Genomic DNA, 288358 nt, shown 5'->3' on the forward strand with positions numbered 1-288358 from the left:
TAAAGATATTTCTTTTTTAATTTTCTTGTCACAACGTCTGGGTGTTGGTAGGCTGATTTTAGATTTTTACTCCAGCCTTTCTTGATTTTAGAAGGGCATGACATGCCTATATCTGTGTCTCCCCCTCCTTTTACTCCTCCACCTTTTTTCTTTTCGCATGACTATATGTACTTGTCACTTTTCCATGTGTTAGTTGTGTCTTCTGAGCAGTTTGTCAGCTTTTGGACACCTTTGAAGTGTTTTACTGTTTGGTCCTTACTATTCTTAAAGAGCCAGCAGTCGGCTATTCTTTGCTGTTCCCATTATTAAAAAGTGGGTCTCCTATACTCTTATTGCGTATGCAGTGACTGCAACAGCTGCCAATAATTTGGAGGAACTCCAATGCCCCTTGCAAGAGTCGTAGAAATTGGAGGGCCTCCTTCAAAAAATGTTCCCATTATTAGGAAGTGTGTCTCCCGTACTGTTTGCCTATGCAGTGAAGCAACGGCTGCCAAAAATTTGGAGGAACTCCAATGCCCCTTGCAAGAGATGTAGAGGTTGGAGGGCCTCCTGAAAACAATGTTCCCATTATTAGGAAGTGTGTCTCCCATACTGTTTGCCTATGCAGTGAAGCAATGGCTGCCAAAAATTTGGAGGAACTCCAATGCCCCTTGGGAGAGACATAGAGGTCAGAGGACCTCCTGAAACATTGTTCCCATTATTAGGAAGTGTGTCTCCCATACTGTTTGCCTATGCAGTGAAGCAACGGCTGCCAAAAATTGGAGGAACTCCAATGTCCCTTGCAAGAGACATAGATATGTTGATATGGTACATATGGTGGTGATATGGTGGTGGAGGATGAGAATGTGGTGGAAGGAGGAGGACAATAGCAAATAGACAAAATCAGGAAGCGTATACCCTTGTCTGGGTGTGAAGACAGTGGTGCATGGGAATAGACCTCCCAAAAAAACCCCACTGTTTTTGAGTTTATGTTACGCTGCTATCATTCGGTGGTGTTGAGAAGTATGGCCCAATCCAGCCCTTGTTCATTTTTATAAGAGTCAGCCTGTCAGCATTTTCAGTTGACAGCCTATCAGTGCCTATCAGTTATAATTCCACCAGCGGCACTAAAAACCCGCCCTGACAAAACGCTAGTGGCAGGGCAAGCCAGGACCTCCAAGGCATAGAGAGCCAATTCATGCCACGTACCAAGCTTGGATACCCAATAATTATAAGGCACAGAGGAATCTCAGAGGACGTTGGTACGGTCGGCAAGATACTCCCTCACCATCTTCCGAAACTTTTCCTTCTTTGGGTGAATACCCCATGCCTCAGGACCTGTGCGATGGAAGGGTCTGAGCAAACTATCCCAGGACTTTGACAGTGTTCCCCTGCCTCTGCTGGATTGCATTTGTGTCTCTCTTGCCTGTACTCCTTGGTTATCCAACGAACTGTGACCTCTGCCACCAGTGTTTTCCTATGGGATTTTTTTAAATAATTCTGCAACAAGGGCCTTCTCGTACTGCCCCGTTTTATTAGGCCTGTCTTGCAAGGGAATAAGATAAAGAAAGTTCTCATTGTAGCGTGGGTCTAGAAGTGTCACCAACCATTAATGACTGTCACCCAAAATTTGAACAACGCAAGGGTCACGGGAAAGGGAGGGTAACATAAACTCAGCCATGTGTGCCAGACTGCAAAGAGGCAAGACTTCCGTGTACTCACCAAGAGGACGTCTGACCATGCTCTCCTACTCATCCTCCTCCTCTTCTTCCTTCTCCCTGTCCTCAGGCCATCCACGCTGAACAGATGGTATGACAGTTGTGAAGGTAGTACCATCTATAGCGCAGGAAACTAGCTTCTGTTATTCCTCTTTCTCTTCCTCATTGTCACCCAATCCACATTGGGATGAGAGGCTGGGCTGTGTGGAATCACCCTGTATGGTTCCTTGCTTCATCTCATCATGCTCCGCCTACACTGCATCCTCTTTAATTGTGAGCAGAGAGCACTTCAGAAGACAGAAACGGGATGATGACGCTAATTATGGCATCATCGTCACTCACCATCTTGGTGGAGTCCTCAAAGTTTTGGAGAATGGTACAAATGTATGACATTCATGTCCACTCCTGAGGTTTTATGTGTGGAGTCGGACATGAATATCAACAGCCTTGTTGATACTGGTAGTCAACAACTGCCCTTTTCTGCTCACAAATTCTTCCCAACATCTGCAATGTAGAGTTCCAAAGTGTGGGGGACTCGCAGATCAGTCTGTGAGCCAGAAGCAGCAAACACTGTTGAATCACGGCAAGAGCGGAGGAAGCTAAAGCTGACTTTCTAAAATGGGCACACGGGCGACGTATTTTAACAAGCAGATCCGACAGATCCGGGTAGGTTTTGAGAAACTGCTGAACCACGGAGGCTAAGCACATGGGACAGGCATGTTTCGTGTGTGAGCTCGCCTTGCCTCAGAGCTGCCACCAGATTTTGGCCATAGCTTCAGCACAGCCTGTTGCTGATTGGCCGAGGCAGTGCTGCAGTGCTTCCAGCTTGCGACTGATGCGGTCATTTCAGAGATGGAGGCTGAAGAGGAGGAGGAGGAGGAGCAGGAGCTGTAGAATGTGGGGCAACCCTGATTGACCCAGGGCCCGCAATTCTTGGTGTGGGGAGGACGTGTTCCATCCCAATGTCCGACCGGGTCCCGGCTCCCACTATATTAACCCAGTGTGTCATCAGTGAGATATACCGTCCCTGCCTACAAGCAGTTGTCCATGTGTCCGTGGTTAGGTGGACTTTCCCAGTAACTGCGTTGTTGAGGGCACATCTAATGTTGTGGGACACGTGCTCATGTAATGTGGGGACGGCACACCGGAAGAAATAGTGGCAGCTGGTGACCGAATACCGAGGGACAGCCATCGCCATCAGGTTGCGGCAAGCTTCCATCTCCACGAGTCTAAAAGGCAACATTTTGAGCGCAAGCATTCGCGAAATGTGTGAATTTAGTAGTGTGGCCTGTGGGGAGTTGGCTGCATATGTGCGCTTGCATTTCAAGGACTGGGGAAGGGACAACTTAATGCTGTGCTGGAACAAGGACGTGGATGTGCTTGATGATGGTGCTAGCTGAGAGTGTGCAACGACAGTTGCAGGGCGGGAGGCATCTTGGCATGCTCCATGTACAGGAAATTGGCGTGCACGCACAACAGCAGAACAAGCAGTGGTGTCACCCGCAGACACTGTTGCTGGACCCTGGGGTTCGGTCCACTTAGTCGGGTGCTTTACTGCCATGTGCCTGATCATGCTGGTGGTGGTCAGGCTGGTAGTTTTCCTACCCCTGCTGATGCTGGACTGGCAGGTGGTGCAAATGGCCATTTTAGGGTTATCTGCAGAGTCTTTAAAAAATAACCAGACTCGGGAAGACCTAACAGCTTAACAGTTGTACTGGCAATTTCCCTTGTGTTGGCATAACGAGGAACAATTTGCATTATGTCTGCGGCCACCACACTGCTTCTTCCTGCCTGTTGTGGTGCTACGCCTCCCTCCCACTGTGTGCTGCTGTCCTCCCTCTGTATGTCCCCTTGCAAGGTTGGGTCAGTTACTATATCATCCACCACCTCGTCTTCCACTTCCCCATCTTGGTCCTCCTCCTGACTTTCGAGCAATTGTGTCTCATTATCATCATCATCATCCAACTCTTGCGACAGTAATTGCACTTTCCCTCCTTCACCTTCTTATGACAGTGGCTGCTCCAATATTTGGGTATCGCTACACGCGTTCTCCTCTTGACTCGCTTGAAGCTGGCCGGGTGAAGGAGGATCAGGGTGAGGAATATGCGGTCCAGACTCCCTGCTACAGAGACTTGACCGTGTGGAAGACAGGTTGGTGGTGGCTAAGTAACTGGAAGCTTTATCTGCTATCCAACCAATAACCTTTTGACACTGCTCTGTGTTCAACAGTGGTGTTCTGTGGTCCCCTATTAATTGGGACAGGAAAGTCGAGCGACAAGATGTGGGTGTTTGTTGTGGCACAATTTCAGCTTGCCCACGGCCACATCCTCTGCCTTGGCCTCTGCATACACCATCATCATCACGTCCACTTCCCATCCCTTGCCACGCACCTTGCCCATTTTTAATGGAGAACAATATTTTCCACATTCATGAGAAATGGCTGATTTTGGAATGCAGTTAAATGTGATACGTTTGACAGAGAACCAGAATTTTATATAGCAGGAAATCCCTGCATTTTCATTGGCTCTCTAAAGAGCGCCAAACATGCAGGGAGAGGACCCGAGTTCCGGCCCGAGCAACCCGGAAATACTCGCTGAGCTCGTCGAGCACAGTGATGCTGGGGTGAGTATCGAGCATTGGCGAGCACGTTTGCGCATCACTATTCAGGATCCAAGAAAAAATAAAACTGGACTCAGTACGAAGTCATTAATATCAGATTGGATGAGGATATTTTGTTAACCTCCTTTCTGATCCCTGCATATTTGTCCCAATAGCCCAAGAGTGCTCCACTGTGTAGAATAGCCCATCATGACATATGTGAGACCTTTACAAGGAAGATATAAATAAGTGCAATTTTATTGCCAATGACAAACAGAATCAAAACAACATTAGCTCTGAATATCATATGGACCTTTCATGTCAATTCAAAAGTCTGAATGATATACATCAAACAGTGAATAGATAAATCATACACCAATATTTTTAGATTCCAAAGAAAGATTTCAAATGCATGCCTTCAGCCTCGTCTCCTCTCCCAATCACAAAGAGCATGAGGAATTAGAGAAGGTGCTCAGTTTTAGAAGTATCTCTTTCTACTGAAAATAACAAGGATGCAGAAATTGGATGAAAACAATTATTGGAACAATATTAAAGTGTCTGTGTAATTCACCCAAATGTGCTGCTTGTTACTATTGTGAAGATTAAAATGTTTAAGCACCCTCTAATGAACATCTTTTTGAGTTGAAAAACTACAAAACCGCTGAGGAAATATATTTATCTTTAGATGAAAATGACCTTACTGTTATCATGGATAAAAACAAAACATGAAGTAAAAAGAATAGAATTTCCTTTCTAAAAGAAATCTTTAATCAGGAGAGATGAATTGCAATAAAAAAAGATATAACACAGATATAGTAGCAATGAAAAAGACAGTCAATTGGAAGATCACAAAAGAACAAGATTTTTTTTTTTGGATTGGAATTGTTCCCACTTGAAAAAGAATAGAAAAACAATCAATAGATCATGCCCATAAAAAGATTGTAGAACAGAACAAGGTGTATCGGGCACAGATGCACTATACATACAATCTCTGGTGGCAAAATTCTAGGGAAGCTTTGAGCTATTTCTCAGTTCACTTGGCTCTGGTTCAATAACTCTGTAAACTCTCAGTGTTACTAAATTTATTGCAAAATATGAATTCTCTAACATTACAAATGAAGTACAATGTGGACTAACGGCAATAGATACTGTACAGTAAATGTGTTTAATACATGTTGAGAATTAAATCACTTCATCAGATTCATTATTGCACAATATGGATAACCTTATTTTAAAATTTGAATGTCTTAGAAACATCCATGCAAGAATTTAATTCTGCATATATTTTTGAAGTTTATTTACTTTATTACTAACAAGGTAAGTGTATACTTGTTTTAGACATCCACCATTTTGCCCATATCTTCGTCGACATTTGTATTCTCTCTCAAAAAAAGCAGTTCAGATATTATGCAATTCATATATTAAGCAATAAAAAGCAATTCATAGATTAGTTTGCAACAGTAGACCAGCCAGATAAAGATAAAATACAACATGATGAAAGATGTTAAAAGCATCAGATATATTCAGTAAAGCTACAGAAGAGAATGGCTTTGCTATTAAAATCAGCCATCAGCCAACTCCTTTGCATACAGCACTGATCTGACAAAATAGGAAACTCTTGAGTTATGAGTATCATCTCATACATATTACATACATTGTGATTAGCACTAGAATCTTTTAAAATTCGAATTTATTAGGATTGACTATTTTTTTTCCCAAACATTCACTTTGCAGCAATTGATTAACAAATCACAATCTGCAAGGTCTTTATTTACCTGGAGAAGATATGTGTAACATTCTGAGACCTCTTAGGACCATATAGAACCCATTTCAAACACTTTAATGCAGTGACAGCTTTCGTAACTCCAAAGTGACCTCAACATATATGGCTATACATTCATTCATTCAATCGGCTATTCAATGAGACTGAATAATTTAACAATTCAAGTAGAATCTAACCAATTATTAGTTTTCAAAAAAAAAATTGGGCGCAGGAAATCTACAGGCATATTATTTCAGTGGGAATGTCATATCTATAGAAGAAAGCCATACAGAACATTCTAATAATATCTGCAGGTTTAGCCTTGGTTTCATTTAGCTCACATTAAAAATTATTTTATAAAACTGTAATGTTGTTAGAATATAATAAGTAATATAATATATTGGCAAATTCTGAAATACAATGGCAGTATTAATTTCTTCATCAGTTCTTTACTTTTGTTTATACAGTCATGGCCAAAAGTATTGAGAATGAGACAAATAGTAATTTTTCCAAAGTTTACTGCTTCATTTTTTGTAATGGCAATTTGCATATACTCCTGAATGTCAAAGAGTGATCAGCTTAACAGCAATTACTGTACTTGCAAAGTCAATATTTGCCCAGAAAATGAACTTTAACCCCCAAAACACATTTCAACATCATTGCAGTCCTGCCTTAAAAGGAGCAGCTAACATCGCTTTAGTGATTGATCCATTAACACAGGTGTGGGTGTTGATGAGGACAGGGCTGGCAATCAATCAGTCATGATTAAGTAAAAATGACATCCCTGGACACTTTAAAAGGAGGCTGGTTCTTGGTATCATTGTTTCTCTTCAGTTAACCATGGTTATCTCTAAAGAAACACATGCAGCCATCATTGCACTGCACAAAAATGGCCTAACAGGGAAGAGTATCGCAGCTACAAAGTATGCACCTCAATCAACAATCTATCGCATCATCAAGAACTTCAAGGAGAAGAGAGCTTCCATTGTTGTCAAAAAGGCTCCAGGGCGCCCAAGAAAGACCAGCAAGCGCCAGGACCGTATCTTAAAACTGTTTCAGCTGCGGAATCGGACTACCAGCAGTGCCGAGCTTGCTCAGGAATGGCAGCAGGCTGGTGTGAGTGCTTCTGTGAGGCGGAGACTCTTTGAGCAAGGGCTGGTTTCAAGGAGGGCAGCAAAGAAGGCACTTCTCTCCAGAAAAAACATCAGGGACTCACTGATATTCTGCAAAAGGTACAGGGAGTGGACTGCTGAGGACTAGGGCAAAGTCATTTTCTCTGATGAATCCCCTTTTCGATTGTTTGGGACATCTGGAAAACAGCTTATTCGGAGAAGAAGAGGTGAGCGCTACCACCAGTCTTGTATCATGCCGACTGTAAAGCATCCTGAAACCATTCATGTGTGGGGTTGCTTCTCAGTCAAGGGAATCGGCTCACTCACAGTCTTGCCTAAAAACACAGCCATCAATAAAGAATGGTACCAGAATGTCCTCCAAGAGCAACTTCTCCCAACCGTCCAAGAGCAGTTTGGCGCCCAACAATGCCTTTTCCAGCATGATGGAGCACCTTGCCATAAAGCAAAGGTAATAACTAAATGGCTCATGGAACAAAACATAGAGATTTTGGGTCCATGGCCTGGAACCTCCCCCATTGAGAACTTGTGGTCAATCATCAAAAGATGGGTGGACAAACAAAAACCAACAAATTCTGTCAAAATGCAAGCATTGATTATGCAAGAATGTCAGGATTTGGTCCAAAAGTTGATTGAGAGCATGCCAGGGAGAATTACAGAGGTCTTGAAGAAGAAGGGGCAACACTGCAAATATTGACTTGCTGCATTAACTAATTCTAACTGTCAATATAACCTATTGGTCCTCATAATATGATTGCAATTATATTTCTGTATGTGATATAAACATCAGACAAACACTAATAAAAACCAGAGGCCAGCAGATCATGTGAAAATATAATTTTGGTGTCATTCTCAAAACTTTTGGCCATGACTGCTCAGGAATGCAGTCGAACTTGATGGACGCAAGTCTTTATTCGGCTTTACTAACTATGACCTATGACTGTACATAAATACTTTTATTAATTACAAATTTATGATAATCAATTGCTGCTTTTACTAGCTGGAAGTTCAGTTTGCAAAAGCACATGAACATTCAAGACACAAAGTATACCATTAAGACAAAACCATGAATTGCAACCACTAGTTTGAGAAATGAGCCAAAAAACTTGCTCAGCCAAGCTCATATTGAACCCATACATGAGAATGTGGCCCATTCACCCTTTTGGATGTTAACTCTTGGAGCTTTCCTAACTTATACCCTCTATGGAAAGACATTCATATACACATGTTCATGCAATTCAACAATTAATAGTTGCATGAAATCAATCTGTAACAATACTTTTGGCGAATTTTTCTGAGGAGCCTTTACAAGATTTTCCATATGCAAATTGCCTCTTCAGAGAATAAGAGGACTTGAACTCTGTAGCGCCACCTATTGGAAGCAGCAACCCTACAAGTCACAATCGACCTTTTAATGAGTAGTGCAATATGACTTAGGATAACAGCCAAATCAGAATCTCAATTTGCAGACATGGTGTTTCGGGCTGTTGGCCCTCATCAGTGCAAAGTATGAGAACTGATTTGGCTAGGTGAGAGGGTCTGGACTGAAGTCTAAGGGGTAACGTTTCTGCTGGTGGCGAGTGACACACCAGTTCTGGCATGCCAAGGTAAGGAGGCTTATTCGCCGTGCAATGGTCCTCTGGGAAATTTAATATGCAAATTGCCTCTTCAGAGAAAAAGAGGACTTGAACTCTATAGCGCCACCTATTGGAAGCAGCAATCCTACAAGTCACAATCAACTCTTTAATGAGTAGTGCAATATGACTTAGGATAATGGCCAAATCAGAATCTCAATTTGCAGACACGGTGTTTCGGCCTGTTGGCTTTCGTCTGTGCAAAGTACGAGAACTGATTTGGCTAGGTGAAAGGCTCTGGACTGAGATCTAAGGGTTTTTCCAACAATGAATTTAGGCAGGACTGATACAACTGAGGCGAATCCAGGCGCATACCAATGATGCTGAATCATCCCTCCTTTTGAGACATGCCGGTAAAGAAAATAATAGATGTAGTTACTTAATTTATAATATGCCAATTGGTTATATTACTTGTTATATGCAAACTGTATATCAGCTTTATATAATTATGTTTTGTTTCAACTAAATGAAACCAAGGCTAAGCCTTCAGATATTGTTAGAATGTTCTGTAAGATGTTATTCTATAGATAATTGTTTTGTTTGAAGTGTTTAAGTATTTGATTTAGGCATGTGTAGTAACTCCATGGCTGTGAGACAGATTTTTGATTTATATACTGCACACCTTTGCAACAGGGCAGATCGCACTCTGATAATTAAACTGTGAGCCCCATTTGGACAGTGATGCTGATGTCTGTAAAGCACTGTGCATTAATGGTGATATATAAGTGAGTAAAATAAATGAGTAAATAAATAAATAGTAAAAGGGGTCCAATATACCCCTTTTGTATGTTATTTTTATCTCTTTTAATTGTAACTTTACTCTAAATACATTTTCCTTCTATTCAAATCACTTGAGAAGACCGAATCTTTAGTTAGAAATACAAATTTCCATATCAGTTGGTGAAGAATATCACATGAGGATCTATAGGAAGGAGGAAAGCGGCAGTAGTTGAGATTTCTTACCACTCTCTCCTTTCCGTCTCCTCTATAGACTTGCTTTAGGGACTTTGGGTACAAGAGATTTTGCCGATGTCTATCAAAGTTGACTCCTTTCACTTTTTTGTTATGCGTTTGTACAGTTTTACATGATTGTTTGTGTCCTACTAACTGGTTGCAAAGTGTGAGGTTGGGACAATCTTATTTTATCACACTGTGGCTGTCACAGACAGGTTGTATATGTGTACCAAGGCTGTATTTAGGCAAGTGGTTCTAGGCATTACTGGAATGTCAGTAACCACTACAGTTCTATTATTTTCTAATGCTGAATACTTGGACCCTGTAATCCCAAGTTACCCTTCAGTACCGCAACTTACATTTCAGTACAATTGTTTGTTGTCTAGGGCTGCAGGTTACAGGGGGTAGCGCCTCAGTGAAGAAAGAAAGGGAAAAAAAAATTGAATCACCCCTCCGCCGGCCGGGCTAAGTAGCAAAACCCTTTTCTCTGTGGATGAGGGGAAGGAATGGAATAATTCCCTGCGTTCATTTGTAGTATACACACATGAGTGTGTTAACACTGCAGGGCAGGAGGGGCAATAATCAGCTTCTTGCCCTAATGGAATATGATAAATCTTAGTGGTAAAGGACCTGTGATGATGTCGTGTGTATATGACCAGACTATGGGAGTAGCCATTCTACAGTTTACAGGAAGTGGGAAGTCTTCCTTGCAAGAAGCAGCATCACTATGTAAAAGAAGCTAGAGAAGTTGAGAGCACTGGTGATAGGTAATGAGGAACAGGGGTACATAGTGTGTGTTAGGGAAGTACATGTGGTGTAGGCTATGTGTGTGATAGAAGGGTATATGGTGTGCGGACTGTGTGTGTTAGAGGATTACATGGTGGTGCAGACTGTGAGTGTATGATTAGAGGGGTACATGGGGGCACAGGCTGTGTGTGAGATAGAGGTGTACAATGTGGTGCAGACTATGTATGTGTGATAGAGGGGTACATGGGGTGAAGGCAGTGTGTGTTGGAGGGCTACACAAGGTGCTGGCTGTGTGTGATAGAGAGGTGCATGGGGATGCAGACTGTGTGTGTGATAGAGGGGTATACTGGGTACAAACTGTGTGTGAGCGTGATAGAAGGGTATATGGTGTGAAGGCTGGTAATGTCTGATAACTGAGAACTGAGTGGGTGCAAGCTACATGTGTGAGATAGAGGGTACATGGAGGTGCAGACTCTGTGTGTGGTAGAGGAGTACATGGAGCGCAGGCTCTGTTTGTGTGTATATGGTGTGAAAGCTGTTTATATGTGATTAATGAGAACGGGGGATGCAGTCTGTGAAATAGAGGAGTACATAGGGGTTCAATGTGTATGTGTGATAGAGGGATACATGGCATAGCTGTGCAGGCTGTATATGTGATAAGGGGTTCATAGGGTTGCAGGCTGTGTGTGTGTGTGATAGAGGTACATGGAGATGCAAACTGTGTGTGTGATGAAGTACATAGGGTGCAGTCTATGTTTGTGATAGAATGGTACATGATGGTACAGGTTATGTGTGTGTGATAGAGGGGTGAAGTCTATGTGTATGATAGAGGGGTACATGGGGTGTAGGTTGTGTGAGTGTAATAGATGGGTGGATTGAATGTAGGCTGTGTGTTTGATATAGGAGCATTTGGAGTCAAAACTGTATATGTGTGAAAGATGAGTAATAAGTAGGGGAAGGCTGTGTGTGGAATAGAGGGGTATATGGGGGTTATAACTCTGTGTGATAGAGTACATTGGTTGCAGGCTGCACATGTGTGTAATAGAGGGTTACATGAGGTGAATGCTGTGTGCTGGGCCGCCATCAGGGCATTACAACATGGGGGCAGAATGGGAGAGATGACATCAGTAGTGTTGAGCCACCCCCGTAGTGTTCGAGTTCAGTTCGGTTCGTCGAACACCCATATGTTCGAGGAACTGTTCGTCGAACTGTTCATCCAACACCGTCGAACACAGTTAAAACCAATAGCAGGCAAGCAAAAACACATAGAAACACATAGAAAACACCTTCAAAGGTGTCCAAAAGCTGACAAACTGCTCAGAAGACACAACTAACACATGGAAAAGTGACAAGTACATATAGTCATGCGAAAAGAAAAGAGGTGGAGGAGTAAAAGGAGGGGGAGGCACAGATATAGGCATGTCATGCCCTTCTAAAACCAAAGAAGTGCGAAGCCGACACGGCCAGTCCGTTCCTGCCCGTGCGACCTCCATGTCGCCGGGTTTGTGCCAGAGCTGCGGTGGACCCTGACGGCCAGCCCCCCTCTCCCAATACTGGTGCCTGTCCGCTGGTGGGTCGAGCGAGCCCCCCTGCGGTGGAGGCAGGTCTAAGCTTTTTAATTTAAATTGTCTCTCTAATTTGAATGAATGCACTTTAAATCCTTTTACAAGGATCTATTGGAGGGCAAGTCTCATGCCAGCAGCCGCGTAATTCCAGCTCCACTAGCGTCCACTAAAGCTGCTGCAGTTAAAAAGCTTTTATAAGGATCGAGCTCGGCGGTCCACCGCAAGGTGTCCTACCGCCAGTCCCAGCCCCTATGCCTTGGGGTGCCTCCCCGATGCTCTTCACTGAGTGTCCCGGGGGCCCGAACCATTTCCTTTGAAAAAATTAAGTGTCCAAACTACAGGTGGTGTAGCTTGCTTAACAGCTGGGATAATCCGCTGACTAGCAGACACTGCTACTAGGCACAAAGTATTTCCTGGGCTAGATGCAGTTAAAAATTTGTAATTAGATACTCTCGTTGGATGCTGAGAAAGCACTCCATAGAATCTCCTGGCACGCCATATATTATTCCCTTAAAAAGCTTGGGGTAGGGGTCTAGGGGACCCTTTTATAGGCAAAATCACGGCCCTGTATTGCAATACGTCACCTAGACTGAAGATAAATGGAACATTTTCATCACCTTTCATAATCACCAATGGGACAAGGCAGGGATGTCCTCTGTCCCCACTCTTTTACATCCTAGTGACGGAGCACCTGCTCTCATCAATTCGCCATAACCCCAATATTAGGTGGATTGAGGTGGGAGGCACCGAGTACAAGTGCTCTGCATTTGCTGCTGATGTCCTAGTATATATCACTCAATCACATATATCTATCCCTGCTGTTATGGCTAAAATAGATCACTTTGTTACATGGTCAAATGTTAAAATCAATGCAGTGAAGTCTGAGGCCCTCGATGTCTCCCTCCCCAAATCCATACAGGATTCCATCCAGTCCAACTTTCCCTTTGCCTGGCCCTCACAGGGTATCAAATACTAAGGAATTCCTATTCATAGAGACCTCTCCCGTCTATGTTATCTTAATTTTGGGCACTTTATTGAACAACTCCATACAGACCACGGTTGGCAAGTTAGAACTGTAAGATTCACTACGTGAACCACTGGTGTTTTGTGGAAAAGCACATGTACACTGTGTTCCAAATTATTATGCAAAAAGTGTTTAGGAGTGATAAGGGAAGAATTTGTTTGTTTGTCAGTTAAACTCATTGATGGTGATGTGTGTTAGGGCTCTTTATATCACTGTAAGCAATTGCAGACACCTGTGCTAATTAGCTTGGCAGGTGTGTCCAATGAAAGGCAAGACTACTTAAGAAGGATGTCCCACATTATTAAGCAGCCTCCATTTTCTGCCAAAATGGGAAAGAAAAAGGATGTGTCGGCTGCTGAGAAGCAACAAATTGTGGAGTGTTTAGGTCAAGGCATGACTACAATCAACATAGCCAAGACACTTCATCCTGATCATCGCACAATCAAGAAGTATGTAGCTGATTCACAGTACACACGTGTGCATTCTGAAAAGGGAAAATTGAGGACTCTTTCCTACAGGCAATTACGTCAGGTTAAAAGAGCAGCTGCAAAAAAGCCTTGTCATAGCAGCAGACTAGTTTTTGAAGCTGCTGGTGCCTCCAACGTCCCCTGAACAACAAGATGCAGAGTCCTTCAGAGGTTTGCAGCTGTCATCCTGTCGACCTCCTATATCCACTGCACACAAGTAGAAATGGCTCCTGTGGGCCAAACAATACATGAAGACTGACTTCAAAACTGTTTTGTTCACCGATGAGTGCCGTGCAACGCTCGATGGTCCAGATGGATGGAGTGGAGGATGGCTGGTTGATTTACACCCCACGCAAACACGGCTACATCGCCAACAAGGAGGAGGTGGAGTAATGTTTTGGGCTGGAATCATAGGGAGAGAGATTGTCGGCCCTGTTAGGATCCCTGAAGGGGTAAAGATGAACTCCATAATGTATGTGGAGTTTCTCAAACAGCACTTCCTGCCATGGTTCAAGAAGAAGAACCGTGTATTCCGCAGCAAGATCATTTTCATGCATGGTAATGCACCGTCTCATGCTGCACATAACACATCTGCATCTCTGGCTGATATGGGCATAAAAGGGGACAAACTTATGGTGTGACCCCCATGCTCCCATGACCTCAACCCCATTGAGAACCTCTGGAGCATCATCAAAAGGAGTGTCTATGATGGCGGGAGGCAGTTCACATCTAAGCAACAGCTCTGGGAGGGTATTCTGTCCTCATGCAAAACAATTGAAGCAGAAACCATCCAAAACCTGACAAATTCAATGGACGAGACAGTTCAGAAGCTCCTTTCGAACAAGGGGTCCTATGTGCAAATGTAACATCACTTAGAATAAAGTTTTGAGATGAAAACTTTGATTTCAGATTCTAATAACCTGCTAATGCTTATAATTTCAAAAATGACCTTTTTTTGTTCTTTATTAAAATGAAAAGGTTGATCGAAGAGTGTGGGGGATCTAAGAGTGTGGCAACCCAGTAGTCAGGATTACTTCGAATTCTGACAATCTGAGGGTCATGTTGCAGGTAGTGCAGCAAGAAGGCAATCATGTGTCTTGCGCATCTAGGAGCCCCAAAATTATTTTCCGGGCTAGATGCAGCTAAAAATTATTATTAATTTGAAAGCTGGTGGAGCTTACTATAGATGGCCTAATGGAATCAGTACTGCAAACTGCTACAAAGCCCAAAGTATTTTCCAGCCAATATACAGATAAACATGATTAGTAATTTTATATCTGGTGGAGTTTAGTATAGATTGCCTAATAGAATCAGTACTGCACACTGCTACAAGGCCCAAATTATTTTCCAGCCAAGATACAGATAAACATGATTAGTAATTTTAAATCTGGTGGAGTTTAGTATAGATGGCCTAATAGAATCAGTACTGCACACTGCTACAAGGCCCAAATTATTTTCCAGCCAAGATACAGGTAAACTTGATTAGTAATTTTAAAGGTTAAAACGGTTGGTGAGGTGATTTTAACAAATCATCAAGCTTTTACTCTCCCCAGGATGACACAGGGGTAGAAAAGTCATTTCGGATTCAGGATTTGTTCATCTTTATGAATGTGAGTCTGTCTACCTTATCAGTGGAGAGCCGCGTGCGCTTATCTGTCAGCACACCACCAGCAGCGCTGAACACACGTTCAGACAGAACGCTGGCTGCGGGGCATGACAAGATCTCCAAGGTGTAAGTGGCGAGCTCCGGCCATTTATCCAGATTGGAAGCCCAAAAAGAGCAAGGGTCCAGTGACACAGTCATGGCTTCAATGTTTACTTGGAGATACTCCTGTACCATCGTCCCTTGGCGTTGACTATGTGTCAGACTTCTTGTCTCCTGTGGCCTTGCAAAGGATGGGCTAAAAAAGTGGTGAAATGATTCCGCAAAATTGATGTTACCAGCAGATACTGTGTTTCTGTTACGTTTTGAGAGCTGAACACTCGATGGTCCCACGGTTGGCAAGTTGGAACCATTAGTGCACCATTAGTGTTTTGGGGAAAAGCACATGTAAGATTCTGCAACGGTCTCTGCTGATACTCCTGCATGCGTGCATATCTTTCTATGGCAGGAATAATTTCTGCAAATTTACTTTTGTACAGGGGATCTAACAGTGTGGCAAACCAGTAGTCAGGATTATTTCTAATTCTCACAATTCGAGGGTCATGTTGCAGGTAGTGCAGTAAGAAGGCACTCATGTGTATTGCACATCCAGGAGCACCAAGTCCCTGTTGTGTTGGTGGCGAGGTAGCAATCATGCTTCCTTCCTCTGCCCTCTCCCCCAACCTCGCACAACAGAAATGTGATCAAGATCTCCCTCATCTGATGAGTCTTCCAACAGTTCGTCCTCCACTTCTTCCTGGGCTCCTGCACCTTCCTCACTAGTTTGGCTGTTACCATGCGCCCTGGTAAAACCATCTCCCCCACCCTCACATGCCTGCCGCCTTGGTGCTGCCGACCGTCTGGACCTTGCAGATGTTAGCCCTTCCGCATACAACTCCTCCTCCTCTACTTCCTCCACCTCCTCTTGTGCCACCAACTGACTCCGAATTCTGTTTAACATGTGCTCCAGCATGTAAATCACCGGAATAGTCATGCTGATAATGGCATCGTCAGCACTAAACATCTTCGTCGCCATTTCAAAACTGTGCAGAAGGGTGCATAGGTCCCGGATCTGAGACCACTCCTCCAGCGTAATTTTCCCCACCTCTGGATCTCGTTGGCCCAGGCTATACGTCAGAACGTATTGCACCAGGGCCTGTCGGTGCTGCCACAGTCGCTGCAACATGTGCAGAGTTGAATTCCACCGAGTAGGCACATCGCATTTTAACAGGTGAAGTGGCAGGCCCAACGACTTCTGTAGAGATATAAGTCGCTGAGCTGCGGGATGCGAACGGCGGAAGTGAGCACACAGCGACCGTGCCCTCTGCAGAAGGCCATCTAGTCCGGGATAGTGGCATAAAAATTGCTGGACAACCAGGTTCAACATGTGAGCCATACAAGGCACGTGTGTGACATTGCCCCGGCGAAGGGCCGCACCCAGGTTTGCAGCATTGTCGCACACGGCCTTCCCTGGTTTCAGGTCCAGTGGAGACAACCATTCATGAAACTGGTTCTCCAGAGCTGACCACAACTCCTCAGCTGTGTGACTCACATTTCCCAGACATTTCAAAGTAAAAGCCGCCAGATGACGTTGAGCCCTGCTGACAGCATAGTAAGGAGGTGTGCAGGATCCCTTCTGCGCAGTTAGAAAGCTTGTGGCATGACCAGACAGGCTTTGGGTGCAGGTGGAGGACGGAGAGGAGGTTGAGGAGGCAGAAGCAGTGGAGGAACTTGAGATAAAGAGGATTGACGCACAACTCGTGGGGACGGCAAGACTTGGACAGCAGCCCCTTGTCCTGCTATCACCATAGTTACCCAGTGCCCAGTCAGCGACATGTAACGCCCCTGTCCATGCCTACTCATCCAAGTGTCTGTGGTGAAATGCACACGGTCACACACAGAGTTTCTCAAAGAAGCAGTGATGTTGTGTGCAACATGCTGGTGGAGTGCAGGCACACCTTTCTTTGAGAAGTAGTGCCGACTGGGCTTCTGGTACTGGGGCACTGCGATGGACATACGGTCTCGAAAATCCTCTGTGTCCACCAGGCGGAAAGGAAGCATTTCTGTAGACAAGAGCTTGCAGATGGTGAAATTCAACCTCTTAGCTTTCTCATGGCTAGGAGGAAATGGTCTTTTACTTGTCCACATCTGAGGGACCGAGGGCTGGCTATTGTGCTTAGACGGGGTTGAGAAGGGTGTCCCCGGCAAACTGCCGGTCTGTGAGGAAGATGCAGGCGGACATGTTAGGTTGCCTTGATCCAAAGGTGGTGCTATCGATGTCGGACAGCGCTGAACACCAGCTGGTGTTTCCACCTCCAAAGAAAATGATGACCTGCCAATCTCACTGGCTGTTGCGGGTAAAGAGGTGGCAGGTCTGCCTCCCAAAACAGGTGTGACTGCTGTCCCCCCCTGTCACAGAGGATGAAGAGGCTGCGAATGCACAAGATGTGGCAGACGGTGGTTGGCCCGGCCGGCTAGGCCGCATTGTAGCACAGTTGGCTTCCCGCTGCAACTTATGCTTCATATCCATGTGCCCGTTCATGCATGAAGTACTCAAACTATGTATTTTTTGGCCTCTACTTAGCTTTTGCTGACAAATGTTACAGATAACACGAGTTGGGTCATCTTTATCGATCTGAAAAAATGCCCAGGCTATGCAAGGCTTAGCACCCATGCGACATGAAGAGCCACCATGACATGTGGTCAGAGGCAGAGATGTGTTTGAGGATGCAGTTGTTGACGTGCTTCCAGTACTACATCTCTGTCCAGGAAGGCGCAACCTGACCTCATCGTCACTAGCACCCTCCTCCACCTCCTCTGCTGACCTCATCGACTGGCTGACTGTGGGTTGACAGTAAGTGGGATCTCCAACCTCGTCATCATCACCCTGTGTGTTATCACACCCGTCGTCCTCAGAGCCAACCTGTTCCTGCCCTGACAAAAAACTAAAGTTGTCGCTCCAATCAGGTATTTGAGTCTCATCATCGTCTTCCTCATTGTCTCCACCATCAGGAGTTACAGTTTGGGAACGAGGGTCTACATTATCTTCAGAACCTTCTGCGTCTGGTCCTGGATCCGACTCATAAAGATCTAGGCATCAGTGCAGATCATTTCCTCATCTGGATTCACAGAAGCTCTGGATCCGACCTCTGATTCCCAGGCTATAGTATGAGTAAACAGCTCTGCAGACTCAACCATCTGTTCTACCCCATACTCAGATGGGTTGCTGGAGACTTGGGAGCTGTGAGGAAGCAAGTGCGATTGGAGTGACACCTCTGAGGACTGGAGTATTTGTGATGTTGAAGTTGAGGTGGAGAAGAGCCCAATTAAAGGAGCACTTGATATCCGTTGAAGCATCTGCTGTTTTTGTGCCTCATCTGGAATTTGTAGCGATTGGCGTGGCCGTAAGAAAGGGATCTTATCACATTGTCCGCTAGAAGAAGTCGACATGTTAGTTTGGCTGGAAGATGGTCTTTCTTCTGCAGATGTTACTGTTGCTTTAACACCTACACCACGGACACAACCTTTTTTTCCCTTCCCAACAGGCCTATTCCCCTTTCCACCAGCAGCAGGCCTTTTTCCACTCATTTTGGTGGTTAACTAATTTACAACTCTGGAGTTGTTTGCACAAAAAACAATGGATGGGAACCGAGCAGAGCTGAGGGGCCAAACTGTGGTATTAGCCCAAAAGTATTGGTTGGGTTAGATGCAGATAAAAATTATTTTGAATTTGCAACCTGATGGAGGTTAGTATAGATGGACTAATAGAACAAGTCCCACACACTGCTAAATGCCGAAATATTTTTTCAGAGCTAGAAGCAGAAAAAAATTATATTGAATTTGCAACCTGATGGAGGTTAGTATAGATGGACAAATAGAACAAGTCCCAAACACTGCTACAAGCCAAAATAGTTTTTCAGAGCTAGATGCAGAAAAAAATTATATTGAATTTGCAACCTGATGAAGGTTAGTATAGATGGACTAATAAAAGAAGTCCCACACACCGCTAGAAGCCAAAATAGTTTTTCAGAGCTAGATGCAGAAAAAAATTATATTGAATTTGCAACCTGATGGAGGTTAGTATAGATGGACTAATAGAACAAGTCCCACACAGTGCTACAAGCCGAAATATTTTTTCAGAGCTAGATGCAGAAAAAAATTATATTGAATTTGCAACCTGATGGAGGTTAGTATAGATGGACTAATAGAACAAGTCCCAAACACTGCTACAAGCCGAAATAGTTTTTCAGAGCTAGATGCAGAAAAAAATTATATTGAATTTGCAACCTGATGGAGGTTAGTATAGATGGACTAATAGAACAAGTCCCACACACTGCTACAAGCCAAAATAGTTTTTCAGAGCTAGATGCAGAAAAAAATTATATTGAATTTGCAACCTGATGGAGGCTAGTATAGATGGACTAATAGAACAACTCCCACACACTGCTACAAGCCAAAATATTTTTTCAGAGCTAGATGCAGAAAAAAATTATATTGAATTTGCAACCTGATGGAGGTTAGTATAGATGGACTAATAGAACAAGTCACAAACACTGCTACAAGCCGAAATAGTTTTTCAGAGCTAGATGCAGAAAAAAATTATTTTGAATTTGCAACCTGATGGAGATTAGTATAGATGGACTAATAGACTGATGCTATGCCCAAAAGGTTTTACTTCACTAGGTGCAGTAAAAAAATTTGTATTCTATACACAGGTGGTGTAGCTTGCAACACAGATAGTCTTCTCCACTGACTAACACACACTGCAAGAGGACTAAAAGGATTTGCTTTGTTAGATTTAGCCAAATGCTGTGAAAAAAACTTGCACAGCACTGGCACAGACCTGCCTGGCAAAAACTGATAGGAACTGATGTAACTTAGTCCTGAAAAGGACTGCAATTACAATTAGTCTTTACTCCCAACCTATGTATTTAAGAGCACAGACCTGCCTGATAAAAGTGATTGGAACTGATGTAACCTAGCCCTGAAAAGTACTGCAATTACAATTAGTCTTTACTCCAAACCTATCTATTTAAGAGCACAGACCTGCCTGATAAAAGTGATATGAACTGATGTAACCTAGCCCTGAAAAGGACTGCAATTACAATTAGTCTTTACTCCCAACCTATCTATTTAAGTGCACAGACCTGCCTGATAAAAGTCATAGGAAATGATGTAACCTAGTCCTTAAAAGGACTGCAATCCCAACTATTCCCTACTCCCAAGCTATCTGTAGATTTGTGCGAAAATTGTCTTGAAATTAACAAAGTATAGCGCACACAGCAACAGCGGTGCCGTCTAACACGCAGCTGCAGCAGTGACAAAATGGTGGTGACGGGGAAAATGCCTGGGTCTTATAGGGCAAGGACATGTGACATACACTGCCAATGACACATGTCCTTGCTTGTGTGAAAAAAAGCAGTTCTCTGCTGATAGGCTGACATATTGCACCTCCCCACCGTCTAATCCGCTATCTCTCAGACAACGCTCTTCTTGACCCTTTACAATCTGGTTTCCGCTCTTTACATTCTACTGAAACTGCCCTCACTAAAGTCTCTAATGATCTACTAACAGCTAAATCTAATGGTCACTACTCCCTGCTGATTCTCCTGGATCTCTCTGCAGCATTCGACACTGTGGATCATCAGCTCCTCCTCACTATGCTCCGCACTATTGGCCTCAAGGACACGGTTCTCTCCTGGTTCTCCTCTTATCTCTCTGACCGCTCCTTCTCTGTGTCTTTTGTCGGCTCCTCCTCCTCCCTACTTCCTCTTACTGTCGGGGTTCCTCAAGGATCAGTCCTAGGCCCCCTTCTTTTCTCCTTATACACCGCTCCTATTGGACAAACAATCAGTAGATTCGGTTTTCAGTACCATCTCTATGCTGATGACACCCAATTATACACCTCTGCTCCGGACATCACCCCTGCATTACTACAAAAGACCAGTGATTGTCTTTCTGCTGTGTCTAACATTATGTCCTCCCTCTACCTAAAACTGAATCTGTCAAAAACTGAACTACTCGTCTTTCCTCCCTCCATTAATCTACCTGTGCCCGATATTGCCATCTCCGTTTGTGGCTCAACCATTACTCCCCAGCTACAAGCCCGCTGTCTTGGGGTCATTTTTGATTCAGATCTTTCTTTCACTCCTCACATCAAATCACTCGCTCGTTCATGTCATCTACACCTCAAAAACATCTCAAGAATCAGGACTTTTCTCACCTTTGACTCGGCAAAAACTCTTACTGTCGCTCTTATTCATTCTCGTCTTGACTATTGCAACGCTCTACTAATCGGTCTCCCTCTTACTAAACTCTCCCCTCTCCAATCCGTCCTGAACGCAGCAGCCAGGATCATATTCCTCGCCAACCGCTACTCAGATGCCTCTTCCCTGTGCCAGTCATTGCATTGGTTGCCCATCCAATATAGAGTTCGTTTTAAACTTATCACGCTTACCCACAAAGCGCTCCATGCTTCAGTACCCCCCTACATCTCCTCCCTTGTCTCAGTCTACCACCCTACACGTGCCCTCCGTTCTGCAAATGACTTGAAACTAAAATCCTCCATAATCCGAACTTCCCACTCCCGTCTCCAAGATTTCTCGCGTGCTGCGCCAATTCTCTGGAATGCACTACCCAGGACAGTTCGATTAATTCCCAATACCCACAGTTTCAAGCGAACCCTAAAAACACATTTCTTTAGACTGGCGTATCACCTAAACACACTCTGTCCATCCCAGCTTTCCCCCATATTAAAATCTTCTTCAACTTCGGGTTCAAACCAACCATGCACATAAAAGCCTCTGTCAGGACTGCACACATACTGGCTGGCGACCAGTCCATGTATTATTATTTATCCTATTCAGTATATCAAGGCTGCATTATACAATATATGTATTTTTTACCTTTTGTGTCTCCCCCACTTCCTCATAGACTGTAAGCTCGCGAGCAGGGCCCTCACTCCGTTCGATATGAGATATGCTTATTCTGTATTGTCTGTATAAGTCCCCCCTAAAATTTGTAAAGTGCTGCGGAATATGTTGGCGCTATAAAAATAAACTATTATTATTATTATTATTATTATAAATGCGGGAAAAGAAAAAAAAATGGAGATCTTCATTATTTCTGCAGAGATCCATCCCCTGCCCCTCCCCCCGCCCCGCTGTACACTCAAACTGCCTATTAACATTAATTTTCAGCATTACTGAGAAAAAATCCAGTTATGATTTTGGTGCATGAACAGTTATCGAACATAACCTCGAACAGCCGAATTTTTTTCAAATCGTTCGTGTTCGCCAAATGGCTCGAACACCGCCCAAAACAGCTCGAATTTGAGATTGGCGAACAGTTCGAGTCGAACACCGCTCGTCTCTAATCAGGAGAGAATGGAGAGACGTGGGTAGAATGGAGAGAAAGCGGCAGAATGGAGGGACAGGGGGGAATAATGGAGTGACATGGCGGCAGAATGGAGACAAATAGGGGCAGGTTGGAGACAAATGGGGGCAGGATGGAGACATAGGGGAATGATGAAGTCACATGGGGCCAGGATCGGAGAAGATATGAGGGCAGGGTGAAGACATATGGGTTCAGGAATGGGAAAACACAAGGAGCCAGGAATGAGCCATACGGGGTCCAGAGTTTAGTACACATGGGAGCAGGACCTTATTACTTTAGGGGCTATTTAAGGGGTAGTATTACTACTGTGATGTGTTTTAGTTTTGAGGATACTGTTTTCAATGAGAAGGTCCTATTACTGTGCAGGTCTACATCATGTCGCTTTTTTTCTTCATCTGGTGAAGTTGGTAAAAAATTGAGGAATGTGCTCTGGAAACTGCTATAGTTAACTATGTGTTATTTTCTGCAGAGGCGAGTCATGGCTGGATGAAGTGATAGCAATCTGTACTGGAAGAACAATAAAACGTGAAGTGAGTCTGTGTGTTAACTGTACACTGACACTATACACTACATACTATACACAGGGCTCCTGTGTATAACCGCACTGGTGATCCATGTATTACCTGTACGCTGACATTATACACTGTATATTATGTACAGAGCTCCTGTGTATAATGGCACTTATGGTAATATTAGAATCTTTTTATTAATGATCAGTATTGTAGTATTCAGACACTATGTGATGGTCATATATGGTCCGGCCATGATGTGTCGGTATTTGTTCCTTGTATATGGTATTATTTGGTCACTATGTGATGGTAATATGTGGTTTGGTCATGGTGTGACAGTATTTGTCCCTTGTGTGTGGTATTATTCGGTCACTATTTGGTGGCAATATGTGGTCTAGTCATGGTGTGGCGGTATTTGTTCCTTATATGTGGTATTATTGCCACCACATAGTGACCAAATATGTGGTCTGACCATGGTGTGAAGGTATTTGTCCCCTGTATGTGATATTATTGGTGATTTTTAAAAAATGTATCTAAAAAGAGTATTGAGTATTATAAGACATGTTAAATAGATTAGAGTAGAGTAGGGCCCAGCCAGAAAGGTCTACCTTGTCGTGGTGGCGGCTTAAAAAATCTTTTGGTCATGTATGTGATATGGTTCAATGGGAACTGTTAATGTGTGATTGGTGAGCATGTGGTGCAGAAATGGAGCTTTTCCAAGATTGGGCGGTGGGTCTGTGAAAGGTTCGAGGGGTGGAGGTGGAGCTGGGGTCAAGGTGGAGCCTGGGCGGAGTCTCAAGGGGGCCTGTAAATTTTACCACTATGGGGCCCTGAAATTCCTGGTGGCAGCCCTGGCTGTGTGTGATAGAGGGATATATGGGGTAAAGGCTGTTTGTGTGATAGAGGGTTAAATTAGGTGCATGCTGTATTTGCGTGTGCTATAGAGGGGTAAATGGGCTGAAGGCTGTGTATGTGTGATAGAGGAGTATAAAATGGATGCAGGCTATGTATGTGAGATAGAGGGGTACATGAGTGCAGGCTGTATGTGTGATGTAGGGGTACATGACCATTCAGGCTTTATGTATGATAGAGGGGTACATGGAGTTGCAGTAAGTGTGTGTGATAGATGGTTACATGGAGGTGCAGACTGTGTGTGATGGAGGAGTATATGGGGTGCAGGCTCTGTGTGTGATAGAGGAGAACGTGAAGGTGTAAGCTGTGTGTATGATGGAGGGGTACATAGGGGTGCAGACTGTTTTTGTAATAGAGTGGTACATGGGGATTTAGGCTGTTTGTGATAGAATACTACAGAGTAGGCAAAGATGCGGGAAAAGATACGCTCCATAGTGGAGCTGAAGGTACTTTTATTGTAAACTTGGGGTGGGGAGGTAGAGGTGTGTAGTATGATATGTGAGGGACAGTGTGAAGGCACAGTATGGAGGTGGCAGTATACAGAATAGTGTAAGGGCACAGTATGGAAGGGTCACTATACAGGAGTGATAGTGTGAGGGTACTGTATGGAAGGGGATAAGTGTGAGGGGTGCTAAAAATACTGATAGTGGTATTTAGGGATAGTGTGGAAGTCATAATTCTTAACACAGATAGAGTGTAGGCCAAAATTCATTAAAGGGGACCATTTGCCGATTAAGGAATGTGGTAGATCGCCTCATTTGGTTGCACATAAAGGTACACCAGAACACTGTCTCTTTAAATCTTCTGCTGAGTTTATTAAGAGCACTGCATAAATTACAACAAACATGGCCTTCCTGGCCTAACTGGAAAAACAAAATATAACCATAACATATGGCACAGTGCTTGTTGCTACGGGTAACCACCCACTTCAGGAACAAAACAACTGAAGGTTTAGCTTTCCTTAACATGAACACCACAGCTCCAGCGCGTGCACCTCCAGGCCCTCCTCACATAAAATGCTCTCAAAGGCTGTGATTTTATCCTCTGAGTTCCTCCCTTTCTACAGGTGTTTAATCACCCTAGCACTAAGATGGCTGATTAACCCCTGTCTATACTTCGTGTGCTGGAACACCTTTTCTATGTTTAGATCACTGGAGCTAACAATCTTAGTGTTACACATCTTCTCTCCAGTACTTTGCCAGTGACCTTGCCACAGTAAGTACAGTGTGGCAGCCATAGTTCATCGAAGGAACAGTATGGTAGTTATAGTATATAAGGATGAACTGTGTGGAGGCAATATTTTATAAGAGAGAACTGTGTAGAAACCATGTATCATAAAAAGGATAGTCTGAGGTCATTTTTTGCACAGGGAGCATAGTGAAGGGTAAGACACTACTTATGGTTGCAGACAGACCACCAAAATTTTAATTATGAAGAGAAAAAGTAGGAAAGAATGTAGTTTGCATATCTTGCTGGTCAGTTTGCACTTCCAACATGAGCAACTAACTAGACGTTGATTTCTTTCCCAGTCCCCAAGGTGCTGTAGATTAGGGGATGAAGGGGCTGAATTGATAAAGGTGTCATTTATGGAAATTAAAGTCAGCTCTGTAAAAGTGTTATAGAGGTGGAGGATGTGGACTGCATAGAACACTGACTCAAACTAATGGTGCTGCTGTCAGAGGTAATATCATCCTGTTGTGATGGTGGTGGCAAGTCAAATGTATGGACATTTTATGTGGGGTAATTCTTTTCCATGTTGCTGGAAAACCAATCAATTGTAGTGTGTTGTTTTTTTCGTTTTAAAATAAGCCGAGTACATCCTGGCACACATTAACTAGAAACTACATCACTATATGTAAGCAAATCAATAGGCATAACATGCTCATGATCCTCCTTGTGATCGTCTCTCTGGTAATAAGTCTACACTCAAAAGTAGTGCTTTGTCATTGTCGCCAGCCCCATCATCATCTACTGCTTTCCATATGCTTCCTCTTCTACATCCATTCCAGATTTAGGCACAAAATGCACCATTTTTTCAACAGCAAAACTTATTGTGTTAATTGCATCACTTCTTCTATACAACTCAGCTTCTTTCTAATTTTAGGTGAAATTAACTGCTATTGTGTCTGTATCTGGGGTTGAATTTTCCCAGTATCACCCTCATCGTGATTTTGAAAAAGGGAAAATTATTAAAAATTATCAAACCTACATTTTTTGAATTCCATAAGTGAAATTTTTAATTAAATATTATTATTTTTTTAAATTGTTAAAAAAAATGGGTGGTGGAATTTGCTTATTCCTGAGAATATCTGTAATTGTACTCACCCTAAGAATGAAGTCATCTAACCACTCATACCGCATGAGGATCAGTGTAAAATATAAACAGAACAAATTCTTGACCTGCTGTTGATTCAATTATTCTGCCTCATAAAGATTACAGTAAGGTTTGGCTCACATTTATCCAGAGCTCTACTCTGAGCGCCTACATCAGAGTTTCCATGTAAATCTCTGAAATACGTGATTCAAATGGAACACCGGCGGGAGATTGCCTATAATGAGGCAGATCGAGTTACCTTGGAATCTGTCTGGCCCATGATCCGGTGGTGCCTGTCTGAAAAGAAGGACACCATTGAACAGAGGCCAATTGGAGTCCAGAGAAACTCTGCTGCCTCATTATAGTGAATGGATCCCTCAGAGGTTTCATCTGAATCACATTATTCAGAGATTTAGCTGGAGACCTCGATGTAAGTGCTCAGAGCTGACCACAGGATCAATGTAATCCAAAATGTTATGTAAAATGTTCCCAATAAAAGCTTCAGCTCACTCCCAAAGAAATAAGTCCCCAATCAGGTATGTCATCTGTCAATAGAAATACAGGGGCTTCTACGTTACTGGTAGCATAAAGGCTCTGAAAAGTGCTATGGCTCCTCACCCCCAAAAGAAATCCAGCAAGATCTGCGTTCCCAAATCCAAATTCCCCCACCCTTCTGAGCACCACACTGTGCCTAAGCCACATTTATTGTTCACGTGTTTGGCATTTCTGTAGCGATAAGAGCTTGCCTAAGTTATGAGTGCGTGTCTCCAGAATCATGAACTGGGCACAATGTAGGAGCACTAAAATTTATGGGCACTACAATGGCAGATTTGCAGTTATCACTCTGCAATATCCATTGCTGCTTATTTCTGGAAAACACCCAAAAAACAAAATCGTCACTACAGCTTTAGATGCAGTGGGTACGGAAAGTATTCAGAACCCTTTCAAGTTTTCACTCTTTGTTTCATTGCAGCCATTTGGTAAATTTTAAAAAAGTTCATTTTTTTTCTCATTAAAGTACACTCTGCACCCCATCTTCACTGAAAAAAACAGAAATCTAGAATTTTTTGCAAATTTATTAAAAAAGATAAACTGAAATATCACATGGTCATAAGTATTCAGACCCTTTGCTCAGACACTCATATTTATGTCACATACTGTCTACTCCTTCTTTGGAGTCCAGCTGTGTTTAATTAAACTGATAGGACTTGAATTGGAAAGGCACACACCTGTCTATATAAGACCTCACAGTTCACAGTGCATGTCAGACCAAATGAGAATCATGGGCTCAAAAGAACTGCCCAAGGAGCTCAGAGACAGAATTGTTGCAAGGCACAGATCTGGCCAAAGTTACAAAAGAATTTCTGCATTACTCAAGGTTCCTAAGAGCGCAGTGGCCTCCATAATCCTTAAGTTGAAGAAATTTGGGACCACCAGAAGTCTTCCTAGACTTGGGCGTCCAGCCAAACTGAGCAATTGTGGGATAAGAGCCTTGGTGAGAGAGGTAAAGAAGAACCTCAAGATCACTGTGGCTGAGCTCCAGAGATGCAGTAGGGAGATGGGAGAAAGTTCCACAAAGTCAACTATCACTGCAGCCCTCCACCAGTTGGGCCTTTATGGCAGAGTGGCCTGACGGAAGCCTCTCCTCAGTGCAAGACATATGAAAGACCGCATAGAGTTTGCTCAAAAACACATGAAGGACTCCCAGACTATGAGAAATAAGATTCTCTGGTCCGATGAGATGAAGATAGTACTTTTTGGTGATAATTCTAAGTGGTATTTGTGGAGAAAACCAGGCACTGCTCATCACCTACCCAATACAATCCCAATAGTGAAACATGGTGGTGGCAGCATCATGCTATGGGGGTGTTTTTCAGTTACAGGGACAGGACGACTGGTTGCAATTGAAGCAAACATGAATGCGGCCAAATACAGAGATATCCTGGATTTAAACCTTTTCCAGAGTGCTCTGGATCTCAGACTTGGCCGAAGGTTCACCTTTCAACAAGACAATGACCCTAAGCACACAGCTAAAATAACAAAGGAGTGGCTTCAGAACAACTCTGTGACCATTCTTGACTGGCTCAGCCAGAGCCTTGACCTAAACCCAATTGATCATCTCTGTAGAGACCTGAAAATGGCTGTCCACCAAAGTTCACCATCCAACCTGATGGAACTGGAAAGGATCTGCAAGGAAGAATGGCAGAGGATCCCCAAATCCAAGTGTGAAAAACTTGTTGCATCATTCCCAAGAAGACTCATGGCTGTACCAGCTCTGAAGGGTGCTTCTACTCAGTACTGAGCAAAGGGTCTGAATGCTTATCACCGTGTGATATTTCAGTCTATCTTTTTTAATAAATTTGCACAAATTTCTACATTTCTGTTTTTTTTCAGTCAAGATGGTACTTTAATGAGAAAAAAAATTGAACTTTTTAGAATTTACCAAATGGCTGCAATGAAACAAAGAGTGAAACATTTAAAGGGGTCTGAATACTTTCCTTACTCACTGTAAATTCCTTGAGGGGTGTAATTTTTAAAATGGGGTCATTTGCGAGGGGTTTCTATTAGTTAGGCACATCTGGTGCTCTGCAACATGCCGTCCGCTGTCTATTTCAGCAAACTTTGTGCATCAAAAGTCAATAGCATTCCTTTTTTTCTGAGCCTGGAAACATAAAGAAAAGAAACATACCATATAAAAGGGATCACTTGAAAATCTTAAATATTTATTGAAACTGATACACGCCAAACAATTAAAAACACTTAAAAAGGACAAATGGCAGATCACATGAACGTAATCAGCCCAAAAAGGAGCTGAATCCCACCATGTAAGGCTAAGTCCAAAAATTACCACAAATGTATATAAAGAAATCATACAGAGCACCTGTGTGTACTGCCAGCACAAAAAATAAATAAAAGTGAGACTTCCTATAAAGCAAATGAGTACATGGTGAAACCAAACCTAAATGGTTACAAAGTACATAAAATGCTGATAATATGCAGAAATATAGAGCATATTATAAATACTGCAGCAATAACCAATAATTGATGAAAAAAAAAATAGAGGGAATAGGAGCCAACATATTATAATGTCGCCAAAAACCTGAAGCAATACTTAGCAAGCAAATATAAGCAGCATGATCCTAGGAACTCTGTAAAGTAAGTAGGGAAGTTGAGGGTCAGAAGCCCAAAGCATGTCACAACAAAGGTGTAGCTTCCCCAGATGCAGAAATGCATGTAATGAGGCTCACAGTACCATATACTTATACTGTACATATACAATGCATTGTGAAAGTATTTGGCCCCCTTGAACTTTTCTACCTTTTGCGACATTTCTGGCTTCAGACATAAAGATATAAAATTCTATTTTTTTGGGGAAAAATCAACAACAAGTAGGACACAATCGTGAAGTGGAACGAAATTTATAGGATATTTTAAAGTTTTTTAACAAATTAAAAACTGAAAAGTGGGGCGTGCAATATTATTCAGCCCCCCCCTTGAGTTAATACTTTGTAGCGCCACCTTTTGCTGCGATTACAGCTGCAAGTCGCTTGAGGTATGTCTCTATGAGTTTTTCACATTGAGAGGCTGAAATACTTGCCCATTCTTCCTTGCAAAACAGCTCGAGCTCATTGAGGTTGGATGGAGGGCGTTTGTGAACAGAAGTTTTCAGCTCTTTCCACAGATTCTCGATTGGATTCAAGTCTGGACTTTGACTTGGCCATTCTAACACCTGGATACGTTTATTTTTGAACCATTCCATTGTAGATTTTGGTTTATGTTTGGGATCATTGTCTTGTTGGAAGATAAATCTCCGTCCCAGTCTCAGGTCTTTTGCAGACTCCAACAGGTTTTTTTCCAGAATGGTCCTGTATTTGGCTCCATCCATCTTCCCATCAATTTTAACCATCTTCCCTGTTCCTGCTGAAGAAAAGCAGGTCCAAACCATGATGCTGCCACCACCATGTTTGACAATGGGGATGGTGTTTTGAGGGTGATGAGCTGTGTTGCTTTTACGCCAAACATATCGTTTTGCATTGTGGCCAAAAAGTTCAATTTTGGTTTCATCTGACCAGAGCACCTAATTCCACATGTTTGGTGTGTCTCCCAGGTGGTTTGTGGCAAACTTCAAACAAGACGTTTTAAGGATATCTTTGAGAAATGGCTTTCTTCTTGCCACTCTTCCATAAAGGCCAGATTTGTGCAGTGTACGACTGATTGTTGTCCTATGGACAGACTCTCCCACCTCAGCTGTAGATCTCTGCAGTTCATCCAGAGTGTTCATGGGCCTTTTGGCTGCATCTCTGATCAGTCTTCTCCTTGTTCGAGATGAAAGTTTAGAGGGACAGCCGGGTCTTGGTAGATTTGCAGTGGTCTGATACTCCTTCCATTTCAATATGATCGCTTGCACAGTGCTCCTTGAGATGTTTAACACTACTGTTGTCTTCGGTCAAAAATAACCGATTTTGAACTTTAATATTTTTTAAACTATGCAAGATGCGGTTCTGAAACTTGTGGTTGATTGACTATTCCTCATTTGAGGGGTTCTTACTATGCGTATTGTTATATATATTTTTTTATGTTTACTTTTTGCTCCATAATTTTTTATACAGTTGTACTCTTTGGTCAAAAATGACCCATAGCCTTTTATAGTGATCTCCAGCCATTTTATGAGTAAAATAAAGGAGCTATAATCTCATTTTGGACTATATATTACATCAACTACTATTTATCAATTTATTTTGGTCCTTTTGGTCCATGCAGATTTACACATACATACATTTTCTCATTACAATACTGCTGATGGATTACCTTCCAGTATAGTTATGTGCCAAATATTTTTACCCTGCTGTTCCTGTAAAATAGTTCAATTCAGTTCTCAACATTTCATATTGTAAATGAACATATTCTCTTTTTTTACTTGTGTTCCCTGATCTAATTTCTGTGAAATGCTGACCTGAAAGAGTACTAATAAATTCTGTCTGAAAAGTGTGTTTGCTTTACTCTGAGCTCTTATCCTAAAGGGTGGGGGTGGGGTTTATTTATCCTATCAGTAGACAATTGCCATAGTAGTCTATCCAGTTTCATTTTCAGTCCAGCTGGAGAGAGAGCAGAAAGGACATATACAGACAACAGAGTTCTAAAGGATCATCTTTACAGGTATGTAGCAGATAAACTATTTTTTTATTGTCAAAGTATTCAATTCTTTTGATTAGATGGTACAGTGTAAAGCAGCAATTGATAGAATGAGTGCATGCTTATATGGATGGTCTTGTTTGCGATGCTCCGGCATCACAATCGCAGGGGATTTCTCAATGTGTGATGGGGCCCTAATTGTGTTTATTGTTGTAAAACTGGTAATAGTTTGTTCTCTCATTGTATTATTATTTTTTATGTATATTTTATGTTTTCATTCCAGAGTGTTGCCTCTTTGCCTAATGAGAAAACGTATAATGACTGAAAAAGATTTGGAGGACTTTGTAAGCGCCTCTAATTCTGATGATGATGATGATGATGCCCCGCCTGAGAATGTGTCAGAAGAGAAGGACCACATAAGTGATGGGGAATCCAATTCAGAGCAATCTGATTCTGAAGTGGAATCTGATGAGGAAACCCAGACAACTAGTGGGATCCAAGAAATCATTTCAAAGAACAAAGATGTCATTTGGAACCTGCAGCCTTTTACTCAGTCTGGTAGAATGTTTTCTAAAGATGTCATAAAAGGTACACCTGGTCCTACCAGGTATGCTGTATCAAGAATTGATGACATACAATCTGCATTCAAATTGTTTATAAATATTACCATACAAAACATCATAATCCAAATGTCCAACATTGAGGGACAACAAGCTTATGGCGAGAAATGGAATACTTTAGATTTGACAGCTCTAAATGCTTTCATAGGATTACTACTGTTAGCAGGAGTCTACAGGTCATACGGTGAGTCAACCAGTATCAAATCTACCAATATTTTATAATCCTGAAGACAATGTGACTGTAGATGAGCAATTAGTCTCGTTCAGAGGTAGATGTCCGTTCAGGCAGTATATTCCAAGTAAGCCTGCAAAGTACGGCATCAAAATATGGACTCTGTGCGACAGCAAAAGTGCGTACGCTCTAAATGCACAGGTATACATAGGAAAACAAGCTGGAGAAAGAGCCGAAAAAATTCAAGGCATGTGAATAGTCGTGGATTTGACCCAGGGACTCAAAGGACAAAATGTCACATGCGACAATTTTTTTACATCATATCAATTAGGGCAGATGTTGATGAAAAGAAAAATGACCATGTTGGGTACTATTAGAAAAAATAAGCCAGAACTGCCGCAAGGTATTCTCAGTAAGAGAGACATTTATAGTTCTATGTTTTATTTTACTAAGGATACCACAGTAGTTTCCTACGTCCCAAAAAAACACAAGCAGGTAATTCTGATGAGCACAATCCATCATGATAGTGAAATCAGTAATAGAGATGACAGAAAACCGGACATCATTTTAGAATATAATGCTACAAAAGGGGCTGTTGATACTCTAGATCAACTGATAGGCACTTACACCTGTAAGCACAAAACAAATCGGTGGCCAATGGTGATTTTTTACAATATGCTTGATGCGTCAGCATACAATGCATTCGTGCTATGGAAGGAAATAGACCCAAATTGGAACAAAAATAAACTATATAAGAGAAGACTTTTAATAGAGGAGTTGGGAAAATCACTGGTTAGCCCATATATTGAAGAACGAAAGGTAACACCCAGAGCTGATGGAGCGGCAGCCATTGTCCACAGGATCCAACAACAAGATAAAGAAAGTGAACCAACAGCTTACACCAGCACTTCTACAATACCCACGGACGCCACCAGCAACGCAACCAGCCTAAAACGGAAACGATGCGACTTCTGTCCAACATCAAGCAATCACAAATCAAATATGATATGTTACAGATGTGGAAAATATTTATGCAAAAGACATGTCAATTATACCTGTGACAATTGAAAACAGTAAATTTTGCACCGTGTGACTTATTTATCATTTTACATAAAAAAACTGAACTGTTAATTTTTTGGGGTTTTTCTTTTTGTTGGAAAATAATATAATTACATTTAGTTTATTGTTATTAGTTATAGTTTACAGTTGGATGAATAATTATTTTTGTATGTGCAAATATGCAATATGCATAAATATTCCAATAAAGCCATGTTAAATATTTTGACACAAAAAAAAATTAAAAATTAAGTTTTTCTTTCCATTTTTCATTTGTTTATAAACAACCAGGTTCACATACAATATAATACTGCAAAAATTATTCAATTAAAACACTTAAATTAGCTAAAAATCAAGACTTTATTAGGTCCGGTCAAAAATGACCGGAAGATAACAAGTGTACAGTATAGTGGTAACAAGGAGAATAGCAGGGTTAAAACTTGGGAAATCTTTTTGTATCCAAATCTGGCTTTAAACTTCGCCACCACAGTATCTCGGACCTGCCTGGTGAGTTCCTTGGTCTTCATGATGCTCTCTGCACTTGAAACAGAACCCTGAGACTATCACAGAGCAGGTGCATTTATACGGAGACTTGATTACACACAGGTGGATTCTATTTATCATTACCAGTCATTTAGGACAGCATTGGATCATTCAGAGATCCTCACTGAACTTCTGGAGTGAGTTTGCTGCACTGTAAGTAAAGGGGCTGAATAATATAGCACACCACACTTTTCAGTTTTTAATTTGTTAAAAAAGTTTCAAATATCCTATAAATTTCATTCCACTTCATGATTGTGTCCCACTTGTTGATTCTTCCCCAAAAAATTAGAATTTTATTTCTTTATGTTTGAAGCCAGAAATGTGGCAAAAGGTAGAAAAGTTCCAGGGGGCCAAATACTCTCACAATGCACTCCATATGGCCAAGATACGTCTTAACAATGAAAATAATGAAAATATTAGATCTAAACTGTTTTGCTTAGCAACAAGTACTTACAAACAATGAAGGTTTTTAGCGCATAAATTGGGCAATTCATGTGTGCCCATCAACCACGGCAAGGTAACCTCCCCTTGAGGGGTAACTACTCTGCCTAACATGCCACTTTTGGGCTACAAGCCTACAACTAAACGGACATACATGTCTTCTTCTGGGCTAAAAGCACCTACATTTAAAGGGCAAGCAGAGCTGTTTATATAACACCTGCTGTTTAATGGGAGGAGTGCAGAATCAGGCAAGAGGCAGTTACACCCCCTTATAGTAATACAAACCAGAGAAACCAGACCAGCACCTCCTATATATGTATATATATAAAAAAATGCAAATAATTACCAGCTGTGAAGCTAAAGGATTGGTGTCTGAAAGAATGTAGTAAAGAATGTAGTAAAGTAATTAAGGTGTGTGAGGTGTGAGGTCGCCAGGTAGTTTACGGTATGTTGTGTCATCATTAAGTTATCTTTCTACCTCTTTCAGATAGTCACATTTGTTCATAACCACAATCGCACCCCCCTTGTCTGCAGGCTTAATGACAAGATTCTTATTCTCTAGAAGACTTCTTAGGGCCTGATGATCAAGGGGGAATAGATTGGGCTGATATATTATATGTTATATATGATAGCGCTTTTGGTATCTGGAGTTCTCACCCTCTCCATTTTTTTTCCTAGAGATTTACTTCTCTTTTTGGACACTGAGTCCTTCTCCTCCTCTCTCTTACTTTATCTTCAGGTAGGTTGCCAGTAGTTATATTATTAGCTTCTATGTGCAATGAATTTTGGTTAGGATACCTTTGCATTTACCCTTATAAAAATTAATGACACAACAGGTGATATTTGTTTATGTTGTATCCTATGTAAATATTTGTAGCTTATGTCAATGCTTTGTTCCGTTTTTCTTTTGTGCTGCATACACTGATGAAGGTCGTGTAGACCGAAACGTCTGATGTTACCGTCTATGGACTGCAATTTAAATTTATAAAATTTACTTTCTTTTCCCAGTGCCAAGTTTTTTTTGTATGGTATTGGACTCTACTTGTGCACTTAATTCCAGTAGTGCTACTGGTTATTACATTATTCAAACTTTTGCATTAGTCCGTTTTCCTTTTTGTAATTTTTAAAATGTAAATAATGAAAACATATATATTTTTTGCCTAAAATACAAAGGAAATTGTCATCTTTAACTTTAGGCCTTTTAGAGATCATTTCATCTTCAACTTGCTTAACTTTTCACAATAGCAGTAATTTTGAACAGGGGTGCCCAAACTTTACATTCCACTATATGGATTCCTTGTACTGTTTTTTTTATATGTTTTTATTAGAGATGAGCAAGCATGCTCGGCACTGCTAGGTACTTGATCGAGCATCCTGGTGCTCAAGACGTTCGGTACTCGATCGAGTATCTGGGTACTGAGCGCCATGCTCGATAGCCTGCCCTGCATGTTTCGCAGCTGATATTCAGCCACTAAACATGCAGGGATTGCCTGACAATCATGGTAATGCCGTAGCAATGGACGCATAGCGTCATCGGGTCTATATAAGATGCGGTGACACCATGCTGGATGCATTGTACCCAAAAATAGAGTAGGGAGAGTCGTTGCTGCAGATGGGACAGTGTGTGTTATAGCTTTCCAGCACTGGTGCAAAATTAAACCAACAAGCCTTCAGCGCTAATTCAAATAGATTCTATTTTTTAATAATACCGCTCTTATCTGCAATTCATGTATGGTTAGCTGGCAGAGTAGGAATAGCGTATAAGAGATATTTAGGCAGGATTTATTGAATTACAGTCCTTGGTGCTGCTACGAACAAATGAAAGTCATTTCAGGGACAATTTTAATAGATTCTATTCTCTAATAACACCATTGTTATCTGTAATTTGTGTAGGGTTAGCTGGCACTGTATGGATAGCGTATTAGAGACTTTTAGGGTGGAATGTGTTATAGTCTTTGGTGCTGCTACATACATGCTAAAGTTCTTTCAGGGACATTTAAATACATTTTATTCTCTAATATTACCATTCTTAGCTGCATAGATAATTTGAGATGTTTAAGGCGTGTGATAATGGACGGGGAAGTTGATGTATTGCTGATGGTGCACGCAGGGGCCGTGACTGTGGTCCAGGTGAAACTGTGCCTGCTGCAGAAGCACAACAAACACACTCATTCATGAGACTTTGCTTCCTATCCTACTTTTTAGGTGGGCACAGGACACCACTGTTGAAGCCAGAACAGTGTGAGTCGGTTGTGGGTTGGATGACAGATAATGCTTCCAGTCTGTTTCCCAGCGCCATCCTCTCTTCCATGTTGTCCAAGTTTACTAGCCAAGAGTGTGGACGACACCCTGATCCTCTTTCCTCCCACCATGGCGAGTCCCAGGAGACAAGTAACCTCATACTTGGACACTCCGAGGAGCTCTTCACCATTCCATTTATGGCTTCTTTTGGTTTCTCACTGTGCACATTTCAATAGGGACATAAGGAGATTTTATGTCCAAATATTTGAGCAGCCATGATCAGAAGAAGCCCACGATGGTGAATGGCAATTACTGACTCAAGAGGTAGATGATGATGAGAGACAGTTGCTAACAAGCCATGTTCAGGAGGAGGACCAGCATGAGGAATTGGAAGATGAGCTGGTGAATAATGAAGTCACTCACCCAACCTGACAAGGTGGGATACAGAGCGAGCACAGCAGCAGAGAGAAGAAGGCATCCGCTGCACCACAAGAGGCAGAAAATGGCAGTGGGGCTGACAGAGGGAGAAGGCGATCAACTGTTACTGTTATTCGAGTCAAGCACCCAAGCAGTCTAACACGCTCGATTCGAATAACAAGCACCCAAGCATTTTAGTGCTCGCTCATCACTAAGTTTTCTCTATTTTTCAATAAAGCTGTTTACTTCTTAATTTATTTATGGTCGTAGTCATGCTTCTCATGTTATGATTATGAAACACTGCATTTGACCTGTATTTCTACGTGGGACTATATCGGTATTATTATCACAGGTCATAAGTGCAGGCAGTGTGGAGGTTATAGTCATAAGGGGTGATGGCGTGTTATCATAGTTCATATGGGCACACAGTATGGAGTTAATAGTTCTTAAGGGCAGCTTAGCAGTTAGAGTTTATAAGGACAGATGATGTGTAGTTTATAGTTCATAACTGTAGACAGTATGAAGATTATGGTTTATAAGAGAGGACGGTGTGGAGGTTAAAGTTCATATGGTGTGATGTTGTGGTATAGTGCATAATGGGATGATAAAGGGTGATCGTTTGAATTAGCTCAAGAGGATGGTGTGGACGTAATATTTTATAGAATAGGACAGTGTAAAGGCTATGTTCCGTAAGAGTAGCAGTGTGGAGGAAATATATTTTGTGAAAGGAGAACAATACAAGACCATTATTGTTCAGGGGCACTGCATGGGCAGATATTTTTATTCAGTAGCATTGTAAAGTGAGCTACTTAGAGTGAAAAAAAGATAAACTTTGAAATAATACAGTAATTGATGGCTAATAAATAACATGTAAGCACCCAACTTTCAGTTACAGATTTTACTCAGCCATGTTTGTGTTACAATTTATAAATTAATGTAAAAAATATTTGCAAACATTTCACTTCTAGGCTCTTATTGTCCAGAAATCTTTAATTCCTTTGTTTATTCAAGACCAAGATGTAGACCAAATGTTTTTTTTATTATAAGCTCATCTGACGTGTTTAGTACCCTATTTAAAAACCACTAAGCATACATCTCTCAGTCATTAATGACAGTAATTGTTTTTTCCTTATATCATTACACATCACTTCACTGAGCATCAGCAAATCACATAACTACCTTTAGGATGTTGATGCAATATGATCAAACCAATTAGAATTGTAAAACAATATCTTAATTCTAAAATCGAAAATTGAAGGTTTGCAGTAACAATCATCTATTTCAAATCAATTATCATAGCATAAACAAACACACTTTCTTGTCAGTTCGGTTGCCGCACCATTACAATTCTCTGTAGAAGTATGAAAGGCTAATAAAACTCTAGATTAACCCAGTAAAATTGCAAAAAGAATATTGGCATCAACAACGATTCACATAGATGTCCATTTAATAGGTTACACTACAAATTTTTTAATTATATGCCTAACTTCCCAATCATTTTTTTTAATATTCCAATACAGCTAAAATGAAAAGTAAATAACATTTAATTATAAAAATTCAATTGTTTTGTGTATACAGCTCTTATGTCATCCCATACACCATGGTAACAGCCCAGAAACAATCCCTGTTTAATGTGATCTCGCAGTCGATATATCCCTTTTGGATTGTTTATGAAGCAATACCATCTGATGCCATATATTTAAAGGTATTCCTCCAGATGGGTGTAATTTTAAAATTGACATAAATATTTATTAAAAACACTTTGTGTTGTTAACCTGTTAGTAATCCAGCCAATTTTTTCCCTTAATGACCAAACCAAATTTTTTAGTAATACTGTAACTCTGGAATGCTTCAACATATCCCAGTGGTTCTGAGATTGTTTTTGTGTCACATTGTTTTTTTTATGCTAGTGATAAAATTAGATTGATATGTTTTGCAATTTTTCCCCACATGTCTAATTTATATCAGCATAATTTTTAAACTTAATTTTATTTTGTTGGAATGACTGAAAAAAAAAGAAAAAAATTGCTGTAAATTTTTAAAGAAATGTACAAATACTTTTTAAATACCTATTCAGTTTTGAAGTGACTTTGAAAAACCCACAAAAGTGATAACATTTTAGAAACTACAGTCCTCAATTTATTCAAAACTGCTTTAAAAATGTATTCACAATACAGGTGCTTCACAGTAATTAATGCAATCTGGAATGAAAATTTTTTACACTAAAACAAGGGTGGGCAATTATTTTTCCATATGGCCATGAGAGGCCATGTCTGCTGTGGAGGGCCAAAGGAATAGGCTGAAATTAATTCTGCTCAATATTAATATATTAAGTATATTTATTATTTATACTAATAATAATTATATCACGTAACATTGAGCAGACTCCTAAAAACTGGATAGAAAAAAAAGGGAGATTAACTAATCCGAGGAAATGTCCTACTCATTTTGAACAGAGGAGTTGTGAATCATAGCATAATCCAATTACGCACTCCAATTTATAATGCTCTAAAAGGAAATGACATAAGCATGATGTTTCATTAGTAAACAACTATAATATTCATTTATCAAGAAGAAATATTTAAAATTTCAATCAGATATCAATATATATACTGTACATTAGATCCATTTTTTATATTTATTCACATCGGAATACTGATATCCAATTTTAATATCCACATTGCTTCATGTTTGTGGAGGATACGTAGTCGATCGCCTCCTATTTCGTGTGGAAAGATTTTTTAAAATTGCATTAACCCTTAAAGGGCTGACATCTCTCTTATGCGTATTTAAAAAATGTTAGGATACACCTGAAAGACATTGTGCTGTTTTATTCAGGCATTATAGATATGCTCAGCAACATGCCTTATGTACCAATTATATAATATTCTCCCATTTTCACTCCCATTTAGTAATATTCCCCCTTGTATGACCACACTTAGTAATTTTTCTTAATTTTCTCTCATTTGTACCCCTGCTTAGTAATATTCTCCATTTTGTACCATCAGTATAATATTCCCATTTGCATGCATATTTGCTAATAATTTCTCATTTGCAACCCCACTTATTAATATTCCAATAATGTATGGCCCCACTTAATAATATTCCCCATTTATTATCCCACTTAGTAATATTCCCCCATTTGTATCCTCATTTACTAACATTTCTCATTTTTACATTCATTTAGTAATAATTACCATATGTGCTACATTTAACAATATCTCAAATACAAATCTTATTAAATTTGTTACAATGAAATAAAAAATCAACATGAAAACTCACCTCACCCTGTTCTCATGAGGAGGGGTGATGTATCCTTTTGTCTTGTTTTCTGCAGGCTGCGTCAAGGACCGACAGTGAAGTAACATCACTACATAGCGCCACATGCCCTGAGCACAGACTGCAGGACATCTTCTATTTTTCTGCTCCTGGTGCAGGCAGCAAAAAGAAGTGATGTCAACGCACTGTCTGGCATGAGAAGAAGGCTACGAACCTCAGGTGGGCCACATCTATCACTGTCTTACTGCATCGCCATAGCCACAACAGTCTTCTTGGCGCCTTCCTTCTATCACTGCTAACTGCGCACAGAGACATACCCCACCAGTACTCCCAGATACACCCCTGCTGAGCATAATATACATGATATTGGCTACATGCACATGCAAACCTGAGAGAAGGAGGTTTTATGATGGTTATAGATTCCTTAGGAGAACACCAGTTATCCACTGGTGCTCCCTCTGGGTTTGGTCAAGACTGTTCTTTTGTATCGAATCCAATAGAAAACAGTATGCATGCCTCTATATGACATTAAAAGCATTGCAAGTGATTAAATTTACAGTGAAAATGTTGCAGCATGCATTGACATGCATTACAAATCTGCAGTGCCAATTAATTTACACTGCTGATTTTTGTTATTTAGCATGTCATGCATAGAAATTAAATTCCATAAGGAATCTCTAGAGAGGGGATACATCACCCTCATATTGAACATATGAGACCAATTATAGCTGGGAAGATATAAAACTAATTAAAACAGGGTAAGTGAGAGAAAAAGATCTAACACTTCAATCCCATTGAAGTAGAGACCTCCTGCAGTGTGGGATCAGTTGTCTCTGGGCACTCGGCATGGTGGGAGGAAGGAGGGTCAGGGTGAGGAATATGTGGTACAGACTCACGGCTACTGAGACTTGACCGCGTGGATGACAGGGTGGTGGTGGCTAAGTGACTGGAAGCATTATTTCCTATCCAACCAATAATCTTTTGACACTGCTCTGTGTTCAATAGTGGTGTTCTGCGTTCCCCTATTAATAGGGACAGGAAGGTCGAGCAACAAGATGTGGGTATTTGATGTGGCCCAACTTCAGCTTGCCCACAGCCACATCCTCGGCCTCTGCATGCACCATCACCATCATGTCCACTTCCCTGTCCCTAGTCACGCACCTTGCCCATTTTTAATGGAGGACAATATTTTCCACGTTCATGAGAAATGGCTGATTTTGGAATGCAGTTATATGTGATATGTCTGACAGAGTACCACAATTTTAAATAGCAGGCCTGTCATTTGCTAATACTATCTTTCACAGACACCTAGTGTGAATAGCTTGACCGATACACTGCAACGGAATGAAAATGGAAGAAATGTCTGATTTTGGAACACTCTTATAGGTGTTATTTCTGACAGAGAACCACGTTTTAAATAGCAGCCTGCAATTTGCTAATACTATCCTTCACAGACACCTAGTGTGAATAGCTTGACCGACACACTGCAACAGAATGGAAAAGGAGGCCAATATTTTCCACGTTCAGTTTAAGTTTCTGGATTTTTATCGCTGAAATACGGAACAGATCTGGCTGTATTCTGCAGTGCTAGCAAGCAAATGGAGCAGAAAAATGGTGTACTCTGGATTGCTTTTTGAGCAAATAACCAGGATTGAGACCATACAAAATTTTCCCTGGCCCCTGATATCTGGGGCTATGTCTACAAATTTCTGTAATTATTACAGCAGCAGCAGCAATGTTCAATGAACCCTCTTGCACTATATGCACTGCAGTCTGCCACATACACTGCCTGCCTACCTAATTCCTGCTATCACCACAGAATATATGCAGCTGGATTAGTCCTCAGAAGTACTGTTAGTTCAGATGGATATATATATATATATATATATATATATATATATATATGTTGTGGAATACTTATACTGACAGGACGTTCAATGGACCCTCTTATGCTGTATCATGCACTGCAGTCTGCCACATACACTGCCTGCCTGCCTAACTACTGCTAACACCACTGAATATATGCAGCTGTATTAGTCCTCAGAAGGACTGTTAGTTCAGTTGTCTATATATATATATATATATATATATATACATATATGTTGTGGAATACCTATACTAACTATGAAGAAGCAAATTTCTCCCTGACGCAGCAGCACCTCTCCCTACTCTGCCTGATTCTGGGGTAAACTGTGACGAGCATGGTGGCGCCTGGTCTTATACACACCTGATGATGCTGTGCAGCCAGCCAATCACTGTAATGCCCACAACCAACATGGCTAGGCATTACAGTGCATGGCAGGCGATCCCTGCATGTTCATTGCCTCTATAAAGAGTGCCAAACCTGCAGGGAGGGGACCCGGAAATATTCGCCGAGCTTGTTGAGCACAGAGATGCTCGGGCGAGTACTGAGCAGTGGCGAGCACGTTCACTCATCACTAGTGCCAACACTTTTGGCCATGACTGTATATTCCACACATTGAAAATGAGAGGTTTATATACTATACGCTCACTGTGAGGTCCCCAATAACTGATCTAGTAGTGGAAGCAGCTGCGGCCTCGTCCATCACTTGTCAGTCAATTGTGTAATTGCCCTGACAATTAGAGCCAGTGGAGTTGCGTGCCCATGACAAACTGGTGACAGAGGTGTAATCTGCATGATCTCTTCAGTGTCATCTGTGACAAAGTGGTAACAGTGGTGGGATCTGCATTAGCGTCCAAGGGTGTTATCCTTGGAAACTGGTGAAAGCGGTGAAATTTGTGTTATCTTTCCGGTGTCATCTAAAAACCTACACGCATGCCGAAGAAGATATCAGGGCAACTTTTTTTTACTGCTCTGTACATCCCTGTTCAATAGTAGAATTCAAATTTATGTTAGAAAAAAATTATACGAGCAAAACACTATTTTAAAAGCTGCATTATTTTACAGCACAGGCTCTGCATGCAACATTTTATTAATCATAGTATCCACAGAAAATTAGAACTCCTGAATAGCTGATATGCATCTCACATAATGTTTGTACAAAAAAGTGAATTTTTCAGTACCAAATTGTCATTGTTAATTTTTCTGAGTAATGTAGTAAAAAAAAATTTCACATGAAAAAAAAATTAGGCATAATATCAAAAAAGTCTTGAATACGCTCATTTCTAATATTTCATAACAGTTGCAAAAGGGCTGAAAGTGATTAAGAAAAGAATTAGTATGCAATCCAACAATTTAGTAATGGAAAGCACCAGTTTGAGCTCTTAACTTCACATGGGTTTTACATTTACCTTCTGCAGTTGTGCAATAAAATATTTATTATCTGACCAAAGGGCCATCAAAGAAAATTGAAAGGTTTTTTATAAAGAGGCTACATCTGGAACTCTCTTCTGCTATCCCCTAAATTACAGAAGACATTCCATGTTCTATTTAATGACAAAGATATTGGGCACAGGCTCAGAATGCATAATGCCGTTGCATACAGCAGTGAGTCCAGCTGGGACTGAGAGTGGTAGATCTAATATTCAGAGCCCAGAACCACTAAGGCAAAGGAAAAATAGCATGGAATTCATACGGGATCGAGTATTGCTGTGACAACTTGAATTTGCAAGTCAATCTGTGAGCTCTGCTTGTATACATTATTCCTCTTTCTTCCTCTTTTATACAACCCTGCAAGGTAAAGGTGAACTCCTTTCATCTAACTCTGAAGTGAAAGAACGTATTCCAGCAAAATCACAGACACTTCCACAATACTGTTTTTCAGGGAACACAAATGCAATTAAGAGTGTTTAAATCTTTAATGCTCCTGAATATTTATTGAATTACAAATGTTCGCTCTTAATGTCAAAAGCTTATACAGTTTTTTTGGTACTTTTTTCTTGCTCTCCGCAGGCATTTAAAAAGGAAAGGCCTCAAACTACTATTATATTTCCTTAGCAACCATCATCGCAGATTTATATCACAATGACAGCCATTTTACAGGGTTCAGACGTATGCTCTTTATTCTCTAAATCATTTGTAAAGTAGAGAAAAAAAAAGGAAAAATGTTCATTATGTCTCAATTCATCACCATGAGATTTAAATGGTAAATAAATCACAAACAAAAAAATAATCGATGAAGACTGCGGGGACAGAAGTTTTGGTAAATGAGCGAAGCGCCGGCCCCTGAGACTCCCATCAAATGAAACGTCAGAAGAAGTAAAGAAAAAAATGACAGATATAGGAATTAGCCATTTAGGGAGAAGGATAGTGAGTTTTATAATAAAAGAAATTTCAAAAGTAGTTATGGTTTAAAGATAAATATTCATACACAACATCAAAGGTATGAGGTCACTCCTTTAATATTGCACAAGCCATTAACCAATGTCAAGTTTGGGGTCATGTCAATATATGCCAGTGCTGCATTATCTGAGTCAATGTAGCAGAGCTCAGAAAACTATTTCAACCCACACTAGGCTCAGTATGTACATAGTCATAGACAGTGAGCAGCATATCAGAGGAGGGGGCGTGTTCCGACCATTTAGCAACAGGGAGCTAGTATGGGCAGTGATAATCTCCTGATGATAAGCATTCTTTGTATGGAAACATTTCAGATGGAATTCAGTCCCTGTCACACAGAAGGATTGACCAACCAGTTTAGAATTACAAGACAATTTCTTGCAAAAAAAATATTTTAAATAAAACACGTTCAATTTTTTTATGTAGAAGAGATTTTCAAACTTAAATTAAACTTTTCCAAAACAAAGCTTAGATAATGAAAGAATGTATTTGATTTAAATGTGCTCCGCATCTCACTATTCATATCAAGTATGTATATCCTTCTGCTAAGCAGATTCACCTTGGCATTTAAAAATTCTTCTTTTAGGTTATTAGCTATCTACAGAAGAATACAAATTTATCACATTCTATCTTTTTTTACATTATACAAAACTTTTTGTTCTTGAGCCAGATTTGTAATGATATTCTTAAAGTTTCTTGATTCATGAAATGTAAATGGAGCATTTACATCTCACTGCAAATATTTAGATCTCAATATAATAAGTCTAGACACACAACTATTCTAAATATCCAAATAATGCATGGCAAATTGATATACATACTGTTTATACAAACAAACACACCTCTTTTTAAGTAATAATGTTATTGTGTTGTTTTATTTCTTATCTTAGTCATTATCTATTACAAACTTTCAAGATGATCAAAAAGCGTCTATCCTGTCAGATTGTTAAAATTTGCGCTTAGGTAGATTCACTTGTACTACAATTTTAAAACATACAAGTCAAAACGTTGCGATTTTGAGGTGGAGTTACAGTGGAATTGATGTGGATCTTTGCTTTCAACAATTTTGCAACAATTCTACCTAATTTTAATCTAAATCTGCATGTAAAATATGCACATTTTACAATGGATTTTTTCTTAATGTTCAATTATGTTCAATTATGGCACCTCATAAAAGCACCTCATACACATTACACTAATGTCAGCCCAACCCATCAATAAAGATAGGTTCAGCTGACAGTCTAGTGTTTATGGAAGCCATTGACAATTAATTGTAGGCACAGTTAACGATTTTTGACTGCCAATCCTTTTGTCCTCTATGAGATAAATAACCAGAAAGATCAGCTGAACCATTGTTGGGTTGACTCTCATCTATTGTGAATTGGGGAGTTAAGAATGAAATCACAGGCAACAGATTGTTGCAGAAATGACTGTCACATTGTTTTGAACAGGATTTCCGAAAACCATATGCTGTACGTAGAAATGCATAATAGATGGAATATTTTCACTAATGTGACATTGACAAGCAGCAGCTGTAGAAGCATTTATAGGTAGAAGAAAATAATTAGAATTTGTTACTAGGGTCAGCATAAGCGCTTGTTCAGAGGAGTGAATTATACCTCCATGTGCTGTCCATATGCAAAATGGATAGGTAACAGAAAACACACGGATCAATGTAAGTCAACAGTTTAGTTCACATGAATGTTTTTACACACGGATCGATAATCCAAGTATAAAATATTGCAGCATGCATTAGACTGATCTGGTTTTTGGATCAAACCCATTAAAGCCATTCGGTATGTTAAATGAATTGATGTCATACGGACATCATCCAAAACAGGTGTGGACATTCCACCAGTGTAACTTCAGCAGGACTCAGAAGTGGAGGGTGCTCGCTGACACCAGCAACTATTTCAGCTGGATGTTGGTCCAAGTATGCACATTCAACTGAACTGTATTGCGGTGCAGAGGACCTGCCGGCTACCTGCATTGCAATACACACCGCTGGCCAATTAGAGGCCAGCAACAAACATCAGCATGCCCATGACTAGTGGCTCATGGCAATGACGTTATTCGCTGACTGTCGCTTGCACGCTAAAATCAGTTATCAGCTCCTGCACTAACTGCAGAAGAAAACGCTGCTTGATGTTGGAGCATGGGAAAATAAGAATAATTAATTTTTTTACATGTTAGAGACTAACAGGGAACATCATCTTAGGAAGGGGACCAGGAGAGGGCAGATTACACCAGGAAAGGGACAAGGATAAGGGACATTATACCAGGAAGGGAACCAGGATGGACAACATTATACTAGGATGGGGGATATAATAACAGATTAGAGGACATTAAACTAAGAAGGAGCCCAGGTTAGGAAACATCCCAGGAAGGGGCCCAGTATGGGGATATTATACCAGGATGGGGGACATTATACCAGGATGGGGCACATTATACCAAAAAGGAGAACAGGTTGGGAGACATTATCCCAGGAAGGGGCCCTGTATGGAGCAATGGAGCACATAAATACTGGAAAGGGCCCAGGATGGGGGACATTATACCAGGAAAGGGCTCAAGATGGGGGAAATTATTGCCGAAAAGGCCCTGGATAAGGGACATTATACCAAGAAGGAACCCAAGACGGAGAACATTATTACTGGAAGGGGCCTAGAATGGGAACATTATACCAGAAAGGGCTTTACCATGTTCCATCAGCAGTCATTTAATTTTATATCTAATAAGAGAGCTATGCTATGAAATAAAAGCAGAGAATGTTAGATTGTACATAACAAGTGAGGGACGATAAAGTACATGACAAGAAAGGAAACTTATATAATTTAATATCTATATCTATACACACACAGTATATGTTATCTGTAGCTTGGTCACTATAAAAGGAGAGGGGCCCAAACACATTTCTTGCACAGGAGTCAAATGCTGTCAATGTGTGCAAAGATCCACATGACATCCATTTTTAAAGATCCATTGCAATTATTAACATAGAAAACTGTATTTGGATCATTACTATATTTTAAATTGTTGCTGTATAAAACCGATGCCATATTAAAGATATACAGTACAGACCAAAAGTTTGGACACACCTTCTCATTTAAAGATTTTTCTGTATTTTCATGACTTTGAAAGTTGTACATTCACTCTTATGGCATCAAAACTATGAATTAACACATGTGGAATTATATACTTAACAAAAAAGTGTGAAACAACTGAAAATATGTCTTATATTCTAGGTTCTTCAAAGCAGCCACCTTTTGTTTTGATGACTGCTTTGCACACTCTTGGCATTCTCTTGATGAGCTTCAAGAGTAGTGTTGAGCCACCCCCGTAGTGTTCGGGTTCGGTTCGGTTCGTCGAACACCGGGATGTTCGAGGAACTGTTCGTCGAACTGTTCGTCGAACACCTTAGAACACCGTCGAACACCGTTAAAACCAATGGCAGGCAAACAAAAACACATAGAAACACATAGAAAACACCTGCAAAGGTGTCCAAAAGCTGACAAACTGCTCAGAAGACACTCTCTTTAAAAAAGCCGGCCGGCAAATTCAGCAGCGGCATACACCGGTACCCGACAATTTAGACAAGAAGGAATAGAGCATCACACATAGATTAGATAGATAGAAACATGTCAGTCACACATATAAGAAGCACAGTGACAGTGTTGGTTACTGCACTTGTCATTTAGTGTAAAGGATTTATTAAAAAAAATATTAGTGTTTTCATGCACCGTCTCTTTAAAAAAGCCGGCCGGCAATTCAGCATCTGTACCCGACAATTTATAACAGACAGAATAGAGCTTCACACATAGATTAGATAGATAGAAACATGTCAGTCACATATATATGAAGTACAGTGATAGTGTTGCTTACTGTACTTGTCATTTAGTGTAAAGGATTTATTTAAAAAAATAATAGTGTTTTCATGCACTGTCTCTTTAAAAAAGCCAGCCGGCAATTCAGCAGCGGTACCCGACAATTTAGAACAGAAAGATAGAGCATCACACATAGATTAGATAGATAGAAACATGTCAGTCACATATATATGAAGTACAGTGATAGTGTTGGTTACTGTACTTGTCATTTAGTATTAAAATAAAGGATTTATTTAAAAAAAAATTGGCGTGGGGTTCCCCTTAATTTTAGGCTCTAGCGGAGGTTAAGCAGACGGCTGGGGCAGATGTTTGAAGCCTGGGAAGGGGGTAATACCCACGGAGCTTCCCAGGCTACTAATATGAGCCCCCAGCTGAATACATAGCCTTTACTAGCTATTAAAATGGGGGACCCCCCAAAAAAAATGACGTGGGGTCCCCCCTAATTTAATAGCTAGCAAAGGCTAGGCAGACAGCTGGGGGCTGATATTAATAGCCCAGGAAGGGAGCCATGAATATTGGCCCCCTCCCAGGCTAGAAACACCAGCCGTCAGCCGCCCCAGAAATGGCGCATTCATAGGATGCGCCAATTCTGGCACTTAGCCTCGCTCTTCCACGCTGCCCTGGTGCGGTGGCAGGGGGTAATAGGGTTGGGGTTGATGTCAGCTTATAATGCCAGCTGACATCAAGCCCAGGTTAGTAATGGAGAGGCGTCTATAAGACACCCCCATTACTAACCCCATAGTCAAAGTTAAAAAAAACACAAACACCCAGAATAAAGTCCTTTAATTGAAATAAAGACACAATCCTTTATTGTTCTAAATTAAACCATACTTACCATCACGCCCATTCCAGCTGAAGCCAACGATCTCCTGCAATAAAAGAAAAATAATAAAGCAACCTCATCCTTACCTTTCCATGGTTCCCACGACAGCTTCAGCTCTGCTACATCGAGATGACAGGCTGGACCGCAGCAGAACGCTGCCATCCAGCCTGTCATCCCGCAGACACTGAGAAGCGCAGGCTTGCTTGCGCTGCTCAGCGTCTCTCTGTGACGACATCCAGATGAGCCGAGTTCATGTCCAATGAACTCGGCTCACCTCATGCACGTCACTGACAGCGTGGGAAAATTCTCACGCTGAAGCGCTGATTGCAGGAGAATTTTCCCACGCTGTCAGTGACGTGCAGGAGGTGAGCTGAGTTCATTGGACATGAGCTCACCTCATGCACATCACTGACAGCGTGGGAGAATTCTCCTGCACTCAGCACTTCAGCGTGAGAATTTTCCCACGCTGTCAGTGACGTGCATGAGGTGAGCCGAGTTCATTGGACATGACCTCGGCTCATCTGGATGCCGTCACAGCGAGACAGTGAGGAGCGCAAGCATGCCTGCGCTTCTCAGTGTCTGCGGGATGACAGACTGGATGGCAGCGTTCTGCTGCGGTCCAGCCAGTCATCTCGATGTAGCAGAGCTGAAGCTGTCGTGGGAACCATGGAAAGGTAAGGATGAGGTTGGTTTATTATTTTTCTTTTATTGCAGGAGATCGTTGGCTTCAGCTGGAATGGGTGTGATGGTAAGTATGGTTTAATTTAGAACAATAAAGAATTGTGTCTTTATTTCAATTAAAGGACTTTATTCTGGGTGTTGTGTTTTTTTTAAATACTTTACTAGAAATTCATGGCGGTCATGTCTAATACTGGCGTGACCCCATGAATTTTGGGCTTGGGGCCAGCTGATAATACCAAGCTGGCCCTAACCCCTTTATTACCCAGTGAGCCACCGCACCAGGGCCCTGGATGAGTTGGGTACAGCGCCAGAAGATGGCGCTTCTATGAACGCGCCATTTTCCGGGGTGGCTGCGGACTGCAATTTGTAGCGGGGGGGGGGCAGAAAGCTTGGGCCTCCCTGCGCTGCAGATTCCAGCCCCTAGCTGCCTAGTTGTACCTGGCTGGACACAGAAATAGGGCGAAGCCCCACGTACTTTTTTTTTAATTATTTCATGAAATTCATGAAATAATTAAGAAAAAAAGGGCCTCCCTATATTGTTGTGTCCGGCCAGGTACAAATAGGCAGCTGGTGGTTGGGGGCAGCCCGTTCCTGCCTGCTGTACCTGGCTGGACACAAATATAGTGCGAAGCCCCACTTCAATTTTTTTTAATTATTTCATGAAATTCATGAAATAATTAAGAAAAAAAGGGCTTCCCTATATTGTTGTGTCCGGCCAGGTACAAATAGGCAGCTGGTGGTTGGGGGCAGCCCGTTCCTGCCTGCTGTACCTGGCTGGACACAAATATAGTGCGAAGCCCCACTTCAATTTTTTTTAATTATTTCATGAAATTCATGAAATAATTAAGAAAAAAAGGGCTTCCCTATATTGTTGTGTCCGGCCAGGTATAAATAGGCAGCTGGTGGATGGGGGCAGCCCGTTCCTGCCTGCTGTACCTGGCTGGACACAAATATAGTGCGAAGCCCCACTTCAATATTTTTTAATTATTTCATGAAATTCATGAAATAATTAAGAAAAAAAGGGCTTCCCTATATTGTTGTGTCCGGCCAGGTATAAATAGGCAGCTGGTGGATGGGGGCAGCCCGTTCCTGCCTGCTGTACCTGGCTGGACACAAATATAGTGCGAAGCCCCACTTCAATTTTTTTTAATTATTTCATGAAATTCATGAAATAATTAAGAAAAAAAGGGCTTCCCTATATTGTTGTGTCCGGCCAGGTACAAATAGGCAGCTGGTGGATGGGGGCAGCCCGTTCCTGCCTGCTGTACCTGGCAGGACACAAATATAGTGCGAAGCCCCACTTTAATTTTTTTAAATTATTTCAGGAAATTCATGAAATAATTTAAAAAAAATTGACGTGGGGCTTCGCACTATATTTGTGTCCAGCCAGGTACAGCAGGCAGGAACGGGCTGCCCCCATCCACCAGCTGCCTATTTGTACCTGGCCGGACACAACAATATAGGGAAGCCCTTTTTTTCTTAATTATTTCATGAAATAATTTAAAGAAAATTGACGTGGGGCTTCGCCCTGTTTTTGTGTCCAGCCAGGTACAACTAGGCAGCTGGGGGCTGGAATCCGCAGCGCAGGGAGGCCCAAGCTTTCTGGGCCACCCCCGCTGCAAATTGCAGTCCGCAGCCACCCCGGAAAATGGCGCGTTCATAGAAGCGCCATCTTCTGGCGCTGTACCCAACTCATCCAGGGCCCTGATGCGGTGGCTCACTGGGTAATAAAGGGGTTAGGGCCAGCTTGGCATTATCAGCTGGCCCTAAGGCCAATATTAGACATGACCACCATGAATTTCTAGTAAAGTATTTAAAAAAAACACAACACCCAGAAAAAAGTCCTTTAATTGAAATAAACACACAATTCTTTATTGTTCTAAATTAAACCATACTTACCATCACGCCCATTCCAGCTGAAGCCAACGATCTCCTGAAATAAAAGAAAAATAATAAAGCAACATAATACTTACCTTTCCATGGTTCCCATGACAGCTTCAGCTCTGCTACATCGAGATGACAGGCTGGACCGCTGCAGAACGCTGCCATCCAGCCTGTCATCCCGCAGACACTGAGAAGCGCAGGCTTGCTTGCGCTCCACAGTGTCTCTCTGTGAGGGCATCCAGATGAGCCGAGTTAATGTCCAATGAACTCGGCTCACCTCATGCACGTCACTGACAGCGTGGGAAAATTCTCCTGCACTCAGCGCTTCAGCGTGGGAGAATTCTCACACTGAAGCGCTGAGTGCAGGAGAATTCTCCCACGCTGTCAGTGACGTGCAGGAGGTGAGCTGAGTTCATTGGACATGAGCTCACCTTATGCACGTCACTGACAGCGTGGGAAAATTCTCCTGCACTCAGCGCTTCAGCGAGAGAATTCTCACGCTGAAGCGCTGAGTGCAGGAGAATTCTCCCACGCTGTCAGTGACGTGCAGGAGGTGAGCTGAGTTCATTGGACATGAGCTCACCTTATGCACGTCACTGACAGCGTGGGAGAATTCTCCTGCACTCACCGCTTCAGCTTGAGAATTTTCCCACGCTGTCAGTGACGTGCATGAGGTGAGCCGAATTCATTGGACATGAACTCGGCTCATCTGGATGTCGTCACAGAGAGACGCTGAGCAGCGCAAGCAAGCCTGCGCTTCTCAGTGTCTGCGGGATGAGAGGCTGGATGGCAGCGTTCTGCTGCGGTCCAGCCTGTCATCTCGATGTAGCAGAGCTGAAGCTGTCGTGGGAACCATGGAAAGGTAAGGATGAGGTTGCTTTATTATTTTTCTTTTATTGCAGGAGATCGTTGGCTTCAGCTGGAATGGGCGTGACGGTAAGTATGGTTTAATTTAGAACAATAAAGGATTGTGTCTTTATTTCAATTAAAGGACTTTATTCTGGGTGTTTGTGCTTTTTTTAACTTTGACTATGGGGTTAGTAATGGGGGTGTCTTATAGACGCCTCTCCATTACTAACCTGGGCTTGATGTCAGCTGGCATTATAAGCTGACATCAACCCCAACCCTATTACCCCCTGCCACCGCACCAGGGCAGCGTGGAAGAGCGAGGCTAAGTGCCAGAATTGGCGCATCCTATGAATGCGCCATTTCTGGGGCGGCTGACGGCTGGTGTTTCTAGCCTGGGAGGGGGCCAATATTCATGGCTCCCTTCCTGGGCTATTAATATCAGCCCCCAGCTGTCTGCCTAGCCTTTGCTAGCTATTAAATTAGGGGGGACCCCACGTCATTTTTTTGGGGGGGTCCCCCATTCTAATAGCTAGTAAAGGCTATGTATTCAGCTGGGGGCTCATATTAGTAGCCTGGGAAGCTCCGTGGGTATTACCCCCTTCCCAGGCTTCAAACATCTGCCCCAGCCGTCTGCTTAACCTCCGCTAGAGCCTAAAATTAAGGGGAACCCCACGCCAATTTTTTTAATAATAAATCCTTTATTTTAATACTAAATGACAAGTACAGTAACCAACACTATCACTGTACTTCATATATATGTGACTGACATGTTTCTATCTATCTAATCTATGTGTGAAGCTCTATTCTGTCTGTTATAAATTGTCGGGTACCGCTGCTGAATTGCCGGCCGGCTTTTTTAAAGAGACGGTGCATGAAAACACTATTATTTTTTTTGATAAATCCTTTACGCTAAATGACAAGTACAGTAAGCAGCACTGTCACTGTACTTCGTATATATGTGGCTGACATGTTTATATCTATCTAATCTATGTGTGAAGCTCTATTCTTTCGGTTCTAAATTGTCGGGTACAGGTGTATGCCGCTGCTGAATTGCCGGCTTTTCATGTTTCACTGTTGGCACTGTTCCCATCGATTTGGGCAATCACTGTAATGCCACAACCACCATGGCTGTGGCATTACAGTGAGTGGCAGACAATCCCTGCATGATTGGTGCTCTAAATAGCGCCAGACATGCAGGACACGCTTTTGGTGCACGAACAGTTATCGAACATAACCTCGAACAGCCGAATTTTTTGCAAATCGTTCGGGTTCGTCGAACAACTCGAACACCGCCCAAAACAGCTCGAATTTGAGATTGGCGAACAGTTCTAGTCGAACACCGCTCATCTCTATTCAAGAGGTAGTCACCGGAAATGGTCTTCCAACAATCTTGAAGGAGTTCCCAGAAATGCTTAGCACTTGTTGGCCCTTTTGCCTTCACTCTGTGGTCCAGCTCACCCCAAACCATCTCGTCTGGGTTCAGGTCTGGTGACTCTGGAGGCCAGGTCATCTGGCGTAGCACCTCATCACTCTCCTTCTTGGTCAAATAGCCCTTACACAGCCTAGAGGTGTGTTTGGGGTCATTGTCCTGTTGAAAAATAAATGATGGTCCAACTAAACGCAAACTGGATGTAATAGCATGCCGCTGCAAGATGCTGTGGTAGCCATGCTGGTTCAGTATGCCTTCAATTTTGAATAAATCCCCAACAGTGTCACTAGCAAAGCACCCCCACACCATCACACCTCCTCCTCCTTGCTTAACGGTGGGAACCAGGAATGTAGAGTCCATCCCTTCACCTTTTCTCTGTCGCACAAAGACACGGTGGTTGGAACCAAAGATCTCAAATTTGGACTCATCAGACCAAAGCACAGATTTCCACTGGTCTAATGTCCATTTCTTGTGTTCTTTAGCCCAAACAAGTCTCTTCTGCTTGTTGCCTGTCCTTAGCAGTGGTTTCCTAGCAGCTATTTTACCATGAAGGCCTGCTGCACAAAGTCTCCTCTTAACAGTTGTTGTAGAGATGTGTCTGCTGCTAGAACTCTGTGTGGCATTGACCTGGTGTCTAATCTGAGCTGCTGTTAACCTGCGATTTCTGAGGCTGGTGACTCGGATAAACTTATCCTCAGAAGCAGAGGTGACTCTTGGTCTTCATTTCCTGGGGCGGTCCTCATGTGAGACAGTTTCTTTGTAGCGATTGATGGTTTTTGCAACTGCACTTGGGGACACTTTCAAAGTTTGCCCAATGTTTTGGACTGACTGACATTCATTTCTTAAAGTAATGATGGCCACTCGTTTTTCTTTACTGCTTTTTTCTTTCCTTAATACAAATTCTAACAGTGTATTCAGTAGGACTATCAGCTGTGTATCCACCAGACTTCTGCACAACACAACTGATGGTCCCAACCCCATATATAAGGCAAGAAATGCCACTTATTAAACCTGACAGGGCACACCTGTGAAGTGAAAACCATTTCTGGTGACGACCTCTTGAAGCTCATCAAGAGAATGCCAAGAGTGTGCAAAGCAGTCATCAAAGCAAAAGGTGGCTACTTTGAAGAACCTAGAATATAAGATATATTTTCAGTTGTTTCACACTTTTTGTGAAGTATATAATTCCACGTGTTAATTCATAGTTTTGATGCCTTCAGTGTGAATGTACAATTTTCATAGTCATGAAAATACAGAAAAATATTTAAATGAGAAGGTGTGTCCAAACTTTTGGTCTGTACTGTATACTGTATGTAAAAACGCAGACATACATATTACATACTCATAGCATATTGAAGATAACATGGATGAAAAATCATCCCCTTTGTTTTATAAAAAATAATATGTTTCATACACTAGTCTTACTATTCTTGCCCAAAGAGGAGACCAGACATTATTTCACAATAATGCAGTCAATGGTCTGACATGAATGGAGATTTTGTCATCAATTCTGACTCATGAAACATAAAAATATGTCATCAACCTTTGGGTAAAGCCACACAATTCAGTAGTGATGCTGTTTTGAGACCATCCAAAGCTGCGTGCAGTTGACTGTAATTAAATTTTCCTTGAAAAGCGTAGTTATGGCAGTGTATTTCTTCTGAAGATGTTCCACATTGATAAAAATAATCAAATATATTAGTATCATACAATAAAAATCAACCTAACAAAACTGTGTTAGTTTATACAGTAGACTTTCTAAAAAATATATTCAATTACATCAAGACTATATTACAACGGCAATCACAGCCAAATACTACTGTAGCATCGGCGTCTCTGCCCCGTTCTAGGCAGAGACGACGTCCCTCTCACCTCCCCGCTCCTGGCGCGGCGTCCTCCAGCGCTTCTCTCCCCGCTGCTTCCGGCACGTGCTCCTTCCCCGGCAGTGTGCTTAGGGCGCGCGCGCGCGCTCCCCCTCTCTTAAAGGGACCGTGCACGCCATCCTAAGGAGTCCCCGGCCAATTGCCGGAGGACCTCCCATATATAAGGCACCTCCTCCAAAATGGAGGTGCCCGAGCAATGTTGTTGCAAAGCCTTCACTCTGCTTCAGCCCTCAGGTCCCGTTACCAGTTACCTGCCAGTCACCTGCCAGATTCCTGCTTGTTACCTGCCAGTCACCTACCTGATTCCTGCCTGTTACCTGCCAGTCACCTGCCAGATTCCTGCTTGATACCTGCCTGATATCCGCTTACCTGCTTGCAAGCCTGCGGTCCGTCGGTCTGCCCTCCGACACCTGTCAGTCTGTCTATGGACCAGCCTGCCCGCTCACCTGGGAGCGCTCACCTGTTACCTGCCTGCTAGCCTACCTGGAGGCTCTGCCGTCACTTGCCGTGACCACCTGCCTGTCCAGAGACTCTTGCCCACTCACCTGGGAGCACTCACCTGCTACCTGCCTGCTAGCCTACCTGGAGGCTCTGTCGTCACTTGCCGTGACCACCTGCCTGTCCAGAGACTCTTGCCCGCTCACCTGGGAGTGTCCACCCGCTACCTGTCTGCTAGTCTACCTGAAGGTTCTGCCGTCACTTGCCGTGACCACCTGCCTGTCCAAAGACTCTCGCCCGCTCACCTGGGAGCGCTCACCAGCCACCAGCCACCTGCCCTTCTACCCAGAGACTGTCCCTGTCACTTGCCGTGACTACCTGCCCTTCTACCCAGAGACTGTCCCTGTCACTTGCCGTGACTACCTGCCCATCTTCCCTGGGAGCCACCCGCTTCCTTACAAGGACTGCCCCCTTGTATAGTTGCTCAGAGGTTCCACCTCCCAGACCCGTTACAGTTTTCTCGGGCCATGGAACCCGGTGGCCCCCAGATCTCCGATCTGCACCAGGAAGTCTTACGTCAGAAAACTCAGCAGGAGGTGGTACTGTACTATCTACGGTCCGTTAACTCTCGTCTAGGCGCATTGTGTGGCTCGTCTATGTCTACCTCTGGTCCAGCCGTGCCCATTCATGCGGTACCGCAATCCAGTCCCTTCATGGTACCCGACTATGGACCTCGGCTTCTGGCACCTCCACGCTTTGCCGGCGAACCTACTTTAGCTCGGGGTTTCATAAACCAGTGCACCCTGCACTTTGAGCTATTGGCATACCAGTTCATCTCCGACCGGGCCAAGGTGGCCTTCATCATGTCCCATCTCACTGGGGAGGCACTGGCATGGCTAAATCCCCTGTGGGAGAGAGGGGATCCCCTGGTGTCCGACCTGCCGTCTTTCCTCGCTGCTTTCCGGAAAATCTTCGATAACCTGGACGGAAAACCTCTTCTGCCTCCTCTCTGCTACGTCTGCGCCAAGGGAGTCTTACCGTGGGCCAATATGCCATACGGTTCCGCACCCTCGCTTCTGAGCTTGCCTGGGAAAATGAGGCTCTGGTGTCCGCCTTCTGGGAGGGTCTTTCCGGTCGGATTAAGGATGAGTTAGCTGGTCGGGACATTCCTACCACTCTGGATGACCTGGTGTCACTAGCTACCCGGATTGGCATCCGGTTCCAAGAATGTGCCAAAGAGACTGCCTGGGAGAAAGACTTTTCTTGCTCTGCTCCTACTTCCCTGAGTCCTGCCTCTCAACCAGTCACTCCACGGGCGCTCTCGCCTGAACCTATGCAGATCGACCAGACCAAGATGGTCAGATCTCGCCAAGAATCTCGCCGAGCCGAGGGAAGCTGTTTATATTGTGGCAGTATGGAGCACTTCATCCTTTCCTGCCCGGAAAAGCCGGGAAATGCCAGTGTCTAGGACCGCTCGCAGAGGTCGTCCTAGACAAAAGTAAGCCCTCTCCGTCTCTGACTTTACCGGTCTCTATTGCTTGGGGAGAAAACCGTCACTTTGAACTCGCCCACCTGGATTCTGGAGCTGCTGGAAACCTCATCTCCCAGTCTCTGGTAGAGAGATACCATATTCCCACCTAGTCCCTGGCTGAACCATTATCAGTCGCCTCCGTGGATGGAAGACTTCTCTCGGAAACCATCCTGCTTGTCACTGAACCCATAACCCTGCAGGTGGGAATGCTGCACTCTGAGGAAATCTCATTCCATGTGCTGTCCGGACTTTCTCACTCCCTGTTGCTAGGTCTACCTTGGCTCCAGACACACGAACCCGTATTGAACTGGCGATCCGGTGAAGTACTCCGATGGGGTCCAGACTACCGTAGGACCTGCCTGGTTCCGGTCCGCCCAGCTCGCCCTCCGCCTACTCCAGCTAATTTACCAGGTCTCCCGGCTCCTTACTGGCCCTATGCGGACGTCTTCGGTAAGAAGGAAGCAGAGACGTTGCCACCCCATAGGCCATATGACTGCCCGATCGACCTGGTTCCTGGCACCACTCCTCCCCGTGGGCGTATCTACCCGTTGTCTGCAGCCGAGACCCGAGCCATGTCTGAGTACATTGAAGAGAATCTGGCTAGGGGATTTATCCGAAAATCTATCTCCCCGGCTGGAGCCGGGTTCTTCTTTGTCAAAAAGAAAGACGGCTCGCTACGTCCCTGTATTGACTACAGAGGACTCAATCTCATCACAGTAAAAAACAAATACCCCCTGCCGCTCATCTCCGAATTGTTTGACCGTCTCAAGGGCGCCAGGATCTTCTCCAAGCTGGATCTACGAGGAGCATATAACCTGGTCCGTATCCGTCAAGGAGACGAGTGGAAGACGGCATTCAATACCCGGGACGGTCACTATGAGTACCTTGTGATGCCCTTCGGTCTCTGTAATGCTCCCGCTGTCTTTCAAGAACTAGTCAACGACATCTTCCGCGACCTCCTGTACTCCTGCGTAGTGGTATACCTGGACGATATCTTGGTCTTCTCTCCGGATCTCCCCACACACCGAAGGGATGTTCGTCAGGTCCTGCTTAGGCTTCGGCAGAACCACCTCTATGCCAAATACAAGAAGTGCCTCTTCGACCAGACCTCCCTACCGTTCTTGGGCTATGTCATCTCCCAGACAGGTCTGCAAATGGATCCCGAGAAGCTCTCTTCCGTTCTAAAATGGCCTCGTCCTGAAGGTTTGAAGGTGATACAGCGATTCCTGGGCTTCGCTAATTACTATCGTCTTTTCATCCCACACTTCTCGTCTCGGACTGCTCCCATATCTGCACTTACCCGTAAGGGGGCTAATACCAGGACATGGTCGCCTGAAGCCAAGGAGGCCTTCCTTTCCTTAAAGAAAGCCTTCACCTCTGCTCCCGTCCTGCACCGTCCGGACTGTAATAAACAATTCTACCTGGAGGTTGATGCATCCTCCTCCGGAGCCGGAGCGGTACTCACCGAAAAATCTTCTACCGTGAGAATGGTAACCTGCGGCTTCTTCTCCAAAATCTTCTCCTCGTCTGAGCGCAACTACTCCATAGGAGACCGTGAATTGTTAGCCATCAAATTGGCACTGGGGGAGTGGCGCTATCTGCTTGAAGGGGCTCTCTACCCGGTAATTATCTACACGGATCACAAAAACCTGGCATATCTCCAAAATGCCCAGAGACTCAATCCTCGCCAGGCCCGGTGGTCGTTGTTTTTTGCCCTCTTCGACTTCATTCTTCATTTCCGTCCGGCGGACAAGAACGTCAAAGCTGATGCCTTGTCCCGGTCCTTCCTGTCCTCCGATCAAGAGGAGGAGCCTACGCACATCATCGACTCCTCCAAGGTGATGAATGTGGCCCCCTTGGATCTGACTCGTCTCCCACCCGGTAAGACGTTTGTTGCTGTACCAGATCGGGAGAGGGTTCTTCGCTGGGGACATTCTTCTAAGCTAGCTGGCCATGCTGGCCAAAAGAAGACCTTCCAACTCATTACCCGGCATTACTGGTGGCCTACCCTGCGTAAGGACGTGGGAGACTTCGTCGCGACCTGCTCATCCTGTGCCTGTAACAAAGTTCCCAGACATCTACCAGCCGGCCATCTCCTGCCCCTTCCCGTACCTGCTGCTCCTTGGAAGCACATTGCTATGGACTTTATCACCTATCTTCCTATTTCTGCCGGTTGTACTGTCATTTGGGTTGTCGCTGACCGCTTTTCTAAGATGGCCCACTTCATTCCCCTGCCTGGTCTCCCATCTGCACCCGAGCTGGCTAAAGACTTTATCCGCCACATCTTCCGTCTCCATGGCCTGCCCCTCCACATCGTGTCGGATCGTGGGGTTCAGTTCACCTCACGCTTCTGGAGGGCCACATGTAAGCTGCTAGACATCACCCTGGACTTCTCCTCCGCTTACCACCCACAGTCCAATGGTCAAGTGGAGCGGATCAATCAGATCCTGACCAGTTACCTCCGGCACTTCGTTAATGCACACCATTCGGACTGGGTGGATCTCCTACCATGGGCCGAGTTCTCTTCCAATAACCATGAGAGCGAATCCTCTTCCAAATCCCCGTTCTTTATAGTCGGTGGCCAACATCCCCGGATTCCACTTCCTGTCTCCGTTTCTGTGGACAACCCTGCTGCGGAGTCTCTTGTCAGCGAATTTTCTACTATTTGGGAGAGTACCAGGTCTGCTCTTCTTCTGTCCTCTGAGCGGATGAAGAGATATGCTGATAAGAGACGTCTGGATCCGCCTCAATTCCGTCCGGGAGACAAGGTTTGGCTCTCGTCCAAACATGTGCGGCTCAAAGTACCCTCCTTCAAGTTGGGCCATCGATTCATCGGTCCCTTCGAAGTCCTCAGGCAAATTAACCCTGTGGCCTACAAATTAAAACTCCTGGCCACCCTACGGATTCCCAACTCCTTCCACGTATCTCTCCTCAAACCCGTTGTCTTTAACTCTTTTTCCAATAATCCAGGTGCCCCTCCTGCTCCGGTTTCCGCTGATGACGTCTTTGAGGTAGAGAGTATTCTGGCCTCCAAGAGGGTAAGAGGAAAGACCTTTTTTCTGGTAGATTGGAAGGGGTTTGGTCCTGAGGAGAGAACTTGGGAACCCAGGGAGAACATCAACGCCCTGCTTCTCCTTGAAAAATTTCTTTGTGGCCAAAAAAAGAGGGGGCCTAAAGGGGGGGGTACTGTAGCATCGGCGTCTCTGCCCCGTACTAGGCAGAGACGCCGTCCCTCTCACCTCCCCGCTCCTGGTGTGGCGTCCTCCAGCGCTTCTCTCCCCGCTGCTTCCGGCACGCGCTCCTTCCCCGGCAGTGTGCTTAGGGCGCGCGCGCGCGCGCACGCTCCCCCTCTCTTAAAGGGACCGCGCGCGCCGTCCTAAGGAGTCCCCGGCCAATTGCCGGAGGACCTCCCATATATAAGGCACCTCCTCCAAAATGGAGGTGCCCGAGCAATGTTGTTGCAAAGCCTTCACTCTGCTTCAGCCCTCAGGTCCCGTTACCAGTTACCTGCCAGTCACCTGCCAGATTCCTGCTTGTTACCTGCCAGTCACCTGCCTGTTTCCTGCCTGTTACCTGCCAGTCACCTGCCAGATTCCTGCTTGATACCTGCCTGATATCCGCTTACCTGCTTGCAAGCCTGCGGTCCGACGGTCTGCCCTCCGACACCTGTCAGTCTGTCTATGGACCAGCCTGCCTGCTCACCTGGGAGCGCTCACCTGTTACCTGCCTGCTAGCCTACCTGGAGGCTCTGCCATCACTTGCCGTGACCACCTGCCTGTCCAGAGACTCTTGCCCGCTCACCTGGGAGCGCTCACCTGCTACCTGCCTGCTAGCCTACCTGGAGGCTCTGCCGTCACTTGCCGTGACCACCTGCCTGTCCAGAGACTCTTGCCCGCTCACCTGGGAGCGTCCACCCGCTACCTGTCTGCTAGTCTACCTGGAGGTTCTGCCGTCACTTGCCGTGACCACCTGCCTGTCCAGAGACTCTCGCCCGCTCACCTGGGAGCGCTCACCAGCCACCAGCCACCTGCCCTTCTACCCAGAGACTGTCCCTGTCACTTGCCGTGACTACCTGCCCTTCTACCCAGAGACTGTCCCTGTCACTTGCCGTGACCACCTGCCCGTCTTCCCTGGGAGCCACCCGCTTCCTTACAAGGACTGCCCCCTTGTATAGTTGCTCAGAGGTTCCACCTCCCAGACCCGTTACAACTACCAATGTTAATCAAAGCAGCCTTGACACTGGGAATATCGAAGTACCGTTGATTTTCGACAACTTGGTCCAAACTAATGGCAGATGACACAAACACAAAATACATATCACTGTCATTGGGCTGTTGATCTGATCTCGAAGAACCAGTTGAGGAATGTTTCCAATTTCTGTTTTTCTTGCTCAGAAATCTACTAATTCATCATTGGAAACCTGCTAATTACCTTCTAAATGAAATGAACTCATCAATGTTAGTTTAATATTTACCAAGTTATCGTCCTTATCAGAAGATATGATCTTTGGAAATTTGATATTATTATTATTCTGTCTATGTGACTTTTCTGTTATTATAGTAGTGCTGTTAGAATATCACATACAGTGCTGTGCAAATTAATTGGGCAAAGCATTTTTTAAGTAAAATCGTAAGTTGGTTACCAGTCAGTGATTCAAACCAGTTTTAACTGCTTTGAACAGATGTGAGTGTACAACCTTGAGTAACAAAATGTGATTTGACTGGTTTTAGTCAGAAAATAACAGCTAACTGCCCCCTCAGCTTCAGTTGAGAGCTTGTTTCTGTGAGGAGTGATGTAGTGTACTTTTTCTCCATGCCACAATTCCAAGTGTGTGAAGAAATTCCTGGAAGAAAATAAAGTAAAAGTGCTGGACTGGCCTGGCAATTCACCAGACTTAAATCCTATAGAAAATTTGTGGAGCATTGTGAAGAGACGTCTTGGCAAAATGGAAAGTACAACCAAATAACGCATGATAAACAGTGCCATACAAGTTTGGTTCCATGATGAAGAATTGAAGAATTTATGCAAAAACTTGGTAGAATCAATGCCAAAACGCATTGAAAATTTCATATCTGCTAAAGGAGGACATATTTCTTACTAAAATTAGTATGTAACAGTGCCTTATAACATTTTATTATTAAATATTCAAAAATATGTTTTTTTTTTGGCTTTGCCCAATTAATTTGCACAGCACTGTACAGATGCATAGTTATCAGTGGGTAAATGTAGCAGTTAGACTGCTATAGTAGGAGACACCAGTTTTATAACTACAACCCTAATTTCAAAAAAGTTGAGATACTGTGTAAAATGTAAAGAACATGAGAATGCAATGATTTGGAAATCTATTGAAGCCATATTTTATTCACAACAGAACATGTATCAGAAGTTGAAAGTTAGACATTTATCCATGATATTTGAAAAAAAAAATGAAATTAAACTAAAATTGGAGTTGGAGCATACGGTAGTTGGAAAGTTATAATATGGGTTTATGGCTCTCATACCTTTGCCTCTATTTTATGCCTGCTATTATATAGCTTTATACCTGCTACTAGTTCCATACTTTTCTCATTTAGTTGTGTCTCTCCTAGTAATGTGTGCTATGTGTAAGGTCTATTGACATTCAATAAGACTTTAACCCACTCTCTGATGCTTCCGCAGTGTAGGAAGTGGTGCCCGGCAATTTTTTGCAAACCTCTAATTGAATATCAAAGTGTTGAAATTTGTGTAAAACTGAAAGTTTCAGGAAATTCAACACAAATTCAATCCTCTGCAGATCGATCAGCACATCTCTAGTGGCTTATTTTTGTACAATTGAGCTCCACCCGAAAGAAACATCATATGCCAAAGCAGACCATGGATATATTCAGTTATTCTTTCTCCCCTGCTGCCCTATTTAAGCCCTAGATTGATGCATCATATTATCTATTGCTTACACATCATCACTGACACCTTGCCAGCCTATGGCACTGACATATCTCCATCATTATCACTTCCTTCCCCATCTACTGCCCAGCCCACCTCTATATCTGTGCACCTCACCTCTACTGTCTTGAAGGCCCTAGCTTTAAAGGGGTTGATTAATTTAAGTAAATTAATGTCCCCGGGTGCAGGTTCAAAATAAACGAGCGATGCCATGTTGTACTCACCTTCCCCAGGTGCTCTGGTCTTGCTACAGCTAATACCAGAAACCAGGATACTCACGAGTGGAACCAGGGAATGTGGATTTAGTCCTCTTGAAAGCTCTCTGGGACGTAACAAGGGGTATAATGATGCTAGCTGTGCTAAAGCCATGCTTACCTATGACCCATGTGCTTCACTTGCAGCATTGATATACATAAACTTTCAGGACACAATGCAAAACTCTCATCCCATACTGGTGTTACCTCACACTATATATCCATTCATAGGTTCTTGAAGGGTGCAGGAACTGCAACAGTGAGGTTAGGAAAAGCAAAAAAGAAGAGAATATGATTTCACAGATTATAGTCCAGCTATGATAAATTCCTAGAAAATGCTTGTCTGCTAAAAAAAAAAACATTGCTATTAACCTGCAGATATGGAGCTAATCTGCAGGTTAATATCATTCTGAAAATGAATGAACTTTCGTTCCTCCGGACAGCCTTGGGCTTTCAATCATAGAGGTGTAGCTTCAGTCACCTCTTAGTGCATAATAAGTGGCAGATATTACCACGCCCTAGCGCTGACTGACCGCAGGCACAAATTCCTGGCAGGCTATTGACGTGCCCCCTGGGCCTCGGTAGCCGGGCCGGTCATTGCTACGGGAGATGTCACAGTGGCGGTGACCTGCTCTGTGACCCAGGGCACAGAATAAAAGGGAGATTTATAGGGGATTATAGTTTTTATATAAATGTTCGTGACGCCACCTTTGGTATGTAGCTATAAGGAGCCGCTGCTGCGGAGCAGGTCCTCTGGAGCTGATGGTAATGCAGCAGAGTTGGTTCAGCTCTCCACAGGTGGAGCTAAGCTCCACGGCGGTGCTGTGATGGTTAATGCTGAGGTAGATGTTGCTGTGCAGTGTAGTGCAGGGCTGGTGATGGCGCAGCAATAATTCACAGAGACAGTGGGGTGCAGTCTTCAAGGTTTACTCACGATTATCACGTTGCTCCTGGTTACAATGGCCAAATTATCACCACCCACGTCGTTCTGCGTCCACCGAGGCAGGGGTTCAGCAATCCCTCAGGTATTTCAGGAGTACTTAACGGGACCCTGTTCTGTGTGCCTTTCTCGGTTGTCTTCCTGCGCTGGCTCTCACTCTCCTGCCCTGCACCTCGCAACCAGTGTCCCAAGCCGGTAACCTCAGAATTTGGCGGGCACCCTGCATTCCCCTGAATCCTGTGTGGCTACCTTTTTAGCGATTTAGTTGCGGCAATTGACAACTACACCCTGAAAGTGCAGAAGCGTCCGGTTTCCTAGCTGAGCCTTGTAGTTCTCCACTAGTTTAGGGGCCGGTCCCCTCTGCGGCCTGATCCCTCCACGTCCTGGTAGATTCGGGTGCACGGATGGTATTTGCACTTCCTGTGCCCCTGGGATCCCCTTTGTTCCTGGAGCCTTCCTCTGCTCCCTTCCTCGTCAGCCTTTCCTCCTGGGCCTCTCAGACTAGACCCGCTCCTCCTGAGCAGAGCTCCTGCTCCTCTCACTGTCCTCCTCTGACTGAACACTGTCTTTCAAGATGGTTCCCCTTTTATATCCTCCTTCTCAAGTGCTCCCCTGGGCTTCTTCTCCCTTAGGAGCAATCTCGCCCTTCCCTCTGAAGTGGAGTGTAATGTATGCAAGTGGGTGGGTCCCGAGCAGTACTCCATCCTTACCTGAGAGCGAGATACCACACCTCTGGATGAGATGCAGTACCTCTGTGGTGACTGAACCCTCAGGGGCGCCACACTATCAGTCAGTATAAGGGCACGGTAACAGCTGCTGCTCAGTATGCACTGAGCAGTGACTAAAGCCACGCCGGCCAACCCTGAGGCTGATGGGAGGAATAAATTTAATTTTATCCAGTGGGACTCTTAGTGCAGGCACCGGGTAGTTTCAGAACGATATTAACAGAAGATTAACCTCAAATCTGCAGGTTCGTAGCATTTTTTAAAATGAAAGTTTCTGTTTAAAGCACCACTCCAGTGTTCTTTTTTTATATCAGTGCTAAAGTGGTGCTACTAATTTAATTTCCCTGACCCTAATCTTATACTTACCAGGCACCATCTTCAACTGTTGCGACGTTGCTCCGGTCCTGATTCTCCATCTTGGGGCTGCAACTTCTTACTGAATGAAAGTCAGAGGTAACAGTAACAAGCCCCAGTCTAAGTCAATGAGAACCTCATTCTGGGTCTCAGACTTACATTGAGTTGTGACTTCCGGATCGCCCAGGAAACTCTGGAGCAATCCGACAAGTAACAAATTGCTGGAGACCAACTGAAGTGGCGCCAATAACAGATGAAGAAAGAATCTACTGAGATTGAGACTAGATGCAGGGAAATTAGTTTAGTGGCACCACTCCAGTGCTGAAAAAGAACTAAATGCTGGAGTGGTGCTTTAATTCTATTTTATTAAGAAATAGAATGTTTTCACATCAGGAAGCAAATAGGACATTTTTAAACTTAAAAGAGAACCTGGCACTGGAGCACAAGGAAATATATGATAGTTTCCATTTTCTTCCTGACATTTCCAAGCTAACAACAGAGAGACATTTAAATTCTTCTCTGCAGGGTTGTATGTGGTGAAGAGAGGGTGATAATGCAAAAAGTGCTATTTTGACCTTCATCATAGCACATGCACCTCAGAAATAATCAGTCTTGTTTGTTTACCATGACTTGAGAAAATGGAAGTCAAATGAGACTGAAAGATCAGATGATGTCATTAACATGCTGTCATATTGAGATGTTGAGCTTCAAACCTTCAGTTCACACAATCGTTTATGTACTAAGCGCCTAGTGAAGAAACATAATCGACTGATTTTATGTTCTCTATGTGCGCTTCAAGTACATATGTTATGGGTAATGTTAGAAATGTGTATAATGCAATAGAGTATGCTCATCTACTGTGTTCTTTGTTAGTGTTAAAGATTTTTTGGCATAAAATGTAAAATTTCAACATTGTAATAAATTGTAAGAAATAATAAAAGTACAAACAATTTAGACAAAATTTGTTGTAATGGTATTATTATTAGTATTATTACCTATTACTGCATAAATGAAAATAGTCAGAGGCATAACTATGGAGGAGGTAGAAGTCTAACATTGACCCAGGTGTGTGGGGCAGCCCTTTTGCCACATAAGTGGTCACCAGATAAAATGAAATAGTCCAATTAGTTGCTAAATAGAAGGAATATAAGAGAGGTCTTGGGGTATGTTCTACTTTACTGTTATCTTTTAGGAAAGGAAAATAATGATAGGGATATAATTCACTCTGTTCTCTCCAATTCCTAAAAATCCATTGTTAAAATTTGCAACCATTTCATGAAACTGGCAAGAAGGAGTGCCTCGATCCAGTTCCTTAAAGAGGTTATCAGGGATGATTTTAAAGAGAACCTGTCATCATGATTTAACCTGTTAAAGAAAAGGTATGGCCATAATGGCCCTGTTATACAGATTTAATGGATACCTATAGTAAAAAAAAACCTCCTTAGCCTGGTTCTTGTTTAATTCACCTTAGATGTTTTGGTGCAATAGCCTCTTTGTGCATCGGGACGGGACTGTGGGTAAGGACTCCGGCTCTGCCGTAACCCATCCGCATTTGTATGAGCCTCCTTTATTAAATTTCGCACTTTTAAACAAGAACCAGTCAATAGATTTTTCCACTATAGGTATCCATTAAATCAGTATAGCAGGGCCATTATGGCCATATCTTTACTTTAACAGGTTAAATCATGATGACAGGTTTTCTTTCATTTCTTTTTTGAGCATTAGAATCTACGGGAAGGTAGAGAGGGAGAGGCTGCAGTGATGCAGGACAGATGTGCACCCACTGGAAGTACAGAGACACCATGTTTCTAAAGAGCATATCGTTGCCCACACTCGTTGCTGTGATTAATAAAGACTTCTACTTTTCTAATGAATTGTCTATGTCATATATATAGCCCTCTTACTAAATATGGGGGTACATTTAAGGTTTTGATTCTTGTTTGGGGCATTCCCCTATAAAGTGTGAAATGGATCTGTATATCCAAATTGTGTTATTAATAGTGTTGAGCATTCCGATACTGAAATATCGGGTATCGGCCGATATTCACGGTATCGGAATTCCGATACTTAATTCCGATACTTTTAGAATATTGTATACCGGAATCGTAAGTTCCCATAATGCAATGAGCCAGTTTCATTTTATTCAGCCAATGAGGATCCTAAGAAGTGTGGGCACATCCTGTTAGGCATGTAGGCATGTTAACTAATGGCATGGCTGTGATTGGCTGCTGAAATGATGTCATGATGCACTATAAAAGCCGCCGCCGCCATTTTGAGCTCACTCTGCTGTGAATTCAGTTAGGGATAGGACGCTGTTGTTCTGAGGGACAGTTTTAGCTACCTATTTGCTCTATTCTGCTTTACCCAAGCTACTTTATAAATAGCTGTGCCTTGCAGCGCTAGTGCACAGTTCTCTGAGCTGTTCTCCGCTGTCTGCAAGGTCTCTGTGTGTGAGTGCAGCTCACGCTGTAGTGTGTGCTTCAGCCAAGTCTGGTTGTAGGGCGCTCACCGTGCGTCACTGCCTCATAAATTGTCCTTTTTTTCTAATTGATCATTTTTCCTGATTTCTCCTATTAGTGTGGTGGTTCCATCCATATTCAGCTAAATTGGTTCCAAACACACTTTATAGGAGTAGATAGAGAATATTTTTTTTTTACTTGCAGCGCTAGTGCACAGTGCTCTGCATCTGCACTGGTCACGGCTGTCTGCAAGGTCTCTGTGTGTGAGTGCAGCTCACGCTGTAGTGTGTGCTTCAGCCATGTCTGGTTGTAGTGCGCTCAGCGTGCGTCACTGCCTCATACATTGTCCTTTTTTGCTAATTGATCATTTTTCCTGATTTCTCCTATTAGTGTGGTAGTTCCATCCGTATTCAGCTAAATTGGTTCCAAACACACTATATAGGAGTAGATAGAGATTTTTTTTTTGTCTTGCAGCGCTAGTGCACAGTGCTCTGCATCTGCACTGTTCACACCTGTCTGCAAGCTCTCTGTGTGTGAGAGCAGCTCACGCTGTAGTGTGTGCTTCAGCCACGTCTGGTTGTAGTGCACTTAGCGTGCGTCACTGCCTCATACATTGTCTTTTTTGCTAATTGATAATTTTTCCTGATTTCTCCTATTAGTGTAGTGGTTCCATCCATATTCAGCTACATTTCTTCCAAACACACTATATAGGAGTAGATAGAGGAGCCTTTCTGCAGAATTGTGCCCTGCAGCCCCAGCCAGATAAGTATTAGCCTACTTTTTGTAGCCTAATCTATTGCATTGTAGGTTACCTTCCTGCACTGTAATAGCTAAAAAAAAGTTTGTGATACTATCGGTATTACATCTTTGGGCACATCCAGTGTCTTTTTGTGACAAAAGAAACCTAAATAAAGTTCACCTAACACTCCACTTTACAGTTGTGTAGGCCACATTAGCTCATATTAAAGTCAATAGATTTTTCTACTATAGGTATCCATTAAATCAGTATAGCAGGGTCATTATGGCCATATCTTTACTTTAACAGGTTAAATCATGATGACAGGTTTTCTTTCATTTCTTTTTTGAGCATTAGAATCTACGGGCAGGTAGAGAGGGAGAGGCTGCAGTGATGCAGGACAGATGTGCACCCACTGGAAGTACAGAGACACCATGTTTCTAAAGAGCATATCGTTGCCCACACTCGTTGCTGTGATTAATAAAGACTTCTACTTTTCTAATGAATTGTCTATGTCATATATATAGCCCTCTTACTAAATATGGGGGTACATTTAAGGTTTTGATTCTTGTTTGGGGCATTCCCCTATAAAGTGTGAAATGGATCTGTATATCCAAATTGTGTTATTAATAGTGTTGAGCATTCCGATACTGAAATATCGGGTATCGGCCGATATTCACGGTATCGGAATTCCGATACTTAATTCCGATACTTTTAGAATATTGTATACCGGAATCGTAAGTTCCCATAATGCAATGAGCCAGTTTCATTTTATTCAGCCAATGAGGATCCTAAGAAGTGTGGGCACATCCTGTTAGGCATGTAGGCATGTTAACTAATGGCATGGCTGTGATTGGCTGCTGAAATGATGTCATGATGCACTATAAAAGCCGCCGCCGCCATTTTGAGCTCACTCTGCTGTGAATTCAGTTAGGGATAGGACGCTGTTGTTCTGAGGGACAGTTTTAGCTACCTATTTGCTCTATTCTGCTTTACCCAAGCTACTTTATAAATCGCTGTGCCTTGCAGCGCTAGTGCACAGTTCTCTGAGCTGTTCTCCACTGTCTGCAAGGTCTCTGTGTGTGAGTGCAGCTCACGCTGTAGTGTGTGCTTCAGCCAAGTCTGGTTGTAGGGCGCTCACCGTGCGTCACTGCCTCATAAATTGTCCTTTTTTTCTAATTGATCATTTTTCCTGATTTCTCCTATTAGTGTGGTGGTTCCATCCATATTCAGCTAAATTGGTTCCAAACACACTTTATAGGAGTAGATAGAGAATATTTTTTTTTTACTTGCAGCGCTAGTGCACAGTGCTCTGCATCTGCACTGGTCACGGCTGTCTGCAAGGTCTCTGTGTGTGAGTGCAGCTCACGCTGTAGTGTGTGCTTCAGCCATGTCTGGTTGTAGTGCGCTCAGCGTGCGTCACTGCCTCATACATTGTCCTTTTTTGCTAATTGATCATTTTTCCTGATTTCTCCTATTAGTGTGGTAGTTCCATCCGTATTCAGCTAAATTGGTTCCAAACACACTATATAGGAGTAGATAGAGATTTTTTTTTTTGTCTTGCAGCGCTAGTGCACAGTGCTCTGCATCTGCACTGTTCACACCTGTCTGCAAGCTCTCTGTGTGTGAGTGCAGCTCACGCTGTAGTGTGTGCTTCAGCCACGTCTGGTTGTAGTGCACTTAGCGTGCGTCACTGCCTCATACATTGTCTTTTTTGCTAATTGATAATTTTTCCTGATTTCTCCTATTAGTGTAGTGGTTCCATCCATATTCAGCTACATTGCTTCCAAACACACTATATAGGAGTAGATAGAGGAGCCTTTCTGCAGAATTGTGCCCTGCAGCCCCAGCCAGATAAGTATTAGCCTACTTTTTGTAGCCTAATCTATTGCATTGTAGGTTACCTTCCTGCATTGTAATAGCTAAAAAAAAGTTTGTGATACTATCGGTATTACATCTTTGGGCACATCCAGTGTCTTTTTGTGACAAAAGAAACCTAAATAAAGTTCACCTAACACTCCACTTTACAGTTGTGTAGGCCACATTAGCTCATATTAAAGTCAATAGATTTTTCCACTATAGGTATCCATTAAATCAGTATAGCAGGGTCATTATGGCCATATCTTTACTTTAACAGGTTAAATCATGATGACAGGTTTTCTTTCATTTCTTTTTTGAGCATTAGAATCTACGGGCAGGTAGAGAGGGAGAGGCTGCAGTGATGCAGGACAGATGTGCACCCACTGGAAGTACAGAGACACCATGTTTCTAAAGAGCATATCGTTGCCCACACTCGTTGCTGTGATTAATAAAGACTTCTACTTTTCTAATGAATTGTCTATGTCATATATATAGCCCTCTTACTAAATATGGGGGTACATTTAAGGTTTTGATTCTTGTTTGGGGCATTCCCCTATAAAGTGTGAAATGGATCTGTATATCCAAATTGTGTTATTAATAGTGTTGAGCATTCCGATACTGAAATATCGGGTATCGGCCGATATTCACGGTATCGGAATTCCGATACTTAATTCCGATACTTTTAGAATATTGTATACCGGAATCGTAAGTTCCCATAATGCAATGAGCCAGTTTCATTTTATTCAGCCAATGAGGATCCTAAGAAGTGTGGGCACATCCTGTTAGGCATGTAGGCATGTTAACTAATGGCATGGCTGTGATTGGCTGCTGAAATGATGTCATGATGCACTATAAAAGCCGCCGCCGCCATTTTGAGCTCACTCTGCTGTGAATTCAGTTAGGGATAGGACGCTGTTGTTCTGAGGGACAGTTTTAGCTACCTATTTGCTCTATTCTGCTTTACCCAAGCTACTTTATAAATCGCTGTGCCTTGCAGCGCTAGTGCACAGTTCTCTGAGCTGTTCTCCACTGTCTGCAAGGTCTCTGTGTGTGAGTGCAGCTCACGCTGTAGTGTGTGCTTCAGCCAAGTCTGGTTGTAGGGCGCTCACCGTGCGTCACTGCCTCATAAATTGTCCTTTTTTTCTAATTGATCATTTTTCCTGATTTCTCCTATTAGTGTGGTGGTTCCATCCATATTCAGCTAAATTGGTTCCAAACACACTATATAGGAGTAGATAGAGAATTTTTTTTTTTTTACTTGCAGCGCTAGTGCACAGTGCTCTGCATCTGCACTGGTCACGGCTGTCGGCAAGGTCTCTGTGTGTGAGTGCAGCTCACGCTGTAGTGTGTGCTTCAGCCATGTCTGGTTGTAGTGCGCTCAGCGTGCGTCACTGCCTCATACATTGTCCTTTTTTGCTAATTGATCATTTTTCCTGATTTCTCCTATTAGTGTGGTAGTTCCATCCGAATTCAGCTAAATTGGTTCCAAACACACTATATAGGAGTAGATAGAGATTTTTTTTTTGTCTTGCAGCGCTAGTGCACAGTGCTCTGCATCTGCACTGTTCACACCTGTCTGCAAGCTCTCTGTGTGTGAGTGCAGCTCACGCTGTAGTGTGTGCTTCAGCCACGTCTGGTTGTAGTGCACTTAGCGTGCGTCACTGCCTCATACATTGTCTTTTTTGCTAATTGATAATTTTTCCTGATTTCTCCTATTAGTGTAGTGGTTCCATCCGTATTCAGCTACAATGCTTCCAAACACACTATATAGGAGTAGATAGAGGAGCCTTTCTGCAGAATTGTGCCCTGCAGCCCCAGCCAGATAAGTATTAGCCTACTTTTTGTAGCCTAATCTATTGCATTGTAGGTTACCTTCCTGCATGGTAATAGCTAAAAAAAAGTTTGTGATACTATCGGTATTACATCTTTGGGCACATCCAGTGTCTTTTTGTGACAAAAGAAACCTAAATAAAGTTCACCTAACACTCCACTTTACAGTTGTGTAGGCCACATTAGCTCATATTAAAGTCTAGTCCACACTTTATAAAATTAGTGTTTCTTATACCTGTTAGCAGCTGTTCAGGAATAAGCACACTTAGCCCTTAGTACTTTTCTGCCTATCTTTATCAGTCTACCAAAATGAAGAAGGCAGTCCTTTATGCGCAGCTTTGTAGGAGCTAGCCGTACCCAAATGCTGCGGGAGGACCAAATTGAAGCCGTTGTCAGATGGATGGCAGCTAACACATCGACTTCAATTAGTTCCAGATCCTCTCAGGTCCTGAGCACTGAAGAGCACCCATCTGTCTTTTCACCACCTGCCAAATTGCCCAGGCAGTCAGAGAACCCTGGACAGGAGCCATCGCTACTTCTGTTCTCTTAATCTCTTGCCTTGGAAAGAGGGGGCCAGCAAAGCAGAATTCTAGAATTTGAAGAAGAGGTAGTATGCAGTATTGCGCAACCGTTTTGTCTCTCTGAATCTGAAGAGGCGGGTGGGCCAGTGCCTATGGTCAGCAGCACACCTCAGTACGCATCTGATGATGAGACTCAGGTGCCACTTTCTGGTGCGTACTGTGCTGTCGAGACTACCCAGGAGAAGCAGTTGTTTGAAGAGGGTGGTGTAGATGATGAGGTCCTTGACCCATCATGGCATGAGGGACCGGAAGGTGGTGGGAGCAGCTCTGAGGAAGAGATTCCCCGAACGGCCCAAAAAGGAGGGAGAGGGAGGGGGCAGACTTGGTTGCCTGTAGCCTTCACTTCGGCACCCATTAGGAGCATGGCTCTTCCAAAATCCAAAGCGGGCACTCCCAAGTCTTGAAGTGCCTGGTCCTTTTTTGACACAGGTGCAGATGACATTTGCTTTGTCAAATGCAAGCTGTGTAATCAGAAGGTGAAAAGAGGGAAAAGTGTCAGCAACCTCAATACCACAAATATGTGGAAACATGTGCGGACCAAGCACGTGGTGGAGTTACAAAAACACACTGAAGACCTAGGCCAACCTACAGCGCCACCTACCACCTCTTCAGCTCGTGTTGTAGCCTCTTCCTCCAGCTCACACACAGCTGGTTCGGCTTCCTCACAGGATCGCCATGGAAGAACCTCTGGCACTGTTGTACAAAGACACAGTGTAATTCCACCCACAGCACCACTTTCCCTGTCATCCTCACACTCCCAGGCCAGGCTACAGACATTGATAGCACAGGCATGGGAGAAAAGGCGCCCATACTCGGCAAACCACCCCCGAGCACAGGCTCTGAATGCTGGCATTGCTAAACTACTGGCCCTTGAAATGCTATTATTCAGGCTGGTGGAGACTGACACCTTCCGTAACTTTTTGGCATTGGCAGTCCCACAATACAACGTGCCCAGCCACTTTTATTTCAGCAGGCAAGCCGTCCCTGCCCTGCAACAGCATGTGGAGGGAAAAATTAAACATGCACTACAAAACGCCGTCAGTAGCAAGTTCCACCTGACCAACGATGCGTGGACCAGTAAGCATGGACAGGGACAATACCTTTCCCTCACTGCCCATTGGGTAAATGTTGTGGAGCCGGGTACAGATTTTGAGAGTGGCGCTGTACGTGTTCTGCCAACTCCAAGGATTGCAGGAATCCAGTCTGTACATATTGACTCCTCATACTCCAGTTCCTCTGAATCAGCGCTGCAGGAGCCGTCACGGTCTACCTCCACATCGACCCGTGAACGGTTACCTGTTATGATGACCGATATGAGCACAGCCGTGGCCAAACGTCAACAGGCCGTATTAAAATTAATTTCTTTGGGGAATCGAAGCCACACAGCGCAGGAGCTCTGGAATGCCATCAAGCAGCAGAGCGACGTGTGGTTTGTGCCAGCGAATCACCAGCCAGGCACGGTAGTGTGTGACAATGGCCGAAATCTGGTGGCAACTCTGGGCCTAGGCAACCTCACTCACATCCCATGTCTGGCACATGTGCTCAACTTGGTCGTGTAGAGTTTTTTGAGGGACTATCCGGATCTTGATGCACTGCTTCACAAGGTCCGCATAGAGTGCTCTCACTTGTGGCGTTCCAGCAACGCAAGATCGCGCATTGCAGCTCTGCAGCGCCGATTACGTCTTCCGGAACATCGCATCATATGTGACCTACCCACCAGGTGGAATTCAACGTTACATATGTTGGAGAGGTTGTGTGAGCTGCAGGCCGCAGTAATGGAGTACCAGCTGCAGCAGGGGCAAACAAGTCGCAGTGCGCGCCGTTCACACTTCACCACCACTGAGTGGGCCTCTATGAAGGACATTTTCCACGTTTTGCGTGCCTTCGATTATTCCACACGGTTGGCGAGTGCAGATGATGCACTAGTCAGCATGACTATCCCCCTTAGCTGCCTGCTTGAAAAAACACTGCAAGCACTAAGGGAGGAGGTTTTGGAAGAGGTGGAGGATGAAGAGTCACAAATGCCATCTGCTTCTGTACAGTCTGCGCAACATGGTTCCTCACAAAGGCCTAGGCAGGGGACACTTTGTGAGGAGGATGAGGAGGAGTCAATGGAGAAGGAAGACATCTGTCCAGAGGAGGGAGGTACACAATGCTCTAGTAGTCAGTATCTAGAGCGAGGGTAGGGTGATGCAGAGCAGGCAGAGATCACGCCTCAAGCAGGGGACAGCATTTCATGGCCAGATGGCAGTCTGCAGCACATGGATGATTTCATGCTGCAGTGCCTGAGAAACGACCGCCGCATCGCCCACATTCTCAACACGGCTGATTATTGGGTGTCCACCCTCCTAGATCCTTGCTACTGGGACAACTTACAAAGCCTCATAACACCATTGAACCTGGAGCGTAAAATGCGGGAGTACCAAGACGCACTGGTGCATTCCATCATGTTCTCCATTCCAACCGAAAGCAGTGCTGCTAGTGCTTTACAAAGCAGCTCAGTGCGCCGAGACAGTGGAGGAAACTCTGCACAAAGAGGGAGCAGAAGCAGCGCCTCAGCACAAGGCAAGACCAGTATGGCCCAAATGTGGCAAAGTTTTGTGTCCCCGCCGCCACAAATGTCTACACCATTACAGACGGCTCCAGTCAGCAGGAGGCAACGTTTCCATCAGATGGTGACAGACTACATGTCTTCCCTCTCAGTGTACTCCCAGTCGGCTCTTCCCCCTTCAAGTTTTGGGTCTCTTAGCTGGATACATGGCCAGAGCTTAGCCAGTATGCATTGGAGGTGCGAGCTTGCCCTGCTGCTAGTGTATTATCGGAACGCGTCTTTAATGCTGCAGGTGGTGTACTAACAGACCGTCGCATGCGACTATCCTCCGATAACGTTGACCGGCTTAATTTTCTGAAAATGAACAAGGCCTGGATCTCGCATGAATCTGCCAGTCCTCTTCCAGAATAAATAATTGGTTGGCAACAGTATCCAGGTCTCCTGTTGTGTTCATGTTTCTACCACCTGAGCTGTAATCCCTGAGCTCCAACACCACCAGTTGCTGCTCAGAAGTGCCGTCTGCACAGTCAATGCTTGCTGCCATGTTATTGTGGTTCAGTAACGTCAGCTGATCCCCAGCTGTGTGTCCGGCAAATTCTCCTGCTCTGTCCACATCCACTGTACTACAGATTTAAAACTTGCTCCAATTACACCTCTGGTTCCTCTGTTTTTAGTATTTACCCTGGGCTCCAACACCGCTAGTTGCTGCTCAGAAGTGCCTTCTGCACAGTCAATGCTTGCTCCAGTGTTATTGGGGTTCAGTAACGTCAGCTGATCCCCAGCTGTGTGTCCGGAAAATTCTCCTGCTCTGTCCACATCCACTGTACTACAGATTTAAAACTTGCTCCAATTGCACCTCAGGCTCCTCTGCTTTTAGTATTTACCCTGGGCTCCAACACCGCTAGTTGCTGCTCAGAAGTGCCGTCTGCACAGTCAACGCTTGGTCCAGTGTTATTGGGGTTCAGTAACGTCAGCTGTTCCCCTGCTGTATATACGGCAATTTCTCCTGCTCTGTCCACATTCACACTACTACAGATTTTAAAGTTGCTCCAATTACACCTCTGGCTCCTCTGTTTTCAGTATTATCCCTGAGCTCCAAGACCGCCAGTTGGCGCTCAGAAGGGCCGTCTGCACAGTCATCACTTGCTGCCCTGTTATTGGGGTTCAGTAACGTCAGCTGTTCCCCTCCTGTGTGTACGGCAATTTCTCCTGCTCTGTCCACATTTACACTACTACAGATTTTAAAGTTGCTCCAATTACACCTCAGGCTCCTCTGTTTTCAGTATTATCCCTGAGCTCCAACACTGCCAGTTGGCACTCAGAAGTGCCGTCTGCACAGTCAACACTTGCTGCCGTGTTATTGGGGTTCAGTAACATCAGCTGTTCCCCTGCTGTGTGTACGGCAATTTCTCCTGCTCTGTCCACATTCACACTACTAAAGATTGTAAACTTGCTCCAATTAGGCCTCTGGCTCCACTCTGTTTTTAGTATTTACCCTGGGTTCCAGCACCGCCAGCTGTTACCCAGCAGTGTCTCTGGCATGGGTACTCCCTCCTGCCCAGCCTGGTTCCAGCACGCCAGCTGTTTCCGAGTAGTGTCAACGTTACTTAGCCTCCAATGCGTTGTCCTGTCGTGTTGCGGTCGGGTTAGCCGACTCTATGGTGCCTGAAGTTTAGGTGACTCCTATGTGGGCTGCGGGATCTGGCAATGAAGGCTGGTTCCATAGAGCCAATAAGACAAGCACCCCCTGTAGGACTGTGGGTTTCGGTAACTGCGGCTGACTCGCGGCCTTGCAACTTTTATTTTCATGGGTACCTTCTCCTACCCATCCGGGTTCCAGTACCGTCAGCTGGTCCTCGGTAGTTCCATTTGCTCTTGTACCTTCTACCACCCATCCGGGTTCCAGTACCGTCAGCTGGTTCTCGGCAGTGCCTTTGGCTTAGGTGTCTCCTTCTCGGTATCCAAGTTCCACCAACGTCTGCTGGTCCTTGGTAGTGCTTTCTGGCACAGGTACCTCCTGCTTAGTAACCGGGTTCCAGTACCGTCAGCTGGTCCTCGGTAGTTCCATTGGCTCTTGTACCTTCTGCTACCCATCTGGGTTCCTGCACAGTCAGCTGGTTCCCGGCAGTGTCTTTGGCACGGGTACTCCCTCCTGCCCAGCCTGGTTCCAGCACGCCAGCTGTTTCTGGGTAGTGTCAACGTCACTTTGCCTCCAATACGTTGTCCCGTCGTGTTGGAGTCGGGTTAGCCGACTCTATGGTGCTTGCAGATTTAGGTGACTCCTATGTGGGCTGCGGGATCTGGCAATGAAGGCTGGTACCATAGTGCCAATAAGACAAGCACCCCCTGTAGGACTGTGGGTTTTGGTAACAGCGGCCGGCTCACGGCCTTGCAACTTTTTTTTTCATGGGTACCTTTTGCTACCCATCCGGGTTTCAGTACCATCAGCTGGTTCTCGGCAGTACCTTTGGCTTAGGTGCCTCCTTCTCGGTATCCAAGTTCCACCAATGTCTGCTGGTCCTTGGTAGTGCTTTCTGGCACATGTACCTCCTGCTTAGTAACCGGGTTCCAGTACCGTCAGCTGGTCCTCGGTAGTTCCATTGGCTCGTGTACCTTCTGCTACCCATCCGGGTTCCAGTACCGTCAGCTGGTTCCCGGCAGTGTCTTTGGCACGGGTACTCCCTCCTGCCCAGCCTGGTTCCAGCACGCCAGCTGTTTCCGGGTAGTGTCAACATCACTTTGCCTCCAATACGTTGTCCTGTCATGTTGCGGTCGAGTTAGCCGACTCTATGGTGCCTGCAGTTTAGGTGACTCCTATGTGGGCTGCGGGATCTGGCAATGAAGGCTGGTTCCATAGTGCCAATAAGACAAGCACCCCCTGTAGGCCTGTGGGTTTCGGTAACTCCGGCCGGCTCGCGGCCTTGCAACTTTTTTTTTTCCATGGGTACCTTCTGCTACATATCCGGGTTTCAGTACCGTCAGCTGGTTCTCGTCAGTGCCTTTGGCTTTGGTGCCTCCTTCTTGGTATCCAAGTTCCATCATCGTCTGCTGGTCCTTGGTAGTGCTTTCTGGCACAGGTACCTCCTGCTTAGTAACCGAGTTCCAGTACCGTCAGCTGGTCCTCAGTAGTTCCATTGGCTATTGTACCTTCTGCTACCCATCCGGGTTCCAGTACCGTCAGCTGGTCCTCGGTAGTTCCATTGGCTCTTGTACCTTCTGCTACCCATCCGGGTTCCAGTACCATCAGCTGGTCCTCGGTAGTTCCATTTGCTCTTGTACCTTCTGCTACCCATCCGGGTTCCAGTACCGTCAGCTGGATCTTGGCAGTGCCTTTGGCTTAGGTGCCTCCTTCTCGGTATCCAAGTTCCACCAATGTCTGCAGGTCCTTGGTAGTGTTTCTGGCATAGGTACCTCCTGCTTAGTAACCGGGTTCCAGTACCGTCAGCTGGTCCTCGGTAGCTCCATTGGCTCTTGTACCTTCTGCTACCCATCCGGGTTCCAGTACCGTCAGCTGGTTCCCGGCAGTGTCTTTGGCATGGGTACTCCCTCCTGCCTAGCCTGGTTCCAGCACGCCAGCTGTTTCCGGGTAGTGTCAACGTCACTTTGCCTCCAATACGTTGTCCCGTCATGTTGCAGTCGGGTTAGCTGACTCTATGGTGCCTGCAGTTTAGGTGACTCCTATGTGGGCTGCGGGATCTGGCAATGAAGGCTGGTACCATAGTGCCAATAACACAAACACCCCCTGTAGGACTGTGGGTTTCAGTAACTGCGGCCGGCTCGCGGCCTTGCAACTTTTTTTTGATGGGTACCTTCTCCTACCCATCCGGGTTCCAGTACCATCAGCTGGTTCTCGGCAGTGCCTTTGGCTTAGGTGCCCCCTTCTCGGTATCCCAGTTCCACCAACGTCTGCTGGTCCTTGGTAGTGCTTTCTGGCACAGTTACCTCCTGCTTAGTAACCGGGATCCAGTACCGTCAGCTGGTCCTCGGTAGTTCCATTGGCTCTTGTACCTTCTGCTACCCATCCGGGTTCCAGTTGTTAGAACCCTCCTGTTAGTTTTTTCCATTTTGCTGGTCACATGACTTTTTGTCTATTTAATCCAGCTCCGCCCTCCTGGCCTTGCTGGACTTCAGTGTTACATTTACTCTTAAGCTAGCCAGGTGCCTTGTACCTTACTCTGTAGTTTGCTTTGTCTTTTGACCACTTGTACTTCTGTTTGTTTGTTTGTCTTTGCTCTGCTACAATTTCTGCTAGGAGGTGTCCAGCTAAATCCCAGTCCTTAGTTCTTGTAGGGACCCCTCCCTTATATCTATAGGTCTGCGTTCAGACTAGCCGAGTACTTAGGCGGCTCTGTTCACAAGGAACAGGTCCCCCGCTGCATCGTAGGGAATCAGCTTAGTCCTATTGTAGGGACAGTTTTCCTTTCTTTCCTTATTGTTTGTAGCAGTTCATAACAGTAAGTCAAGCCCAAAAATAAAACACTCTAAGGAAAGAAATCCTGATTTCAGCATGGTGTCGGTTCAGGAGTTGGCTCAACGCCTGCAGGGACTGTCTTTGGAGGTGGCCGAGCTCCAGCAACACGTGAGTAGCTGTCCTGGAGCGCATTTTGTTGAACCGAAGGTAGGACTGCCAGATTTTTTTTATAGTAAACGGCAAGATTTTTTTTCCTTTAAAAACGCTTGTTTATTATATTTTCGTTTAAGACCCAGATCCTCGGGGAATGAATCACAGCGCATTGGGTTTATAAAGTCACTTTTGCGCAAAGAACCACAGGGATGGGCCTTTTCTCTACAACCTAATGATCCGTGTTTTAGATCTGTGGAAGATTTTTTTTCTGCTATGGGGTTGTTGTATGATGATCCTGATCGAGTCTCATCGGCTGAAACTGAATTAAGACGTTTGAAGCAGGGATCAGGTGATGTGGAAAATTATTGTACATACTTCAGAAGATGGTCGGATGAAGTGGAATGGAATGACTCAGCATTAAAATTTTTGTTTCTTGATGGTCTAGGTGAAAGGGTTAAGGATCTGCTGATTGCCTTCCCAAAACCTGGAACCTTGCAGGAGGCAATGCAATTAGCCATACGTGTGGACAGGAGACTGCGTGCTAGGAGAAATGAAGAGAAATTTACTGCTATGGCAGCTCCTAGTTTTCAGTGGGTCTGTTCGGAGGGTGGAGAACCGATGGAGATTGGGGCGATGTCACCCCACTCTCAGGAAAAAGACCGCAGGTTTGCTAAAGAATTGTGTTTTTATTACAGTAAATCTGACCACTTTATTAAGAACTGTGTGCTTCGCTTGAACAAAGAAAAAAAAAAGAGATCAGTTACGCCCACATAGCTTGTTTAAACTCAAAAGGAGTATTTCTTTCAGGAAGCACCTCATTCCAGGTGGAGTTGGTTGAATTTCCGGTATTTGTGGATTGTGGTTCTACACTGAATGTGATTGATGAGGGTCTTTGGAAAAATTTAAATTAGAATCCAAACTTTTGTCATCTCCTATTTCTGTGGTTGCTGTTGATGGCTCTCCCTTGAAAGGTATTACTCACAAGGTTTTTGAATTTCCCCTCACCATTAATGGTATCCACCAAGAGAATTTGGATTTGGCGGTATTAAATAATTTGCCTGCTCCAGTGGTTTTGGGGTTACCTTGATTAAAATTGCACAATCCTGTACTGGATTGGTCTTACCAATGCACCAGCGTTTTTTCAGAACCTTATTAATGACATCCTGAGACCTTTGATTGGTAAGAATGTGGTGGTGTATTTGGATGACATTTTGATTTATTCGCCAGATCTCGAGTCTCATTGGCAGAGCGTACGTGAGGTATTGCAGTTGTTAAGCAACAATTCACTTTTTGCTAAGCTGTAGAAATGTGAGTTCGCTGTGCAGAGAATTAGTTTTTTGGGCTACATTATCTCCAGCGAGGGCTTTGAGATGGACCCGGTGAAGGTTCAGGAATGGCCTAGGCCTATTGGTTTGAAACCAATACAGAGATTTTTGGGTTTCGTCAATTATTACTGAAAATTCATTAAGAATTTTTCTATAATTGTTAAGCCGCTGACCGATCTCACCAGGAAAGGTGCAAATATGGTCCAGTGGACTTCTGAGGCTATTGAAGCTTTTGTGTATCTCAAGGAGAGGTTCAGTTCTGCCCCCATCCTTATGCAGCCTGATAAGACCAAGCCTTTTTTGGTCGAGGTTGATGCTTCTTCGGTGGGGGTCGGTGCTGTTTTGACTCAGGAAGACAAGGATGGAGTACATCCCTGTGCTTTTTTTTCAAAAAAAATTTCTGAGACCGAACTTTATTACGATGTCAGTAATCGGGAATTGTTGGCGATTTAACTCGCATTTGAACATTGGCATCATCTCTTGGAAGGTGCTAAATTTCCCATTCAGGTTTTTACTGATCCTAAGAATCTGATCTATCATGATGCTGACAAGCGCTTGAATGCCCGTCAAGCTAGGTGGGCACTTTTTTTTTTTCGCGGTTTAATTTTTCTGTTACTTACATTCCGGGTACCAAGAATGTAAAAGCTGATGCTTTATCTAACAGTTTTTCTCCCATGGTTGGTACCGAGGAGGAGGAGAGCTTTTTACGGGAAGGTGTTGTGATAGCAGCTTTGGACTCCGTTTTGGAAGATGGGATTCTGAAAGCCCAGGAGGATGCCCCATCTAACACTCCCCATGGGAGGTTGTTTGTGCCTAGGAACTTTAGGAGAGATTTGTTTGTGGAGTGTCATGAGTCTCGGTTGGCAGGTCATCCAGGAATTTCGGAGTCTAAGAGACTTGTAGGTCGCAGTTTTTGGCGGCCTGGGTGGCAGAAGGAAGTCATTAAGTGGGTGCGTCAATGTACTGTGTGTGCTAGATCTAAGTCTTCACATGCTCCTGCTGCAGGGTTGCTTTGCCCTCTGGAGGTTCCTAGTGCTCCTTGGACGCATCTTGCTATGGATTTTATTACTGACCTTCCTGCTTCTGAGGGCTTCACTGTTATCTGGGTAGTCGTGGACCATTTTAGCAAGATGTGTCACTTGGTTCCCTTCATCAAACTGCCCTGCGCCAAGACACTCACTAAGGCTTTTGTTAAAGAAATTGTCAGGCTCCATGGCGTTCCTACCGACATTGTTTCTGATAGGGGACCTCAGTTCGTGGCTCGTTTTTGGCGTGCCTTTTGTGACAGGTTGGGAGTCCATTTGTCATTTTCATCTGGTTATCATCCTGAGTCTAATGGACAGACAGAAAGAAAGAACCAGGATGTTGAACAGTTTTTGCGTTGTTTTGTGGCTGACAATCAAGAGGGGTGGTCTGAGTTTCTGCCACTGGCTGAATTTGCCCTTAACAACCATACATCCTCTTCTGCTGGGTGTTCTCCTTTTTTTTGTTGTACTGGGAGACATCCGTCGTTTGGGTCTTCTCCAAATTGGTATCGGCTGTGCCGGAAGAGGAGAATTTTTCCGGTGATTTGGAGAGAGTTTGGACTGATGTACGTCGTAACCTTCAAGAGGCTAACAAAAAATCCAAGAGGTACTATGACAGGAAACGTCAAGAGGTTTTGTTTACTGTTGGTGACATGGTTTGGTTGTCCTCTAGGAATCTGCGGTTGAGGATTCCTTCTAAGAAATTGGGCCCGAAGTTTGTGGGTTCGTTTAAGGTGCTTCAGGTAGTTAACCAATCTGCTGTTAGGTTGGAGGTTCCTACCTCCTGGAAGATTAATCCGGTGTTTCATGTTTCCTTATAGAAAAAAGCTGATGTTTCTGATAGGGACGCCACTGTCTCTGTTCCTCCGGTGGAGGAAGACGGTGAATATGAAATTTCTCGCATTCTTAATTCTAGATGGCATAGAGGGAGATTGCAGTATCTCGTCGCTTGGAAAGGTTTCGGTCCCGAGGATAACTCCTCGGCAAGAGCGGATGATGTCTCTGCTCCTAGACTTGTCGGAGCGTTTCACAGGAGGTTTCCTGATAGACCTGGGCCTGGAGGATCCGGAAGATCCTCATAGTAGAGGGGGTACTGTTAGAACCCTCCTGTTAGTTTTTTCTATTTTCCTGGTCACATGACTTTTTGCCTATTTAATCCACCTCCGCCCTCCTGGCCTTGCTTTACTTCAGTGTTACATTTACTCTTAAGCTAGCCAGGTGCCTTGTACCTTACTCTGTAGTTTGCTTGGTCTTTTGACCACTTGTACTTCTGTTTGTTTGTTTGTCTTTGCTCTGCTACAATTTCTGCTAGGAGGTGTCCAATAGTGTTGAGCCACCCCCGTAGTGTTCGGGTTCGGTTCGGTTCGTCGAACACCGGGATGTTCGAGGAACTGTTCGTCGAACTGTTCGTCGAACACCTTAGAACACCGTCGAACACCGTTAAAACCAATGGCAGGCAAACAAAAACACATAGAAACACATAGAAAACACCTGCAAAGGTGTCCAAAAGCTGACAAACTGCTCAGAAGACACTCTCTTTAAAAAAGCCGGCCGGCAAATTCAGCAGCGGCATACACCGGTACCCGACAATTTAGACAAGAAGGAATAGAGCATCACACATAGATTAGATAGATAGAAACATGTCAGTCACACATATAAGAAGCACAGTGACAGTGTTGGTTACTGCACTTGTCATTTAGTGTAAAGGATTTATTAAAAAAAATATTAGTGTTTTCATGCACCGTCTCTTTAAAAAAGCCGGCCGGCAATTCAGCATCTGTACCCGACAATTTAGAACAGAAAGAATAGAGCTTCACACATAGATTAGATAGATAGAAACATGTCAGTCACATATATAATAAGTACAGTGATAGTGTTGCTTACTGTACTTGTCATTTAGTGTAAAGGATTTATTTAAAAAAATAATAGTGTTTTCATGCACTGTCTCTTTAAAAAAGCCGGCCGGCAATTCAGCAGCGGTACCCGACAATTTAGAACAGAAAGATAGAGCATCACACATAGATTAGATAGATAGAAACATGTCAGTCACATATATATGAAGTACAGTGATAGTGTTGGTTACTGTACTTGTCATTTAGTATTAAAATAAAGGATTTATTATTAAAAAAATTGGCGTGGGGTTCCCCTTAATTTTAGGCTCTAGCGGAGGTTAAGCAGACGGCTGGGGCAGATGTTTGAAGCCTGGGAAGGGGGTAATACCCACGGAGCTTCCCAGGCTACTAATATCAGCCTCCAGCTGAATACATAGCCTTTACTAGCTATTAAAATGGGGGACCCCCCAAAAAAAATGACGTGGGGTCCCCCCTAATTTAATAGCTAGCAAAGGCTAGGCAGACAGCTGGGGGCTGATATTAATAGCCCAGGAAGGGAGCCATGAATATTGGCCCCCTCCCAGGCTAGAAACACCAGCCGTCAGCCGCCCCAGAAATGGCGCATTCATAGGATGCGCCAATTCTGGCACTTAGCCTCGCTCTTCCACGCTGCCCTGGTGCGGTGGCAGGGGGTAATAGGGTTGGGGTTGATGTCAGCTTATAATGCCAGCTGACATCAAGCCCAGGTTAGTAATGGAGAGGCGTCTATAAGACACCCCCATTACTAACCCCATAGTCAAAGTTAAAAAAAACACAAACACCCAGAATAAAGTCCTTTAATTGAAATAAAGACACAATCCTTTATTGTTCTAAATTAAACCATACTTACCATCACGCCCATTCCAGCTGAAGCCAACGATCTCCTGCAATAAAAGAAAAATAATAAAGCAACCTCATCCTTACCTTTCCATGGTTCCCACGACAGCTTCAGCTCTGCTACATCGAGATGACAGGCTGGACCGCAGCAGAACGCTGCCATCCAGCCTGTCATCCCGCAGACACTGAGAAGCGCAGGCTTGCTTGCGCTGCTCAGCGTCTCTCTGTGACGACATCCAGATGAGCCGAGTTCATGTCCAATGAACTCGGCTCACCTCATGCACGTCACTGACAGCGTGGGAAAATTCTCACGCTGAAGCGCTGATTGCAGGAGAATTTTCCCACGCTGTCAGTGACGTGCAGGAGGTGAGCTGAGTTCATTGGACATGAGCTCACCTCATGCACATCACTGACAGCGTGGGAGTATTCTCCTGCACTCAGCACTTCAGCGTGAGAATTTTCCCACGCTGTCAGTGACGTGCATGAGGTGAGCCGAGTTCATTGGACATGACCTCGGCTCATCTGGATGCCGTCACAGCGAGACAGTGAGGAGCGCAAGCATGCCTGCGCTTCTCAGTGTCTGCGGGATGACAGACTGGATGGCAGCGTTCTGCTGCGGTCCAGCCAGTCATCTCGATGTAGCAGAGCTGAAGCTGTCGTGGGAACCATGGAAAGGTAAGGATGAGGTTGGTTTATTATTTTTCTTTTATTGCAGGAGATCGTTGGCTTCAGCTGGAATGGGTGTGATGGTAAGTATGGTTTAATTTAGAACAATAAAGAATTGTGTCTTTATTTCAATTAAAGGACTTTATTCTGGGTGTTGTGTTTTTTTTAAATACTTTACTAGAAATTCATGGCGGTCATGTCTAATACTGGCGTGACCCCATGAATTTTGGGCTTGGGGCCAGCTGATAATACCAAGCTGGCCCTAACCCCTTTATTACCCAGTGAGCCACCGCACCAGGGCCCTGGATGAGTTGGGTACAGCGCCAGAAGATGGCGCTTCTATGAACGCGCCATTTTCCGGGGTGGCTGCGGACTGCAATTTGTAGCGGGGGGGGGCCCAGAAAGCTTGGGCCTCCCTGCGCTGCAGATTCCAGCCCCCAGCTGCCTAGTTGTACCTGGCTGGACACAAAAATAGGGCGAAGCCCCACGTACTTTTTTTTTAATTATTTCATGAAATTCATGAAATAATTAAGAAAAAAAGGGCTTCCCTATATTGTTGTGTCCGGCCAGGTGCAAATAGGCAGCTGGTGGATGGGGGCAGCCCGTTCCTGCCTGCTGTACCTGGCTGGACACAAATATAGTGCGAAGCCCCACTTCAATTTTTTTTAATTATTTCATGAAATTCATGAAATAATTAAGAAAAAAAGGGCTTCCCTATATTGTTGTGTCCGGCCAGGTACAAATAGGCAGCTGGTGGATGGGGGCAGCCCGTTCCTGCCTGCTGTACCTGGCTGGACACAAATATAGTGCGAAGCCCCACTTCAATTTTTTTAAATTATTTCAGGAAATTCATGAAATAATTTAAAAAAAATTGACGTGGGGCTTCGCACTATATTTGTGTCCAGCCAGGTACAGCAGGCAGGAACGGGCTGCCCCCATCCACCAGCTGCCTATTTGTACCTGGCCGGACACAACAATATAGGGAAGCCCTTTTTTCTTAATTATTTCATGAAATAATTTAAAAAAAATTGACGTGGGGCTTCGCACTATATTTGTGTCCAGTCAGGTACAGCAGGCAGGAACGGGCTGCCCCCAACCACCAGCTGCCTATTTGTACCTGGCCGGACACAACAATATAGGGAAGCCCTTTTTTTCTTAATTATTTCATGAAATAATTTAAAGAAAATTGACGTGGGGCTTCGCCCTGTTTTTGTGTCCAGCCAGGTACAACTAGGCAGCTGGGGGCTGGAATCCGCAGCGCAGGGAGGCCCAAGCTTTCTGGGCCACCCCCGCTGCAAATTGCAGTCCGCAGCCACCCCGGAAAATGGCGCGTTCATAGAAGCGCCATCTTCTGGCGCTGTACCCAACTCATCCAGGGCCCTGATGCGGTGGCTCACTGGGTAATAAAGGGGTTAGGGCCAGCTTGGCATTATCAGCTGGCCCTAAGCCCGAAATTCATGGGGTCACGCCAATATTAGACATGACCACCATGAATTTCTAGTAAAGTATTTAAAAAAAACACAACACCCAGAAAAAAGTCCTTTAATTGAAATAAACACACAATTCTTTATTGTTCTAAATTAAACCATACTTACCATCACGCCCATTCCAGCTGAAGCCAACGATCTCCTGAAATAAAAGAAAAATAATAAAGCAACATCATCCTTACCTTTCCATGGTTCCCATGACAGCTTCAGCTCTGCTACATCGAGATGACAGGCTGGACCGCAGCAGAACGCTGCCATCCAGTCTGTCATCCCGCAGACACTGAGAAGCGCAGGCTTGCTTGCGCTCCACAGTGTCTCTCTGTGAGGGCATCCAGATGAGCCGAGTTAATGTCCAATGAACTCGGCTCACCTCATGCACGTCACTGACAGCGTGGGAAAATTCTCCTGCACTCACCGCTTCAGCGTGGGAGAATTCTCACACTGAAGCGCTGAGTGCAGGAGAATTCTCCCACGCTGTCAGTGACGTGCAGGAGGTGAGCTGAGTTCATTGGACATGAGCTCACCTTATGCACGTCACTGACAGCGTGGGAAAATTCTCCTGCACTCAGCGCTTCAGCGGGAGAATTCTCACGCTGAAGCACTGAGTGCAGGAGAATTCTCCCACGCTGTCAGTGACGTGCAGGAGGTGAGCTGAGTTCATTGGACATGAACTCGGCTCATCTGGATGTCGTCACAGAGAGACGCTGAGCAGCGCAAGTAAGCCTGCGCTTCTCAGTGTCTGCGGGATGAGAGGCTGGATGGCAGCGTTCTGCTGCGGTCCAGCCTGTCATCTCGATGTAGCAGAGCTGAAGCTGTCGTGGGAACCATGGAAAGGTAAGGATGAGGTTGCTTTATTATTTTTCTTTTATTGCAGGAGATCGTTGGCTTCAGCTGGAATGGGCGTGACGGTAAGTATGGTTTAATTTAGAACAATAAAGGATTGTGTCTTTATTTCAATTAAAGGACTTTATTCTGGGTGTTTGTGTTTTTTTTAACTTTGACTATGGGGTTAGTAATGGGGGTGTCTTATAGACGCCTCTCCATTACTAACCTGGGCTTGATGTCAGCTGGCATTATAAGCTGACATCAACCCCAACCCTATTACCCCCTGCCACCGCACCAGGGCAGCGTGGAAGAGCGAGGCTAAGTGCCAGAATTGGCGCATCCTATGAATGCGCCATTTCTGGGGCGGCTGACGGCTGGTGTTTCTAGCCTGGGAGGGGGCCAATATTCATGGCTCCCTTCCTGGGCTATTAATATCAGCCCCAGCTGTCTGCCTAGCCTTTGCTAGCTATTAAATTAGGGGGGACCCCACGTCATTTTTTTTGGGGGGTCCCCCATTTTAATAGCTAGTAAAGGCTATGTATTCAGCTGGGGGCTGATATTAGTAGCCTGGGAAGCTCCGTGGGTATTACCCCCTTCCCAGGCTTCAAACATCTGCCCCAGCCGTCTGCTTAACCTCCGCTAGAGCCTAAAATTAAGGGGAACCCCACGCCATTTTTTTTAATAATAAATCCTTTATTTTAATACTAAATGACAAGTACAGTAACCAACACTATCACTGTACTTCATATATATGTGACTGACATGTTTCTATCTATCTAATCTATGTGTGAAGCTCTATTCTGTCTGTTATAAATTGTCGGGTACCGCTGCTGAATTGCCGGCCGGCTTTTTTAAAGAGACGGTGCATGAAAACACTATTATTTTTTTTGATAAATCCTTTACGCTAAATGACAAGTACAGTAAGCAGCACTTTCACTGTACTTCGTATATATGTGGCTGACATGTTTATATCTATCTAATCTATGTGTGAAGCTCTATTCTTTCGGTTCTAAATTGTCGGGTACCGGTGTATGCCGCTGCTGAATTGCCGGCTTTTCATGTTTCACTGTTGACACTGTTCCCATCGATTTGGGCAATCACTGTAATGCCACAACCACCATGGCTGTGGCATTACAGTGAGTGACAGACAATCCCTGCATGATTGGTGCTCTAAATAGCGCCAGACATGCAGGACAAGCTTTTGGTGCACGAACAGTTATCGAACATAACCTCGAACAGCCGAATTTTTTGCAAATCGTTCGGGTTCGTCGAACAACTCGAACACCGCCCAAAACAGCTCGAATTTGAGATTGGCGAACAGTTCTAGTCGAACACCGCTCATCTCTAGTGTCCAACTAAATCCCAGTTCTTAGTTCTTGTAGGGACCCCTCCCTTATATCTATAGGTCTGCGTTCAGACTAGCCGAGGACTTAGGCGGGTCTGTTCACAAGGAACAGGTCCCCCGCTGCATCGTAGGGAATCAGCTTATTCCTACTGTAGGGACAGTTTTCCTTTCTTTCCTTAGTGTTTGTAGCAGTTCATAACACCAGTACCGTCAGCTGGTTACCGGCAGTGTCATTGGCACGGGTACTCCCTTCTGCCCTGCCTGGTTCCAGCACGCCAGCTGTTATCGGGTAGTGTTAACATCACTTTGCCTCCAATACGTTGTCCTGTCGTGTTGCGGTCGGGTTAGCCGACTCTTTGGTGCCTGCAGTTTAGGTGACTCGTATGTGGGCTGCGGGATCTGTCAATGAAGGCTGGTTCCATAGTGCCAATAAGACAAGCACCCCCTGTAGGACTGTGGGTTTCAGTAACTGCGGCCGGCTCGTGGCCTTGCAACTTTTTTTTTCATGGGTACCTTCGGCTACCCATCCGGGCTCCAGTACCGTCAGCTGGTTCTCGGTAGTGCCTTTAGCTTAGGTGCCTCCTTCTCGGTATCCAAGTTCCACCAACGTCTGCTGGTCCTTGGTAGTGCTTTCTGGCACAGGTACCTCCTGCTTAGTAACCGGGTTCCAGTACCATCAGCTGGTCCTCGGTAGTTCCATTGGCTCTTGCACCTTCTGCTACCCATCCGGGTTCCAGTACCATCAGCTGGTTCTCGGCAGTTCCTCAGCCTTCTTGTACCTTCTGCTACATTTCCAAGTTCAAGCTTTTTTAAATGGTTCTTGGTAATCACTCTGGATCTCCCTGACGAGGACCCTGAAGACGAGGACCATGAAGACCACCCCGAAGAAGAAGAGGACCCTGAAGACGAGGACCCTGAAGACCACCCCGAAGAAGACGAGGACCCCGAAGACAACGACCCTGAAGACGACGACCCTGAAGACCACCCCGAAGAAGACGAGGACACCAAAGACGAGGACCCTGAAGATGAGGACCCTGAAGACCACCCCGAAGAAGACGAGGAAACCGAAGATGAGGACCCCGAAGATGAGGATCCTGAAGACCACCCCGAAGAAGACGAGGACCCCGAAGACGACTACCCTGAAGACGACGACTCTGAAGACCACCCCGAAGAAGACGAGGACCCCGAAGATGACGACTCTGAAGATGAGGGCCCTGAAGACGACGACCGTGAAGACCACCCCAAAGAAGACGAGGACCACGAAGACGACGACCCTGAAGACGAGGACCCTGGAGACCACCCCGAAGAAGACCAAGAAGATGACCCTGAAGAAGATGACCAAGAGGACAAAGAACAAGAAGACAACCACCAAGATACAGAAGAACAAGAGACTGAAAACCAAGAAGCATAAGTACAAGAAGCTGCAGAACAAAAAGCGGAAGAACATTAAGCATAAGGCTAAAAATCAGAGCAAAAGATATTATCTAAATTATAAGCAGAAGATGGTTAAGCAGTGTATGGGGGTGAGTCCATTCCTCTTCGTGGTGCCCCTGGAAAAGACTTGCTGCAGCAGGCTAAACTGAACGCGGACAAATCCTGTTGTAAATCTTTTGTGACGGGCAGAACGAAAGGTGTAATGTTCAAACTTTTATAGATAACAACTACAGGAATGCCTGTCAAAATAAGAATATTATGAAGAAGAAGAATCTGAAGAAGATGAAGAAGTAGAATATGAAGAAGAATAACAGTTGAATAAGAAGAATATGAAGAATGTAAAAAATAGAATTATACGAAGAAGGTGAAGAAGAAGAAGATGAAGAAGGTGAAGAAGAAGTTGATGAAAAAGATGCTGATGCTGAGGATGATGAAGGAGAAAGTGTGGGAGAAGTAAAAAAGAAGGTGAAGAGCATGGAAGTAGTGAAACATAAATATCTGACAAAATATAAAAGAACTTAACATAGTCAATATTTCCGTAACTCAGAACGTCTTAAAAAAAATATTAATTCCTGCTATTTCCTTTGATTGGGCTAAACCTCTATGCCTTTATTGTCTCCCCCACCTCCCCCAATACATTCTACATTATTCTTAGTTGTTTTCCTTCATGTAGAATTAACTTACAAGGAAAGAAAGGGTTTATTTTTATTCCAATATTTCTGTCCCATTGACTTGCATTGGGTTCCGGTATCGGAATCGGCGATATCCGATACTTTTTTGGTATCGGCCCGATCCAATCCGATCCGATATTTCCCGATATCGGAAGGTATCGCTCAACACTAGTTATTAACTTGTTAGCAACATCCAGCCTGTCAGTTCTTAGCCCCTTGAAAAAAATAGTCCCAGATAACCCCTCTAATGGTTTTAAAGAAACATATAACAGATAAACAGTGTTCTACCTTATTCACATGCCAATGTTTGGTCAGCATTCTGAATCAGTATTTATGAGCCAATATCTGGAGTGGAATATAAGCAGAGAGAAGTTATTAAAACATTGACATGTCTTCAGAGTTTTGAAGCAACACCTGGTTGTGCCTAGTGTTGAGCCACCCCCGTAGTGTTCGAGTTCGGTTCGGTTCGTCGAACACCCGTGTGTTCGCCGAACTGTTCGTCGAACTGTTCGTCGAACACCTTCGAACACCGTTAAAACCAATGGCAGGCAAACAAAAACACATAGAAACACATAGAAAACACCTTCAAAGGTGTCCAAAAGCTGACAAACTGCTCAGAAGACATAACTAACACATGGAAAAGTGACAAGTACATATAGTCATGCGAAAATAAAAGAGGTGGAGGAGTAAAAGGAGGGGGAGACACAGATATAGGCATGTCATGCCCTTCTAAAATCCAAAAAGTGAGAAGCCGACACGGCCAGTCCGCTCCTGCCCGTGCCACCTCCGTGTCGCCGGGTTTGTGCCAGAGCCGCGGTGAACCCTGACGGCCAGCCCCCCTCTCCCAATACTGGTGCCTGTCCGCTGGTGGGTCGAGCGAGCCCCCCTGTGGTGGAGGCAGCTCTAAGCTTTTTAATTTAAATTGTCTCTCTAATTTGAATGAATACACTTTAAATCCATTTACAAGGATCTATTGGAGGGCAAGTCTCATGCCAGCAGCCGCGGTAATTCCAGCTCCAGTAGCGTCCACTAAAGCTGCTGCAGTTAAAAAGCTTTTATAAGGATCGAGCTCGGCTGTCCACCGCAAGGCATCCTACTGCCAGTCCCAGCCCCTATGCCTTGGGGTGCCTCCTGATGCTCTTCACTAAGTATCCCATGGTCCCGAAGCATTTCCTTTGAAAAAATTAAGTGTCTAAACTACAGGTGGTGCAGCTTGCTTAACAGCCGGGATAATCCGCTCACTAGCAGACACTGCTACTAGGCACAAAGTATTTCCTGGGCTAGATGCAGTTAAAAATTTGTAATTAGATACTCTCGTTGGATGCTGAGAAAGCATTCCATAGAGTCTCCTGGCACGCCATATATGATTCTCTTAAAAAGCTTGGGGTAGGGGTCTAGGGGACCCTTTTATAGCCAAAATCACGGCCCTGTATCGCAATACGTCACCTAGGCTGAAGATAAATGGAACTGTAGCACCCTGAGGGCTCCGTTGCTACAGACGTATTGCACCTCACCCAGAGGTGTGATATCTCACTCTCAGGTAAGGATGGAATGTGGATCAGGACCCGACACCTGCATGCATTACACCACATTGCCGTGGGGCAGGGCGACCAATATGCCCCTGAGATGGGCACGACAGTCCCTGTCCCTGGCTGGAGTGGGGGGAGGGAACACTGAGGAAGGGGAACCCTGTAGTGCAGGAGCAGGGAGGAAGCAGTTCCTGGGTGCATTGAGAAGGGAGTATAAAAGGTGGGCACCATCTTAGTTCAGTGCAGAGAAGTCTGAGCAGAAGTGGCAGGGAGAAGGGGCTCTGCATGAGCTCTGCTCCGGAGGCGGGCCTAGTAACAGAGGCCCAGGCCTGGAAGAGGGAGAAGGAAGGAAGAGGAGCGGAGAAGGCTCCAGGAACGAGGAATGAAGGGATCCCAGGGGTGCGGACGGGCGAGTCGCCACCGCACGCCCGAATCCACCTGCGTGGAGGGGTCAGGCCAAAGGGGGAGACCGGTCCCCGAACTAGTGTAGGCAGGAAACGACCCTCAGCTAGAAACCGGAGACTCTGACATTTTATGTGGCGCAGCCCCTCGCTACACCCGCTAGGAAGGCACCACATAGGGTCAGGGAAACTGGCGCCAAGTTTACCAAGAGGAGGCCCGAGGCAGCCGGACAGAAGTGTTGGTAAGAAAGGCCAGACAAAGGACACACAAAGGGGGTCCTGTGAAGTGCTCCAAAGTTATCTGGGAGTTGTCTGAGCCCCTCACCTGGTGAGCACAGTACGACGTGGGCAGCCGTTACCTGCAGACGTGGTCTGGATAATAAGAACTGTGAGTAAAGGCCCTGAACTGCATCACTGACTCCGTGTCGTTACTGCTGCTGCCCTGCACCATCACCCCCATCCTCCGCATACACTGCCCTGAGGCTATACTCCTCCCGTGGGGAGTTATGCTACGCTCTGCTGCACCCACAACACCAGCCTCAGTGGTCTGCCCTGTAGCGGCGGTTCACTCTGACCGCAATCCACGGGTGGCGTAGTCGGACATTTAAACATGAAAACCACATAAATAGTTCCGCCACTGGTTTGACCGCCCTGAGCCACGTAACTGGGTCGCCGCCACGAAGACTACAACCACCAGCATCCACCAAAAAGGGTCCGGCTCCGGGTGTCCCAAGGCCCAGGGGGTGCGTCAGAACATTTTCATCACCTTTCACAATCACCAATGGGACAAGGCAGTGATGTCCTCTGTCCCCTCTCTTATACATCCTAGTGACGGAGCACCTGCTCTCATCAATTCGCCATAACCCCAATATTAGGTGGATTGAGGTGGGAGGCACCGAGTACAAGTGCTCTCTATTTGCTGATGATGTCCTAGTATATATCACTCAATCACATATATCCATCCATGCTGTTATGGCTGAAATAGATCACTTTGTTACATGGTAAAATTTTAAAATCAATGCAGCGAAGTCTGAGGCCCTCGATGTCTCCCTCCCCAAATCCATATAGGATTCCATCCAGTCCAACTTTCCCTTTGCCTGGCCCTCACAGGGTATCAAATACTTAGGAATTCCTATTCATAGAGACCTCTCCCATCTATGTTATCTTAATTTTGGGCCCTTTATTGAACAACTCCATACAGACCACGGTTGGCAAGTTAGAACTGTAAGATTCACTACGTGAACCACTGGTGTTTTGTGGAAAAGCACATGTACACTACGTTCCAAATTATTATACAAAAAGTGTTTAGGAGTGATAAGGGAAGAATTTGTTTGTTTGTCAGTTAAACTCATTGATGGTGATGTGTGTCAGGGCTCTTTATATCACTGTAAGCAATTGCAGACACCTGTGCTAATTAGTTTGGCAGGTGTGTCCAATGAAAGGCAAGACTACTTAAGAAGGCTCTCTCACATTATTAAGCAGCCTACATTTTCTGCCAAAATGGGAAAGAAAAAGGATGTGTCGGCTGCTGAGAAGCAACAAATTGTGGAGTGTTTAGGTCAAGGCATGACTACAATCAACATTGTGCGATGATCAGGATGAAGTGTCTTGGCAATCAAGAAGTATGTAGCTGATTCACAGTACACACGTGTGCATGCTTATAAGGGCAAATTGAGGACTCTTTCCTACAGGCAATTACGTCAGGTTGAAAGAGCAGCGGCAAAAAAGCCTTGTCATAGCAGCAGACAAGTTTTTGAAGCTGCTTGTGCCTCCAACGTCCCCCGAACAACAAGATGCAGGGTCCTTCAGAGGTTTGCAGCTGTGCATGCGCCATCCTGTCGACCTCCTCTATCCACTTCACACAAGCAGAAACGGCTCCAGTGGGCCAAACATTACATGAAGACTGATTTCAAAACTGTTTTGTTCACGGATGAGTGCCGTGCAGCGCTCGATGGTCCAGATGGATGGAGTGGAGGATGGCTGGTTGATGGACACCCCACGCAAACACGGCTACAGCGCCAACAAAGAGGAGGTGGAGTAATGTTTTGGGCTGGAATCATGGGGAGAGAGATTGTCGGCCCCTTTAGGATCCCTGAAGGCGCTAAAGATGAACTCCATAATGTATGTGGATTTTCTCAAACAGCACTTCCTGCCATGGTTCAAGAAGAAGAACCGTGTATTTCACAGCAAGATCATTTTTCTGCATGATAATGCACCATCTCATGCTGCACATAAAACATCTGCATCTCTGGCTGATATGGGCATAAAAGGGGACAAACTTATGGTGTGACCCCCATGCTCCCCTGACCTCTACCCCATTCAGAACCTTTGGAGCATCATTAAAAGGAGTGTCTATGATGGCGGGAGGCAGTTCACATCTAAGCAACAGCTCTGGGAGGGTATTCTGTCCTCATGCAAAACAATTGAAGCAGAAACCATCCAAAACCTGACAAATTCAATGGACGAGAGAGTTCAGAAGCTCCTTTCGAACAAGGGGTCCTATGTGAAAATGTAACATCACCTAGAATAAAGTTTTGAGTTGAAAACTGTTTGATTTCAGTTTCTAACAACCTGCTAATGCTTATAATTTCAATAATGACCATTTTTTTGGTCTTTATTAAAATGAAAAGGTTGATCGAAAAGTTTGGGGGATCTAAGAGTGTGGCAACCCAGTAGTCATGATTACTTCGAATTCTGACAATATGAGGGTCATGCTGCAGGTAGTGCAGCAAGAAGGCACTTATGTGCCTTGCGCATCTCGGAGCCCCAAAATTATTTTCCGGGCTAGATGCAGCTAAAAATTATTTTTAATTTTAAATCTGGTGAAGCTTTAGTATAGATGGCCTAATAGGATCAGTGCTGCACACTGCTACAAAGCCCAAATTATTTTCCAGTCAAGATACAGATAAACATGATTAGTAATTTGAAAGCTTAAAACGGTTGGTAGGGTGATTTTAACCAATCATCAAGCTTTTACTCTCCCCAGGATGACACAGGGGTAGAAAAGTCGTTTCGGATCCATGATTTGTTCATCTTTATGAACGTGAGTCTGTCTACATTATCAGTGGAGAGCCGTGTGCGCTTATCTGTCAGCACACCACCAGCAGCGCTGAACACACGTTCAGACAGAACGCTGGCTGCGGGGCATGACAAGATCTCCAAGGCGTAAGTGGCTAGCTCCGGCCATTTATCCAGATTGGAAGCCCAAAAAGAGCAAGGGTCCAGTGACACAGTCGTGGCTTCAATGTTTACTTGGAGATACTCCTGTACCATCGTCTCTAGGCGTTGACTATGTGTCAGACTTCTTGTCTCCTGTGGCCTTGCAAAGGATGGGCTAAAAAAGTGGTGAAATGATTCCGTAAAATTGATGTTACCAGCAGATACTGTGGTTCTGTTACGGTTTGAGTGCTGAACACTTGACGGTCCCACGGTTGGCAAGTTGGAACTGTGAGATTCACTACGTGCACCACTGGTATTTTGTGGAAAAGCACATGTAAGATTCTGCAACAGTCTCTGCTGATACTCCTGCATGCGTGCATCCCTTTCTATGGCAGGAATAATTTCTGCAAATTTACTTTTGTACCGGGGATCTAACAGTGTGGCAACCCAGTAGTCAGGATTATTTCTAATTCTCACAATTCGAGGGTCATGTTGCAGGTAGTGCAGCAAGAAGGCACTCATGTGTGTTGCGCATCCAGGAGCACCAAGTCCCTGTTGTGTTGGTGGCGAGGTAACAATCATGCTTCCTTCCTCTGTCCTCTCCCCCCAACCTCGCACAACAGAAATGTGATCAAGGTCTCCCTCATCTGATGAGTCTTCCATCAGTTCGTCCTCCACTTCTTCCTGGGCTCCTGCACCTTCCTCACTAGTTTGGCTGCTACCATGCGCCCTGGTAAAACCATCTCCCCCACCCTCACATGCCTGCCGCCTTGGTGCTGCCGACCGTCTGGACCTTGCAGATGTTAGCCCTTCCGCATACAACTCCTCCTCCTCTACTTCCTCCACCTCCTCTTGTGCCACCACCTGACTCCGAATTCTGTTTAACATGTGCTCCAGCATGTAAATCACCGGAATAGTCATGCTGATAATGGCATCGTCAGCACTAAACATCTTCGTCGCCATTTCAAAACTGTGCAGAAGGGTGCATAGGTCCCTGATCTGAGACCACTCCTCCAGCGTGATTTGCCCCACCTCTGAATCTCGTTGGCCCAGGCTATACGTCAGAACGTATTGCACCAGGGCTTGTCGGTGCTGCCACAATCGCTGCAACATGTGCAGAGTTGAATTCCACCGGGTATGCACATCGCATTTTAGCCGGTGAAGTGGCAGGCCCAACGACTTCTGTAGAGATGTAAGTCGCTGAGCTGCGGGATGCGAACGGCGGAAGTGAGCACACAGCGACCGTGCCCTCTGCAGAAGGCCATCTAGTCTGGGATAGTGGGCTAAAAATTGCTGGACAACCAGGTTCAACACGTGAGCCATACAAGGCACGTGTGTGACATTGCCCCGGCGAAGGGCCGCACCCAGGTTTGCAGCATTGTCGCACACGGCCTTCCCTGGTTTCAGGTCCAGTGGAGACAACCATTCATGAAATTGGTTCTCCAGAGCTGACCACAACTCCTCAGCTGTGTGACTCACATTTCCCAGACATTTCAATGTAAAAACCGCCTGATGACGTTGAGCCCTACTGCCAGCATAGTAAGGAGGTGTGCAGGATCCCTTCTGCGCAGTTAGAAAGCTTGTGGCATGACCAGACAGGCTTTGGGTGCAGGTGGAAGACCGAGAGGAGGTTGAGGAGGCAGAAGCAGTGGAGGAACTTTGACATAAAGAGGATTGACGCACAACTCGTGGGGACGGCAAGACTTGGACAGCAGCCCCTTGTCCTGCTGTCACCATAGTTACCCAGTGCCCAGTCAGCGACATGTAATGCCCCTGTCCATGCATACTCGTCCAAGTGTCTGTGGTGAAATGCACCCTGTCACACACAGAGTTTCTCAAAGAAGCGGTGATGTTGTGTGCGACATGCTGGTGGAGCGCAGGCACACCTTTCTTTGAGAAGTAGTGCCGACTGGGCATCTGGTACTGGGGCACTGCGACGGACATAAGGTCTCGAAAATCCTCTGTGTCCACCAGGCGGAAAGGCAGCATTTCTGTAGCCAAGAGCTTGCAGATGGTGAAATTCAACCTCTTAGCTTTCTCATGGCTAGGAGGAAATGGTCTTTTACTTGTCCACATCTGAGGGACCGAGGGCTGGCTATTGTGCTTAGACGGGGTTGATAAGGGTGTCCCCGGCAAACTGCCGGTCTGTGAGGAAGATGCAGGCGGACATGTTAGGTTGCCTTGATCCAAAGGTGGTGCTATCGATGTCGGACAGCGCTCAACACCAGCTGGTGTTACCACCTGCAAAGAAAATGATGACCTGCCAATCACGCTGGCTGTTGCGGGTAAAGAGGTGGCAGGTCTGCGCCCCAAAACAGGTGTGACTGCTGTCCCCCCAGTCACAGAGGATGAAGAGGCCGCGGATGCACAAGATATGGCAGACGGTGGTTGGCCCGGCCGGCTAGGCCGCATTGTAGCACACTGAGCTTCCCACTGCAACTTATGCTTCATGTCCATGTGCCGGTTCATGCATGAAGTACTCAAACTATGTATTTTTTGGCCTCTACTTAGCTTTTGCTGACAAATGTTACAGATAACACGAGTTGGGTCATCTTTATCGATCTGAAAAAATGCCCAGGCTATGCAAGGCTTAGCACCCATGCGACCTGAAGAGCCACCACGACTTGTGGTGAGAGGCAGAGTTGTGTTTGAGGATGCAGTTGTTGACTTGCTTCCAGTACTACGTCTCTGTCCAGGAAGGCGCAACCTGACCTCGTCGTCACTAGCATCTTCCTCCACCTCCTCTGCTGACCTCATCTCTTGGCTGACTGTGGGTTGACAGTAAGTGGGATCTCCGACCTCATCATCATCACCCTGTGCGTTATCACACCCGTCGTCCTCAGAGCCAACCTGTTCCTGCCCTGACAAAAAACTAAAGTTGTCGCTCCAATCAGGTATTTGAGTCTTATCATCGTCTTCCTCATTGTCTCCACCAACAGGAGTTACAGTTTGGGAATGAGGGTCTACATTATGGTCAGAACCTTCTGCGTCTGGTCCTGGATCCGACTCATAAAGATTCTGGGCATCTGTGCAGATCATTTCCTCATCTGGATTCACAGAAGCGCTGGAGTCAACCTCTGATTCCCAGGCTATAGTATGAGTAAACAGCTCTGCAGACTCAACCATCTGTTCTACCTCATACTCAGACGGGCAGCTGGAGATTTGGGAGCTGTGAGGAAGCAAGTGCGATTTGGGTGACACCTTTGAGGACTGGAGTATTTGTGATGTTGAAGTTGATATGGAGGAGAGCCCACTTAAAGGAGCACTTGATATCCGTTGAAGCACCTGCTGTTTTTGTGCCTCATCTGGAATTTGTAGCGATTGGCGTGGCCGTAAGAAAGGGATCTTATCACATTGTCCGCTAAAAGAAGTAGACATTGTAGTTTGGCTGGAAGATGGTCTTTCTTCTGCAGATGTTACTGTTGCTTTAACACCTACCCCACGGACACAACCTTTTTTCCCCTTCCCAACACGCCTATTCCCCTTTCCACCAGCAGCAGGCCTTTTTCCACTCATTTTGGTGGTTAACTAATTCACAACTCTGGAGTTGTTTGCACAAAAAAACAATGGATGGGAACCGAGCAGAGCTGAGTGGCCAAACTTTGGTATTAGGCCAAAACTATTGGCTGGGTTAGATGCAGAAAAAAATTATTTTGAATTTGCAACCTGATGGAGATCAGTATAGATGGACTAATACAAATAGTCCCACACACTGCTAGAAGCCCAAATATTTTTTCAGAGGTACTGTAGATGCAGATAAAAATTATTTTTAATTTGCAACCTGATGGAGGTCAGTATAGATGGACTAATAGACCAAGTCCCACACACTGCTAGAAGCCCAAATATTTTTTCAGAGCTAGATGCAGAAAAAAATTATTTTTAATTTGCAACCTGATGGAGGTCAGTATAGATGGACTAATAGAACAAGTCCCACACACCGCTAGAAGCCCAACTATTTTTTCAGAGCTAGATGCAGAAAAAAATTATATTCAATTTGCAACCTGCTGGAGGTCAGTATAGAAGGACTAATAGAACAAGTCCCACACACTGCTAGAAGCCCAAATATTTTTTCAGAGCTAAATGAAGAAAAAAATTATTTTTAATTTGCAACCTGATGGAGGTCAGTATAGATGGACTAATAGACCAAGTCCCACACACTGCTAGAAGCCCAAATATTTTTTCAGAGCTAGATGCAGAAAAAAATTATTTTTAATTTGCAACCTGATGGAGGTCAGAATAGATGGACTAATAGACCAAGTCCCACACCGCTAGAAGCCCAAATATTTTTTCAGAGCTAGATGCAGAAAAAAATTATTTTTAATTTGCAACCTGAAGGAGGTCAATATAGATGGACTAATAGACCAAGTCCCACACACTGCTAGAAGCCCAAATATTTTTTCAGAGCTAGATGCAGAAAAAAATTATTTTTAATTTGCAACCTGATGGAGGTCAGTATAGATGGACTAATAGACCAAATCCCACACACCGCTAGAAGCCCAAATATTTTTTCAGAGCTAGATGCAGAAAAAAATTATTTTTAATTTGCAACCTGATGGAGGTCAGTATAGATGGACTAATAGACCAAGTCCCACACACTGCTAGAAGCCCAAATATTTTTTCAGAGCTAGATGCAGAAAAAAATTATTTTTAATTTGCAACCTGATGGAGGTCAGTATAGATGGACTAATAGACCAAGTCCCACACACTGCTAGAAGCCCAAATATTTTTTCAGAGCTAGATGCAGAAAAAAATTATTTTTAATTTGCAACCTGATGGAGGTCAGTATGGATGGACTAATAGACCAAGTCCCACACACCGCTAGAAGCCCAACTATTTTTTCAGAGCTAGATGCAGAAAAAAATTATATTCAATTTGCAACCTGCTGGAGGTCAGTATAGAAGGATTAATAGAACAAGTCCCACACACTGCTAGAAGCCCAAATATTTTTTCAGAGCTAAATGAAGAAAAAAATTATTTTTAATTTGCAACCTGATGGAGGTCAGTATAGATGGACTAATAGACCAAGTCCCACACACTGCTAGAAGCCCAAATATTTTTTCAGAGCTAGATGCAGAAAAAAATTATATTCAGTTTGCAACCTGATGGAGGTCAGTATAGATGGACTAATAGAATGATGCTATGCCCAAAAGATTTTACTTCACTAGGTGCAGTAAAAAAATTGGTATTCTATACACAGGTGTTATATCTTGCAACACAGATAGGCTACTCCACTGACTAACACACTCTGCAATAGGCCAAAAAGGATTAGCTTTGCTAGATTCAGCCAAATGCTGTGAAAAAAACTTGCACAGCACTGGCACAGACCTGCCTGGCAAAAACTGATAGGAACTCACGTAACCTAGTCCTGAAAAGGACTCCAATTACAATTAGTCTTTACTCCCACAACCGATCTATTTAAGAGCACAGACCTCCCTGATAAAAGTCGTAGGAAATGCTGTAACCTAGTCCTTAAAAGGACTGCAATCACAACTATTCCCTACTCCCAAGCTATCTGTATATTTGTGCGAAAATTGGCTTGAAATTAACAAGGTATAGCGCACACAGCAACAGCGGTGCCGTCTAACACGCAGCTGCAGCAGTGAGAAAATGGTGGCGACGGGGAAAATGGCTTGGTCTTATAGGGCAAGGACATGTGACATACACTGCCAATGACACATGCCCTTGCTTGTGTGAAAAAAAGCACTTCGCTCCGTGTGTGCGCTGCTGATAGGCTGACAGATTGCACCTCCCCACTGCAAATGCGGGAAAGAGAAAAAAAAATGGAGATCTTCATTGTTCCTGCAGAGATCCATCCCCTGCCCCTCCCCCCACCCCGCTGTACACTCAAACTGCGTATTAACATTAATTTTCATCATTACTGAGAAAAAATCCAGTTATGATTTTGGTGCACGAACAGTTATCGAACATAACCTCGAACAGCCGAATTTTTCTCAAATTGTTCATGTTCGCCGAACGGCTCGAACACCGCCCAAAACAGCTCGAATTTGAGATTGGCGAACAGTTCGAGTAGAACAACGCTCATCTCTAGTTGTGCCTTCTCAAAACAAAAACAGCACTGACCCAAAAGAGTAACGTATTAATAAGGTTTAAACTTCATTAGATACATACTGTATAGTCGCAACCATAAACATGTTGACCCGTACTGTATTAACATTTGGCACCCTGGTTGGCTTTTTGTTATTTGGGATACACAGGGCAACCATCAGGGCATTACTGCCTTTACTACAGTATGGGGCCCAGTGACCATAAGCAAAAAGGGGAGGCCCCACCAGCCTGGTCCCCAAGCCCACGGTCCAGGGCCCCCCTCTCTTTGCTTCTGCTTACCAGGTTCTTATGGACAGCAGCTCGGCGCATGTTGCAGCCGGCAGACGGAAATGGGCACTATACTTTTAATCCGCTGCCGGGTGCATCATGTGACAAGCTGTGAGCTCATTTTCAATCCAGAGCAGAGCAGCAGCTTGCCACATGTGTTGCGGGGACGGTGTCGGGTGGTAAGTGTGTGTGTGTGTTGCGCTGTGCTGGGAGGCTGCTAAAGGAGCGAAGGCTACTGAAGGAGGGGAAGCTTCTGGAGGAGGAAGGCTGGTGAGGAAAGGGAGGCTGGTGAGGGAGAGGAGGCTGCTGAGTGGATGCTGGTGATGGAGGGGATGCTGCTGAGGGGATGCTGATGAGGGAAGGGAGGCTGCTGAGGGGATGCTGATGAGGGAGGGGAGGCTGCTGAAGGAGGGGAGGCTGCTGAAGGAGGGCAGGCTGTTGAGGGAGAGAAGGCTGCTGAAGGAGGGGAGCCTGCTGAAGGAGGGTAGATTCCGAAGGTGGGGAGGCTGCTGAGGGAGGGAAGGCTGCTGAAGGAGGGGAGGCTGCTGAAAGAGGGGAGGCTGGTGAGGGAGGGGAGGCTGCTGAGGGATGGGAGGCTGCTGAAGGAGGGGAGGCTGCTGAAAGAGGGGAGGTTGGTGAGGGAGGGGAGGCTGCTGAGGGATGGCTGCTGAAGAAGAGGAGGCTGGGGAGGGAGGCAATGCTGGTGAGGGAGGGGAGGCTGGTGAGCGAGAGGAGGCTGCTGAGGGGATGCTGGTGAGGGGAGGCTGCTGAGTGGAAACTGTTGAGTGGCTTCAGAGCGGGGGCATCAATTTTGCTTCAAGAGGGTGCCAACCTCCACAGACAGGTAGGGACGAGTAGTTGCTAAATGGGGTTCCTCCCACCTTTACTCTTGACTACTTGATAATTTTTTTTAATTATCACTTTGAGTTATGTTTTGAGGTGTATTTGTATTTATATTCTAGAATTTATAGGTTTTTATTGAATACCAATAAAGATATTTTTAATAGTGTATAATCAGTGTATATATGCAATAATATACCATGTTTACATTTATTAATTTGATGATCGCAGGCTGAGGCAGCGGTGGTGGGCAAGCTGAGGCGACCTTTAGATTCTTCTTGAGTGGGCGGCAGCGCCACTGGCTATGTAAGTAGCTAACAAGTTCATGCATTAATTTGTCCACCATTTCAGTACGTGACTGTATGATGCAATCATTCCTTCCCCTCCCCCCTTCCAACACCCAACCAAAACTTATAAGCTACTGGATGATCCCGAGCGATGTTGCAAAACCAAATGCTGAATTACAACATCAGGCAGCAGAAGCGCTCAGGATTCTCCTGGAGCTTATAAATTTTGGTTGGGGAGGGGAGGGAATGATTGATGGAATCTGCAATCAGAAATACAGATTATAAAAAAAAAAAATCACAATCTGGTTACAATTAGTTTAAAAAAATGGATGTGACACATTCCCTTAAAGAAAAATAAATAAAATATACATAAAAAAGAGTATTGGATATTTTTAAGAAATGTTTATTAGATTACATTAAAGTAGGACCCGGCCAGAAGAATCTACCTTGTCGTGGTGGCAGTTTAAAAAATCTTTTGGCCAAAATAAAAGCTGATGGCTATGTATGTGATCTGGTGTTCGATGGGAACTATTAATGTGTGAATGGTGAGGACGTGGTGCAGAAGTGGAGTTTTTCCAAGAGTGGGCAGTGGGACTGTGGAAGGTTCAAGGGGTGGAGGCGGAGCTGGGGTGGAGCCTGGGCAGAGTCTCAAGGGGGCCCGGAAATTTTGACAGTATGGGGCCCCGAAATACCTAGTGGTAGCCCTGATAATACAATAGGAAAAAATGTCAGTGGGTATTTATACTTGTGCTGGCAAATCAGGTATAATAAGACAAGGCAGTGTTCTCTAATTGTAAAAAGTAAAAAGAACTTGGTGCAAAACTTTTTGGGACAGTAAATCACAGCACACTTTAAATGTAAAGGGGCACTGTCATGATTCATGATTTCCAAAGCAAAGGCAGTATAAATCTGGAACACGTTCATTCTAAGCGTCTATTAAAATCATGTTTTCGTTGAAACGTCAGAGCATTTCAAAGTACATAATGATAGGGAATTTAGATTTTGAACCCCAATAGGGACAACAATGACAATATCTGTAAAGGACTGTGTAATTAATCGTGTTATATAAGTAAGCATATTAAATGAAGAAAATACAAATTAATCATAGATGCTTGTATTGAGGGAACCAATGACTGATTCATGCTGCTTATGATTCGGGCAGTATGGATCATTTATATGGTATTTACTAATTATAAATATAACCATCAATATAAGACAAAATAGTATCATTGAACCAATGATACCCAAAAGTGCAGTGTTTGTTTTATAACAATCCCAGAATGTCTATCAGCCATATTCTTCTTCTAATCATACTTTCTAAAGCTCAATGTGGACAAAACCAAATTCATGATCTTTTCCCCATGTCACTCAACCCCCTACCACACCTACAGTGCTCAGCATGAAGGAGTACACCCCCTTTGAAAAGTAAGATTTTAATCAATATTTCACTGAATATTAGAACAATTTCCAAAATTTTACAAGACTGAGTTTCATAGAACATTTTTTTAACTCATAACATGAAATTAAGATTAAATAATATAACTTTCATAGCACAGCAAACAGCAGGCACCACTGGCGATGTTCCTGTCGGAGTGCCTGCTGGGAGGATCGCCATGACACCAGGGAGGCAATCATCTGAGGGCAGGCAGCAGTCCAGGGAACCAATGCTGCCTGGCTCACATGGACGACGGTGAAGGAAAGGAGCGGTGGGCAGCGACACCATGCTGACTGGCAGTGTCCGTTCTGTCAGCACGGACCAGGCCCGTGCGTCTGAGTCTGGTAGCCAGAGGAGGCCCAGAGCTGCATCCAGGAGTGCAAGACGGTCTGGCGGGAGGCGATCGTCGGGGAGAAGCCCGTCTGCTGCATCCGTGACTGTTCAGGTCCCCCCTGGTGAAGTGGAGGCCAGGGGCGCGGGCCTTGAGCGGCGAACGGACTCAGAGGGATCCGATTCCAGCGGTGACTATGACAGAAGAGGTGATCGTCAGGACTACAGGGCTGGCGGGGACACAGCACCTGCGCAGCTATGTGAGTATGATTCTATGTCTAGTTTGTCGCCCGCAGGGGCTGTTTTGCTAGGGGGGGGTAGTGGTCAGTTTGCAGGGTCAGGGGGGAGGAATTTAGGCGGTCCCGGGGGTGCAGAGGTATCGGGGATTAGGGATATCTTGCATAGCATGTCACAGATTTTGCTTAGAATGGAGAGCGGGGAAGCGGGTGGGTCAAGGGAATCCCCCGTAGGAGCCTGGTTACCAGGCCAGGAGGTGTTGCTGCAACCTAGTTGCACTGCGGTAGGGTCTGTGGCGGGCACAAAGGTAGTATTTACAGGTGTTTCAGTATCGGTTCAGACGGAAAAAGACAAGGGCGATACGGTGAAGCTGGAGGATAGTGCAAAGGGTGAGGTGTATATGTGCTTCGAGGGGCCACTGGGGCACATTTAAAGAAAGAGGTGAAGGAGAAAATTTGGAGTGATGAATATGTCGAAATTTTCTCCCTCCTTCCCTTGGAGAAGTTTAATTTAGACAAGGGGAGGAAGGATGATAGCAAAAAGGAAGAGGAGGAGAAGCGCAGGTGGCGCTTGATCCCTCCGACTTTTGCAAATTGGCTTCAAGCATTTGCTATATTTGCCGGTGTCATTGGGGAAAAGTTTCCTGAAAATTGCTCTGGTTTATTCTGTTACTTAGACGCTATTGGGGAAGCGCATCATACTTACGGAGGACAAACATGGCTGAGGTACGATGAGAAATTCAGTCAGAGGAAGGCGGTGCGGCCTGAGATTAAGTGGGACCAAAAAGATATTGGCCTTTGGTTAAAAGTGATGGCCCTTTGTAGATACGGCAGTCCTTTCACGGGAGCGGAGGAAGCGGGAGTCAATCGTCGGGACAGGGGGGAGGTAGTCAGGGAGCACAGGGAAGAAAAGAGAAGTCAGGAATGTGCTGGCAATTTAATGATGGCCAGTGCAAATATGGGAACGGCTGTATGTTCAAGCACGTTTGTTCCCATTGTAACGGGAGCTCCCATGGGGCTGCAAAATGCTTCAAAAAAGGAAAAGGAAGGATGTCTGTGGGTACCAGTCAAGGGGGTGACTCCAGTGAATCTGCTAGGGATGGCCCCCTTTCTAAGTAGATATCCAGATCGATCGAAGGCCAGGATTATTAATGATGGTTTTTTGGAGGGTTTCAGGATGGGTGGTCAGGGATGTTGCAGGTGTACAGTCCGTTATTCATTAATTGAGTGACTTTTTGTTCATAGGTCCCCCAGATTAATTTGTCTGTGGTAATTTGTTAGCAGCCATGGTGTGTGTTGCGGAACATTTTGGCTAAATAGAAAACCGAAGGTCTTTGTACCGTATTGAATTTTTTGGGAATACTGATTGATGCGGAACGAATTGGTAAATTGCATAAGGTGACATTGAAGGAGCTCCAGTCGCTGCTAGGGAGATTGAACTTTGTTTGTAGGATCATGGCTATGGGCAGAATATTTTGTTGTAGGTTGTCAAGGGCAACAGCTGGAGTGCGGGCATCGCATCATTTCATTTGTTTGAGTCGAGAGCATAGGGAGGATTTGTTGGTGTGGAAGCGTTTTTTGGACAATTACAATGGCAGGTCGTTGATTCAGCAGGAATTTTTGAACAGCTTTGATTGCAAGATTTACACGAACGCGGCAGGCGGTGCTGCCTATAGAGCTTTTTGTAAGGGAAAGTGGAGCGTGGATAAATGGCCCGATTCGTGGAAAGAGAGGGGTCTTACAAAGAATCTCGCTCTGTTGGAATTATTCCCAATTGTAGTTGCAGTCTCGATTTGGGGTGAGTTCTTTTTGAATCGGAGAGTTAGGTTCCACTGTGATAATATGGGTGTGGTGGCGGTGATTAACAGCTTGTCGGCCTCGTCTCCTCCGGTTATTAAGCTGGTCAGGGAACTGGTACTCCTGTGTTTGGAGTTGAATGCATGTATTTCGGCCACTACATGTGCCAGGTGTCCAAAATTCTATAGCGGATGCTTTGTCTCATTTCCAGTGGGAGCATTTCCATTTACTGGCACCAGATGCAGAAGTCGCAGGACTGGAATGCCCTTCGCAGTTGTGGCAGCTGATTACGGACGAGCTGGAAGATTGATCCAGGAGTCAGTGGCGAGTTCAACCTGGTCTGCTTACAAGGCATCGTGGCGAGTATGGCAAAGCTGGGTGTCACATTGGGGGGCGATAGAGAGTGACGAGGAGAGGACCTTGGCTGTCTTGTTTTTGGTTGGTAAGGCTGTGGACTTAGGGTGGTCGGCATCTAGAATTAGTAAATTTGTTGCTGGGCTTGCATTCTGTTTTAAGTTGCAGGATTTGACTGATGTTACTAATAGAGATGAGCGGTGTTCGACTAGAACTGTTCGCCAATCTCAAATTCGAGCTGTTTTGGGCAGTGTTCGAGTTGTTCGACGAACCCGAACGATTTGCAAAAAATTCGGCTGTTCGAGGTTATGTTCGATAACTGTTCGTGCACCAAAAGCGTGTCCTGCATGTCTGGCGCTATTTAGAGCACCAATCATGCAGGGATTGTCTGCCACTCACTGTAATGCCACAGCCATGGTGGTTGTGGCATTACAGTGATTGCCCAAATCGATGGGAACAGTGCCAACAGTGAAACATGAAAAGCCGGCAATTCAGCAGCGGCATACACCTGTACCCGACAATTTAGAACCGAAAGAATAGAGCTTCACACATAGATTAGATAGATATAAACATGTCAGCCACATATATATGAAGTACAGTGAAAGTGCTGCTTACTGTACTTGTCATTTAGCGTAAAGGATTTATCAAAAAACAATAATAGTGTTTTCGTGCACCGTCTCTTTAAAAAAGCCGGCCGGCAATTCAGCAGCGGTACCCGACAATTTAGAATAGAAGGAATAGAGAATCACACATAGATTAGATAGATAGAAACATGTCAGTCACATATATAAGAAGTGCAGTGACAGTGTTGATTACTGTACTTGTCATTTAGTGTAAAGGATTTATTTAAAAAAATAATAGTGTTTTCATGCACTGTCTCTTTAAAAAAGCCGGCCGGCAATTCAGCAGCGGTACCCGACAATTTATAACAGACAGAATAGAGCATCATACATAGATTAGATAGATAGAAACATGTCAGCCACATATATACGAAGTACAGTGACAGTGTTGCTTACTGTACTTGTCATTTAGCGTAAAGGATTTATCAAAAAAAATAATAGTGTTTTCATGCACTGTCTCTTTAAAAAAGCCGGCCGGCAATTCAGCAGCGGTACCCGACAATTTATAACAGACAGAATAGAGCTTCACACATAGATTAGATAGATAGAAACATGTCAGTCACATATATATGAAGTACAGTGATAGTGTTGGTTACTGTACTTGTCATTTAGTATTAAAATAAAGGATTTATTATTAAAAAAATTGGCGTGGGGTTCCCCTTAATTTTAGGCTCTAGCGGAGGTTAAGCAGACGGCTGGGGCAGATGTTTGAAGCCTGGGAAGGGGGTAATACCCACGGAGCTTCGCAGGCTACTAATATCAGCCCCCAGCTGAATACATAGCCTTTACTAGCTATTAAAATGGGGGACCCCCCCAAAAAAATGACGTGGGGTCCCCCCTAATTTAATAGCTAGCAAAGGCTAGGCAGACAGCTGGGGGCTGATATTAATAGCCCAGGAAGGGAGCCATGAATATTGGCCCCCTCCCAGGCTAGAAACACCAGCCGTCAGCCGCCCCAGAAATGGCGCATTCATAGGATGCGCCAATTCTGGCACTTAGCCTCGCTCTTCCACGCTGCCCTGGTGCGGTGGCAGGGGGTAATACGGTTGGGGTTGATGTCAGCTTATAATGCCAGCTGACATCAAGCCCAGGTTAGTAATGGAGAGGCGTCTATAAGACACCCCCATTACTAACCCCATAGTCAAAGTTAAAAAAAACACAAACACCCAGAATAAAGTCCTTTAATTGAAATAAAGACACAATCCTTTATTGTTCTAAATTAAACCATACTTACCGTCACGCCCATTCCAGCTGAAGCCAACGATCTCCTGCAATAAAAGAAAAATAATGAAGCAACCTCATCCTTACCTTTCCATGGTTCCCACGACAGCTTCAGCTCTGCTACATCGAGATGACAGGCTGGACCGCAGCAGAACGCTGCCATCCAGCCACTGAGAAGCGCAGGCTTGCTTGCGCTGCTCAGCGTCTCTCTGTGACGACATCCAGATGAGCCGAGTTCATGTCCAATGAACTCAGCTCACCTCCTGCACGTCACTGACAGCGTGGGAGAATTCTCCTGCACTCAGCGCTTCAGTGTGAGAATTCTCCCACGCTGAAGCGCTGAGTGCAGGAGAATTTTCCCACGCTGTCAGTGACGTGCATGAGGTGAGCCGAGTTCATTGGACATTAACTCGGCTCATCTGGATGCCCTCACAGAGAGACACTGTGGAGCGCAAGCAAGCCTGCGCTTCTCAGTGTCTGCGGGATGACAGGCTGGATGGCAGCGTTCTGCTGCGGTCCAGCCTGTCATCTCGATGTAGCAGAGCTGAAGCTGTCATGGGAACCATGGAAAGGTAAGGATGATGTTGCTTTATTATTTTTCTTTTATTTCAGGAGATCGTTGGCTTCAGCTGGAATGGGCGTGATGGTAAGTATGGTTTAATTTAGAACAATAAAGAATTGTGTGTTTATTTCAATTAAAGGACTTTTTTCTGGGTGTTGTGTTTTTTTTAAATACTTTACTAGAAATTCATGGTGGTCATGTCTAATATTGGCGTGACCCCATGAATTTCGGGCTTAGGGCCAGCTGATAATGCCAAGCTGGCCCTAACCCCTTTATTACCCAGTGAGCCACCGCATCAGGGCCCTGGATGAGTTGGGTACAGCGCCAGAAGATGGCGCTTCTATGAACGCGCCATTTTCCGGGGTGGCTGCGGACTGCAATTTGCAGCGGGGGTGGCCCAGAAAGCTTGGGCCTCCCTGCGCTGCGGATTCCAGCCCCCAGCTGCCTAGTTGTACCTGGCTGGACACAAAAACAGGGCGAAGCCCCACGTCAATTTTCTTTAAATTATTTCATGAAATAATTAAGAAAAAAAGGGCTTCCCTATATTGTTGTGTCTGGCCAGGTACAAATAGGCAGCTGGTGGTTGGGGGCAGCCCGTTCCTGCCTGCTGTACCTGGCTGGACACAAATATAGTGCGAAGCCCCACGTCAATTTTTTTAAAATTATTTCATGAATTTCCTGAAATAATTTAAAAAAATTGAAGTGGGGCTTCGCACTATATTTGTGTCCAGCCAGGTACAGCAGGCAGGAATGGGCTGCCCCCATCCACCAGCTGCCTATTTGTACCTGGCCGGACACAACAATATAGGGAAGCCCTTTTTTTCTTAATTATTTCATGAATTTCATGAAATAATTAAAAAAAATTGAAGTGGGGCTTCGCACTATATTTGTGTCCAGCCAGGTACAGCAGGCAGGAACGGGCTGCCCCCAACCACCAGCTGCCTATTTGTACCTGGCCGGACACAACAATATAGGGAAGGCCTTTTTTTCTTAATTATTTCATGAATTTCATGAAATAATTAAAAAAAAAGTACGTGGGGCTTCGCCCTATTTTTGTGTCCAGCCAGGTACAACTAGGCAGCTGGGGGCTGGAATCTGCAGCGCAGGGAGGCCCAAGCTTTCTGGGCCCCCCCCCGCTACAAATTGCAGTCCGCAGCCACCCCGGAAAATGGCGCGTTCATAGAAGCGCCATCTTCTGGCGCTGTACCCAACTCATCCAGGGCCCTGGTGCGGTGGCTCACTGGGTAATAAAGGGGTTAGGGCCAGCTTGGTATTATCAGCTGGCCCCAAGCCCAAAATTCATGGGGTCACGCCAGTATTAGACATGACCGCCATGAATTTCTAGTAAATTATTTTAAAAAAACACAACACCCAGAATAAAGTCCTTTAATTGAAATAAAGACACAATTCTTTATTGTTCTAAATTAAACCATACTTACCATCACACCCATTCCAGCTGAAGCCAACGATCTCCTGCAATAAAAGAAAAATAATAAATCAACCTCATCCTTACCTTTCCATGGTTCCCACGACAGCTTCAGCTCTGCTACATCGAGATGACTGGCTGGACCGCAGCAGAACGCTGCCATCCAGTCTGTCATCCCGCAGACACTGAGAAGCGCAGGCATGCTTGCGCTCCTCACTGTCTCGCTGTGACGGCATCCAGATGAGCCGAGGTCATGTCCAATGAACTCGGCTCACCTCATGCACGTCACTGACAGCGTGGGAAAATTCTCACGCTGAAGTGCTGAGTGCAGGAGAATTCTCCCACGCTGTCAGTGATGTGCATGAGGTGAGCTCATGTCCAATGAACTCAGCTCACCTCCTGCACGTCACTGACAGCGTGGGAAAATTCTCCTGCAATCAGCGCTTCAGCGTGAGAATTTTCCCACGCTGTCAGTGACGTGCATGAGGTGAGCCGAGTTCACTGGACATGAACTCGGCTCATCTGGATGTCGACACAGAGAGACGCTGAGCAGCGCAAGCAAGCCTGCGCTTCTCAGTGTCTGCGGGATGACAGGCTGGATGGCAGCGTTCTGCTGCGGTCCAGCCTGTCATCTCGATGTAGCAGAGCTGAAGCTGTCGTGGGAACCATGGAAAGGTAAGGATGAGGTTGCTTTATTATTTTTCTTTTATTGCAGGAGATCGTTGGCTTCAGCTGGAATGGGCGTGATGGTAAGTATGGTTTAATTTAGAACAATAAAGGATTGTGTCTTTATTTCAATTAAAGGACTTTATTCTGGGTGTTTGTGTTTTTTTTAACTTTGACTATGGGGTTAGTAATGGGGGTGTCTTATAGACGCCTCTCCATTACTAACCTGGGCTTGATGTCAGCTGGCATTATAAGCTGACATCAACCCCAACCCTATTACCCCCTGCCACCGCACCAGGGCAGCGTGGAAGAGCGAGGCTAAGTGCCAGAATTGGCGCATCCTATGAATGCGCCATTTCTGGGGCGGCTGACGGCTGGTGTTTCTAGCCTGGGAGGGGGCCAATATTCATGGCTCCCTTCCTGGGCTATTAATATCAGCCCCCAGCTGTCTGCCTAGCCTTTGCTAGCTATTAAATTAGGGGGGACCCCACGTCATTTTTTTGGGGGGTCCCCCATTTTAATAGCTAGTAAAGGCTATGTATTCAGCTGGGGGCTGATATTAGTAGCCTGGGAAGCTCCGTGGGTATTACCCCCTTCCCAGGCTTCAAACATCTGCCCCAGCCGTCTGCTTAACCTCCGCTAGAGCCTAAAATTAAGGGGAACCCCACGCCAATTTTTTTAATAATAAATCCTTTATTTTAATACTAAATGACAAGTACAGTAACCAACACTATCACTGTACTTCATATATATGTGACTGACATGTTTCTATCTATCTAATCTATGTGTGATGCTCTATCTTTCTGTTCTAAATTGTCGGGTACTGCTGCTGAATTGCCGGCCGGCTTTTTTAAAGAGACAGTGCATGAAAACACTATTATTTTTTTAAATAAATCCTTTACACTAAATGACAAGTACAGTAAGCAACACTATCACTGTACTTATTATATATGTGACTGACATGTTTCTATCTATCTAATCTATGTGTGAAGCTCTATTCTTTCTGTTCTAAATTGTCGGGTACAGATGCTGAATTGCCGGCCGGCTTTTTTAAAGAGACGGTGCATGAAAACACTAATATTTTTTTTAATAAATCCTTTACACTAAATGACAAGTGTAGTAACCAACACTGTCACTGTGCTTCTTATATGTGTGACTGACATGTTTCTATCTATCTAATCTATGTGTGATGCTCTATTACTTCTTGTCTAAATTGTCGGGTACCGGTGTATGCCGCTGCTGAATTTGCCGGCCGGCTTTTTTAAAGAGAGTGTCTTCTGAGCAGTTTGTCAGCTTTTGGACACCTTTGCAGGTGTTTTCTATGTGTTTCTATGTGTTTTTGTTTGCCTGCCATTGGTTTTAACGGTGTTCGACGGTGTTCTAAGGTGTTCGACGAACAGTTCGACGAACAGTTCCTCGAACATCCCGGTGTTCGACGAACCGAACCCGAACACTACGGGGGTGGCTCAACACTAGTTACTAAATCCTTTTTTGATCAAGCAGGCACTTAGAGGTTTTCGAAAAGGTAGCAAGAGTTTGGTTAAGCGTAGGCCAGTCACGTTTAGTATGTTGGAAAGGTTAGGTCTGGTTTTGGAAAGGATTTGTTGTTCTACTTTTGAGGCGGCTCTGTTTAAGTTAGCCTTTTCCTTATTTAGCCTTTTTCGTGGCGATGAGAGTAGGCGAGTTGGTCGCCCTCAGCAGGAATAGGGCAGGAGTTTTATTAGCCGAAGACACGAGTTGCTGGGCCTGGGGTATCGATTTTTGGATTAGACGCGCAAAAACTGTTCGGTTGGGTAGAGGTAAGCGCGTCATTTTAGGTAGAGTGGATGGGGCTCTGATGTGTCCAAGAAGGTGCTTGGAGGTTTATTGGCGAGTGTGATCAGGTAGATCCGTCCAACTGTTACGTCATTGCGACGGGTCATTTCTTTCCCATTTCCAGCTTATAGCAATCCTAAAAATGGGGGTGCAGGAGTTGGGCCTTAGCCCGGGTGTTTATGGTTCACATTCCTTTAGGATTGGCGCAGCGTCTGAGGCTGATAGGCGGGGTTTGGTGGCGGAGGTGATAAAGCAGATTGGAAGGTGGAGTTCGGACCGTTATTTGACGTATGTTTGCCATTAAATACCACAGGACTTGTTCATTTGTGAGTTGTTGAGTAGTTGTTGAATATGCTTGTTTATTATTCTTTTAGGTGGCTTTCCCGTGTTAGCTTGGATATTCGGACATTCGTACGTGCATTGGGGGGCGCTGCGTGCTGACATAAGGCGTGACGGTAGGCAATTGGGCTTTCCGAGGGTACAAGTGGTTATAAGGTGGCTAGGTTATAAGGGGATGGTATGGAGCGGGTTTTTGTTGGAGTTTCATAAAGCGCCAAGAATGGACAGAACACCGGATATTCTGGTTGTGCATTTGGGAGGGAACGATTTGGGGGCAAGGCCCGTGAGAGAGTTAATTTGGGATATCCATTTTGATTTTTTGAGATTGTGGACTTCTTTCCCGGGGGTTATGACGGTTTGGTCAGATATAGTGCCCAGGAAGACATGACAGGCAGTCAGATAGGAAAAAGGTATAAATAGAGCAAGAGTGAAATTAAATTGGGCCGTGTCTAGCTTTGTGTCAAGGAATGGTGGGATAAGTGTTAGGCACTTGGAGTTGGAATCGGGGGTTGGTAATTTTTGGTTGAAGGACAGTGTTCATCTCAATGATATCAGTATCGATCTTTGGGCCCTTGCAATACAGGAGGGGAATGAAAGGGTGTTGGTGGCTTTGGGGCACTCACGAGCCTAAGGTTTCAGGGCTGTTCGTGGTTGGCGGGGGGTGGGGTTCTTGGAGTTGGTATCGAATTGTCGGTGGAAGGAATTTGGAAAATTCCAGGTCGTTTAAATTGAGTGGGGGGTGATCTGGCAGTCGGTTCTGGGCTCTGGATGGGGTTTTACCTCGGAGCATTTAGTTGGTTGGTCTTTCACCGAATGTGGAAGTTTTGGTGCCCTCGAGTAGAGATGAGCGTTGTTCTACTCGAACTGTTCGCCAATCTCAAATTCGAGCTGTTTTGGGCGGTGTTCGAGCCGTTCGGCGAACACGAACAATTTGAGAAAAATTCGGCTGTTCGAGGTTATGTTCGATAACTGTTCGTGCACCAAAATCATAACTGGATTTTTTCTCAGTAATGATGAAAATTAATGTTAATACGCAGTTTGAGTGTACAGCGGGGTGGGGGGAGGGGCAGGGGATGGATCTCTGCAGGAACAATGAAGATCTCCATTTTTTTTTCTCTTTCCCGCATTTACAGTGGGGAGGTGCAATCTGTCAGCCTATCAGCAGCGCACACACGGAGCGAAGTGCTTTTTTTCACACAAGCAAGGGCATGTGTCATTGGCAGTGTATGTCACATGTCCTTGCCCTATAAGACCAAGCCATTTTCCCCGTCGCCACCATTTTCTCACTGCTGCAGCTGCGTGTTAGACGGCACCGCTGTTGCTGTGTGCGCTATACCTTGTTAATTTCAAGCCAATTTTCGCACAAATATACAGATAGCTTGGGAGTAGGGAATAGTTGTGATTGCAGTCCTTTTAAGGACTAGGTTACAGCATTTCCTACGACTTTTATCAGGGAGGTCTGTGCTCTTAAATAGATCGGTTGTGGGAGTAAAGACTAATTGTAATTGCAGTCCTTTTCAGGACTAGGTTACATGAGTTCCTATCAGTTATTGCCAGGCAGGTCTGTGCCAGTGCTGTGCAAGTTTTTTTCACAGCATTTGGCTGAATCTAGCAAAGCTAATCCTTTTTGGCCTATTGCAGAGTGTGTTAGTCAGTGGAGTAGCCTATCTGTGTTGCAAGATATACCACCTGTGTATAGAATACCAATTTTTTTACTGCACCTAGTGAAGTAAAATCTTTTGGGCATAGCATCATTCTATTAGTCCATCTATACTGACCTCCATCAGGTTGCAAATTAAAACTAATTTTTATCTGCATCTACAGTACCTCTGAAAAAATATTTGGGCTTCTAGCAGTGTGTGGGACTTGTTCTATTAGTCCATCTATACTGACCTCCATCAGGTTGCAAACTGAATATATTTTTTTCTGCATCTACCTCTGAAAAAATATTTGGCCTTCTAGTAGTGTGTCGGACTTTCTCTATTAGTCCATCTATACTGACCTCCATCAGGTTGCAAATTAAAACTAATTTTTATCTGCATCTACAGTACCTCTGAAAAAATATTTGGGCTTCTAGCAGTGTGTGGGACTTGTTCTATTAGTCCATCTATAATGACCTCCATCAGGTTGCAAATTAAAACTAATTTTTATCTGCATCTACAGTACCTTTGAAAAAATATTTGGGCTTCTAGCAGTGTGTGGGACTTGTTCTATTAGTCCATCTATACTGACCTCCATCAGGTTGCAAACTGAATATATTTTTTTCTGCATCTACCTCTGAAAAAATATTGGGCTTCTAGCTGTGTGTGGGTCTTGTTCTATTAATCCGTCTATACTGACCTCCATCAGGTTGCAAACTGAATATATTTTTTTCTGCATCTACCTCTGAAAAAATATTTGGCCTTCTAGTAGTGTGTCGGACTTTCTCTATTAGTCCATCTATACTGACCTCCATCAGGTTGCAAATTAAAACTAATTTTTATCTGCATCTACAGTACCTCTGAAAAAATATTTGGGCTTCTAGCAGTGTGTGGGACTTGTTCTATTAGTCCATCTATACTGACCTCCATCAGGTTGCAAACTGAATATATTTTTTTCTGCATCTACCTCTGAAAAAATATTGGGCTTCTAGCTGTGTGTGGGTCTTGTTCTATTAATCCATCTATACTGAACTCCATCAGGTTGCAAACTGAATATATTTTTTTCTGCATCTACCTCTGAAAAAATATTTGGCCTTCTAGTAGTGTGTCGGACTTTCTCTATTAGTCCATCTATACTGACCTCCATCAGGTTGCAAACTGAATATAATTTTTTTCTGCATCTAGCTCTGAAAAAATATTTGGCCTTCTAGTAGTGTGTCGGACTTTCTCTATTAGTCCATCTATACTGACCTCCATCAGGTTGCAAATTAAAACTAATTTTTATCTGCATCTACAGTACCTCTGAAAAAATATTTGGGCTTCTAGCAGTGTGTGGGACTTGTTCTATTAGTCCATCTATACTGACCTCCATCAGGTTGCAAACTGAATATAGTTTTTTCTGCATCTACCTCTGAAAAAATATTGGGCTTCTAGCTGTGTGTGGGTCTTGTTCTATTAATCCATCTATACTGACCTCCATCAGGTTGCAAACTGAATATATTTTTTTCTGCATCTACCTCTGAAAAAATATTTGGCCTTCTAGTAGTGTGTCGGACTTTCCCTATTAGTCCATCTATACTGACCTCCATCAGGTTGCAAATTAAAACTAATTTTTATCTGCATCTACAGTACCTCTGAAAAAATATTTGGGCTTCTAGCAGTGTGTGGGACTTGTTCTATTAGTCCATCTATACTGACCTCCATCAGGTTGCAAACTGAATATAGTTTTTTCTGCATCTACCTCTGAAAAAAGATTGGGCTTCTAGCTGTGTGTGGGTCTTGTTCTATTAATCCATCTATACTGACCTCCATCAGGTTGCAAACTGAATATATTTTTTTCTGCATCTACCTCTGAAAAAATATTTGGCCTTCTAGCAGTGTGTCGGACTTTCTCTATTAGTCCATCTATACTGACCTCCATCAGGTTGCAAACTGAATATAATTTTTTTCTGCATCTAGCTCTGAAAAAATATTTGGCCTTCTAGTAGTGTGTCGGACTTTCTCTATTAGTCCATCTATACTGACCTCCATCAGGTTGCAAATTAAAACTAATTTTTATCTGCATCTACAGTACCTCTGAAAAAATATTTGGGCTTCTAGCAGTGTGTGGGACTTGTTCTATTAGTCCATCTATACTGACCTCCATCAGGTTGCAAACTGAATATAGTTTTTTCTGCATCTACCTCTGAAAAAATATTGGGCTTCTAGCTGTGTGTGGGTCTTGTTCTATTAATCCATCTATACTGACCTCCATCAGGTTGCAAACTGAATATATTTTTTTCTGCATCTACCTCTGAAAAAATATTTGGCCTTCTAGTAGTGTGTCGGACTTTCTCTATTAGTCCATCTATACTGACCTCCATCAGGTTGCAAACTGAATATAATTTTTTTCTGCATCTAGCTCTGAAAAAATATTTGGCCTTCTAGTAGTGTGTCAGACTTTCTCTATTAGTCCATCTATACTGACCTCCATCAGGTTGCAAATTAAAACTAATTTTTATCTGCATCTACAGTACCTCTGAAAAAATATTTGGGCTTCTAGCAGTGTGTGGGACTTGTTCTATTAGTCCATCTATACTGACCTCCATCAGGTTGCAAACTGAATATAGTTTTTTCTGCATCTACCTCTGAAAAAATGTTGGGCTTCTAGCTGTGTGTGGGTCTTGTTCTATTAATCCATCTATACTGACCTCCATCAGGTTGCAAACTGAATATATTTTTTTCTGCATCTACCTCTGAAAAAATATTTGGCCTTCTAGTAGTGTGTCGGACTTTCTCTATTAGTCCATCTATACTGACCTCCATCAGGTTGCAAATTAAAACTAATTTTTATCTGCATCTACAGTACCTCTGAAAAAATATTTGGGCTTCTAGCAGTGTGTTGGACTTGTTCTATTAGTCCATCTATACTGACCTCCATCAGGTTGCAAACTGAATATATTTTTTTCTGCATCTACCTCTGAAAAAATATTGGGCTTCTAGCTGTGTGTGGGTCTTGTTCTATTAATCCATTTATACTGACCTCCATCAGGTTGCAAACTGAATATATTTTTTTCTGCATATACCTCTGAAAAAATATTTGGCCTTCTAGTAGTGTGTCGGACTTTCTCTATTAGTCCATCTATACTGACCTCCATCAGGTTGCAAATTAAAACTAATTTTTATCTGCATCTACAGTACCTCTGAAAAAATATTTGGGCTTCTAGCAGTGTGTGGGACTTGTTCTATTAGTCCATCTATACTGACCTCCATCAGGTTGCAAACTGAATATAGTTTTTTCTGCATCTACCTCTGAAAAAATATTGGGCTTCTAGCTGTGTGTGGGTCTTGTTCTATTAATCCATCTATACTGACCTCCATCAGGTTGCAAACTGAATATATTTTTTTCTGCATCTACCTCTGAAAAAATATTTGGCCTTCTAGTAGTGTGTCGGACTTTCTCTATTAGTCCATCTATACTGACCTCCATCAGGTTGCAAACTGAATATAATTTTTTCTGCATCTAGCTCTGAAAAAATATTTGGCCTTCTAGTAGTGTGTCGGACTTTCTCTATTAGTCCATCTATACTGACCTCCATCAGGTTGCAAATTAAAAATAATTTTTATCTGCATCTACAGTACCTCTGAAAAAATATTTGGGCTTCTAGCAGTGTGTGGGACTTGTTCTATTAGTCCATCTATACTGACCTCCATCAGGTTGCAAACTGAATATATTTTTTTCTGCATCTACCTCTGAAAAAATATTGGGCTTCTAGCTGTGTGTGGGTCTTGTTCTATTAATCCATCTATACTGACCTCCATCAGGTTGCAAACTGAATATATTTTTTTCTGCATCTACCTCTGAAAAAATATTTGGCCTTCTAGTAGTGTGTCAGACTTTCTCTATTAGTCCATCTATACTGACCTCCATCAGGTTGCAAATTAAAACTAATTTTTATCTGCATCTACAGTACCTCTGAAAAAATATTTGGGCTTCTAGCAGTGTGTGGGACTTGTTCTATTAGTCCATCTATACTGACCTCCATCAGGTTGCAAACTGAATATAGTTTTTTCTGCATCTACCTCTGAAAAAATATTGGGCTTCTAGCTGTGTGTGGGTCTTGTTCTATTAATCCATCTATACTGACCTCCATCAGGTTGCAAACTGAATATATTTTTTTCTGCATCTACCTCTGAAAAAATATTTGGCCTTCTAGTAGTGTGTCGGACTTTCTCTATTAGTCCATCTATACTGACCTCCATCAGGTTGCAAACTGAATATAATTTTTTTCTGCATCTAGCTCTGAAAAAATATTTGGCCTTCTAGTAGTGTGTCGGACTTTCTCTATTAGTCCATCTATACTGACCTCCATCAGGTTGCAAATTACAACTAATTTTTATCTGCATCTACAGTACCTCTGAAAAAATATTTGGGCTTCTAGCAGTGTGTGGGACTTGTTCTATTAGTCCATCTATACTGACCTCCATCAGGTTGCAAACTGAATATAGTTTTTTCTGCATCTACCTCTGAAAAAATGTTGGGCTTCTAGCTGTGTGTGGGTCTTGTTCTATTAATCCATCTATACTGACCTCCATCAGGTTGCAAACTGAATATATTTTTTTCTTTATCTACCTCTGAAAAAATATTTGGCCTTCTAGTAGTGTGTCGGACTTTCTCTATTAGTCCATCTATACTGACCTCCATCAGGTTGCAAATTAAAACTAATTTTTATCTGCATCTACAGTACCTCTGAAAAAATATTTGGGCTTCTAGCAGTGTGTGGGACTTGTTCTATTAGTCCATCTATACTGACCTCCATCAGGTTGCAAACTGAATATATTTTTTTCTGCATCTACCTCTGAAAAAATATTGGGCTTCTAGCTGTGTGTGGGTCTTGTTCTATTAATCCATCTATACTGACCTCCATCAGGTTGCAAACTGAATATATTTTTTTCTGCATCTACCTCTGAAAAAATATTTGGCCTTCTAGTAGTGTGTCGGACTTTCTCTATTAGTCCATCTATACTGACCTCCATCAGGTTGCAAACTGAATATAATTTTTTTCTGCATCTAGCTCTGAAAAAATATTTGGCCTTCTAGTAGTGTGTCGGACTTTCTCTATTAGTCCATCTATACTGACCTCCATCAGGTTGCAAATTAAAACTAATTTTTATCTGCATCTACAGTACTTCTGAAAAAATATTTGGGCTTCTAGCAGTGTGTGGGACTTGTTCTATTAGTCCATCTATACTGACCTCCATCAGGTTGCAAACTGAATATAGTTTTTTCTGCATCTACCTCTGAAAAAATATTGGGCTTCTAGCTGTGTGTGGGTCTTGTTCTATTAATCCATCTATACTGACCTCCATCAGGTTGCAAACTGAATATATTTTTTTCTGCATCTACCTCTGAAAAAATATTTGGCCTTCTAGTAGTGTGTCGGACTTTCTCTATTAGTCCATCTATACTGACCTCCATCAGGTTGCAAATTAAAACTAATTTTTATCTGCATCTAACCCAGCCAATAGTTTTGGCCTAATACCACAGTTTGGCCACTCAGCTCTGCTCGGTTACCATCCATTGTTTTTTTGTGCAAACAACTCCAGAGTTGTGAATTAGTTAACCACCAAAATGAGTGGAAAAAGGCCTGCTGCTGGTGGAAAGGGGAATAGGCGTGTTGGGAAGGGGAAAAAAGGTTGTGTCCGTGGGGTAGGTGTTAAAGCAACAGTAACATCTGCAGAAGAAAGACCATCTTCCAGCCAAATTAAAATGTCTACTTCTTTTAGCGGACAATGTGATAAGATCCCTTTCTTACGGCCACGCCAATCGCTACAAATTCCAGATGAGGCACAAAAACAGCAGGTGCTTCAACGGATATCAAGTGCTCCTTTAAGTGGGCTCTCCTCCACATCAACTTCAACATCACAAATACTCCAGTCCTCAAAGGTGTCACCCAAATCGCACTTGCTTCCTCACAGCTCCCAAATCTCCAGCTGCCCGTCTGAGTATGAGGTAGAACAGATGGTTGAGTCTGCAGAGCTGTTTACTCATACTATAGCCTGGGAATCAGAGGTCGACTCCAGCGCTTCTGTGAATCCAGACGAGGAAATGATCTGCACTGATGCCCAGAATCTTTATGAGTCGGATCCAGGACCAGACGCAGAAGGTTCTGACCATAATGTAGACCCTCATTCCCAAACTGTAACTCCTGTTGGTGGAGACAATGAGGAAGATGATGATAAGACTCAAATACCTGATTGGAGCGACAACTTTAGTTTTTTGTCAGGGCAGGAACAGGTTGGCTCTGAGGACGACGGGTGTGATAACGCACAGGGTGATGATGATGAGGTCGGAGATCCCACTTACTGTCAACCCACAGTCAGCCAAGAGATGAGGTCAGCAGAGGAGGTGGAGGAAGATGCTAGTGACGACGAGGTCAGGTTGCGCCTTCCTGGACAGAGACGTAGTACTGGAAGCACGTCAACAACTGCATCCTCAAACACAACTCTGCCTCTCACCACAAGTCGTGGTGGCTCTTCAGGTCGCATGGGTGCTAAGCCTTGCATAGCCTGGGCATTTTTTCAGATCGATATAGATGACCCAACTCGTGTTATCTGTAACATTTGTCAGCAAAAGCTAAGTAGAGGCCAAAAAATACATAGTTTGAGTACTTCATGCATGAACCGGCACATGGACATGAAGCATAAGTTGCAGTGGGAAGCTCAGTGTGCTACAATGCGGCCTAGCCGGCCGGGCCAACCACCGTCTGCCATATCTTGTGCATCCGCGGCCTCTTCATCCTCTGTGACTGGGGGGACAGCAGTCACACCTGTTTTGGGGCGCAGACCTGCCACCTCTTTACCCGCAACAGCCAGCGTGATTGGCAGGTCATCATTTTCTTTGGAGGTGGTAAAACCAGCTGGTGTTGAGCGCTGTCCGACATCGATAGCACCACCTTTGGATGAAGGCAACCTAACATGTCCGCCTGCATCTTCCTCACAGACCGGCAGTTTGCCGGGGACACCCTTATCAACCCCGTCTAAGCACAATAGCCAGCCCTCGGTCCCTCAGATGTGGACAAGTAAAAGACCATTTCCTCCTAGCCATGAGAAAGCTAAGAGGTTGAATTTCACCATCTGCAAGCTCTTGGCTACAGAAATGCTGCTTTTCCGCCTGGTGGACACAGAGGATTTTCGAGACCTTATGTCCGTCGCAGTGCCCCAGTACCAGATGCCCAGTCGGCACTACTTCTCAAAGAAAGGTGTGCCTGCGCTCTACCAGCATGTCGCACACAACATCACCGCTTCTTTGAGAAACTCTGTGTGTGACAGGGTGCATTTCACCACAGACACTTGGACGAGTAGGCATGGACAGGGGCGTTACATGTCGCTGACTGGGCACTGGGTAACTATGGTGACAGCAGGACAAGGGGCTGCTGTCCAAGTCTTGCCGTCCCCACGAGTTGTGCGTCAATCCTCTTTATGTCAAAGTTCCTCCACTGCTTCTGCCTCCTCAACCTCCTCTTGGTCTTCCACCTGCACCCAAAGCCTGTCTGGTCATGCCACAAGCTTTCTAACTGCGCAGAAGGGATCCTGCACACCTCCTTACTATGCTGGCAGTAGGGCTCAACGTCATCAGGCGGATTTACATTGAAATGTCTGGGAAATGTGAGTCACACAGCTGAGGAGTTGTGGTCAGCTCTGGAGAACCAATTTCATGAATGGTTGTCTCCACTGGACCTGAAACCAGGGAAGGCCGTGTGCGACAATGCTGCAAACCTGGGTGCGGCCCTTCGCCGGGGCAATGTCACACACGTGCCTTGTATGGCTCACCTGTTGAACCTGGTTGTCCAGCAATTTTTAGCCCACTATCCCAGACTAGATGGCCTTCTGCAGAGGGCACGGTCGCTGTGTGCTCACTTCCGCCGTTCGCATCCCGCAGCTCAGCGACTTACATCTCTACAGAAGTCGTTGGGCCTGCCACTTCACCGGCTAAAATGCGATGTGCCTACCCGGTGGAATTCAACTCTGCACATGTTGCAGCGACTGTGGCAGCACCGACAAGCCCTGGTGCAATACGTTCTGACGTATAGCCTGGGCCAACGAGATTCAGAGGTGGGGCAAATCACGCTGGAGGAGTGGTCTCAGATCAGGGACCTATGCACCCTTCTGCACAGTTTTGAAATGGCGACGAAGATGTTTAGTGCTGATGATGCCATTATCAGCATGACTATTCCGGTGATTTACATGCTGGAGCACATGTTAAATAGAATTCGGAGTCAGGTGGTGGCACAAGAGGAGGTGGAGGAAGTAGAGGAGGAGGAGTTGTATGCGGAAGGGCTAACATCTGCAAGGTCCAGAAGGTCGGCAGCACCAAGGCGGCAGGCATGTGAGGGTGGGGGAGATGGTTTTACCAGGGCGCATGGTAGCAGTAAAACTAGTGAGGAAGGTGCAGGAGCCCAGGAAGAAGTGGAGGACGAACTGATGGAAGACTCATCAGATGAGGGAGACCTTGATCACATTTCTGTTGTGCGAGGTTGGGGGGAGAGGACAGAGGAAGGAAGCATGATTGTTACCTCGCCACCAACACAACAGGGACTTGGTGCTCCTGGATGCGCAACACACATGAGTGCCTTCTTGCTGCACTACCTGCAACATGACCCTCGAATTGTGAGAATTAGAAATAATCCTGACTACTGGGTTGCCACACTGTTAGATCCCCGGTACAAAAGTAAATTTGCAGAAATTATTCCTGCCATAGAAAGGGATGCACGCATGCAGGAGTATCAGCAGAGACTGTTGCAGAATCTTACATGTGCTTTTCCACAAAATACCAGTGGTGCACGTAGTGAATCTCACAGTTCCAACTTGCCAACCGTGGGACCGTCAAGTGTTCAGCACTAAAACCGTAACAGAACCACAGTATCTGCTGGTAACATCAATTTTGCGGAATCATTTCACCACTTTTTTAGCCCATCCTTTGCAAGGCCACAGGAGACAAGAAGTCTGACACATAGTCAACGCCTAGAGACGATGGTACAGGAGTATCTCCAAGTAAACATTGAAGCCACGACTGTGTCACTGGACCCTTGCTCTTTTTGGGCTTCCAATCTGGATAAATGGCCGGAGCTAGCCACTTACGCCTTGGAGATCTTGTCATGCCCCGCAGCCAGCGTTCTGTCTGAACGTGTGTTCAGCGCTGCTGGTGGTGTGCTGACAGATAAGCGCACGGGGCTCTCCACTGATAATGTAGACAGACTCACGTTCATAAAGATGAACAAATCATGGATCCGAAACGACTTTTCTACCCCTGTGTCATCCTGGGGAGAGTAAAAGCTTGATGATTGGTTAAAATCACCCTACCAAACGTTTTAAGCTTTCAAATTACTAATCATGTTTATCTGTATCTTGACTGGAAAATAATTTGGGCTTTGTAGCAGTGTGCAGCACTGATCCTATTAGGCCATCTATAATAAGCTCCACCAGATTTAAAATTAAAAATAATTTTTAGCTGCATCTAGCTCGGAAAATAATTTTGGGGCTCCGAGATGCGCAAGACACATAAGTGCCTTCTTGCTGCACTACCTGCAGCATGACCCTCATATTGTCAGAATTCGAAGTAATCATGACTACTGGGTTGCCACACTCTTAGATCCCCCAAACTTTTCGATCAACCTTTTCATTTTAATAAAGACCAAAAAAATGGTCATTTTTGAAATTATAAGCATTAGCAGGTTGTTAGAAACTGAAATCAAACAGTTTTCAACTCAAAACTTTATTCTAGGTGATGTTACATTTTTACATAGGACCCCTTGTTCGAAAGGAGCTTCTGAACTCTCTCGTCCATTGAATTTGTCAGGTTTTGGATGGTTTCTGCTTCAATTGTTTTGCATGAGGACAGAATACCCTCCCAGAGCTGTTGCTTAGATGTGAACTGCCTCCCGCCATCATAGACACTCCTTTTAATGATGCTCCAAAGGTTCTGAATGGGGTAGAGGTCAGGGGAGCATGGGGGTCACACCATAAGTTTGTCCCCTTTTATGCCCATATCAGCCAGAGATGCAGATGTTTTATGTGCAGCATGAGATGCAGAAAAATGATCTTGCTGTGAAATACACGGTTCTTCTTCTTGAACCATGGCAGGAAGTGCTGTTTGAGAAAATCCACATACATTATGGAGTTCATCTTTAGCGCCTTCAGGGATCCGAAAGGGGCCGACAATCTCTCTCCCCATGATTCCAGCCCAAAACATTACTCCACCTCCTCCTTGTTGGCGCTGTAGCCGTGTTTGCGTGGGGTGTCCATCAACCAGCCATCCTCCACTCCATCCATCTGGACCATCGAGCGCTGCACGGCACTCATCCGTGAACAAAACAGTTTTGAAATCAGTCTTCATGTAATGTTTGGCCCACTGGAGCCGTTTCTGCTTGTGTGAAGTGGATAGAGGAGGTCGACATGATGGCGTATGCACAGCTGCAAACCTCTGAAGGACCCTGCATCTTGTTGTTCGGGGGACGTTGGAGGCACAAGCAGCTTCAAAAACTTGTCTGCTGCTATGACAAGGCTTTTTTGCTGCTGCTCTTTCAACCTGACGTAATTGCCTGTAGGAAAGAGTCCTCAATTTGCCCTTATCAGCACGCACACGTGTGTACTGTGAATCAGCTACATACTTCTTGATTGCCAAGACACTTCATCCTGATCATCGCACAATGTTGATTGTAGTCATGCCTTGACCTAAACACTCCACAATTTGTTGCTTCTCAGCAGCCGACACATCCTTTTTCTTTCCCATTTTGGCAGAAAATGTAGGCTGCTTAATAATGTGAGAGAGCCTTCTTAAGTAGTCTTGCCTTTCATTGGACACACCTGCCAAACTAATTAGCACAGGTGTCTGCAATTGCTTACAGTGATATAAAGAGCCCTGACACACATCACCATCAATGAGTTTAACTGACAAACAAACAAATTCTTCCCTTATCACTCCTAAACACTTTTTGCATAATAATTTGGAACGCGGTGTACATGTGCTTTTCCACAAAACACCAGCGGTTCACGTAGTGAATCTTACAGTTCTAACTTGCCAACCGTGGTCTGTATGGAATTGTTCAATAAAGGGCCCAAAATTAAGATAACATAGATGGGAGAGGTCTCTATGAATAGGAATTCCTAAGTATTTGATACCCTGTGAGGGCCAGGCAAAGGGAAAGTTGGACTGGATGGAATCCTATATGGATTTGGGGAGGGAGACATCGAGGGCCTCAGACTTCGCTGCATTGATTTTAAAATTTTACCATGTAACAAAGTGATCTATTTCAGCCATAACAGCATGGATGGATATATGTGATTGAGTGATATATACTAGGACATCATCAGCAAATAGAGAGCACTTGTACTCGGTGCCTCCCACCTCAATCCACCTAATATTGGGGTTATGGCGAATTGATGAGAGCAGGTGCTCCGTCACTAGGATGTATAAGAGAGGGGACAGAGGACATCCCTGCCTTGTCCCATTGGTGATTGTGAAAGGTGATGAAAATGTTCTGACGCACCCCCTGGGCCTTGGGACACCCGCAGCCGGACCCTTTTTGGTGGATGCTGGTGGTTGTAGTCTTCGTGGCGGCGACCCGGTTCCGTGGCTCAGGGCGGTCAAACCAGTGGCGGAACTATTTATGTGGTTTTGATGTTTAAATGTCCGACTACGCCACCCGTGGATTGCGGTCAGAGTGAACCGCCGCTACAGGGCAGACCGCTGAAGCTGGTGTTGTGGGTGCAGCAGAGCGTAGCATAACTCCCCACAGGAGGAGTATAGCCTCAGGGCAGTGTATGCGGAGGATGGGGGTGATGGTGCAGGGCAGCAGCAGTAACGACACGGAGTCAGTGATGCAGTCCAGGGCCTTTACTCACAGTTCTTATTATCCAGACCACGTCTGCAGGTAACGGCTGCCCACGTCGTACTGTGCTCACCAGGTGAGGGGCTCAGACAACTCCCAGATAACTTTTGAGCACTTCACAGGACCCCCTTTGTGTGTCCTTTGTCTGGCCTTTCTTACCCACACTTCTGTCCGGCTGCCTCGGTCCTCCTCTTGGTAAACTTGGCGCCAGTTTCCCTGACCCTATGTGGTGCCTTCCTAGCGGGTGTAGCAAGGGGCTGCGCCACATAAAATGTCAGAGCCTCCAGTTTCTAGCTGAGGGTCGTTTCCTGCCTCCACTAGTTCGGGGATCGGTCTCCCCCTTTGGCCTGACCCCTCCACGCAGGTGGATTCGGGCGTGCGGTGGCGACTCGCCCGTCCGCACCCCTGGGATCCCTTCATTCCTCGTTCCTGGAGCCTTCTCCGCTCCTCTTCCTTCCTTCTCCCTCTTCCAGGCCTGGGCCTCGGTTACTAGGCCCGCCTCCGGAGCAGAGCTCATGCAGAGCCCCTGCTCCCTGCCACTTCTGCTCAGACTTCTCTGCACTGAACTAAGATGGTGCCCACCTTTTATACTCCCTTCTCAATGCACCCAGGAACTGCTTCCTCCCTTCTCCTGCACTACAGGGTTCCCCTTCCTCAGTGTTCCCTCCCCCCACTCCAGCCAGGGACAGCGACTGTCGTGCCCATCTCAGGGGCATATTGGTCGCCCTGCCCCACGGCAATGTGGTGTAATGCATGCAGGTGTCGGGTCCTGATCCACACTCCATCCTTACCTGAGAGTGAGATATCACACCTCTGGGTGAGGTGCAATACGTCTGTAGCAACCGAGCCCTCAGGGTGCTACAGTTCCATTTATCTTCAGCCTAGGTGACGTATTGCGATACAGGGCCGTGATTTGGGCTATAAAAGGGTCCCCTAGACCCCTACCCCAAGCTTTTTAAGAGAATCATATATGGCGTGCCAGGAGACTCTATGGAATGCTTTCTCAGCATCCAACGAGAGTATCTAATTACAAATTTTTAACTGCATCTAGCCCAGGAAATACTTTGTGCCTAGTAGCAGTGTCTGCTAGTCAGCGGATTATCCCGGCTGTTAAGCAAGCTACACCACCTGTAGTTTAGACACTTAATTTTTTCAAAGGAAATGCTTCGGGACCATGGGATACTCAGTGAAGAGCATCAGGAGGCACCCCAAGGCATAGGGGCTGGGACTGGCAGTAGGATGCCTTGCGGTGGACAGCCGAGCTTGATCCTTATAAAAGCTTTTTAACTGCAGCAGCTTTAGTGGACGCTACTGGAGCTGGAATTACGCGGCTGCTGGCATGAGACTTGCCCTCCAATAGATCCTTGTAAATGGATTTAAAGTGTATTCATTCAAATTAGAGAGACAATTTAAATTAAAAAGCTTAGAGCTGCCTCCACCACAGGGGGGCTCGCTCGACCCACCAGCGGACAGGCACCAGTATTGGGAGAGGGGGGCTGGCCATCAGGGTTCACCGCGGCTCTGGCACAAACCCGGCGACACGGAGGTGGCACGGGCAGGAGCGGACTGGCCGTGTCGGCTTCTCACTTTTTGGATTTTAGAAGGGCATGACATGCCTATATCTGTGTCTCCCCCTCCTTTTACTCCTCCACCTCTTTTATTTTCGCATGACTATATGTACTTGTCACTTTTCCATGTGTTAGTTGTGTCTTCTGAGCAGTTTGTCAGCTTTTGGACACCTTTGAAGGTGTTTTCTATGTGTTTCTATGTGTTTTTGTTTGCCTGCCATTGGTTTTAACGGTGTTCGAAGGTGTTCGACGAACAGTTCGACGAACAGTTCGGCGAACACACGGGTGTTCGACGAACCGAACCGAACTCGAACACCACGGGGGTGGCTCAACACTACCCTCGAGCTGGTGCTGAATGGCTGAGGGTAACATGGCGGTTGATTTTTATAGTTAATTTAGATCTATTAGCTCCAAGAACCCTCCCTCCATATATATATACAGTACAGACCAAAAGTTTGGACACACGTTCTCATTTAAAGATTTTTCAGTATTTTCATAACTATGAAAATTGTACATTCACACTGAAGGCATCAAAACTATGAATTAACACATGTGGGATTATATACTTAACAAAAAAGTGTGAAACAACTGAAAATATGTATTATATTATAGGCTCTTCAAAGTAGCCACCTTTTGCTTTGATGACTGCTTTGCACACTCTTGGCATTCTCTTGATGAGCTTCAAGAGGTAGTCACCGGAAATCGTCTTCCAACAATCTTGAAGGAGTTCCCAGAGATGCTTAGCACTTGTTGGCCCTTTTGCCTTCACTCTGCGGTCCAGCTCACCCAAAACCATCTCGATTGGGTACAGGTCTGGTGACTGTGGAGGCCAGGTCATCTGGCATAGCACCCCATCACTCTCCTTCTTGGTCAAATAGCCCTTTCACAGCCTGGAGGTGTGTTTGGGGTCATTGTCCTGTTGAAAAATAAATGATGGTCCAACTAAACGCAAACCGGATGGAATAGCATGCCGCTGCAAGATGCTGTGGTAGCCATGTTGGTTCAGTATGCCTTCAATTTTCAATAAATTTCCAAAAGTGACACCAGCAAAGCACTCCCACACCATCACACCTCCTCCTCCATGCTTCACGGTGGGAACCAGGCATGTAAAGTCCATCCGTTCACCTTTTCTGCATCGCACAAAGACACGGTGGTTGGAACCAAAGATCTCAAATTTGGACTCATCAGACCAAACCACAGATTTCCACTGGTCTAATGTCCATTCCTTGTGTTCTTTAGCCCAAACAAGTCTCTTCTGCTTGTTGCCTGCCCTTAGCAGTGGTTTCCTAGCAGCTATTGTACCATGAAGGCCTGCTGCACAAAGTCTCCTCTTAACAGTTGTTGTAGAGATGTGTCTGCTGCTAGAACTCTGTGTGGCATTGACCTGGTCTCTAATCTGAGCTGCTGTTAACCTGCGATTTCTGAGGCTGGTGACTCGGATAAACTTATCCTCAGAAGCAGAGGTGACTCTTGGTCTTCATTTCATGGGGCGGTCCTCATGTGAGCCAGTTTCTTTGTAGCGCTTGATGGTTTTTGTAACTGCACTTGGGGACACTTTCAAAGTTTTCCCAATTTTTCGCACTGACTGACCTTCATTTCTTAAAGTAATGATGGCCACTCGTTTTTCTTTACTTAGCTGCTTTTTTCTTGCCATAATACAAATTTTAACAGTCCATTCAGTAGGACTATCAGCTGTGTATCCACCTGACTTCTGCACAACACAATTGATTGTCCCAACCCCATTTATAAGGCAAGAAATCCCACTTATTAAACCTGACAGGGCACACCTGTGAAGTGAAAACCATTTCCGGTGACTACCTCTTGAAGCTCATCAAGAGAATGCCAAGAGTGTGCAAAGCAGTCATCAAAGCAAAAGGTGGCTACTTTGAAGAACCTAGAATATAAGACATATTTTCAGAGGTTTCACACTTTTGTGTTAAGTATATAATTCCACATGTGTTAATTCATAGTTTTGATGCCTTCTGTGTGAATGTACAATTTTCATAGTCATGAAAATACAGAAAAATCTTTAAATGAGAAGGTGTGTCCAAACTTTTGGTCTGTACTGTATATATATTTATTTCATTGTTATTTTGATTGTTATTTGTTGTTTGTTAATAAACGGCCGCTGTGGCCAAATTTATTCAACGAATAACAGGTTGAAGCGTGTTTATTTTAGGGACGAGATCATTGGTATGTTAGGAAAAGGGAAGCCATCAGGTAAGAAACCATATTGGCCGTAACAGGTCTTGAAATGGGAAGAGTTTTTCTATACTAAGGAACACCCTTTTATAATAAACTTTCTTCTGGACCCTTGTTTAATGAATAATTAACAAGTATTCAACCACATGTAAATCTAAATAGAATTTTGTAGTCTAAACTTTAGCTTTGCTTTTAAGACTTTCATTGGGTGTACTAATTTTTGCAACAGGGTCGTGAATTAATTTGTTAGGAAAATTACTTTTCAGGGTATACAAATAACAAATCTTGTTTTCAATCAATGACCCAAATTTGTGGGAGAATTTTGTACTATGGTATTCCACAGAGCACCATGCAGTTTTTTCCTTTGTGACGCAATACTGTTTTGATGTCATCGGCTCCAAAAGCATTTATCTTGGTCCTATTTCTACAAAGTATAAAGTCCTAATAATCTTCATATTTTTCATCATGACAAATTTTAGGTTTGCTTTTCAGTGCACGTACTTTAGGAGAAGCTTCTTTCATAAACAACACCCATTAATGTGCTATCACAATAAGCAACATCACACTGTCCCCTGTATCCAAGACTGCTGTCTGGGTGTTAACCTTGACTCTACCATATTTTCCAAACCTCTCATCAAAGCCCTTACCATCTTCTGCCAACTGTAACTCGAAAATATTTCCAGAATTAGTAATTTCCCCATTCCAGAATCTACTAAAATATGATTGCATGCCATCATCATCTTCTGCTTTGGCTACTGCAGAAGCCTCCTCTAATACATCCCCAGTATATCCTTAAAGAAGCACTCTCACCTATATCTTTTTTATTAAATATATGTATATGTGCATTTAATGTAGTGTGAGTGTATACTCACCTACTGCTCCTCTTACCGGTGTCCGGCGCTGTTCTGCTTTGCTTCTCTGTGATGTCCCCGCAATTCTGACTAGCTATCTCACTGTATTCTCTATGTGTGAGCCAGAAGTCTCTTTTACAATGTAAGCCTGTGGAGCCTCGTCTTGACTAGTGTTGAGCCACCCCCGTAGTGTTCGGGTTCGGTTCGGTTCGTCGAACACCGGGATGTTCGAGGAACTGTTCGTCGAACTGTTCGTCGAACACCTTAGAACACCGTCGAACACCGTTAAAACCAATGGCAGGCAAACAAAAACACATAGAAACACATAGAAAACACATGCAAAGGTGTCCAAAAGCTGACAAACTGCTCAGAAGACACTCTCTTTAAAAAAGCCGGCCGGCAAATTCAGCAGCGGCATACACCGGTACCCGACAATTTAGACAAGTAGGAATAGAGCATCACACATAGATTAGATAGATAGAAACATGTCAGTCACACATATAAGAAGCACAGTGACAGTGTTGGTTACTGCACTTGTCATTTAGTGTAAAGGATTTATTAAAAAAAATATTAGTGTTTTCATGCACCGTCTCTTTAAAAAAGCCGGCCGGCAATTCAGCATCTGTACCCGACAATTTAGAACAGAAAGAATAGAGCTTCACACATAGATTAGATAGATAGAAACATGTCAGTCACATATATAATAAGTACAGTGACAGTGTTGCTTACTGTACTTGTCATTTAGTGTAAAGGATTTATTTAAAAAAATAATAGTGTTTTCATGCACTGTCTCTTTAAAAAAGCCGGCCGGCAATTCAGCAGCGGTACCCGACAATTTAGAACAGAAAGATAGAGCATCACACATAGATTAGATAGATAGAAACATGTCAGTCACATATATATGAAGTACAGTGATAGTGTTGGTTACTGTACTTGTCATTTAGTATTAAAATAAAGGATTTATTATTAAAAAAATTGGCGTGGGGTTCCCCTTAATTTTAGGCTCTAGCGGAGGTTAAGCAGACGGCTGGGGCAGATGTTTGAAGCCTGGGAAGGGGGTAATACCCACGGAGCTTCCCAGGCTACTAATATCAGCCCCCAGCTGAATACATAGCCTTTACTAGCTATTAAAATGGGGGACCCCCCCAAAAAATGACGTGGGGTCCCCCCTAATTTAATAGCTAGCAAAGGCTAGGCAGACAGCTGGGGGCTGATATTAATAGCCCAGGAAGGGAGCCATGAATATTGGCCCCCTCCCAGGCTAGAAACACCAGCCGTCAGCCGCCCCAGAAATGGCGCATTCATAGGATGCGCCAATTCTGGCACTTAGCCTCGCTCTTCCACGCTGCCCTGGTGCGGTGGCAGGGGGTAATAGGGTTGGGGTTGATGTCAGCTTACAATGCCAGCTGACATCAAGCCCAGGTTAGTAATGGAGAGGCGTCTATAAGACACCCCCATTACTAACCCCATAGTCAAAGTTAAAAAAAACACAAACACCCAGAATAAAGTCCTTTAATTGAAATAAAGACACAATCCTTTATTGTTCTAAATTAAACCATACTTACCATCACGCCCATTCCAGCTGAAGCCAACGATCTCCTGCAATAAAAGAAAAATAATAAAGCAACCTCATCCTTACCTTTCCATGGTTCCCACGACAGCTTCAGCTCTGCTACATCGAGATGACAGGCTGGACCGCAGCAGAACGCTGCCATCCAGCCTGTCATCCCGCAGACACTGAGAAGCGCAGGCTTGCTTGCGCTGCTCAGCGTCTCTCTGTGACGACATCCAGATGAGCCGAGTTCATGTCCAATGAACTCGGCTCACCTCATGCACGTCACTGACAGCGTGGGAAAATTCTCACGCTGAAGCGCTGATTGCAGGAGAATTTTCCCACGCTGTCAGTGACGTGCAGGAGGTGAGCTGAGTTCATTGGACATGAGCTCACCTCATGCACATCACTGACAGCGTGGGAGAATTCTCCTGCACTCAGCACTTCAGCGTGAGAATTTTCCCACGCTGTCAGTGACGTGCATGAGGTGAGCCGAGTTCATTGGACATGACCTCGGCTCATCTGGATGCCGTCACAGCGAGACAGTGAGGAGCGCAAGCATGCCTGCGCTTCTCAGTGTCTGCGGGATGACAGACTGGATGGCAGCGTTCTGCTGCGGTCCAGCCAGTCATCTCGATGTAGCAGAGCTGAAGCTGTCGTGGGAACCATGGAAAGGTAAGGATGAGGTTGGTTTATTATTTTTCTTTTATTGCAGGAGATCGTTGGCTTCAGCTGGAATGGGTGTGATGGTAAGTATGGTTTAATTTAGAACAATAAAGAATTGTGTCTTTATTTCAATTAAAGGACTTTATTCTGGGTGTTGTGTTTTTTTTAAATACTTTACTAGAAATTCATGGCGGTCATGTCTAATACTGGCGTGACCCCATGAATTTTGGGCTTGGGGCCAGCTGATAATACCAAGCTGGCCCTAACCCCTTTATTACCCAGTGAGCCACCGCACCAGGGCCCTGGATGAGTTGGGTACAGCGCCAGAAGATGGCGCTTCTATGAACGCGCCATTTTCCGGGGTGGCTGCGGACTGCAATTTGTAGCGGGGGGGGGCCCAGAAAGCTTGGGCCTCCCTGCGCTGCAGATTCCAGCCCCCAGCTGCCTAGTTTTACCTGGCTGGACACAAAAATAGGGCGAAGCCCCACGTACTTTTTTTTTAATTATTTCATGAAATTCATGAAATAATTAAGAAAAAAAGGCCTTCCCTATATTGTTGTGTCCGGCCAGGTACAAATAGGCAGCTGGTGGTTGGGGGCAGCCCGTTCCTGCCTGCTGTACCTGGCTGGACACAAATATAGTGCGAAGCCCCACTTCAATTTTTTTTAATTATTTCATGAAATTCATGAAATAATTAAGAAAAAAAGGGCTTCCCTATATTGTTGTGTCCGGCCAGGTACAAATAGGCAGCTGGTGGATGGGGGCAGCCCGTTCCTGCCTGCTGTACCTGGCTGGACACAAATATAGTGCGAAGCCCCACTTCAATTTTTTTAAATTATTTCAGGAAATTCATGAAATAATTTAAAAAAAATTGACGTGGGGCTTCGCACTATATTTGTGTCCAGCCAGGTACAGCAGGCAGGAACGGGCTGCCCCCAACCACCAGCTGCCTATTTGTACCTGGCCGGACACAACAATATAGGGAAGCCCTTTTTTTCTTAATTATTTCATGAAATAATTTAAAGAAAATTGACGTGGGGCTTCGCCCTGTTTTTGTGTCCGGCCAGGTACAACTAGGCAGCTGGGGGCTGGAATCCGCAGCGCAGGGAGGCCCAAGCTTTCTGGGCCACCCCCGCTGCAAATTGCAGTCCGCAGCCACCCCGGAAAATGGCGCGTTCATAGAAGCGCCATCTTCTGGCGCTGTACCCAACTCATCCAGGGCCCTGATGCGGTGGCTCACTGGGTAATAAAGGGGTTAGGGCCAGCTTGGCATTATCAGCTGGCCCTAAGCCCGAAATTCATGGGGTCACGCCAATATTAGACATGACCACCTTGAATTTCTAGTAAAGTATTTAAAAAAAACACAACACCCAGAAAAAAGTCCTTTAATTGAAATAAACACACAATTCTTTATTGTTCTAAATTAAACCATACTTACCATCACGCCCATTCCAGCTGAAGCCAACGATCTCCTGAAATAAAAGAAAAATAATAAAGCAACATCATCCTTACCTTTCCATGGTTCCCATGACAGCTTCAGCTCTGCTACATCGAGATGACTGGCTGGACCGCAGCAGAACGCTGCCATCCAGCCTGTCATCCCGCAGACACTGAGAAGCGCAGGCTTGCTTGCGCTCCACAGTGTCTCTCTGTGAGGGCATCCAGATGAGCCGAGTTAATGTCCAATGAACTCGGCTCACCTCATGCACGTCACTGACAGCGTGGGAAAATTCTCCTGCACTCAGCGCTTCAGCGTGGGAGAATTCTCACACTGAAGCGCTGAGTGCAGGAGAATTCTCCCACGCTGTCAGTGACGTGCAGGAGGTGAGCTGAGTTCATTGGACATGAGCTCACCTTATGCACGTCACTGACAGCGTGGGAAAATTCTCCTGCACTCAGCGCTTCAGCGGGAGAATTCTCACGCTGAAGCGCTGAGTGCAGGAGAATTCTCCCACGCTGTCAGTGACGTGCAGGAGGTGAGCTGAGTTCATTGGACATGAGCTCACCTTATGCACGTCACTGACAGCGTGGGAGAATTCTCCTGCACTCACCGCTTCAGCTTGAGAATTTTCCCACGCTGTCAGTGACGTGCATGAGGTGAGCCGAGTTCATTGGACATGAACTCGGCTCATCTGGATGTCGTCACAGAGAGACGCTGAGCAGCGCAAGCAAGCCTGCGCTTCTCAGTGTCTGCGGGATGAGAGGCTGGATGGCAGCGTTCTGCTGCGGTCCAGCCTGTCATCTCGATGTAGCAGAGCTGAAGCTGTCGTGGGACCCATGGAAAGGTAAGGATGAGGTTGCTTTATTATTTTTCTTTTATTGCAGGAGATCGTTGGCTTCAGCTGGAATGGGCGTGACGGTAAGTATGGTTTAATTTAGAACAATAAAGGATTGTGTCTTTATTTCAATTAAAGGACTTTATTCTGGGTGTTTGTGTTTTTTTTAACTTTGACTATGGGGTTAGTAATGGGGGTGTCTTATAGACGCCTCTCCATTACTAACCTGGGCTTGATGTCAGCTGGCATTATAAGCTGACATCAACCCCAACCCTATTACCCCCTGCCACCGCACCAGGGCAGCGTGGAAGAGCGAGGCTAAGTGCCAGAATTGGCGCATCCTATGAATGCGCCATTTCTGGGGCGGCTGACGGCTGGTGTTTCTAGCCTGGGAGGGGGCCAATATTCATGGCTCCCTTCCTGGGCTATTAATATCAGCCCCCAGCTGTCTGCCTAGCCTTTGCTAGCTATTAAATTAGGGGGGACCCCACGTCATTTTTTTTGGGGGGTCCCCCATTTTAATAGCTAGTAAAGGCTATGTATTCAGCTGGGGGCTGATATTAGTAGCCTGGGAAGCTCCGTGGGTATTACCCCCTTCCCAGGCTTCAAACATCTGCCCCAGCCGTCTGCTTAACCTCCGCTAGAGCCTAAAATTAAGGGGAACCCCACGCCAATTTTTTTAATAATAAATCCTTTATTTTAATACTAAATGACAAGTACAGTAACCAACACTATCACTGTACTTCATATATATGTGACTGACATGTTTCTATCTATCTAATCTATGTGTGAAGCTCTATTCTGTCTGTTATAAATTGTCAGGTACCGCTGCTGAATTGCCGGCCGGCTTTTTTAAAGAGACGGTGCATGAAAACACTATTATTTTTTTTGATAAATCCTTTACGCTAAATGACAAGTACAGTAAGCAACACTGTCACTGTACTTCGTATATATGTGGCTGACATGTTTCTATCTATCTAATCTATGTATGATGCTCTATTCTGTCTGTTATAAATTGTCGGGTACCGCTGCTGAATTGCCGGCCGGCTTTTTTAAAGAGACAGTGCATGAAAACACTATTATTTTTTTAAATAAATCCTTTACACTAAATGACAAGTACAGTAATCAACACTGTCACTGCACTTCTTATATATGTGACTGACATGTTTCTATCTATCTAATCTATGTGTGAAGCTCTATTCCTTCTATTCTAAATTGTCGGGTACCGCTGCTGAATTGCCGGCCGGCTTTTTTAAAGAGACGGTGCATGAAAACACTATTATTTTTTTTGATAAATCCTTTACGCTAAATGACAAGTACAGTAAGCAGCACTTTCACTGTACTTCGTATATATGTGGCTGACATGTTTATATCTATCTAATCTATGTGTGAAGCTCTATTCTTTCGGTTCTAAATTGTCGGGTACAGGTGTATGCCGCTGCTGAATTGCCGGCTTTTCATGTTTCACTGTTGGCACTGTTCCCATCGATTTGGGCAATCACTGTAATGCCACAACCACCATGGCTGTGGCATTACAGTGAGTGGCAGACAATCCCTGCATGATTGGTGCTCTAAATAGCGCCAGACATGCAGGACACGCTTTTGGTGCACGAACAGTTATCGAACATAACCTCGAACAGCCGAATTTTTTGCAAATCGTTCGGGTTCGTCGAACAACTCGAACACCGCCCAAAACAGCTCGAATTTGAGATTGGCGAACAGTTCTAGTCGAACACCGCTCATCTCTAGTCTTGACGCTCGATAGACACACATTGTAAAAGTCACTTCCGGATCATGCCGAGTGCATTGTGACTCGGAAAATCTCTGCAAAGTGGTGACGTCATGGAGAAGTGGAGCAGAACAGCGTTGGATCTCAGAGAGAGCAGCAGTAGGTGAATATATTAATACCCTCACACTACATTACATGAACATATTCACACATTTAATAAAAAATATATAGATAGGAGTGCTTCTTTAAGTCCGCTGACCAATTAACCCCACTCTTCCCTTACTATTCCTCCGTGTCTTCCCTTTGTCAATCACTTCATCTTGCAATTCCATAGTGAATCCAGTTTAAACTACTAACAATGATTTACAAAGCCATCTTTAATCTGTCTCCTCCTTATATCTCCAATTTAATCTCCCAATATTTCCAGACATGTAATCTCTGGTCCTGCCAAGACCTCCTTCCCTCCTCTGCCCTCGTACGTTCCTCACCCAGTTGACTCTGATTTTTTGTCAACATCCCCCATCTTCTCGAATTCAGTGTGTCAACATGACCGATTAACTCCCACATTTGGGACCTTCAAATGCAGCCTGAAAACTCATGTTTTCAGGAAAGCAAACAGCCTGTAATAACTTTGCTGCCACCTCACTACTATCAGGGCTGCTCAAACCTACAGTCTACTGTCTCCTTCCTCATTACCCAGTAGATTGTAAGCTTATAATTGCCGAGTCCTCTCCCCCTCTGCACCAGTCTGTCAGTTAACTTAATTTTATATATATAATATTTATGTAAACCATTTTCACCATGTACTTTAAAAAATTAATAATAATAAAAAGAAAATATGTATCGAGGATACAGACAATGTGTAAACTAATGAGAAGGATATGTAATGGTGCAAACATAAGAAAAACCATAGTGAATGAGTAATAAAAAATAGATTGTACAAAATAGTATGAATTAAAAAGGGAATCTGAAAATGCAAGGTGATGGATGTAAATATGACAGGGAAGAGATGAAATAGAGGGAGCATATCACCACATTTATTACTTAGCACATGTACAACAGAGACATCAAAATACAGCCTACGGGTGTAATAACTTAAGTAAATATATCAAATTCATGATTCAGTGCAAGAGACTGAAAGCAGTGACAGCTGTATGAATCCAGTATTGATTTCCTGTTTAAATAGTTGGATATGGTTAACTTCTCTTCTTGGGAATGATACTGTTAAAGAAGGAAAAGACTTGGTATGTGACATCTAATTTCACTTGCAGTATGGAGTGGATCACTATGCAACATTATTTGATTCTGACAAGAACACATAGACAGAGCCATGAAGAGGCCATTGCTCATGCTCCTGTGAGGAGCCTGACTTAAAGAGAATCTGTCAGTAGATTTTTTCTACCTCATCTGAGAGCAGCCAGATTTAGGCAAGGAGAAGCTGAATTAAGCGATGTATCACTTAGATTACTGAGTGCAGCCGCTCTCACACAATCAACGTTTTTAGATTTAGCAATACTGCAGAACTGAGGATTCTAACCCCGCCCACACCAGGCTCTGTATATACAATGTCCATAGACAATGAGCTGCCTATCACAGAAGGGGGCATGTCAGACTAGCATGCACATGCTGCTGTGCCCCAGCAATGACAAGCTCCTGGTGCTAAAACGATCATTGCAAGCAAACAAAACCATGCAGCTTGATAAAAGAGGCATTGCTGAAATCTGTGTTTTAACCCCTACAGCATGCTGTCCTCAGCTAACATAACAAAAACCTGCTGACATACTCCCTTTAAATATGCTGCCACAGCTTGAAACGTCGTCAGATTTGTCTGCCCTTAAGGATATCTGGCAGATCATTGGTCAGCAATTACAAATTGAGCTGCCTGCAGCAGATCTTGGTAATTTGTGAGCTAAAGTACACTCAGCATGGCAGAGCATTCCTCAGAAAGCTATTACTTACCTAAATGGTAACAGCCAAGGAGTTTAAAAGCATGTATTTCTGCACGTGGCACTTATGCTCAATACTGAATAAATCAAGATGTTTTCAAAATTTTGTCTTCATTTTTCGTTATTTTTCATTTTTTTCACATCAGTAACATTTCTATCTAACATGTGATTTGCATAATTCCACGACTTTTCCTTCTTGGTGTTATCATTTCAATGTTGAGTAGTTTATTTCTGTCCCTCACTTGCTCTTCATAAATGGTTCAGCTATCACCAAGGAGAAAGTAAAGAGCAGTAGTAAAGGTCTATCAAGACAACCTTTATTTTGTCACATGTTTAACCCCTTCAAAACTGAACAATTTTGAACCTTTAAGACTAAGCATTTTATTTGCTTATTATTCATTATCTCACTTCAGGAGTTAAAATGTTTCTATTTGTTGTCAATGTTACTGTATAAGGGCTTTTTTTTGCAGGAAAAGTTGAATATGTTCATGGCACCATTTTGGGTTAAATATAAGTTATTATTACCTAACTTTTATTAAGTGGATGGGTAGAAATAGTAATAAAACAAAACAACCTGCAGAATTTGTGTTGTGTAAATGTTTTTTTTACATTTGAAAATGTTATTCATATGCTGCTCAAATAAAGTGCTAGCTTTACTCTATGTCACAACGATTGTTGGTAATATCATATCCATAAAGTTTTATTTATGTATTATTTTTGTACAATAAATACCTGAAAAGGTAATTTTTTTTGTTTCAACATATTTTGAGAGCCATACATTTTACAATTTTCAATCAATGGAGCTAAAAAGGGTGTATTTTTTCATGACAAGATATTTTCATCGGATATTTTTTTGGTTCATGCTAATTTGTTTACCACTTTTTAATACACTTTTTGGGAGGTAAATAAACAGGAAGCAGTACTTTAGGAATGTATAACAAATTTATATATATTTTTTTATTTTCTACTTAACCTTGGGCTAGTAGGAGAGGCTACCCTTGGTGGGAATATTACCTCTCCACAGATGGCTGTGACTGTATCCCTGGCAAGTGGAGGCTTCTGGTCGGTGGGAAAGTTCGGTCTGCAAGCCATAAGGGGTCGGTGTCAGACTCCAGAATCCAGTGAGGGTGTTTTGTCATGTGAAGGATAAGACCTACTCAGAAACAGTCAAGTCTCAAAGCAATAACTTAAGCTCCAGGTAGGAGCATAATATGCGGAGAAGATCACCTTTCACGTGCTGTCTGGTATTCTCATCAGTGATGCAGAGCTGAGAATTCAGGTGCCCGTTTCAGTCTGGAGATCCAGCATGGTGCTTCTTTGGGGACAGCCAAGTCACAAGAGGTGTCTGGTCCCCATATGTCAAGGTTATTCAACAGTGTCGCTATCTTCTCCACTAGGTCTGATAGTCGCAGAGTCACTGCCTGCCGTTACCTCCAAAGGAAGGGAAGCTGAGGCGATATCCCCACACAGTTCTGGCAATTGTTCCAATAATCTGCCCCCAGGGACCTCCTGCCTCGCGGACATGCCGTCTTGGAGACCAGGTTGATGATGGACCCTGAGCAGGTATCTTCAGCCTCTAGTTTGTCTGGTGAAGAGAACGCCATGGCGGTGGCATCTTCCAAGTCTCTGCAATCCACAAACCAGGAAGAGGAACTCCAGTCAGTCCGTGAATCCTCCAGGGTGGTAGCTGATCTCAACATACAGAAAGAGACTTTCCAATGTCAGTGCGATGGGAGAGGCTGAGAAACTTGTCCCAGAACTTTGACAGTGTTCCCCTGCCTCTGCTGGATTGGAGTTGAGTCTCTCTAGGCTCTACTCCGTGGTTGTCCAACGGACTGTGACCTCTGCCACCAGCGTTTTCAGATGGGAATTTTGAATGGTTCCGCAACAAGGGCTTTCTGGTACTGCCCCATTTTTGTAGGCCTGTCCACCTCAGGAGTAAGAGATATAAATTTCTCCTTGTAGCGTGGGTCTGGAAGTGTCACCAACCAGTAATGGCTGTCTCCCAAATTTTTGAGAATGCGAGGGTCACGGGAAAGGCAGCGTAGCATAAACTCAGCCATGCGTACCAGACTGCTAACAGGCAAGACTTCCGTGTCCTCACTAAGAGGATGACTGACCATGCTCTCCTCCTCCTCCTCCCTGTCCTCAGGCCATCCACACTGAACAGACGGTATGACAGTTGTGCAGATAGTGCCATCTGTAGCGCATGAAACTAGCTCCTGTTCTTCCTCCTCCTCCTCTACCTCATTGTCACCCAATTCATGCTGGGATGACATGAGGCTAGGCTGTGTGTAATCACCCTGCATGGTTCCTTGCTCCATCTCATCTTGCTCTGCCTGCAATGCATCCTCTTTGATTGTGAGCATAGAGCATTTCAGAGGACAGAGAAGCGGGAAGGGGAAGCTAATTATGGCATCATCACCGCTCACCATTTTTGTGGAGTCCTCAAAGTTTTTGAGGTTGGTACAAATGTCTGACATCCATGTCCACTCCAGAGGTCTTATGAGTGGAGTCTGAACTGAATACCGACGGCCTTGTTGATGCTGGTACTCAACAACTGCCTTCTTCTGCTCACAAATCCTTCCCAACATCTGCAGTGTAGAGTTCCAACGTGTGTGGACATCACACACTAGTAGGTCAGCCAGAAGCTGCAAACACTGCTGAAGCACGGCAAGGGCGGTGGAAGCTATAGCTGACTTTCTAAAATGGGCACACAGGCGGCGTACTTTGACAAGCAGATCCGGCAGCACCAGGTAGGTTTTGAGAAACCACTGAACCACGAGATTAAGCACATGGGCCAGGCATGATACATGTGTGAGCTCGTCTCGCCTCAGAGTCGCCACCAGGTTCTGGCCATTGTCACACACGACCATGCATGGCTGTAGGTTCAGCGGTGTCAGCCACAGATCTGCCTGCTCATTCAGAGCTGTCCACAACTCTTCAGCATTGCTCAATTTGTCACCTAAGCATATTAGCTTCAGCACAGTCTGTTGCTGCTTGGCCGAGGCAGTGCTGCAGTGCTTCCAGCTTGTGACTGATGTGGTCATTTCAGAGATGGAGGCTGAAGAGGAGGAGGAGGATGAGGTGGATGAGGTGCAGGACCTGTAGACTGTGGGGGCAACCCTGATTAACCTAGGGCCCACAATCCTCGGCGTTGGGAGAATGTGTTCTGTCCAAATTCCGAATAGGTCCCGGCTTCCACTATGTTCACCCAGTGTTCCGTCAGCGAGATGTACCATCCCAGCCCACAAGCACTTGTCCACGTGTCCATGGTTAGGTGGACTTTCTCTGTAACTGCATTGTTGAGGGCACGGCTAATGTTGTGGGACATGTGCTTGTGTAATATGGGGACGGCACACTGGGAGAAATAGTGGCGGCTGGGGACTGAGTGCCTACGGACAGCCGCCGCCATCAGGTTGGGGAAAGATTCCGTCTCCACTAGCCTGAAAGACAACATTTCGAGCGCAAGCTGTAGTGAAATGTGGTAATTTAGTAGTGTGGCCTGTGGGGTGTTGGCTTCATATTTACACCTGCGTCCCATGGACTGGGGTATGGACAACTGAACGCTGCGCTGGGACAAGCGCATGCTTGCTGATGGTGCTCGTTGAAAGAGTGCAATGACAGGTGCAGGGCAGGAAGCATCTTTGCATGCACCATGGACAGGGGATTGGCTTGCACACAAAACAGCGGAAGAAGCAGTGGTGTCACCCGCAGACAGTGCTCCTGGACCCTGGGGTTTGACCCACAAAGTCGGGTGCTTTGTTGCCATGTGCCTGATCATGCTGGTGGTGGTCAGGCTCGTAGTTTGGCTACCCCTGCTGATGATGGCCTGGCAGGTGGTGCCAATGTCCTTTTTGGGATTATCGGCAGAATCTTTAACAACCAACCAGACTCGGGAAGACCTAACAGTTGTACTGGCAACTTCTGTCGTGTTGGTGTTACTGTGATTGGTTGCCCGCCTTCTGTCTGCGGCCACCACACTGTTTCTTCCTGCCTGTTGGGGTGCTCTGCCTCCCTCCCCCTGTGTGCTGCTGTCGTCACTTTGCTTGTCCTCCTGCCAGGTTGGGTCAGTTACTATATCATCCATCACCTCGTCTTCCACTTCCGCACCCTGGTCCTCCTCCTGACTTTCTGGCAATTGTGTCTCTTCATCATCCACCTCTTGTGACGCTTTCACACCGTCGGCTTCATATGACCGTGGCTGCTGAAATATTTGGACATCACTACATGCGATCTCCTCTTGCCCCGCTTCAAGTGGACCAGGTGAGAGGCCCAAATCTATAAATGGAAAAGTGAACAGCTCTTCGGAGTGTTCAAGTGTGGGATCAGGATCTCTGAGCACTTGGCTTGGTGGGAGGAAGGAGGATCAGGGTGAGGAATATGCGGTCCAGATTAACGGCTACTGAGACTTGACCGTGTCAAAGACAGGGTGGTGGTGGTGGGGGCTAAGTGACTGGAAGCATTATCTGCTATCCAACCAATAACCTTTTCACACCACTCTGGGTTCAATAGTGGTGTTCTGCAATCCCCTATTAATTGGGACAGGAAGGACGAGTGAGGAGATGTTGGTGTTTGTTGTGGCACAATTTCAGCTTGCCCACGGCCTCGGCCTATGCATGCACCATCACCATCACTTCCAGTTTCCCTTCCCTTGCCACGTGCCTTGCCCATTTTAAATGGAGGACAATATCTTCCACACTCACAACAAATGGCTGAATTTGGAGCGAACTTATATGTGATCCATGTGATGGACAAACCACAGTTTTAAATAGCTGGCCTGTAGGTAACTACTTTTAACAGCAAACTGGTGTCAATAACTTCACTGACACAATGAAACAAAATTTTAACGGAGGCCAAAAATGGCAAAATTTTCAGGTCAATTATATGTGATCCGTGTGACGGACAAACCACAGTTTTAAATAGCTAGCCTGTAGGTAACTATTTTTAACAGCGCCGACCTTGTGTAAATAAGTTCACTGACACACTGAAACAACATTTCAATGGAGGCCAGAAATGGCAATATTTTCAGCGCAATTATATGTGATCCGTGTGATGGACAAACCACAGTTTTAAATAGCTGGCCTGTAGGTAACTATTTTTAACAGCGTCGACCTTGTGTCAATAAGTTCACTGACACACTGAAACAAAATATCAATGGAAGCCAGAAATGGCAATATTTTCAGCTCAATTATATGTGATCCATGTGACAGACTAACCTTATTTTAAATAGCTGGCCTGTAGGTAACTATTTTAACAGCGCTGACCTCATGTAAATAAGTTCACTGACACACTGCAGCAAAATTTCAATGGAGGTCAGAAATGGCAATATTTTCAGCGCAATTATATGTGATCCGTGTGACAGACAAACCACAGTTTTAAATAGCTGGATTGTTATCGCTATAATATGGAAAGCACCTGGCTGCATTCTACAGTGCCAACAGGCAAATTGCACAGAAAAACAGTATTCTCTGGATTGCTTTTTAAGCAAATAATCAGTATTAAGATAAAAAAAAATATTCCTGGCCCCTGAGACCTGGGGCTATTTCTGCAAATATCTGTAAAAGCACCAGCAGACAGAACTGGAATGGAACTCTTGCTATGTGCACTGCTATCTGCTATATATCCTGCCTGTCTGCCTAGCACTGATATCTCTGCAGCTGGATTAGTCCTCACAAGGACTGTTAGTTAAGATGGATATGTGTCTCTAATATAGTCTGGTATACCTACACTAACTAGAAACAAGCAAATCTCTCCCTAGCCCAGCAGCAGCTCTCCTGACACTGTCTGATTCCGGAGTGACTGTGACGAGCATGGTGGTGCCAGGTCTGATATAGACCTGATGACGCTGTGCGGCCAGCCAATCACTGTAATCACCAATTACAGTGAGTGGCAGACAATCCCTGCATGTTCATTGGCTCTGTAATGATCGCCAAACATGCAGGGAGGAGACCTGAGCTTTTTTTGGATCTTAATCCTCATTATTTGCTTAAAAAGCAATCCAGAAAACACCGTTGTTCTGCGCCATTTGCTTGTTGGCACTGCAGAATACAGCCAGGTCCTTTCCATATCACAGCGCTAAAAATCCAGCTATTTAAAACTGTGGTTTATCCATCACATGGATCACATATAATTGTGCTGAAAATACTGCCATTTCTGTCATCCATTAAAAATTTGTTTCAGTGTGTCAGTGAAGCAATTGACACCAGTTTGCTGTTCAAAATAGTTACCTACAGGCCAGGTATTTAAAACTCTTTTTCTCCGTCACACGGATCACATATACATTTTTAGAAAATACTGCCATTTCTGGCCTCCATTAAATTTTTTTTTTCAGTGTGTCATCAAAGTTTTTGACACCGGTTTGCTGTTCAAAATAGTGACCTAGAGGCCAGGCATTTAAAACTGTGGTTTCTCCATGGATTACATATAACTTCGCTCCAAATTCAGGCATTTGTAGTGAGCGTGGAAGATATTGTCCAGAATTTAAAATGGGCAAGGTGCGTGGCAAGGGACGGGGAACTAGACGTGATGGTGACGGTGATGGTGCATGCAGAGGCCAAGGCCGTGGGCAAGCTGAAATAGTGCCCCAGCAAACACCCACATCTTCTCGCCCGATCTTCCTGTCCCAATTCCTAGGGGACCACAGCACACCACTATTGAACCCAGAGCAGTGTCAAAAGGTTGCTGGTTGGATAGCGGATAATGCTTCTAGTCACTTTGCCACCACCTCCACCCTGTCTTCCACAGGGTCAAGTCTCAGTAGCCTTGAGTCTGAACTGCATATTCCTCACCCTGTTCCTCCTTCCTCCCACCATGCCGAGTGCCCGGAGACAACTGATCCTACATTTGGACACTCCGAAGAGCTGTTCACATTTTCATTTATAAATTCGGTCCTCTCACCTGGTCCACTTGAAGCAGGGCAAGAGGAGATTGCAGGTGACGGTTGGAAAGTGTCACAATAGGTGGACAATAATGAGACACAATTGCCAGAAAGTCAGGAGGAGGACCAGGGTGCAGAAGTGGAAGATGAGTTATGGTTGATATAGTAACTGACCCAACCTGGCAGGAGGACATGCAGAGCGAGGAGAGCAGCACACAGGGGGAGGGAGGCAGAGCACCCCAACAGGCAGAAAAAAGCAGTGTGGTGGCTGCAGACAGAAGGCAGGCAACTGTTCCCCGTAACACCAACACAAAGGAAGTTGCCAGTACAATTGTTATGTCTTCCCGAGTCTGGTTCTTTTATAAAGACTCTGCCGATAATTCCAAAAAGGCCATTTGCACCACCTGCCAGGCCAGCATCAGCAGGGGTGGCAAAATGACCAGCCTGACCACCACCAGCATGACCAGGCACAAGGCAGCAAAGCATCCTACTTTGTGGGCCGAACCCCAGGGTCCAGGAACAGTGTCTACTGGTGCCACCACTGCTTCTCCCGCTGTTGTGCATGCAAGCAAATCCCCTGTCAATGGTGCATGCAAAGATGCCTCCAGCCCTGCACCTGTCATTGCACACTCTCAAGTAGCAGCATCAGGAAGGACGTTAACGTCCTTATCCCAGCGCAGTGTTCAGTTGTCCATACCGCAGTCCTTGGAATGCAAGCGCAAATACGCAGCCAATGCCCCACAGGCCACGGTACTAAATTCCCACATTTCACTACTGTTGTGCTTGAAATGTTGCCTTTTACGCTCGTGGAGATGGAAGCATTCCGCAACCTGATGGCGGCGGCCGTCCCTCGGTACTCGGTCCCCAGCCGCCACTATTTCTCCCGGTATGCCATCCCCACATTACACAAGCATGGGTCCCACAACATTAGCCGTGCCCTCAACAACGCAGTTACCAGGAAAGTCCACCTAACCACGGACACGTGGGCAAGTGCTTGTGGGCAGGGATGGTACATCTCGCTGACGGCACACTGGGTTAACATAGTGAAAGTCGGCACCCAGTCGGACCTTGGGATGGAAAATGTCCTCCCAACGCCAAGGATTACGAGCCCTGGGTCAATCAGGGTTGCCCCCACAGTTTACAGCTCCTGCACCTCATCCTCCTCAGCCTCCTCCTCCTCTTCAGCCTCCATCTCCGAAATGACCACATCAATCACAAGCTGGAAGCACTGCAGCACTGCCTCGGCCAAGTGGCAACAGGCGGTGCTGAAGCTAATATGCTTAGGTGACAAACCGCACAATGCTGAAGAGTTGTGGACAGCTCTGAAAAAGCAGGCAGAGCTGTGACTCACACTGCTGAACCTACAGACAGGCATGGTCATGTGTGACAATGGCAGGAACCAGGTAGCGGCTTTGAGGCGAGGCGAGCTCACACACATACCATGCCTGGCCCATGTGCTTAACCTCGTGGTTCAGCGGTTTCTCAAATCCTACCCGGAGCTGCCGGATCAGCTTGTTAAAGTACGCTGCCTGTGTGCCCATTTTAGAATGTCATCTACAGCTTCCGCCACCCTTTCCATGTTTCGGCAGTGTTTGCAGCTTCCGGCTCACAGACTGGTGTGTGATGTCCCCACCCATTGGAACTCTACACTGCAGATGTTGGGAAGGATTTGTAAGCAGAAGAGGGCAGTTGTTGAGTACCAGCATCAACAAAGCCGTCAGTATTCAGTTCAGACTCCACACATAAGACCTCAGGAGTGGACATGGATGTCAGACATATGTACCATCCTCCAAAACTTTGAGGACTCCATGCCTTAATTAGCATCAACAACCTGCTTCTCTGTCTTCTGAAATGTTCTCTACTCACAATCAAAGAGAATGCATTGCAGGTGGAGCACGATGAGATGGAGCATGGAACCATACATGGTGATTACACAGCCCAGCCTCATCTCATCCCAACTTGGATTGGGTGACAATGAGGAAGAGGAGGAGGAGAAGGAAGAACAGGAGCTATAGATGGTACTACCTGCACAACTGTCATACCTTCTGTTCAGCGTGGTTGGCCTGAGGACAGAGAGGAGGAGGAGGAGAGCATGGTGACTCGTCCTCTAGGTGAGGATACCGAAGTTTTGCCTGTTAGCAGTCTGACATGCATGGCTGAGTTTATGTTACGCTGCCTTTCCCATGACCTTCACGTTCTCAAAATTTTGGGTGACAGTCACTACTGGTTGATGACACTTCTAGACCTACGCTACAAGGAGAATTTTATATCTCTTATTCCTGAGGTGGACAGGTCTACAAAAATGGGGCAGTACCAGAAGGCCCTTGTTGTGGATATATTTAAAAAATTCCCATCTGAAAACGCTGGGGGCAGAGGTCATAGTTCATTGGACAACCAAGGACCACAGGTGAGAAAGACACAACTCCAATCCAGCAGAGGCAGGGGAACACTGTCAAAGTTCTGGGAGGATTTTCTCAGCCCATCCCATCGCACAAGACCTGAGTCGTGGGGTACTCTCACAAGGGGTGCAAAGTTTGGGAAGATCCTGAGGGAGTACCTTGCCGACCATACCAACATCCTCCGTGATCCCTCTGTGCCCTATAATTATTGGGTATCTAAGCTGGATACGTGGAATGAACTGGCTCTCTATGCCTTGGAGGTCCAGGCCTGCCCTGCCGCCAGCGTTTTATCAGAGCGGCAGGACAGAGCGGGTTTTTAGTGCCACTGGTGGAATTATAACTGATAAGCACATCCGCCTGTCAACTGAAAATGCTGACAGGATGACTTTTATAAAAATGAACAAGGGCTGGATTGAGACACCACCGAATGATAGCAGCGTAACATAAACTCAAACCCAGTGTCTTTTTTTGGGAGGTGTATTCCCATGGGTATATGCTTCCTGATTTTGTCTATTTGCTCTTGTCCTCCTCCTTCTCCTCATCCTCATCCTCCACCACTATTTCACCAGGGTGACCGTGGTCCGTGATTCAACACCCACATATTTTTTTAAAGGGTGTTGATGATGCCCATAAAAATTTTTTTTTATACAGTATGCTCATGTATACCCCCCAGGGGTAAATATTTGTCAGCCCATATACTTAGTGCATGGGCATTACAAGTATAGGAGACCCGCTCCTTTCTAATGGGAACATTTTTTTATGAGGCCCTCCTCCACGTGTCTTCCAAGGGGCATTGGAGTGCCTCCCAATTTTTGGCAGCCCTTGCATTCACTGCGTAGGCAAACACAATGGGAGACGCACTTCCTAATAATGGGAACATTTTTTTAAGGAGGCTCTCCTCTACGTCTCTTCCAAGGTGCATTGGAGTGCCTCCAAATTTTTGGCAACATAATGGGAGACCCACTTTCTAATTATGGTAATATTGTTTTAAGGAGGGCCTCTGACCTCCACGTCTCTTCCAAGGGACATTAGAGTGCCTCCAAATTTTTGGCAACTCTTGCATTCACTGCATAAGCAAACTCAATGGGAGACCCACTTCCTGATAATAGGAACATTGTTTTCAGGAGGTCCTCTGACCTCCACATCTCTTCCAAGGGGCATTGGAGTGCCTCCAAATTTTTGACAACCCTTTCATTCACTGCATAGGCAAACACAATGGGAGATTTACTTCCTAATAATGGTAACATTGTTTTCAGGAGGCCCTCCTCTAAGTCTCTTCAAAGGGGTATTGGAGTGCCTCCAAATTTTCAAGTGGTATTGGGGTGCATTCAAATTTTGGAAAGCTCTGCCAATTATTGCATATGCAATAACAGTGTAGGAGACCCACTCTTTAGTAATGGGAACAATAAAACATAGCCGTCTGATGGCTCTCTAAGAATAGTGAGGGCCGACTGCTGGCCATTTAAGAATAGTAAAGGCCGCATGATGGCCCTATAAGAATAGGATTCGTGACTTTCAGAGTCCCTCCTTCATAAATGAAACATGATGTGTCTGATGATATCTCACACACCACATGGCCAGATAAGGTTGTAAAAAGTTAAAATGACATTTCCTGGTGAATGCATTTGTCACGGTTGAAAGCAATTGAAAAGTGCAAAAATGCATCAAAAACGCTAAGTGTGAACATAGCCCAAGGTGTGGAGGAGTATTTTTGTTTTTGGTTATTTATGTTACTTTATATACAAGTCATTACACTGGAAAGGATGTTCCTTAACATATTTCCCAGGAAAATCAATTTTGGTTTCGTTTTTGTATGTTTTATTGTGAGTCCGTAAAAGTAGCGCAATACCTCTGACAACTTTGTTGACAGAAGTGACCTGGGAGTCAAAAATGCTTCCAGTGTCTTCCTCATGCTGTTCTCATGTCATTTGAGCACTATTCCCATCGATTTGTGCAATTTTTAGGCCCTCTGCAGACTGCCTGGGGGAGCCGCCTGAAAAATGCTCAAGTTTCCCATAGACTTACATTGGGCTCGTTGCCCAATTCCAATGTGCTCAAACCGAGCATCGAGCACCCGAGCATTTTAGTGCTCGCCCATCACTAGTCACCACCCATCTGGAAAAGTCCCCCCCCTCAAATACTAATGTGCAACAAACAGGAAGTTAATATCACCAACCTTTCCCATTTTATTTAGGTGTATCCATATAAATGGCCCACCCTGTATTTCAGAGATTTAAACGGAAACCTTGGTGTAAGAGCTCAGCGTACAGTGCAGGATAAACATGAGCCGAGCCTCACTGCAATCTTTGGGAGGCATAATGAAAAAAATCAACAGCATGTGAAGAATTGGCTTTATTTGTTTTAACATAGTTCCGATTGCAGTATAAGTGATTCGATGACTTTATTCTTCAGGTCGATGCGATTACAGAAATGCCAGATTTATATTGGATTTTTCTGGTTGGCTGCTGTCACACACTAAAAGACACTTTTTTGCAAAAATCTAGTTTTTGCATCACCATATTTTGAGAGCTTTAATTTTTCCATACTTCTACTGATAGAGTCTTGTGATGGCTTGTTTTTTTGCAGAATGAGTTGCCATTTTTATTGGTATCATTTTTGGGCACATGACATTTTTTGATTGCTTTCTATTCTGATTTTTGGAAGGCAAAATGAATTCAAACCAACTATTCAGGAATTGTTTTTATTGTATTTGTATGCTGTTCCACGTGTAGTAAAATTGATATGGCAGCTTTATTTTTCTGGTCAGTATGATTATTGCGATACCACATTTATATTGCTTTTTGAGTTTTGGTGCTTTTACGCACTAAAAACAAACTATTTTATAGAAAAAATAATTATTTTTGCATCGCTTTGTTCTGAGAGCTACAACTTTTTAATTTTTCCATTGATAGAGCTGTGTCGTGGCTGTTTTTGTTGGACAAGATGATGTTTTCAGCGATATCATTTTTATTTACATTTGTCTTTTTGATTACATTTTATTCCTCTTTTTGATCGGTGGTATGATGAAAAAGCATAATTTTTTGAGTAATTTTTTCTGTTATCCTGTTTTGAGGATGCATCGATGTAACTTGCATTGGTGTGCCCCAGACAAGGATCTTGATGAAGAAAATCTTGGTTTATTTCCAGTGCAACAAACAGTTATTTTGTGTTGGACGACATGAAGTAATGAAGCTTCTTGTCTTGACACAAGGTTTTCGGCAAGGTGCACGTGAGTTGAGCAGACATTGTTGCTTCATTTTTGCAGAGCCAGTACAATCTCAACTTTTTCTGCGGTTGGAACTTCACTGTCAAAAAAATCCAGACCCACCATAATCTCACTGTGGTACCATAGGTGATTCTGTTGATTCCTTTGTATGCTACAAGTTCTTGATTTAATGTCAAGTCATTTCACAGCGATATGGCTGGGATATGACAGAGGTACCAAGCCTTCAAGTATAGACAGACAGTAAAAGTGCAAAATTGAAGGAGATTTTTTAACTCTGTCAAAGTTAAATGAAATTGATGACGAGACATGAAGATCTTCAAAGCATATATCACTTTGGCATCCATTGTGCCTGATGGAAGGCACCTGGAGTGTTGATGTGTATGTTTGCGTTTGCCGGCGAACCAAGGAACAGGAGTGCCAGTGTTAACAATACCTTGTAAACATCTCTTGGATGGCATTGTGCAATCTGGTTGATGCAAAATTCAACTAGACACTACTTAAGTGAACCTGGCTCTGTTGAAACTATGTCATCTACTATTCCAGCTGAAAACTTGGTTTTATCCAGTTGATTCCAGGCAGCTGAAAATCTCTAGCAACTTTATATTTGGATCCGTTGATGCCGGCCCCAATTTATCAAACATGCTTGCAATAATTAACTCTTGAATGTGGTGCCTACATGGCAGCAAACTCAGTAGTTCTTTCTGCAGTTTCTGTTACAAGAGGAGGCACGCACCAGCCTTTGTACCAGTGTTATTACTGGTCGTGTCGAATGACATAAACTTCACTTTACCCTAGTTGCTGCAAATCACCCTAATATCGCTCATTAACACTTGCAAATTACTATTATGAATTAAAGTAAGTGAATTTCAGGAAAAATTTTAAGTAGACAGTAAAGACATATGGGAGTGGTGTAGGCTGCTGTGGGAATATTTAGAGATTAGATTTACCTAAAACAGTGAATAATACTGTTATCAGTAATCTGGCAAGTTTAGTTTGAAACAGTAATTATAAGCTAATATTAATAGTATTAAATATTCTTTACAAATTACAAATAAGCAAATTGTAGAGAGTTTCAAGGAGCGGTGGGGCCTTTGTTGCTCCTCTATATTAACTATCCAAATCCTATTTTAAAGGCTATTAAATGTTCAAGGGCTGACATTGAGGACATTTAGCCACCTTTTAAATTCAACCAAAAGAAACTAATTTTTAAAGGATATTACAGATCATTGTGTGTAATAATTATAAGCGGTGAGACTTTGAATAAAACTTATTTTTTCTAATGAATGCATTGTCACTTGGATGTCCAGTGGTAGCTTATATGGCACTTTGCAAACTCTTGTAGCCTACTCATCAGAATTATAGCTTAACAATCCTTTACACACAGGCACCAGTCTCCTAATTGTCTCAGGTATGGTACTAAACTTTATAATTTGGCTATGGCTTCCAAAGTCCTCTAGTGTGGCAAACCGCTTGACCCTTTTTAGAGTCCATTCCCTTACCTATCTGGCAGACACATTCAAATAAAAATAATTCTGAATGCTCCTCTCAGCTATGATATACCTTGCTTCTCTGATGACGGTATACTCTCATACAAATGAGCTATTCTCCCTAATCTCGGAAAAATGTCATAAACTGGAGCTCAGGCTGGAGTTATTTACATTATCCACTGTGGCCTGGACTAAGCCTTGGATGATACATCTTAAATGGGTTTTCTATCTTTATATTGAAGACCTAAACTTATCATAGTATTCATGCTAGTGGCAATTCTAAGCAGTCAATTAAGTCACCAGAAACTTGTTGCTAACTAATCTATTAAGGACAGTGAAAAGCCCCAGTGGTACCTTCAAGCTACTAAACCACAACCTCGTGACATCCTACAATAGACATTTTTTGACCCTTTGGGTATCTGTCATACAATAACTAGACATGTTTCATGGGGTATATGATATCTGTACATTTTTTACCTCACTAAAATTCTGGGCTTGTCAAAAAATTGCAAAACAGTAAAATTCATAAACACAACAATTAAAACCACAAAAAACATACTTACTGCAGGGTGTTTTAAACTATCTCATTGACTGCCCATGATCCCTGGGCAATTGTGTTAAAGCATTCTTAATTTTGGTTGCTTTGTTTCAATGAAAAAAAAGTAATAGATGATGTAAAATTGTGGCTTCTAAAAATAATGTAATATAAACAAACTACAGTGGTACAAAGTAAAGCAAATATATATTTTTATTTATCAGTCCGATATTTCAACTTGATCAGTCTCTTGCAAGTATAATAACAGTGCATTCATGTGACTAATTGTCAAATTTGTTTATGATCAGTAATCAATCTTAAATATTGACTATGTTAAGTTTTTTTATATTTTGTCAGATATTTATGTTTCACTACTTCCATGCTCTTCACCTTCTTTTTTACTTCTCCCACACTTTCTCCTTCATCATCCTCAGCATCAGCATCTTTTTCATCAATTTCTTCTTCACTTTCTTCATCTTCTTCTTCTTCACCTTCTTCGTATTATTCTTGTTTTTTACATTCTTCATATTCTTCTTATTCAACAATTATTCTTCTTCATATTCTACTTCTTCATCTTCTTCATATTTTTCTTCTTCATCATATTCTTATTTGTGACAGGCATTCCTGTAGTTGTTATCTATAAAAGTTTGAACATTACACCTTTCGTTCTGCCCGTCACAAAAGATTTACAACAGGATTTGTCCGCGTTCAGTTTGGCCTGCAGCAGCAGGTCTTTTCCAGGGGCACCACGAGGAGGAACGGACTCACCCCCATACACTGCTTAGTCTTCTTCTGCTTATAATTTAAATAATATCTTTTGCTCTGATTTTTAGTCTTATGCTTAATGTTCTTCCGCTTTATGTTCTGCAGCTTCTTGTTCTTCTGCTTCTTGGTTTTCTGTCTCTTGTTCTTCTGTATCTTGGTGGTTGTCTTCTTGTTCTTTGTCCTCTTGGTCATCTTCTTCAGGGTCATCTTCTTGGTCTTCTTCGGGGTGGTCTTCAGGGTCGTCGTCTTCAGGGTCGTCATCTTCGGGGTCCTCGTCTTCTTCGGGGTGGTCTTCAGGGTCCTCATCTTCACGGTCATCGTCTTCGGGGTCCTCGTCTTCTTCGGGGTGGTCTTCAGGGTCATCGTCTTCGGGGTCCTTGTCTTCTTCGGGGTGGTATTCTGGGTCCTTGTCTTCAGGGTCCTCGTCTTCGGGGTCCTCGTCTTCTTCGAGGTGGTCTTCAGGGTCCTCGTCTTCAGGGTCGTCATCTTCGGGGTCCTCGTCTTCTTCGGGGTGGTCTTCAGGGTCCTCGTCCTCAGGGTCCTTGTCTTCGGGGTGCTCATCTTCTTCGGGGTGGTCTTCAGGGTCCTCGCCTTCAGGGTCCTCATCATGGAGATCCAGAGTGATTACCAAGAACGATTTCAAAAATCTTGTACTTCGAAAGGTAGCAGAAGGTACAAGAAGGCTGAGGAACTGCCGAGAACCAGATGACGGTACTCGAACCCAGATGGGTAGCAGAAGGTACAAGAGCCAATGGAACTACCGAGGACCAGCTGACATTACTGGAACTCGGAAATTAAGCAGGAGGTACCTGTGCCAGAAAGCACTACCAAGGACCAGCAGACGTTGGAGGAACTTGGATACCGATAAGGAGGCACCTAAGCCAAAGGCACTGCCGAGGGCTAGCTGATGGTACTGGAACCCAGATGGGTAGCAGAAGGTACAAGACCCAATGGAACTACCGAGGACCAGCTGACGGTACTGGAACTCGGTTACTAAGCAGGAGGTACCTGTGCCTGAAAGCACTACCAAGGACCAGCAGACATTGGTGGAACTTGGATACCGAGAAGGAGGCACCTAAGCCAAAGACACTGCCGAGAACCAGCTGACGGTACTGGAAATCGGATGGGTAGCAGAAGGTACAAGAGCCAGTGGAACTACCGAGGACCAGCCGACGGTACTGGAACCCGTTTACTAAACAGGAGGTACCTGTGCCAGAAAGCACAACCAAGGACCAGCAGACATCGGAGGAACTTGGATACCGAGAAGGAGTCACCTAAGCCTAAGGCACTGCCGAGAACCAGCTGACGGTATTGGAACCCGGATGAGTAGCAGAAGGTACAAGAGCCAATGGAACTACCGAGGACCAGCTGACGGTACTGGAACCCGGTTACTAAGCAGGAAGTACCTGTGCCAGAAAGCACTACCAAGGACCAGCAGACGTTGGTGGTACTTGGATACCGAGAAGGAGGCACCTAAGCCAAAGGCACTGCCGAGAACCAGCTGATGGTACTGGAACCCGGATGGGTAGCAGAAGGTACAAGAGCCAATGGAACTACCGAGGACCAGCTGACGGTACTGGAACTCAGTTACTAAGCAGGGGGTACCTGTGCCAGAAAGCACTACCAAAGACCAGCAGATGTTGGTGGAACTTGGATACCGAGAAGGAGGCTCCTAAGCCAAAGGCACTGCCGAGAACCAGCTGACGGTAATGGAACTCGGATGGGTAGCAGAAGGTACCCATGAAAAATAAAGTAGCAAGGCCGCGAGCCGGCCGCAGTTACCGAAACCCCCAGTCCTACAGGGGGTGTTTGTCCTATTGTCACTATGGAACCAGCCTTCATTGCCTGCTCCCGCAGCCCACATAGGAGTCACCTAAACTGCAGGCACCATAGAGTCGGCTAACCTGACTGCCTCCAATGCGTTGTCCTGTCGTGTTGCGAAGTGATGTTGACACAACCCGGAAACAGCTGGCGTGCTGGAACCAGGTTGGGCAGGGGGGAGTACCCATGCCAAAGATACTGCTGAGAACCAGCTGACGGTACTGTAACTCGGATGGGTAGCAGAACGTACAAGAGCCAATGGAACTACCGAGAACCAGCTGACGGTACTGGAACTTGGTTACTAAGCAGGAGGTACCTGTGCCAGAAAGCACTACCAAGGACCAGCAGATGTTGGAGGGACTTGGATACCGAGAAGGAGGCACCTAAGCCAAAGGCACTCCCGTGAACCAGCTGACGGTAATGGAACTCGGATGGGTAGCAGAAGGTACCCATGAAAAAAAAAGTTGCAAGGCCGCGAGCCGGCCGCAGTTAAAGAAACCCACAGTCCTACAGGGGGTGTTAGTCCTTTTGGCACTATTGAACCAGCCTTCATTGAGAGATCCCGCAGACCACATAGGAGTCACGTAAACTGCAGGCACCTTAGAGTTGGCTAACCCGACCGCAACACGACGGGACAATGTATTGGAGGCAAAGTGACGTTGACACTGCCGGAAACAGCTGGCGTGCTGGAACCAGGCAGGGCAGGAGGGAGTACCCGTGCCAAAGACACTGCTAGGAAACACCTGGCGTTGCAGGAACCCAGGGTAAATACTAAAGACAGAGTGGAGCCAGAGGCCTAATTGGAGCAACTTTAAAATCTCTAGTAGACTAGTAGTGTGAATGTGGACAGAGCAGGAGAAATTGCCGTACACACATCAGGGGAACAGCTGACGTTACTGAACCCCAATAACACGGCAGCAAGTGTTGACTGTGCAGATGGCACTTCTGAGCTCCAACTGGCGGTGTTGGAGCTCAGGGATAATACTGAAAACAGAGGAGCCAGAGGTGAAACTGGAGCAACTTTAAAATCTGTAGTAGTGTGAATGTGGACAGAGCAGGAGAAATTGCCGGACACACAGCAGGGGAACAGCGGACGTTACTGAACCCCAATAACCTGGCAGCAAGTGTTGACTGTGCAGACGGCACTTCTGAGCACCATTGGCGGTGTTGGAGCTCAGGGATAGTACTGAAAACAGAGGAGCCAGAGGTGTAATTGGAGCAACTTTAAGATCTGTAGTAGTGTGAATGTGGACAGAGCAGGAGAAATTTCCGTGGACACAGCAGGGGAACAGCTGATGTTACTGAACCCCAATAACACGGCAGCAAGTGTTGACTGTGCAAATGGCACTTCTGAGCACCAACTGGCAGTGATGGAGCTCAGGGATAATACTGAAAACAGAGGAGCCAGAGGTGTAATTGGAGCAACTTTAAAATCTGTAGTAGTGTGTATGGGGACAGAGCAGGAGAAATTGCCGTACACACAGCAGGGGCAAAGCTGACGTTACTAAACCCCAGTAACACGGCAGCAAGTGTTAACTGTGCAGACGGCACTTCTGAGTGCCAACTGGCGGTGTTGGAGCTCAGGGATAATACTGAAAACAGAGGAGCCAGAGGTGTAATTGGAGCAAATTTAAAATCTGTTGTAGTGTGAATGTGGACAGAGCAGGAGAAATTGCTGGACACACAGCAGGGGAACAGCTGACGTTACTGAACCCCAATAACATGGCAGCAAGTGTTGACTGTGCAGACGGCACTTCTGAGCTCCAACTGGCGGTGTTGGAGCTCAGGGATAATACTGAAAACAGAGGAGCTAGAAGTGTAATTGGAGGAACTTTAAAATCTGTAGTAGTGTGAATGTTGACAGAGCAGGAGAAATTGCCGTACACACAGCAGGGGAACAGCTGACGTTACTGAAACCCAATAACACGGCAGCAAGTGTTGACTGTGCAGACGGCACATCTGAGCGCCAACTGGCGGTGTTGGAGCTCAGGGATAATACTGAAAACAGAGGAGCCAGAGGTGTAATTGGAGCAACTTTAAAATCTGTAGTAGTGTGAATGTGGACAGAGCAGGAGAAATTGCTGTACACACAGCAGGGGAACAGCTGACGTTACTGAACGCCAATAGCACGGCAGCAAGTGTTACTGTGCAGACGGCACTTCTGAGCGCCAACTGGTGGTGTTGGAGCTCAGGGATAATACTGAAAACAGAGGAGCCAGAGGTGTAATTGGAGCAACTTTAAAATCTGTAGTAGTGTGAATGTGGACAGAGCAGGAGAATTTGCCGGACACACAGCTGGGGATTAGCTGACGTTACTGAACCCCAATAACACTGGAGCAAGCGTTGACTGTGCAGACGGCACTTCTGAGCAGCAACTGGGGTGTTGGAGCTCAGGGATAATACTGAAAACAGTGGAGCCAGAGGTGTAATTGGAGCAAGTTTTAAATTAGTAGTACCGTGGATGTGGACAGAGCAAGAGAATTTGCCGGACACACAGCAGGGGAACAGCTGACGTTACTGAACCCCAATAACATGGCAGCAAGTATTGACTGTGCAGACGGCACATCTGAGCGCCAACTGGCGGTGTTGGAGCTCAGGGATAATGCTGAAAACAGAGGAGCCAGACGTGTATTTGGAGCAACTTTAAAATCTGTAGTAGTGTGAATGTGGACAGAGCAGGAGAAATTGCTGGACACATAGCAGAGGAACAGCTGACGTTACTGAACCCCAATAACACGGCAGCAAGTGTTGACTGTGCATACGTCACTTCTGAGCGCCAACTGGCGGTGTTGGAGCTCAGGGATAATACTGAAAACAGAGGAGCCAGAGGTGTAATTGGAGCAACTTTAAAATCTGTAGTAGTGTGAATGTGGACAGAGCAGGAGAAATTGCCGTAGACACAGCATGGGAACAGCTGACGTTACTGAACGCCAATAGCACCGCAGCAAGTGTTACTGTGCAGACGGCACTTCTGAGCGCCAACTGGTGGTGTTGGAGCTCAGGGATAATACTGAAAACAGAGGAGCCAGAGGTGTAATTGGAGCAACTTTAAAATCTTTAGTAGTGTGAATGTGGATAGAGCAGGAGAAATTGCCGGACACACAGCAGGGGAACAGCTGATGTTACTGAACCACAATAACACGGCAGCAAGTGTTGACAGTGCATACGGCACTTCTGAGCGCCAACTGGCGGTTTTGGAGCTCAGGGATAATACTGAAAACAGAGGAGCCAGAGATGTAATTGGAGCAACTTTAAGATCTGTAGTAGTGTGAATGTGGACAGAGCATGAGAAATTTCCGTAGACACAGCAGGGGAACAGCTGACGTTACTGAACCAAAATAACACGGCAGCAAGTGTTGACTGTGCAGACGGCACTTCTGAGCGCCAACTGGCGGTGTTGGAGCTCTGGGATAATACTGAAAACAGAGGAGCCAGAGGTGTAATTGGAGCAACTTTAAAATCTGTAGTAGTGTGAATGGGGACAGAGCAGGAGAAATTGCAGTACACACAGCAGAGGCACAGCTGACGTTACTAAACCCCAGTAACACGGCAGCAAGTGTTGACTGTGCAGATGGCACTTCTGAGCGCCAACTGGCGGTGTTGGAGCTCAGGGATAATACTGAAAACAGAGGAGCCAGAGGTGTAATTGGAGCAACTTTAAGATCTGTAGTAGTGTGAATGTGGACAGAGCATGAGAAATTTCCGTAGACACAGCAGGGGAACAGCTGACGTTACTGAACCCAAATAACACGGCAGCAAGTGTTGACTGTGCAGACGGCACTTCTGAGCGCCAACTGGCGGTGTTGGAGCTCTGGGATAATACTGAAAACAGAGGAGCCAGAGGTGTAATTGGAGCAACTTTAAAATCTGTAGTAGTGTGAATGGGGACAGAGCAGGAGAAATTGCAGTACACACAGCAGAGGCACAGCTGACGTTACTAAACCCCAGTAACACGGCAGCAAGTGTTGACTGTGCAGATGGCACTTCTGAGCGCCAACTGGCGGTGTTGGAGCTCAGGGATAATACTGAAAACAGAGGAGCCAGAGGTGTAATTGGAGCAACTTTAAAATCTATAGTAGTGTGAATGTGGACAGAGCAGGAGAAATTGCCGTACACACAGCAGGGGAACAGCTGACGTTACTGAAACCCAATAACACGGCAGCAAGTGTTGACTGTGCAGACGGCACTTCTGAGCGCCAACTGGCGGTGTATGAGCTCAGGGATAATGCTGAAAACAGAGGAGCCAGAGTTGTAATTGGAGCAACTTTAAAATCTATAGTAGTGTGAATGTGGACAGAGCAGGAGAAATTGCCGTAGACACAGCAGGGGAACAGCTGACGTTACTGAACGCCAATAGCACCGCAGCAAGTGTTACTGTGCAGACGGCACTTCTGAGCGCCAACTGGTGGTGTTGGAGCTCAGGGATAATACTGAAAACAGAGGAGCCAGAGGTGTAATTGGAGCAACTTTAAAATCTGTAGTAGTGTGAATGTGGACAGAGCAGGAGAAATTGCCGGACACACAGCAGGGGAACAGCTGATGTTACTGAACCCCAATAACACGGCAGCAAGTGTTGACTGTGCAGATGGCACTTCTGAGCGCCAACTGGCGGTGTTGGAGCTCAGGGATAATACTGAAAACAGAGGAGCCAGAGGTGTAATTGGAGCAAGTTTTAAATTAGTAGTACCGTGGATGTGTACAGAGCAAGAGAATTTGCCGGACACACAGCTGGGGATTAGCTGACGTTACTGAACCCCAATAACACTGGAGCAAGCGTTGACTGTGCAGACGGCACTTCTGAGCAGCAACTAGCGGTGTTGGAGCCCAGGGTAAATACTAAAAACAGAGGAGCCAGAGGTGTAATTGGAGTAAGTTTTAATTTAGTAGTATAGTGGATGTGGACAGAGCAGGAGTATTTGCCGGACACACAGCTGGGGATCAGCTGACGTTACTGAACCCCAATAACACTGAAGCAAGCGTTGACTGTGCAGACGGCACTTCTGAGCAGCAACTAGCGGTGTTGGAGCCCAGGGTAAATAATAAAAACAGAGGAACCAGAGGTGTAATTGGAGCAAGTTTTAAATTAGTAGTACAGTGGATGTGGACAGAGCAGGAGAATTTGCCGGACACACAGCTGGGGATCAGCTGACGCTACTGAACCCCAATAACACTGGAGCAAGCGTTGACTGTGCAGACGGCACTTCTGAGCAGCAACTAGCGGTGTTGGAGCCCAGGGTAAATACTAAAAACAGAGGAGCCAGAGGTGTAATTGGAGCAAGTTTTAAATTAGTAGTACAGTGGATGTGGACAGAGCAGGAGAATTTTCTGGACACACAGCTGGGGATCTGCTGACGTTACTGAGCCCCATTAACCCTGGAGCAAGCATTGACTGTGCAGACGGCACTTCTGAGCAGCAACTGGCGGTGTTGGAGCTCAGGGATTACAGTTCAGGTGGTAGAAACATGAACACAACAGGAGACCTGGATTCTGTTGCCAACCAATTATTGAAGGGGGATGAGCCGTCTGGAAGTACACTGAGAGGGCAAGACATGTAGTCTGTCACCATCTGATGGAAACGTTGCCTCCTGCTGACTGGAGCGGTCTGTGATGGTGTAGACATTTGTGGCGGCGGGGACACAAAACTTTGCCACATTTGGGCCATACTGGTCTTGCCTTGTGCTGAGGCACTGCTTCTGCTCCCTCTTTGTGCAGAGCTTCCTCCACTGCCTCGACGCACTGAACTGCTTTGTAAAGCACTAGCAGCACTGCTCTTGGTTGGAATGGAGAACATGATGGAATGCACCAGTGCGTCTTGGTACTCCCGCATTTTACGCTCCCGGTTCAATGGTGTTATGAGGCTTTGTAAGTTGTCCCGGCAGCGAGGATCTAGGAGGTTGGACACCCAATAGTCAGCCGTGTTGAGAATGTGGGCGATGCGGCGGTCGTTTCTCAGGCACTGCAGCATGAAATCAACCATGTGCTGCAGACTGCCAACTGGCCAAGAAACGCTGTCCCCTGCTTGAGGCATGATCTCTGCCTGCTCTGCATCACCCCACCCTCGCTCTAGATACTGACTACTAGAGCATTGTGTACCTCCCTGCTCTGGACAGATGTCTTCCTCCTCCATTGACTCCTCCTCATCCTCCTCACAAAGTGTCCCCTGCCTAGGCCTTTGTGAGGAACCATGTTGCGCAGCCTGTACTGAAGCAGATGGCATTTGTGACTCCCCATCCTCCACCTCTTCCAAAACCTCCTCCCTTAGTGCTTGCACTGTTTTTTCAAGCAGACAGATAAGGTGGATAGTCATGCTGACTAGTGTATTATCTGCACTCGCCATCCACGTGGAATAATCGAAGGCACGCAAAACGTGGCAAAGGTGCTTCATAGAGGCCGACTCAGTGGTGGTGAAGTGTGAACGGCGCGCACTGCGACTTGTTTGCTCCTGCTGCAGCTGGTGCTCCATTACTGCTGCCTGCTGTCCACACAACCTCTCCAACATATGTAACATTGAATTCCATCTGGTGGGTAGGTCACATATGATGCGATGTTCCGGAAGACGTAATCGGCGCTGCAGAGCTGCAATGCGCAATCTTGCGTTGCTGGAATGCCGCAAGTGAGCACACTCTATGTGGACGTTGTGCAGCAGTGCATCAAGATCCGTATAGTCCCTCAAAAATCTCTGCACGACCAAGTTGAGCACATTTGCCAGACATGGGATGTGAGTGAGGTTGCCTAGGCCCAGAGCTGCCACCAGATTTCGGCCATTGTCACACACTACCATGCCTGGCTGGAGATTCGCTGGCACAAACCACACGTCGCTCTGCTGCTTGATGGCATTCCAGAGCTCCTGCGCTGTGTGGCTTTGATTCCCCAAAGAAATTAATTTTAATACGGCCTGTTGACGTTTGGCCACGGCTGTGCTCATATCGGGCATTATAACAGGTAACCGTTCACGGGTCGATGTGGAGGTAGACCGTGACAGCTCCAGCAGTGCTGATTCAGAGGAACTCGAGTATGAGGAGGAGTCAATGTGTACAGACTGGATTCCTGCAATCCTTGGTGTTGGCAGAACACGTACAGCGCCACTCTCAAGATCTGTACTCGGCTCCACAACATTTACCCAATGGGCAGTGAGGGAAAGGTATCGTCCCTGTCCTTGCTTATTGGTCCACGCATCGGTAGTCAGGTGGACCTTGCTACTGATGGCGTTTTGTAGCGCATGTTTAATTTTTCCCTCCACTTGCTGTTGCAGGGCAGGGACGGCTTGCCTGCTGAAATAAAAGTGGCTGGGCACATTGTATTTTCAGACTGCCAATGCCCTAAAGTTACGGAAGGTGTCAGTCTCCACCAGCCTGAATGATAGCATTTCAAGTAGTTTTGCAATGCCAGTATTCAGAGCCTGTGCTCGGGGGTGGTTTGCCGAGTATGGGCGCCTTTTCTCCCATGCCTGTGCTAACGATGGCTGTAGACTGGCCTGGGAATGTGAGGATGACAGGGAAAGTGGTGCTGTGGGTTGAATTACACTGTGTCTCTGTACAACAGTGCCAGAGGTTCTTCCATGGCGATCCTGTGAGGAAGCCGAACCAGCTGTGTGTGAGCTGGAGGAAGAGGCTACAACACGAGTTGAAGTGGTGGTAGGTGACGCTGTAGGTTGGCCTAGGTCTTCAGTGTGTTTTTGTATCTCCACCACGCGCTTGGTCCGCATATGTTTCCACATATTTGTGGTATTGAGGTTGCTGACACTTTTCCCTCTTTTCACCTTCTGACTACACAGCTTGCATTTGACAAAGCAAATGTCATCTGCAATTGTGTCAAAAAAGGACCAGGCACTGCAAGTCTTGGGAGCGTCCGCTTTGGATTTTGGAAGAGCCATGCTCCTAATGGGTGCCGAAGTGGAGGCTACAGGCAACCAAGTCTGCCCCCTCCCTCTCCCTCATTTTTGGGCCGTTCGGGGAATCTCTTCCTCAGACCTCCTCCCACCACCTTCCTGTCCCTCACGCCATGATGGGTCAAGGACCTCATCATCTACACCACCCTCTTCTAACAACTGCTTCTCCTGGGTAGTCTCGACAGCACAGTACGCACCAGAAAGTGTTACCTGAGTCTCATCATCAGATGCATACTGAGGTGTGCTGCTGACCATTGGCACTGGCCCACCCGCCTTTCAGATTCAGAGAGACAAAACGGTTGCACATCACGGCATACTACCTCTTCTTCAAATTCTCGAATTCTGCTTGGCTGGCCCCCTCTTTCAAAGCCAAGAGATTCAGAAAACAGAAGTAGAGATGGCTCCTGTCCAGGGCTCTCTGACTGCCTGGGCAATTTGGCAGGTGGTGAAGAGACAGATGGGTGCTCTTCAGTGCTCAGGACCTGAGAGGATCTGGAACTAATTGAAGTCGATGCGTTAGCTGCCATCCATCCGACAACGGCTTCAATTTGGTCCTCCCGCAGTAGTGGGGTACGGCTAGCTCCTACAAAGCTGCTCATAAAGGACTATTCCCTGGTAAAACTGGGGGATGCTGAGTCACTGGTGCCCGCAGCAGGCACAGAATCCCCACGTCCTCTCCCTGCAAGCACAGAATCCTCACATCCTCTCCTTGCAGAAACTTCACGCCCACGCCCACGACCACATGCCTTACTCCCTGCCTTCTTCATCTTGGTAGACTGATAAAGATAGGCAGAAAAGTACTAAGGGCTTAGTGTGCTTATTCCTGAACAGCTGCTAACAGGTATAAGAAACACTAATTTTATAAAGTGTGGACTAGACTTTAATATGAGCTAATGTGGCCTACACAACTGTAAAGTGGAGTGTTTGGTGAACTTTATTTAGGTTTTTTTTGTCACAAAAAGTCACTGGATGTGCCCAAAGATGTAATACCGATAGTATCACAAACTTTTTGTAGCTATTACAATGCAGGAAGGTAACCTACAATGCAATAGATGAGGCTACAAAAAATAGGCTAATACTAATCTGGCTTGGGCTGCAAGGCACAATGCTGCAGTAAGGCTCCTCTATCTACTCCTATATAGTGTGTTTGGAACCAATGTAGCTGAATACGGATGGAACCACCACACTAATAGGAGAAATCAGGAAAAATGATCAATTAGCAAAAAAGGACAATGTATGAGGCAGTGACGCACGCTGAGCGCCCTACAACCAGACGTGGCTGAAGCACACACTACAGCATGAGCTGCACTCACACACAGAGACCTTGCAGACATCGGCCAATACCCGATATTTCAGTATCGGAATGCTCAACACTAATCATGACAAATCGTTATATGACTCAGTTATATGTTTGCCATCCAATAGATTGTACGACTTCAACAACCAGACATGAGCAAATATTTTGAAATTTCAATTCCCCAACTTTGACAAATTTAAAAAAAATAGATTTTGTGATGAATCACAAGTACTTTTAATGCCCTTAAATGAATTGCATCACACTCTGAGATCTCCTCGTACTGTATCCAAGCATTTTCAAGCTCCCTAATGCAAACACATCTTTAATATCAAAGTGACCATGACATGTATAGATATGGATAAACAGATGGTAAATATTCTTTACTGCTATCTTATCACACACTATCTGTAATGTTTATTCAGTGTTTAATGGCTTTCTTTCCATCTCTATTGTTAAGCCCTGAGCTGTAACACACTCTCACTATCAAGATTCACCCCAAAATGTCTGCTGCATTTATTATCTTGCTTTTATACGGAATATGATAGTCTGTTCAGACTGATTGTGCTATTCCATGTAATGTCACAGCTGAGCTGGTTAATATGGTGGTGGGCATTTTTGTTGAATCTCGAGAAACACAAATTGTTCTCATTGGCTGTGTACAGTGAATTTCTATAGTTCTAACACAAATTCAAATTGGATCAAATAGTTTTTCTCATCTCTATGTATAAGAATGTTCCTGATTTGACAGCAGATGGTGTCCTAGTCAGCTCTTCTCAAAGACTTCTATGAGGACATCAATGAGCTCCAGAGAGTCATTCTCTGATAATTCAGCAGAGAACCCCTGTGACATTATTTAGGCTATGTGCCCACGATGCAGAAATGAAGCAGAAAATTTCTGCAGCATTTCTGCATCTCCCTGGCAGAAAAAACGCATGCAGATTGTGCATGCGTTTTTCCTGCAGAATACATGCGGATCCACATGCGTTTCCGCATGCAGATTGACAAGCGCTTTCCAGGCGATAGCATCACTTGGAAAGTGCTTGACAACTAGGTCACACTGTATAAATCCATGCAAACAGCATGGATTTATATAGTGTGAACCGTAAAAATGAAAACAAATAAAAAGCTATTCTCACCCCCAAGGCCCCGGCGTGGCTGCAGCGCTCGTTCCTCTCTGCTTCCTGGCTGCCGGCATATCGCGAGACAGAGCGGTGAAGGGCCTGCGGTCACATGACTGTGACGTCACCGCAGGTCCTCAAGCGATGCCGGCATTCAGAGAGAAGCCGCCGGACAGGTGAATATAAACTTTATTTGTTATTTTATTCTTTTTTAACAGGTACAATTTTACCCAGGTCTGGATGAGAGTCTCCTCTCCTCCAGAACTGGGTACCATCCGCACATAGAGACACATAGAAGCCGCTTGTAAAAATGTACAGTCGCGGTTTCTATGCGTCTCAATGCAAGTCAATGGCGGGAGTTCCGCTGCGCTTCCGCAAAATTAAATGACATGCTGCGGATTTTTGTACGCAGCATAAACGCTGTGGAAAAATCCGCAGCATGTGCATAGAACATGCGGAATCCCCTTGGGGACCATGGGGTGAGGATTACCTAGCGTTTCACAAGCGTTTATGCTGCGGAAATTCCGCAGCATAAACGCTTGAAAAACGCTACGTGGGCACTCAGCCTTAAGGTTTGAGGAACGTGAGGGCCAGTCAGTGGCATCAATGTCTGTCTTTGTCATTCAGCCATTTTATTTTAGGAAGCTGTCTTGCTATTGCCTATGCAGTGAACCTTTCATCACTTTAATTTGTTACAAAACAAGTCAAATTAATTAACAATCACTTAATCACTTATTCTTCCTAACTGGACAGATTGATATACCTGATGTTTAATTGACTTGGGGTTACACTAAGTTCTCTTAATTTTTTTGAGCAGTGTACTAGAAAATGTAACAGTAGTTATCATTAGTGATGAGCGAGCATGCTTGCTACTGCTTGGTGCTCGCCCGAGCATCTCACTGCTCAACATGAGCGGCTCTCGCTGAGGAGTACTTCCGGGGTTGCTCAACGGGAGTTCGGGTCCCCTTCCTGCATGTTTGGCATGCTTTACAGAGCCAATGAACATGCAGGGATTGTCTGCCACTCACTGTAATGCTGCAGCCATCAGGTCTATATCAGACCTGGAGCCACAATGCTCATCACAGTCACTCCGGAATCAGACAGTGTAGGGAGAGGTGCTGCTGAGCTAGGGAGAGATTTGCTTGTTACTAGTTAGTGTAGGTGTACCAAACTATATTAGAGACAAATATCCATCTCAACAAACAGTCCTTCTGAGGATTAATGCATCTGCAGAGATATCAGGCAGGCAATGCATATAGGCAGGCAGGGTATATAGCAGACTGCAGTGCATATAGCACAAGAGGCTACATTCCAGTTTTGTCTGCTGCTGCTGTTACATATTTCTAGAAATAGGCCCAGGTCTCAGGGGCCAGGAATCATTTTTTTTGGATCTTAATCCTCATTATTTGCTTAAAAAGCAGTCCAGAGAACACTGTTATTCTGCTTCATTTGCTTGTTGGCACTGCAGAATACAGCCAGGTCCTTTCCATATTACAGTGATAAAAATCCAGCTATTTAAAACTGTGGTTTGTCCGTTACACAGATCACATATAATTGCGCTGAAAATACTGCCATTTCTGGTCTCCATTAAAATATTTTCTAAGTGTGTCACTGAAGCTATTGACACCAGTTTGCTGTTCAAAATAGTTACCTACAGGCCAGGTATTTAAAACTGTGTTTTCTCAGTCACATGGAACACATACACGTTTTCAGAAAATACTGCCATTTCTGGCCTCCATTAAAAATTAGTTTCAGTGTGTCAGTGAAGCTATTGACACCAGTTTGCTGTTCAAAAAAGTTACTTACAGGCCAGGTATTTAAAACTGTGTTTTCTCCATCACACGGATCACATATATGTTTTCAGAAAATACTGCCATTTCTGGCCTCCATTAAAAAAAATTTTCAGTGTGTCAGTGAAGCTATTGACACCAGTTTGCTGTTCAAAATAGTTAACCACAGGCCAGGTATTTAAAACGGTGTTTTCTCCGTCACATGGATCACATATACATTTTCAGAAAATACTGCCATTTCTGACCTCCATTAAAAATTTGTTTCAGTGTGTCAATGAAGCAATTGACACCAGTTTGCTGTTCAAAATAGTTACCTACAGGCCAGGTATTTAAAACTGTGGTTTGTCCGAAACATGGATCACATTTAAGTTTGCTCCAAATTCCGTCATTTGCAGTGAGCGTGGAAGATATTGTCCTCCATTTAAAATGGGCAAGGCATGTGGCAAGGGACGGGAAACTGGACATGATGGTGATGGTGCATGCAGAGGCTGAGGCCGTAGGCAAGCTGAAATTGTGCCACAACAAACTCCAACATCTTCTTGCTCGTCCTTCCTGTCCAAATTAATAGGGGACCGCAGAACACTACTATTGAACACAGAGCAGTGTGAAAAGGGCATTGGTTGGATAGCGTTTAATGCTTCCAGTCACTTAGCCACCACCACATTGTCTTCCACAAGGTCAAGTCTCAGTAGCTGTGAGTATGGAAAGCCAATTCCTCACCCTGAACCTCCTTCCTCCCACCATGCCGAGTGCCCAGAGACAATTAGTCCCACACTTGGACACTCCGAAGAGCTGTTCACTTTTCCATTTATAGATTCGGGCCTCTTGCCCAGTCCACTTGAAGCGGGGCAAGTGTTATGATCTGCAACATGTACTAAGGAAAGATAGTGGATAGCTGTCCCTACAGTAAGACTAAACTGAATCCCTATGATGTAGCGGGCTGCCTGTTCCTAGTGAACAGACCCGCCTTAGTCCTCGGCTTGTCTGAACGAAGACCTATAGAATTAAGGGAGGGGACCCTAAAAGAACTAAGGACTGGGACAAAAATGTGACACCTCCTAAACAGAGAAGTTGTTGCAGAATACAAAAAGACAAACTGACAAAAATGTACTAGAGGTCCCAGAGGACCAAGCGAACTTGACAGAGAAAGGCACCGAAGCACCAGGCTAGAGAAACAGTCAAACACTGAAGTCCAGCACAGCCAGAAGGGCGGAGCTGGAATATAAAGGCAGATGGTCACGAGACCACAAAACACAAGATAGAAAAATCAAACAGGAGGGTTCCAACAGTACTTCCTCTTTTATGAGGATCCTCCGGATCATCCAGGCCCAGGCCTATACGGAAACCTGCTGTTGAAAGCTTTAACAAGCCTAGGAGCAGAGACATCATCCGTCCTTACCCAGGAGTTGTCTTCGGGACCGAAACCCTTCCAGGAGACAAGATACTGTAATCTCCCTCTATGCCATTTAGAATTCAAGATACGAGAAATTTCATATTCGCCGTCTTCCACCACAGGAGGAACTGTGACAGTGGCGTCCCTATCAGATACGTCAGCCTTTTTCAACAAGGAAACATGAAACACAGGATTAATCTTCCAGGAAGTAGGGACATCCAACCTAACAGCAGACGGGTTAACAACCTGAAGCACTTTAAATGGACCCACAAACTTAGGACCCATTGAGGTAATCCTCAACTGCAGGTTCTTTGAGGACAACCAAACAATGTCACCCACAGTAAATAAAACCTCTTTAAGTTTCCTGACAAAATACTTCTTGGACTTCTTGTTAGCCTCTTGAAGGTTGCAACGTACATTAGTCCAAACTCTCTCCAAATCACCGGAAAAATTCTCCTCCTCCGGCACCGTCGACCCCAATTTGGAGATCGAACCAAAAGAGGAATCTCTCCCAGTACAACAAAAAAAAAGAGAACACCCAGCAGCGGAAGATGTATGATTGTTAAGAGCAAATTCTGCGAGAGGCAGAAACTCAGACCACACCTCTTGATTGTCCGCCACAAAGCAATGCAAAAACTGTTCAACATCCTGGTTCTTTCTTTCAGTCTGTTCATTAGACTCAGGTTGATAACCAGACGAAAATGACAAATGGACTCCCAACCTGTCACAAGAGCACGCCAAAAGCGAGCCACAAACTGAGGTCCTCTATCAGAAACAATATCCGTGGGAACACCATGGAGCTTGACAATCTCCTTAACAAATGCCTTAGCGGGTGTCTTGGCGCAGGGCAACTTAATGAATGGAACTAAATGACACATCTTACTAAAACTGTCCACGACCACCCAGATGACAGTAAAACCCTCGGACACAGGAAGATCAGTAATAAAATCCATTGAGAGATGAGTCCAAGGCACACTAGGAACCTCCAGAGAGCAAAGCAACCCCGCAGGAGGAGTATGTGAAGCCTTTGACCTAGCACACACAGTACACTGACACACCCACTTGATAACTTCCTTCTGCCATCCAGGCCACCAAAAACTGCGACTGATAAGTCTCTTAGTCTCCGAAGACACTCCACAAACAAATCTCTCCTAAAGGCTCTAGGCACGAACAACCTCCCATGGGGAGTGTTAGATGGAGCATCATCTTGAGCTTTCAGAATCCCATTCTCCAAAACGGAGTCCAAAGCCGCCACCACAACTCCTTTCTGTAAAATTCTCTCCTCCTCCTCGGCACCGACTGTAGGAGAGAAGCTGCGAGATAAAGCATTTGCTTTAACATTCTTAGTACCAAAGATATAGGTAACAGAAAAATGAAACCGAGAAAAAAAAAGTGCCCACCTAGCTTGACAGGCATTCAAGCGCTTGGCAGCATCCAGATAGATCAAATTCTTATGATCTGTGAAAACCTGAATAGGAAATCTAGCGCCTTCCAAACAATGACGCCAATGTTCAAACGCAAGTTTAATAGCTAACAACTCCCGATTTCCAACATCATAATTTAGTTCGGTTTCCGAAATTTTTTTCGAAAAGAAGGCACAAGGATATACTACGCCCTTGTTCTCCTGAGACAAAACTGCTGCGACCCCCACCGATGAAGCATCGACCTCGACCAAAAAAGGCTTGGTCTCATCAGGCTGCATAAGGATAGGGGCAGAACTGAACCTCTCTTTGAGATACTCAAACGCTTCAATGGCCTCAGTAGTCCACTGGGCCGTATTCGCACCTTTCCTGGTGAGATCGGTTAGAGGTTCAACAATTACAGAAAAATTCTTAATGAATTTCCTGTAATAATTGGCAAAACCCCAAAATCTCAGTATAGATTTCAAACTAATAGGCCTAGGCCATGCCTGCACAGCCTGAACCTTCAAAGGGTCCATCTCAAAGCCCTCGCTGGAGACAATGTAGCCCAAGAAATTAATTTTCTGCACAGCGAACTCACATTTCTCCAGCTTAGCAAAGAGTGAATTATCACTCAATAACTGCAAAACTTCACGAACATTCTGCCAATGGGACACTAAATCTGGTGAATAAAACAAAATGTCATCCAAATAGACAACCACATTCTTACCAATCAAAGGTTTCAGGATGTCATTAATAAGGTTCTGAAAAAATGCAGGTGCATTGGTAAGACCTAAAGGCATCACCAGATTCTCAAAATGACCTACCGGAGTGTTAAAAGCAGTTTTCCATTCATCACCCTCCTTCACTCGTAGCAAATTGTATGCCCGCCGGAGATCAATTTTGGAGAACCACTTGTATACCACTAACTGGTCAAACAAGTCAGGAATTAACGGCAATGGGTAGGAATTGCGTACGGTAATCTTATTAATTTCACGAAAATCCAGACATGGACGTAAACCGCCGTCCTTTTTTTTAACAAAGAAGAATTCAACTGCCACAGGCGACTTAGAAGGTCTAATGTGACCAGCAGCCAGGCTAGTCTCTATGTATTCCTCCAAGTCCTTTCTTTCAGGGATAGTCTGATTAAACAAGCGACTTTTGGGAACCGTAGCACCCGGGACAAACTCAATGGCGCAATCATAATCCCTATGAGGAGGTAAAACTTGCGACTCCTCCTCCGAAAAAACCCTCCAAAAATCTTGAATAGGTACCGGTAATTCCCCTTTTTCCACAGCCGCAATGCGACCCTTACTAGATTTATCATAGCACTTCGGACTCCAAGACTTAATCACATTAGTAGACCAGTCCAATAAAGGATTGTGCAGTTTTAACCAAGGCAATACCAGAACAACTGGAGAGGGCAAATTATCCAAAACAACCAAGTCCAAAATTTCTTGGTGAACTCCATTGATAGTGAGGGGAAATGCAGGAGTCTTGAGAGTAATACATTTCAAAGGAGTGTTATCAATTGCAACCACAGAAATAGCTGATGACAAAGGTTTGGATTTCAATTTAAGGTTTTCCAAAAACCCTTTATCAATCACATAAAGTGTTGAACCACAATCCACAAATACCTGAAATTCAATCAAAACTCCCTGCAGAGTAGTACTCCCAGAAAGAAATACTCCTGCAGAGCGTAAACAAGCTATACGGGCGTAACTGACCTTTTTTTTTTTCTTTACTTAAACGACGCTCACAATACTTAATCAAATGGTCAGCTTTTCCACAATAAAGACACAATCCCTCGGCGAATCTCCGGTCTCTTTCCTGAGAGTGGAGTGACATCCCCTCAACCTACATCGGTTCACCTCTGTCAGAGAAGATTTTCTGGGGACTAGGAACTGACATTACAGGAGTCTTTATCTCATTGAGCCTGCACCTCAGTCTCCTGTGTATATGAACAGCTAACTGCATAGCATCCTTCAGAGTCTCAGGTGCAGGGAATGCAATTAGCAAATAGTTAACTCTTTCACTCAGACCAGCAAGAAATAAACGTCTCAGCGCAGGATCATTCCACTTAACTTTTGAAGCCCATCTCCTGAAGTGTGTGCAATAATTTTCAACATCATCTGACCCCTGATTCAAACGTCTAAGTTCTGATTCAGCAGATGAGAATCGATCAGGATCGTCATATAATAGCCCCATAGCAGAAAAAAATTCTTCAACAGACCTTAAACACAGATCATTTTGCTGGAGAGAAAAGGCCCACCCCAGTGGTTCATTGCACAAAAGTGACATAATAAAACCAATGCGTTGTGATTCATTCCCAGAGGATCTTGGTCTCAAACGAAAATATAACAAACAAGCATTTTTAAAGGAAAAAAAATCTTTCTGTTTACCATAAAAAACATCAGGCAGTCCTACCTTGGGTTCGACAAAATGCGCTACAGAAAAGCTACTCACGTGTTGCTGAAGCTCGGCCACCTCCAGAGACAATCCCTGCAGGCATTTAGCCAAATCCTGGACGGAAACCAAACTGATCCCCGAATTTTTTTTTTTGGGCTGGACTTACTGTTATGATCTGCAACATGTACTAAGGAAAGATAGGGGAAAGTTGTCCCTACAGTAAGACTAAGCTGAATCCCTATGATGTAGCGGGCTGCCTGTTCCTAGTGAACAGACCCGCCTTAGTCCTAGGCTAGTCTGAACGAAGACCTATAGAATTAAGGGAGGGGTCCCTAAAAGAACTAAGGACTGGGGCAAAAATGGGACACCTCCTAAACAGAGAAGTTGTTGCAGAATACAAAAATTCAAACTGACAAAAATGTACTAGAGGTCCCAGAGGACCAAGCGAATTTGACAGAGAAAGGCACCGAAGCACCAGGCTAGAGAAACAGTCAAGCACTGAAGTCCAGCACAGCCAGAAGGGCGGAGCTGGAATATAAAGGCAGATGGTCACGTGACCGCAAAACACAAGATAGAAAAAACAAACAGGAGGGTTCTAACAGTAAGAGGAGATCGCGTGTAGCGATGCCCAAATATTTGAGTAGCCACGGTCACACAAAGGCAACGGTGGGAAAGTGTCACAAGAGGTGGAGGATGATGAGACACAATTGCCAGAAAGTCAGGAGGAGGACCACGGTGCAGAAGTAGAAGACGAGGTGGTGGATGATATAGTAACTGACCCAACCTGGCAGGAGGACATGCAGAGCGAGGAGAGCAGCACATAGGGGGAGAAAGGCAGAGCACCCCAACAGGCAGGAAGAAGCAGTGTGGTGGCTGCAGACAGAAGGTAGGCAACCATTCCCCATAACATCAACATGAAGGAAGTTACCAGTACAATTGTTAGGTCTTCCCGAGTTTGGTTGTTTTTTAAAGACTCTGCGTGCGTAGGGGCACTAAACTGGACAGGGAAGCACGCTGACAAGGTAATTACTCACTTGCTTTAATTTTGAATCTTTGGCTGTGATAAGTTGACCTATGGATCAGCTTTCATAATGTGTTACAAGCATCTTTATCTTTACATAGTTCTAATTACTGTGATCACTTGATCCAGGATAATAGATGCGGGGGTCACACATGGGATTCTATCATATACTGTGTATGGCAAGCAGTACTAGATCAGAACCCTAGAGTCACTTCGGGTGTTTGCTTCCTCAATTATGTCCTTTTTCTGTTCTTGTTGTGAACCGTTACTGATACCTCTATATAATTAAGAATGCATTTTCCTTGTATGCTGATGCTAATCAGCATGGCTCGATTTTAAATGTATGTTTATCAGGGTAAGTGTGTTATTTAATAAAATGATGACTTAGCCAGATTGTCATTAACTATTCTTTTGTCCTCTATGACTCAAAATGGTGCTTTGTAGGGTTAATGGTCAGGCACATGGCAGCAAAACACCCGACTTTGTGGGCCGAACCCCAGGGTCCAGGAACAGTGTCTGCGGGTGACACCACTGCTTCTTCCACTGTTGTGCATGCAAGCCAATCCCCTTTCCATGGTGCATGCGAAGATGCCTCCTGCCCTGCACGTGTCATTGCACACTCTAAAGTAGCAGCATCAGGTAGCACGTCCACGTCCTTGTCCCAGTGCAGTGTTCAGTTGTCCATACCCCAGTACTTGGAAAGCAAGCGCAAGAACGCAGCCAACGTCCCACAGGCCACACTACTAAATTCCCACATTTCGCAGCTGCTTGCGCTCGAAATGTTGCCTTTTAGGCTCGTGGAGACGGAAGCATTCCGCAACCTGATGGCGGCGGCCGTTCCTCGGTACTCAGTCTCCAGCTGCCACTATTTCTCCTGGTGTGCTGTCCCCGCATTACACAAGCACGTGTCCCAAAACATTAGTAGTACCCTCAACAACGCAGTTACCGGGAAAGTCCACATAACTACGGACACGTGGACAAGTGCTTGTGGGCAGGGACAGTACATCTCGCTGAAGGCACACTGGGTTAACATAGTGGAAGTTGGGACCCAATCAGAACTTGGGACGGAAGACGTCCTCCCGAAGCCAAGGATCGCAGGCCCTAGGTCAATCAGGGTTGCCCCCACAGGCTACAGCTCCTGCATCTCATCCTCCTCAGCCTCCTCCTCCTCTTCAGCCTCCATCTCCAAAATGACCACATCAGTCACAAGCTGGAAGCACTGCAGCACTGCCTCGGCAAAGCAGCAACAGGCTGTGTTGAAGCTACTAATATGCTTAGGTGACAAACTGCACAATGCTGAAGAGTTGTGGACAGCTCTGAAAGAGCAGGCAGATCTGTGGCTCACACCGCTGAACCTACAGCCTGTAATGGTCGTGTGTAGAGATGAGCGTTGTTCTACTCGAACTGTTCGCCAATCTCAAATTCGAGCTGTTTTGGGCGGTGTTCGAGCCGTTCGGCGAACACGAACAATTTGAGAAAAATTCGGCTGTTCGAGGTTATGTTCGATAACTGTTCGTGCACCAAAATCATAACTGGATTTTTTCTCAGTAATGATGAAAATTAATGTTAATACGCAGTTTGAGTTTACAGCGGGGTGGGGGGAGGGGCAGGGGATGGATCTCTGCAGGAACAATGAAGATCTCCATTTTTTTTTCTCTTTCCCGCATTTGCAGTGGGGAGGTGCAATCTGTCAGCCTATCAGCAGCGCACACACGGAGCGAAGTGCTTTTTTTCACACAAGCAAGGGCATGTGTCATTGGCAGTGTATGTCACATGTCCTTGCCCTATAAGACCAAGCCATTTTCCCCGTCGCCACCATTTTCTCACTGCTGCAGCTGCGTGTTAGACGGCACCGCTGTTGCTGTGTGCGCTATACCTTGTTAATTTCAAGCCAATTTTCGCACAAATATACAGATAGCTTGAGAGTAGGGAATAGTTGTGATTGCAGTCCTTTTAAGGACTAGGTTACAGCATTTCCTACAACTTTTATCAGGGAGGTCTGTGCTCTTAAATAGATAGGTTGTGGGAGTAAAGACTAATTGTAATTGGAGTCCTTTTCAGGACTAGGTTACATGAGTTCCTATCAGTTTTTGCCAGGCAGGTCTGTGCCAGTGCTGTGCAAGTTTTTTTCACAGCATTTGGCTGAATCTAGCAAAGCTAATCCATTTGGCCTATTGCAGAGTGTGTTAGTCAGTGGAGTAGCCTATCTGTGTTGCAAGATATAACACCTGTGTATAGAATACCAATTTTTTTACTGCACCTAGTGAAGTAAAATCTTTTGGGCATAGCATCATTCTATTAGTCCATCTATACTGACCTCCATCAGGTTGCAAACTGAATATAATTTTTTTCTGCATCTAGCTCTGAAAAAATATTTGGGCTTCTAGCAGTGTGTGGGACTTGGTCTATTAGTCCATCTATACTGACCTCCATCAGGTTGCAAATTAAAAATAATTTTTTTCTTCATTTAGCTCTGAAAAAATATTTGGGCTTCTAGCAGTGTGTGGGACTTGTTCTATTAGTCCTTCTATACTGACCTCCAGCAGGTTGCAAATTGAATATAATTTTTTTCTGCATCTAGCTCTGAAAAAATAGTTGGGCTTCTAGCGGTGTGTGGGACTTGGTCTATTAGTCCATCTATACTGACCTCCATCAGCTTGCAAATTAAAAATAATTTTTTTCTGCATCTAGCTCTGAAAAAATATTTGGGCTTTTAGCAGTGTGTGGGACTTGGTCTATTAGTCCATCTATACTGACCTCCATCAGGTTGCAAATTAAAAATAATTTTTTTCTGCATCTAGCTCTGAAAAAATATTTGGGCTTCTAGCAGTGTGTGGGACTTGGTCTATTAGTCCATCTATACTGACCTCCATCAGGTTGCAAATTAAAAATAATTTTTTTCTTCATTTAGCTCTGAAAAAATATTTGGGCTTCTAGCAGTGTGTGGGACTTGTTCTATTAGTCCTTCTATACTGACCTCCAGCAGGTTGCAAATTGAATATAATTTTTTTCTGCATCTAGCTCTGAAAAAATAGTTGGGCTTCTAGCGGTGTGTGGGACTTGGTCTATTAGTCCATCTATACTGACCTCCATCAGGTTGCAAATTAAAAATAATTTTTTTCTGCATCTAGCTCTGAAAAAATATTTGGGCTTCTAGCAGTGTGTGGGACTTGGTCTATTAGTCCATCTATACTGACCTCCATCAGGTTGCAAATTAAAAATAATTTTTTTCTGCATCTAGCTCTGAAAAAATATTTGGGCTTCTAGCGGTGTGTGGGACTTGGTCTATTAGTCCATCTATACTGACTTCCATCAGGTTGCAAATTAAAAATAATTTTTTTCTGCATCTAGCTCTGAAAAAATATTTGGGCTTCTAGCAGTGTGTGGGACTTGGTCTATTAGTCCATCTATACTGACTTCCATCAGGTTGCAAATTAAAAATAATTTTTTTCTGCATCTAGCTCTGAAAAAATATTTGGGCTTCTAGCTGTGTGTGGGACTTGGTCTATTAGTCCATCTATACTGACCTCCATCAGGTTGCAAATTAAAAATAATTTTTTTCTGCATCTAGCTCTGAAAAAATATTTGGGCTTCTAGCAGTGTGTGGGACTTGGTCTATTAGTCCATCTATACTGACCTCCATCAGGTTGCAAATTAAAAATAATTTTTTTCTTCATTTAGCTCTGAAAAAATATTTGGGCTTCTAGCAGTGTGTGGGACTTGTTCTATTAGTCCTTCTATACTGACCTCCAGCAGGTTGCAAGTTGAATATAATTTTTTTCTGCATCTAGCTCTGAAAAAATAGTTGGGCTTCTAGCGGTGAGTGGGACTTGGTCTATTAGTCCATCTATACTGACCTCCATCAGGTTGCAAATTAAAAATAATTTTTTTCTGCATCTAGCTCTGAAAAAATATTTGGGCTTCTAGCAGTGTGTGGGACTTGGTCTATTAGTCCATCTATACTGACCTCCATCAGGTTGCAAATTAAAAATAATTTTTTTCTGCATCTAGCTCTGAAAAAATATTTGGGCTTCTAGCAGTGTGTGGGACTTGGTCTATTAGTCCATCTATACTGACCTCCATCAGGTTGCAAATTAAAAATAATTTTTTTCTTCATTTAGCTCTGAAAAAATATTTGGGCTTCTAGCAGTGTGTGGGACTTGTTCTATTAGTCCTTCTATACTGACCTCCAGCAGGTTGCAAATTGAATATAATTTTTTTCTGCATCTAGCTCTGAAAAAATAGTTGGGCTTCTAGCGGTGTGTGGGACTTGGTCTATTAGTCCATCTATACTGACCTCCATCAGGTTGCAAATTAAAAATAATTTTTTTCTGCATCTAGCTCTGAAAAAATATTTGGGCTTCTAGCAGTGTGTGGGACTTTGTCTATTAGTCCATCTATACTGACCTCCATCAGGTTGCAAATTAAAAATAATTTTTTTCTGCATCTAGCTCTGAAAAAATATTTGGGCTTCTAGCGGTGTGTGGGACTTGGTCTATTAGTCCATCTATACTGACCTCCATCAGGTTGCAAATTAAAAATAATTTTTTTCTGCATCTAGCTCTGAAAAAATATTTGGGCTTCTAGCAGTGTGTGGAACTTGGTCTATTAGTCCATCTATACTGACCTCCGTCAGGTTGCAAATTAAAAATAATTTTTTTCTTCATTTAGCTCTGAAAAAATATTTGGGCTTCTAGCGATGTGTGGGACTTGGTCTATTAGTCCATCTATACTGACCTCCATCAGGTTGCAAATTAAAAATAATTTTTATCTGCATCTACAGTACCTCTGAAAAAATATTTGGGCTTCTAGCAGTGTGTGGGACTATTTGTATTAGTCCATCTATACTGACCTCCATCAGGTTGCAAATTCAAAATAATTTTTTTCTGCATCTAACCCAGCCAATAGTTTTGGCCTAATACCACAGTTTGGCCACTCAGCTCTGCTCGGTTACCATCCATTGTTTTTTTGTGCAAACAACTCCAGAGTTGTGAATTAGTTAACCACCAAAATGAGTGGAAAAAGGCCTGCTGCTGGTGGAAAGGGGAATAGGCGTGTTGGGAAGGGGAAAAAAGGTTGTGTCCGTGGGGTAGGTGTTAAAGCAACAGTAACATCTGCAGAAGAAAGACCATCTTCCAGCCAAACTAAAATGTCTACTTCTTTTAGCGGACAATGTGATAAGATCCCTTTCTTACGGCCACGCCAATCGCTACAAATTCCAGATGAGGCACAAAAACAGCAGGTGCTTCAACGGATATCAAGTGCTCCTTTAAGTGGGCTCTCCTCCACATCAACTTCAACATCACAAATACTCCAGTCCTCAAAGGTGTCACCCAAATCGCACTTGCTTCCTCACAGCTCCCAAATCTCCAGCTGCCCGTCTGAGTATGAGGTAGAACAGATGGTTGAGTCTGCAGAGCTGTTTACTCATACTATAGCCTGGGAATCAGAGGTCGACTCCAGCGCTTCTGTGAATCCAGACGAGGAAATGATCTGCACTGATGCCCAGAATCTTTATGAGTCGGATCCAGGACCAGACGCAGAAGGTTCTGACCATAATGTAGACCCTCATTCCCAAACTGTAACTCCTGTTGGTGGAGACAATGAGGAAGACGATGATAAGACTCAAATACCTGATTGGAGCGACAACTTTAGTTTTTTGTCAGGGCAGGAACAGGTTGGCTCTGAGGACGACGGGTGTGATAACGCACAGGGTGATGATGATGAGGTCGGAGATCCCACTTACTGTCAACCCACAGTCAGCCAAGAGATGAGGTCAGCAGAGGAGGTGGAGGAAGATGCTAGTGACGACGAGGTCAGGTTGCGCCTTCCTGGACAGAGACGTAGTACTGGAAGCACGTCAACAACTGCATCCTCAAACACAACTCTGCCTCTCACCACAAGTCGTGGTGGCTCTTCAGGTCGCATGGGTGCTAAGCCTTGCATAGCCTGGGCATTTTTTCAGATCGATAAAGATGACCCAACTCGTGTTATCTGTAACATTTGTCAGCAAAAGCTAAGTAGAGGCCAAAAAATACATAGTTTGAGTACTTCATGCATGAACCGGCACATGGACATGAAGCATAAGTTGCAGTGGGAAGCTCAGTGTGCTACAATGCGGCCTAGCCGGCCGGGCCAATCACCGTCTGCCATATCTTGTGCATCCGCGGCCTCTTCATCCTCTGTGACTGGGGGGACAGCAGTCACACCTGTTTTGGGGCGCAGACCTGCCACCTCTTTACCCGCAACAGCCAGCGTGATTGGCAGGTCATCATTTTCTTTGGAGGTGGCCCAGTACCAGATGCCCAGTCGGCACTACTTCTCAAAGAAAAGTGTGCCTGCGCTCCACCAGCATGTCGCACACAACATCACCGCTTCTTTGAGAAACTCTGTGTGTGACAGGGTGCATTTCACCACAGACACTTGGACGAGTAGGCATGGACAGGGGGGTTACATGTCGCTGACTGGGCACTGGGTAACTATGGTGACAGCAGGACAAGGGGCTGCTGTCCAAGTCTTGCCGTCCCCACGAGTTGTGCGTCAATCCTCTTTATGTCAAAGTTCCTCCACTGTTTCTGCCTCCTCAACCTCCTCTCGGTCTTCCACCTGCACCCAAAGCCTGTCTGGTCATGCCACAAGCTTTCTAACTGCGCAGAAGGGATCCTGCACACCTCCTTACTATGCTGTCAGTAGGGTCAACGTCATCAGGCGGTTTTTACATTGAAATGTCTGGGAAATGTGAGTCACACAGCTGAGGAGTTGTGGTCAGCTCTGGAGAACCAATTTCATGAATGGTTGTCTCCACTGGACCTGAAACCAGGGAAGGCCGTGTGCGACAATGCTGCAAACCTGGGTGCGGCCCTTCGCCGGGGCAATGTCACACACGTGCCTTGTATGGCTCACGTGTTGAACCTGGTTGTCCAGCAATTTTTAGCCCACTATCCCAGACTAGATGGCCTTCTGCAGAGGGCACGGTCGCTGTGTGCTCACTTCCGCCATTCGCATCCCGCAGCTCAGCGACTTACATCTCTACAGAAGTCGTTGGGCCTGCCACTTCACCGGCTAAAATGCGATGTGCCTACCCGGTGGAATTCAACTCTGCACATGTTGCAGCGACTGTGGCAGCACCGACAAGCCCTGGTGCAATACGTTCTGACGTATAGCCTGGGCCAACGAGATTCAGAGGTGGGGCAAATCACGCTGGAGGAGTGGTCTCAGATCAGGGACCTATGCACCCTTCTGCACAGTTTTGAAATGGCGACGAAGATGTTTAGTGCTGACGATGCCATTATCAGCATGACTATTCCGGTGATTTACATGCTGGAGCACATGTTAAACAGAATTCGGAGTCAGGTGGTGGCACAAGAGGAGGTGGAGGAAGTAGAGGAGGAGGAGTTGTATGCGGAAGGGCTAACATCTGCAAGGTCCAGACGGTCGGCAGCACCAAGGCGGCAGGCATGTGAGGGTGGGGGAGATGGTTTTACCAGGGCGCATGGTAGCAGCCAAACTAGTGAGGAAGGTGCAGGAGCCCAGGAAGAAGTGGAGGACGAACTGATGGAAGACTCATCAGATGAGGGAGACCTTGATCACATTTCTGTTGTGCGAGGTTGGGGGGAGAGGACAGAGGAAGGAAGCATGATTGTTACCTCGCCACCAACACAACAGGGACTTGGTGCTCCTGGATGCGCAACACACATGAGTGCCTTCTTGCTGCACTACCTGCAACATGACCCTTGAATTGTGAGAATTAGAAATAATCCTGACTACTGGGTTGCCACACTGTTAGATCCCCGGTACAAAAGTAAATTTGCAGAAATTATTCCTGCCATAGAAAGGGATGCACGCATGCAGGAGTATCAGCAGAGACTGTTGCAGAATCTTACATGTGCTTTTCCACAAAATACCAGTGGTGCACGTAGTGAATCTCACAGTTCCAACTTGCCAACCGTGGGACCGTCAAGTGTTCAGCACTCAAACCGTAACAGAACCACAGTATCTGCTGGTAACATCAATTTTGCGGAATCATTTCACCACTTTTTTAGCCCATCCTTTGCAAGGCCACAGGAGACAAGAAGTCTGACACATAGTCAACGCCTAGAGACGATGGTACAGGAGTATCTCCAAGTAAACATTGAAGCCACGACTGTGTCACTGGACCCTTGCTCTTTTTGGGCTTCCAATCTGGATAAATGGCCTGAGCTAGCCACTTACGCCTTGGAGATCTTGTCATGCCCCGCAGCCAGCGTTCTGTCTGAACGTGTGTTCAGCGCTGCTGGTGGTGTGCTGACAGATAAGCGCACGCGGCTCTCCACTGATAATGTAGACAGACTCACGTTCATAAAGATGAACAAATCATGGATCCGAAACGACTTTTCTACCCCTGTGTCATCCTGGGGAGAGTAAAAGCTTGATGATTGGTTAAAATCACCCTACCAACCGTTTTAAGCTTTCAAATTACTAATCATGTTTATCTGTATCTTGACTGGAAAATAATTTGGGCTTTGTAGCAGTGTGCAGCACTGATCCTATTAGGCCATCTATACTAAAGCTTCACCAGATTTAAAATTAAAAATAATTTTTAGCTGCATCTAGCCCGGAAAATAATTTTGGGGCTCCGAGATGCGCAAGGCACATAAGTGCCTTCTTGCTGCACTACCTGCAGCATGACCCTCATATTGTCAGAATTCGAAGTAATCATGACTACTGGGTTGCCACACTCTTAGATCCCCCAAACTTTTCGATCAACCTTTTCATTTTAATAAAGACCAAAAAAATGGTCATTTTTGAAATTATAAGCATTAGCAGGTTGTTAGAAACTGAAATCAAACAGTTTTCAACTCAAAACTTTATTCTAGGTGATGTTACATTTTCACATAGGACCCCTTGTTCGAAAGGAGCTTCTGAACGATCTCGTCCATTGAATTTGTCAGGTTTTGGATGGTTTCTGCTTCAATTGTTTTGCATGAGGACAGAATACCCTCCCAGAGCTGTTGCTTAGATGTGAACTGCCTCCCGCCATCATAGACACTCCTTTTAATGATGCTCCAAAGGTTCTGAATGGGGTAGAGGTCAGGGGAGCATGGGGGTCACACCATAAGTTTGTCCCCTTTTATGCCCATATCAGCCAGAGATGCAGATGTTTTATGTGCAGCATGAGATGGTGCATTATCATGCAGAAAAATGATCTTGCTGTGAAATACACGGTTCTTCTTCTTGAACCATGGCAGGAAGTGCTGTTTGAGAAAATCCACATACATTATGGAGTTCATCTTTAGCGCCTTCAGGGATCCTAAAGGGGCCGACAATCTCTCTACCCATGATTCCAGCCCAAAACATTACTCCACCTCCTCCTTGTTGGCGCTGTAGCCGTGTTTGCGTGGGGTGTCCATCAACCAGCCATCCTCCACTCCATCCATCTGGACCATCGAGCGCTGCACGGCACTCATCCGTGAACAAAACAGTTTTGAAATCAGTCTTCATGTAATGTTTGGCCCACTGGAGCCGTTTCTGCTTGTGTGAAGTGGATAGAGGAGGTCGACAGGATGGCGCATGCACAACTGCAAACCTCTGAAGGACCCTGCATCTTGTTGTTCGGGGGACGTTGGAGGCACAAGCAGCTTCAAAAACTTGTCTGCTGCTATGACAAGGCTTTTTTGCCGCTGCTCTTTCAACCTGACGTAATTGCCTGTAGGAAAGAGTCCTCAATTTGCCCTTATCAGCACGCACACGTGTGTACTGTGAATCAGCTACATACTTCTTGATTGCCAAGACACTTCATCCTGATCATCGCACAAAGTTGATTGTAGTCATGCCTTGACCTAAACACTCCACAATTTGTTGCTTCTCAGCAGCCGACACATCCTTTTTCTTTCCCATTTTGGCAGAAAATGTAGGCTGCTTAATAATGTGAGAGAGCCTTCTTAAGTAGTCTTGCCTTTCATTGGACACACCTGCCAAACTAATTAGCACAGGTGTCTGCAATTGCTTACAGTGATATAAAGAGCCCTGACACACATCACCATCAATGAGTTTAACTGACAAACAAACAAATTCTTCCCTTATCACTCCTAAACACTTTTTGTATAATAATTTGGAACGCAGTGTACATGTGCTTTTCCACAAAACACCAGTGGTTCACGTAGTGAATCTTACAGTTCTAACTTGCCAACCGTGGTCTGTATGGAGTTGTTCAATAAAGGGCCCAAAATTAAGATAACATAGATGGGAGAGGTCTCTATGAATAGGAATTCCTAAGTATTTGATACCCTGTGAGGGCCAGGCAAAGGGAAAGTTGGACTGGATGGAATCCTATATGGATTTGGGGAGGGAGACATCGAGGGCCTCAGACTTCGCTGCATTGATTTTAAAATTTTACCATGTAACAAAGTGATCTATTTCAGCCATAACAGCATGGATGGATATATGTGATTGAGTGATATATACTAGGACATCATCAGCAAATAGAGAGCACTTGTACTCGGTGCCTCCCACCTCAATCCACCTAATATTGGGGTTATGGCGAATTGATGAGAGCAGGTGCTCCGTCACTAGGATGTATAAGAGAGGGGACAGAGGACATCACTGCCTTGTCCCATTGGTGATTGTGAAAGGTGATGAAAATGTTCTGACGCACCCCCTGGGCCTTGGGACACCCGGAGCCGGACCCTTTTTGGTGGATGCTGGTGGTTGTAGTCTTCGTGGCGGCGACCCAGTTCCGTGGCTCAGGGCGGTCAAACCAGTGGCGGAACTATTTATGTGGTTTTCATGTTTAAATGTCCGACTACGCCACCCGTGGATTGCGGTCAGAGTGAACCGCCGCTACAGGGCAGACCACTGAGGCTGGTGTTGTGGGTGCAGCAGAGCGTAGCATAACTCCCCACGGGAGGAGTATAGCCTCAAGGCAGTGTATGCGGAGGATGGGGGTGATGGTGCAGGGCAGCAGCAGTAACGACACGGAGTCAGTGATGCAGTTCAGGGCCTTTACTCACAGTTCTTATTATCCAGACCACGTCTGCAGGTAACGGCTGCCCACGTCGTACTGTGCTCACCAGGTGAGGGGCTCAGACAACTCCCAGATAACTTTGGAGCACTTCACAGGACCCCCTTTGTGTGTCCTTTGTCTGGCCTTTCTTACCAACACTTCTGTCCGGCTGCCTCGGGCCTCCTCTTGGTAAACTTGGCACCAGTTTCCTTGACCCTATGTGGTGCCTTCCTAGCGGGTGTAGCGAGGGGCTGCGCCACATAAAATGTCAGAGCCTCCGGTTTCTAGCTGAGGGTCGTTTCCTGCCTCCACTAGTTCGGGGACCGGTCTCCCCCTTTGGCCTGACCCCTCCACGCAGGTGGATTCGGGCGTGCGGTAGCGACTCGCCCGTCCGCACCCCTGGGATCCCTTCATTCCTCGTTCCTGGAGCCTTCTCCACTCCTCTTCCTTCCTTCTCCCTCTTCCAGGCCTGGGCCTCTGTTACTAGGCCCGCCTCCGGAGCAGAGCTCATGCAGAGCCCCTGCTCCCTGCCACTTCTGCTCAGACTTCTCTGCACTGAACTAAGATGGTGCCCACCTTTTATACTCCCTTCTCAATGCACCCAGGAACTGCTTCCTCCCTGCTCCTGCACTATAGGGTTCCCCTTCCTCAGTGTTCCCTCCCCCCACTCCAGCCAGGGACAGGGACTGTCGTGCCCATCTCAGGGGCATATTGGTCGCCCTGCCCCACGGCAATGTGGTGTAATGCATGCAGGTGTCGGGTCCTGATCCACACTCCATCCTTACCTGAGAGTGAGATATCACACCTCTGGGTGAGGTGCAATACGTCTGTAGCAACCGAGCCCTCAGGGTGCTACAGTTCCATTTATCTTCAGCCTAGGTGACGTATTGCGATACAGGGCCGTGATTTTGGCTATAAAAGGGTCCCCTAGACCCCTACCCCAAGCTTTTTAAGAGAATCATATATGGCGTGCCAGGAGACTCTATGGAATGCTTTCTCAGCATCCAACGAGAGTATCTAATTACAAATTTTTAACTGCATCTAGCCCAGGAAATACTTTGTGCCTAGTAGCAGTGTCTGCTAGTGAGCGGATTATCCCGGCTGTTAAGCAAGCTGCACCACCTGTAGTTTAGACACTTAATTTTTTCAAAGGAAATGCTTCGGGACCATGGGATACTTAGTGAAGAGCATCAGGAGGCACCCCAAGGCATAGGGGCTGGGACTGGCAGTAGGATGCCTTGCGGTGGACAGCCGAGCTCGATCCTTATAAAAGCTTTTTAACTGCAGCAGCTTTAGTGGACGCTACTGGAGCTGGAATTACCGCGGCTGCTGGCATGAGACTTGCCCTCCAATAGATCCTTGTAAATGGATTTAAAGTGTATTCATTCAAATTAGAGAGACAATTTAAATTAAAAAGCTTAGAGCTGCCTCCACCACAGGGGGGCTCGCTCGACCCACCAGCGGACAGGCACCAGTATTGGGAGAGGGGGGCTGGCCGTCAGGGTTCACCGCGGCTCTGGCACAAACCCGGCGACACGGAGGTGGCACGGGCAGGAGCGGACTGGCCGTGTCGGCTTCTCACTTTTTGGATTTTAGAAGGGCATGACATGCCTATATCTGTGTCTCCCCCTCCTTTTACTCCTCCACCTCTTTTATTTTCGCATGACTATATGTACTTGTCACTTTTCCATGTGTTAGTTATGTCTTCTGAGCAGTTTGTCAGCTTTTCGACACCTTTGAAGGTGTTTTCTATGTGTTTCTATGTGTTTTTGTTTGCCTGCCATTGGTTTTAACGGTGTTCGAAGGTGTTCGACGAACAGTTCGACGAACAGTTCGGCGAACACACGGGTGTTCGACGAACCGAACCGAACTCGAACACTACGGGGGTGGCTCAACACTAGTCGTGTGTGACAATGGCCGGAACCTGGTGGCGGCTCCGAGGCGAGGCGAGCTCACACACATACCATGTCTGGCCCATGTGCTTAACCTCGTGGTACAGCGATTTCTCAAATTCTACCCGGAGCTGCCGGATCTGCTTGTTAAAGTACGCCGCTTGTGTGCCCAATTTAGAAAGTCAGCTACAGCTTCCGCCACCCTTGCCGTGTTTCAGCAGCGTTTGCAGCTTCCAGCTCACAGACTGGTGTGTGATGTCCCCACGCGTTGGAACACTACACTGTAGTTGCTGGGAAGGATTTGTAAGCAGGAGAGGGCAGTTGTTGAGTACCAGCATCAACAAGGCTGTCGGTACACATAAGACCTCAGGAGTGGACATGGATGTCAGACATAGGTGCCATCCTTCAAAATTTTGAGGACTCCACCAAGATGGTGAGCGGCGATGATGCCATAACTAGCGTCACTATCCCGCTTCTCTGTCTACTGAAACGCTCTTTGCTCACAATCAAAGAGGATGCATTGCAGGTGGAGCACGATGAGATGGAGCAAGGAACCATACAGGGTGATTACTCACAGCCCAGCCTCATCTCAATCCAACGTGGATTGGGTGACAATGAGAAAGAGGAGGAGGAGAAGGAAGAACAGGAGCTAGTTTCATGCGCTATAGACAGTACTACCTGCACAACTGTCATACCATCTGTTCATCGTGGACAGAGAGGAGGAGGCGGAGGAGAGCATGGTCTGTCGTACTCTTGGTGAGGACACGGAAGTCTTGCCTGTTAGCAGTCTGGCACGCATGGCTGAGTTATTGCTACGCTGCCTTTCCCATGATCGTCGCATTCTCAAAATTTTTGGTGACAGTCATTACTGGTTGGTGACACTTCTAGATCCACGCTACAAGAAGAACTCTTATTCTTGAGGCGGACAGGTCTACAAAAAGGGGGCAGTACCAGAAGACCCTTTTTGTGGAACTATTAAAAAAAATTCTCATCTGCATACGCTGGCGGCAGAGGTCATAGTTCATCAGACTGCCAAAAACTACAGGCGAGAGAGACACATCTTCAATCCAGCAGAGGCACTGTCAAAGTTCTGGGAGAATTTTCTCAGCCGCTCCCATCGCACAGGCCCTGAGGCGCAGGGTATTCTCACAATGAGTGCAAAGTTTGGGAAGATGCTGAGGAAGTACCTTGCCGACCATACTAACATCCTCCGTGATTCCTCTGTGCCTTGGGTATTCAAGCTGGATACGTGGAATGAACTGTCTCTCTATGCCTTGGAGGTCCAGGCCTGCCCTGCCGATAGCGTTTTATCCGAGCGGGTTTTTAGTGCCGCTGGTGGAATTATAACTGATAAGCTCATCCGCCTGTCAACTGAAAATGCTGACAGGCTGACTCTTATAAAAATGAACAAGGGCTGGATTGGTCCAGACTCCTCAACACCACCGAATGATAGAAGTGTAACATAAACTCAAATCCAGTGTCTTTTTTTGGGATGTGTATTCCCATGCACCTTTTCACACCCACACATGGGTATACACTTCTTGATTTTGGCTATTTGCTCTTTTCCTCCTCCTTCTCCTCATCCTCCACCACCATATCACCAGGGTGACCTTGGTGCGTGATGCAACACCCACATAATTTTTTTAAAATGTGTTTATGATGCCCGTAAAAAAATTTTTTATACAAAATGTTCATGTATACCCCCCAGGGGTAAATGATTGTCAGCAAATACTCTTAGAAAGCTCCTTTCTAATGGGAACATTTTTTTATGAGGGTGTCAAAGTCTCTTCCAAGGTGCATTGGAGTGCCTCCCTTTTTTTTTTTCAGGACTTGCATTCACTGCATAGGCCAACATTATGGGAGACCCACTTCCTAATAATAGGAATATTTTTTCATGAGGCCCTCTACGTCTCTTCTAAGGGGCATTGGAGTGTCTCCCAATTTTGGCAGCCCTGGCATTCACTGCATAGGCCAACACTATGGGAGACCCTCGCCTTTCTAATGGGAATTGGCGTTACTGTGGCCCTACTCTATGTGTCTTTAAATTGCTAGTGGAGTTTTTGATAAATTTGGTCAGCCGTTGGACTCACTGCATACCCTATAACTTTATAGCAGACCCTCTCCTTTCTAATAGGAAAATGTCGTACTCGTTACTGTGGCCCTGCTCTATGTGTTTTTAAATTCTTAGAGGGATTTTTCCTAAATTTTGTCAGTCGTTGGACTCACTGCATACCCTATAACTGTATAGCACACCCGCTCCTTTGTAATGGAAACATGTCATTACTGTGGCTCTGCTCTATGTGTCTTTAAATTGTTAGTGTGATTTTTCCCAATTTTTGGAAGCCCTTGCAGTCACAGCATGGGCATTACCACTATAGAAGACCCGCTCCTTTACAATGTGAACATTTTTTTTACTGAGACCCTCCTCTATGTCTCTTCAAAGGGGTATTGGGTTGCGTCCGAATTTTTGGCAGCCCTTGCAGTCACTGCATAAGCAATAACAGTATAGGAGACCCACCTGTTAATAATGGGAACAATAAAGCATAGCCGGCTGATGGCTCTCTTACAGTAGCGAGGGCCGGCTGCTGGCCTTTTAAGAATAGTAAGGACTGCCTGATGGCCCTATAAAAATAGGCTTTGTGAATTTTAGAGTCCCTCCATCATAAATTAAACAGGATGTGTCTGATGAAGTGTCACACATCACATGGCCAGATAAGGTTGTAATATGTTAAAATGACATTTCCCGGTGAATGCATTTGTCTTAAAAAATATTGTTAAAAACAAACAAACTGTAGGATCTTTAATTAGTATTAAAAACAGAGTCGCCAATGTAACCTCAATGTAATCACATTGTTCAGCTCCAGCATCTCCTCCATCTCCGAAATGACCACATCAGTCAAAAGCTGAAAGCACTGCAGCACTGCCTTGGCTAAGTGGCAACAGGCTGTGCTGAAGATAACATGCTTAATGCTTAGGTGATGAACCGCCCAGTGCTGCAGAGTTGTTTAAAGCTGTAACACAGCAGCTTGATCTGTGGCTCTCACCGCTGAACATACAGACAGGCATGGTCGGGTGTGACAATGGGTGGAACCTTGTGAAGGAGAAATTACAGCAGGAGTAGATACGGTTTACCTCTATGCCAGTCCATTCACCGAGCTAAAGAATATGGCTGTGGTGAAATACAACTCCCACTGAGAAGCTGTTTCAGCTTGAAAAACATTGTGCCCACCAGAGGATTTGATTCTGAGGGCTTACCTTTCTCCCCCGCTCAAGAGCCCTATAGCAGCTGCAAAGTTAGCACTATCATGAACTCTCCTGTTGTAGAAGCCAGGGCACAACAGAGGATTCTCTTGTGGGATCGTCCAACCCTGCCAAGAAGCAGTCCTGGCTAAGAAAAGTGTGTGGGAAGGTTCCCGGAAACTCTATGGCTGCTTTTTTACTGAGGTGGAAACCCACGCAAACACGGGGAGAACATATAAAATCCTTGCAGATGTTGTCCCTGCTGGGATTTGAACCCAGGATCCCACGCTGCAAGGCTTCAGTGCTAACCACTGATCCAATGTGCTGCCGTTCACCCTCTGATATCTAACTGGCTGGAGAAAAATTGCACCTACTGCCAGTCTATCTTCAGCTCCTTTGTGAGAAACTAATGTATTTGGGCAGCCACTCAGTCTGCCAAATAAAATTCCTGAGAAGGAAATTGGGGATGGCTTTGCTACTGGTACTGGGGGCAGTGCTAATACCGTGGCGTCATTCCATAGTTTACTGGAAATATTCCAGACTGGTAGGAGGCAAGCAGATTCCCACAGAAAAGTACCAGCAGTAATGTTCAGGGACCCGCGCTTGTAGAAGGCGGAGACAATATCGGGAGAAATAGTGGCGGCTGGGGACCGAGTACGGACACCCAGCTGCTGCTGGCATGAAGTTGGACAAGCTTGCGCCTCCACGAGCCTAAGATAAAAAATATGGATGTGGTGAAATACAATTCTCAGCAAAAAAAGCTGTGGACTTGCTCCGTACCATCCCTGGCCACATTCACTTGTCCACGTGTTTGTGGTTAGGTGGTCCTTCCCAGTAAGTGGACTGGGGAGGGCATGGGTAATGTTGTGGGACCCATGCTTGTTGAAGGCGTAGACGATACCATGAGAATAGTGGTGACTGGAGACCAAGTATGGACACCTGGCTGCCACCGGCATGAGGTTGTGAATAGCTTCCGCCTCCATGAGCCTAAAAGGCCACATTTCAAGTGCAAGCAGCTTCCCAGAAATCTGGCAGTTTAGTATTGCGGCCTGTGGGTGGGTGGCTGGCTGCATACTAGCACTTGCATTCCAAGTAACAGAAAACTAAGCAGATGGTGGCCTCTATCATCATCATGGCCTCACCTCGACACTATGAGCTCTACTGAAGGAGAAGCCATGGCCCACCGGTGGAGATTCCGGTTCTCTGGTGGGCCCGTCTATTCCAGCCGAGAAGCAGCCATGGCTAAGAAAAGTGTATGGGATGGTTCCCAGACACTCTATGGCTGCTTTTTTAATTTGGATTGGATGTGCTTATGCATGTTATTTCTCAAACTGCATTGCAAATCAGGCCATTGCCAAACTCTGTTGTCATGAAATTAAAGGGCAAAGAAAGATGTTTGTGTGTCGAAGCACCACGGACAAGTGCGAGCTGATGTTGGACGGGCTGCCCTTTCTTCTGCAGCAAGCTGCATTAGAGGACTTCCTGGGAGAAATGACACCCAGAATAGATACGGTTTCCCTCTATGCCAGTCCTTTTACCGAGCTAAAAAATATGGCTGTGGTGAAATACAACTCTCAGCAAAAAAATCTGTGGACTGGCTCTGTACCGTCCCTGGACACATTCACCTGTCCATGTGTTTGTGGTCATGGGGTCCTTCCCAGTTAGTGCACTGGGGAGGGCACGTGTATTGTTGTGGGACCCGTGTTTGTGGAAGGCGGAGACGATACCGGGAGAAATAGTGGCGGCTGGGGACCGAGTATGGATAACTGGCCGCTGCCGGCATGAGGTTGTGAAAAGCTTTCACCTCCACAAGCCTAAAAGGCCACATTTTAAGTGAAAGCAGCTTTAGAGGACTTCCTAGGAGATATGACAGCTGGAGTAGACATGGTTTCCCAAGTCCTTTCACCAAGCTAAAGAATATGGCTGTGAAATACAACTCTCCGCAAAAAAAGCTGCGGACTGGCTCCGTACCATCCCTGGCCACATTCACCTGTCCACATGTTTGTGGTTAGGCGGTCCTTCCCAGTAAGTTCACTGGGGAGGGCACGGGTAATGTTGTGGGACCCGTGCTTGTGGAAGGCGGAGACAATACCGGGAGATATAGTGGCGGCTGGGGACTGAGTATGGACCCCCGGCTGCTGCTGGCATGAGGTTGTGAAAAGCTTCCGCCTCCATAAGCCTAAAAGGCCACATTTCAAGTGCAAGCAGCTGCCCAGAAATATGGCAGTTTAGTATTGCGGCCTGTGGGTAGGTGGGTGGCTGGCTGCATACTTGCGCTTGCATTTAAAGTAACAGAAAACTAAGCAGATGGTGGCCTCTATCATCATCATGGCCTCACCTCGGCACTATGAGCTCTACTGAAGGGGAAGCCATGGCCCACCGGAGGATTCTCCGGTTCTCTGGTGGGCCCGTCCAACCCTGCCAAGAAGCAGCCCTGGCTAAGAAAAGTGTGTGGGAAGGTTCCCGGACACTTAGGTGGTTAGGCGGTCCTTCCCAGTAAATGCACAGGGGAGGGCACAGGTATTGTTGTAGGACCGAGTATGGATACACAGTTGCCGCCGCCAAAAAGTTGTGGACAGCTTCCACCTCCACAGCAGCTGTCAAAAATTTGGCAGTGTAGTATTGCAACCTGAGGCCACTATTTCAAGGGAAAGCAGTTTTAGTGGACTTCCTGGGAGAAATAACAGCTGGACTAGATAAGGTTTCCCAAGTCCTTTCACCAAGCTAAAAAATATGGATGTGGTGAAATACAACTCACCAACAAGCTGTGGACTGGCTCCGTACCATCCCTGGCCACATTCACTTGTCCACGTGTTTGTGGTTAGGCGGTCCTTTCCAGTAAGTAAACTGGGGAAGGCACGGGTTATGTTGTAGGACCCGTGCTTGTGGAAGGCAGAGACTACACCGGGACAAATAGTGGCGGCTGGGGACAAAGTATGGATACCCGGTCGCCGCCGCCATAAGGTTGTGGATAGCTTCCACCTCCACAGCAGCTGGGTGGGTGGCTGGCTGCACACTTGCGCTTGCATTCCAAGGAATGGGGTAGGGACAACTGAATGCTGCACTGGGACAAGGACGTGGACGGTGATTGTTGCAAGTCTGCAACGACAGGTGCATTGCGGGAGGCATCTTCGCATGCGCCACGGATCACTTATGATGGGCACCCTTTTAGGCAGTGACTTGGGAGTCAGAGATGCTTCCAGGAGTCTTCTCCATGCTGTTCCCATGTATTTTCAGCACTTTATGCATGTGTCTGATGATGTGTCATACACCAAATGGCCAGATAAGGTTGTAAAATGTTAAAATGACATTTCCCAGTGAATTGCATTGCTTTCAACCAAGACAAATGCAAAGTGCAAAAACGCATCATAAATGCTACGTGTGAACATAGCCCATGGTGTGGAGGAGTATTTTTGGTTTTGGTTATAGATTTTTGCCTTATATACAAGTCATTACCTTGGAAAGGATGTTCCTTAACATATTTCCCATCAAAATCCATTTTGGTTTTGTTTTTGTATGTTTTATTGTGAGTCCGTAAAAGTGGCATAATACCTCTGAAAACGTTGTTGACAGCAGTGACTTGGGAGTCAAAAATGCTTCCAGGGTTCTTCCCCATGCTGTTCCATGCCATTTGAGCACTGTTCCCATCGATTTTGGCAATATTTAGGCCCTCTGCAGATCTCCGGGGGGAACCTCCTGAAAAAACTCTGGTTTCCCATAGACTTACATTGGGCTCGTTGCTCGGGTCGATCACCCGAGTATTCCAATTTGCTCTACCCGAGCATCGAGCACCCGAGCATTTTAGTGCTCGCCCATCACTAGGTATCATCTTTATATACATCTCATGGAATAATCAACCTCCATTTGTGTGAAAATAGGGTATATCCCTTATAACACCGATAATACAACCCCTGGCAATTATGTGTCTTCTTTCAAGGAATGTTTTCAGTTTTTGCTCTGTAGCAGGATGCATTATCATCTTGAAAAATGATGTCATCATCCCCAAACATCCTTTCAATTCATGGGATAAGAAAACTGTCCAAAATATCAATGTAAACTTGGGCATTTATTGAATATGTAATGACAGCCTTCTCCCCAGTGCCTTTACCTGACATGCAGCCCCATATCAATGACTGTGGAAATTTGCATGTTCTCTTCATGCAGTCATCTTTATAAATCTCTTTGGAACGGCACCAAACAAAAGTTCCAGCATCATCAACTTGCCCAATGCAGATTCGCAATTCATCACTGAATATGACTTTCATCCAGTCATCCACATTACACGATTGCTTTTCCTCAGCCCATTGTAACCTTGTTTTTTTCTGTTTAGGTGTTAACTCCTTTACAGCCCATGACGTATTAATATACATCTGTGCCATGGGCTTTAAGAGCCTGACCTGTATTAATACGTCATCGCGATCGCGCGCGCACACAGGCTGTGCGGGTTCGATCGCCGCTGGGTGTCAGCTGATTGTCACAGCTGACACCCGGTACTATGTGCAGGGAGCGGTCCCGCACCGCTCCCGGCACATTAACCCCCGCAATGCTGCGATCAAAGTCGATCGCAGCATTGCGGTGGCAAGCGGAGGTGATCGCAATACTCACCTCCTCTTCCGGCCTCCAGCGCTGTCTGCCGCTGCTTCCCGGGTGTTGCCATGACGACCTAATGTCGTCATGACAACATCAGGGTCACCAGGCAGCAGGAACATTGTTTGGTCATGCGCAGTGCACGACCAAACAATCTTCTCACTGTGCAGCGCTGACTGCCTGCATGGCACAGGGATGGTGCTCCATCCCTATGCTATGCAGGCGATCAGAATAAAAAAAGTGAAAGTCCCACAGTGGGACAAAGTAAAAAAGTGTAAAAACTGTCAGAAAGTGAAAAAAAAAAAATTCTAAAAATATAAAAAAAAAAAAAAAAAATAATCCACCAAAAATAAAAATATAATGTACCCATCAATAAATATTATTATGAAAAAAAAGCAAGCAAACAAACAATAAAAGTACACATATTTAGTATCGCTGTGTCCGTAACGACCTGACCTGTAAAACTGTCCCACTAGTTAACCCCTTCAGTGAACACGGTAAAAAAAAAAAAAAAAAAACGAACCAAAAAACAATGCTTTATCATCATACTGCCAATCAAAAAATGGAATAACACGCAATCAAAAAGACGAATATAAATAAAAATGGTACCGCTGAAAACAACATCTTGTCCCGCAAAAAACAAGCCGCCATACAGCTCCATCATCCGAAAAATCCAAAAGTTATAGCTCTCAGAATAAAGTGATGCAAAAAAATATTTTTTTCTATAAAATAGCTTTTATTGTGTAAAAGCGCCAAAACATAGAAAAACAATATAAATGTGGTACCGCTGTAAATGTACTGACCCAAAGAATAAAGCTGCCTTATCAATTTTACCACACGCGGAACAGAATAAAAAAATAAAAAAAATCAATTCCTGAATTGCTTGTTTTTGATTATTCTGCCTCCCAAAAATCGGAATAGAAAGCGATCAAAAAATGTCACGTGCCTGAAAATGGCACCAATAAAAACATCAACTCATCCCGCAAAAAACAAGCCATCACATGACTCTGTCTGCCAAAATATGGAAAAATTATAGCTCTCAAAATATGGCGATGCAAAAACTAGATTTTACAAAAAATGCGTCTTTTAGTGTGTGACAGCTGTCAATCATAAAAACCCCATATGATTCTGGTATCTCTGTAATCGCACCAACCCGAAGAATAAAGTCATCTAATCACTTATACCGCACGAGCAATGGCGTAAAAAATAAACTCTCGGGTTCGGGTTGTGCTAGGGTTAGGGTTGTGCTAGGGCTAGGGTTAGGGCTGGGGTTGGGGTTAGGCTGGGGTTAGGGTTGTGATGGGGTTGGGATTTTTTTCAAAAGTAAGAAGAAAAGATAATGATATGACAACTAGTGTGGAGCGCAAGTGCTCGCTACATGAGTTTGGATCGGGTGCTTTGGTATGCATTGAGTATCGTGGGTATTTGAGTGACATGCTCGAGTCTCCGCCCCATATGCTTCGCGGTCAAAAAAACTTTGAGGGGATTGCCTGCCATGCACGAGCGATCCCCGCATGTTTTTTTTTTTGGCTGTCTAATAACCGTGAAACATGCGGGGCAGGGACTCGAGCATGTCACTCGAGCACACGCAGTACATGGTGCATACCTGAGTACCCGATGCAAACTCAAGTAGCGAGCACTTGCGCTCAAGACTAATGACAACTTATTCAATATGATGACCTAATGTTATCAAATTCTGTGTCGTACCTCTGGGTTCAAAATGTTCACTATACCCCTTGATAAAATCCTTGAGGGGTCTAGTTTCCAAAATGGGGTCACTTGTGGGGGGGTTTCCACTGTTTAGGCACACAGGGGCTCTCCAAACGCGACATGGTGTCCGCTAACAAATTGAGTGTAAAATCGGCTCAAAATTGTTAGCGGACACCATGTTGCATTTGGAGAGCCCCTGTGTCCCTAACATTGGAGCTCCCCCACAAGTGACCCCATTTTGGAAACTCAAATCAATTTGTGAAGCACCTGGGGGTTCCAAGTGCTCACTATGCATCTAGATAGGTGCCTTGGGGGGTCTAGTTTCCAAAATGGGGTCACTTGTGGGGGTGCTCCAATGTTTAGACACATAGGGGCTCTCCAAACACCACATGGTTCCAATTTGTTAGCGGACACCATGTCGCGTTTGGAGAGCCCCTGTGTGCCTAAACATTGGAGCTCCCCCACAAGTGACCCCATTTTGGAAACTAGACCTCCCAAGGCACCTATCTATATGCTGAGTGAGTACTTGGAACCCCCAGGTGCTTCACAAATTGATTCGTAATATAGAAAAAGTGGAAAAGAAAACACTATTTTATTTTTACGGATTAATTTGTGAAGCACCTGGGGGTTCCAAGTGCTCACTATGCATCTAGATAGGTGCCTTGGGGGGTCTAGTTTCTAAAATGGGGTCACTTGTGGGGGAGATCCAATGTTTAGGCACACAGGGGCTCTCCAAACGCAACATGGTGTCCGCTAACAATTTGAGCCGATTTTCCATTCAATTTGTTAGCGGACACCATGTCGCGTTTGGAGAGCCCCTGTGTGCCTAAACATTGGAGCTCCCCACAAATGACCCCATTTTGGAATCTAGACCCCCAAAGGCACCTATCTAGATGCATAGTGAGCACTTGGAACCCCCAAGTGCTTCACAAATTGATTCGTAAAAATGAAAAAGTGGAAAAAAAAATACTTTTTCATTTTTACGGATTAATTTGTGAAGCACCTGGGGTTAAAAATGCTCACCACCCATCTAGATAAGTTCCCAGGGGGGTCTATTTTCCAAAATGGGGTCACTTGTGGGGTGTTTCCACTGTTTAGGCACATCAGGGGCTCTCATAACGCAACATGGCGTCCGCTAATTATTCAAGCAAATTTTACAATCGAAAATTCAAATGGCGCTCCTTCCCTTCCGAGCCCTGCCGTGCGCCCAAACAGTGGTTTTTCCCCACATATGGGGTATCTGCGTGCCCAGAGGAAATTGCACAACAAAGTAACATTTTTGTGAAAAAAGTTAAATGTTCATTTTTTTCTTCCACATTCCAAAAATTCATGTGAAGCACCTGAAGGGTTAATAAAGTTCTTGAATGTGGTTTTGAGCACCTTGAGGGGAGCAGTTTTTAGAATGGTGTCACTTTTTTGCATTTTCTGTCATAAAGACTAGTGGTGAGCGAGCACTAAAATGCTCGGGTGCTCGTAGCTCGAGCCGAGCTCGCCGTGATACTCGGGTGCTCGACCCGAGCAACGAGCCCAATGTTAGTCTATGGGAGACTCGAGCATTTTTGCGGTGGCACCCCCGGCAGTCTTTTAAAAGCCTAACAAGTGCCCAAAACGATAGTGGCAGTGCTCAAATGACATGCGGACAGCATGGGGATCGCCCCAGGAAGCATTTCTGACCCCCAGGTCACTGCTGTCAACAACGTGGTCAGAGGTATTAAGCCACTTTTACAGGCTCACAATAAAACGAAAGTGAAACTTTTTTCCTGTGAAATATGTTAAGGAACATCCTTTCCAGGAAAAAGACTTGTGTATAAGTTAAAATAAATGACCAAAAACAAAAATACTCCTCCACACCTTCGGCTATGTTCACAAGTAGCATTTTTTATGCGTTTTTGCACTTTTGTATTGCTTTCAACTATGACAAATGCATTCACCGGGAAATGTCATTTTAACATTTTACAACCTTATCTGGCCATGTGCTGTGTGACACATGCATAAAGTGCTGAAAAGACATGGGAACAGCATTGGGAAGACCCCTGGAAGCATCTCTGACTCCCAGGTCACTGTCTAAAAGTGTGCCCATCATAAGTGATCCTTGCCGCATCTGAAGATGCAGACTTGCAACTATCCCCATGCAAGTTTTAGTCCCAGGGCAGGGTTCAATTGTACCTCCCCCATTCCTTGCAATACAAGTGCAAGTATGCAGCCTGCCACCCACCCACCCCCAGGCTGCAATACCATACTGCTTGCTTGCTTGAACTTGAAATTGGGCCTTTTAGGCATGTGGAGGCGAATCTGGCCACCACGTCATGGCTGTGTTGGCGGCCTGGAATCCACACTCAGTCCCCAGATACCCGGCGGCCGGGTGTCCATACTCAGTCCCCAGCCGCCCCGCGGCCGAGTGTCCACACGGTCCCCAGCCGCCTGGGGGCAGTCGGGTGTCCATAAACGGTCCCCAGCCGCCCCCATTTCTCCTTGGAACATCCCCCCACACACTTTTCTTAGCCTGGCCTGCTTTAGGCGGCATTGGAAGAGCCCACCAGAGAACCAGACTCCTCCGGTGGGCCCTGACTTCTCCATCGGTGGAGTTGAGAGTGCCAAGGTGAGGAGCATGATGATGATGACAGAAGTTAGCATCTGCTATGTTTTCTTTTAATGCAAGTGTAAGTGTGCAGCCTGCCACCCACCCACCCCCAGACTGCAATTCATACTGCTAGCTTGCACTTGAAATGGGGCCTTTTAGTTTAGAGGAGGCCGAAGCTGGCCACTACCTCATGGCTGCTTCGGCAGCGAGGTATCCATACTCAGTCCCCAGCCGCCCCTATTTGTCCTGGTGTGCCTTATACATAAGATTAAGCGCGTATACCAAAACATTACCTGTGCCCTCCCCAGTGCATTTAGTGAGAAGGAGAGCCTATTCCGCTGTAGTGTGTGCATGCCAAACCCCTGTTCATGGTACATGCGAAGATGCCTCCCACCTTGCACCTGTCGTTGCAGACTTGTCCCAGGGCAGTGTTCAATTGTACCTCTCCCATTCCTTGCAATGCAAGCGCAAGTATGCAGCCTGCCACCCACCCACCCCCAGGCTGCAATACCATACTGCTTGCTTGCTTGCACTTTAAATTGGGCCTTTTAGGCATGTGGAGGCGGAATCTGGCCACCACGCCATGGCTGTGTCGGCGGCCTGGTATCCATACTCAGTCCCCAGCCGCCTGGTGACCGGGTGTCCCCGCTTGCTCCCCAGCCTCCAGGGGGTGGCCGGGTGGCCATACTCGGTCCCCAGCCACCCCTATTTGTACCGGTAACCTTTCCCACACTTTTCTTAGCCTGGCCTGCTTTTGGGCAGCATTGGCCGAGCCCACCGGACTATCAGACTCCTCCGGTGGGCCCTGGCTTCTCCATCAGGGGAGTTGAGAGTGCCAAGGTGAGGAGCATGATGAGGATGATAGAAGTTAGCATCTGCTTTGTTTTGTTGTAATGCAAGCACTTGTATGTAGTAGCGGCTAGGAATGAGGATGTCAGTGTTTTCCTGCTACTATCCAAGTTCTATGACTCCCGTTAAAACAAAGCTTCAGGTGATAAATGATGGATGAGGTAGTGGCAAAGGAGAAAGAGCAGGAGGAACATGGACCATTCACATCAATATCAGGCCAGTCAACCAGATATGTCTTGTAGGATATGTTTCTGTAACAAAAGGAGCGGTTCGGCTACACAGTTATAGGGCATACAGTGAGTGCAATGCCTACCAAAAATTTCGAGGCACTCCAATGCCCCTTGGAAATGACATGGAGGTCAGAGGGCGTTAACTAAACCTTTTTTTCCATTTATAGCAACTGGGTCTCCTGTGCACTGTTGGCCTAAGCAGTGAATGGAATGCTTTCCAAAAATTATGAGGTACTGCAATGCCCCTTACAAGAGCCATGCGTGGCACCCCAGGGGTCTGGTCACCACAGTAATAGAGATTACATCGGAGAGCAAGTGGGAGGTTTACTGGTCAGGATCCCTTAAACATGCAACATCCTCCTGCCCCAGTCCTGGGAGGGGAGAATTCTGCCCTTATAAACTGGATCTGGGGTGGGGTTGAGTGAGTCAGAGAACAGAGAACAGTCAGAGTCAGAGTGAGAGCAAGGGAAAGTAACAGCAAGGAGCTCTGTAGGAGCTAGGAGCTAAAGACGAGGGGCTGGAAGCTGAGCAGAGCTCGCCCTGGCAGAAGACAATAGGAATCGGACACAGGAGTCCGAAGCTGTGAGGACTTATATATCCAGCAGCAAAAACCAGGCGGCAGGGGATTTCAGGTCCTCTGGCCATAGAAGCCCGGAGGCTCAGTCACAAGCAAGGGACCAGCACCGCCGTCGAGGAGCGGAGGCTAACAGAAGGACCCAAGTCACCAGCCATACGGGTGAGCACTACACGGTACACTCAGGGACGTGGGCTACTTCTACCCGCTTACAGCAAGGTAGCCAGGAAGAGTGCAGACAGACGGGGAGGCCTACAACTCCACCTGGCCAGGGGAACACCTGCTTGCTCACAGACTGACCAGGCCTCTTATGCTAACCAGTACTCCCGGGAGGGTCTACCTTATAATCATCAGTAAAGACCCTGAACTGCACTGCAAAGACTCTGAGTCATTCCTGCTGCGCTCGTGCACCATCACCCCCATCATCCACACTCACTGCCCTGAGGCTATACTCCTCCCGAGGGGAGTTATCCCATTTTATGCTGCGCACACAACACCAGCCTCAGCGGTCTGCCTCGCAGCGGTGGTACTCCCTGACCGCAATCCACAGGTGGCGCAGTCAGACAATTAACCTCAAAACCTAAGAAAGATTGCCACTGGTTTGACCAGCCAGAGCCACGGGACCGGGTCACCGCCACGGAGACTACAGACCCCAGAGACCCGTCACCGGGTATCCCACACACGTGTACACATGGCCCAGGGGGCGCGTCACATGAAGTGCAGCATATTACAAACATAAGTCCCATTATTGGGGAGTGGGTCTCCCATATTATTTGCTTATGCTTTCCCAGCGAAAGCTGCCAAAAATTAGGACGGAGCAACTTGCAATGCCCCATACAAGAGCCATGCAGTACAGCATATTACAAACATAAGTCCCATTATTGGGGAGTGGGTGTCCCATGGTATTTGCTTATGCTTTCCCAGCAAAAGCTGCCAAAAATTAGGACGGAGGAACTTGCAATGCTGGCACCCTGGTGGTATAGTGGTGGTGGAGGCTGAGGATAAGGAGAAGAAGATTAAACAGCCGAAACGAGGAAGCGTATACCCATGTGTGGGTGTGAAGCGGTGCATGTGAATACACCTCCCGAAATAACACAGTGGATTTGACTTTATGTTACTCTGCTGTCATTTGGTGGTGATGAGAAGTCTGGCCCAATCCAGCCCTTGTTCATTTTGATAAGGGTCAGCTTGTCAGCATTGTCAGTTGACAGGCGAGTGCGCTTATCAGTTATAATTCCCCCAGCGGCACTAAAAACACGCTCCGATAACACGCTAGCGGCAGGGCAGGCCAAGACCTCCAAGGCGTACAGAGCGAGTTCATTCCAAGTGTCCAGCTTGGATACCCAATAATTAAAAGGCACAGAGGAATCACGGAGGACGCTGGTACGATCGGCAAGGTACTCCCTCACCATCTTTTGAAACTTTCCACTCCTTGTGAGAGTACCCCGCGCCTCAGGGCCTGTAAGCTGGGCGGGTGTCAGAAAACTGTCCCAGAACGTTGACAGTGTTCCCCTGCCTCTGCTGGATTGGAGTTGCATCTCTCTCGCCTGTACGCCTTGGTTGGGCAACGAGCTATGACCTCTGCCGCTAGCGTGTTCAGATGGGAATTTTTTTAAGAGTTCTGCAGCAAGGGCCTTCTGGTATTGCCCCATTTTTGTAGACCTCTCCACCTCAGGAATAAGAGAGTGAAAGTTCTCCTTGTAGCGGGGGTCTACAAGTGTCACCAACCAGTAATGACTGTCACCCAACATTTTGACAACGCGAGGGTCACGGTTAAGGCAGCGTAACATAAAGTCAGCCATGCGTGCCAGACTGGTAACGGGCAAGATTTCCGTGTCCTCACCAAGATGACGACTGACCATGCTCTTCTCCTCCTCCTCCTCCTCCTCTTCCTCCTCCCCCCTGTCCTCAGGCCACCCACGCTGAACCGACGGTATGACACTTGTACAGGTACTACCATCTACAACGCATGATAGCAGCTCCTGTTCTTCCTCCTCCTCCTCCTCCTCCTCTCCCTCATTGTCCCCCGATGCACGTTGGGATGAGATGAGGCTGGGCTGTGTGTAATTGCCCGCTATGGCTTCTTGATCCATCTCATCATACTCTGGCTGCAATGCCTCCTCTTTAATTCTCTGCAGAGAGCATTGCAAAAGACAGACAAGTGGGATGCTGACAATAATGATGGTGTCATCGCCACTCACCATCTTGGTGGCCTCCTCAAAGTTTGTCAGGATGGTACATATGTCATACATCCAGGTCCACTCCTGAGGTCTTATGTGTGGAGTCTGACCTGAATATCGACGGCCTTGTTGCAGCTGGTACTCCACAACTGCTCTCTTCTGCTCACAAATCCTTTGCAACATGTGGAGAGTAGAGTTCCAACGTGTGGGGACATCACACACCAGTCGGTGTGCCGGAAGCTGCAAACGCTGCTGCAACACAGCAAGGGCGGCGGAAGCTGTAGCCGACTTGCGAAAATGAGCTGACAGGCGGCGTACTTTCACGAGCAGATCTGGCAACTCGGGGTACGATTTAAGAAACCGCTGAACCACGAGGTTAAGCACATGAGCCAGGCATGGTACGTGTGTGATCTCACCTCGCCTCAGAGCTGCCACCAGGTTACGGCCATTGTCAAACACGACCATGCCGGGATGTAGGTTCAGCGGTCTCAGCCACAGATCTGCCTGCTCTTTCACAGCTGTCCACAACTCACAAGCAGTGTGAGGTTTATCACCTAAGCTTATGAGTTTCAGCACAGCCTGTTGCCGCTTGGCGGAGGCAGTACTGCAATGCTTCCAGCTTGTAACTGATGTGATATCTGAGATGGAGGCTGAACATGAGGAGAAGGAGGAGGAGGATGCGCAGGAGCTGTACACTGTGGGGGCAACTCTGACTGACATAGGGCCCGCAATCCTCGGTGTGGGGAGGATGTGTTCCGTCCCAAGGTCCGACTGGGTCCCAGCTTCCACTATGTTTACCCAGTGTGCCGTCAGAGAGATGTACCGTCCCTGGCCACAAGCACTTGTCCACGTGTCCGTTGTCAGGTGAACTCTCCCAGTAACTGCGTTGTTGAGGGCACGGCAGATGCTTTGGGACACGTGCTTGTGTAGTGCGGGGATGGCACACCGGGCAAAATAGTGTCGGCTGGGGACCGAGTACCGAGGGACGGCCACCGCCATAAGATTGCGGAAGGATTCCGTCTCCACCAGCCTAAAAGGTAGCATTTCCAATGCAAGCAGTCGTGAAATGTGCGAATTTAGGACTGTGGCCTGTGGGGCGTTAGCTGCGAATTTCCGCTTTCGTTCAAAGGTCTGGGATATGGACAATTGAACGCTGCGGTGGGACGTGGACGTGGACGTTGATGCTGTTTCTTGAGAAACTCCCATAACAAGTGAAGACTGAGAGGAGGGGGCATCTTTACATGCAGTATGGACAGGGGATTGCCTTGCACACACAACAGGGGGTTCTATTGCACGCACAACAGTGGAAGAAGCAGTGGTGACACCCGCTGACACTGGTCGTGGACCCTGGGTTTCGCCCCACAAAGTCGGGTGCTTTGCTGCCATGTGCCTGATCATGCTGGTGGTGGTCAGGCTGGTAGTTTTGTCACCCCTGCTGATGCTGGCATGGCAGGTGGAACATATGGCCTTTTTGGGGTTATCAGCAGAGCCTTTAAAAAAATTCCAGACTCTGGAAGACCTACCGCTTGTACTGGCAACGTCCCTCGTGTTGGTGTTACGGGAAACTGTTGCCTGACTTCTGTCTGCGGCCACCACACTGCTTCTTCCTGCCTGTTGGGGTACTCTGCCTCCCTCCCCCTGTGTGCTGCTGGCCTCACTCTGCATGTCCTCCTTCCACGTTGGGTCAGTTACTAGATCATCCACCACCTCCTCCTCTTCCACTTGCGCACCACGATCCTCCTCCTCACTTCCTGGCAATTGTGTCTCGTCATCGTCCACCTCTTGTGACAGATTGCCAACGTCGACTTCCTGTGGCCGTGGCTGTTCAAATATTTGGGCATCGCAACATGGGATCTCCTCTTCCACCACTTCAAGCGTATCAGGCGAGGGGCCCAAATATGGAAATGGACCAGTGAACAGCTCTTCAGAGTGTCCAAGTGTGGGATCACTTGCTGTCTGACGACACTCGGCATGGTGGGAGGAAGGAGCATCAGGGTGAGGAGGAGTATGCGGTCGAGACTCACGGCTACTAAGAGTTGACCGTGTGGAAGACAGACCAGAGGTGGTGGTGCCCAGGTAACTGGAAGTATTGTCTGCTATCCAATTAATACCCTGTTTACACTGATCAGTTCTCAATACTGGTGTTGTTCTGTGCTTCCCTAGTAATTCGGTCAAGAAGTGGGAGCGAGAAGATGTGGCTGTTCATTGTGGCACATTTTCACCTTGGCCACGGCCCCGTCCTCTGCACGAACCATCACCAGAACGTCCACTTCCACGTTCCTTGCCACGCGCCTTGCCCATTGTAAATGAAGTAAAATAGCTTACACTTGCACTATCAATGGAAAAAGGGTAATAAAGAGTAGATTAGAACCGTGGAAGAGGAAAACCACAGTTATTGTTTACTGGGGCATACCAAACTTTTTTAAATAGAGATATTTGCGGCTGAACAGTGAGCGACACACTCAAACTGCTTTTTTTTTAGATACCAAAGGCCCAAAACTGGATAGTACAGCGATTTGACCCGTTGAACTGCGAAACCACACTGGGATGTCGGGCCTACACAAGACTATTTTCAACAGATATATTTTTGTGTCACAACAGTCAGGAGACATTACTGTTTTTCTTTACGGAAAAAACTACCAAAACCTGAATAATAGAGATTTTTTACCGTGGAACAGCAAAACCACAGTTATAATTTACTGGTGTATACCAGGCTTTTTAAAATATATATATATTTGCGGCTGAACAGTGAGCGACACACTCAAACTGTTTTTTTTAGATACAAAAGGCCCAAAAGTGGATAATACAGAGGTTTGTACCGTGGAACTGCAAAACCACACTTGTATTTCTCGGGCCTACACCAGACTATTTTCAACAGATATATTTGTGTCTGAAAAATCAGGAGACACTATTTTTTTTTTTTTACAGCAAAAAATGCAAAAAGCAGGATAATAGAGATTTTTTACCGTGGAACAGCAAAAGCACACTTCTGTCTCTCTGGCCTACACCAGAATATTTTCAACAGATATATTTGTGTCTGAAAAATCAGGGAGACACTATTATTATTTTTATACAGCAAAAAATGCCAAAAACAGGATAATAGAGATGTTTTACCGTGGAACATCAAAACCACAGTAATAATTTACTGGTGTATACCAGGCTTTTTAAAATATATATATATTTGCGGCTGAACAGTGATCGACACACTCAAACTGTTTTTTTTAGATACAAATGGCCCAAAAGTGGATAATACAGAGGTTTGTACCGTGGAACTGCAAAACCACACTTGTATTTCTCGGGCCTACACCAGACTATTTTCAACAGATATATTTGTGTCTGAAAAATCAGGGAGACACTATTATTATTTTTATACAGCAAAAAATGCCAAAAACAGGATAATAGAGATGTTTTACCGTGGAACATCAAAACCACAGTAATAATTTACTGGTGTATACCAGGCTTTTTAAAATATATATATATTTGCGGCTGAACAGTGAGCGACACACTCAAACTGTTTTTTTTAGATACAAATGGCCCAAAAGTGGATAATACAGAGGTTTGTACCGTGGAACTGCAAAACCACACTTGTATTTCTCGGGCCTACACCAGACTATTTTCAACAGATATATTTGTGTCTGAAAAATCAGGGAGACACTATTTATTTATTTTTTACAGCAAAAAATGCAAAAAGCAGGATAATAGAGATTTTTTACCGTGAAACAGCAAAAGCACACTTCTGTCTCTCTGGCATACACCAGACTATTTTCAATAGATATATTTGTGTCTGAAAAATCAGGGAGACACTTATTATTTTTATACAGCAAAAAATGCCATAAAGAGGATAATAGAGATGTTTTACCGTGGAACATCAAAACCACAGTAATAATTTACTGGTGTATACCAGGCTTTTTAAAATATATATATATTTGCGTCTGAACAGTGAGCGACACACTCAAACTGTTTTTTTTAGATACAAATGGCCCATAGAACTGCAAAACCACACTTCTATTTCTCTGGCCTACACCAGACTATTTTCAACAGATATATTTGTGTCTGAAAAATCAGAGGCACACTTTTTTTTTGGGGGGGGGGCGGGCACCAAAAGGTTAATAAGATGGGTATTTGTACATTGTGAAGGAGGAAAAAAAAAAGAGGATTTAGATATAAAAAAAGGATTTTTCCTGGCCCCCGGGATCTGGAGCTAAGTCCAGCAATTTGAGCAACAGTAGCAGCACACAGGACTGTAATGCAGCGTTTCCTGGTATAACCACTGCGTCTCCTATACAGCCTGCCTGCCTGCCTGCCTGCCTGATATACCTGGGATGGATATTAGTCCTGAGAAGGACTGTTTGTTTGATCTGGCAGCCTTTACAGACCCTACACTAACTATTTTGCAGGATATATCTCTCCCTAAATCAGCAGCGCTGTCCCTACACTGTCTGATCCGGAGCGACTGTGTCCAAGATGGCGGCGCCCGGTTTTAAATACGCGAGGTGATGCTGTGCGGCCAGCCAATCACTGTAATGCCCACAAACAACATGGCTGCGGCATTACAGTGACTGGCTGGCAATCCCTGCATGTTCATTGGCTCTGTAAAGAGCGCCAAACATGCAGGGCGGAGACCCGAGCTCCCGCCCGAGTAACCCGGAAATGCTCGGTGCTCGCCGAACATCCCGAGTAGCTTGATGCTCGGGCGAGTACCGAGCAGTGTCGAGCATGTTCGCTCAACACTAATAAAGACCTCTCCAAGTGACTTCAAATGTGATGTGGTCCCTAAAAAAATGGTTTTGTAAATTTTGTTGGAAAAATGAGAAATCGCTGGTCAACTTTTAACCCTTATAGCTCCATAACAAAAAAAATTTTGGTTCCAAAATTGTGCTGATGTAAAGTAAACATGTGGGAAATGTTATTTATTAACTATTTTGTGTGACATATCTCTCTGATTTAAAGGCATAAAAATTCAAATTTTGAAAATTGCAAAATTTTAAAAAATTTTGCCAAATTTCCATTCTTTTCACAAATAAACGCAAGTGATATCGAAGAAATTTTACCACAATCATGAAGTACAATATGTCACTAAAGAACAATCTCAGAATCAGGGTGATCCATTGAAGCGTTCCAGAGTAATTACCTCATAAAATGACAGTGGTCAGAATTGTAAAAATTGGCCTGGTCATTAACGTGCAAACCACCCTCGGGGGTAAAGGGGTTAATGATGGCTTAAGTTTAGCTTTTTTGCATGTAAATCCAATTTCCTTTAGGCGGTTTCTTACAGTTCGGTCACAGACATTGACTCCAGTTTCCTCCCATTTGTTCCTCATTTGTTTTGCTGTGCATTTCCTGTTTTGGAGACATATTGATTTAAGTTCCAGTCTTGACGCTTTGATGTTTTCCTTGGTCTACCAGTATGTTTGCCTTTAACAACCTTCCCATGTTGTTTGTATTTGGTCCAGATTTTAGACACAGCTGACTGTGAACAACCAACATCTTTTGCAACATTGCGTGATGATTTACCTTCTTTTAAGAGTTTAATAATCCTCTCCTTTGATCCAATTGGCATCTCTCGTGTTGGAGCCATGATTCATGTCAGTCCACTTGGTGCAACAGCTCTCCAAGGTGTGATCACTCCTTTTTAGATGTAGACTAACGAGCAGATCTAATTTGATGCAGGTGTTAGTTGGAAATTAAAATTTACCGGGTGATTCCATAATTTCTTCCTCAGAACTGAGTGATTCCATAATTTTTTCCCTCTGCTTGGTCTGAAAAAAATTACCCTTACTGAGTACCACATTTTTAATCTTGATTTCTTTTAGTGTTTCTTAAAACCATAAAGTTGCCATTTGAAATGACTTTAGTTTTGTGCCATGTCTGTGATCTGCTTTTTTCCAACAACATTAAACAACTGAATGAACATCCTCCGAGCCCGGTGATTCCATAATTTTTGCCAGGGGTTGTATACATGTGACATACTAAACAGTCATCTGTGAAAGGAATAATTATTAACTTTCAAGTAAAATACTTCTTGCTAGTTTTTTTCATAAATAATTCACAAACCAAACAATACCTTACATGTAGCTAAAGTGCCATCAATTAGAGTGCACATATTATTCTCCTATCCAGAGGCATAACCCCACTGCACATCAGTTTCCTTGTTCTGTTATGCATGTAGCCTGGAAATGACAGACTCACATCATCACGCGAAATAGGGAGACAGTGGCAGACATTTTGGAAATGTGCAATAGCCCTTTCCATAATTTCCATAATGCAGTTGTGTAGTGGCGACTGAGACCTATCCTTTATCTCCTAACATTAATAGCATTATACAGGTCGTAATACCAGGCATTTATTTGCATCACATGTTGCATCTAAGCTTATTAATGTCATAGAAACACAAGCATAATTGTGACCTGCGGAAGCAATTATATACTGCAGCTAGCAATAAACAGTTCAACACTATGACTAAAGAAGGCAAAGAGTGTAACAGTTTAAATGACAACCAATTATAAAAATGACAATTAGCAAAAAATACATACATTTAATTAATTGATATATTCCTGAAGGTTTTACTATCCTTCAGTTGTCAAATGTAGGATGCACTTGGCCTCAAAGTTTTATAAAGCAAAACAAAGAAACCTAAGAAGAAATGTTTCCTCTACTATTTTTTATAGAATATTCTATAAATCTCATTATCTTAACACCTTTACGGCCAAAGGCGTACTACTAATACGTATCTGCATCCTGGGCCTTATGGGCCTGATACGTATTAGTACCCCTTGGCGATTTCGCCGGCACACAAGTGGTGAGGGTGAGATCGCCACCAGGTGTCAGCTGATTAACACAGCTGTAACTCAATGCTATGTGCAGGGAGCGGTCCTGCACTGCTCCTGCACAATAACCCCCGAAATGCTGCGATCAAAATAGATCGCAGCATTCCGGTGGAAAGAGGAGGTAAGCACGACACTTACCTACTCTGCTGGTGTCCTGCGGCATCTGAGTCCGGTCCCGGATGTTGTCATTGTGACCCGATGTCATCATGACAACATCCGGGTCACCAGGAGGCAGGAAGTTACTTTGGTCATGCGCAGTGCTGCATAGGCTGCATAGCACAGGGATGGTGTTGCTTTCCTGTGCTATACAGCCAATCAGGCTGCAAAAAGTAAAAGACCCATAGTGGGACATAGTGTAAAAGATAAAAAAAATATATAAACATTTTTTTTAAAAATTAAAAAAAAAATAAAAAAAAATATATATATATTGTACCCATAAATAAATAATCTTATGAAAAAATAAGATAAACCAATAAAAGTACACATATTTGGTATCGTCGTGTCCAGAATGACCTGACCTATAAAACTGTCCCACTAGTTAACCCCTTTAGTAAACACGGTAAAAAAAATAAAATAAAAAATAAACAAAACAAAAAACGATGCTTTATCATCATACCGCCAAACAAAAAATGGAAGAAAACACGATCAAAAAGACAAATGTAAATAATAATTGTACCGCTGAAAACGGCATCTTGTCCAGCAAAAAACAAGCCGCCATACAGCCTCAACGGCCAAAAAATAAAAAAGTTATAGCTCTCGGAATAAAGCGATACAAAAACAATTATTTTTTCTATAAAATAGTTTTTATTGTGTAAAAGCTCCAAAACATAAAAAAAATATAAATGTGGTACTTCTGTAAACGTACTGACCCGAAGGATAAAGCTGCCTTATCAATTTTACCACACTCAGAACAGCATAAAAAAAACAATTCCTGAATTGTGGGTTTTTGTTTATTCTGTCTCCCAAAAATCGGAATAGAAAGCGATTAAAAAATGTCACGTGCCCAAAAATGGTACCAATAAAAACGACAACTTGTCCCGCAAAAAACAAGCTGTCACATGACTCTGTCAGCAGAAATGTGGAAAAATGATAGCTCTCAAAATATGGCATTGCAAAAACTAGTCTTTGCAAAAAAAAGGGTTTTTAGTGTGTGAGAGCTGTCAATCATAAAAACCCGATATGAATCTAGTATCGCTGTAATTGCACTGACCCGAAGAATAAAGTAGTCTAATCCCTAATACCGAACGAGAAAGGGCTTTAAAAAATAAATTCTAGGGTTAGGGTTGTGCTAGGGTTAGTGTTGTGCTAGGTCTAGGGTTGTGCTACGGTTAGGGTTGGGCTAGGGTTAGGGTTGGGCTAGGGTTGAGCTAGGGTTAGGGTTGGGCTAGGGTTAGGGTTGGGCTAAGGTTGGGTTAGGGCTGGGGTTGTATTAGGGTTGGGGCTAGGCTTGTGTTGGGGTTGGGATTCTTTCAGAAGCAAAAAAAAAAAAAATGATGACGATATGGCAACTAATATTGAGCGCAAGTGCTTACCACTTGAGTTTGCATCGGGTGCTCGGGTCTGCACAAAGTATAGCGGGTGCTCGAGTGACATGCTCGAGTCTCCACCCCATATGATTTGCATATATTATACAGCCAAAAAAAACTCGCAGGGACTGCCTGCCATGCACGAGCGATCCCCGCATGTTTTTTTGGGGTGTATAATAACCGTGAAACATGGGGGCAGGGAATCGAGCATGTCATTTGAACACCCGCGATACTTGGTGCATACCCGAGTACCCGATGCAAACTCAAGCAGCGAGCACTTGTACTCAAGACTATTGACAACTTATTCAATATGCTGACCTAATGTTAGCAAACTCTGTGTAGTACCTCTGGGTTCAAAATGTTCACTATACCCCATGATAAAAACCTTAAGGGGTGTAGTTTCCAAAATGGAGTCACTTGGGGGGGTTCCACTGTTTAGGCACATCAGGGGCTCCCCAAACGCAACATGGCTTCCGCCAATTATTCAATCAAATTTTATATTCAAAAAATCAAATGGCGCTCCTTCCCTACCGATCTCTGCCGCTGCGCCCAAACAGTGGTTTTCCCCCATATATGGGGTATTAGCTTACTCAGGAGAAATTGCACAAGATATTGCATGATGCAATTTCTCCTGTTACCCTCATGAAAATGCAAAATTGGAGGCTGAAAAATATTTTTGTTGGAAAAATGTGAAAATTTTATTTTTACAGCTCAATGTTCTAAACTTTTGTGAAGCACCTAGGGGTTCAAGGTACTCATCACACATCTAGATAAGTTCCCTGAGGGGTCTAGTTTCCAAAATGGTGTCACTTGTGGGGGTTTTCCACTGTTTAGGCACATTAGGGGCACATCCGGTAATTATTCAAACAAATTTTACATTCAAAAAGTCAAATGGCGCTTCTTCCCTTCCGAATCCTGCCATGCACCTAAACAGTGGTTTTCCTCCACATATGGGGTATCGGTTTTCTCAGGAGAGATTTCACAACAAGCTGTATGGTTCAATTTATCCTGTTACCCTTATGAAAATGCAAAATTGGGGGCTGAAAAACATTTTTGTGGGAAAAATGTGAAAATTTTATATTTACAGCTCAATGTTCTAAACTTCTGTGAAGCACCTAGGGGTTCAAGGTACTCACCACAGAACTATATAAGTTCCCTGAGGGGTCTAGTTTCCAAAATGGTGTCACTTGTGGGGGGTTTCCACTGTTTAGGCACATCAGGGGCTCTCCAAACGCAACATGGCGTCCGTTAATTAGTCAAGCAAATTTTACATTCAAACAGTCAAATGGCGCGCCTTCTCTTCCGGCCCTGCTGTGCACCAAAACAGTGGTTTTCCCCCACATATGGGGTATCAGCTTGCTCAGGAGGAATTGCACAACAAATTGCATGGTGCAATTTCTCCTGTTACCCTCATGAAAATGCAAAATTAGATACTGAAAAACATTTTTGTTGCAAAAATGTGAAAATTTTATTTTTACCGCTCAATGTTCTAAACTTCTGTGAAGCACCTGGGGATTCAAGGTTCTCACCACATATCCACATAAGTTCCCTGACGGGTTTAGTTCCCAAAGAGGTGTCACTTGTGGGGGATTTTCACTGTTTAGGCACATCAGGGGCTCTCCAAACGCAACATGGTGTCCGCTAATTAGACTGGCAAATTTTACATTCAAAAAGTCAAGTGGCGCTCCTTCCTTTCTGAACCCTGCTGTGCGCCCAAACAGTGGTTTTCCCCACGTATGGGGTATCTGCGTGCCCAGGGGAAATTGCACAACAAATTTTGGGGTCCATTTTTTCCTGTTACCTCTGCAAAAATAAAAAAATTGGGGTCTAAAGTAATATTTTTATGAAAAAAGTTAAATGTTAATTTTTTTCTTCCACATTCCAAAAATTCCTGTGAAGCACCTGAAGGGTTAATAAAGTTTTTGAATATGGTTTTGAGCACGTTGAGGGGTGAAGTTTTTAGAATGGTGTCACTTTTGGGTATTTTCGGTCATAAGGACCCCTCAAAGTGACTTCAAATGTGATGTGGTCCCTAAAAAAATGTTTTTGTAAATTTTGTCGGAAAAATTTGAAATCGCTGGTTAGCTTTTGACCCTTATAGTTCCCTAATAAAAAAAAAATTTGGTTTCAAAATTGTGCTGATGTAAAGTAGACATGTGGGAAATGTTATTTATTAACTATTTTGTGTGACATAGAGTACAGACCAAAAGTTTGGACACATCTTCTCATTTAAAGATTTTTCTGTATTTTCATGACTATGAAAATTGTACATTCACACTGAAGGCATCAAAACTATGAATTAACACATGTGGAATTATATACTTAACAAAAAAGTGTGAAACAACTGAAAATATGTCTTATATTCTAGGTTCTTCAAAGTAGCCACCTTTTGCTTTGATGACTGCTTTGCACACTCTTGGCATTCTCTTGATGAGCTTCAAGAGGTAGTCACCGGAAATGGTCTTCCAACAATCTTGAAGGAGTTCCCAGAGATGTTTAGCACTTGTTGGCCCTTTTGCCTTCACTCTGCGGTCCAGCTTACCCCAAACCATCTCGATTGGGTTCAGGTCTGGTGACTGTGGAGGCAAGGTCATCTGGTGTAGCACCCCATCACTCTCCTTCTTGGTCTGATAGCCCATACGCAGCCTGGAGATGTGTTTGGGGTCATTGTCCTGTTGAAAAATAAATGATGGTCCAACTAAACGTAAACTGGATGGAATAGCATGCCACTGCAAGATGCTGTGGTAGCCATGCTGGTTCAATATGCCTTCAATTTTGAATAAATCCCCAACAGTGTCACCAGCCAAGCACCCCCACACCATCACTCCTCCTCCTCCATGCTTCACGGTGGGAACCAGTCACGTAGAGTCCATCCGTTCACTTTTTCTGCTTCGCACAAAGACACGGTGGTTGGAACCAAAGATCTCAAATTTGGACTCATCAGACCAAAGCACAGATTTCCACTCGTCTAATTTCCATTCCTTGTGTTCTTTAGCCGAAAACAAGTCTCTTCTGCTTGTTGCTTGTCCTTAGCAGTGGTTTCCAAGCAGCTATTTTACCATGAAGGCCTGCTGCACAAAGTCTCCTTTTAACAGTTGTTGAACAGATGTTTCTGCTGCTAGAACTCTGTGTGGCATTGACCTGGTCTCTAATCTGAGCTGCTGTTAACCTGCGATTTCTGAGGCTGGTAACTCGGATAAACTTATCCTCAGAAGCAGAGGTGACTCTTGGTCTTCCTTTCATGGGGCGGTCCTCATGTGAGCCAGTTTCTTTGTAGCACTTGATGGTTTTTGCAACTGCATTTGGTGACACTTTAAAAGTTTTCCCAATTTTTCGGACTGACTGACCTTCATTTCTTAAAGTAATAATGGCCACTCGTTTTTCTTTACTTAGCTGCTTTTTTCTTGCCATAATACAAATTCTAACAGTCTATTCAGTAGGACTATCAGCTGTGTATCCACCAGACTTCTGCATAACACAACTAATGGTTCCAACCCCATTTATAAGGCAAGAAACCCCACTTATTAAACCTGACAGGGCACACCAGTGAAGTTTAAACCATTTCTGATGACTACCTCTTGAAGCTCATCAAGAGAATACCAAGAGTGGCTACTTTGAAGAACCTAGAATATAAGACATATTTTCAGTTGTTTCACACCTTTTTGTTAAGTATATAAATCCACATGTGTAAATTCATAGTTTGATGCAGTGTGAATGTACAATTTTCATAGTCATGAAAATACAGAAAAATCTTTAAATGAGGAGTTGTGTCCAAACTTTTGGTCTGTACTGTATCTCTCTGATTTAAGGGCATAAAAATTAAAATTTAGAAAATTGCAAAATTTTCAAAATTTTTGCCAAATTTCCGTTTTTTTCACAAATGAACGCAAGTGATATCAAAGAAATTTTACCACAATCATGAAGTAAAATATGTCACGAAAAATCAGTCTCAGAATCAGGGGGATCCATTGAAGCATTCCGAAGTAATTACCTCATAAAGTGACAGTGGTCAGAATTGTAAAAATTGGCCCGGTCATTAATGTGCAAACCACCCTCGGGGGGTAAAGGAGTTGAATGAGGGGTACCAACAATTTTGACCACGTCTGTACATATAAACGCACACTAATATTTGTAGACTTAAGGGAAATAATCAATACAAAAAGGATTTTAAAACTGAAGTAAAAATTTGATAAAAATAGATAACTCCATAAAAGCAGTGAAAAAGTAATTATTCAATGACTCTCAGCTTTCAACATTTTACAAGCCAAGCTCCTAAGTTCTAATCCTTTCATACTGAAGCAACAATTTTAATTCCATCATTACTAACATCCTTAAAATTCTCACTTTGATTGACAATAAAATGAAAGAAGAGGGAATGTCCCTGAAAACCTTTAAAAATGTTGCTATTATTATGAAACAAGAAATATGTTTAAAGGGAACCTGTCATATCCACAAACTCTAATAACCTGCAGATGTGGGGTTAATCTGCAGGTTAGTAGCATTCCAAAGCTGCGGTTGTTGTACTGAATGCTTGGTTACTGGGAGGAAACTAACTTTACCATTTCTGGGAGCCACCGGCTTTCAGTCATAAAGGTGTGCTGACGTGGCTTCAGTCAGTGCTCTCTATATAGCGAGTGGCGGCTGTAAGAATGCCCTGGTACATTGACTGACAGTTGTCCATTAGTGATGAGCGAGTATGTTCTGTTAACCCTTTCGCCGAGTATGCTCGGCCGAGCACCGAGTAGTTACAGCTGCTCGGTGTTATGTTTACATCACTCCAGTGTACATGATTTTCGACTGTTTGACAGCTATAATCCATGTGAGGAATGATTGTTTCTTATGCATTCCTCACTTGTAATAAAGCTGTCAAACAGTCGAAAATCATATACACTGGAGTGATGTAAACATAACACCGAGCAGCTGTAACTACTCGGTGCTCGGCCGAGCATACTCTGCGAAAGGGTTAGCAGAACATACTCGCTCATCACTAGTGTTGAGCCACCCCCGTAGTGTTCGAGTTCGGTTAGGTTCGTCGAACACCCGTGTGTTCGCCGAACTGTTCGTCGAACTGTTCGTCGAACACCTTCGAACACCGTTAAAACCAATGGCAGGCAAACAAAAACACATAGAAACACATAGAAAACACCTTCAAAGGTGTCCAAAAGCTGACAAACTGCTCAGAAGACATAACTAACACATGGAAAAGTGACAAGTACATATAGTCATGCGAAAATAAAAGAGGTGGAGGAGTAAAAGGAGGGGGAGACACAGATATAGGCATGTCATGCCCTTCTAAAATCCAAAAAGTGAGAAGCCGACACGGCCAGTCCGCTCCTGCCCGTGCCACCTCCGTGTCGCCGGGTTTGTGCCAGAGCCGCGGTGAACCCTGACGGCCAGCCCCCCTCTCCCAATACTGGTGCCTGTCCGCTGGTGGGTCGAGCGAGCCCCCCTGTGGTGGAGGCAGCTCTAAGCTTTTTAATTTAAATTGTCTCTCTAATTTGAATGAATACACTTTAAATCCATTTACAAGGATCTATTGGAGGGCAAGTCTCATGCCAGCAGCCGCGGTAATTCCAGCTCCAGTAGCGTCCACTAAAGCTGCTGCAGTTAAAAAGCTTTTATAAGGATCGAGCTCGGCTGTCCACCGCAAGGCATCCTACTGCCAGTCCCAGCCCCTATGCCTTGGGGTGCCTCCTGATGCTCTTCACTAAGTATCCCATGGTCCCGAAGCATTTCCTTTGAAAAAATTAAGTGTCTAAACTACAGGTGGTGTAGCTTGCTTAACAGCCGGGATAATCCGCTGACTAGCAGACACTGCTACTAGGCACAAAGTATTTCCTGGGCTAGATGCAGTTAAAAATTTGTAATTAGATACTCTCGTTGGATGCTGAGAAAGCATTCCATAGAGTCTCCTGGCACGCCATATATGATTCTCTTAAAAAGCTTGGGGTAGGGGTCTAGGGGACCCTTTTATAGCCAAAATCACGGCCCTGTATCGCAATACGTCACCTAGGCTGAAGATAAATGGAACTGTAGCACCCTGAGGGCTCGGTTGCTACAGACGTATTGCACCTCACCCAGAGGTGTGATATCTCACTCTCAGGTAAGGATGGAGTGTGGATCAGGACCTGACACCTGCATGCATTACACCACATTGCCGTGGGGCAGGGCGACCAATATGCCCCTGAGATGGGCACGACAGTCCCTGTCCCTGGCAGGAGTGGGGGGAGGGAACACTGAGAAAGGGGAACCCTGTAGTGCAGGAGCAGGGAGGAAGCAGTTCCTGGGTGCATTGAGAAGGGAGTATAAAAGGTGGGCACCATCTTAGTTCAGTGCAGAGAAGTCTGAGCAGAAGTGGCAGGGAGCAGGGGCTCTGCATGAGCTCTGCTCCGGAGGCGGGCCTAGTAACAGAGGCCCAGGCCTGGAAGAGGGAGAAGGAAGGAAGAGGAGCGGAGAAGGCTCCAGGAACGAGGAATGAAGGGATCCCAGGGGTGCGGATGGGCGAGTCGCCACCGCACGCCCGAATCCACCTGCGTGGAGGGGTCAGGCCAAAGGGGGAGACCGGTCCCCGAACTAGTGGAGGCAGGAAATGACTCTCAGCTAGAAACCGGAGGCTCTGACATTTTATGTGGCGCAGCCCCTCGCTACACCCGCTAGGAAGGCACCACATAGGGTCAGGGAAACTGGCGCCAAGTTTACCAAGAGGAGGCCCGAGGCAGCCGGACAGAAGTGTTGGTAAGAAAGGCCAGACAAAGGACACACAAAGGGGGTCCTGTGAAGTGCTCCAAAGTTATCTGGGAGTTGTCTGAGCCCCTCACCTGGTGAGCACAGTACGACGTGGGCAGCCGTTACCTGCAGACGTGGTCTGGATAATAAGAACTGTGAGTAAAGGCCCTGGACTGCATCATTGACTCCGTGTCGTTACTGCTGCTGCCCTGCACCATCACCCCCATCCTCCGCATACACTGCCCTGAGGCTATACTCCTCCCGTGGGGAGTTATGCTACGCTCTGCTGCACCCACAACACCAGCCTCAGCGGTCTGCCCTGTAGCGGCGGTTCACTCTGACCGCAATCCACGGGTGGCGTAGTCGGACATTTAAACATCAAAACCACATAAATAGTTCCGCCACTGGTTTGACCGCCCTGAGCCACGGAACCGGGTCGCCGCCACGAAGACTACAACCACCAGCATCCACCAAAAAGGGTCCGGCTCCGGGTGTCCCAAGGCCCAGGGGGTGCGTCAGAACATTTTCATCACCTTTCACAATCACCAATGGGACAAGGCAGGGATGTCCTCTGTCCCCTCTCTTATACATCCTAGTGACGGAGCACCTGCTCTCATCAATTCGCCATAACCCCAATATTAGGTGGATTGAGGTGGGAGGCACCGAGTACAAGTGCTCTCTATTTGCTGATGATGTCCTAGTATATATCACTCAATCACATATATCCATCCCTGCTGTTATGGCTGAAATAGATCACTTTGTTACATGGTAAAATTTTTAAATCAATGCAGTGAAGTCTGAGGCCCTCGATGTCTCCCTCCCCAAATCCATATAGGATTCCATTCAGTCCAACTTTCCCTTTGCCTGGCCCTCACAGGGTATCAAATACTTAGGAATTCCTATTCATAGAGACCTCTCCCATCTATGTTATCTTAATTTTGGGCCCTTTATTGAACAATTCCATACAGACCACGGTTGGCAAGTTAGAACTGTAAGATTCACTACGTGAACCACTGGTGTTTTGTGGAAAAGCACATGTACACTGCGTTCCAAATTATTATGCAAAAAGTGTTTAGGAGTGATAAGGGAAGAATTTGTTTGTTTGTCAGTTAAACTCATTGATGGTGATGTGTGTCAGGGCTCTTTATATCACTGTAAGCAATTGCAGACACCTGTGCTAATTAGTTTGGCAGGTGTGTCCAATGAAAGGCAAGACTACTTAAGAAGGCTGTCTCACATTATTAAGCAGCCTACATTTTCTGCCAAAATGGGAAAGAAAGAGGATGTGTCGGCTGCTGAGAAGCAACAAATTGTGGAGTGTTTAGGTCAAGGCATGACTACAATCAACATTGTGCGATGATCAGGATGAAGTGTCTTGGCAATCAAGAAGTATGTAGCTGATTCACAGTACACACGTGTGCGTGCTGATAAGGGCAAATTGAGGACTCTTTCCTACAGGCAATTATGTCAGGTTAAAAGAGCAGCGGCAAGAAAGCCTTGTCATAGCAGCAGACAAGTTTTTGAAGCTGCTGGTGCCTCCAACGTCCCCCGAACAACAAGATGCAGGGTCCTTCAGAGGTTTGCAGCTGTGCATACGCCATCCTGTCGACCTCCTCTATCCACTTCACACAAGCAGAAACGGCTCCAGGGGGCCAAACATTACATGAAGACTGATTTCGAAACTGTTTTGTTCACGGATGAGTGCCGTGCAGCGCTCGATGGTCCAGATGGATGGAGTGGAGGATGGCTGGTTGATGGACACCCCACGCAAACACGGCTACAGCGCCAACAAGGAGGAGGTGGAGTAATGTTTTGGGCTGGAATCATGGGGAGAGAGATTGTCGGCCCCTTTAGGATCCCTGAAGGCGCTAAAGATGAACTCCATAATGTATGTGGATTTTCTCAAACAGCACTTCCTGCCATGGTTCAAGAAGAAGAACCGTGTATTTCACAGCAAGATCATTTTTCTGCATGATAATGCACCATCTCATGCTGCACATAAAACATCTGCATCTCTGGCTGATATGGGCATAAAAGGGGACAAACTTATGGTGTGACCCCCATGCTCCCCTGACCTCTACCCCATTCAGAACCTTTGGAGCATCATTAAAAGGAGTGTCTATGATGGCGGGAGGCAGTTCACATCTAAGCAACAGCTCTGGGAGGGTATTCTGTCCTCATGCAAAACAATTGAAGCAGAAACCATCCAAAACCTGACAAATTCAATGGACGAGAGAGTTCAGAAGCTCCTTTCGAACAAGGGGTCCTATGTGAAAATGTAACATCACCTACAATAAAGTTTTGAGTTGAAAACTGTTTGATTTCAGTTTCTAACAACCTGCTAATGCTTATAATTTCAAAAATGACCATTTTTTTGGTCTTTATTAAAATGAAAAGGTTGATCGAAAAGTTTGGGGGATCTAAGAGTGTGGCAACCCAGTAGTCATGATTACTTCGAATTCTGACAATATGAGGGTCATGCTGCAGGTAGTGCAGCAAGAAGGCACTTATGTGTCTTGCGCATCTCGGAGCCCCAAAATTATTTTCCGGGCTAGATGCAGCTAAAAATTATTTTTAATTTTAAATCTGGTGGAGCTTATTATAGATGGCCTAATAGGATCAGTGCTGCACACTGCTACAAAGCCCAAATTATTTTCCAGTCAAGATACAGATAAACATGATTAGTAATTTAAAAGCTTAAAACGTTTGGTAGGGTGATTTTAACCAATCATCAAGCTTTTACTCTCCCCAGGATGACACAGGGGTAGAAAAGTCGTTTCGGATCCATGATTTGTTCATCTTTATGAACGTGAGTCTGTCTACATTATCAGTGGAGAGCCGCGTGCGCTTATCTGTCAGCACACCACCAGCAGCGCTGAACACACGTTCAGACAGAACGCTGGCTGCGGGGCATGACAAGATCTCCAAGGCGTAAGTGGATAGCTCCGGCCATTTATCCAGATTGGAAGCCCAAAAAGAGCAAGGGTCCAGTGACACAGTCGTGGCTTCAATGTTTACTTGGAGATACTCCTGTACCATCGTCTCTAGGCGTTGACTATGTGTCAGACTTCTTGTCTCCTGTGGCCTTGCAAAGGATGGGCTAAAAAAGTGGTGAAATGATTCCGCAAAATTGATGTTACCAGCAGACACTGTGGTTCTGTTACGGTTTGAGTGCAGAACACTTGACGGTCCCACGGTTGGCAAGTTGGAACTGTGAGATTCACTACGTGCACCACTGGTATTTTGTGGAAAAGCACATGTAAGATTCTGCAACAGTCTCTGCTGATACTCCTGCATGCGTGCATCCCTTTCTATGGCAGGAATAATTTCTGCAAATTTACTTTTGTACCGGGGATCTAACAGTGTGGCAACCCAGTAGTCAGGATTATTTCTAATTCTCACAATTCGAGGGTCATGTTGCAGGTAGTGCAGCAAGAAGGCACTCATGTGTATTGCGCATCCAGGAGCACCAAGTCCCTGTTGTGTTGGTGGCGAGGTAACAATCATGCTTCCTTCCTCTGTCCTCTCCCCCCAACCTCGCACAACAGAAATGTGATCAAGGTCTCCCTCATCTGATGAGTCTTCCATCAGTTCGTCCTCCACTTCTTCCTGGGCTCCTGCACCTTCCTCACTAGTTTGGCTGCTACCATGCGCCCTGGTAAAACCATCTCCCCCACCCTCACATGCCTGCCGCCTTGGTGCTGCCGACCGTCTGGACCTTGCAGATGTTAGCCCTTCCGCATACAACTCCTCCTCCTCTACTTCCTCCACCTCCTCTTGTGCCAACACCTGACTCCGAATTCTGTTTAACATGTGCTCCAGCATGTAAATCACCGGAATAGTCATGCTGATAATGGCATCGTCAGCACTAAACATCTTCGTCGCCATTTCAAAACTGTGCAGAAGGGTGCATAGGTCCCTGATCTGAGGCCCCACCTCTGAATCTCGTTGGCCCAGGCTATACGTCAGAACGTATTGCACCAGGGCTTGTCGGTGCTGCCACAGTCGCTGCAACATATGCAGAGTTGAATTCCACCGGGTAGGCACATCGCATTTTAGCCGGTGAAGTGGCAGGCCCAACGACTTCTGTAGAGATGTAAGTCGCTGAGCTGCGGGATGCGAACGGCGGAAGTGAGCACACAGCGACCGTGCCCTCTGCAGAAGGCCATCTAGTCTGGGATAGTGGGCTAAAAATTGCTGGACAACCAGGTTCAACACGTGAGCCATACAAGGCACGTGTGTGACATTGCCCCGGCGAAGGGCCGCACCCAGGTTTGCAGCATTGTCGCACACGGCCTTCCCTGGTTTCAGGTCCAGTGGAGACAACCATTCATGAAATTGGTTCTCCAGAGCTGACCACAACTCCTCAGCTGTGTGACTCACATTTCCCAGACATTTCAATGTAAAAACCGCCTGATGACGTTGAGCCCTACTGCCAGCATAGTAAGGAGGTGTGCAGGATCCCTTCTGTGCAGTTAGAAAGCTTGTGGCATGACCAGACAGGCTTTGGGTGCAGGTGGAAGACCGAGAGGAGGCAGAAGCAGTGGAGGAACTTTGACATAAAGAGGATTGACGCACAACTCGTGGGGACGGCAAGACTTGGACAGCAGCCCCTTGTCCTGCTGTCACCATAGTTACCCAGTGCCCAGTCAGCGACATGTAACGCACCTGTCCATGCCTACTAGTCCAAGTGTCTGTGGTGAAATGCACCCTGTCACACACAGAGTTTCTCAAAGAAGCGGTGATTTGTGTGCGACATGCTGGTGGAGCGCAGGCACACCTTTCTTTGAGAAGTAGTGCCGACTGGGCATCTGGTACTGGGGCACTGCGACGGACATAAGGTCTCGAAAATCCTCTGTGTCCACCAGGCGGAAAGGCAGCATTTCTGTAGCCAAGAGCTTGCAGATGGTGAAATTCAACCTCTTAGCTTTCTCATGGCTAGGAGGAAATGGTCTTTTACTTGTCCACATCTGAGGGACCGAGGGCTGGCTATTGTGCTTAGACGGGGTTGATAAGGGTGTCCCCGGCAAACTGCCGGTCTGTGAGGAAGATGCAGGCGGACATGTTAGGTTGCCTTGATCCAAAGGTGGTGCTATCGATGTCGGACAGCGCTCAACACCAGCTGGTGTTACCACCTCCAAAGAAAATGATGACCTGCCAATCACGCTGGCTGTTGCGGGTAAAGAGGTGGCAGGTCTGCGCCCCAAAACAGGTGTGACTGCTGTCCCCCCAGTCACAGAGGATGAAGAGGCCGCGGATGCACAAGATATGGCAGACGGTGGTTGACCCGGCCGGCTAGGCTGCATTGTAGCACACTGAGCTTCCCACTGCAACTTATGCTTCATGTCCATGTGCCGGTTCATGCATGAAGTACTCAAACTATGTATTTTTTTGGCCTCTACTTAGCTTTTACTGACAAATGTTACAGATAACACGAGTTGGGTTATCTTTATCGATCTGAAAAAATGCCCAGGCTATGCAAGGCTTAGCACCCATGCGACCTGAAGAGCCACCACGACTTGTGGTGAGAGGCAGAGTTGTGTTTGAGGATGCAGTTGTTGACGTGCTTCCAGTACTACGTCTCTGTCCGGGAAGGCGCAACCTGACCTCGTCGTCACTAGCATCTTCCTCCACCTCCTCTGCTGACCTCATCTCTTGGCTGACTGTGGGTTGACAGTAAGTGGGATCTCCAACCTCATCATCATCACCCTGTGTGTTATCACACCCGTCGTCCTCAGAGCCAACCTGTTCCTGCCCTGACAAAAAACTAAAGTTGTCGCTCCAATCAGGTATTTGAGTCTTATCATCGTCTTCCTCATTGTCTCCACCAACAGGAGTTACAGTTTGGGAATGAGGGTCTACATTATGGTCAGAACCTTCTGCGTCTGGTCCTGGATCCGACTCATAAAGATTCTGGGCATCAGTGCAGATCATTTCCTCGTCTGGATTCACAGAAGCGCTGGAGTCGACCTCTGATTCCCAGGCTATAGTATGAGTAAACAGCTCTGCAGACTCAACCATCTGTTCTACCTCATACTCAGACGGGCAGCTGGAGATTTGGGAGCTGTGAGGAAGCAAGTGCGATTTGGGTGACACCTTTGAGGACTGGAGTATTTGTGATGTTGAAGTTGATGTGGAGGAGAGCCCACTTAAAGGAGCACTTGATATCCGTTGAAGCACCTGCTGTTTTTGTGCCTCATCTGGAATTTGTAGCGATTGGCGTGGCCGTAAGAAAGGGATCTTTTCACATTGTCCGCTAAAAGAAGTAGACATTTTAGTTTGGCTGGAAGATGGTCTTTCTTCTGCAGATGTTACTGTTGCTTTAAAACATACCCCACGGACACAACCTTTTTTCCCCTTCCCAACACGCCTATTCCCCTTTCCACCAGCAGCAGGCCTTTTTCCACTCATTTTGGTGGTTAACTAATTCACAACTCTGGAGTTGTTTGCACAAAAAAACAATGGATGGTAACCGAGCAGAGCTGAGTGGCCAAACTGTGGTATTAGGCCAAAACTATTGGCTGGGTTAAATGCAGAAAAAAATTATATTCAATTTGCAACCTGATGGAGGTCAGTATAGATGGACTAATACAACAAGTCCCACACACAGCTAGAAGCCCAATATTTTTTCAGAGGTAGATGCGGAAAAAAATATATTCAGTTTGCAACCTGATGGAGGTCAGTATAGATGGACTAATACAACAAGTCCCACACACAGCTAGAAGCCCAAATATTTTTTCAGAGGTACTGTAGATGCAGATAAAAATTATTTTTAATTTGCAACCTGATGGAGGTCAGTATAGATGGACTAATAGAGAAAGTTCGACACACTGCTAGAAGGCCAAATATTTTTTCAGAGCTAGATGCAGAAAAAAATTAGATTCAGTTTGCAACCTGATGGAGGTCTGTATAGATGGATTAATAGAACAAGACCCACAAACAGCTAGAAGCCCAATATTTTTTCAGAGGTAGATGCAGAAAAAAATATATTCAGTTTGCAACCTGATGGAGGTCAGTATAGATGGACTAATACAACAAGTCCCACACACAGCTAGAAGCCCAATATTTTTTCAGAGGTAGATGCAGAAAAAATATATTCAGTTTGCAAACTGATGGAGGTCAGTATAGATGGACTAATACAACAAGTCTCACACACAGCTAGAAGCCCAATATTTTTTCAGAGGTAGATGCAGAAAAAAATATATTCAGTTTGCAACCTGATGGAGGTCAGTATAGATGGACTAATACAACAAGTCCCACACACAGCTAGAAGCCCAAATATTTTTTCAGAGGCACTGTAGATGCAGATAAAAATTATTTTTAATTTGCAACCTGATGGAGGTCAGTATAGATGGACTAATAGAGAAAGTCTGACACACTACTAGAAGGCCAAATATTTTTTCAGAGCTAGATGCAGAAAAAAATTATATTCAGTTTGCAACCTGATGGAGGTCAGTATAGATGGATTAATAGAACAAGACCCACACACAGCTAGAAGCCCAATATTTTTTCAGAGGTAGACGCAGAAAAAAATATATTCAGTTTGCAACCTGATGGAGGTCAGTATAGATGGACTAACAGAGAAAGTCCCACACACTACTAGAAGGCCAAATATTTTTTCAGAGCTAGATGCAGAAAAAAATTATATTCAGTTTGCAACCTGATGGAGGTCTGTATAGATGGATTAATAGAACAAGACCCACACACAGCTAGAAGCCCAATATTTTTTCAGAGGTAGATGCAGAAAAAAATATATTCAGTTTGCAACCTGATGGAGGTCAGTATAGATGGACTAATACAACAAGTCCCACACACAGCTAGAAGCCCAAATATTTTTTCAGAGGTACTGTAGATGCAGATAAAAATTATTTTGAATTTGCAACCTGATGGAGGTCAGTATAGATGGACTAATAGAGAAAGTCCGACACACTGCAAGAAGGCCAAATATTTTTTCAGAGCTAGATGCAGAAAAAAATTATATTCAGTTTGCAACCTGATGGAGGTCTGTATAGATGGATTAATAGAACAAGACCCACACACAGGTAGAAGCCCAATATTTTTTCAGAGGTAGATGCAGAAAAAAATATATTCAGTTTGCAACCTGATGGAGGTCAGTATAGATGGACTAATACAACAAGTCCCACACACAGCTAGAAGCCCAAATATTTTTTCAGAGGTACTGTAGATGCAGATAAAAATTATTTTGAATTTGCAACCTGATGGAGCTCAGTATAGATGGACTAATAGAGAAAGTCCGACACACTGCTAGAAGGCCAAATATTTTTTCAGAGGTACTGTAGATGCAGATAAAAATTATTTTTAATTTGCAACCTGATGGAGGTCAGTATAGATGGACTAATAGAGAAAGTCCGACACACTACTAGAAGGCCAAATATTTTTTCAGAGCTAGATGCAGAAAAAAATTATATTCAGTTTGCAACCTGATGGAGGTCAGTATAGATGGACTAATACAACAAGTCCCACACACAGCTTGAAGCCCAATATTTTTTCAGAGGTAGATGCAGAAAAAAATATATTCAGTTTGCAACCTGATGGAGGTCAGTATAGATGGACTAATACAACAAGTCCCACACACAGCTAGAAGCCCAATATTTTTTCAGAGGTAGATGCAGAAAAAAATATATTCAGTTTGCAACCTGATGGAGGTCAGTATAGATGGACTAATACAACAAGTCCCACACACAGCTAGAAGCCCAAATATTTTTTCAGAGGTACTGTAGATGCAGATATAAATTATTTTGAATTTGCAACCTGATGGAGGTCAGTATAGATGGACTAATAGAGAAAGTCCGACACACTGCTAGAAGGCCAAATATTTTTTCAGAGCTAGATGCAGAAAAAAATTAGATTCAGTTTGCAACCTGATGGAGGTCAGTATAGATGGACTAATAGAATGATGCTATGCCCAAAAGATTTTACTTCACTAGGTGCAGTAAAAAAATTGGTATTCTATACACAGGTGGTATATGTTGCAACACAGATAGGCTACTCCACTGACTAACACACTCTGCAATAGGCCAAAAAAGATTAGCTTTGAAGATTCAGCCAAATGCTGTGAAAAAAACTTGCACAGCACTGGCACAGACCTGCCTGGCAAAAACTGATAGGAACTGATGTAACCTAGTCCTGAAAAGGACTCCAATTACAATTAGTCTTTACTCCCACAACCTATCTATTTAAGAGCACAGACCTGCCTGATAAAAGTCGTAGGAAATGCTGTAACCTAGTCCTTAAAAGGACTGCAATCACAACTATTCCCTACTCCCAAGCTATCTGTATATTTGTGCGAAAATTGGCTTGAAATTAACAAGGTATAGCGCACACAGCAACAGCGGTGCCGTCTAACACGCAGCTGCAGCAGTGAGAAAATGGTGGCGACGGGGAAAATGGCTTGGTCTTATAGGGCAAGGACATGTGACATACACTGCCAATGACACATGCCCTTGCTTGTGTGAAAAAAAGCACTTCGCTCCGTGTGTGCGCTGCTGATAGGCTGACAGATTGCACCTCCCCACTGTAAATGCGGGAAAGAGAAAAAAAATGGAGATCTTCATTGTTCCTGCAGAGATCCATCCCCTGCCCCTCCCCCCACCCCGCTGTACACTCAAACTGCGTATTAACATTAATTTTCATCATTACTGAGAAAAAATCCAGTTATGATTTTGGTGCACGAACAGTTATCGAACATAACCTCGAACAGCCGAATTTTTCTCAAATTGTTCGTGTTCGCCGAACGGCTCGAACACCGCCCAAAACAGCTCGAATTTGAGATTGGCGAACAGTTCGAGTAGAACAACGCTCATCTCTACTCATCACTATTGTCTATGCATTAATACACTGCATAGGTGGCTGCCAGTCAATGCATCAGGGCATGCTTACAGCCACTGCTCACTTAATACTAAATGGTGACTGTAGCCATGTCAGAACACCTCTGCCGGCAGCTCCCAGGTGGGAAAAAGTTAATTTTCTACCTGTAACCATGCTTTGAGTATAGCATCTGTACAGCTTTGGAATGTTATTAACCTGCAGACTAACCCATATCTGTAAGTTAATTGTGTTTGGGGATATGACAGGTTTCATTTAACTTATGAGAGGTTAGTACTATGGGCTCACCTGATTACCTGTCACACACAAGGAGTTCATTAACTTCATGTACATTTGTATACGAAACATGTTACAGTTAGATATACTAAAAATAGGGTATAACTTGGTGTATTTGAAACTTAAAGTATAGCAAACTCAACATCTTCTGTAGGATTGGAAACTTTTCTTTTTATAACCGCATAGTTTAAAAAAAAGATTTTTTCAATATGGCAAGTTATCCACTATCCACAAGATAGGTAATAATATTGTTGATTTTCTGACTGCTGGGATTCCCTGCAATTCTGAGCATGGGTTTCTGGAGAGCTCCATCTGAATGAAGCGGAGGTTGAGCAAAAGCTTCTGTGATTCATTGTCTATGGGACTGCTGGAGAAAGCTAAGTTCATCTGAGTGCTTGGACTCCTAGTAAGTTACCTTCAAACAGGATAACTTATCAAAGGGAAAACACCTGCAAACCTTTTGGGATTTTCTCTGATAGGTGCAATTTTATTGTGCATGGAAAACAATACCACCTCTATCATCCAGTCAGTTGAATCTCTAAAGGAGAGCCTGTTCCCTTGCTTTGCATCCCAGTTAATAATTTGTGGGATAACTAAATTCACAGATATAAATTTAAAAACCATTATTGTGCATAACGCTGCAAGCGTCCCTCTGTCTGAAGCCTTTATAGACTGCGCATGTGTGATGAGCAGTGTGCCTCCAGACAGAAGAACGCATGGAGCCGTTACAGGTAAGAGGAGTGTATGGCGCCAGAGATCGCGATATGCGTCGACACTGAACGCATACCGCGATCTCCCGTGCCATACTTACATACTTACCTGACTGGGAGGAGCATTGCCGCGGCGCCTCTCTTCTCGCAGGAGACCGGGGCAGGAGTGAAGGCATTGGAGTCAGCGCATGCGCATAGCGCTGTCCGGCGCCATTTTATTGAAGACACATTTGCAGTGTATAGCGCGGTATGGGCACGCACATATTCCGGCGCCACACTCCTCCCCTCGCCTCCGGCAGAACAGGACACCGCAGCGCTGGAGCACAGGAAAGAAAGGTGAGTATAAGTGTTTATTTTTTTTTGAATGTGTGCAGCGTGAAAGGGATGGGGGATACCATGCATACCAGGATTGGGGGATGAGGGGGCCACACATACCAGGATTGAGGGATAAGGGGGCCACACATACCAGGATTGGGGGATGAGGGGGCCACACATACCAGGATTGTGGGATGAGGGGTACCATACATTCCAGGATTGGGAGATGAGGGGGCCATGCATACCAGGATTGAGGGGTGAGGGGACCATACATACCAGGATTGGAGGATGAGGGGTACTATAGATACCAGGATTGGGGGATGAGGGGACCATGCATACCAGGATTGGGGATGAGGGGTACCATGCATACCAAGATGAGGGATGGGGTGCCATGCATACCAGGATGAGGGATGGGGTGCCATGCATACCAGGATGAGGGGTACTATCCATATCAGAATAGGGATGAGAAGTACCATGCATACCAGGATAGGAATGTGGGTTACCATGCATACCAAGATTGAGGGATGAGGAGGCCATACATACCAAGATAGGGATGCAGGGTACCATGCCTACCAGGATGAGGGATAGGATGCCATGCATACCAGAATGAGGGGTACCATGCATACCAGGATAGGGATAAGGAGTGCCATGCATACCAGGATTGGGGATGAGGGGTACCATGCATACCAGGATTGGGGATGAGGAAGCCATGCATACCAGGATGAGGGATTAGGTACCATACATACCAGGATTGGGGATGAGGGGTGCCATGTATATTAAATTTGGGATGAGGGGGCCATGCATACCAGGATTGGGGATGAGGGGTGCCATACATACCAGGATTGGGATGAGGGGTGCCAAGCATACCAGGATAGGGATGAGGGCAGCACATAACAGGATGGAGGAACAGGATGGGGGCAACACAAATACCCGGATGCGGGAAGCACAAGTACCAGGATGGGGGCAGCACATACCAGCATGGGAGACCATATACCAATAAAAAATGCTCGCCACCCGGGCGTTGAATGGGCTCAATACCTAGTTATTGTATATCCTTTAAAAATCACAATGCAGATTTTCAATGCATTAAAAATGCGTCATTTAAAACATGGTATGCATTCGTAATCATGAAGATACAACATATCTCTATTATTAAGATTTTTTTCCGATCTGTAAATCTGCTACACAATTTTAAAGGAACTACAATGTCCGGGAATTGAGCTGGTCCTAAAATTGCATTTTTTGTGTGAATTTTTAGTAAGAAGGTATTAAGAAAAATAAGTATTAATTTGCATGTTGCCATTGGCCAAAGAGACCTGTTATTGTCAGAAGGATTTCATGTAGTCTGTCAGGTAATAATTCTTTTGCCATGAGAAGAAATGCTGTGTGTTATGCTTGTTCAGAAAAATGTTTTAACAATCTAGTGATTTTCTTTTCATATTCATTCATTAATTTTGGAATAATTACAGCTAATTTTGATCAATTGTTCTTTACAAAAGAAAAAAGCTTTATGTGTAGGTGGTAATTAATGAGGGAGATAACGCTGATAGTATGAATCGGCTTATGAATATGTTTTGCAAAAAGTTTTTGTTCTTAATGGTTGCAGTGACATTGAGAAAAAAACACATTAAGGAATATTGGTTAGTCCCAAACTTCTTCAATAATTGGTTTACAGAATGCTTCTCATAACCTCAAATGAAAAAGGCAAGGTAATGCAAAATCTTTAGACAGACCTTACACTAATCTTGGAAGGTGGTAAACTGATCCCCTCGGCTATTTCACAATTCGTAAGATAAAAGTGCTCCCAATTATGCCATAAAATAAATTGCACACATTGGATTCACCAGGTAATCTATTATGCCTAAAAAATCAGAGTATTACATTCTATGTTTTCAATAACTGTGTGTATTGAAGCAATATTGAGGATCTAAAATATAACTCTCACAGAACTGAGCTAATAGATTGGAAAAATGTGTATGGTATAAGGCCTTTAATTGGGCAGGAAGTGATTTGACACTTGTCTGAAGAAAATAAATTGGTTATGGGACAACCTATATCCTAAATAATGAGGAAAAGAAACCTTAAATTAACTTGCCAATTTTTCGCTGTGCATTGAAATGATTACTTATTACATTCATTTTATTTATATTTTGCCTAAATCAGGAATGAACATAAAGCAGCAGCACAGGTTTATTTCTAAAACTCAACACAATTTATTCTATCATGAAATTTGCAGAACTACTTGTTCCACCAAAAGTCTTAATAAGCTTCAATTACACATGAACCTCTGGGATGCAATTCATCCCCATTTTTTGGGGAGATAGAGCTGTTCCATTGTAATTTTACACCAGCATATGGCTTGAGGTAGCTTTTGCTGAACCTGAAACATTAGCGAGGATTATAAAGCAAATTTCTGAGCTGCATTATCATAGTAAGCCTCTATCTTGGATGTTTCATTACATCTGACTGCCAAAAGGTAATATAGCAGCAGAGGTATTTTATAATGTCTTTGTTTTGGTAAACAAAGCATTTTTCATTCTCAGAATCAAAGAGACCAGCTCTCTGCCAATTTGCAAATCCTAATAAGCAGAAGAAAGAAATAGCCTCTATTTTAATCACGTTATGCTTACCCAGTTTAAATATAATAGTTTTCAGTATATTTTTAGCCTTGTTTTCACGTTTGATACATAATAATAATAACATAACTGCAAGTATCGAATGCTTGTTTATAAAAGATTGTGACACAAGAATTACCAAATAAGTAATATCGTTACTTTTATGCCTTCTAATAATTTTTATGCTGTAATTTTTTCAAGAATGTTTTTAGGAAAATGATGAAGCATGCAATAACATATCATTAATATAGTTAGAAACATACAGTACATGAAGCAAAAATGTCAATCTCGTTTCTCTTAAAGGGGTATTTTCAAGTTTGAAAGTAATTCCCTATGCATGGGATTGGGGATAATGTCCCAACCACTGTGCGACTGACCACCAGAGCCCCCGTTGTTCCAGAGAACCATGTGAATGGACTGATGGTCGATCATGTGCTCTGCTGCTCAATTCATTCTTAATGGGACCATCGGAGGTTACCGAGTGCAGCACTTGGCTGATTTCTCATTGGAATGAATGGAGTGGCAGTGTGCATAATTGACCTCGGTGAGCGGTGAGTATAATGACTGTTGTGTATTTTTTACATTTTAATGGCCTTTTACATTTCAGAAAAATGGCATCCAGTTGCTGTCATTTTGTAAAATCCAAAAAGACATCACAGAAAAAAAACAGCCTTACCAACACCAGGTCAGATTACCAAAGCACAAGCAGGACGCGGCTGACGCGCCCCCAGGGCCGTGGGGTACTCGGCAGCTGGGCCTCTGGTTGCTGGGGGATATCACGGTGGCTGACCCAGTCCGTAAAAGGGGGAATAGTTTAAAGGGGATTTGTAAGGTTTTTCATGACGGCACCTGTGGAATGCGGCCAAAGGGTGCCGCCGCTGCGGAGCAGTCCTCTGGAGCTGGTGTTACGGCAGCAGGGATGGTGTGGCTCTCCACAGGTAGAGCTAGCTCCAGGGCAGCATGGGGATGGTGAGAAGGAATGCAGGAGAGATGGGACCCAGCCGGGTCAAAGGAAGAACAGACACACTGGGGCTAGTTTCAGTACCTTTACTGCAGATAGTTGTCAGGTACGGTCCGGGGCACTAGTAGGTGGTGTGCACTTCTGGTCTTGCTCCCCAGTGAGTGGGTGTAAGGCATGCTTTCTGTATCTTCCTGTCTCTCTCCCTGGAGCTTCTGACCTGCCTGGAACAGGGTCTAGCTCCCTTGATGTTTCTCTCACCCGTCTTGCTTGGCTGCAAGGGCTTTCCCACTGGTTACCATGATCCCTAGATGCTGGGGCCTTCATGGTACCTAGTCCTCTAAATATGCGATATTCACGGGTGGACTGAGGGATATGAAATCCTCCTCAGTATGCCGGATTCCCTACTGGGCATAGAGAACCCAATAGGCTCGGGCCCGGTGCCTGGCTTGTATCAGGGGACAAACTCTCTGTGGTTCCTCTGTCCCTCATGGCTCTTCTCTTCTCCTTGCCTTCTAGCCCACTCTAGGCTCTCACTGGCCAGACTAGCCCGCAGCTTGGGCCTAGCCTGGCTTTCATCCACACAGACTTCAGCTTGTCTGGTGCTTCAGCATCGTGTTACCTCTCTGCTTCCCACTGACTGACTTCCTGAACTCCACTCCCCAGTATATATATACCTGACAGGGCTCCATCTAGTGGACTTGGGTGGAGGTGTCTGCATGTATTGAGGCCACTGGGGAGAATCCCATCTGTGCAACACCCAGGAGTTCTGTGACAGCCTGCAACCTCAGGGCGTCACACGGCAGACCCCCATGATAAAGGCGGGGGTAGCACAGGTGCGAAATACTGAAGCATCCTGCTTGTGCTTTGGTATCTATCCTAGTGTTGGTAAGGCTGTTTTTTCTGTGATGTTTTTTTGAATTCTTGTCCTTTTCTGTTAGCCATTTTGTAAAATCCGCCTTGAAGCAAATTACAAAAAAATTGGCATTGTGACAAATGTGGATTGTACTGTAGTATCATTCGAATAGAATTCAATTCCACTCAAAGTTATTTGCACATCTCTTGTAGTCACCCTTTACCAGTACAGGATTTCCACTGTTACGGCTATATGCAGTTCATGTTTAAATTTATGACTCCATGGGGAGCACATGGTTCAGTTGCTTGCAATCTCCAGTGATAACAAAATGCCCAACAGAAGAAATATTTGGTAAATTAAAGGAGTTATCTGGGAAGTAAAGTATTTCTATAAAGTATGCGGATTTTTAGCTGCCTTGGATGCAGAGTATACAGTGGATGCAGCATTAGAGCTGGCTCATGTACTTGTCATCATTAGTAACATATTAGATGTTTGCGATGTGATCTACATCATAAGAAGAGGTGATCAAAAGGAGTAGCATGAGGAACTTCAGAAACAACAAATCATTAGCAAAGTTTTACCAAGAATATATTAGGAAAGTACCCAGCTTTGCCTAAAAAGTCTATTTAAAAGAGGAATCCTAATCAGTGGAAACCACATTAATTCATCTTGTTCGGAGGGTGGATGAAGTTGCATATTTTGTTTGGGTGAAAGGAAAGGAACACTTTACCTCTTAGATAGAATAGATTTATTTTAAACTTTGTAGAGCTGTTTTCAAATACAGTTTATGTAATTGATAGAAAATCTGAATGTTTTATTCTTGCACTTTATGAAGAACTCGTAAATTCTTCTTGTTTCTGAGCTATACTTAGCAATGCTAAAAACCATCAGCTTCAACATTTTTTTTTCAATTCCAGGTCTTGTCTAATTGTTGTTCCATTAGAAATGGCATTGTCAGCTGTTCTTTAAGCTTTTCTTGCCAAATCTGTCTAGTAACGAACTAGCTATATTATCAAGAGTAATAATTAGTTGAGATCCTAAGTATTAAACTTAAACAGAGGTCATCAATTCCAGTGAGCAATACAGCAATAGTGCTAATGAAACCCAACAGAGGATCCAAGCAATGATGTTTTGCTACTTGATGTTATAATTTGTATGCTAGAATTAATTTTGTGTTCTGACGGTGGTTTTCTGAATCAATAATGGACTGCAAAAATTTGAGATTACAAATGAAATTGAAGCAGATAAGGCAGATGAATAAACTGTAATTTGTAAGGGAAGCATATTCGGGTAATAAGTCTGTACTCCTAGTAGCCAAAATGGCACAGAAAATGTTGTGCTGCTTGGCTCCTAGAGGCAATAAAATCGTAAGCTGTATGCATTAGAAGACAACTCTCTCCATCCAACAGGGCAGCACATTAACAGGCCGCTGTATAAACAGTACTGTATATTTATATAGCGGCTAAAATAATCATTGCACGTCACTAGTGTTGAGCAAGCACTAAAATGCTCGGGCGCTTGAAGCTCGGGCCGAGCTCACCGTGATACTCGGGTGCTCGACCTGAGCAACGAGCCCAATGTTAGTCTATGGGAGGCACCCGAAAGCCTAAAAAGTGCTCAAAACGATAGTGACAGTGCTCAAATGACATGAGGACAGCATGGGGATCGCCCCAGGAAGCATTTCTGACCCCCAGGTCACTGCTGTCAACAACGTGGTCAGAGGTATTAAGCCACTTTTACGGGCTCACAATAAAATGTTCAAAAACGAAACTGAAAGTGCTTTCCTGTGAAATATGTTAAGGAACATCCTTTCCAGGGTAAAGACTTGTGTATAAGGTAAAATAAATAACCAAAAACAAAAATACTCCCCCACACCTTGGGCTATGTTCACAAGTAGCATTTTTATGGGTATTTGCACTTTTGCATTGCTTTCAACCGTGACAAATGCATTCACCAGGAAATGTAATTTTAGCATTTTACCACCTTATCTGCCCATGTGCTGTGTGACAAATGCATACAGTGCTGAAAAGACATGGGAACAGCATGGGGAAGACCCCTGGATTCATCTCTCACACCCAGGTCACTGACTAAAAGTGTGCCCATCAGAAGTGAATCTTGCCGCATCAGATTTGCAAGTCCTTGTCCCAGGGCAGTGTTCAATTGTACCTCCCCCATTCCTTGCAATGTAAGCGCAAGTATGCAGCCTGCCACCCACCCACCCCCAGGCTACAATACCATACTGCTTGCTTGCACTTGAAATTGGGCCTTTTAGGCATGTGGAGGCGGAATCTGGCCACCACGACATGGCTGCGTCGGCGGCCTGGTATCCATACTCAGTCCCCAGATGCCCGGTGGCCGGGTGTCCACGCTTGGTCCCCAGCCACCAGGGGGCGGCCGGGTGTCCATAAACGTTGCCCAGCTACCCCTATTTGTCCCGGTAATCTTCCACACACTTTTCTTAGCCTGGCCTGCTCTAGGGCAGCATTGGCCGAGCCCACCAGACAACCAGACTCCTCCGGTGGGCCCTGGCTTCTCCATCAGTGGAGTTGAGAGTGCCAAGGTGAGGAGCATGATGATGATGATAGAAGTTAGCATCTACTTTGTTTTCTTGGAATGCAAGCGTCAGTGTGCAGCCTGCCACCCACCCACCCACAGACTGCAATACCATACTGCTAGCTTGCTTGCACTTGAAATTGGGCCTTTTAGGCATGTGGAGGCGGAATCTGGCCACCACGTCATGGCTGAGTCGGCTGCCTGGTATCCAAACTCAGTCCCCAGCCTCCCGGCGGCCGGGTGTCCATGCTTGGTCCCCAGCCGCCAGGGGGCGGCCGGGTGTCCATACTCGGTCCCCAGCCGCCCCGGGGCCATGTGTCCACCCTCGGTCCACAGCCGCCTGGGGGCCGGGTGTCCACGCTTGGTCCACAGCCGCCAGGGGGAGGTTGGGTGTCCATAAAAGGTCCCCAGCCGCCCCTATTTGAAGGACAGCCTATTCACAAACACGTGGATAAGTGAATGTGGCCAGGGATGGTCCATCTCACTGATGCCTTCACACTGGGTTAATATTGTGGAAGCCGGGACACAGTTGGACACTGGGATGCAACACGTCCTCCAGACATAGAGGATTTCAACACAAAGTTCAGAAGGCAGAAAGCAGCAGTGGTCGGTCTCCTACACAACGGATAAATTATTCTGATCATGAGACCATCCATCTCCTTAGCTTTCTGTTCCTTGGAATGCAAGCGCATGTAGGTAGTAGCGGCTAGGCATGAGGTGATCAGCGTTTTGGTGCATATCCTACCTCCTCCGAGGATTGCTGGATGTTTTCCTGCTACTATCCAAGTTCTATGACTCCCGTTCAAACAAAGCTTCAGGTGATGAATGATGGATGAGGTGGTGGCAAAGGAGAAAGAGCAGGAGGAACAGGGACCATTCACATCAATATCAGGCCAGTCAACCACACATGTCTTGTAGGATTTGTTTCTGTACCAAAAGGAGCGGTTCGGCTACACAGTTATAGGGCATACAGTGAGTGCAATGCCTACCAAAAATTTCGAGGCACTCCAATGCCCCTTGGTAGTGACATGGAGGTCAGAGGGCCTTAACTAAACAGTTTTCCATTTATAGCATCTGGGTCTCCTTTACACTGTTGGCGTAAGCAGGGAATGGAAGGCTTTCCAAAAATTATGAGGAACTGCAGTGCCCCTTGAAACAGATGTGGATTACAGCGTACTAAAAACCTTCTACCCGTTATTGGGGAGTGGGTCTCCCTTAGTGTTCGCCTATACATTGAAAAGCAAAAGCTGACTAAAATTTGGAGAAAATGCAATGCCTGTTGAAAGAGACGTGGAGGTTAGAGGTAATTAAATAAAACATTTCAATGTCCCTTGGAAGAGCTGTGGAGTAAAGAGTGGTTTAACAATATGGCTTTAATGCCCCTTGGAAGAGACGTGGAGGTCATAGTAGCTTAAAAAGACGGTTTTAATGCCCCTTGGAAGAGATGTGGAGTTAAGAGTGGTTCAACAAGATGGTTTTAATGCCCCTTGGAAGAGTGGTGGAGGTCGCAGTAGCTTAACAAGATGGTTTTAATGCCCCTTGGAAGAGTGGTGGAGGTCACAGTAGCTTAACAAGACGATTTTAATGCCCATTGGATGAGTGGTGGAGGTCGCAGTAGCTTAACAAGACAGTTTTAATGCCCCTTGGAAGAGCGATGGAGAACACAGTAGCTTAACAAGACGCTTTTAATGCCCCTTGGAAGAGCGGCGGAGAACACAATAGCTTAACAAGACGGTTTTAATGCCCCTTGGAAGAGTGGTGGAGGTCGCAATAGCTTAACAAAATGATTTTAATGCCCCTTGGAAGAGTCGTGCAGGTCGCAGTGGTATAAAAAGACAATATCAATGCCCCTTGGAAAAGTGGTGGAGGTCACAGTAGCTTAACAAGACGGTTTTAATGCCCCTTGGAAGAGCGGTGGAGAACGCAGTAGCATAACAAGACGGTTTTAATGCCCCTTGGAAGAGTGGTGGAGGTCGCAGTAGCTTAAGAAGACGGTTTTAATGCCCCTTGGAAGAGTGGTGGAGGTCGCAGTAGCTTAACAAGATGATTTTATTGACCCTTGGAAGAGAGGTGGAGGTCGCAGTAGCTTAACAAGAAGGTTTTAATGCCCCTTGGAAGAGCGGTGGAGGTCGCAGTAGCTTAACAAGACCGTTTTAATGCCCCTTGGAAAAGTGGTGGAGGTCGCAGTAGCTTAACAAGTTGATTTTAATACCCCTTGGAAGAATGGTGGAGGTCGCAGTAGCTTAACAAGACGGTTTTAATGCCCCTTGAAAGAGTGGTGGAGGTCGCAGTAGCTTAACAAGACGATTTTAATGCCCCTTACAAGAGCCATGCAGTACAGCATATTAAAAACATTATTCCCATTATTGGGGAGTGGGTCTCCCATAGTCTTTGCCTATGCCTTCGAAGCAAAAGCTGCCAAAAATTAGGAAGGAGGAACTTGCAATGCCAAAGAGAAGGTCTATTCTCATCAGATCTATTTCCATAGGTGTGCACCACCAAAATAGTCATATTAGATAGGGGAAAGGGGAAGTAGGAGAAGTGTGGATATATAGAAATATTTAAAATAAATAACCTTTATTAATTTATTAAAATCCTTTAAGTGCAAAATTTCTCTTGCATCTATAGATGTATATAAGGTAACCATCTATTGAATAGCCACAAGATGAGGACCTGGCTGGGGCACAGAGCCACAACATGGGGACCTGGATGGGGCACAGAGCCACAAGATGGGGACCTGGATGGGGCACATAGCCACAAGATGGGGACCTGGACGGGGGTCATTGCCACAAGATGGGGACCTGGATGGGGCACATAGCCACAAGATGGGGACCTGGATGGGAACATTGCCACAGGATGGGGACCTGGATGGGGCACATAGCCACAAGATGGGGATCTGGATGGGGAAAATAGCCAAAGAATGGGGACCTGGATGGGGTACATTGCCACAAGATGGGGACCTGGATAGGGCACATAGTCACAAGATGGGGACCTGGATGGGGCACATAGCCACAGGATGGGGACCTGGATGAGACACATAGACACAAGATGGGGACCTAGATGGGGCACATAGCCACAAGATGGGGACCTGGCTGGGGCACAGAGCCACAAGATGGGGACCTGGATGGGGCACAGAGCCACAAGATGGGAACCTGGATGGGGCACATAGCCACAAGATGGGGACCTGGATGGGGCACATTGCCATAAGATGGGGACCTGGATGGGGCACATAGCCACAAGATGGGGACCTGGATGGGGCACATAGTCACAAGATGGAGACCTGGATGAGGCACATTAGTACAAGATGGGAGTCAGGATGGGGAACATTGCCACAAGAAGGGGACCTGGATGGAGCACATAGCCACAAGATGGGGACCTGGATGGGGAACATAGCCACAAGATGGGGACATGGATGGGGAACATAGCCACAAGATGGGGACCGGGATGGGGCACGTAGCCACAAGATGGGGACCTGGATGGGGCACAAAGCCACAAGATGGGGACCTGAATGGGGCGCAAAACCACAAGATGGGGACCTGGATGGGGCACATTGCCTCAAGATGGGGACCTGGATGGGGCACATAGCCACAAGATGGGGACCTGGATGGGGCACATAGCCACAAGATGGGGACCTGGATGAGGCACATTAGTACAAGAGGGGGCCAGGATGGGGAACATTGCCACAAGATGGGGACCTGAATGGGGCACATAGCCACAAGATGGGGACCTGGATCGGGAACATTGCCACAGGATGGGGACCTGGATGGGGCACATAGCCACAACATGGGGATCTGGATGGGGCAAATAGCCAAAGGATGGGGACCAGGATGGGGTACATAGCCACAAGATAGAGACCTGGATGGGGAACATAGCCACAAGATGGGGACCTGTATGGGGCACATAGCCACAGGATGGGGACCTGGATGGGGCACATAGCCACAAGATGTGGACCTGAATAGGGCACATAGCCAGAAGATGGGGACCTGGATGGGGCACAAAGCGACAAGATGGGAACCGGAATGGGGCACATAGCCACAAGATGGGGACCAGGATGTGGCACATAGCCACAAGATGGGGAACTGGATGGGGCACATAGCCACAAGATGGGGACCTGGATGGGGCACAGAGCCATAAGATGGGGACCTGGATGGGGCACATAGCCACAAGATGGGGACCAGGATGGGGCACATAGCCAAAAGATGGGGACCTGGATTTGGCACAGAGCCACAAGATAAGGACCTGGATGGGGCACATAGCCACAAGATGGGGACCTGGATGGGGCACATAGTCACAAGATGGGGACCTGGATGGGGCACATAGCCACAAGATGGGGACATAGATGAGGCACATTAGTACAAGATGGGGGTCAGGATGGGGAATATTTCCACAAGATGGGGACCTGGATGGGGCACATAGCCACAAGATGGGGACCTGGATCGGGAGCATTGCCACAGGATGGGGACCTGGATTGGGCATATAGCCACAAGATGGGGATCTGGATGGGGCAAAAAGCCAAAGGATGGGAACCTGGATGGGGAACATAGCCACAAGATAGAGACCTGGATGGGGAACATAGCCACAAGGTGGGGACTTGAAAGGGGCACATAGCCACAGGATGGCGACCTGGATTGGGCACATAGCCACAAGATGTGGACCTGAATGGGGCACATAGCCACAAGATGGGGACCTAGATGGGGAACATAGCCAGAAGATGGGGACCTGGATGGGGCACAAATCAACAAGATGGGGACCTGAATGGGGCACATAGCCACAAGATGGGGACCAGGATGGGGCACATAGCCACAAGTTGGGGACATGGATGCGGCACATAGCCACAAGATGGGGACCTGGATGGAGCACAGAGCCACAAGATGGGGACCTGGATGGGGCACATAGCCACAAGATGGTGACCAGGATGGGGCATATAGCCTCAAGATGGGGACCTGGATTTGGCACAGAGCCACAAGATGGGGACCTGGATGGGGCACATAGCCACAAGATGGGGACCTGGATGAGGCACATAGTCACAAGATGGGGACCTGGATGGGGCACATAGCCACAAGATGGGGACCTAGATGAGGCACATTAGAACAAGATCGGTGTCAGGATGGGGAATATTTCCACAAGATGGGGACCTGGATGGGGCATATAGCCACAAGATGGGGACCTGGATCGGGAGCATTGCCAGAGGATGGGGACCTGGATTGGGCATATAGCCACAAGATGGGGATCTGGATGGGGCAAAAAGCCAAAGGCTGGGGACCTGGATGGGGTACATAGCCACAAGATAGAGACCTGGATGGGGAACATAGCCACAAGGTGGGGACTTGGATGGGGCACATAGCCATAGGATGGCGACCTGGATGGGGCACATAGCCACAAGATGTGGACCTGAATGGGGCACATAGCCACAAGATGGGGACCTGGATGGGGAACATAGCCACAAGATGGGGATCTGGATTGGGCACAAATCGACAAGACGGGGACCTGAATGTGGCACATAGCCACAAGATGGGGACGAGGATGGGGCACATAGCCACAAGATGGGGACCTGGATGGGGCACATAGCCACAATATGGGGACCTGGATGGGGCACATAGCCACAAGATGGAGACCTGGATGAGGCACAGTAGTACAAGATGGGAGTCAGGATGGGGAACATTGCCACAAGATGGGGACCTGGATGGGGCACATAGCCACAAGATGGGGACCTGGATCGGGAACATTGCCACAGGATGGGGACCTGGATGGGGCACATAGCCACAAGATGGGGATCTGGATGGGGCAAATAGCCAATGGATGGGGACCTGGATGGTGTAGATTGCCACAAGATGGAGACCTGGATGGGGCACATAGCCACAGGATGGGGACCTGGATGGGGCACATAGCCACAAGATGGGGACCTGGATGGGGCACATAGCCACAAGATGGGGACCTGGATGGGGCACATAGCCACAAGATGGGGACCTGGATGGGGCACATAGCCACAAGATAGGGACCTGGATGGGGCACATAGCCACAAGATGGGGACCTGGATGAGGCACATTAGTACAAGATGGGGGCCAGGATGGGGAACATTGCCACAAGATGGGGACCTGAATGGGGCACATAGCCACAAGATGGGGACCTGGATCGGGAACATTGCCACAGGATGGGGACCTTGATGGGGCACATAGCCACAAGATGGGCATCTGGATGGGGCAAATAGCCAAAGGATGGGGACCTGGATGGGGTACATAGCCACAAGATAGAGACCTGGATGGGGAACATAGCCACAAGATGGGGACCTGGATGGGGCACATAGCCACAGGATGGGGACCTGGATGGGGCACATAGCCACAAGATGTGGACCTGAATGGGGCACATAGTCACAAGATGGGGACCTGGATGGGGCACAAAGAGAAAATATGCGGACCTGAATGGGGCACCTAGCCACAAGATGGGGACCAGGATGGGGCACATAGCCACAAAAAGGGGACCTGGATGGGGCACATATCCACAAAATGGGGACCTGGATGGGGCACATAGCCACAGGATGGGGACCTGGATGGGGCACATAGCCGCAAGATGGGGACCAGGATGGGGCACATAGCCACAAGATGGGGACCTGGATTTGGCCCAGAGCCACACGATGGGGACCTGGATGGGGCACATAGTCACAAGATGGGGACCTGGATTGGGCACATAGCCACAAGATGGGGATCTGGATGAGGCACATGAGTACAAGATGGGGGTCAGGATGGGGAATATTTCCACAAGATCGGGACCTGGATGGGGCACATAGCCACAAGATGGGGACCTGGATCGGGAACATTGCCACAGGATGGGAACCTGGATGGGGCATATAGCCACAAGATGGGGATCTGGATGGGGCAAAAAGCCAAAGGATGGGGACCTGGATGGGTTACATAGGCACAAGATAGAGACCTGGATGGGGAACATAGCCACAAGATGGGGACCTGGATGGGGCACATAGCCACAGGATGGCGACCTGGATGGGGCACATAGCCTCAAGATGTGGACCTGAATGGGGCACATAGCCACAAGATGGGGACCTGGATGGGGTACATAGCCACAAGATGGGGACCTGGATGGGGCACAAAGCAACAAGATGGGGACCTGAATGGGGCACATAGTCACAAGATGGGGACCAGGATGGGGCACATAGCCTCAAGATGGGGACATGGATGGGGCACATAGCCACAAGATGTGGACCTGGATGGGGCACAGAGCCACAAGGTGGGGACCTGGATGGGGCACATAGCCACAAGATGGGGACCAGGATGGGGCACATAGCCTGAAGATGGGGACCTGGATTTGGCACAGAGCCACAAGATGGGGACCTGGATGGGGCACATAGCCACAAGATGGGGACCTGGATGGGGCACATAGTCACAAGATGGGGACCTGGATGGGGCACATAGCCACAAGATGGTGACCTAGATGAGGCACATTAGTTCAAGATGGGGGTCAGGATGGGGAACATTTCCACAAGATGGGGACCTGGATGGGGCACATAGCCACAAGATGGGAACCTGGATCGGGAACATTGCCACAGGATGGGGACCTGGATGGGGCACATGGCCACAAGATGGGCATCTGGATGGGGCAAATAGCCACAGGATGGGGTCCTGGAAGGGGTACATAGCCACAAGATGGAGACCTGGATGGGCCTCATTAGTTCAAGATGAGGACTTTGATGGGGAACATTACTACAAGATGTTTGCCATTATTACTATATGATGCTAATTGTAAGACAATTTTACTGTATGTGGCCAATTGGGGGAAACAAAATTGTAAAAATAAAAAAAATAAAAATAAAGCATGAAAAAATATTGGGCACTAAAAACACTGTTTTATATGTAAACTAAAGTAAACACTAAAAAGTGCACTTTTATTATCGCCACATCCATAACGACCCAAGCTATAAAAAATTAAACACGGCAAAAATGTTCAAAAGGTGTATGCAAAAAAAAGATGGTATCACTAAAAATGTCACATTGAACAAAGAATGCGGCCCCCCAAATTAAATTTTTTTCCATGTGCTGCCCATATACCCAGCCGAGTTTGAGACGCCTGGGCTAAGTCATGGTTGACACAGGAATCCCTATCCCAAGGACCTCCAATCACAAATAGTAGTAAGGCAGGAGTAGGAATACTGTCCTGGTTTGTCCACTGCACAATGTGCATAGGAGTTGTAAAAATTAGCCCTATGGGCTGTCTCATGGTTTCCTCCCTATTTTGGCTGTGCCTGTGACAGCAAGCTTTGCTTGTGCCATCAACATCTGAAAATCTGTCAACAAAACCCAAAATGCCAAAAAAGCCTGTTTTAAGGCACGTAGACGTGGTGTTGTCAGCGGTGCGCAAAAAGGCACTCAGTCTGTGTCAGGTCAGAAGAAGCTTGATGCATCCACTATGTTCTTGGAAAAAGTTCCCGGTCTGAAACGTAAACGTGTATGGAAGCCAGAAGAGCAAGAGCAGGTTCTGTCTTGGATAGCAGACAAGGCCTCAAAGCATTTGTCAAGCAGCAACGAATCTTCCACGACCACACAGTTTACTGTGTAAACACAGAAGGCTGGCCCTTCCAATCCTGAAGCTGGTTCTCCTTCCTCCTGCCATTATCAGTCACAGGAGATATATGACCCCAAGCTTGGCCACTCCGAGGATCTGTTTGGTACGTAGCCTTTGGTTGGCTCTGGCCTATGACCGTGCAGCATTGAAGAGGGACAAGAGGAGGTGGCGTGCGCTGATGCTCAAGTATTTGAGGACCTACGGCCAGAAGAAAGCCACATGGAGGAACATCATTTACTATCTCCAGAGGTGGAGGCTGCTGATGATGAGACACAGTTTCCATCAGGTCAGCCTACAATGTCAACTAGGAAGGAGGATGAGATAGAAAATGAGGTGGTCGATGATGAGTCCACTGATCTGACCTGGACCGTTGGCAAGCAAAGCCATGAAAGCAACACAGAGGAAGATGGATATGTAGCACCAACACAGGCACCAAGGGGTTGTGGTTTGCCCAGAGTGAGAACTGGGCCAACTGTTCCCTAGAGCACCCCCGCTGTGCATCAAGTCAGGGCTAGGGGGCGTTCAGCTGCTGTGTGGAATTTTTTTTTCTTAAAGTCCTTCAGAGAAAAACATTCTTGTCTTTAACATCTGCCATATCAAGTTGAGAAGAGGCCAGGGCAAAGGCAACCTGAGCACCACCAGTATGAAAACCACATGGCAGTCAAGCAGCCCAGTAGGTGGGGGGAACATCAAGGTACCAAATCTGCGTCTGCAGGTCAAACCAATAATAATAATAATAATAATAATAATACTCTTTAATCATATAGCGCCAACCTATTCCGCAGCGCTGTATAATTCAGAGGTTCATATTCAACAGTCATAAGTAACATAGCTAAAGATAATACAATAATTAAAGCAAAAATAATGATGACCCTGTTTGTAAAAGCTTACAATCTACAATGAGGAGGGGGTGACACAAAGTACAGGGGCTTATTTACAATGATGGTCCAGCCATCTTGAGGGGATAAGGGATAGATAAAGACTGCATGAGCTCATCACCAGCCAGTATCTGTAGTGTTTTTAGGTTCGGTGGAGACTTATGCTATGTCGCCTGGGCTATGTCCTTCAGAATCAACTGTTCAAGAAGCAGGCACTCATACCTCCTGCCCATATGCTGCAGTTGCTCAAACACAACAAACATCAATCACATCCACTTCCTTGTGCCAGCAAAGTGTCCAATTGTCCTGCCTGAGAGCTTGGAAAGAATGCGTAAATACCCAGCCATGCACCCACAGGCACAAATACTAAACTCGCACATTGCAAAATTGCTAGCTGTGGAGATGTCGCTGTTTAGGTTTGTGGGAACACAGTCTTCCGTGATCTCTTGGCTGTGGCTGCCCACGATACAGTTTTCCCAGCCGCCACTATTTTGCCGTCCCTGCATTACACAAGCACGTGTTAAACAATCTGAACCGTGCTCTCACCAACACCGTAACCCGAAAGGTCCATCTAACAACAGATACCTGAACAAATTGTTGTGTACAGGGATGATACATTTCTGTCATGGCACACTGGGGGAACCTGGTGGAGGGAGGGACAAAGGCGCAAATTGGAACATCACACATCCCACCCATGCTAAGAATAGCGGGCCCAACTTCTGTCAGGGTTTCCACCTCTTCATATTCCACTTCCTCTCTCCCCTTCTCCTGCTCCTCATCCTCTGCTGAATTACCCTCCCCATCACTGCCAAGCTGGGACCTGTGCAGTAGCGCATCGGCAAATGGCAAGACGCTCTGCTGAAGCTGATATGTTTAGGTCCGAAAGCACACACTGCAACAAAGCTGTGGCAAGCTTTAAAACAACAGACCGATCAGTGGCTCTCTGTTATGTTGGCGTGTCCTTAAATAAAATAAAATAAAACTTAAAGGACATGTCGGGGTCCACCGGACAGCAGAGGAGCTGCAGCACCTGAGTCCCAGAGGAATGTTCAGCTAAGCACAGAGAAAGAAATGAACTAGTGTGTTAAGTGCACACACAAGTAGTAACTAGCAAGGTACAATGCTGGAAGTTAGCAACAATCCAAAAACAAAACTAATAAACTTCTGCACTGCAAGACACCCGTTGGAAGGATTTGGCAGCATGAAATGCCTGAGCAGTAGATGGCAGGGTATAGAGCTGCAGATAGCAGCCGGCCAGGAAAGGCCTGGAACCTAAGTTCCTAAAGAAGAGGAGGATCTCTGCAGCACCCAACACATGGGTGTAAAAGTGGCAGTGTGCCACACATACAATGGCTGACCCTGGAATGCTGGATCGGTAGCAAGGACGCCTCCGTGGCGTGGACACTAACCGGTGAACCAACAGTAGAGCGTGCTGCTCACAGCATTCCCCTAGCCATAATTGATGGCTAGCATGACTAGGGAGCTTTCAGCAGGAACCCTTGACAATGACTCTCACACACTGTATTTACTGCCAGAGACCTCACCCCAGGATAGAAAGAGATAGACTAGGCACCGGGGCGGAGCCCACGGAGCCCTTAAATACACTAGAGACAGCCCCAGCCCCCCAGGACAACCAACCACGCTGTACCAGACAGGAGGGGGCGTGGTTTAGCGGCACATTACTGCAAGGGGGCATGGCTTAGCGGCACATGAGCAGAAACCACACTTAGAATCCCTAGAACTGAACCTAAATGCTGACAATTACTGACCAGCAGGAAAGGGCCTGGCCGGACGCCGTGAGAAAGCCCTTCTCCTCCGTACCGGCCTAATACTCTCCCCGCTGCACCTCCAACCCGGTCTGGTCATCTGCGATAATGGGCGTAACCTGGTGGCAGCTTTAAAAATCGGCAAGCTGGTACACGTGCCATGCATGGTTCACGTGCTGAACCTAGTTGTTCAGAAATTTCTGAAAATGGGGGGGCATGTCCTAGCTCTGGAGAAGAGAGATGCATCTCTTGGAGCTCTCTGGACTAAGCTTAAACTTTCCCGCCATACGCGTCAACGCCATCTTGGCAGAACTGTGGCGTGGGAGTGGAGATGACTGAATGCACTTCCCTGCAGCAGAGACAGCTAAACACCTATACAGTTTACAGCTTCTCTAAGCAATTTATAGACACTAATCTCTATCAGAGGACTGCAATTCTCTTCCTAGTCCCTGCGGAGGATGCAAGCTATAAAGGGATAACTTAGGTGATTTTCCTCCACCACGCATAATAACATATGTACCCTACAATAAATGAGGCTCCTTTGAATATACCTTAAGAGCAGACACCAGAAGATTCTAATTTTACAACATAGTGAACTGGGATACAGCGGTCTAAGTGCACCATCTAGTGGCTGTTTGGTGCCACTGCTACGAACAATGCAGTTATAAAACCCCTGCTCATTGAGGGCGTGTGCACATCTCCATCAATGTCACCTAAAATAATAAATATGAACGCCTAAAATGTACAAATAGCCCAAGTGGTGATCCAATATCGCCCGCTTTAAAGAAATATATAATGGTCTGAACACAAAAAGACAGGGTGAAAAGTCTCACGAGAAATACCCCAACGGTTGCGAAACCCACTCCCCAGGGAGAACTGGATAAATTTCTCACAAGGAAGGGGGGGAAGCATCCCGGATCCAGGACAAATCAAAATCGCACAATACAAAACTCTCTTCCAACATGGACAACCCAGATACGAGCTTTGATGAGTCTGACTGTGAATCTAATACGGAGAGACCAATCTCTCGCTCCTTTATGAAAAAAATACTAGCTGACAGCATGAAGCCACTGACAAAAGAGATAAACGGATTACGAGCAGACATGCAACACATAGGCCACAGGGTGGAGACACTGGAGAACGGCCAAACAGATCTGATAGAGGCCTATAACATCTTGAAAGATCAAGTTATCTCTCATCAGAAACACCTCAACGACATCTTCATATCCAGGAGAATAGGAGTAGAAGGAAGAATGTTCGCCTGAGAGGTATCCCAGAATCCTGGGCGCCAGAGGCTCTTCACAAAGTCTCTATGGAGATATTTCCTACATTTTGGGACCTGACAAAGCCAACAGTATCATCATTGAAAGAGTGCATAGAGCACTCAAACTAAAGCCCAAAAATGGGGAACCACCTAGAGATGTTATCTGTGGACTGTTAAGTTATCTAGACACTGCAGCTATCTTAAAAGGAGCCAGAGAGAAATCCCCTCTAATCTATAAAGACACAAATTTTCAAATCTTTCAACACATTTCGCCGACCACATTAGCAAAAAGGAGACAACTTTAGCCACTGACAGACGCACTAGAGGCCAAAGGATTAAGATTCAGGTGGCTCTTCCCTTTCAGTTTGGGGATCACTAAAGAGGGACGACAAATCACCATTAGTACCCCTGTCGATCTTGAGAAATCCTGGGAACTCCTACAGATAGATCCTATACAAATTTCTTCATGGCTTCCCCTGGACATGGGATTGGACTTTCCGAATCTAATCAAACCTGGGGAATGGTCCACCAAAAAGAAGTTCACCTCTCCAAAATCCAAGAAGACCTCTACCAAAAGAGATTTAACATGAGAAGTTAATGAAAGACATGGAAGGTCTAGACCTGTCACCCACTAGAGATGAAGCTGAAAGAATCTGTTGGGTGTATTTTGACTAATACTCTGTTATATGCTGGATTGTAATTTCATTCTGTTCCTCCGTCCCAATCCTCCAAATTCTCCATCCCCCTAATTAGATTCTCTACATCTTATAGACCCATGGAGAATTGCTCATCCCACAATGAAATACTATACGTTTTACTCAACACCACATAATACGTACCACAGAATAGACTACTTTTTAATACAACATGCTACTATTAAATTAGTTTCAAACACCTCAATTGGATCTATAACTATCTCGGACCATGCGCCGATCTTTTTAGAACTAAAAATAACATCCCTTCCTCGCACACTCCCGTCCTGGCGGCTAAATGAATCTCTGTTAGGTAACCCTGATCATTTGTTTCAATTAAACCTTTCCCTAAACAGATACTTCAGTGAAAACATTACTAATGGACACATCACACCAGTGGTGTGGGAAGCTCACAAGGCAGTGCTGAGAGGAGAGTTGATAGCTTTAGGATCTCATGTTAAACGACAGAGAGACAAAGAACTCTCTTCAATTCTACACCAGATCAGCACTTTGGAAAAGATTCATAAGGGCAAAAGGGGCGATTCGGTGCGCTCAGACCTGACCGCGCTGCACTGCAAACTGAAAGATCTGCTTAATATAAACTCTGCCACAATATTCACACGCTGTAGACATAAAATTTACATGCATGGCAATAAACAAAGTAAATTTACCTCAAGAATGCTTAAAAAACAAAAGGAGAGTTGCTTCATAAGGCGAGTTCGATCGGAGAAGGGTAGGGCCTTAGTAGAGACGGAAGACATAGCCGAACCCTTCAGAAGCTCTTATGACTCTTTGTACAACTTAAAACCCCCAGACTCAATGACAGATCCTGCTACCGCTAACAACCGAATACAGACCTTCCTCGACAGACTTTCATTTACCTGAGATCACCCCCATAGGTCAAACAATTCTTAAGAAAAAAAAATTACGAAACAAGAAATAAAAGAGACCTTAGCGACAATACCAAACAGAAAGGCCCCAGGACCTGATGGTTTCTCAATTATTTATTATAAAAAATTTGCAGACGTTTTTATGCCACAATTAGTGGACTTGTTTAACACTTTTCTACTAGGTTCCATTCCACCACCACAAGCTTTGGAAGCTTTTATCACTGTCATACCCAAGGAGGGGAGAGATGGCACCCTATATCACAATTACAGGCCAATATCTCTGCTTAATACAGACACGAAACTCTGGGCCAAAATACTGGCCAATAGGATCAACTTAGTTCTGGCTGACTTGATACACCCTGACCAAGCTGGATTTGTGAGGGGAAGGGAGGGAAAGGACAACTCGGCTAAAGTCTTACAAGCCATCTCATATGCCAAACGTACAAACAAGCCTCTTGTCATATTGTCTACAGATGCAGAGAAGGCTTTCGATACAGTAAGCTGGCAATATATGACATGTGCTTTGCAAAAGTTTGCCTTCCCCCCTCCCCTCATCGAAGCCATATATGCACTACCTACGGCCAGAGTTAAGGTGAATGGAATATTGTCAAAATCGTTTAGGATCTGTAATGGCACCAGACAGGGCTGCCCTTTCTCTCCGGCCTTGTTTGTAATAGTAATGGAGACACTAATCCAGGCAATTCGTCAAAATAAATTCATCAAAGGGATCAAAATTGGGACACTGGAAATGAAAACCGCAGCTTTTGCGGACCATCTATTGCTGATGGTTTCTAACCCGAAAACAGCTATTCCAGAACTATTAGACCTCCTAGCCTCATTTGTAGAACTCTCTAATTTTAAAATAAACCTTGACAAGTCTGAGGCACTTAATATTTCAGCCGCTGAGGCGGACATTCGGAATCTACAATCCTCCACACCTTTCAAATGGCCTAAAGATAAAATTAAATATTTGGGAATATATATTACAAACGACCCACATACTTTCTACCAACACAAATTTACCCCTCTCATAGGCAACCTCAAAAATATTTTAAAAACTTTTGATCTCCCTTTCCTATCTTGGCTAGGAAGAGTCAACGTAATAAAGTCTTACATTCTACCCAAAAATATTTTTTGTTAGGAGTATGGTCCCAATTTCCCTACCAAAATCCCTTTTTAGCTCCCTAAACCAAATTATTTCAAAGTTTGTATGGAACCATGAAAGAGCCCGACTCCCGCTTAAGACACTGTTACTCCCCAAGAGAACAGGAGGCCTAGGACTCCCTGACTTAATTTCTTACTACTGAGCCATTCATTTGGCTAGGTGGCTGAGACTAACCCAATTAACTACTCAAGGTAATGATTAACACATCGAAATGCAATTACTAAGCACCAAAGCTAACAGACTATTATGGACAAATTGCCTCCTTAAAAAGGAAGAATATGATGATATCCTCCTCACAACCCTAGAGATAAGACGTTCATTGATTCCAAATCAGCTTCCCACACGTCAATTCCAAGACAAAACACCAATAGGTTTCATACCATATCTGTTTGACATAGACTTCACAGACCCTTATAACTTATGGTCATCACTACCGAACAAACCGATTTCCCACGTACTGTCTCAGAAAATTCCATGTAAAAACCTATGGCCCTTAGAAGCAAAATGACATCCGCACTCATTTCTCCTAGAGCAACACATATCCTACTACATGAAGAAAGTTAGACAATTAACTACGCCACCGACCCAATGGCTGTGGATGGAAATATTAACAAAGGTGACATCCCTAATCTCCAAAGTCACCTATAAAATATATAACAACCTCCTCGACACTAAGCAGAATGCCTTCCCACTCTCCATACATTCCTGGGCAGTAGAATTGGGTATCTCTCTTTCCCAACATGAGAAAGAAAAAGTATGTCTATGATCACATGGATTCTCCAGATGCATCTTATTACAAGAGATGTCTTTCAAACTTTTCTCGAGGTGGTATTTTACCCCTGAAAAACTCTTCCACTTGGCACTAACTGAGTCCCCGCTATGTTGGAGATGCGAGAGATCAAGAGGAACTTTGACCCTTGTTTTCTGGACATGCCAAGTCTTAAAATGCTATTGGAAAGGGGTTAATGACACCTTGAAAGCTCTAGGACTTATAGACCTCGACTTAACGACTGTAGAAGTACTCCTTTCACTCCCAACCAACAATTACAGACCTAAAAGACATGGGCTTGCACCATTAATGATAGGAGCAGCAAAACACATGATCATTCTAAAATGGAAACAACAACAGCCCCCGACTTTGGAGGACTGGCTGGCAAAAATTACAGATATACACAGATTGGAGGAACTCTCCAGTTGGGAGACCCATTCCCACGAACGTTTTCTCAAAACATGGCAGCCATGGACTGAGAAATATGGGATAAAGTGAATGTATGAAACCTTGTCAGATGCCGCGGCGATGGAGTTCTCTCCCCTTCTCCTCCTCCAGACCCTGTGTCCCTGATATGGGGCAGGTGGATGGGAAGAGATACTCCACTACATGATCACTACGGGAGCCTGGCCACGACAATCCCCAAGAATTTAAAAAAAGCAAACAAACTGGTAGCCAAAATGCTAGACAGATTAAATTACAACAACCAGACTTAATATTATCGAAAGTATTACTTTATCATTGAAAGACACCTGTTTTATTTTATATTATTTTACCTTATTTTACTTTATTTTGCTTTACTTCATCTTATTTGACATTGTCCCTCCCTATTTGATCTGTATCGATATCTATGGTTATTTACTATCTTCCAATTGTTGTTACTAGTATTATTGCATATATGAAACTGACAACGAATCATTTCAAGAAGAATACGTTTGTTAAGAGGCCTCACCAACCAGGTTGGGTCTATATATTAAGAATATTTTCTCTGTTTGTTTTTGGAAAATTTAAATAAAGAATTGAAAAAAAAAAATAAATTTCTGAAAACTTTCCGTGACTTGCTGTACCTTGAGAAGATGCGCCATATTAGCGCCCTTTTCCGTCATTGCTCTATTGCTTTTGTTGCTTTTACAGCGCTGAAAAAGCGCTTGAATTTGCCAAGTCACCAACTCATTTGTGACCTGCTCACGTGGTGGAACTCCACCTATTATATGCTGGCGAGGATTAGTGAGGGCAGTAGCTGAATAACTGTCGAGTGGGTGTGGATCGCTGACATTTGTGAGGTTCTTGAGAACTTTGAGTACTGCACCAACCTTGTGAGTGGTGATCAGGCTATTATCAGCGTAACCATCCCACTGCTGTGTCTCTTGAAACAATCACTTCATTATCTCAAAGAGGAAGCTTTGAATCCCCAGCATGTTGGTATGGAGCCAGATTTCCCAATGGTTGATACTATCCAGACCCGACAATATTCTGAGGCAACATTGGGTGATGAGGAGGAAGATGAGGAGGGAGAGGACTTGCTTTTCTGTGCTACCTTGGGGACTCATAATGCTACAGAGGGGACACCCAACCCAATCTTCATGTCTGTCCAGGCTGGATGGGCTGGAGAGGAGGGGCTGGAGGAGGAGGAGGAGGAGGCGAGTCAGCGTGAGGAGAGGATGGGTACTGTTTCTACTGTTGTGGACACAGAACATTTGCCTTTTTGCAGCTTGGCCCACATCGCACCGTTCATGTATAAGTGTCTGGGGCAAGACCCTCGCGTGATACACATTTTATCCAACAGTAATAATAATAATAATTTTTATTTATATAGTGCCAACAAATTCCACAGCACTTTAGAATTAAGCGGGGACATGTGCATACAATAAATTCAATACAAGGTAAGACAGTTTGAACAGTTTCATTAGGAGTGAGGTCCCTGCTCGCAAGCTTACATTCAACAAGGAAATGGGTGGACACAATAGGTGAAAACTGCTTGATATATGAAAATCCCTACTTATTATAATTGCCTGACCTGAAAAAAGAATGCATGATCCTGTCATCAGCCAGTATGTTTAAGTGCAATAATCAAGCATCGAGCGTACTTATTGTGTGCATGGAGGGTGTGGAGACAGATGAATAGTAGGGTGCAGATTCAGAATAATATTTAGAAGGAATGAACAGGGGAAAATTAGTTTACTGAGTAGTTGAGGTGGTAGGCTTGTTTAAAGAAATGCGTTTTTAAAGCGCGCTTGAAGACGTGGTGGCTAGGCATCAGTCGGATCGTCTGGGGTAGAGCATTCCAGAGAACTGGTGCAGCAAGAGAGAAGTCTTGGAGACGGAGGTGCGAGGTTCGGATTATGGGGGATGTTAATCTTAGGTCATTTGTAGAATGGAGGGCTCGTGTAGGGTGATAGAGATGAGAGAGGAAATATAAGGCGGTGCAGAACTGTGGAGATCTTTGTGAGTGAGAGTGATGAGTTTATATTAGACCCTGTAGCAAATGGGCAACCAGTGTAATGACTGGCACAAGATGGAGGCATCAGTGAAGTGTGTAAGGCAGCGCTTGTCATTATCCTGGGGGATACTCGCTTCGCTGCGTCAATCAACTCACATATGATAAGCTTACCATTTTTAAACAATGCTCAGCAGTTTATTACACTTCATAAACAGCTTCTTTCCAGATCCAACTCCGTGGCCCGCCGACACACTTATAAAGTCCACGAGACCAAGTGGCAGACCGACCCACTTGGCTCTAATTACTGCCTTCTGCAAGGTAATACTAAAACAATGTCCATATAAATGTTCATAACAAAAGAGTATTACCTTTGCCGACTTCAGCTGTTATAGTCCTTTTCATACGCCACCACTGTGGCTCTACGGCTTACCACAAGTGGTCTCCAGCCATCACTCCCTTTAAGGCTTACTGGCATATTACACATATCATACCCAGGCTTCACCTTCCAGGACGCTTGTGTGGCACTCCGAGGCTTACTGGAATCCCCCACACTCTCACACAGGGATCCAGGCTTCACCTCCCAGGAGTTCACCAGGCCTCACCAGGCCTCACACGAGCGGTGTTCCCCCCACACCCAGGGAACAGCCTTGTGCCTCTCACACGGTGCCCACACAGGAGCTCCCAACACACAGGAACTCCTACACACCGGAACACACCCACACAGGAACACACAGGGTTTATATATATTGCAGCACACACACACACCCACAGATAGGACCTTAACTGGTGTCATAGTCATGTGTCCAGACCTTCTGTGTGCATAAGGATCTGTGTGATGTCACGGTCATGTGACCAGTCAGTTAAAGGGGAAGGTACATGGTCATTCAAAACACACTGAACCATTAAAGGGATGTCTGCTGCATCACAAGTGGTTGGACAGAAAAATGACCCTGGCTGCCGCTTTCCGGACAGATTGAAGTGAAGTAAGTTTGGTAAGAGGGAGACCGATCAGAAGAGAGTTGCAGCAGTCCAGACGTGAGTGAAAAAGACAAACAGTAAGAGTTTTAGCAGTTTCAAAGGTGAGAAAAGGTCGGATTCTGGAGATGTTTTTAAGGTGCAAGTGACAAGAGCGACCTATACTGGTTGGCCACCTTTCTCGATCCACAGTACAAGGAGAAATTTCCTTCTCTCCTTTTAGAGTCATCAAAGAGTTTTACAATTGAATTGTTCAAGAGGGCCGTTGTAGATCAGTTGCTGAAAACATCACCCTCAGGCAATGCTGGTGGCAGAGGTACCGGCTCTTTCCAACACCAAGGGATAATGGGGAGAGACAAGAACACCAGCTCCAACAGAGGTGGGGGGAAAATGTGCACAAATTGGGCAATTTTCAATAAACCAGCACAACAGTAAAGGCTATCTGTGCCTGTAACAATGCAAAGGAGGGATAAGTTGCAGAACATGGTCAAGGAGTACTTAAGTGACCATATGTTAGTCCTTTCTGACGCTTCAGTTCCCTTTAGTTATTGGGTGTCTAAGCTGAACACTTGGCCCGACCTCTCCTTATTTGCCTTGGAGGTGCTGGCCTGCCCGGCTGCTAGTGTGGTGTCAGAGCGTGTTTTCAGTTCTGCTGGGGCAATCATCACTGATAGATGCACACTCCTCTCCACGGAAAAAGCAGACAGACTTACTCTGATTAAATTCAATAAGGACTGGATATCTCCACAGTTTGTAATCCCTCCAGATAACAGCAAGCCAACCTAAATTCACCAAAAATGCTGATTCATTCTACTGCTGTTAACGTCACCTCCTTCCCATAAAAACCCGTTTCCTTCCTTCGTCAACCATGACTCAGCCCATAGGGCTAATTTTTACAAACCCAATGCAGATTGTGCAGTGACCAAACAAGGACAGTATTCCTACTCCAGCCTAATTACTATTTGTGATTGGTGGCCCTTGGGGTGGGGGCTTCCAAAATAGTGGTTAAAATGGCCTGGTGCATGCTTTGTAGCAGGCAGTAGGAAATGTTTGGACTACTGCTTTGCGCAGGGCACTCAATGATTTTAAGTGAACTAATATGGACAGAAGGCAGGCTGACACCCCAAAATAGTGGTTAAAATGGGCTGGTGTGTGCTTTGTACAGGCAGTAGGAAATGTTTGGACTACTGGTTTGCATAGGGCACCAAACGCTTTTTAAGTGGACTAGTGTGGACAGCAGAAGCCAGGCTTTAACCCCTAAAACAGCAGGGAAAATAGAATGGCGCTAAAAAAAAAGGCTGCACAAAATACTACTTCTGTGTGTGCTGGAAAAATATTGCTTTGCCTCTGACAAGAGCTGTTTTAAGATGGACACTGGAAGAACACTTTAACCTCTACCTACCTAATACACAATCTCTCCCTCCCTGTACTCTGACTTTGTTGTGAGCCTTCAGCTCTGAAAAGAGCTATTTTTTGGTGGTATTATGGAGCTAGTGAGCGGCTCCTTTAGTCACAGAACTAGTATACACTGCTGGTAGCCCTTAAAAGGGCTTTTGTTTTATCAAGAGGCCTAAACACTCTCCCTAGCAGCTCAGTGATCTCTCCCTATGCTTATAGAACGCAGGCTCCAGACGCAATGTGCACAAAATGGCAGCGGCAGGGCTTAAATAGACCCTATGACGCTGGGCAGCCAGCCATTCATAGTAATGCCACAACCAAGATGTCTGCGGCATTACTGTGATTGGTTAAGAAGCCCAGAATGTTCAGTGCAAAAAAGGCGCCAAAACTGCAGGGTGGGACATCCAAGTATAGCGAGGCGAGTACACAACTACTCGCAGAATAACAAGTAACCCGAATACCGTACTATCCGTGCGAATAGCGAATAGTAACGAATACACTCGCTCATCACTAGTTGAAGTGAATACTCTCCATAAAACCAATGCATTTTGAATTTTACATCGTTCTTAATTGTGCATGTGTAGGTATAAAACCTCTAAACTTGGTTCACTCACCACATACCAGGACTAAGTGTACTGCTACCGCCTATTATAGTTACCATATTACTGGGAAGAGACATAATTAATAGCAAACAAAACAAAAAATAAGAGAACACATATACAGTACAGACCAAAAGTTTGGACACACCTTCTCATTTTAAGATTTTTCTGTATTTTCATGACTATGAAAATTATACATTCACACTGAAGGCATCAAAACTGTAAATTAACACATGTGGAATTATATACTTAACAAAAAAGTGTGAAACAACTGAAAATATGTCTTATATTCTAGGTTCTTCAAAGTAGCCACCTTTTGCTTTGATGACTGCTTTGCACACTCTTGGCATTCTCTTGTTTTTTTCTTTGTCTGTCTGCAATCCTGCATGCCCTGATGTCTTAGTTCCCACTATTCCACATGCAATCTGGCAGTACCTGCTCCTCTGCTTCATTACCCCTAGTCCGTGCTGCTCACCTTGACTTACGATTTAGAAAATCCACATCACTAGGTGAGCAAATAACATAAATATCAGTGATATTTAAAGTGTTGTATCACATCCCACTTTTTTAGGAAAAAACAGTTTCTTTATACCAAAAACCTGCATCACATTAAATGGAGATACAAATGGCAAAGTCAAGTCCAAACAACATGATAGGCAGTTTATAAGATTATCCTTCCTCCAGATATAAATGCGGTGGGTCTTTAAGATTTATATTTTCAGACCAGTTTCTGAAGTTTTTTTCAATCCATATAGTCTTTAATCGTACATTACAAAAGCTAAACCATTGCCCTGTGTTCATATCTTGTAAGATTATATGGATGGTACTTACAGAAAGGATAAAATACAATGAAAACCCTGGAAAAATTTATTAAAACTTAAAAATCACTTAAAGTCCACAATAGTTTAGGATTGATTCAAAATATCTGTTTTTCTTGGATGGTGAAGGGTTTGATTGCAATATCCTTTATGGATTAGAATGGCTACAAATTATGGTAATAAATATAATAACCCTGGTTTAGGCAAGCGAATAGGTCAATTGTATTATGTACAGTCATCTTGGGCTTTAAAAAGCTTAGTAACTACATTCCTGGTGGTCACGTAAAAGTGGATAGTGATAATATCTATGGCTTTCTAAGAGAGTAAATGAGAACACGCCTGGCGTTCAAAACTGTATACGCATACAGTATGTGGCTAGTGGTCACTAATGATTTTTTTTTCCCCTTAAATAGGTCCAAAGAGACTCATTTTATATATTTGAAGGAATCCCACACTTAGATTGTAAACCTTGTGTTGCCTGCAGCCACCTTTGTAGAAAGCTCACTGCATACAAATATATCCAAATATTCTCAATAAATATTGAGTGTAAAATAAACATTTGTCATTTACATTACAGTCCCTGGGGCCATCTTGCTTAGGAAAAGAAAGTTCCACTGTTTACACCCCAAGTTAGTTGTTGGTAAAATTTACATATTTACTCTTTAATTTGCTATTCTTTTTCCCTGTATTAGCAGGAGAAATGTGTTTTACATTTACAAGTTCATAAATAAGGAATATTACAAAAGAAATGACAGTACTGTATATGGTTTATCAGAAACATTTAAGATATTTAAGCTATATAGGAGCTGAAAAATATACTTGCCATCCATTCAATCAGTTAACCCACATTATCTTTAGAGATTATCACTGATAGCCAGTGGTTCTAACAGGTCTATAAAATTTGTGTCAAGATATTTATTTCTGATTCATTGTGCTCTACAATCCTGTGATAAATACCAGAGGTCCGCGCATTAAAATGTGTTGTCAAGTTTGAATACAAATATGCCCACAGCGTTAGTGACAATGAGCACACAGATGACATTGTTTATGGAATACAATGATGCTTCTCTTTCCACTTTCGCTGAAAAGTATTTGTGCAGCTGCATTAATCAGTAAACATCGCACAAACATTAGCGAGATTTAACAGGAAACTAAGGAATCCAAAAGTAATTACATTTTAAAAAAGATACTTATCTCTGCTGTATGTTAATCAGAAGCAATCACAATATTTATACTTGTGTTAGGTTGTGAAATATGCTTGAGTATATGCTATACAGTTTCTAGTAAGTAACGGAGTAGATGTGAACGAATAAATTTAAGTGGAACTGAATTCTACTCAAATTTTATCAAAATCTGCATTCACTAAAATGCAGATTTTTTTTTTAATTCACTTCCTCATTAATTCAGCAAAATGGTGGCTGCTGGCTGCTATGTTGAGTGAAATTACTTTTTCTTTTCAATAAACTGGTGAATGAGGGAAAGTGTTTGGGAGTGTTTATTAAAGTATTTTTTGTGTGTGTGTGTGTGTTTCTTTTTCGATTACTGGGTTAGTAATGGGGTGACTGATAGACACTTTTCCATTACTAACACCAGAGCTTGATGCCAGCTGTGTTTTTGGTTACTAGACAGTTGACGTCAACCCCAAAAACCATTATCCCTATCTCATGTGATGCTCCACTTCTGAGGCGGCTGCGGGTTGGTATTTTTTTACCGGGATGGGCCCAATAACCATGGACCTTCCCAGCCTGATAATTTAAGCTCACAGCTGTCTGCTTTACCTTAGCTGGTTACACAAAATGGGGGGAACCCATGTCATTTTTTTTCATTTAGTTATTTATTTATTTGACTTAAAAGAAAGCACTACAAGCTATCTATCTATCCATTATATTTGCAAATCTTTAACACTTAAAAATCAGTAATTTCTTGAATGCAATATATTCCGGTACACAGAAAAAAAATTTGCTCCAACAAAATGGCACCGATGTGTGCTCAGTAGTATCTATCAGCAAGCGTTAGATGCTACTGCGCATGCGCAGGTGCCAGCACCATTATGCTGGGGTATTTTTTTTTTAAACTACAATATGAACTGCACAAGCGCAGTATTTAGAATAGGAGGCAGGTCACTAGAGGATCCAAGACTTGATGATAGATAGGATTCATAGAATCCCAAAGCCTAAAAAGCTTAATCCTGTGTTGCCACGGGATATTTTGGCTAAATTTCATTTTTACAAAACTAAGGAAGTCTTCTTGCAGAATTTAAGGAAAAAAAATAATTTATGTGATAATTTTCAAAATATACTGTTTTTCCCAGATTTGTCCATGTTGACACTTTCTAGAAGAAAAGAATTTATGAATGTGGCTAAAATCCTAAGAGACAATACCATTACATATAGATGGGGATTTCCTGTTAAAATGATGAATTTTTAATTGGGATCAACGTATGTCTCTACCAAACACCATTACAAGCAGATAATTTGCCACAAAAATGGAATTTGCTTGCCTCTAACTCTGCAAACTTGTCTTCAATTAATGGCAATCAGAAGGAAACAGACCCTGAGAGGTCAAAGAATTAATTTGGAAGGAGACACAGGAGTCCTGCTGGACTTTCAAGTTATAATGGAACTGAGAGTTTATATCATATACTTTACATGTATTTCAAGCATGTATTGTTCAATTTCCCCAAAAGGCAGTTTTTTTGTCTAATTGTGGAGCCTTTTAGTTGGGTTTGTTTATTTTTTTAATTACCGTATTTTTCGGACTATAAGACGCACTTTTTTCCTCTAAAATTTTGGAGGAAAGTGGGGGTGCGTCTTATAGTCCGATATACATTAATACTGTGGCTGTGGGTGGTGGGGGAAGTGGTAGTGGTGGAGTAGCAGTGCACAGGAGGCAGCAGCCGCTTGCTGCATTCTACAGTGTGCCCGCTACTAAAGAAAATGAATATTCACTGCTTTTGATATTTTTTTTATGCTATGAATCATGAGTTTTCAGTTATTATCCATTAATGTAAAGGGGTTGAATTCCCAGGCTAAAATATCTATGGCTTGGAGAGAAATTATTAGATCTAAATGTGATATAGCATGTATACAAGAATCACATTTATTATAAAATGATAACTCAAGGATGAAACATACAAAATTTCCATATATGTTTTTTGCAACGTGGGTGAAAAAACAAGGCTGGGATTTGTATTTTTATCAAAGACTCCATTGTATTTAAACAACTTAAGGTATTTAGTGACCCGGGGGGAAGATTTATTATCTTAGTATGCTTTTATAGATAATGCGATCTATATGATCGCTACCTTATATTTATTCTCGCAGTGATGTGGCTGGAATGGTGCGCATGCGTCCTCCCGGGTGGGCTATCTGCATTTGCGAGCTGTGTCTTAATCCCGGCCCGGACATGGTCGCGTGACCAGGCTCCAGTCATGTGATTCCCACGTGACAGGATGCCTGCTCGCGTCACCGGGCCCACTGCTGCTTTATATAGGATTTCCTATTAGTAGTGTCAACGCTTTATATTCTGCTTGATATAAGATTCCCTATTAGAAGTGTCAACACTTTACATCTAGTGTGGGATCTTCCATCTGACTGGACTGCTGCTATATACACATATGTGAGCTTGGGTTATATATTTATTTATTTTTTCTTACATTTTTATAATCCTATATACGTGTATATTAATGGTCAAGGAGCACCGTTGCACTTTATTTGATGTATTTTTGATATTTAATAGCTGCTTTTCAGTTGATTTGAGTATGATCCTCAACACCTTTATATAGCGTATCCTATGTGTATTTCATTTACTGTCCTGGTCCTTGCATATTTATTTTTTCTATGACATCCTCCTGCGGTCTGTCGCTTTTAGTGTTTTTATTCATTGTACCTCAATAAAGATTTATTTACATTGCATTTACTCTTTATAATCATTTGTTAGTGGCCATATTTGGTCTATCGGCTTTGTATATCATAAATATGACCACGCCAGTCATTTGCCTACTTTAGTAAATGTAATATTACCTATACTTTCTATATGAATACATGCTAATATGCAGATATGTTTACCATTTGTAGCTGAACCTTGGTTCTATTTCATTTGTTAGTTATATATGGAGATGGCTGCTCCTAGTAAGCACCTGTAGACACCTTTTTCTTGCTTTGGAAGTGCCGGTCAGTTTTTTCTGGTGGTATGTATAGGCATTGACTGAGCACTCCGCCTCTAGGCCACTGGCGGTTTTAATTGCCACAGGATCTTGCATTCCCACAGGATCTTGCATTCCCACACACAAGCAGGCTTATGTCTCTTAGAGAGGAGTTCACATAGGCAGATTCCTAGTATGACGAGAAACGCCTTAACGTGGCTACCAGGTACACATGAATTGGCCAATTTATGCGCTATGATTTCTCATTCATTTCTATTTTCTACAGCAGTAATGCTATTCAAATTTCATATATTTCATGTTCACATACTTAGCGTTGCAGGGTGCTGCTTCGTTTGTTAGTTGCATATGGAGGTAGCTGCTCCTAGTAAGCACCTGTACACACCTATTTCTTGTTTTGGAAGTGCCATCAGTTTTTTATGTTCATGTTTTAATTTCTACAAGACAATGCATAGCACTGAAATGGAAATCTCCTTTTATTCACACGATGGAAGATCTGATAGAGAAAATGAATACCCACTATCATTATAAATATAGGCTAGCATTTACATGTCAAAATAGAAATTAAATTATGGATAGATGGAAATTGTGGACTCTATCCCTGTGGGGCCTTTCTATTAACACATGATGTCTTAAGTAAAATCATGATGTTTCATAATGTGATATGTTATGTTAAATGTCGCACACCTTTTTGTGATTTTGAAATAATTAATTTTTTTAATGAAAAAAGTAGTGTACTTGTATGTCGATGTTTCATGCTAAATGTATACCTTTTAAGGTTCATGTATGTAATTTTTTTGTTTTTGCTGCTAAAATGAAAAAAATAATAATTCTAAATAATGGAGGAAAAATAAAAAAGCAAATGCACCAGACAATACAAAAAATTAAGATAAATGCAAGAATTGCAACAACGTTTTGGAGAATGAGATCTTAACTGTTAAACCCTTGCAGCTCTTTTACCTTCTTTAGGTGCTTTGCCAATGGGTCAGAGCTGTTAGAGATGAAAGTACGGTATTTAGTGCTTACCATCAAACACACACCCCACCCTGAACTGCCAGTAAAATTAATCTGCTAACCTGTCCTGTGAAAATTACTCTATATCTATACTAATCAAAAGTCTTATTCAGACATCTGGGATTTTTCTCCTATGTGAAAACATGGACCATTGTTTCAGTGATTTGGATCCGATTTTTTTTTCGGTATATGGTCAGTTTCAGCTTTACATATCTGTGTTTCATTGGTGATTTTTCAAAAATACAAAAAAAATGCAAAACTTCTGTCCATTAAAATGTTAATCACAGAAAACACATGGATTGGACACAGATTCTCTCCATGCGCTGATTTTCACGGACCCACAGACTTTTCTTTGTAATTTTTAGTCCGTGACTCAAATCAAAAACGGACATGTCTCCATAATTTTTGCGGACTATTCAGTAAAAGACATGGATAGAACAAGTACGTGACTCACTGACATTTCCGCATGGAATTAACAGGTAAGCACTTATAGACTATGTAGCAAAAAGGAAATACAGATTTTTACGCAATGTAAGAGATTGATTTATTCAGTAAGGTAGAAAAACTTTATTTGCTATTTGAAGAATAAATCAATATTGCGGCTATAAGGTCAGAACTATTCTGCCAGCTACTTTCTAGTCAGTAAAGTGTGCATAGGATGTGTCTATAGCATTAGTAATGACATTATAAAGAACATGTGTTGTGCTTCTGCCAAAGTGATTAAAGTAGTTTGTCACCTAATGTATACATGTAGTTATTTATAGTGCAACACATATCAGGACATTCCTCTACAGTTATATAATTACTTTTATTCCTATATGCCGCAAAACTCCATTGTATCAATTAATGGGAGATAATCTGCATGCTATAAAGTATCTTAAGTACCACAGTCGGGTCTATCCAGTTGAGATTTGCAGATGCATACAAATTTTAGATGCTGAACAAAACCAAATGGGTTCTGTTGGGGCTGTAACCTCTCCCCTGGCACTGACTGACACGGGCTCTGCATTGTGGCCGGCTGTCAGTCAGGACCAGGGGAGCAATTACAGCCACCACTTTGTATTCTCAGAGTGGTGAGTGAACCAGCGCTGGTGCCACCCCCATGACTGAAATTGAAATGCTGCCGGGGAGAATAAAGTTAATTTTGTACCCGCAGCGATCGGCTATGTGGCCACATGCTCAAATGGAACCTTGCTGTGCTGTATTGTGGAGCATAAGGCTGTGTTCCCATGGTCAGGAGCCGCTGTGGGTTTAACGCTGCTTGTTATGCAGCATCAAACCCGCAGTGGCCAACTGTTACAGCATAGTGGATGGGATTTTTAGAAATCGCATGTCCACTATGCGTCTCCGTGCACTTGTGGATCACCCGCGGACATGGACATGCGACGTGTCTTTGCAGACGTGTCTTTGCAGACCGCAGCATGTCAATTTCTCTTGCGGAGTCACTAGTCTCCGCAAGAGATCACTATGATAGCTATGCACTTGATGAATTGGACGGAACGTCCACGAAACGCATCTGTTTTTAGCTTGTCAAAAGAATAAATCTACAACACAAGTACTGGATTCTGTATCATCTGTTTTAGCGGAGGTGCGCGGAACTACCGACACCTTTCATCCTTCCTTTATATTGCTAACCACCAAGGTTTGGTGTCTCCAGCAGCCCTCTCTTACACTCAATATATGAGTTGTGCATAACACAACCCCACAAGGTAAGCACATTTTCACTTAGTTAATTTTGTTTTCCTGGGTAACAGCATTATTGCGCCCCCATTCTCATCTCTTTGTAGAATAGTGCCTGTACAAGCAACACAAGTCATTGGCTAATTATATAATTCAGCAAGAAAACCAGAACTTATGTTACCTTGAGATCCTCCACTGGCAGGAGATAAGGAAAATGTGTCACTTGATGAGGTCTTCGAAGATGCTACCAAATTTGTTAGTAGAGACAACTATGACATCAACGATGTGATTCCACTCTTAACCCCTTTATCCCTGAACTTGGTTAGCACATTAATGACCAGGCCAATTTTTACAATTCTGACCACTGTCACTTTATGAGGTAATTACTCTGGAACGCTTCAACGGATCCCACTGATTCTGAGAATTTTTTTTGTGACATGTAGTACTTCATGATAGTGGTAAACTTTCTTTGATATGACTTGCATTTATTTGCTGAAAAAATCAGAAATTTGGCGAAAATTTTAAAAATTTTGTAATATTCAAACTTTGAATTTTCATGCAATGAAATCAGAGAGATATGTCACTCAAAATAGTTAATAAATAACATTTCCCACATGTCTACTTTTACATCAGCATAATTTTGGAACCAAATTTTTTCTTGTTAGGAAGTTAAAAGTTGACCAGTGATTAGAGATGAGCGTTGTTCTACTCGAACTGTTCGCCAATCTCAAATTCGAGCTGTTTTGGGCGGTGTTCGAGCCGTTCGGCGAACACGAACAATTTGAGAAAAATTTGGCTGTTCGAGGTTATGTTCGATAACTGTTCGTGCACCAAAATCATAACTGGATTTTTTCTCAGTAATGATGAAAATTAATGTTAATACGCAGTTTGAGTGTACAGCGGGGTGGGGGGAGGGGCAGGGGATGGATCTCTGCAGGAACAATGAAGATCTCCATTCTTTTTTTCTCTTTCCCGCATTTACAGTGGGGAGGTGCAATCTGTCAGCCTATCAGCAGCGCACACACGGAGCGAAGTGCTTTTTTTCACACAAACAAGGGCATGTGTCATTGGCAGTGTATGTCACATGTCCTTGCCCTATAAGACCAAGCCATTTTCCCCGTCGCCACCATTTTCTCACTGCTGCAGCTGCGTGTTAGACGGCACCGCTGTTGCTGTGTGCGCCATACCTTGTTAATTTCAAGCCAATTTTCGTACAAATCTACAGATAGCTTGGGAGTAGGGAATAGTTGTGATTGCAGTCCTTTTAAGGACTAGGTTACAGCATTTCCTACGACTTTTATCAGGCAGGTCTGTGCTCTTAAATAGATAGATTGTGGGAGTAAAGACTAATTGTAATTGGAGCACTTTTCAGGACTAGGTTACATCAGTTCCTATCAGTTTTTGCCAGGCAGGTCTGTGCCAGTGCTGTGCAAGTTTTTTTCACAGCATTTGGCTGAATCTAGCAAAGCTAATCCTTTTTGGCCTATTGCAGAGTGTGTTAGTCAGTGGAGTAGCCTATCTGTGTTGCAAGATATACCACCTGTGTATAGAATACCAATTTTTTTACTGTACCTAGTGAAGTAAAATCTTTTGGGCATAGCATCATTCTATTAGTCCATCTATACTGACCTCCATCAGGTTGCAAATTGAATATAATTTTTTTTCTGCATCTAGCTCTGAAAAAATATTGGGCTTCTAGCTGTGTGTGGGACTTGTTGTATTAGTCCATCTATACTGACCTCCATCAGGTTGTAAACTGAATATATTTTTTTCTGCATCTACCTCTGAAAAAATATTGGGCTTCTAGCTGTGTGTGGGACTTGTTGTATTAGTCTATCTATACTGACCTCCATCAGGTTGCAAACTGAATATATTTTTTCTGCATCTACCTCTGAAAAAATATTGGGCTTCTAGCTGTGTGTGGGACTTGTTCTATTAATCCATCTATACAGACCTCCATCAGGGTGCAAACTGAATATATTTTTTTATGCATCTACCTCTGAAAAAATATTGGGCTTCTAGCTGTGTGTGGGACTTGTTGTATTAGTCCATCTATACTGACCTCCATCAGGTTGCAAACTGAATATATTTTTTTCTGCATCTACCTCTGAAAAAATATTGGGCTTCTAGCTGTGTGTGGGACTTGTTCTATTAATCCATCTATACAGACCTCCATCAGGTTGCAAACTGAATATATTTTTTTCTGCATCTACCTCTGAAAAAATATGTGGCCTTCAAGCAGAGTGTGGACTTTCTCTATAAGTCCATCTATACTGACCTCCATCAGGTTGCAAACTGAATATAATTTTTTTCTGCATCTAGCTCTGAAAAAATATTTGGCCTTCTACCATTGTGTGGGACTTTTTCTATTAGTCCATCTATACTGACCTCCATCAGGTAGCAAAATAAAAATAATTTTTATCTGCATCTACAGTACCTCTGAAAAAATATTTGGGCTTCTAGCTGTGTGTGGGACTTGTTCTATTAGTCCATCTATACTGACCTCCATCAGGTTGCAAATTGAATATAATTTTTATCTGAATCTAGCTCTGAAAAAATATTTGGCCTTCTAGCAGTGTTTGGGACTTTCTCTATTAGTCCATCTATACTGACCTCCATCAGGTTGCAAATTAAAAATAATTTTTTCTGCATCTACCTCTGAAAAAATATTTGGGCTTCTAGCTGTGTGTGGGACTTGTTCTATTACTCCATCTATACTGACCTCCATCAGGTTGCAAACTGAATATATTTTTTTCTGCATCTAACTCTGAAAAAATATTGGGCTTCTAGCTGTGTGTGGGACTTGTTGTATTAGTCCATCTATACTGACCTCCATCAGGTTGCAAATTAAAAATAATTTTTTCTGCATCTACCTCTGAAAAAATATTTGGGCTTCTAGCTGTGTGTGGGACTTGTTCTATTACTCCATCTATACTGACCTCCATCAGGTTGCAAACTGAATATATTTTTTTCTGCATCTAACTCTGAAAAAATATTGGGCTTCTAGCTGTGTGTGGGACTTGTTCTATTAGTCCATCTATACTGACCTCCATCAGGTTGCAAATTGAATATAATTTTTATCTGCATCTAGCTCTGAAAAAATATTTGGCCTTCTAGCAGTGTGTGGGACTTTCTCTATTAGTCCATCTATACTGTCCTCCATCAGGTTAAATATTAAAAATAATTTTTATCTGCATCTAGCTCTGAAAAAATATTTGGCCTTCTAGCAGTGTGTGGGACTTTCTCTATTAGTCCATCTATACTGACCTCCATCAGGTTGCAAATTAAAAATAATTTTTATCTGCATCTACAGTACCTCTGAAAAAATATTTGGGCTTCTAGCTGTGTGTGGGACTTGTTTTATTAGTCCATCTATACTGACCTCCATCAGGTTGCAAATTGAATATAATTTTTATCTGCACCTAGCTCTGAAAAAATATTTGGCCTTCTAGCAGTGTGTGGGACTTTCTCTATTAGTCCATCTATACTGACCTCCATCAGGTTGCAAATTGAATATAATTTTTTTCTGCATCTAGCTCTGAAAAAATATTTGGCCTTCTAGCAGTGTGTGGGACTTTCTCTATTAGTCCATCTATACTGACCTCCATCAGGTTGCAAATTAAAAATAATTTTTATCTGCATCTAGCTCTGAAAAAATATTTGGCCTTCTAGCAGTGTGTGGGACTTTCTCTATTAGTCCATCTATACTGACCTCCATCAGGTTGCAAATTAAAAATAATTTTTATCTGCATCTACAGTACCTCTAAAAAAATATTTGGGCTTCTAGCTGTGTGTGGGACTTGTTCTATTAGTCCATCTATACTGACCTCCATCAGGTTCCAAATTGAATATAATTTTTATCTGCATCTAGCTCTGAAAAAATATTTGGGCTTCTAGCTGTGTGTGGGACTTTCTCTATTAGTCCATCTATACTGACCTCCATCAGGTTGCAAATTGAATATAATTTTTATCTGCATCTAGCTCTGAAAAAATATTTGGCCTTCTAGCAGTGTGTGGGACTTTCTCTATTAGTCCATCTATACTGACCTCCATCAGGTTGCAAACTGAATATATTTTTTTTCATGCATCTACCTCTGAAAAAATATTGGGCTTCTAGCTGTGTGTGGGACTTGTTCTATTACTCCATCTATACAGACCTCCATCAGGTTGCAAACTGAATAAATTTTTTTTCTGCATCTACCTCTGAAAAAATATTTGGGCTTCTAGCTATGTGTGGAACTTGTTCTATTAGTCCATCTATACTGACCTCCATCAGGTTGCAAATTGAATATAATTTTTTTCTGCATCTAACCCAGCCAATAGTTTTGGCCTAATACCACAGTTTGGCCACTCAGCTCTGCTCGGTTCCCATCCATTGTTTTTTTGTGCAAACAACTCCAGAGTTGTGAATTAGTTAACCACCAAAATGAGCGGAAAAAGGCCTGCTGCTGGTGGAAAGGGGAATAGGCGTGTTGGGAAGGGGAAAAAAGGTTGTGTCCGTGGGGTAGGTGTTAAAGCAACAGTAACATCTGCAGAAGAAAGACCATCTCCCAGCCAAACTAAAATGTCTACTTGTTTTAGCGGACAATGTGATAAGATTCCTTTCTTACGGCCACGCAATTCGCTACCAATTCCAGATGAGGCACAAAAACAGCAGGTGCTTCAACGGATATCAAGTGCTCCTTTAAGTGGGCTCTCCTCCACATCAACTTCAACATCACAAATACTCCAGTCCTCAAAGGTGTCACCCCAATCGCACTTGCTTCCTCACAGCTCCCAAATCTCCAGCTGCCCGTCTGAGTATGAGGTAGAACAGATGGTTGAGTCAGCAGAGCTGTTTACTCATACTATAGCCTGGGAATCAGAGGTCGACTCCAGCGCTTCTGTGAATCCAGACGAGGAAATGATCTGCACTGATGCCCAGAATCTTTATGACTCGGATCCAGGACCAGACGCAGAAGGTTCTGACCATAATGTAGACCCTCATTCCCAAACTGTAACTCCTGTTGGTGGAGACAATGAGGAAGACGATGATAAGACTCAAATACCTGATTGGAGCGACAACTTTAGTTTTTTGTCAGGGCAGGAACAGGTTGGCTCTGAGGACGACGGGTGTGATAACGCACAGGGTGATGATGATGAGGTTGGAGATCCCACTTACTGTCAACCTACAGTCAGCCAAGAGATGAGGTCAGCAGAGGAGGTGGAGGTAGATGCTAGTGACGACGAGGTCAGGTTGCGCCTTCCTGGACAGAGACGTAGTACTGGAAGCACGTCAACAACTGCATCCTCAAACACAACTCTGCCTCTCACCACAAGTCGTGGTGGCTCTTCAGGTCGCATGGGTGCTAAGCCTTGCATAGCCTGGGCATTTTTTCAGATCGATAAAGATGACCCAACTCGTATTATCTGTAACATTTGTCAGCAAAAGCTAAGTAGAGGCCAAAAAATACATAGTTTGAGTACTTCATGCATGAACCGGCACATGGACATGAAGCAGAAGTTGCAGTGGGAAGCTCAGCGTGCTACAATGCGGCCTAGCCGGCCGGGCCAACCACCATCTGCCATATCTTGTGCATCCGCGGCCTCTTCATCTTCTGTGACTGGGGGGACAGCAGTCACACCTGTTTTGGGGCACAGACCTGCCACCTCTTTACCCGCAACAGCCAGCGTGTTTGGCAGGTCATCATTTTCATTGGAGGTGGTAACACCAGCTGGTGTTGAGCGCTGTCCGACATCGATAGCACCACCTTTGGATCAAGGCAACCTAACATGTCCGCCTGCATCTTCCTCACAGACCGGCAGTTTGCCGGGGACACCCTTATCAACCCCGTCTAAGCACAATAGCCAGCCCTCGGTCCCTCAGATGTGGACAAGTAAAAGACCATTTCCTCCTAGCCATGAGAAAGCTAAGAGGTTGAATTTCACCATCTGCAAGCTCTTGGCTACAGAAATGCTGCCTTTCCGCCTGGTGGACACAGAGGATTTTCGAGACCTTAGGTCCGTCGCAGTGCCCCAGTACCAGATGCCCAGTCGGCACTACTTCTCAAAGAAAGGTGTGCCTGCGCTCCACCAGCATGTCGCACACAACATCACCGCTTCTTTGAGAAACTCTGTGTGTGACAGGGTGCATTTCACCACAGACACTTGGACGAGTAGGCATGGACAGGGGCGTTACATGTCGCTGACTGGGCACTGGGTAACTATGGTGACAGCAGGACAAGGGGCTGCTGTCCAAGTCTTGCCGTCCCCACGAGTTGTGCGTCAATCCTCTTTATGTCAAAGTTCCTCCACTGCTTCTGCCTCCTCAACCTCCTCTCGGTCTTCCACCTGCACCCAAAGCCTGTCTGGTCATGCCACAAGCTTTCTAACTGCGCAGAAGGGATCCTGCACACCTCCTTACTATGCTGGCAGTAGGGCTCAACGTCATCAGGCGGTTTTTACATTGAAATATCTGGGAAATGTGAGTCACACAGCTGAGGAGTTGTGGTCAGCTCTGGAGAACCAATTTCATGAATGGTTGTCTCCACTGGACCTGAAACCAGGGAAGGCCGTGTGCGACAATGCTGCAAACCTGGGTGCGGCCCTTCGCCGGGGCAATGTCACACACGTGCCTTGTATGGCTCACGTGTTGAACCTGGTTGTCCAGCAATTTTTAGCCCACTATGCCAGACTAGATGGCCTTCTGCAGAGGGCACGGTCGCTGTGTGCTCACTTCCGCCGTTCGCATCCCGCAGCTCAGCGACTTACATCTCTACAGAAGTCGTTGGGCCTGCCACTTCACCGGCTAAAATGCGTTGTGCCTACCCGGTGGAATTCAACTCTGCACATTTTGCAGCGACTGTGGCAGCACCAACAAGCCCTGGTGCAATACGTTCTGACGTATAGCCTGGGCCAACGAGATCCAGAGGTGGGGCAAATCACGCTCTCAGATCAGGGACCTATGCACCCTTCTGCACAGTTTTGGAATGGCGACGAAGATGTTTAGTGCTGACGATGCCATTATCAGCATGACTATTCCGGTGATTTACATGCTGGAGCACATGTTAAACAGAATTCGGAGTCAGGTGGTGGCACAAGAAGAGGTGGAGGAAGTAGAGGAGGAGGAGTTGTATGCGGAAGGGCTAACATCTGCAAGGTCCAGACGGTCGGCAGCACCAAGGCAGCAGGCATGTGAGGGTGGGGGAGATTACCAGGGCGCATGGTAGCAGCCAAACTAGTGAGGAAGGTGCAGGAGCCCAGGAAGAAGTGGAGGACGAACTGATGGAAGACTCATCAGATGAGGGAGACCTTGATCACATTTCTGTTGTGCGAGGTTGGGGGGAGAGGACAGAGGAAGGAAGCATGATTGTTACCTCGCCACCAACACAACAGGAACATGGTGCTCCTGGATGCGCAACACACATGAGTGCCTTCTTGCTGTACTACCTGCAACATGACCCTCGAATTGTGAGAATTAGAAATAATCCTGACTACTGGGTTGTCACACTGTTAGATCCCCGGTACAAAAGTAAATTTGCAGAAATTATTCCTGCCATAGAAAGGATGCACGCATGCAGGAGTATCAGCAGAGACTGTTGCAGAATCTTACATGTGCTTTTCCACAAAATACCAGTGGTGCACGTAGTGAATCTCACAGTTCCAACTTGCCAACCATGGGACCGTCAAGTGTTCAGCACTCAAACCGTAACAGAACCACAGTATCTGCTGGTAACATCAATTTTGCGGAATCATTTCACCACTTTTTTAGCCCATCCTTTGCAAGGCCACAGGAGACAAGAAGTCTGACACATAGTCAACGCCTAGAGACGATGGTACAGGAGTATCTCCAAGTAAACATTGAAGCCATGACTGTGTTACTGGACCCTTGCTCTTTTTGGGCTTCCAATCTGGATAAATGGCCGGAGCTAGCCACTTACGCCTTGGAGATCTTGTCATGCCCCGCAGCCAGCATTCTGTCTGAACGTGTGTTCAGCGCTGCTGGTGGTGTGCTGACAGATAAGCGCACGCGGCTCTCCACTGATAATGTAGACAGACTCACGTTCATAAAGAAGAACAAATCATGGATCCGAAACGACTTTTCTACCCCTGTGTCATCCTGGGGAGAGTAAAAGCTTGATGATTGGTTAAAATCACCCTACCAACCGTTTTAAGCTTTCAAATTACTAATAGTGTTGAGCGATACCTTCCGATATCAGGAAATATCGTATCGGATTGGATCGGGCCGATACCCAAAAAGTATCGGATATCGCCGATTCCGATACCGGAAACCAATGCAAGTCAATGGGACACAAATATCGGAATGAAAATAAACCCTTTCTTTCCTTGTAGGTTAATTCTACATGAAGTAAAACAACTAAGAATAATGTAGAATGACATGAAAAGCCGGCAATTCATCAGCGGCATACACCGGTACCCGACAATTTACAACAGAAAGAATAGAGCATCACACATAGATTAGATAGATAGAAACATGTCAGTCACATATATATGAAGTACAGTGACAGTGCTGCTTACTGTACTTGTCATTTAGTGTAAAGGATTTATTAAAAAAAATATTAGTGTTTTCGTGCACCGTCTCTTTAAAAAAGCCGGCCGGCAATTCAGCAGCGGTACCCGACAATTTATAACAGACAGAATATAGCTTCACACATAGATTAGATAGATAGAAACATGTCAGCCACATATATAAGAAGTACAGTGACAGTGTTGCTTACTGTACTTGTCATTTAGTGTAAAGGATTTATTTAAAAAAATAATAGTGTTTTCATGCACCGTCTCTTTAAGAAAGCCGGCCGGCAATTCAGCATCTGTACCCGACAATTTAGAATAGAAAGAATAGAGAATCACACATAGATTAGATAGATAGAAACATGTCAGTCACATATATATGAAGTACAGTGATAGTGTTGATTACTGTACTTGTCATTTAGTGTTAAAATAAAGGATTTATTTAAATAAAAATTGGCGTGGGGTTCCCCTTAATTTTAGGCTCTAGCGGAGGTTAAGCAGACAGCTGGGGCAAATGTTTGAAGCCTGGGAAGGGGGTAATACCCACGGAGCTTCCCAGGCTACTAATATCAGCCCCCAGCTGAATACCTAGCCTTTACTAGCTATTAAAATGAGGGAACCCCCCAAAAAAAATAACGTGGGGTCCCCCCTAATTTAATAGCTAGCACAGGCTAGGCAGACAGCTGGGGGCTGATATTAATAGCCCAGGAAGGGTGCCATGAATATTGGCCCCCTCCCAGGCTAGAAACACCAGCCGTCAGCCGCCCCAGAAATGGCGCATCCATAGGATGCGCCAATTCTGGCACTTAGCCTCGCTCTTCCACGCTGCCCTGGTGCGGTGGCAGGGGGTAATAGGGCTGGGGTTGATGTCAGCTTATAATGCCAGCTGACATCAAGCCCAGGTTACTAATGGAGAGGCGTCTATAAGACACCCCCATTACTAACCCCATAGTCAAAGTTAAAAGAAAACACAACACCCAGAATAAAGTCCTTTAATTGAAATAAAGACACAATCCTTTATTGTTCTAAATTAAACCATACTTACCATCACGCCCATTCCAGCTGAAGCCAACGATCTCCTGCAATAAAAGTAAAATAATAAAGCAACCTCATCCTTACCTTTCCATGGTTCCCACGACAGCTTCAGCTCTGCTACATCGAGATGACAGGCTGGACCGCAGCAGAACGCTGCCATCCAGCCTGTCATCCCGCAGACACTGAGAAGCGCAGGCATGCTTGCGCTCTGCAGTGTCTGGCTGTGACGGCATAAAGATGAGACGAGTTCATGTCCAATGAACTCAGCTCACCTCATGCACGTCACTGACAGCGTGGGAAAATTCTCATGCTGAAGTGCTGAGTGCAGGAGAATTTTCCCACGCTGTCAGTGACGTACATGAGGTGAGCTGAGTTCATTGGACATGACCTCGGCTCATCTGGATGCCGTCACAGCCAGACACTGAGGAGTGGAAGTATGCCTGCGCTTCTCAGTGTCTGCGGGATGACAGGATGGATGGCAGCGTTCTGCTGCGGTCCAGCCTGTCATCTCAATGTAGCAGAGCTGAAGCTGTCGTGGGAGCCATGGAAAGGTAAGGATGATGTTGCTTTATTATTTTACTTTTATTGCAGGAGATCGTTGGCTTCAGCTGGAATGGGCGTGATGGTAAGTATGGTTTAATTTAGAACAATAAAGAATTGTGTCTTTATTTCAATTAAAGGACTTTTTTCTGGGTGTTGTGTTTTTTTAAATACTTTACTAGAAATTCATGGTGGTCATGTCTAATATTGGCGTGACCCCATGAATTTCGGGCTTAGGGCCAGCTGATAATGCCAAGCTGGCCTTAACCCCTTTATTACCCAGTGAGCCACCGCACCAGGGCCCTGGATGAGTTGGGTACAGCGCCAGAAGATGGCGCTTCTATGAACGCGCCATTTTCTGGGGCGGCTGCGGACTGTAATTTGCAGCGGGGGTGGCCCAGAAAGCTTGGGTCTCCCTGCGCTGCGGATTCCAGCCCCCAGCTGCCTAGTTGTATCTGGCTGGGCACAAAAATAGGGCGAAGCCCCACGCATTTTTTTTTTAAATTATTTCATGAAATTCATGGAATAATTAAGAAAAAAAGGGCTTCCCTATATTGTTGTGTCCAACCAGGTACAAATAGGCAGCTGGTGGTTCGGGGCAGCCCATTCCTGCCTGCTGTACCTGGCTGGACACAAATATAGTGCGAAGCCCCACGTCAATTTTTTTTTAATTATTTCATGAAATAATTTTTTTAAAAAAGGGCTTCCCTATATTGTTGTGTCCGGCCAGGTACAAATAGGCAGCTGGTGGTTGGGGGCAGCCTGTTCCTGCCTGCTGTACCTGGCTGGACACAAATATAGGGCGAAGCCCCACGTCAATTTTTTTTAAAATAAATCCTTTATTTTAACACTAAATGACATTTGAGGAGTTAATAAAGATGCAGTCCCTAAATTATTATTTATTTTTTAATTAATTTTTCCCAAAACTTTTGACGTGGGCTTCGCCATATTTTTGTATGCCAGCCAGGTACAGCATCCAGCTTCTATGAACGCGCCATTTTCCGGGGTGGCTGCGGACTGCAATTTTCAGCGGGGGGGGGGGGGGCAGAAAGCTTGGGCCTCCCTGCGCTGCAGATTCCATCCCCCAGCTGCCTAGTTGTACCTGGCTGGACACAAAAATAGGGAGAAGCTTCAAGTATTTTTTTTTTTAATTATTTCATGAAATTCATGAAATAATTAAGAAAAAAAGGGCTTCCCTATATTGTTGTGTCCAACCAGGTACAAATAGGCAGCTGGTGGTTGGGGGCAGCCCGTTCCTGCCTGCTGTACCTGGCTGGACACAAATATAGTGCGAAGCCCCACGTCAATTTTTTTTAAATCATTTCTGGAAATTCATGAAATAATTAAAAAAAATTGATGTGGGGCTTCGCCCTATATTTGTGTCCAGTCAGGTACAGCAGGCAGGAACGGGCTGCCCCCAACCACCAGCTGCCTATTTGTACCTAGCCGGACACAACAATATAGGGAAGCCCTTTTTTTCTTAATTATTCCATGAATTTCATGAATTTAAAAAAAAAAACGTGGAGCTTCGCCCTATTTTTGTGTCCAGCCAGGTACAACTAGGCAGCTGGGGGCTGGAATCTGCAGCGCAGGGAGGCCCAAGCTTTCTGGGCCCCACCCGCTGCAAATTGAAGTCCGCAGCCGCCCCGGAAAATGGCGCGTTCATAGAAGCGCCATCTTCTGGCGCTGTACCCAACTCATCCAGGGCCCTGGTGCGGTGGCTCACTGGGTAATAAAGGGGTTAAGGCCAGCTTGGCATTATCAGCTGGCCCTAAGCCCGAAATTCATGGGGTCACGCCAATATTAGACATGACCACCATGAATTTCTAGTAAAGTATTTAAAAAAAACACAAACACCCAGAAAAAAGTCCTTTAATTGAAATAAACACACAATTCTTTATTGTTCTAAATTAAACCATACTTACCATCACGCCCATTCCAGCTGAAGCCAACGATCTCCTGCAATAAAAGAAAAATAATAAACCAACCTCATCCTTACCTTTCCATGGCTCCCACGACGGCTCCAGCTCTGCTACATCGAGATGACAGGCTGGACCGCAGCAGAACGCTGCCATCCAGCCTGTCATCCCGCAGACACTGAGAAGCGCAGGCATACTTCCACTCCTCAGTGTCTGGCTGTGACGGCATCCAGATGAGCCGACAATGAACTCGGCTCACCTCATGTACGTCACTGACAGCGTGGGAGAATTCTCCTGCACTCAGCGCTTCAGCGTGAGAATTTTCCCACGCTGTCAGTGACGTGCATGAGGTGAGGTCATGTCCAATGAACTCGGCGCACCTCATGCACGTCACTGACAGCGTGGGAAAATTCTCACGCTGAAGCGCTGAGTGCAGGAGAATTTTCCCACGCTGTCAGTGACGTGCATGAGGTGAGCTGAGTTCATTGGACATGACCTCCGCTCATCTGGATGCCGTCACAGCGAGACACTGAGGAGCGCAAGCATGCCTGCGCTTCTCAGTGTCTGCGGGATGACAGGCTGGATGGCAGCGTTCTGCTGCGGTCCAGCCTGTCATCTCGATGTAGCAGAGCTGAAGCTGTCCTGGGAACCATGGAAAGGTAAGGATGAGGTTGCTTTATTATTTTACTTTTATTGCAGGAGATCGTTGGCTTCAGCTGGAATGGGCGTGACTGTAAGTATGGTTTAATTTAGAACAATAAAGAATTGTGTCTTTATTTCAATTAAAGGACTTTTTTCTGGGTGTTTGTGTTTTTTTTAAATACTTTACTAGAAATTCATGGTGGTCATGTCTAATATTGGCGTGACCCCATGAATTTCGGGCTTAGGGCCAGCTGATAATGCCAAGCTGGCCTTAACCCCTTTATTACCCAGTGAGCCACCGCACCAGGGCCCTGGATGAGTTGGGTACAGCGCCAGAAGATGGCGCTTCTATGAACGCGCCATTTTCCGGGGCGGCTGCGGACTGCAATTTGCAGCGGGTGGGGCCCGGAAAGCTTGGGCCTCCCTGCGCTGCGGATTCCAGCCCCCAGCTGCCTTGTTGTACCCGGCTGGACACAAAAATAGGGCGAAGCCCCACGTATTTTTTTTTTTTAATTATTTCATGAAATTCATGGAATAATTAAGAAAAAAAGGGCTTCCCTATATTGTTGTGTCCGGCTAGGTACAAATAGGCAGCTGGTGGTTGGGGGCAGCCCGTTCCTGCCTGCTGTACCTGACTGGACACAAATATAGGGCGAAGCCCCACATAATTTTTTTTTAATTATTTCATGAATTTCCTGAAATAATTTAAAAAAAATTGACGTGGGGCTTTGCACTATATTTGGGTCCAGCCAGGTACAGCAGGCAGGAACGGGCTGCCCCCAACCACCAGCTGCCTATTTATACCTGGTTGGACACAACAATATAGGGAAGCCCTTTTTTTCTTAATTATTCCATGAATTTCATGAAATAATTAAAAAAAAAAAAACGTGGAGCTTCTCCCTATTTTTGTGTCCAGCCAGGTACAACTAGGCAGCTGGGGGATGGAATCTGCAGCGCAGGGAGGCCCAAGCTTTCTGCCCCCCGCTGAAAATTGCAGTCCGCAGCCGCCCCGGAAAATGGCGCGTTCATAGAAGCTGGATGCTGTACCTGGCTGGCATACAAAAATATGGCGAAGCCCACGTCAAAAGTTTTGGGAAAAATTAATTAAAAAATAAATAATAATTTAGGGACTGCATCTTTATTAACTCCTCAAATGTCATTTAGTGTTAAAATAATGGATTTATTTAAAAAAAAAATGGCGTGGGATCCCCCATAATTTTAGTCTCTAGCGGAGGTTAAGCAGACGGCTGGGGCAGATGTTTGAAGCCTGGGAAGGGGGTAAAACCCACGGAGCTTCCCAGGCTACTAATATCAGCCCCCAGCTGAATACCTAGCCTTTACTAGCTATTAAAATGGGGGACCCCCCCAAAAAAAATGACGTGGGGTCCCCCCTATTTTAATAGCTAGCAAAGGCTAGGCAGACAGCTGGGGGCTGATATTAATAGCCCAGGAAGGGTGCCATGAATATTGGCCCCCTCCCAGGCTAGAAACACCAGTCGTCAGCCGCCCCAGAAATGGCACATCCATAGGATGCGCCAACTCTGGCACTTAGCCTCGCTCTTCCACGCTGCCCTGGTGCGGTGGCAGGGGGTAATAGTGGTGGGGTTCATGTCAGCGCCAGCTGCCATGAAGCCCAGGTTAGTAATGATGGGCGTCTATAAGACACCCCCATTACTAACCTACAAAGTGTTAAAAAGAAAAAACACACACTACACCCAGAAAAAAATAATTTATTTGAAATAAAACACACAATTTTATTTAATTCTTAGTTTACTAAAAATAATAGTTACCTGTCCACGTTCCTGCGCTGATCTCCCATGCACAGCTGTCACATCTGGAGATGGTGACAGCTGTGCATGGCTGCTGTAAGCTCACGCTGCCGGGAACACGTCCGCTCCCGGCAGCGGGAGCCACTGACTGAGGTCACCGGAGTGCATTCAGTCAGCGCAGCTCCGGAGACCTCCTTTACGGCACTGCTGTACCGTGGGAATTTCTCACTATACAGCAGGGCCGTAAAGCAGCTAACCGGAGCAGCGCTGCCTGAACTCCGGTGAACCCGCTTATGCTGTCATTCTAGCGGCGGCAGCGGTTCAGAGCGGTCACATTCTATGTGGCTGCTCTGAACTGGAGATCTTCGTGGGACACTCGTGGACTACTACGGAGGGGTAAGGATAAGGTTGTGGTTTATTATTTTATATTTTATTACAGTAGATCGATGGCTTCGGGGAATTAGGTGTCTTGGTGAGTATAGGTGTAGTTTTTTATTTTTTACTTTATTTTAGGTGGCGATCGGCGGGGACAGGTAATGTATGAACTAATTTCTTTTAGGTAACCACTGGCCACCAATGACGTGTATTTAACATTTATTGGGGACACAGTAGGGCAATTTAAATAGCAGGATCAGTCTGATGGGAACTACTGCTCCCATTGAGCTGATCCTGCTGGCAGGAGTGGACGGGGGACAGACATAGGCCGATGGGAGTAGTAGTGTCACATCGGCCTATGTCTGCCTGCACGCACACACCCGCACACATCGCACAGACACCCCGCACACACACCCCGCACACATCGCACAGACACCGCGCACACCCGCACAAACATCGCGCACACACCCCGCACACACACTAATCATGACGGGTCTGGGAGGTGAGGCTGACCTGTGCGGCCGTGGGAAAGTTCATGTGAGTTCATGCAGTCAAGCATGAACTCACATGAACCCTCTGAGGGCACCGCGGCGACTTCAAATGAACAACTGATCGGCATCACCTGATACCTCAGCTGTTCATTTGAAATAACCGGCGGGAAAGCACAGAACGGGAAAGCCGGCGGTGAAGTCTTTTCACTGCCGGCTTCCCCGCCCGGGTCCTTCACTCCCCGCTCCTTGGAGCTGCGCTCCCCGCCCGGTCCTAACTTACGATCGGGATGGGAGGTGGCGAGGGGAGCGGAGGATCGGGGTGGGAGGCTGCGGGGAAGCAGTATGGGGCTGTGTGATTGTTTAAAAGCCGGCGGCTTTATACCGCCCGCCTGCTTTTAAACAATCAGGAGAATTCTCCCCCGCTGGGATGGCATTCTGATGACAGGCTGGATCGCGCTGCCATCCAACTTGTCATCCTTCACAGACACTACAGAGCGCAGGCATTATGGGAACTTCCGATTCCGGTATCCGATATTGTAAAAGTATCGGAATTAAGTATCGGAATTCCGATACCGCGAATATCGGCCGATACCCGATATTACAGTATCGGAATGCTCAACACTAATTACTAATCATGTTTATCTGTATCTTCCCTGGAAAATAATTTGGGCTTTGTAGCGGTGTGCAGCACTGATTCTATTAGGCCATCTATAATAAGCTCCACCAGATTTAAAATTACTAATCATGTTTATCTGTATCTTGACTGGAAAATAATTTGGGCTTTGTAGCAGTGTGCAGCACTGATCCTATTAGGCCATCTATACTAAAGCTTCACCAGATTTAAAATTAATAATAATTTTTAGCTGCATCTAGCCCGGAAAATAATTTTGGGGCTCCGAGATGCGCAAGACACATAAGTGCCTTCTTGCTGCACTACCTGCAGCATGACCCTCATATTGTCAGAATTCGAAGTAATCATGACTACTGGGTTGCCACACTCTTAGATCCCCCAAACTTTTCAATCAACCTTTTCATTTTAATAAAGACCAAAAAAATGGTCATTTTTGAAATTATAAGCATTAGCAGGTTGTTAGAAACTGAAATCAAACAGTTTTCAACTCAAAACTTTATACTAGGTGATGTTACATTTTCACATAGGACCCCTTGTTCGAAAGGAGCTTCTGAACTCTCTCGTCCATTGAATTTGTCAGGTCTTGGATGGTTTCTGCTTCAATTGTTTTGCATGAGAACAGAATACCCTCCCAGAGCTGTTGCTTAGATGTGAACTGCCTCCCGCCATCATAGACACTCCTTTTAATGATGCTTCAAAGGTTCTGAATGGGGTAGAGGTCAGGGGAGCATGGGGGTCACACCATAAGTTTGTCCCCTTTTATGCCCATATCAGCCAGAGATGCAGATGTTTTATGTGCAGCATGAGATGGTGCATTATCATGCAAAAAAATGATCTTGCTGTGAAATACACGGTTCTTCTTCTTGAACCATGGCAGGAAGTGCTGTTTGAGAAAATCCACATACATTATGGAGTTCATCTTTAGCGCCTTCAGGGATTCTAAAGGGGCCGACAATCTCTCTCCCCATGATTCCAGCCCAAAACATTACTCCACCTCCTCCTTGTTGGCGCTGTAGCCGTGTTTGCGTGGGGTGTCCATCAACCAGCCATCCTCCACTCCATCCATCTGGACCATCGAGAGCTGCACGGCACTCATCCGTGAACAAAACAGTTTTGAAATCAGTCTTCATGTAATGTTTGGGCCACTGGAGCCGTTTCTGCTTGTGTGAAGTGGATAGAGGAGGTCGACAGGATGGCGTATGCACAGCTGCAAACCTCTGAAGGACCCTGCATCTTGTTGTTCGGGGGACGTTGGAGGCACCAGCAGCTTCAAAAACTTGTCTGCTGCTATGACAAGGCTTTTTTGCCGCTGCTCTTTCAACCTGACCTAATTGCCTGTAGGAAAGAGTCCTCAATTTGCCCTTATCAGCACGCACACGTGTGTACTGTGAATCAGCTACATACTTCTTGATTGCCAAGACACTTCATCCTGATCATCGCACAATGTTGATTGTAGTCATGCCTTGACCTAAACACTCCACAATTTGTTGCTTCTCAGCAGCCGACACATCCTTTTTCTTTCCCATTTTGGCAGAAAATGTAGGCTGCTTAATAATGTGAGACAGCCTTCTTAAGTAGTCTTGCCTTTCATTGGACACACCTGCCAAACTAATTAGCACAGGTGTCTGCAATTGCTTACAGTGATATAAAGAGCCCTGACACACATCACCATCAATGAGTTTAACTGACAAACAAACAAATTCTTCCCTTATCACTCCTAAACACTTTTTGCATAATAATTTGGAACACAGTGTACATGTGCTTTTCCACAAAACACCAGTGGTTCACGTAGTGAATCTTACAGTTCTAACTTGCCAACCGTGGTCTGTATGGAGTTATTCAATAAAGGGCCCAAAATTAAGATAACATAGATGGGAGAGGTCTCTATGAATAGGAATTCCTAAGTATTTGATACCCTATGAGGGCCAGGCAAAGGGAAAGTTGGACTGGATGGAATCCTATATGGATTTGGGGAGGGAGACATCGAGGGCCTCAGACTTCACTGCATTGATTTTAAAATTTGACCATGTAACAAAGTGATCTATTTCAGCCATAACAGCATGGATGGATATATGTGATTGAGTGATATATACTAGGACATCATCAGCAAATAGAGAGCACTTGTACTCGGTGCCTCCCACCTCAATCCACCTAATATTGGTGTTATGGCGAATTGATGAGAGCAGGTGCTCCGTCACTAGGATGTATAAGAGAGGGGACAGAGAACATCCCTGCCTTGTCCCATTGGTGATTGTGAAAGGTGATGAAAATGTTCTGACGCGCCTCCTGGGCCTTGGGACACCCGGAGCCGGACCCTTTTTGGTGGATGCTGGTGGTTGTAGTCTCCGTGGCGGCGACCCGGTTCCGTGGCTCAGAGCGGTCAAACCAGTGGCGGAACTATTTATGTGGTTTTGATGTTTAAATGTCCGACTACGCTACCTGTGGATTGCGGTCAGAGTGAACCGCCGCTCCAGGGCAGACCGCTGAGGCTGGTGTTGTGGGTGCAGCAGAGCGTAGCATAACTCCCCACGGGAGGAGTATAGCCTCAGGGCAGTGTATGCGGAGGATGGGGGTGATGGTGCAGGGCAGCAGCAGTAACGACACGGAGTCAGTGATGCAGTCCAGGGCCTTTACTCACAGTTCTTATTATCCAGACCACGTCTGCAGGTAACGGCTGCCCACGTCGTTGCTGCATTTAAAACCACCTGAAGTGCCGTCATTTTCTTTGTTACTAGATTTAGCGTTGACTGAGCACTCCACCCCCACCCCCATGCCGCAGGTGGTTTTAAATGCATCAGGATCTGTCTTTCCCACACATAAGCAGACGGAGGTCTCTTAGAGAGGTATTCACATTGATAGGTCCTGACATCGAGAAACGCCTTACCGCGGCTGTCAGATACACATGAATTGGCCAATTTATGCGCTAAGATTTCTCATTTATTTACAGCAGTAATGCTATTCATTTTCCATACTTCATATTTACATGCGCTGAAAAACTTTTTTTCAAAAATTTTTCATTTATTTCTTTTTTTTACAGCAGTTATGCTATTCATATTTCATATCTATATACTCAGTGTTACAGTGTGCTACTTTATTAGTTCTTTAAAAATGTTATTTTAGACCCAATTTTTTTTATTTTTGCAAGGGTAACAGGAATTTCTCCTGAGCACGCTGATATTCCATATGTGGGGAAAAAACACTGTTTGGGCCCTTGGCAGAGCTCGGAAGGGAAGGAGCGCCATTTTACTTTTTAAATGTAAAATTTGCTTGAATAATTAGGCGACGCCATGTCGCTTTTAGGGAGATCCTGATGTGCCTAAACAGGGGAAACCCCCCACAAGTGACATCATTTTGGAAACTAGACCCCTCAGAGAGCTTATCTAGATGTGTGGTGAGCACCTTGAATCCTCAGGTGCTTCATAGAAGTTTATAACATTGAGCGGTAAAAATAAAACAATCTAACTTTTTCCACAAAAATGACATTTTAGCCCCAAATTTTTTATTTTCACAAGGGTAAGAGAAGAAAATGGACACTAAAATTTGTTGTGTAATTTCTCCTGAGTACGTTAATACCCCATATATGGGGAAAAAACACTGTTTGGGTGCACAGCAGGGTTGAGAAGGAAAGGAGTACTGGATGACTTTTTGAATGCAAAATTGGCTGGACACAACACAATCCTAACCCTAACACAACCCTAACCCAACCCCAACCCTAACACAACCCTAACCCTAAGACAACTCTAGTCCTAACCGTAAATCTTATTCTAGTGTTTATTTTTTACCCTGTTCCTCGTGCGGTATAAGCGATCAGACAACTTTATTCTTTGGGTCGATTACAGCGATACCAGATTCATATTTTGTTTTTATGTTTTGGCAGCTGTCACACACTTTTTTTTTGCAAAGACTAGTTTTTCAATCATTTTTCCATATTTCAGCTGACAGAGTAATGTAAGGGCTTGTTTTTTGCGGGACAGGTTTACTTTTTTAATGGTATCATTTTCGGGCAAATTACATTTTTTGAACGTTTTCTATTCCGATTTTTGGGAGACAGAATAAATAAAAACCAAAAATTCAAGAAT

This window comes from Phyllobates terribilis, unplaced genomic scaffold (genome assembly GCF_046119375.1).
Source record: "Phyllobates terribilis strain yellow unplaced genomic scaffold, ASM4611937v1 Scaffold_5__5_contigs__length_657084704, whole genome shotgun sequence".
In the NCBI taxonomy this organism is placed as follows: domain Eukaryota; kingdom Metazoa; phylum Chordata; class Amphibia; order Anura; family Dendrobatidae; genus Phyllobates; species Phyllobates terribilis.